The 288,358-nt window shown below is 43.4% G+C and overlaps 2 protein-coding genes and 1 pseudogene across 2 annotated transcripts; all 3 read right to left on the minus strand.

Moving 5' to 3' along the window:
- Positions 1 to 2,199: 2,199 nt before the first annotated feature.
- LOC124712431 (aminopeptidase N-like) lies at positions 2,200 to 64,675 on the minus strand. Its single transcript, XM_047242725.1, has 8 exons — positions 64,556 to 64,675; positions 63,223 to 63,336; positions 48,242 to 48,434; positions 37,130 to 37,404; positions 23,136 to 23,344; positions 16,040 to 16,201; positions 14,434 to 14,574; positions 2,200 to 2,215 (listed from the first exon to the last, which is right to left on the minus strand). The coding sequence occupies exons 1-8, from the start codon at positions 64,673 to 64,675 to the stop codon at positions 2,200 to 2,202; spliced, it is 1,230 nt and encodes a 409-aa protein (XP_047098681.1).
- Positions 64,676 to 81,024: 16,349 nt separating this feature from the next.
- LOC124712432 (fatty acyl-CoA reductase 1-like) lies at positions 81,025 to 207,891 on the minus strand (the record flags this gene model as incomplete). The annotated part of the gene is made up of 10 exons (XM_047242726.1): positions 81,025 to 81,110; positions 97,718 to 97,868; positions 129,085 to 129,234; positions 130,652 to 130,718; positions 134,792 to 134,975; positions 153,546 to 153,655; positions 166,371 to 166,516; positions 170,750 to 170,767; positions 179,218 to 179,448; positions 207,664 to 207,891. Coding segments are annotated over 10 exons (1,371 nt in total), but the record flags the coding sequence as incomplete, so codon positions are not given.
- Positions 207,892 to 262,156: 54,265 nt separating this feature from the next.
- On the minus strand, positions 262,157 to 262,274 carry LOC124712874 (annotated as a pseudogene).
- Positions 262,275 to 288,358: the final 26,084 nt, after the last annotated feature.

Consider the following 288,358-nt stretch of genomic DNA (forward strand, 5'->3'; position numbering starts at 1 on the left):
CTGGAACAAGAAACACAGGGAGGTCACACGTCTGTCTGTCTGGAGATTCTCGGTTATACGGTGCGTTGTGAGCCAATCATTCCTCTTTGTTGCGGAGTAGGTGTACACACGTGTGAAGATTATGTCATACATCATAATTCTAATCCAGCCCCAAAGGAGACACATTTGTTTTCTTTACATTTCTCTTAAATTTCAAAGGCCGAGCTAACTAATTCTCTGTATTTCCATTTCCTTGCTGCTGTGATCTCAGTCCGATCACTGGTTTCGTGCAGCTCTCCACATTAATCTATATTGTGCAAAACTTCTCCGTACTCAGTTAATCACTCTGACCCTCATCCACATGAAACTGCTCTGTGTGTCTGTATAACTTTTAATCCACCACCCTTCACTCCATTACCAAACAGACGATTCATTGACCCATCAGGATGTGTCCTGCCATCCGATCCCTTCATCGAATCCAGTTTGTCGTAAATTTCTCTTGTCCCAATTCCGTGCAGTACCTCCTCTCTAATTATTCGAGACATCCATCTTATTTTCAACATTCTCTGGTAGCACCACATTTCGAAAGCGTTCTTTTTGGCTGCACTATTTATTGTCCAACTTTCAATTCTGTACAAGGCTGCTGTCTGGACAACTACCTTCAGAAACGACTTTCTAATACTTATATTCGATGTGTGTGTGTTTTTCAGAGAGAATATTCCTGCTATTGCTACCTACATCAGCCATCGTCAGTTACGTTGGTGCACAAATAGCAAAACTCGACTACTACTTTCAGAGTCTCATTTCTTTCTATTGTTTCCTCTGCAAGACCTGATTTAATCCGATTGCACTCAATTGACTTTTGTTTTACTTTGTTGATGTTCAAAGTACAATCTCTTTTCTAGTCAACTGTATTCTCTGACAGGATTACAACTTCATCTGCAAACACAAAATCTTTATTTCTTTTCTCAGACTTTACTTCTGTTATCAAATTTCTTCTTGGTTTCTTTTTCTGCTGCCTCAGTGCATTCTCGACTAATGATTCCCTCTTATGTCATTCGACCCTTATAACTGGTTTGTGTACAAGTTGTAGATAATTTTTTAATCCTTACATATAGATAATTTTTAATCCTTATATATTTCCCTGTCACTGCCAGAATTTCAAAGAGTATATTCTAGTCATCATCGTCGAAAGATTTCTGTAAATCTCCATACACCACAAAACATAGATTTCCTTTTCGTGATTGTATCTTTCAAGAAAAGCCATAGTCAGTATGGCTCTATGCATTCCTACATTAGTCCTCGAGGTGAGATACGATAAGCCAAGTGCCAGAAAATTAAAATAATATTTCTCTCCAGCTGAAGCTTATATTCCTCGAGGTCATCTTCCAGAAGTTTTTCCATTCCACTGTAAATAATTCGTGTCCATATCTTGCAGCCACGACTTATTAAACTGATAGGTGGATTCACACCATCCACTTTCTAGGAATGCCACTCCAGCAAGGTACGCAATAGAGTCCAATGGAGCTTGGAAAGCAGCTCACACATGAAAAGCTTTATTCCCTGTGAGTTACAACGTCATTAGGGGTAGAGCTTAATATCGGACTCGGGGGGGGGGGGGGGGGATGTTCGATATCCTCGTTTTTTTCTCAAGCAGTTTAAGGAACTGTAGAAAACCTAATTTGGAATGACCAAGTAGAGATTTGAACACTAACATAAAATGTCGTGTGGAGAGATTGCATGCCTTGCGGGGCATGCTGACGTGTACTGGCGCCTCTCCGATCCGTTCCGACCGAGTACCATACAACGAGTACATGTACTTTATTTGTTTTACATCCCAGTTGGACTCCTACTTATTGGCTGTCACAGTTACATGATCATATCTGTTCTGGTTGTTGAGACTATGACTTCACTGTGTGCGTTTTGTCTTTTAACTGGTATGGGTTCCACGCCTCCATCTAAAACATGTGAAATACGTGGCGGGATGGTTACTTCCAAATAAATGTCCACAGCTGATCTCAATCCCCACTTTTGGCCACCCTGTCCATCTGAACTTTATCTAACTATTTTAATGTTTTTCATCTCTAAATATCATTTAGTCCTTCTCTTCTTTAATATAAGACATGTAACCTCACCTGATTCAGTTGTTCGTTTGTCACCACTTTCCCAGCGAGTCCACTGATGATCTTCTGCAAAACGCTGGGCCTGGAAAGCAGAATATTATGTTATGACGCGTCTGAAATGGAATATTATATTATTAATCCGACACGTCTACACAACCATGTGAAGATGTGAAAGAATGGAGGAATTACTTTGTAGTTTCAAATAGCTTGCAAAGTCTTTGGATGAATGCTACGAATCTTACGAAATCGTATTAGACACCCTCTTTGCTACATCAGGAAATGTATCGAAGAATGGACACAACATGTGTGTAATTTCTGTCAGAGAAAGTAAACTTAAAGAACTGAACGGTTTCAAAACACTTTAGATGGGAGTGGACAACATTTTAGGCAGTTTCGGTGAGGCAGACAACACAAGTTACTGTGAACGGGAATCGTCAGGGAAGCTCTAAACACACCCACAGCTCTGACAGAGAGCGGTTGCACACACTCCATTCTTTGTTGGAGGAAATAATTTACTTACAAAATAAAAGCTTTATTTATACGTGTATTCGATTTGTACCGTGTTGTATCACTGATTCAACATTTTATTTCAACTTACGTTAGAATACTGGACAATATGTACACCATCCTTGGAGCATTTATTAGAGTTCGTCAAAATAGTATACAGTCATCCTTTTTTGAGAAGACAGCAGTGTTAGATGAAGTTCGCTGATGTTTAGTTAACATACTCACTGTTCGTTTTCCATGTTAGTCAATTTTATGGATCATTGTATGATTAATCATAATTACGTTGAAGATATCATTTTCCATTCATATTACTTATTCATATGTAAATATGGCTACGTGATGATGATTTACAAGGTTTCTTTTGTTTAATACAGATGTGAATTAATAATTCCTACCCACTAGCTCTACAGATCGCAAAGATATGGCATGGATGCAGTATCATTGAAAAACTTTTTTAGTTTCTTTTCCAGATTTAACTTTTCTGTCTGTCACATATTTCACATCATTGGATAAGTGATGAAAAGTTTTGTTGGTAGCATTGTGCACCTATTTTTGTCTTAAAGATGATCTTTTGGTATTGTAATTATCTACATCAGTGTTCCTTTTTACGCTGCTGTAAATTATTCACAACAGACTTTGTGAGAGAAATAAATACACTGTGAAGCTTTAGTCAAAATATTTAACTCCTCTCTCTAAAATATTCGTCAGTCAAAATGTGCTCTAAAAATAATATGAGTTGCTGGTAGCTGATCATTTTGTTTATTAAGAATGAGGTATCCCAGGCCATTATTTCGTACATAACGCACTGAAAATACGCAAAATTATCGCGAAGTAAGGGAGAGAACGCCGCAGACATGATACGTGAATTGAGGTATCAATCGTTAAAACAAAGGCATTTGTCATTACGGCAGAATCTTCCGGTGAAATTTCAATCACCAACTTTCTCATACGACTGCGAAAATATTTTGTTGGCGCCCACCTATATACGGAGAAACGACCATCACGGTAAAATAAGAGAAATTAGAGTTTACACACAAAGATTTAGGTGCTCGTTTTCTGGTGCGCCATTCGAGAGTGGAACGGAAGAGAAACAGCTTGGAGGTGGTTCGATGAACCCTCTGCCAAGCTCTTCATTCTGAATTACAGAGTAATCACGTAGATGTAGAAAATATGTTGGCTTACTGATTTTTCTCTCCCCAAGATTTGAAATAATTAAAAGTGCAAATGTGACTCCACTGAGGTGTCTTAGGACTTCAAAAATGAGTGTTTTTTGGTTTAAATTCACAGCAGTGTGGGAATCTAAAATTTTTGAAGCTCCGCCATATTACTATTTCCTCACTATATGTTACATCTGTCGTTGGTGTACTACATCTAGATGTGCTGAACTGAACATGAAAGTGAAAGAATTTGCAGATCACTCAATAACACATTTAAGAACACTCTGTACCATTTCGTCCATTGCTGTGTGTCTGGTTGGAGTAATTATAATACCAGTGTCATCTGCAAAAAGAACCAATACTGCTTGTTGTCTATTCGAGGAAAGTTCGTTTACATAGATGAGAAACAATAGTGGGCGTAAGATTGCTTGCCGGCCGCGGTGGTCTAGCGGTTCAGGCGCTCAGTCCGGAACCGCGGGACTGCTACGGTCGCAGGTTCGAATCCTGCCTCGGGCATGGATGTGTGTGATGTCCTTAGGTTAGTTAGGTTTAAGTAGTTCTAAGTCCTAGGGGACTGATGACCACAGATGTTAAGTCCCATAGTGCTCAGAGCCATTTGAACCATTTTTGAACCTAAGATTGCTTCTTATGGAACACCATACGTGATTTGTATCCAGTCAGAAGAATCTCCCTGTCAACGTTAGCTGAATTATTAAACAGAATATCCTGGATTGCTTTCATTAGATATGACATTATCTGTTGGTTGTAAATACCGTTAATTCCATAAAATATCAGTTTATCTAGAAGGGATTGTGATTCATAAAATAAAATTCCTTCTATGTGTTACAGGAAACTACTGGCGCTATTTCATTATTTAAAGGTTGTAAAATTCGGCAGATGAACGTGTAAATGGTACTGTCTATTGAGCAACATTTCTGAAATTCAAACTGGGATTGAGTGACCATAATAGCATTGCTCAGATAAGATAATGTAATAGAGTACTGTGATATCACATTTCATATAGGGTTCCTTTATATTTCTCTAATATATCTGAACCATCATTTTTCAGATGACACTATACAGTAGAGACATACCTGAACGGAGAGTAGCAGAACTGAAAGAGAGCAAGTTCAGAGGCAGGCCAAAAATGATCACCTATCAGTTCGCAGTAGCGGGGCCCCGACTCTGCAATAACCTAACGCATTATATTAGAGAACTGAGTAACATCTCCAACTCCAGAAGACACTTTATGTCATATCTACTAAATTAACAATAATGATTACCATTCTCCCTGTATGGACTCATTACCGCGATGTACATCCTTCTTTTCAACCAGATCTTCCTAGTTTTCCAGTATTCTTAGCTGGTGCAGTCTCCTCATATTTCCTTCGCCCAGAATTCGCTACATCATAAAACACCTATTTTGCACGCCTATAAATTCTTTTTATATCTGTTATTATCGTCATCATTATTACTGTTATTACTATTGCCATAATTAGTGGCAGAAGCAGCAGTAGTAGAAGTACTGTCAATATTAACTCTATTAGTTCATCGTCAGTATAAATTACTCACATTTTCACTATGGACACTCAAATCATTTTAATACAATTTGCCATACAAAAACTGTCTTAGGTGAAATAACGTAAAAAAGGTACTGCATATGTGAAACCCTGGGAGAGGCCCTGATGGCCCTAATCAGATCAGGTTAAATAAATAAATAAGAAATAAGGAAAAATAAAGAAAATGTAGAATAAACACATCTACAAAGGACAATTGTACAAGTTAACAAAGGAATTGTTCACGATTACTATTGGATGGATAGAAAAGGAAGTAAAACCATAGTGGCGTCTTTTAGGTGGACTAGATAGTCTTCAGAACTTGTGATTTACCAGAAAAAGAAAGCGACTGCTAGACAACAAAAGTGAAGGGCCCAGAAGTTCACATATTGAGAGGGTATGTGACGTCATGTGTACGATTCCAAACTCTAGTCAAATTTACAAAGAACTTGGCAGTATGAGCCAGTGTACCATTATGGAGCCTGGCTGCTTGCACACTTGAGTCAAGCAGGCCCACAACTGTTGCAGCTGGACCTCGATGACCCAGATACTGGCACTGAACTGGAGCTGACGTTCGGCAGATGGGGCTGGCAGACAGTTCATAGAGACGTGTGGACGAGCTCTGTCCTCTCGAAAACTGGCGCCAGGGTACTGCCGCACGAGAGGACGCAGGACCTCCGTGACGTAGCGTTACGCCGTCTGACTTACCCTGTACTGGCAGAGACCTCAAGTCCTACCTGATGGATCCAAACATCTTGACGCCAGGATAATACCACTTTCTGTCCCCAAAACAATTTGAAGAATGAGACTTCCATCTATCACACCCACATGCCCCACAAATACGGATACTGTACGATTCCATCAGCTGGCCAAATGGAGCCATGAGATATGGTCCCTTTCAGACACTGTCTGGAGCTGATAACGCTGTCTCATATGCGTATGCAGCAACTTCGTGTCCGTCACGATGATGACTCAGCAGCTGACTGTGTTCGCACCCTTCATATGCCTCACTGGACCTGGTAAGAAGTACACATTGCCAGCTGTTGGCAGTCTCACCTATCACAGAACATTCCAGCTGTAATCGTTTACCTACCCACCAACAGTGTCTGCATGTATGAAGTAGAACTGACATCAAACCAACTCTTTTGAGTATTTTTTTTCTTTTTTTTGTGGGTAGTGTGTATAACCATAGAGTATTAACAATTTGCGATTTTTGTTTCGAGGCAAAGGGATTTGAATGCGGAAACAAATTAAAACCTAGGAGCTTTCCAGCAGAAATTAGAGATGTATTTGTTAGGAATTAGTAGACGGGAAAAGAAAACAAAAAAATTGGGCAATGGACAGGCGGAAGAAGAAGATATGATTACGATCGTAATGGAAATGAAATTAAGGGCGGTTGGGCAACTATCCAGGAGAGTTGATAGTTGGAGGTCCAACGAAGCTCTTTCCTGGTTCTAAGAAACGAGAAGAGTGGGGCAATGTCCTCATACAACGTTGACAGACAACAGTAGATTAATCAGGACCAGCTCGTGCAAAAATTCACCACTGTGCTACAATATTGTAGCCTATAGCCATTTGAGTTATAAACATAGTAATTGTAACTAAATTTAATATATTAATTTTACCAATGTTAAACGAACAGTTTCAATAACTTTCATCAATCATGGAAGTGTGTGATGTAAACTATTGTACCCCAGGTGGACGATCCACCGTACGTCAGTACGTCAGCAGACATTCGGATTCTGGGCAGTCTGCAACTTTGCTCAAAGACAAGTCTGAGTGTCTTGGAATCTCATCCAAATTTCAACATAGGCAATCAACGTAACTAGCAACTTTCATTGCAAACTCATTGTTGAAAACCGGAAAACTAAAACAACTAACAAATGCGCTAAAGAACCACAACGTACTCATAACAGCCATTCAAGAAACACGATACATGGATACAGATACATTCGATTCCGATGGTTTTAGGATATACAAAGGGAAAGTGGGACCGAGAGTAATGAAAAATGTACCACGTCTTGGAACAGCCTTTATAATCAACAAAAAAATCTTGAACTCAATAGTTGACTTTGATTCCCAATCAGAAAGAATCTCAAGTCTTATATTCAAAAGCACAAACAAAATCTACACAATTATAAATGCACATGCCCCTATAAATGAGGATAACAGAAAAAAACAAAGAAAAATTGGAGGTCTTTTGGAATCATCTACATGACATTATACAGAAAATTCCAGATAAAAACATCATCAATCTTCTTGAAAATTTTAATGCACAGATTGGTAAAGAAAAAAGATATAAGAAAATAGTTGGAGAATATCCTGCACACAAGAGAACGAACAGAAATGGTGTGAGGCTAATAGAACTTTGCCAAGCACACAATTTAGTTCTTAAATCCACGGCTTTCAAGAAATACCACGAAGACAAAAGACATGGATATCCCCAAATCCTAGCCTTGGGGAATTTCAACTTGATCATGTGCAAACAAGAAGATTTCTCGCAAAGAAATCATGAATGTTAGGGTGCTCAGGAGTGCAAATTTGGATTCAGACCACTACCTTTCTAAAATTAAGTTCAAAGTCATCCCAAACAGGAGACGTAGCATAAAACAAATTAAGGGTCGGAAGTATAGCATAGAAAAGATATTAAAATCAGATGAATTCACAGCATCAACAGAAACTATTCAGACGCAAAGCTGGGAGGATATCAAGGAAAACCTCATTACTACAGCTGAACGTATAGCACCTAACATAAAAAGTAAAAACATGCCTGGTGGTCGCTGGAATGTGATGCCATCGTTGAAACAAGAAAATTGGCATGGCAAAACTGGCAGTCACAAAAAACAGAAGAAGGCGGATTGAATTTCATTACAGTTAGAAAACTGGTAGCTAAAACTATAAAAAGGATTAAGAAGACACATGAAAACGAAATTCTCCTCCAAATTGATGGATAATTTTCTAAAGACAACACAAGAAGCTTTTACAGAACTTTCAAACAAAGGTTGTGAAGATACAAACCACCCACCCTCCAATTTCGAGATGTAAATGGGACCATCGCTCAGAGTAACAGGGAAAATTGTAAAATACTAGCAGGCTACTTTGAGAAACTCTTGAATTGTGAACCCATCCTTGAAAATTTTGAATCCATTCGTGAGAAGCCGGATTCAGAACCACCGACGACTGAAGAACTACAGAAGGTCATTTCAGAACTTAAAAACAACAAGGCGTCTGGAGAAAACCAAATAGTGGCCAAACTATAGAAAAAGGTTGACAATAATGCAATTACATCCCTTAAGTGTGTTTTCGATAAAATCTCGATAGAAGAAGAGGTCCCCGCAGAATGGAGAACAGCTCTCATCCACCCTATCTACAAGAAAGGTTTAAAGACAGACCCCAACAATTACAGAGGATATAACATACAAGATTCTTTCTAAAGTCCTTTTGAACAGGGCAGAGCCGCAATTGGATCCGTAAATCTGGAGGTTTTAGAAAGGGTGGATCATGTTCGAAACAAATACTAAACCTGAAAAACATTATGGCATACCAAAAATCAAGGGCAAAGACATACGTAATCTCCTTCATTGATTTAAAAAAAAGCGTATGATTCGATTGATAGAGAATCTCTGTTATCAGTCCTGGAAGAAATGGGTTTGGATAAGAAAACAACTAATATTATAAAAGCGACCCTTACAAATACATTTTCGAAAGTTAAATTTATGGGCGAATTATCGGAACCCTTTGAAATGAAAACGAGAGTGCGACAGGGCGATAGGCTCTCGCCGTTGCTGTTCAATTGTGCGCTTGAGAAAGTAGTCAGAGACTGGAACACAAATATTAAGAGTGCTATAAGACTGGGTTGCAAAAAGAAGAACCTTAAAGTAAATTGCATTGCTTTTGCAGATGATATGGCCCTGTTTGCTGAAACAATCGAAGAAGCACGGGAGCTAAAGACAAAAAATGAAACAAGCAGCTAAAATAGGTCTTCACATCTCCTTTGAAAAATCTAAGATATTGACAAACATCAAGCACTCATGTAAATACATCAAAGTTCAAGAACAGGAGATTGAAATAGTACAGGAATTCAAATACCTCGGAGAATAGGTTACTTGGAATGCTGGGGAAAGCAAAGCAATGGAATCCAGAAAAAATAAACTTGAATTGGCCTTCCAACTAACAAAAAATACATACAACAGAAAATTCCTTTCATGGGGTCCAAAATCACACATTGCAAGACAGTGATTAAGCCAGAAGAACTGTAAGAAGCAGAAACACTAAACATGAATTTCAAAGTCCAAATGGAGAAACTTGAGCTAAAGGAAACAAAAATTTTAAGAAAAATCATAGGGCCAAAATTTCAGGACAATAAGATTATATACATCAAAAATGAAACTCTCTACAAGAAAATTGAAAAACTTTCAGGTACTATGTGAAAAAGGAGAATAAATTTTTATGGTCATCTTCTCAGAATGAATTCCAACAGATTAACTAAACAAATCATTGACGAAACCCAACTAGTTCAAAGAAACTTAGAAAGATCTAGTAGAATTAAAGATTTCAGAAAATTCACTTACTGTTCGAACAGCTAAATTAATTATTAAAGATGAAAACATGCGGTTCCAAGACAAATCTGCACAACTGTCCAAACCCTTCATCTCGGAAGAAGAAAGGAAAAGATCAGACAAATGAAGAAATACTGGGCCCTAAGGAAAGAACAACACACAAAGAAATTATTGATCCAGGGAACCCCAAAGAAGGTGAAACGAAAGAAGAAGAACAGTTTCAATATATTTAAAGTTATAATTAATTGTTTAACATTGTGAAGAATGAAACAAATTTAATGAGAAAAAAACAATTATAGCAGCAGGTATCGAACCAAAGCTAATGAATTGGCAGTCGATGTGTTTGACCACTGGGCTACTTGACTCATACATGAATTTCTGCTCGAAAACCCCTCACACTCTACACGTAAATAATTAGAGAAGTTAAGCGCTGCAGGCGTGTTTACTCACCCCGTCCTACCAATCCTCTCATTTCTGTGAATGAGTTACTTCCATATTTCGGTGAATAAAAATGTTTCGAGTGTTTATCGTATAACAGACGTGCCTCATTGCGTGATATCATATACCAAAAGCCTAATTTCGATATCTTGAAGCGTTTTACAAGTATGACGTTTGTTGTGACCACAGGATTCCCTACGTACAGAAACGGAAATAAGCATGTTACGCACGACCGTCCGCCAGATATACTAACTCGAGGGCGAAGTGAGATATCGTTCTGCTCTCAATTTCAAACAAAATTTTGATTACTTGTCTACATTTCATACACAGCAATGTATGTGCTAAAACCCACCGTACCCAAAGTTTACGCAGTGCGTTTTTACCTCTGCTAACTCTTTAAAATTTCGTGCAGTGCATTACTTAACAACGAAAAGAAATTCAGTCCTTCATCGAGCGAATGTACAAAAATCAGGTGTGTTTACCCGGTAGTTTTCTTGAAACAGAATGATGACCATTCCGTAGCAGCTGGCAACTCCACTCGCGCAGACCCCGGCACACCACGCGTGACTTACCGACGGACTTAAAAATCAATAACTTGATGAAGAAATGACATATCGTCTTGCTCTCAATTTTAAGTAAAATTTCCATATTCTACCTACATCAGTGTGGCTGAGCGTCATTTCAGCATTTGAAGTTGCTTTCTAGTTACTATGAACAGTGCATTACAAAACATGCTTTTGTCCAATTAATTTACATACCAGCACGCATTCGAAGAGAAATGGCGTAATTTTAGTGTGCATTCTGGCTCGCATTCGAAGAGTAATTGCATAATTTTAGTGTGATTTCCGGCTCGCATTTGAAGTGGAATGACATAATTTCAGTGGTGATCACATGATCACCAGCTACTACTCTGAATAATTGACGAGTGTAGCCGAACCTGTAAGTACACACTACCACTGCATGCAGTTATTACTGCATAATTTTATGTATTTTGTCAATCACTTAGAGGAAAAATATTGAAATGGATACCAATGCAGAAAATGTGGTCAACTGAAGGGTCCTTTTCATTCAGAAACTTCATTTCTTCCCATTATATTTGAATATTTGACTTTTTGCAGATAATGCGTCTCCATTATATACAGCTTCAATCAATCAATCATAAATCAGTCACTCGATCGATCAATCGATTAAGAGATGTGAGCAATTTATTTCTATGATCAATGAAATTTCGCATCTTTTGATCGGGGGGGGGGGGGGGGGGGGGGGGCCTTGACAGGTTAGAAGCCGCAAGGCTGGTTCAGATGGCTCTGAGCACTATGGGACTTAACTTCTAAGGTCATCAGTCCCCTAGAACTTAGAACTACTTAAACCTAACTAACCTAAGGACATCACACACATCCATGACCGAGGCAGGATTCAAACCTGCGACCGTAGCGGTCACGCGGTTCCAGATTGTAGCGCCTTTAACCGCTTGGCCACACCGGCCGGCAAGGCTGTTCTTGTTTAAAATAGCATTCGCCAGTCTGTTTTGTGTACTGTGTTCTGATGTCGAGGAGTCCTGTTCTGTGATCTGACTTAGGAGGAAGATTGCTTTTGGTGGTTGTCCGTGGCGGTATGGAGATTCTACAATGATGAGAAAAATGGGTGGGATCGTTCGCCACAGTAAAGCTTAGTTATGGGCGGTAGATCATTTCGGCACTGCTTGCTCATGATTACTCCGTGATGAGGAAAGTGGTATTTTCTGCATGGTAAAATGGCAACTTGAGGTAGCTCAAACTTGATTAAATGGAAGCTGGTTATAGCGATGTCTATGATCTTTTCAACTCGTCATGCTGTGGGTTCAAATTTTTCCTCCGCACATAAACTGTGAAAGAGTCGTTGCTTTGTTTATAATCGTGTACTTGCAACAGAGTATTCTCGTTATTTATTCTGAAATTTAATTGTATACCTACTGCGCCGTGCCCGTGTAAATCGATTTAATTGTATTTAGTAACGATATGTATATGCCTATTACCCACCTACTTCTGGAATTGCATCTATGCAAAACAAATCATTCTTTGTTAACTGTGCAGAATAGTGCCATGTTGCATAGCTGTAGTCTTGTGATACATCAGGGATTCCATTCACTGTTCATGAATCTACCACCATACAGAAATACAAGAGCTGAGTTTCAGTCACAATAAGTGGTTACTCCCCGCATACCATTAGACTGCAGATACGGACAAGGTAGGTCAACGGCTGCTGTTTCGATAGTCGCTGCTTGCTAAGTGTTGTGTAAAGTGATCTCACACGTTACTGTGATGTTAGTCGCAAATGATATTCACAAATTATGTGTTTACTTTGTTGATTTAATTATTCTTGTCTTTAACTGAGAAAAGACCCTCATTCGCACAGCTGGACATATAAGCGTAAAATGAAAATTTGTTCAGTTTTGGGTAACAATGATCAATCATTACTTGCTGCTTAATATTCAAATGATAGCTACGCTAAACTCATTTTCACCTGCGCTACGTTATGTAAGTGTGTGTGTGTGTGTGTGTGTGTGTGTGTGTGTGTGTGTGTGTGTGTGTGTGATTATTTCTATTGAACATATGGGTGAGATTGCGTTTCTGAATTTTTTTCTGGGGCATAAGACTTGTGGGAGTAGTTCATCGCTATTTCCACACACACACTTGCAGCTTACACAAATAACGTCAGTGGGTTGGAACAGAAAGTCAAAGTTTATCTCTGATGTCAATACCTCCGTGTCCTGCAATTTTTACTCCATCTCCCTTCCCCCCTTCCCCACTCCTCCACTCCTTCATACATACACACACACACACACACACACACACACATTTCTCTACACGACCAAACTGATGATTCCATAATGCCACGGAAGGTATCCTTTCAACTGATCACTTCTGCTAGTCTAGGTGTGGTGTAAATTTCTTTTTTCCCCAGTTCGATCCAGTACCTACTCAGCATACTTCTGTAGCACGACATTTCAAAAGCTTCTGTTGTCTTCTTGTCCCCATTTAACTTTCATCCAAGGCTACACTCGAGACGAATACCTTCTGGAAGGACCGCCTAACTTTTATATTTATGTTCGATATTAACAGGTTTTCTCTTTTTCAGAAACACATTCCCTCCTACTGCAAGTATGCATTGTATATCTTCTTTACTTCAGGCATCGTCACTTATTTTGCTACCAAAATAACAAAACTCGTGTACTACCATTAGTTTCTCATTTCCTAATCCATTTTCTCAACATCACCTGATTTAATTCGGTTACATTTCATTACCCTTGTTTTCTTTTGTTGACATCCATCCGATGAATTCTTTTCAACACACCACTCATCCTGTCCAAGTGCTCTTCCAAGTCCTTTGCTGTCTCAGGCAAAATTAATATGTAATTTCTTCTACCTGAAATTTTAAGCCCTTTTTTAAATTTCATCTTCGTTTCTATTACACTTTTCTGAATCTACATATTGAATAACATTGAGGACAGACTACATCTACCACCTCAAAATACTGTTATAAACTGATGTGGCAAGTTCTATAGTAACTAATATGTAAATAAAACTAACATCAAGTTTCTATCTTTTCCCACATCTTTAAGAACCATCTGACTGCCGGCCGGAGTGGCCGTGCGGTTCTGGCGCAACAGTCTGGAACCGCGTGACCGCTACGGTCGCAGGTTCGAATCCTGCATCGGGCATGGATGTGTGTGATGTCCTTAGGTTAGTTAGGTTTAAGTAGTTCTTAGTTCTAGAGGACTGACGACCTCAGAAGTTAAGTCCCATAGTGCTCAGAGCCATTTGAACCATTTTGAACCATCTGACTTTTGGTCTGTTTAGGAAATATTAGTATACATTTTATTTTGTAAATGCTTCTGACATATTCCACATCTTCAAGTATCATATCTAACCTGTCTATTATTTACTCTAATATGTATTTACTCTAATACCTAATCATATTTCTAATCAGTCTAATATTAAATAATCATAATATCTAATGTAATCTATCTATTAGCTGATCAATGCCTTATTATAACGTAATATAACATAATCTTAAATCTAATACGCAATCTAATGTGGTGCCTGCACGAGATGGGGATTGGTTCAGTACGTACTGTGTGGAGAGGTCGGCCGCACGCGTCTCGATGAAGTCCATGGCGACCTGCAGACCGAACGGCGTGGAGTAGACGCCGGCGTACACCGTAGTCCAGTCCTGGGGCCTCACCAGGCTAGCATTCAGTGCGTTCGTCAGATACCTGCAACAACGCCGCAGCACTTTCGTACGGCATCCCTCTTATAGGAAACAGCTGAAAATCAGCTAAAGCTTTGGATCACTTGAGCACGTGTTGGATGCTTCGTTTATACTTCAGGCACATGCCCACAGTACACGAGAGATGTGCACTGGGCGGCTGAAGCAAAGCCTTCAGCACAGACCAGCAGTTTTTACCAAAGATATCATCAAAACAGCGGACATAAACGACCCATCCGAGTCCAGTATGTATAATATATGTTAAATAAGCAGGATTACATTTATCCTCACGATATCACACTCATTGGCTTCGACAACTCAATGCCAGACTCTCACCTTCCAACCCGAGCTATACCTCAAGCTATGCTACAGATCAGACGTCACAACAACTGAGATTTCGCATTCACATTCATCAGCATCACGAGATCACTACCGTACTGTTACCTTCCAACCTAACCTCGACCTCTGGCTACGCTGCAGTTTAGTACTCGTATATCACTACTAGCTGATATTCCGGAAAAATAACACTGGAACACGATCTCATGTACCGTTCACTTTCTGTTTAAGCATGTATGACGTCAGTCACTGTATCATCTTTATATCGTCGGTCATAGCCTACGCCAGGAATCTATATTCCTCCCCAGCTCGGCCCGTCTTCAAAAAGTTGAACGTAAACCGAGAAGCAATGCAAATAAATTGAGCTTATGACATTGTGAAACAATCGTCGGATACCGGTTGCCGAAATGTTGGAAATCACAAGACCAGTGGCGTCTTACCAGTAGGCCCTCCATCAGCCACGATTCTTTAAAGAACAGATCTCGCGTGTGGAATGTTGTAGGTATCTTCAGTGGTACAGTGAATAGTGTTAGTAGTAGGATAATTTGTGAGCCGTGAGTTACGCTGCTTCTAGACGTATACGAAGTTTAATACTTACTGCGTTCAAAATGTAACTCGAGATTATTCCTACTAATGAATAGATTGTGACACCACATCAAACTTTCCTAACAACACGTGTAGCGCCAGCAGTGAACTACAAAGGTTCGTGTGTGTGGGGACAGCGTTGTGTAACGCGTACAGTAGAGGAACAGTTTGGAGACGGCGGCTGTCTGTACCGGCACGATAATGTAGCCTGTCGTAAAGCGACGCCTGTGAGGCAAAGTTTTGTGTGTGACGACGTTCTCCAGACGGACTGGTCCGCCCCGAGTCACGACCCGAACACAGCGGAGCACCCCCGGGTTGAGTTACAGCGCTGACTTCCCTCCAGACCCCAACACTCAACATCGTCACCTTTCCTGCGAGTAGTAATGAATGGGCTCCCATTGCTTCACAGACATCCGATTGAAAGTCTACAGCAAAGTTCATTCCGTCATTTATGTGGTGGTCGAAGACGTCCGCTAAAATATGTGTGGATACGTTCGATCGGATAATGTACGAGTAAAGTGGAACGAGGCAATGGAGACGTGTAGACTCACGCGAAGAGCGTGGCGTTGTCCTGGGAGCAGCCGAGCGCGCTCAGCAGCTCCACCTTCTCGGTGGCCACCGCGGTGTCGAGGTAGCGCTGCCACAGCCTGCCCCACAAGTGCCCGTCCTGCGCCCACACGCAGTACGCCGTGCTGCGCAGGTCCGGCTCCACGCTGCAAAAACAGTTACAGTCTCGTTGGCGAATGCACAGATACTAGCAAATGGTAAGTAACGGGTGAAAAATTGACAGCTGAATCTCGACATTAATGTAGTGTAAAACTGCATACGTACACGAAAAAGTTACATATCCCTCGACTACTCCGTCGTCCATTGAAAGCAGGCACAACAATCGTCTTCGTAGGCGTTTCTGGCGGGAGTGATTTAAGATTGAGTAGCCACGTCTGATGATCAACCAAAGCATTGTAACCATTGTTCGCCGTGAGAAACATTGCCTCCTCGTGTTACGTTCACTCGATACACTAAGAAAATTATACAGGGTGATTCAAAAAGAATACCACAACTTTAGGAATTTAAAACTCTGCAACGACAAAAGGCAGAGCTAAGCACTATCTGTCGGCGAATTAAGGGAGCTATAAAGTTTCATTTAGTTGTACATTTGTTCGTTTGAGGCGCTGTTGACTAGGCGTCAGCGTCAGTTGATGCTAAGATGGCGACCGCTCAACAGAAAGCTTTTTGTGTTATTGAGTACGGCAGAAGTGAATCGACGACAGTTGTTCAGCGTGCATTTCGAACCAAATATGGTGTTAAACCTCCTGATAGGTGGTGTATTAAACGTTGGTATAAACAGTTTACAGAGAATGGGTGTTTGTGCAAAGGGAAAAGTTCTGGACGGCCGAGAACGAGTGATGAAAATGTAGCACGCATCCAGCAAGCATTTGTTCGCAGCCCAGGAAAATCGACTCGCAGAGCTAGCAGAGAGCTGCAAATTCCACAATCAACTGTATGGAGAGTCCTACGAAAAAGGTTAGTTATGAAACCTGAACGTCAACTACCCGAGGCGATGGATCGGCCGCCAGGCAGCCCGTGACAGAGCACTTCATCACTGGCCTCCAAGAAGCCCTGATCTTACCCCCTGCGATTTTTTCTTATGGGGGTATGTTAAGGATATGGTGTTTCGGCCACCTCTCCCAGCCACCACTGATGATTTGAAACGAGAAATAACAGCAGCTATCCAAACTGTTACGCCTGATATGCTACAGAGAGTGTGGAGCGAGTTGGAGTATCGGGTTGATATTGCTCGAGTGTCTGGAGGGGGCCATATTGAACATCTCTGAACTTGTTTTTGAGTTAAAAAAAACGTTTTTAAATACTCTTTGTAATGATGTATAACAGAAGGTTATATTATGTTTCTTTCATTAAATACACATTTTTAAAGTTGTGGTATTCTTTTTGAATCACCCTGTATAATAGTGTCGAACACTGTTGCTGTGATGTGGGCTCCAAATGGCGGCTATGCAGGGTAGCCACGCCGTCTCAGGCGCCTTGTCACGGTCCGCGCGGCTTCTCCCATCGGAGGTTCGAGTCCTCCCTCGGGCATCGGTGTGTATGTCGTCCTTAGCGTAAGTTAATTTCAGTTAGATTAAATACTGCGTAAGCTTAGGGAGCGATGACCTGAGTAGTTAGGTCCCACAACACCTTACCACAAATTACCAAAAAAAATTACAAATGGGAAAATGAACTCCACCACTACCGGTCCAAAGTCTGGGGCCTCATTTCGCAAGTGATGAGGAAGGAGGAGGGGGAGGAGTAACACCTCGTTAAAAAACCTGGGTCCATCTGGCTCCGGATGGTAGCACCCTGTGAGGGCCCCTGCCTAGGGTTACTAGGTGAAACCTGGTCAACGGTCTCAAAGGCGGAAGAGGAAGTTCAGATTCCTAACGGCGGAGAGAGCGGAAGAACTACCTCCAGGACTCACAATCTTGGTTGTACATTTTGCGGCCTTTGGGCCACACCCAAAATAACTTTCATCAATCATGGAAGTGTGTGATGTAAACTATTTTACCCCAGGTGGACGATCCACCGTACGCCAGTACGTCAGCAGACATTCGGATTCTGGGGAGTCTGCAACATTGCACAAAGACAAATCGGAGTGTCTTGGAATCTCATCCAAATTTCAATATAGGCAATCAACGTACCTAGCAACTTTCAATGCAAACTCATTGTTGAAAACTGGAAAACTAAAACATCTAACAGATACGGTAAAGAACCACAAGATACTCATAACAGCCATTCAAGAAACACGATACATGGATACAGATACCTTCGATTCCGAAGGTTTTAGGATATACAAAGGGAAAGTGGGACCGAGAGTAATGAAAAATGTACCACATCTTGGGACAGCCTTTATAATCAACAAACAAATCTTGAACTCAATTGTTGACTTTGATTCCCAATCAGAAAGAATCTCAAGTTTTACATTCACAAGCACAAACAAAGTCTACACAATTATCAATGCACATGCCCCTATAAACGAGGATAACAGGAAAAACAAAGAAAAAGTGGAGGCCTTTTGGAATAAGCTAGATGAAATTATTCAGAAAATTCCAGATAAAAACATCATCATTCTTCTTGGAGATTTTAATGCACAGATTGGTAAGGAAAAAAGATATAAGAAAATAGTTGGAAACTATCCTGCACACAAGAGAACAAACAGAAATGGTGTGAGACTAATAGAACTTTGCCAAGCACACAATTTAATTCTTAAGTCCACAGCTTTCAAGAAACTACCACGAAGACAAAAGACATGGGTATTTCACCTTGATCATGTGGCAATCAAAAAGATTTCTAGCAAAGAAATCATGAACGTTAGGGTACTCAGGGGTGCAAACTTGGATTCAGACCATTAACTTTCTAAAATTAAGGTCAAAGTCATCCCAAGCAGGAAACGCAGCATGAAACTAATTAAGGGTCGGAAGTATAGCACAGAAAAGATATTAAAATCAGATGAATTCACAAAAGCAACAGAAACCATTCAGACACAAAGCTGGGGGGATATCAAGGAAAACCTCATTACTACAGCTGAACGGATAGCATCTAACAAAAAAAGTAAAAAACATGCCTGGTGGTCGCTGGAATGTGATGCCCTCATTGAAACAAGAAAACAGGCATGGCAAAAATGGCAGTCACAGAAAACAGAAGAAAGTAGACGGAATTTCATTACAGTTAGAAAACTGGTAGATAAAAATATAAAAAGGATTAAGAAGACACATGAAAACAAAACTCTCCTCCAAATTGATGAAGAATTTGCTAAAAACAACACAAGGAGCTTTTACAGAACTTTCAAACAAAGGTTATCAAGATACAAAGCACCCACCTTCCAATTTCGAGATGTCAATGGGACCATCGCTCACAACAACACGGAAAACTGCAAAATACTAGCAGGCTACTTTGAGAAACTCTTGAATTGTGAACCCATTCTTGAAAAATTTGAATCCATTCCAAACAACCGTGAGAAGCCGGATTCAGAACCACCGACGACTGAAGAACTACAGAAGGTCATTTCAGAACTTAAAAACAACAAGGCGTCCGGAGAAAATCAAATAGTGGCCGAACTATGGAAAAAGGCTGACAAAAATGCAGTTACATCCCTAAAGTGTGTTTTCGATCAAACCTGGAAAGAAGAAGAGATCCCCGTAGAATGGAGAACAGCTCTCATCCACCCTATCCACAAGAAAGGTTTGAAGACAGACCTCAACAATTACAGAGGAATATCACTGCTGAATACAACGTACAAGATTCTTTCTAAAGTCCCTCTGAACGGGGCAGAGCCGCAATTGGATCCGTAAATCGGGGAATACCAGGGAGGTTTTAAAAAGGGTAGATCATGTTCGGAACAAATACTAAAGCTCAAAAACATTATGGCATACCAAAAATCAAGGGTAAAGACATACGTAATCTCCTTCATTGATTTCAAAAAAGCATATGATTCGATTGATAGAGAATCTCTGTTATCAGTCCTGGAAGAAATGGGTTTGGATAAGAAAACAACTAATATTATAAAAGCGACCCTTACAAATACATTTTCGAAAGTTAAATTTATGGGCGAACTATCGGAACCCTTCGAAATAAAAACGGGAGTGCGACAGGGCGATGGGCCCTCACCGTTGCTGTTCAATTGTGCCCTTGAGAAAGTAGTCAGGGAATGGAACACAAATATTAAGAGTGGTATAAGACTGGTTTGCAAAAAGAAGAACCTTAAAGTAAATTGCATTGCTTTTGCTGTTTGCTGAAACAATGGAAGAAGCACGGGAGCAAATCCTTGAACTAAAGAAACAAGCAGCCAAATTTGGTCTTCACATCTCCTCTGAAAAAACTAAGATATTGACAAACATCAAGCACTCATGTAAATACCTCAAAGTTCAAGAACAGAAGATTGAAATAGTAAAAGAATTCAAATATCTCGGAGAATGGATTACTTGGAATGCTGGGGAAAGCAAAGCAATGGAATCCAGAAAAAATAAACTTGAATTGGCCTTCCAACTAACAAAAAATACATACAACAAAAAATCCCTTTCATGGGGGTCCAAAATTACACATTACAAGACAGTGATTAAGCCAGAAGCACTGTATGCAGCAGAAACACTTAACATGAATTTCAAGGGCCAAATGGAGAAACTTGAGCTAAAGGAAAGAAAAATTTTAAGAAAAATCATTGGGCCAAAATTTCAAGACAATAAGATTATATACATCAAAAATGAAACTCTCTACAAGAAAATTGAAAAACTTTCAGATTCTATGCGAAAAAGGAGAATAAATTTTTACGGTCATCTTCTCAGAATGAATTCCAACAGATTAACTAAACAAATCTTTTACTTCTTCCGTAACCGAAAAACGAAGCCCAACTGGTTTAAAGAAACTGAGAAAGACCTAGTGGAATTAAATATTTCAGAAAATTCACTGATTGATCGAACTGCTAAATTAATTACTAAAGATGAAAACATAAGGTTCCAAGACAAATCCACACAAAAGTCCAAATCCTTCATCTCGGAAGAAGAGAGGAGAAGAAGATCAGAAAGAATGAAGAAACACTGGGCCCTAAGAAAAGAACAACGCACAAAGAAATGATTGATCCAGCGTACCCCAAAGAGGGTGAAACGAAAGAAGAAGAACAGACGTAAGCAACTTTCCTATGGAGGTGCTTAACAGAGGGAGTGTCCGAACGAGAAAGAGAGGCCAAAGATGAAAGTGATCCCAAAGTGGTAGAAAATGCGATTACCTTAGAGCCACCTTCAATGAAACAGATCAAAACAGCAATCGAGTAGCTAAAGAATGGAAAGGCCCCGAGTGGATAACAGTGCAGAAGGACGTCTAACCACTGACGCAGAGGCAGGCACACGTGTTATCTACAGTCATTTAATAAAGGTCTGGAACTTGGAAAGCGTGCCACAGGAGTGGACAGAACGGCTTCTCGTCAAATTTCCATAATTGGAGGGGAATCACCTTGCCTACAAGTCGAAGCAAAGTATCTGGGCGAATAATCCTTAAAAGATAAACTGCAGATAAGAAAAGAACAAGCTGATTTTAGTAGAACTGTTCTTGTGCGGATCAAATAAACACGCTTATAGTCATTACTGAAGAATCAAATTACTTCATCACTGGTGTTAATATTCTTTTTCAATATTTTGTAAAGGCGTTCGACTCCATTAAAAGATGTAATACGTGCAAATCTTTGAAACAGTACGCGATACCGGAGAAGAGTGCAGAAGTTGTCAGGGAGACTTACAGAAACTAAAAGTCCCGAACTATCCTTGAGGGTAAAGTTATCGAACACTTCCCAGTTAATTGTGGAGGTCGAGATGGGGGTGTGTTTTATCCACCGGTATCCTTTTTTGGTGCAGAATTCAGTGACGAGCAAAGTGACGGAGAAGAAGAAGACAGAGACATAACTGGGACTAACTGAACGATCGGAGATCTCCAATTAGTCCAACTCCTCTCGCAGAACTTTGTCGACACGGAAGAAAAGCTGCAGGACCTCCCAACACGAAGCCGAGATAGTCGGGCTGCAAGTGAATGCCGCGCGAAGACGAAGAGTACGAAAGTCAGCTGAGAACGAACGACGAGAATGTCGAAAAGGTAAACGAGTTGGCGTACTTGGGGAGTACAGCACTGTTGCCGAAGGCGCGCCAGCAGCTGCCGACGCCTGGCCGAGAACCGGAACGGCGGACGGGGCGTTCACCCGGCTGTGCCCGTTACGGAGTGTCACGCAGATTTCCACGTCAACTCGACAACGAGTACGTAGAACAAAGGTGAATGCAGTGCCGCTTTACGGACGTGAAACGGAAAATAACCTCGACAAACTGCAAGACTTTGAGAAGTCAGCCGGCCGACAGCGCGACAGCTGCGGCCCTACGCGAAGAGGACATAAGCGCCGCGCCGCGCCGGACTGGTCACGGCCACCTCGAAAGCGGCGTCAACGTCGGCCACTTCCATAGATCAGCAGTCACTAGTAAGACTGATTATTTCCTGCGTCGCCCTTTCCTCCCGACACGTCTGTGTAGTTGTCAAATTTAAGTATCTGTAATTGTCTTTTTGTAGTACAACTCATCAATACGAGTTGTTCTATTGTACGTCTAGCGAACTGAGTATACCGGATTCGTTGACACGATGAGATGTCTTAGGAAAAGTCTTAAAATCTTGTGACGAAATGTAATATCGGCGACGACCCCCGGATTCGAAACAGAGAAGAACCTGTCGACGTCGAAATAGAGAGAAAACAACGGAGCTGGATGGGACACACCCTGCAAGAAAAAGTCGGGACGATGTAGAGGGACATGCTCTCTGCTACCGCCCGCAGGGTTAACGAAACGTGCGAGGTAGAATGTTCGCCCGGCTGAAGACTTGTCAGTCGATTCCACTGGGGCAACTCGCGTGTCGACGAGGACGAAACGACTGACGCAGCACGAGACCCAGTCCCCGAGGGAAGGAAATCTCCGACCTAGCCTCTAAGTGACCCCGCAAGCCTTCGGCGGCATTCTGACGTGCCGAACACCCGTCTACGGAGGCGGACACGCGCAGGATCGAAAGGAACCGAGGAAGACCGCCGGCACGGAGAAGCCCCAGAAGGAGGGGACGAGAGCTTCGACGCACCTGGCTGCCCCGTCGCCGTCGTTTTGCCCGCCCTCCGGGAAGGCGTCGGCGGCCAGGTCGACGGCGGCCTGCAGGCACGGCGGGTAGCCGACGCGGCAGGCGCGCCGCAGCACCGAGACCCGCAGCAGGCGCGTCGCGTGCTCGTCGTCCGGCAGCACCTCGAAGCGCAGCGCGGCGTACGGCTGCGCCAGCAGGGCCTGCATGTACGCCTGCAAGCCGAAACCCGATCGATGCCAAATAGCGAATGCACACTTCTGTTAAAACAAATCCAAATATACGAGTTCCGTACCCAGCGTTGCCCAAGGCGACGTAGCAAATTATTACATCTCGCAGCGAAAGCGTACTTTCCTTTGGGCCGGGAGGACAGCAAATATTTGGTTCTTCGCGCCGGCACAGCTGACGCCGGCTGCTGCGCCGAGCCAGCTATTGTACTCGACTGACGCCGCGTGCAATGCGTTACACGTACTCTCCCCGAATCTCGACAAGTGCTGCTAAATAGTAACACTTCCTTTACGTACTTAGTCTACCAAATTCTGTGGATAAAACAACCCGACTGTCAAACTTTCAAATCGTAACTTTGGTACTTCCGCAGATATAAATTTTTACCTAGGACGCATAGTAATTGTACTGGCATTGTGAAACTGAGTTGGGGACTGTAATGTATTCGTCTATAGTAGCAATTGAAACTACAACCGAGAGGATAGGTTCATTTACTCTAATTTTCTACAGTTTACTTTCGTTTCCACAAATTTCTGACGAAATTAAATTTCCACAAATATCTGACGTAATTAAATAAACTTTGGAAGGCTATTATTTCATCGTCTTTCGGTTGTCTGAGTCTTTTGCAAAGACTTAGAGAGCGAATGGAGGACATACGTAAAGTGAGACTGTGATATTTTATTAAAACTATGCAAATGTATGTGTGGTTCTGAGCACTATGGGAATTAACTTCTGAGGTCATCAGTCCCCTAGAAGTTAGAACTACTTAAACCGAACTAACCTAAGGACATCACACACATCCGTGCCCGAGGCAGGATTCGAACCTGCGACCGTAGCGGTCGCGCGGTTCCAGACTGCAGCACCTAGAACCGCTCGACCACCCCGGCCGGCAAATGTATGTGTGAGAAAGTCGTTGTGCAACAGTGAAATTTGTGACGTATGTTCGAGTGAGTTAGATTTCGTAACAGGCAGCCACAAGGAGCGTTCTGTATTAAATTTATTAGTAATTTATTTCGTGGAAAGGAATCGTATTTTGTTTTCATTAAATTTTATTTAGTTTCGGAATTACGAGATTTCTAGTCTAAATCACTTGCTGTCATCTGATTGGCTGACCGCGAGTATAGAAGTGCTCGACATGATACGATCGGCTGCTGAACATACCAGCCAATACGAATTCAGCATCGTCCTGGCGTTTGAGCCGACATAGTCGGTCAGGACCCGCCTTGTGCTTATCACCTGTGTTATACCGCGCTGATCAAATCTGCAGCAAAATGGGGAAATCCGTGCGTCTCATCGGTTCTCGTGTAGCTGATGAAAAGTGACTACAGTACTGTGTATTTTCACAAAGTTTGAGCTTTGTGAGTGGTTTATTCTAGGAAATTTCTTGTCTGAAAATTTCGAGTCGTAAACAAACTCCGGGTAGCGTGTTTCGTGCAAATTACGAGACATTAAGGTGAGCACTGCTTCGCTAAAGGCCTACCGAACGACTGAATGTGTTAACTCGTGAGTAGTCGTGGGTCAGTGACTGTTTGCGACGTTAAAAAGTATCGGGTAGGACTAAACATCTTCTGGCTGATTTCGTGTGTCATCTTGTAACAGAGATAGTCACTAACGATGTATAATTGATGGTGAGATATCAAATAAGGACCCGACTGCCGTTTTCCGTGGTTTAGAGACAATAAACCAGCTTACAGGAAATCTTAGACAATTTTCAAACTAGTCATGCAAGATTCCCGAACGTTCCATAGTTTAGCTGTCAGCTAATGCTCACGGACTGGAGTTATGCGGTCTTTGCGTGGTAGGTATGTAGCTGGCTTTTCGTCAACGCTGCTTCTATCAGCTGCACCAATACCTACCACCGCAGAGCTAATGGGCAGACAACTGGAAGCCTATGCAGGTAGGTGGCCAGATTGTTTAAAGAATGGTGAGAGAGCAACTCGGCGTGCTGCACCGGCTATGAATTTAATCCGATCTTGTATCAGTCCGTACCTTCTCTGTTCCTGCCCCCTCCGTTCCTCTGCTCCTTCCCCCCTGTCCCTCTCCTCGTCACCCTCTGTTTGCCAGACTCCTCCTACCCACCTCTGTGTCCATCTCCCCTCCCATATCGCTGTCCCTCTCCTCCTCGTGCTCCCGTCCGTCACTCTGTCCTCCTTCACCCTCACCATCTTCTCGTCCTTCCATATCTCTCCACGTTATCACACTCACTGCAATAACAGCCTGGCTGTTGTTACTCCTACAGTATTTTTTTCATAATGTAATTAATTTGACTGATATCATTCCAGGGATTTCGGGTGAGCTTTCTACTCGTGGCTTTCCTCCCATACGAATATGTCAAATATATTGTACACATATTTAACATATTTCACGCGTATTTGTACATATTTCACCTGTATGTCTAGTCAATATCGCCACACAGTGCCATTTTCTCGTAGCGTAATGTTTATCACGTCGTGGGTACTGAACTACGTGCTATAGAATGATATAAATTTGCAGGTACATTCAGTGATATATGTACTTACTGCCTGCGGAATGTACTTCGAATTGGTAGTAAAGAAGTAATAAATTGAAACGTCATTCTTCATGTGGCAGTGTAACTGCACAAAAACGAAAATGTAGTACGCAACAAAATTTTTCCTTTCGTCATTTTGCTGGGGTTGTCAGAGGGTGAAAGTTTTGTAAGGGTTTGAAGTTGTGTGTGGAGTTCGTCGCAAGTCTCTAAGCGCTCTCATTCTCGAACACTGAATAACTGGACTACGAGTATCCTCGCGTCACTTCGCAAACCCTCTGACCGGTGGCTGATTCTTACCCCCATAGTGGCTTTTTCCAGACAGTAAGAGATATGTGTACCAAGTTTGATCGAAATCGGTCCAGTGGTTTAGTAGGAGATGTGGAACATACCGGGTGATTATAATTAAACTTTCCCTACTTAACACATTATAACACGGAAATTAATTACTGTACGAGTACCAAAATTGGTAGCATTAATGTCCAGAGTATGAGGTGCACGATTTCCAAGCGTCACAGCGCCACTGTCCAATTCCAGCTATGGCTACCAGGTGGCGTGATCAGTCATCGTGATTCATAGTCTCGCAATGCATTTGTTGATGTGTTAACGTTAGCTTGGACAAAAGTATCAGCTCATTGTCTATTATCGAAACAACAGTAATGCTGCAGTGGCACTTCAAGAACATCGCCAGCTGAAAGGATGACGGAAGGGTCCTCTTTCCTCACCTGCTGTGCGGAGCACGATGAAGAAGTTCGAATTGACTGGAGAACTGGGTGTCGCTCCAGGAAGGGGCCGACAACCAACTACTCCACAGGTGGTTGATAAAATCGCTGTTGCTAGCGCAAACAACGCTGCGCGCAATTCCCTATCGTCAGGCAGTGCACATGCTGTGTCACGACAGTTGAAAATCCCTCGGTCCACTGTACGGAGGTGCTTTGAACCATTCTCAAATGGTATCCGTACAAGATCCAAATCGTACAGCAGTTTGCACCACAGGACGCACATCGACGTCTTGACTTCACTGTCCACTTTCTCGCAAGGGCTGTAGTTGATGAGGGCTGGCTCTGGACCATCCTGTGGACAGACGAAGCTCATTTCTCTCTGATGGGTGAGGCGAACACACAGAATTGGAGAGTGTGGGGATCTTCACCTCCAGTCACTGTACGTGAAGTTCCTCAGTACGGTGAACGTGTCACCGTAGGATGTGGCTTTATAGCAAAGTTCATCATTGGCCCATTCTTTTTTTGAACAGGTTGGCGCTCGAGGACCAAAGACGTGTAGTACGACTGGCCAGCGTTACTGCGATGTGCTTCGCCAGCAGCGTGTCAATCACGCCCTACGGGATAGAGACGCATTGAAGTTCAGTTTTCATGCTAGATGGAGCCCCAACGCACATCGCTCGTGATGTTCACCTGCTTATCCTAACCACATTTGGAAACTGTCGAATTATCAGCCGATCGTTTCCAAACACTTAGCCGGTACGATCACCTCATCTGACCCTCTGTGATTTCTGGTTGTGGGCTACCTTGTAAGGGGTCCGTAGGCCCTTACTATAAGTTTGCACTCGGCACAGGTCGATAGGGCAAACAATCGATAGTGTCGTGTTGCGAGAGCGAGTGTAGAGTTGAGTCAGTTCCCAGGTTGTTGGCCGAGCCGTGTGGAGGCCTGTTGCTGTAATGCAAGGCTTTACCGACAAAGGGAGTGGCCATCGCCGCGGTTTAACCCCTTTGTGTTAGAATAATACGGGAAAGTGAAGAAGTATAATTACTAGAGTGATCAGTGATATTTCTGTGCCGATATTTTTGGTTTCGCGTCTACCGCGCCGGCATCATTTGGATTGCAGTGTTGGATTGCAGTGTTGGATTGCAGTGATTGTATTAGCGTGTGACGATTATGAATAACGAAGAAGCCTGTGCTGAGATTACCCGTAATTAAATATGTGTGACGAAGGCAGTGGCTGTCTCCTTCTTTTTTGTGTGTTTTTGAGACGAATATAGGTACTGGATTAGTGAAGCTGTGTTGTTGATCTTCTTGTTACCAGACATTTCATTATTACAGCATTTGAGAAGGACAAAATGGAATGTAACAACTCCGTAGCAGTCTATTCCGATTGCCAGCCATTAGGTACACGGTCACATTAATTAATATTTATTTGGGCTGCTATCAGATCCGGATCGGGTCGGGATACATAAATCGGAGGTGTTACACCCTTGGCTTACCGTGAAAGGACGAGTGCAATTTTCGGACGAATCGTAAAGAACAATAGGTAATTTTACCTTGCTTAACGCAAGAAAATATTTTTCAATGTCGGATCGAGACAGAGCATAAACTTTAAAATCGCGACAAGAATCAGTGCATTTTTGAACAATACGAAGTAATAATATCTTACGATTGTGACTAAACTGTTTCTTCTCGCCATATTTGATAAGAATAATAGTGTCGATAAACTGTGTTATAATGTGCAAATGCGTAAATCCGCGCGAAAAACTGTGAAAAGTGAACACCAAAGAAAGACACGTGTGAACATTAAAATAGCAAAACGAGCCAAGAATTCGTCACTAAAGCTTTTACAGAAGAGTTTAATAATAATATTGTGACTGGAATTGCTTTTTGAATAGTGAAAATAGGACAGCTTCAAGAGGACCCATAAACTATTATGCGGACGACAATTCATGTGGCGCCGCAATTGTTGAGTGACGTCATGCAGACCCGTGTAGCAGTTGCGCCAAAGAGCTTCGATCTGCGAGGTGATTTCACACGTCATCCCAACTACCTGTGCAAGGAGTAGTTCAAGCACAGACGCACTACACCGAGCGCCAACCCGGCATCTAGCGCCCGAATTACAACTACGCCCGCCTGCAGCGCCACGGAGCGGCCAGCTGAGAACTACGACGTCCCGCCACAGTGAGCAGCGCGACTTCGAGACACCGAGCGCCGACCCGGCATCTAGCGGCCAAACTACAAACCACGCCCGCCTGCAGCGCCACGGAGCGGCCGACAGAGAACTATGACAACTCGCCACAGATCTTCAGTGCGACTTCACGCAGCTCCGGCGGCAGTACAGCGCCACGCCCACTTCAAACATCAAAACATCGCGACTCGTGGTAACGTCAGTTGGTGAGTGAAGATGACTGGTTGGCATAACATTAAATTGTAGTGTGCAGTCTTCGCGGTAAATAAACAATTGTAAACTGAGTTTCACATTAGGAAAAGTGCCCAATTACAGTAATTTCCGAAAGGTTTGCGAAACATACTCTGAAATATAGCATACATGTTGATGCATACTATGCTGTCTAAATGGTAATTATACAGATATGCTCATTGTTTTTGGGGATTTTACGTTTGTAGATTTTATGAGTGGTGTGATTTATCTTATTTAGAACATTTTACATAAGCTGTGTATGTGAGAATTGATATTTGAAGTTATTAGGTTTTGAGAGTTGTTATGTTCGGTATTCATACGTATTGTATCAATTTTGGGATTAACTGAAGATACTGCAATTACTGTTTGATTAGTTTCATGATAATTAGGAGTGTTTTGGGTTGCTAGAGGTTATTTTATATTGTTTGCTTGTGCATTAAAAATAAACCAAACATGTCTACTGAAGATAAGCAGGTTTGTGAGGCAGTAGTTGAAAGGAAAGGGATAGGCCAGGATGACAGAGATGATTCGGGAATCAGTGATTATGGATTGTCATTAGATAGCCCATCAGCACATTCAACTAGTTATCCCGAGACACTGGGACAAACGACGAGAAATAAGTCAGTTTCAGAGGATTCAGATATGCAGTCGATGTTGGCAGACTTGTTAAAGGAGGCCAAGGCAATAAGAGAAGCTAGAGAAAGGGAAGAAATATTCTGCAAATCATTAGAGAAGGGTTTACAAGAAACTAACGCATCGTTAGAGAAGGGTTTACAAGAAACTAGAGAAAGGTTACAAAAGTCATTTAAGGAAACTCTAACACAAGAGCTCAAAACATCAGAGAGGAAGATAGAATATAATCTGAAGAAGGAAATACAGGAACTAGAAGAACGACTGAAGATGGACATCAACAAGAGAGAGAGTAAGCTACAGAAGAATATAGACCAAGTCCAGGGAGACGTGGAGAAGATGGAAGGAAAGTTAACAAAAAAGATGGAAGACGATATTGAAGAAACGAAAGCCAAATTGGGAGAAAGAATCAACAAAGTGGAAACAAATTGCAATCATCGAATCGCCAAGGTGACGCAGATGCAGAAACAATGCAATGATGTGGTTAAGGGGATAGGAGATAGGCAAAACCAACTGGCTGTCAATCTGAGAAATGCTATAGCCGTGCAACGAGAAGAGGATAACAAGAGGGTTGCGATGGAGGTCAGGCAATTACAACAGGGAGTGCAGCAATTGGAGAGCAGGACAGAAGAAATTGATAAATGAATTAGCAATGCCACTTTAACCATTGGGGAAGGTAGAGTCGTTACCTTTATGAGCAGTGATAATCGGTACATCCAAAATAATACAGGGCAGAAATTTAGACCGAAAGGAGGGTTGCACCCAATGATATTTATGAAATGGTTAAAAGGAGTTTTCCCAGCACATCTTAAAGACTCAGACAAGATTCAATTTGCAATAGATAGAATGGAAGGTGAGGCCTTCACTTGGGGAGTCAGGAAGAAGGAATGGACTACTAGTTATGATCAGTTTGAAGAGGAATTCTTGAAGAAATACTGGTCCAAAAGTCATCAGTGTGCAGCAATTGAGGACCTACTCCACCGCAAGTCACTTAGTACATGGAGAGGAACGTTGAGATAGTTTGCCGAACATTTGTGGGAATTGAACGAGACCTTGAAACAACCCCTGAGTGATGACGTAATGATATCAGCGATAAAGAGAAGAATGAGCCGGAGAATCCAAGAAACTGTATCCGGGAGCCCAATTAAAGATAGGGAGGCCTTGATGGAAATACTGGAACAGTTGGAATCTGTTCGATCGCAGGAACACAATCAAGCTAATGATCAAAACCGAGGGGGAAGTAATGACCCAAGGAATCATTTTGGTAATTCGTCTAATTATAGAGGAAGAGGTGGTGGCCATAGGTACAGGAACCATGGTGGTGAACGGCAATGGAGAAATGATTGGAGGAGGAGTGAAGAACCAAGAGATCATGAGAGAGGATGGGATAGGCGAATGAATGACACAGTGCATATAGAAGAGGCGGAGAGACCGGAAAACTGAATGACACTCCAGATGAGGTCCAGTCAGGAGTGAGAGCTACAAGGACCAGAGTAAATCTACTAAGACACGACAATGGTGGAGATCTGAGAGAAGATCTACTGGAGGAAAGAAGTAGGATTCCCAAAGAACCCATGCTACCCATGATAGGGATCAAGCTATGTGGACTGAATATCGAGGCATTAGTCGATACAGGAAGTGAAGCATGTGCAGTATCCAAGAGGTTATATGAACAGGCACTAAAAGCAAATATTAGCTTGCCTAGTTTCCCGGTGAGTGGAGTGAGAATTGTGAATGCGTTGGGTGCAAGGAGTAAACCTATTAAAGAACAAGTGTTGATTACCTTCGAGATGGAGAAGAATACGAAGCAACATTTTTGGTGGTGGCTGAATTGAACACATCAATTATTTTAGGGATAGATTGGTTGAATGAAGTTGATGCAGTAGTGAGTTTTGATGAAGGTACTATCAAGGTCAAAGGAAGAAAGGGAGAAGAGAAGAGGTTAAAGTTTGCTGAGGGGAGTGCAATCGAAGAAGAGGAGGAATTCAGAAGGATAAGTTTGTGTTATGAAGAGGAACCCACCATGGGATACGGAGAAGAGGAACTAGAAGAAGAAGTGTTGATATACCTTGAGGGATCAGCACCAGAGAATAGACGTAAAGAGGATAAGATCAGTAAAAAGTTGGAGGAGATGACACACCTAGATGAGAGGACTAAGAGGAAATTAGCCACAGTATTACACAGGCATTGTAAGGTATTTTCTCAACGGCCAGGTATCATGAAAGGGGTGGAGTGTAAGCTAAAGATAAAGAACCATAAACCGTTCAATATAAAACAGTACTCCATTCCCCAGGCGAAACGAAGAGCAGTAGATGAAGAGATACAGAGGATGATGGACCTTGGTGTTATAGAAAGGGCCAACAGTCAATATAACAACCCCCTATTTGTTGTTGATAAGAAGGATGGAAAGGTGAGGATAGTTTTGGATGCATGAACAGTGAACAAAATCATTGAGCCGGAGCGGGACAAACCTGAGACTATAGAAGAACTGATTCAAAAATTCCGAGGAGCAAAGGTGCTTAGTAGTATCGACTTAACTGCTGGTTACTGGCAAATACCATTGGCCGCAGAGTCCCGCCAGTATACAGCATTTACTAATGGAGGAAGGTGCTATCAATTTAGAGTGTTGCCATTTGGGCTTAATGTGTCAGTGTCTGAATTCATAAGAGCGATGGATAAGATACTAGGCGAGGAGTTACTTAAAAAGGTCACCGTCTATGTGGATGACCTCTTAATAGCAAGCGAATCATGGGAAGAACATTTGAATAGATTGGATGCAATCTTGGCAGCTTTTGAAACCGCAGGAGTAACTGTAAACCTGGACAAGTCGGAATTTGGCAAATCAAAGATAAAACTCCTGGGCCATATAATATCCGAGGAGGGTATCTATCCTGATCCTAGTAAAATGGAGGCTATCAGAAATTTTCTGACCCCCCATAGTAAGAAACAATTGCGAGCATTCTTTGGGGTTTGTGAGTTTTATAGAAAATTTGTCAACGGATCTGTACTTAATGCCCCGAGTATGAGGGAATTGACCAAGGCGAGGATGCCGTGGCATTGGAATGCAGAGTGCCAAACCGAGTTTGAGAATATCAAGGAAGCACTATATAGTGCAGACATATTGTACCACCTGGATTTTTCCAAGGATTTTTATTTAGGAGCAGACAGCTCTGACTATGGACTAGGAATACATTTGTACTAAATGGAGAGGAGCGGAAATGGTGAGAGTGTAAGAACAATAGCGTTCGGTAGCAGAAGTTTAAATGCTTGGGAGAGGAAATATTCGATTACTGAAAGGGAGGCATTGGCAATTGTGTGGGGGTTTAAGCGTTTCTGGTATTATTTGGCCGGGAGGCATGTGAAAGTAGTGACTGACCATAAGGCCCTTGCATTTCTGACCACAAGCAAGTTGAGGCACAGCAGACTAACGCGGTGGGCCCTGGTATTACAGGACTATGACTTCGAGATAATTTATGAACCAGGAGCAACGCATATAATACCTGATGCTTTATCAAGATTACCAGCTGACTCGAGAGGAATGTTGGTGGATAGGCCAGAAGGAGAAGGAGTTAGAATTAACCTGATGAAATGAGTAGAGTATGAAGAATTCATAAGGAAGTTCCTAAAGAATGTGTGCAGGGAACAGAACGAGGACGAGAAATTAAAGACAATTAAAACCAAATACAGGTGTGCAGGAGAGGAAAGAATTCGCACATTTTATTATATTCATAATGGGATACTTTATAAAAGAGACAAGGAGAGTGAGGAGAACTGGAAACTCTGTGTGCCTGAGCATGTGGTAGAAAAATTAATTTGGTATACGCACTATAGTAATGCGCATTATGGACTGGAGAAGTGTCTGGAAAAGTTGAAGTTAGATTGTGCATTCAACAACATGGGAAGGCATATACGTAAGGTACTGAGTACATGTGACACCTGTCAAAAATCTAAAACGACTACAGTACAGCACAAAGGATATATGCATCCAATTGTACCAACAGAAATTAAGGACATAGTTGCAGTGGATCTCTTTGGGCCACTTCCTGCCTCACGAGGGAATTACACACAAATCTTAGTAGTGGAAGAACTGGTTTCCAAGTACATAAAATTTTACCCGTTGAAGAAAGCCACTAGTAGAGCCATCATTAACCATTTTGAGAAATACTATTTTGAAAAGGTGTGTATTCCTAAGCGAATTTTGAGTGATAATGGGTCACAATTTAGGTCAAAGGAGTGGACAGAGATGCTAAATGAACACAGAATAGAGCAAATTGCCATTTCTAGGTATAGACCAGCTTCTAACCCAGCAGAACGAGCAAGGAAGGAATTGAACCGTTTATGCCGAACATACTGTCATAGGAAGCATGGTTCATGGAAAGAATATCTGGAAGAATTTGAGCGGGTCAGGAATCACCTCCCACATGATTCTACAGGGTTTGCACCATGTGAAGTTATGCTCAATCAAGGACCCGACATTATTTTTCGTGAGTTGTTAGTTTACCCACCAGGAATTTCATTGACTTGGGAAAGGAAATTGGAGCTAGTGGAATTAAGTATGAAGGAGAAGGCTAGGAAAAGACAGGAAAGACACGACAAGCTAGTGAAACCGATAACTTACCGAGTGGGAGACTTGGTACTAGTAAAGGTTCATACAAAATCAAAGAAAATAAACTCTGAAATACATAAATTTAACCACGTTTATAAGGGACCATACAGGATTATAAAAATTGGTCATCCTAACACTGTGGAGTTGGAATATGCACGGACAAAGAGAGTGCATGGTAAGGAACATGTGGAAAACATAAAAAGGTACTACTCACACGAGAACAGGGATAACCCAGATGAGGAAGGGGAACTCGATTAGGGCAAATGTCTGAAATGAGAGTGTTCAAGCTCCTTGATGTAGTTGGGTAGGACATGTTTAGAACATTTAGTTGTTAAACGGACATTTGAAAAAGGAAAATGTTTATTTACATTGTGTTTTCTGATGTATTATAATTAGAATTGCATATTTCATATCGACGATTACCTGAGAATGGGTATAAAACCTGTAACAACTAATTTGTAGTATAATAATTCATATGTCATGTGTTCAAGTAATAATTTTTGATTGTATGTTGTGTGTTTCATTCAATATTGGACTATAGAGGACTATTGCTGTTTGATACAAAAAATTGTAATTTGGACAATGCCATGTTTATGAGACGTAATAACCTTTTGTAGAAATTATTGTGGAGGCAGCCCACTACCGGAGTCGAGGGATTATTTGGTGAATTGTACTTAATTATTTACACTATGTGTTTTGTTCAGATGTAGCAATGTCTAATTCCCTTGCCGATTCTTTTACGCCAGAGGCTCCAAAGAAGTTTTCGAGGGCGGGGATGTAAGGGGTCCGTAGGCCCTTACTATAAGTTTGCACTCGGCACAGGTCGATAGGGCAAACAATCGATAGTGCCGTGTTGCGAGAGCGAGTGTAGAGTTGAGTCAGTTCCCAGGTTGTGGGCCGAGCTGTGTGGAGGCCTGTTGCTGTAATGCAAGGCTTTACCGACAAAGGGAGTGGCCATCGCCGCGGTTTAACCCCTTTGTGTTAGAATAATACGGGAAAGTGAAGAAGTATAATTACTAGAGTGATCAGTGATATTTCTGTGCCGATATTTTTGGTTTCGCGTCTACCGCGCCGGCATCATTTGGATTGCAGTGTTGGATTGCAGTGATTGTATTAGCGTGTGACGATTATGAATAACGAAGAAGCCTGTGCTGAGATTACCCGTAATTAAATATGTGTGACGAAGGCAGTGGCTGTCTCCTTCTTTTTTGTGTGTTTTTGAGACGAATATAGGTACTGGATTAGTGAAGCTGTGTTGTTGTTCTTCTTGTTACCAGACATTTCATTATTACAGCATTTGAGAAGGACAAAATGGAATGTAACAACTCCGTAGCAGTCTATTCCGATTGCCAGCCATTAAGTACACGGTCACATTAATTAATATTTATTTGGGCTGCTATCAGATCCGGATCGGGTCGGGATACATAAATCGGAGGTGTTACAACCTGAAAGGCAGGGTTTACTAAGGGAACATTCACACAGGCAGCAAGCATACCTACGGACATGCTTCGCTCTGCTGTGCAGAATGCGATCCTGCGCTGATGAGCGCCTTACTGAGCCCCTTTTGTAGGAGTAATGGTACCGGCATGTAATGGTATGATGTACTTTAGCAGCACATTAAAAGTGTTTCAACTTTGTTTGTCTTCCCCATGCCCTCGACATCATTGCTACGAAGTTTGGTACTCGTAGAGTAATTAGGTTCCATGTTATAACGTGTTAGGTAGAGAAAGTTTGATTATAACCACCTGGTACGTATGTACTTATACTTATGTATGTACCCATATAAACAGATTTTTATGGTTTGTGTGGATTCACAGTATTATCATTCTCGACTTTCTGCCGTCATGGTGGAGACTACCACTACTAATCGTTCCCTTCCCTGTTCCACTTGCAAATAGAGCGAGGGAAAAGCGGCTATCTATACGCCTCAGTACAAGGCCTAATTTCTCTCACCTTCACGGTCCCTAAGCGAAATGCACCGAATGTTTGGCGGCGGTAGTGTCGCTCTGACGTCTTATGCTGCAATCAATGGCCGGTTCTCTAAATTTTCTCAACAGTGTTTTCTGAAAACAGCGTCGCCTTCCATCCAGGATTTCCAGTCTGAGTTCACGAACCATCGGTGTAATGTTTGCATTCCGATCGAACCTACCGGTAACAAGTCCAGCAACACACTTTTTAATTTGTTCCGTGTCTACTTTTAATACAGCCAGGTGAGAAGCCTAAACACACGAGCGTTAATCAAGAATTGGTATTCTGTACTCGCTCTGCGTTACAGAGGAGCTAAACTCCTCTAAAACTCTCACAATAAACAGAAGTCGACCATTCGCCTTCCCTGACACCATCCTTACACGGTGCTCTCGGACAGAACAGCTGAAGCATAAAACAGGTTCGAGTCTCAGTGTGGTTGCCACTGCTAATTACTGCAGCTCAATTCTAATCGTATTCTCAATTCCAATTCTCAATTTAATCTTCCATAACATAATTACAGTGTTCCATCTTAAACCACAAAAGTTTCACATACTTACCGTCTCACATCATATTGAACAGATTTTTAGACCAGTTTCGTATTTGAAGGAAGTGTGGTGGGTAAAAATTGTAGACGGACAGTGAGAGATGAATGCAGTACACAGGTTCAAAAGGAAGCACGCCGCAGATGAAGAGGCTCGCACAGGATAGAGCTGCACAGAGAGCTGCCATCGAACCAGTCTGTGGACTCAAGACAGCAACAACAACGAGAACGAGGTATTCGGGCTTTTGAAGCCGATTTAATAATAACAGGTTAAAGTTGGCCAAAGGAAGAAATGTGCACGATGAGGATTAGGCGGCTCACAGATAGCACGTATCGTTAGGATTCTCCGAACACGTAACTACACCAACAGCTGCTGGCTCACCTTGAAGGAGGAGTAGTACTCGGAAGGCGCGAGGGCTGTGTCCAGGAAGTCGAAGTTGCGGAAGGCGACAGCCCAGGGCAGGTAGTCCCGCTCCTCGCTCAGGTAGCGGGAGATGTCGAGCGGCGGCCCCCACGGCAGGTGGCCGGACCGCGCCAGGTTGAAGGAGTTGCTCACCAGCTGGGCACGCGTCTCCCGGGGAACCACCAGGTGGTCGGACACGAGCTGGGCCTGCACCACCTGCCAGCCGATCCTGTCGTAGTTGACGCGGTAGAAACCTGTGCCGACCAGACCACGGGTCAGTTCTCGAGGGCACTTTGGCTTCGAGCCGCCCGCACACGAGCAGGCCAGTCGACCGACTCGTCCGCCGAGTGGACCTGCCCCGACCGATTCGCCTGTGTGTGAGTGTTGGATATGTCGTCCGCGCACTCCACTCTGACTGGCGGACCCCTAACTTCCAGCGCTGACTGCAACGTGCTGGCCCACAGTTTCGCCAGTGCTGGCAGCTGGGGTGTACCGTACAGCAGCCACAGTCGGACAGGTCGGCGAGCGAGTCGGTGAGATGGTCGGGCCGTGAACGGGCAGTACTATTGTAACAGCTTTACACATTAATAGAATATGAAAGGTGGCTGTAAAGCTTCAATTACCATCTCTAAAGAACAGCGCACATACTTTTCAGAAAGGGCCCATTGTGCGAGAAAGAACAAGCTGTTCCCAATTAATTGGAGCTTCATCTCCGAATCTCACAGCTGGCAAGGTCACACAATTCTTTCTCAATTGCAAACAGAATAGGGTGCACCATGTAGCATCCTGCACACTCCCGATTGGGACTTTTGGGGTGCGGAAGTGGATTACAAAGTGACACAGTCATCTATCTTTCAGTAATATTGTTTACGGATAGTTCCGCCTCGAGCAGACACAATATTATTCTTTCCTTTCTACCCAGATATGTTGTAAAGTGTCAAACAAATAACGCACTTTGCCGGCCGAAGTGGCCGTGCGGTTAAAGGCGCTGCAGTCTGGAACCGCAAGACCGCTACAGTCGCAGGTTTGAATCCTGCCTCGGGAATGGATGTTTGTGATGTCCTTAGGTTAGTTAGGTTTAACTAGTTCTAAGTTCTAAGGGACTAATGACCTCAGCAGTTGAGTCCCATAGTGCTCAGAGCCATTTTTGAAATAACGCACTTTACATTGAATTCCCGAATCAGTTCCAGTTAACTCGATATACCACACGACATAATTATGTGAAAATGTATGAATTATTGATAGATAAAGTGAATAAACAAGCCAGCATTTCGTGAATGTAAACCACTAACACTCACACTAGTAATGGCAGCAAGTAATTTCCAAGACCCGCGCTACGAGACGCAGTTCTGAGGGAAAGAGAATTTTACGGTGGCAACGCCCGTCTCAATGTTAGCGTGAATCCCGCACAGCGGGACACCTTGTGGACACAATCGGGCACCGGAGCCACTGCACAGGCCGTCGCCAAAAGCCGCCCTCGTCTCTGCTTTTAACGACGACTCCTCGGAAAGCCTTGCTACAGAGAATGGAGATGACTGATAAACGTCTGGAGAAACCCCACTCAAAACATTGATAGCCACTAGTGTTAAAACTCACACCAAAGAAAAAGCTGTTTATCTCAATATTACATAGCAGAAGTTAAACTCTACCATACGAAAGAAACGACGCCCGTGATAGGCTACAAAAACTCTAGTGGGTGGAGCTATAACAAGTATGAACGCTCTATTGGCCATAAAGAAAACGCTTGGCCACTAGCTTTGATATAGGCAAATGTAGAGAGAGACATTCGCTCTTTCTCTTGTAGCAAATCGTCGAGTGTTTGAGCAAGGCGGCTCGCGCCATGCTGGGACGAATGCGCGAGTCATTATGAGAACACTTGTTCACAGGCTCGTCTTAACTCGAAAGGAGTTAAACTGCGAAGTCTCCTAGTATGGGGAATCGCACCGAGAATGACTGTTAACGCAAGCCATTTGAGGGCAATGACGTACACGCTATTCCAGACAAATCGTGTGTACCGTTCTAATTAACTTAGCTGGGGAAGAACTAGGAGTATCAGCTTCACCGAAGATGATGGAAATTTATCATACTGGGGTTTAACACTCGACAGAGATTTAGAATAGATTCTCAGGTTCACAACTCGCGCTAACAGCCTCCACTGCCGGCGCCAACGAAAGGTAAACACGTGCGCTCGTGCTACGCCGACAAGTGACATACAATTGACACTCAGAACTGCGGTCCTCTCCGTCTCTCCTACATTTTTTGTACATTCAACCGTGATATTTAGTTAAACATATTCACGATTATCATGCTAAATTGAGGTAGAAATGCGAGGTATCTGATTTAACAAAAAGAATTCATCAGCCACTGTAGAGTGCTTTATATCCTGAAGGTATTGAATTGCTTTAATTGTGTACTTGAAACTTCCTGGCAGATTAAAACTGTGAGCCGGACCGAGACTCGAACTCGGGACCTTTGCCTTTCGCGGGCAAGTGCTCTACCGACTGAGCTACCCAAGCACGACTCACGCCCCGTCCTCACAGCTTTACTTCCGCCAGTACCTCGTCTCCTACCTTCCAAACTTAACAGAAGTTCTCCTGCGAACCTTGCAGAACTAGCACTCCTGAAAGAAAGGATATTGCGGAGACATGGCTTATCCACAGCCTGGGGGATGTTTCCAGAATGAGGTTTTCACTCCAGGCACTTAAGTGTGAATTGCAGTGTAATCACGTACATCCAGATGTAGATTCACTGGCTGTTGTAATCCTGGTGCTTCTTTTTCCCACGAAACGGTTTTTGAGATTCTGTTGCTACTTCGCACACATCGCAACTTATTTATTCTGACAACTTTTTAAAAATTTCGTAGGCGGAACAATATTTCTGGCAGCTTCACGAAATATGGCGTTTCTGTTCATTGTTCATAATATCAACGAAATTTCTTCCTGATGGCACGTTTATCGATATCGCCCACGGGATGTTTATTATGTGCCGGTTTCTTCTTGCTCCCTGGCGGTGTCCACTTGAATCTGTGGAGCAAAATGTCCCTCCCGCTGTAACACGAGTATCATCTGCTTCCTGAGCTTCGGGCATTTGCACACGCACGCCGTCACATTTTGCGTCTACACTATTGCATCTGGAAGCCGCCAGCACCCAGTTGGTCCCCTTACGGCCAGGGCTGTCGATTGCTTTGTCCAGAAGTTGACCACCTCAAATAAGTTTTTGTCCAGAAGTAAAATACAAATATGTACCAAGCAAATGTTGTTTAGCTACCAGCCGGACACTATTTCCTCTTTCTTGCAGCTTTTTTGGTTGAGCTTTCAGCGGAGCAATAATTGTAGATTCTCATAATTATTGCACTTATTCTGCTGACCTACATTGTCTGTAGCTGAGTAACATTTATACACTACCTCCTCTTGGCTGGTGTACGTACCCACGCGAACGCTGAACTGCAGACGGCTGACTGAATGACCGGCGCGTATTTTCCTTCTGTTTCCATTTGCTTGCTGTAAACTCCAGGAAGTGGACGAATTACGTTATCTACCTACACTGTGTGCAAGTACAGGAATGTTAAAATTAATTTCGTGTTGTGTTTTCAAGAACGTCATGTTCATGTGAGCGGTACGCTCGCATACGTTTCTGAAAAGCTCTTGACGTGAGAAAGTGGATTACTGAATTAAAAATACACGGAGATATGTAATAAGGAAATGTAGTGCTCTTCACATCTTCTTTCTCATTAAGCAAGTTACAAGAAAGGCAGTCAGACATGTTAATGTCCCCCTGGTAGCTAAACAACATTTGCTGGCCACTATTAAAGTTCCAGCCCTCATATACGAGGTGCATTCAAGTTCTAAGGCCTCCGATTTTTTTTCTAATTAACTACTCACCCGAAATCGATGAAACTGGCGTTACTTCTCGACGTAATCGCCCTGCAGACGTACACATTTTTCACAACGCTGACGCCATGATTCCATGGCAGCGGCGAAGGCTTCTTTAGGAGTCTGTTTTGACCACTGGAAAATCGCTGAGGCAATAGCAGCACAGCTGGTGAATGTGCGGCCACGGAGAGTGTCTTTCATTGTTGGAAAAAGCCAAAAGTCACCAGGAGCCAGGTCAGGTGAGTAGGGAGCATGAGGAATCACTTCCAAGTTGTTATCACGAAGAAACTGTTGCGTAACGTTAGCTTGATGTGCGGGTGCGTTGTCTTGGTGAAACAGCACACGCGCAGCCCGTCCCGGACGTTTTTGTTGCAGTGCAGGAAGGAATTTGTTCTTCAAAAGATTTTCGTAGGATGCACCTGTTACCGTAGTGCCCTTTGGAATGCAATGGGTAAGGATGTCCCAGAACATGGACACCATCATTTTTTCAGCACTGGCGGTTACCCGAAATTTTTTTGGTGGCGGTGAATCTGTGTGCTTCCATTGAGATGACTGGCGCTTTCTTTCTGGATTGAAAAATGGCATCCACGTCTCATCCACTGTCACAACCGACGAAAAGAAAGTCCCATTCATGCTGTCGTTGTGCGTCAACATTGCTTGGCAACATGCCACATGGGCAGCCATGTGGTCGTCCGTCAGCATTCGTGGCACCCACCTGGATGACACTTTTCGCATTTTCAGGTCGTCATGCAGGATTGTGTGCACAGAACCCACAGAAATGCCAACTCTGGAGGGGATCTGTTCAACAGTCATTCGGCGATCCCTCAAAACAATTATCTCCACTTTCTCGATCATGTCGTCAGACTGGCTTGTGCGAGCCCAAGGTTGTTTCGGTTTGTTGTCACACAATGTTCTGCCTTCATTACACTGTTGCACCCACGAACGCACTTTCGACACATCCATAACTCCATCACCACATGTCTCCTTCAACTGTCGATGAATTTCAATTGGTTTCACACCACGCAAATTCAGAAAACGAATGATTGTACGCTGTTCAAGTAAGGAAAACGTCGCCATTTTAAGTATTTAAAACAGTTCTCATTCTGGCCGCTGGCGGTAAAATTCCATCTGCCGTACGGTGCTGCCATCTCTGGGACGTATTGACAATGAACGCGGCCTCATTTTAAAACGATGTGCATGTTTCTATCTCTTTCCAGTCCAGAGAAAAAAAATCAGAGGCCTTAGAACTTGAATGCACCTTGTATATCACTAGGACATAGAGAATATGTATATATATATATATATATATATATATATATATATATATATATATATATATATATGAGGGCTGGAACTTTAATAGTGGCAACTATTTATTTACAGCTCGTACAAAACAGATACGTGTTTCAGAGTTTTACTGACCTTCAAAGTAGTCACCAACATTGTGTATAACCCGTTGCCAGCATTGTCCTGCAAAATGATGGTCACGTCCTGCAGAAAGTGCCATCACTTCTGTCTCTAAGCTGGTCGTAGGTTGTGTTCCAAAACTGAACAGCATAGAGACACAGGTGATGACACTTCCTGCTGGACCTGAACGAACTTTTTCAGGTCAATGCTCAAGCACGTACAGTGCAAGCTGTTACTGATTTCAGTTTGGAAGGTAGGAGACGAGGTACTGGCAGAAGTAGAGCTGTGAGGACGGGGCGTGAGTCGTGCTTGGGTAGCTCAGTTGTTAGAGCACTTGTCCGCGAAAGGCAAAGGTCCCGAGTTCGAGTCTCGGTCCGGCACACGGTTTTAATCTGACAGGAAGTTTGTTACTGATTTGTTTGACTGATGGGGATGCTAAGTGCTATACCACCTACTGCACTCCCCTGACTTAAGCCCTCGTGTGTTCAACTCGATTTCTCAACTGAAGGAAACAGTGCACGGCACTCGCTTCAGAACCACTACAAATTCGTCGGGCAATAGAGCACGCCGCTCGAACTGTCAACACAATTGGCACTGTTAAGAGTATCCTACGACTTCCACATCGCCGGCAACGGATTATACACAATGCTGGTGACTACTCTGAAGGTCAGTAAAACTCTGAAACACGCATCTATTTTGTACGAGCTGTAAATAAATAGTTGCCACTATTAAAGCTCCAATCCTCGTATACTGCTCCCGGAGGGAAAGGTACTTTCGGTGTTCAAGATAAATGTTCAAATGTGTGTGAAGTCTTATGGGACTTAACTGCTAAGGTCATCAGTCCCTAAGCTTACACACTACTTAACCTAAATTATTCTAAGGACAAACACGCACACCCATGCCTGAGAGAGGACTCGAACCTTCGCCGGGACCAGCCGCACAGTCCATGACTGCAGCGCCTTAAACCCCTCGGCTAACCCCGCGCGGCTCAAGATAAATGGGATAATCTTCTTTACAGTTAAATGCTGTATTGTATGTTAGCATTCAGCAATGAACCCAACGCCGCCTCCCCTCCCCCCCCCCCCCTCCCCTCTCGTCCCCTCGAATCTGAAAATTTGCTCTCCGTTTCATGAAAGAACCGGTTTTCACGAATCGCACTGTTTACGAAGTCGTATCACCTGAAATATGAGCGTGCAAAAATGTAACAGGTCATAGAGAATGATGCACTGAACAAATTGAGGTAGAGAACCTGGAATTGGAGAAGCCAGCTTACGGAGGTAAACTTGTCTACAGCTTTGTCTAGCATTACAGTTTTCCAGCTCATTTACAACTAACATCCGTACGAGTTTACACGCACTGTGCTGTTTATTTACATGTACATTCTTTATTTATTGCAGGGAAACGAGGAGGACTAGCCTGATTACTAGGTAGTACAACCCGCTCGCTGGACTGGAAGGGGACGTCCTGTTCCGTGGCCTGCGAGGTCACTTGAGCAGAATCCCCTCGATTGTTTCATATGGGGGTACGGGAAGCCACTTGTTATGAGACCAGAGTTGATACGCAGACGGAATTATTTGTCAGAATTGTAGCCGCCTGTGATGTGATTCGAAACATACCAGGGATTTTTGTCAGGGTGCGTCAGAATCTTGATCGCTGATGTCATGCTTGCGTTGAACATGTTCTGAGATACAGTACAAACGGTACGTTGATTGTGTCAGTCGCTAATGGGTTGGGGTTTGGGTTGTTTGTGGGAAGAGACCAAACGCGAGGTCATCGGTCTCGTCGGATCAGGGAAGGACGGGGAAGGAAGTCGGCCGTGCCCTTTCAGAGGAACCATTGCGGCATTTGCCTGGAGTGATTTACGGAAATCACGGGAAACCTAAATCAGGATTACCAGACGCGGGACTGAACCGTCGTCCTCCCGAATGCGAGCAGACAGTAACGTTACCTCGTTACGCTGGCTGCTCCGACCCCAGGTTCCCTACCTCGAAGTGTGGTGTCAGCTACCATTCTGCAGAGATTTAGTATTTGCTGAAATGCTACTGAGTGAATGCATTAGTACGGTCGTACCTCAAATTGACTAATTCCCTTAAGGAATAAATATACTGGGAAGCAATGGTAAATATCCCCAATTCCCTAAATAAGCCCACGAGTTCACATCACAAATAATTCTTATTGCACGTTTTGTACCTGGAAAGCTTTAGCTTGGCTTGATGAGTTACCTCAAAAAATAATTCCATAAGACATTATGGAATGAAAGTCGGCATGGTGTGTCAGCCTTTTCAAATGGTTCAAATGGCTCTGAGCACTATGGGACTCAACTGCTGAGGTCATTAGTCCCCTAGAACTTAGAACTAGTTAAACCTAACTAACCTAAGGACATCACAAACATCCATGCCCGAGGCAGGATTCGAACCTGCGACCGTAGCGGTCTTGTGGTTCCAGACTGCAGCGCCTTTAACCGCACGGCCACTTCGGCCGGCGTCAGCCTTTTCATTTAATGTCCACTATGTCTGACAAAATTCGCATTGCAAATAGATATTTGTTTAGGCGCTTCACCAGATGTGTGGTGTGTTACCGCCAGCTGAATTTTCTTATCGGGCTGTAAAGCCGAAAATCTAACGCTGTTGACTTCGTCATGTGTTTGTCACAGCATTTTAGGCATTTACTGGTGGGAAATCTCTTACAAGTTCTGAATTGCATGCAGCGTGTTTTTTCTAAAATTTAGTGACAAAGAATTGGCTGGGAACCAGTTATTAAAGTCCTCGAAAGTTTCATTGCCGATCTTTCTAAGACTACACTTGATTAGCTATTTATTCCAATGGTTGTATCATCTGAGAACAAAACAAGCTTCTCATCTCGTAATATTACTAAGGAAACGTCACTGATATACACAAAAAAAAAAGCAAGAGCCATAAGACGGAACACCAAGTGTAATCGTAATTAGATCCCAGTTGAATTACGCTCGATAGCTTAATACACGTCTCTTTCCCAGTGACACCCTTTGTTTCCTGTCAGAGATGTCGGAACCAAACCATTATGCAGCATTTTCAGTTACAGCGTAATATACTGATTTACTCGAAATGATATTGTGATTTACAAATTCAAATGCTTTTGACAGATCACAATATACAGTAGCCTGTTACTTATTACCTAATGAATTAAGTACATTTTCACTATGTAGATTGTTTTATCAGTACCAGAAACCCTTAAAATCCGAACTGACAAGGAACCCCTGGAGCGGGAGGTCGGAAAAGACCAATGATGTTTACGGCATTCGACTCCCCACATATTGTCTACCATGCAACTACTATGTTGGCTGTTCGTGCAAAAGGGGGCGAGACTGGAGGTGTCCAGTAGTGAGAACAGCACGAGGTTGTGTTACGTAGTGCAACTACTTAGTCGAAGAGTAACTCGCAACACGCTGCAGCGCTAGTGGTGCAGAGCAACGGCAACGATTAACGAAGCAATCATTGCATTATATCTGCAGCAATAGTTGCCGAGGTTGACATTTCGTCAGAAGGACACTAAAGAGTTTCGTAAGAGTGGCAGGTGAAATATTAACGTTTTTGCAAGATGCGTCGGTGGGTTGTGTGCGGTCTATGTACGAGTACATGAGGAGCACTATGTGCCTAACAAGTGAAAGTGATAATGGAACACGTTTCGAACCATGTAGATCATCATCCTCGTCGGACAGGGAGCCACAAATCCCGTCTCCAGTGTAACGTAGTAAAGGACAAACGCAGTCCAAGGAGCGGGTACTAAACGTAATTACATATACGGAATATCATCCGCAGCATAATAAAAAAAAGACAATTATGAACAATTTATAACAAGTAAACAGCAATATGACCGTGTATGGCGTAAGAAAAACTACCGATGTTCAAGGGAGGACAAGGTGCACTTGCAACAAAAGCTGGTGTTTGTCGGTTTCAAGTATGCGTGATACAATTTGCAGGATGTGCATGAAAGTGACCAACTACGTTATACACATCAAACTACGGCTGATGCAGATTACAGTGATTTTAGGGGAAGCAGTGGACGGCTGCGGAACTTCAAACAGAGCTACAGAACTGGAAGAGGTACGATGACGAAATTTCAAACAAAGCGTCAACTTGACGATGCATAGTAATCAGCGGAATCGGCCAGAAAATTTGTAGATGAGATAAAATAACTTATCTCATCGTTCAGTAACAAATTTGTTTTCGTCTCCGACCAATCGGAATTTGAAGAGAAAATGCAGATGAAAGGAACACTGAAAATGAGAGATACCAAGAGAGTTGTAGCAAGCTGAACTAACATCAGTGCCTTAACGCATTCGCATACAATTGTACCGACAGTCAATGTGAATGGGGAATTGGCTGAAAGGTTATTTGTTGCGCTCCGAGAAGCCGGAGCTGTTCTGCCCCCTACGATTCCTCCTGGTGTGCGTCATCTTGCAAGGGCGGTTCAAAAATGGTTCAAATGGCTCTGAGCACTATGGGACTTAACAGCTGTTGTCATCAGTCCCCTAGAACTTAGAACTACTTAAACCTAACCAACCTAAGGACATCACACACATCCATGCCCGAGGCAGGATTCGAACCTGCGACCGTAGCGGTCACGCGGTTCCAGACTGAAGCGCCTAGAACCGCACGGCCACACCGGCCGGCTTGCAAGGGCGGGAGGGAATATTTACGTCGCAGAAAGCAAGAGTAGGAAAATGGCTGTAAGAGAACTACAACTATGGCATAAGCGCTGCTTTTGGCCAATAGCTGATAAAAATAACTTGCTTTTGCTTGATTCCTGGTCAGCGTATAAAAATCATACTTTTTTAGAGCAAACTATCCTTCCTGAAAAGTGTGTGACATTGCATTTCATACCAGTTGGAACATCAGAACAAATTCAGCCTATAAAACGTGTTATCACATTATGTGCAGCTACGCCGTAATGGGTAACCGGTTTCATGGTAAGCTGCACGACAGACTGTTTTGAATTCGCCTGCATGCCATCATATTCCATCAGTTCTCACCATCCCGTTGCACCAATATAATTCTATATGCATTCTTTGATAGGGGATACCTAGGTGAACGCCCTGCTCGGTTTGTAACTCCCAAGGAGATCGCCTCTGACACTGATGGTGCCGACCTCTGTGATCACATGGTGCGCAAGTTTTCATTCGTTGTTTAGGGTGCAAGTTAATAACTTGTTTTTAACGTTTCTCCAATGTCGACGATGTGCACTTTGCGAAGTGTAATACATGCATCCCATAGGTCGGTATTCTCTGCACGTGTCGGGCACTCATTTTCTGTGGCCCTCCTGATGCACACGGTGAGTCGTTAGCAGCTAATAATTACAAATGAGCCTTATTAAAGAGTGAACTTGCGACCTTGCACTGAGGGGTACCTTGTGAGGCTTTGACAACATACTGAATAAAATTTTCACACTGCAGCGTAGTAGGCATTGATACGAAACTTTCTGGTAGATTAAAACTGTGTGCCAAACGGGGACTCGAACTGGCGACCTTTGCTTTCAACAGGAAAATGTTCTACCGACTGAGCTACCCACGCACGACTCGCGACCCCTCCTGCCAGTATCTCGTCTCCTCCTTTGGATAATGTAATATTTGTTATCAGATGGTTAAGAGGGCGACTGAATATTTGGGAATGCTGGCTAAAGTGAAATTGGACGGAAATTTTATAGTATTTTTTATCTCCTTTCTTAAACAGACTTTTAACTTTAGCATATTTCAGCCATTCGGGTTTCATCTGAAAGTAATGTTTTCGAAACGCGTCTCGAATGTGGAACAAAAGAAACTGTGTGGGTGTCTTACCGGTCCATTTGTAGTTGAGGAGTATCAGTTCTCCCTCCGACAGACCTACGGTGATGTCCATCTCGTCGTCGAGCATCCACACGCTCTGCATCACGTCGCCGCTACCCAGCTGGGAGCCGTTGTTGAAGGTAATGAAGATGGGCCACGGCGCTGCGGCCTCGCCATCCCCGGACGGCGTCAGCTGGAACTTCCACTGTCAACAACGGGCACTGAGGTCACCGACCGTATCGTGCTGCACCTGCACTTGGCACTCGAATTGTAATAATAACTGAGTAATAATCGAGTAGTGAGGATTACTCGAGACTGGGAAACCACCTGCCTGCTCCAGCCAGTGACTTCTCCACCATCCCGGAAACCCTTACTTCGAGCGTATCCGACATGGCGGCCACGAACCTATCCACTTGTAAGGTGGCAGAATAAATGATCATATTCGCACCTTACATGAGAACTTTATACATCGCAACAAGAAGGTGAATATTACAGCTAACGTACTTCGGCGGTTATGAGAACATTTGCCTCTCAGTATGTATTGCAAAAAGGGTTGACAGTAAATCGACGGTAATTAACACACAGTATGCGTGTCTTTGAGCGGAAGGTGGAACAGGCAACGTGAGTCGTTTTTAGTTTGAAAAGACAGGTGGGCAACGGCGTAGCGAAGGGCGCTGCAAGGATTACGACGGAAGCTCAAAAATGGTTCAAATGGCTCTGAGCACTATGGGACTTAACTGCTGTGGTCATCAGTCCCCTAGAACTTAGAACTACTTAAACCTAACTAACCTAAGGACATCACAAACATCCATGCCCGAGGCAGGATTCGAACCTGCGACCGTAGCGGTCACGTGGTGCCAGACTGAAGCGCCTTTAACCGCACGGCCACTTCGGCCGGCTTTGAACCGGAATCGGACGATTTTCGTAGTACTGACCAACGTCATAACATATGTGTAGGAGCAGTTTTGTAAAGAAATTTATATATTATTGTGCTTAGAATTACTGTTCTTTCAGAAAGTTAATATTTAATAGTGTTGTGTGTAGGACTATTTGACTTTTTGATGTTGGCGAGATGCGTTATCCATCGCGCTGTTTTTATGTCGTCGAGTTGAAAACTGTGTAAAAGCTGTAATTTTTGTGCTAAAATTTGCGACATTACACTTGTCATTTCAACTTACACAGTTGTTTTCAATTCTGGAATAAGCACCCACGTTACACACTGGCTAAAGCCAATTAAATTAGTGGGACAAACGCGGCAAAAAAGGGCCTCGGGCGATGATAAGCTATAAATTCAATAATAAATACAACACCGTTCGAGGCGTAACATTCTGAAAAAAAACCACTCTAAACTGCCAAAAAACAAAAGCCGACAAAATCATTCAGCACACAGCATAAGATCACAGTATCCCAATCTGCAGTTAAGTTATATAGCTGCACCCTATAACAAAATACCAATAACCCCTCCCCCCCTTCCCCCACAGATACGAAAGCCGGTATCCCAACCTCCAGCTCACCTATGTAACTCACCCCTAGACCAGGATACCAATAAACCCTCCCCCAACTGCAAACTCGGGTATCCGAATCTCCAGTTCACCTATATACGAGTACTTTGACTGTACCCAAAAGTGCACTTACGGTGTCCGCGGTTTTGTTGGATATTGCATTTGGTAATTGTGTGCGTGGTGAATAATGGAAAGTGAAGATGGGAAATGACGAGTCGGACAGGACAAGACGGCGAAACGCATAAGAAAATAGTTTTCGATAAACGACGTTAATGGATCAGAGTTTTAACATTAAATCGTGGAAGATGATAGAGGAATCATGGTTCTTTAATGAAATCGTGGGAGAACGTAGGTGGATCAACGTTTATTAATAATAGTGTTATACGTTCGATATATTAATAAACCTTGAACCACCTGCCTTCTCCTGTGGTTTACTTAAAAAAACTGATTCAGTTATTCGGTGGTTACGCAGGCACCTAAGAGTGCAGTTTAAATGTTACGACATAATCTCTTTTATATGACAACATTCTGCTATTGTGCCACCACCTAATTTCCTAGACTGCACATCATGACGACTGGAGCACACTAAATGACACAACGACATACCTCACAGGCAGCACATAATTAAACAGCTACAGCACTTCACTTCCACTCCGAAACATTCCGAGACTCCACGAGTCGGCGAGGTGTCGCGACACAGCGCAGCTACTGTACGCGAGGGGCCGAAGCAGGCGGGCGGCGCAGTGAGGCAAGTCTTGTACACTGAGCAAGCGGTAAAGGGGACCCCAGCAGAAATCTGGACAGCCGATTAACAAGAAATTAAAACTTTCAGCTCCGCCGATGACAACAGGATTTTGTCAGAGACGATAAAGAACTCGGAAGAGTATCTGAATGAAATGGATAGCCTGTCGAAAGGTTATAAGGTCAATATCGACAAAAGTTAAGCAAAGGTAAGTCTGATTAAATCAGGTGACGATGAAGGAATTAGATTCGGAAATGATACATCATAAGTGGTAGACGAGTTCTGCTTTCTGCGGAGTAAAACAACTGATGACGTCTGAAGCAGAGAGTTTGTAAAATGTAGCCTCTCTATACTCCGAAAAGGTATCTGAAAAAGAGGAATTTCTTAACATCCAATATAAATTTAAATTTCACGTAGTTTTTTGTGTATGTATTTCTCTGGAGTGCAGCCTTTTTTATCTTAGACGTGGGCGACGAGCAGTTCAGACAAGAATATAGAAGCTACTTGGGGGGGTGGAGCCAGAGAACAGTGTCTAAAGATTAGGTGCATAGTTGGCCTAAGCGAAAGCAAATTGTTGACAGGGATAGAAGCCATTCTCCAAATTGAAACGTATGATGGCTCTTGTTGCATGTATGTAAATGTGCAGAGTGGTTATAGTTAGACTTTGGCTACTTGAGCTAGTATAGAAGGAAAACTGCTTACCGTATAGGCACCCAGCTTTACAAGAATGATGTTCGGATTGTGCGCTGCAGGATTTGCGTTGTTAGTAGTGTTGGTTCGTTCTACGTCTACATCTACATCTACATGAATACTCTGCAAATAACATTAAAGTGCCTCGCAGAGGGTTCATCGAACCACCTTCACAATTCTCTATTGTTCCAATCTCGTATATCGCGCCGTAAGAGCGAACACCTATATCTTTCAGTAAGAACTCTGATTTCCCTTATTTTATCATAGTGATCGTTTCTCCCTATGTAGGTCGGTGTCAACAAAATATGTTCGCATTCGGAGGAGAAAGCTGGTGATTGAAATTTCGTGAGAAGATTCCGCCGCAACGAAAAACGCCTTTCTTTTAATGATGTCCAACCCAAATGATGTATCATTTCAATGACACTCTCTCCCCTGTTCCACGATAATACATAATGTGCTGCCCTTCTTTGAACTTTTTCGATGCACTCCGTCAATCCTATCTGGTAAGGATCCCATACCGCGTAGCAGTATTCTAAAAGAGGACGGACAATAGTAGTGTAGGCAGCCTCGTTAGTAGATCTGTTCCATTTTCTGTGTCCTGCCAATAACACACAGTCTTTACTTAGCCTTCCCTAAAACATTTTCTGTGTGTTTCTTCCAATTTAAGTTGTTCGTAATTGTAATTCCTAGGTACTTAGTTGAATTTACCGCCTTTAGATTTGACTGATTTATCGTGTAACCAAAGTTTAATGGATTCCTTTTAGCATCCGTGTGGATGACCTCACACTTTTCGTTATTTAGGATCAACTGCCAATTTTCGCACCATTCAGATATCTTTTCTAAATCGTTTTGTAATTTGTTTTGATCTCCTTATGACTGTATTTGCCGATAAACGACAGCGTCATTTGCAAACAACCTGAGACGGCTGCTCATATTGTCTCCCATATGGTTTACATAGATAAGCAACAGCAAAGGGCCTATAACACAACCTTGGGGAACGCCGGAAATCACTTCTGTTTTACTCGAAGACTTCCCGTCAATTACTACCAATTCGCTGACGGGAAATCACAATCCAGTCACATAACTGAGACAATATTCCTTAACCACGCAATTTTACTACAAGCCGCTTGTGTGGTACAGTGTCAAAAGCCTTCCGCAAATCCAAAAATCAATCTGAAATCCCTTGTCAATAGCCCTCAACACTTCATGCGAGTGAAGAGCTATTTGTGTTTCACAAGAACGATGTTTTCTAAATCCATGTTGACTGTGTGTCAATAGACCGTTTTCTTCGTTTTAATTAGTAATGTTCGAACACAGTATGTGTTCCAAAATCCTGCTGCATATCGACGTTAATGATACGGAGCTGTAATTTAGTGGATTACTCCTACTACCTTTCTTCAACATTGGTGTGACCTGTGAAACTTTCCAGTCTTTGGGTACTGATCTTTCGTCGAACGAACAATTGTATATGATTGTTAAGTATGCGGCTAATGCATCAGCATACTCTGAAACGAACCTAATTGGTATACAACCTGAACCAGAAGACTTGCTTTTATTGAGTGATTTAAGTTGCTTCACTACTCCGAGGATATTTACTTCTACGTTACTCAGCTGTTCTTGGTTCGAATTCTGGGATATTTACTTCGTCTTCCTTTGTGAAGGAATTTCGGTAGGCTGTGTTTAGTAACGCTGCTTTGGCAGGACTGTCTTCGATGGTATCTCCCTTGCTATCGCGCAGAGAAGGCATAGATTGTTTCTTGCCGCTAACATCACATATGACCAGAAACTCTTTGGATTTTCTGCCAGGTTTCGAGACAAGGTTTCGTTATGGAAACTGTTATAAGCATCTCGCATTGCAGTCCGCGCGAAATTTCGAGCCTCTGTAGAAGATCGCCAATCTTGGGGATTTTGCGTCTGTTTAAATTTCGCATGTTTGTTTCGTTGTTTCTGCAACAGTGTTCTGACCCGTTTTGTGTACCAAGGAGGATCAGCTCCATCGTTTGTAAATTTATTTGTTATAAAACTCTCAATTTGTGCCGATACTATTTCTTTGAATTCAAGTGAAATCTGGGCTACACTTTTATTATTAAGTTGGAAGGGGTGGAGATTGTTTCTCAGGAAGACGTCAAGTGAAATTTTATCTGTTTTTTTGAATAGGTATATTTTTCGTTTATTTTTAGGGGATTTGGGGGTTCCAATATTGAGTCTCGCTACGACAACCCTGTGCTCACCAATCCCTGTATCCGTTTTGATGCTCGTTATTAACTCAGGATTATTTGTTGCTGAGAGGTCAAGTGTGTTTCCACAACCGTTTACTACTCGCGTGGGCTCATGAACTAACTGCTAGAAATAATTTTCAGAGAATGCATTTAGCACAATTTCGGATGATGTTTTATGCGTACCTTCGGAATTAAACATGTATTTTCGCTAACATATCCAGGGTAAATTAAAGTCACCACGAAATATGATCGTATGAGTCGGGTACGTGTTTGAAATCAAACACAAGTTTTCTTTGAACCTTTGAGCAATAGTATCATCTGAGTTGGGAGGCCGGTAAAAGGATCCAATTTTATTTTATTCCTGTTGCTAACAACGACCTCGTCTCATGCTAATTCGCAGGAACTATCTACTTCAATTTCGCTACAAGATAAACTACTTCCAACAGCAACAAATACGCCACCGCCAACCGTGTTTAGCCTGTTCTTTCGGAACACCGTTAGGTTATTTGCAAAAATTTCGGCTGAGCTTATATCCGGCTTTAGCCAGGTTACAGTGCCTATAACGATTTGAGCATCAGTGCTTTGTATTAGCGCTTGGAGCTCTGGTACTTTCCCAACACAGCTACGACAATTTACAGCTGTTATACCGACGGTGCCTGTATCTACGTTCTTGCTGTGTTCCGCCTGCAAATAAAAAAAAAAAACCGCCCAGTCCACGCCAAAAAGCCCCTGTTACCCGTGTAGCCGCCTGCTGCGTGTAGTGGACACCTGACGTATTTAGCGGAACCCGAAACCCAGCCACCCTTTGGAGCAAGTCGACGAATCTGCAGCCTACACGGTCGCGGAACCGTCTGAGCCTCTGATTCAGACCCTCCACTCGGCTCTGTACCAGAGGTGCGCAATCGGTCCTGTCGACTATGCTGCAAATGGTCAGCTCTGCTTTCATCTTGCTGGCAAGACTGGCAGCCTTTACCACTTCTGTTAGCCTCTCGAAACCAGAGAAAATCTCTCCTGATGAAAAGCGGCACATATCATTGGTACCGACTTGAGTCACCACCTGCAATTGGCAGCACCCTGTGCTGTCCGTGGCACCCAGGAAGATGCGTTCCACGTGTGGAGTGACTCCACCCGGTATGCACACGGAGTGCACATCGGTTTTGTTTCGACTTCTCTAAGCCGTGTCCCTGAGGGGCCCGATAACGCGCCTGATGTTGACACACGAGTATCAGCGTGTATCACTGTTGCAGACAGGTAGCACGGGTCTGGACGTGGGGAGTAGGGTTTTACTTGTAAAGCTCTTTCATAGAAACAACAGCAATAGTAATGGCGCTCTTTGGAGTAGCGACGCGTTAAAGGAACACTGAGACGTCCTCTTTCCGCACCGGGGTTGAAGGGCGTAATTCAGAAGTTGAGATTAACTGGCGATTCGGGAATTGCTCCCGGGAGAGGCCGACGGCCAACTGCGCCACAAACTGATGAAGGAGTTATACTGCCGGACGCGATGTGCGACCTGCGGGCAGTGCGCCAGCCGTGTCAGGGCAGCTGGACGTTCCGTGGTCCGACGTTACAAGAGTGCTGCGAACGAGAGTCATACGGTATACGTACTAACTTCACATCGATCACCAACTTTTGGCACGTGATGCAGACATTCGAATAGGCTTTGCTATAACGTTTCTTGCAAGGAGTGAAGTTGATGACGGGTGGCCTCGGAACATTTTGTGGTGTGACGGAGGTCATCTCTCCCGGTCAACAAACTCTCCGTATTTAAAGGCAATCGAGAACCTGTGCGACGACTCCAACTGGGCTGTTGGCATCACAGAGCCTCCACTGGGGAACCTTTCGCGGCTGACCACAGCACTGCAGTTGGCACGGGTCCGCAAGTCTCGCAGCTGTCTCGGTAGGTGGCCGCGTCAGTGCGACTCGGCAGCGTACGCCGTCCACTCGGCCGGACAGGGCGGCGGCAGAGGCGGCGTGTCGAGAGCGGCCGTGGCAGCGGCGCGGGGCGCCCAGTTGTGCGGTCGTGCCGGCGTGTGCAGACTCTCTGGGGGGAACCGACGGTGCCGGACTGCGCTCTGCGTCGTCAGGCGGACTCGGCAGGCGCCACGACGGTACGGGCCGCCACTACGTGTTCACCCTTCGTTCGCACAGCTGCCCACCTGACACTTGAGGCGTGCCACGCCCATGTCGGAAGACGCTCCAATTACGGACGGACACCTCGACGGAAGCTCGCCTCTGTCTGTCCGCTGATTAAATGAGAAGGCGGGATATTTCTGCCGAAAAAACTGGCTGTGCAATGGCGGGGGCTGCACGCACCTCGTTCTCCGGCAACAGCTGGCAGCTCGCCTGCAGCAGACGGGAAACGGCAGCAGGGGCCGCGGGGAGCGCCGGCCGGACTCGCCAGCTCTACCGGATCCGACCGCTTCACTCGTCTGCGGCATTCCGGGGACTTTGTGTAGGTACGCCTCAACGTTTGCCAGTGAGTAACATTCTGCAGTCACGATTCCTGCAGACGCTAATTTTTCAGTCTGGTGTGCATTGGTGAAAGTAAAGCAGATCCCCGGCTGAGATTAATTCCGAGAATCCTAATAAAATTTAATTCTGACGATTCAAAGTCTGGCGACTACCGGCAGACGTGGGAATGAAAAAACACCGAGACTAGAATGTAAGTCCCCACAATGGAAGCGAAAGCCCAATCCGACAACAGCCGATGGTGGCTGATTACGCACCGACGAGCTGATAGACCAAACACGTTCCTAGATTAAATGTATCCACAGTTGTGATTATCGACAAACATCAGCTGTGTACTGGAATGACGACACCGAGTTCGTGCTCGACCGGGACTGGAAGCCGGATTTCCCGCTTGTCGCCAGATGGCTATCCGAGCACGGCTCGCGGCCACACACCTGTACACGTACACACGTAACGCACGTGCGAGTACAGGTCGCAGACACACGTGGAGCTTTCGGCCTGGCGCTGAGCTGAGTCGCGGTCGCATAGTCTAATGGTGAGGCGACTGCTCGTCAGAAGCGGGGCCCGGTCGAGCAAGAATCTTCAGTGTCGTCGTTCCAGTACACAGCTGACGAATATCCGTACTCGCAACTGCGGATACGTCGCATGTACTTCATAACGGCTAGAGTCACCGCAGTACCTGTTCCTTTGCTCGTGCGTGCATGTCCGAAGAAAATCTGCGTCGTAATTCGTAAGAACACAGGCACCGCAATATCGTAAACGTGTCTGTTTCCAGTCCGATAACTCATCCTGGTGGCACAGAACGACGGCGAAAATAGGCAATATCTAGCTCGTACGCACTTACTCATTTATAATTTCTTGTTAATAATACCCTATATGAGAGTGGAAATGTTATTAAATAATGTTAAATGTTTGCTTATGACAACTTTTTAATTCTGAACCGTTACCTGCCCTGAATTTACACTGGCCAGTTGCCTCGTTTCTTATAGTTTCAAAAATGTTCTAGTCCTGGAAATTATTTAGGTAACTTCACAAACAGTTCCAAGTTTCGAAAAAGTCTCCTGCAGATCTGTCTTCATTAAGCTGGTGCACCCAAAACTTTTCCTCCAAGTGTTTTGCTAAGAATAATGTTCTCCACTAGCAGAAGCCAACGCAAAAACTCATCATCAGAATCGCTCGTGCTATCCCCACAACACAACTGAAGCGACCTCCCTATCGGCCGTTAACTATAGCCAATGTTGGCACCCGTGGAGGACGACATCTGTCGGCATTGCGCCATAAAGCCACTGCCTTACATCGGTTCGGGAGAGATATGGATCCAATGTGCGTGCACAGGACAGGCCACGACACCCCTAAAAACGGGGACGTGAAGCGAGTTTCATATGTGAGGATCAACTGTAGTGCATGATACTTCACTACCACTTTATAGTCGGGATCTGCATTTAGGAGTAACGGGAAGGGCTCTGAAGGACAGGGTACAAGAGAGAAAGACAATACTCCGCAGGAATTTCTAAAATCATTGACGCAAGTGGCAACGAAACGTCTATTCAAGTTGGTGTGTAGAGTCCGTGAGACTGGCGATGTACCATCAGAGTGTCGAAAAAATATAATTCGCATAATTCTGGAGACATCAAGTGCAGATAAGCGCGAAAACTATCGCACAATCGGTTTAAAGGCTCGTGCATCTAAGTTGCTGACGAGAATAATGGAGAGGAGAATGGAAAATAAAACTGAGGATCTGACAGACGACCATCGGTGTGGCTTTAGAAAATGTAAAAGGACCAGAGAGGCAGTTCTGACCGTTGGGCTTAATAATGAAAGCAAGGTCGAAGAAAACTCGAGACACGCTCACAGCATCGGCGACCTAGGAACAGCGTTCGACAATATGAAATGGTGCACGATGTTCGAAATTCAGAAAAAAATAGCGCTGAGCTGTGAGCTGTAGGGAGAGACAGGTATTACGCAAACTGTAAAAGAACCGAGAGGGAACGATAAGACTGGAAGGCAAACAACGAAGTGCTCAGGTAAAAAGTCCATAAGATAGCGATCCAGTGTTTTGCCTGTACTGTTCAATCTATACATCGAAGTAGCAATGACGGAAATAAAAGAAGCGTTCAACAATGGAATTAGATTACAGGATGAAAGAATATCAACGATAACATTCACTGATAACATTGCTACCCTCAGTCAGTGTGAAGAAGAATTACAGGACTTGTTGGATGGAATTGGTACAAATATGCATTCATAGTACACTGGCACGAGACAAAGGCAACGGAATGTACAAGAAACAAGAATAGCGAGCAAGTAAACATCAAAATTGAGGATCACAAAGTAAAGGAATTTTGCTACACTGGAAGCAAAATTATGCACGACGGACGAAGCAAGGTCGGTGTAAAATGTAGTCTAGCACAGGCAGAGAGGCTCAAGTCCACAGCTGTCTAACAGAGGCCTTTATTTGAGGAAGAAATTTCTGATAAGGTATAGCTCGTGCACAACATTGTATAATATCCAATTGTGGAGTGCGGGAAAAGCGGGACAGAGCAGAATCGAAGAGTTTGAGATGTGGTACAACAGAAAAATGTTGAAAATTAGGTGGACTGAATGGTCAGAGAGGAACGGAATATATGGAAAACACCGACAAGAAGAAAGGATAGTAGGACATCTATTAAAAAAGACATAAGGGACCGGGGATAACTTCCGCGGTTCTAGAGGGACCTGTACAGGGAATAAAACTGTAGGAGAAGGCAACGTTTTGAATTTATACAACAAATAATTGAGGACATAGGATGGTATGGAGAGGTTTGCAGAAGAAGAATTCGTGGTGGGCTGCATCAAACCAGTCAGACGACTGATGACTGAAAGAAAATAGAAAAGAGGATGTGTGTCTGGATAAGGTCAAGAGGAGGAAAGAAAAGGGAGGGAAGCTCTGCAATTGGAAAGTAGTGCGGAAGGGCTAGTCAAATCTGATAAGAGTGATAGATGTCAGGGCGGGTTTAACTGCCAGGAGGTGGGAGTCTGCTAAAACTGTGCAGGGAGACGATATGGAAAACGTATAAGTGTAGAGCGCGCGGAATGTGTTGTTATATGCGCCGCAGCACACCAGGATTTGTAGCTAAGCGGGAAACTATGAAGTTGCTATAATCGAGTCTACGGGGAGTGTAGGATATACAGACGTGTTTAGTGTCAACATGGAGGTGGGGAAAAGATATGACCTCGTAAAGGACTGTTACAGGGGAAGGCATGTGGATTCAGGAAGCAAGGCCGAGAGTGTGTTGTTCGATGAATTTGCAGGGGTTGATGGAATGACGGCTTGTCAGATATGGGGGCAACATTTGCGTAGGAGACGATAGGTCACATGCAGGCATTGTAGGCGTCGGGAATGGCGAAGGGACGCCGTCCCTACGTTCTGTCAGTCAAAAGCTTCTGCCTGTTGAGGTGTTTCTGTTCGACAGTTAGCAGACGGCGTTTCCATGTTAGTTTACAAACAAGGGTTGGTCCAAAATATTTTAGTGTGCTTCATAATTGGGAAGGGCTGTCGTAATCACTAAGGTAACAGTCATGGATACGGAAACTGCAAACAGTTCATCGCATAATTGTTGCCTAAGTTTTGGAGGGACTGATCTTGATTAGTCGCTGCTTTGACTGGAATGTCAACTGATGAAGAGTAGACGTAGGGCAATATTGCGAAAAAATTTGATTTTTTTTTTTCATTTCGTAATTTATTAGGTTGATTCTTTAAGAATACCTCGCAAAGTTTCATAAGCGAATTCTGGCTAGAAATATGTTTTAAAAAAGTTTGTGTGGGTGTGTGTGCCTGCTACGCTGCCCCCCGCCACCCCTTTCTGGGCTGTCATCCACACCTCACCTCCTCTATGCTAGAATTTTTTTTCCATTAATGTTTCCTTCAACGAACTGCAGGTGAGTCTAGAAGGCTGTCAGAAAGATTATGTCTGTTTGTTCCTTTCTTTACAAACGTGGTTTTTAGAAGATGGAAGGCCACTGGGAGGTGTTAACAGACTGACAGACAAGGCAATCCACACTTTACAGATATATTATGGAAAACCTATAAGTGATAACTTACATAGTGTGAAAACAATGCAGCAAGCCGTGTGGACAATATTCTTGCACAAGCTTTCCACGGATGACAATCCTCAACATCCCCTTTGTGACACATCGTCGTGTAAATATATTCTGGCAGAAGCCAGTGGAAAGCGATACACCCACAAACATGGTTTGACACATGCTGTTTTAGATGTTATAAAACCAATTTTCAAGTACCTATCCAGTCCTGAACTGCTCAAAAAATGTGTACATGCGAAAACATAGGATGCGTTGTCCAAAAACAGTATTTGTGTCCTCAGTTGTTGTGAGGGTAGTTACATGTTATATGTGTCTAGTGGAAATGTAGATAGGATTAAGTGCCTGTAGAGAATAGACTTCCATCCAGGTGCGTTCACACTGAAGCATCGATGGAGCGCGACTGGACAAAGCTCAGGCAGCAGAAGAAAAAATGGGAAACATGCCAAGCGAAAGGAGGCAGGGGGAGAGGTTAGACCAGGAAGACGACGAAGAGAATAAAGGTTATGGACTTGGACAATATTAGTCACTAGATGTACAGAAATAATGTCAAAAAGCTTTAAACGCGAATTGCCATAAACTGACTTTTTGAGCTGTAATGTACCTTTTATCAGGAACCATAAAAGGTAACATCCTGAAATTTGGGATAGTTCTCAAGAATTACTTACTGAATAATCCTGTGCAGTGCTTTTCCGTTATCTTTTTCTTGAGAAAAGTTCTGCTTTAAGGGGGGTAGGACGTCAAACGGGCCGACTTCGAGCAAGAGAGCCACGGCAGGACATTTTAATTTCTACTGTCTATACTTTTACAAATAAATTCATAAAACTTCGTCAGCATGACCAGGAAGGATTGAGGACTCTCACTCATAGCAGTGGTAGTTCAAAAACTTAGCAAAATACCTTTTCTTACATGTGAAATTTCATCTTTCTTTCACTTACTACTGGCTGCATTTGTTGCTATAGCTACACTTTTCTTCCTAAGTGAGAGAGATTCTTCGATGAATTTTGCACGGCATACGAACAGTACTTACAGGTGAATGAAACTCTGGAATTTTCCAAATCTATTAAAAAACTGTGGTAAAAATTGAGATAGTTAACTATAAAATTTGAGTTTTTTCTAAACATGAAATTTAAAATGTCACAGTTCATTCAGTTTTTCATAAATTAAATAAATTCTAGAGTTTCATACACCTATAACTATGGTTTGTATGCTGTACAAAATTCATGGAAGAATCTCTCTTACTTAGGAAGAAAAGTGTACCTACAGCAACAAATGCAGCCAGTAGTTAAGTGGAAAAATGATGAAATTTCACATGTAAAAAATGTATTTTGTTACGTTTTTGAGCTGTCACTGCGAAGAGTGTGAATCCTGAATTCTTCCTTTTCATGCTGTCAAAGTTTTATGAATTTATTTGTAAAAGTATAGACAGTGGAAATTAAAATGTCCTGTGGTGCCTCTCCTGCTCCAAGTCGGCCCGTTTGACGTCCTACCCCGCCTTAAAATTTGAGAAAAATAAAACAGTCCCGAGCCAAACAAAACTGAAAAGTTAATTTCAAAGCAACTATGACCTTAAAAAAAATCTGTTGCACAGTTTTATTAGCCTCTTATGCAGCTTTAAACTGTGAAATTTCAGTTTTATTGCTGGATTAGTTTACGAGAAAAGGTACATTATAGAAACAATAAATAAAAATTTATATCCTTATAAAATGTACGTTGATGCGCAATTTCCAACAAAAATTTCACAAAATATCAAGCATTATGTTGTTCATAACAGTCTCAAGTTTTCGGCTGTAATACACTGAAGCGCCAAAGAAACTGCTGTGGGCATGCGTATTCAAATACAGATACAATATGGCGCTGCGGTCGGCAACGCCTATATAATACAACAAGCGTCTGGCGCAGTTGTCAGATCGGTTACTGCTGCTACAATGTCAGGTTGTCAAGATTTAAGTGAGTTTGAACGTGGTGTTGTAGTCGGCGCACGAGCGATGGGACACAGCATCTCTGAGGTACCGATGAAGTGGGAATTTTCACGTACGACCATTTCACGAGTGTACCGTGAATATAAAGATTCCGGTAAAACATCAAATCTCCGACGTCGCTGTGGCCGGAAAAAGATCCCAGAAGAACAGGACCAACTACGACTGAAGAGAATAGTTTGAGGTGATTGCAGCAATTTCCAGAAGGATTGCATTTCTGATTTTAATGCTGGGGTACGAACAAGTGTGCCGGCCGGAGTGGCCAAGCGGTTCTAGGCGCTTCAGTCTGGAACCGCGCGACCGCTACGGCCGCAGGTTCGAATCCTGCCTCGGGCATGGATGTGTGTCATGTCCTTAGGTTAGTTAGGTTTAAGTAGTTCTAAGTTCTAGGGGACTGATGACCACAGCAGTTAAGTCCCATAGTGCTCAGAGCCATTTGAACCAATACGAACAAGTGTGAACGTGCGAACCATTCAACGAAAATTCATCGATATGGGTTTGCGGAGCCGAAGGCCCACTCGTGTACCCTTGATGACTGCACGACACAAAGCTTTACGCCTCGCCAGGGCCCGTCGATACCAACATTAGAATTTCGATGAGGGAAACATGTTGCCTGGTAGGACGAGTCTCGTTTCAAATTGTATCGAGCGCACGGTATGGAGGCAACCTTACGAATCCGTGAACACTGCATGTCAGCAGGGGAATGTTGAAGCTGGTGGAGGCTCTGCAACGGTATGGGGCGTGTGCAGTTGGAGTAATACGGGACCCCTGACACGTCTAGATACGACTCTGAAAAGGTGACAGATACGTAAGTATCCTGCCTGATCACCTGCATCCATTCGTGTCTATTGTACATTATGACATTTCAGCAGGACAATGCGGCACCCCACACGTCCAGAAAATGCTACAGAGTGCCTCCAGGAACACTATTGTCAATTTAAACACATCCGCTGGCCACGAAACACCCAAGACACGAACATCGATGAGCATATCTGGAATGCCTTGCAACGTGGTGTTCACAAGGATTCGTGGCGTCAGTTCCCTCTTGCACTACTCCAGGCATTAGTCGAGTCCATGCCACGTAATGCTACGGCACTTGTGCGTGCCCTCGCGGGCCCTACACGGTATAAGCAGGTGTAGCAGTTTCTTCGGCTCTTCAGTGTATTTTTGGAGATATATATGTTTAAGTACAAGAATACATTTTTCCCCACGTCTGTCCTTAAGACGGATCTAGAGGGAGTGTCGTGATTTCTGGAGGCTGTGCTGGAGGGGTAGGGCAGCGTAGTGGCCGTAGAGGAGTGGGGAGGGGAGGTACCTGCTTCAGCTGCACCCGGCTGCCGTCCTTGGTGACGTTGATGACGGGGTAGCCGGCGGTGGAGGTCCAGAAGGCCATGCGCTCCTGCAGCTGCGGCTCGCCCGGCGCCAGCGCCTCGAACAGGTCCGCCGGGCCCGCATCTCGTGGTCGTGCGGTAGCGTTCTCGCTTCCCACGCCCGGGTTCCCGGGTTCGATTCCCGGCGGGGTCAGGGATTTTCTCTGCCTCGTGATGGCTGGGTGTTGTGTGCTGTCCTTAGGTTAGTTAGGTGTAAGTAGTTCTAAGTTCTAGGGGACTGATGACCATAGATGTTAAGTCCCATAGTGCTCAGAGCCATTTAGGTCCGCCGGCCGTGCGCTGCTGTAGTTGCTGCAACGGGACGCCGTAAGCTGCGGCGCTAGCTCCCGACGCTCGAGGCTTTGCTGTGCGCAGTGCTGCGTGCTAAGTCTACGTCTACATTTACGTCTCCCCGAGCCACCGAACGGTGTGTGGCGGAGGATACCCTGTGCCACAACTAGTCCTTTCCCTTCCTGTTCCAATCTGGACAAGTATATGCCTAGTAAGTGGATTGACGACGGAAGGACCTCACCGTGGTTTAATAACGAATACGGAAACTGCGGAGTAGGCAAAGACTGTCGGATTCTCGGTTCGAAAGACGACGTGCAAGTGACGAGAGGCAAATGTTAGCAGAGACTCTTGCGTCTGTGGAAAGATCGACGGGTGAGGCATACGGCAGCAACCACCGCCGTAATTCGACTACAGATCCGGCGGGGTACCCCAAAAAATTCTGGTCCCGTGTAAAATCGCTAATCGGCGCTAAGGCTTCTATCCAGTCAACTCTTCACCAGTCTGGTTTGGCAGCAGACGATAGCAAAAGGAAGGCCCGAGTTTTAAATTCCACGTTTAAGAAATCGCTCGATCGCGAGAATCTTACAGACGTACCTGTCATTCGACCATCGCAGAGAGTCCCGTACGGACGACAAAGTAATAAACGTCGATGTCGTAGAAAAACAACTGAAGGAGTTGGAAAGCAAACAAAACGCCAGGACCAGATGGAATCCAAATTCGGTTTTACAAAGATTACCCTACGTCGTTGGCCCCTTACTTAGTTTGCATTTATTGCGAATCTCACGACCAGCGTAAAGTTCCGAGCGCAGGTTACTCCTGCATATAATAAGGCTAAAAGATCGGGTCCGCAAAGTTACAGCCCAATATCCTTAACATCGGTTTGTTGCAAATTCTAGAACATGTTTTGAGTTCGAGTACAGTAAATTTCCTAGAGACGGACAAGCCTTGTCCACAAATCAGAAAGAACGCAGCTCGGTCTTTCCTCACACGATTGCTGCCAACTGCGGCTGATTTCCGGCCGCCCACTGCGGCCTGGTAGCGGCAGTGCGAGGCCCCCAGCCGCAGCTCCAGTTCCCGGTCCCCGTGGTGCAACCCTGCAACTCGCATCTGTTTGAACCTGCTTACTGCAGCAAAGTCTGGGAATTCCGTTCACTGTTTGTGGTGGTACTATGGGTACTGGGTTTCGTTGCGTTGGCTAAAGATCCTTTATCAATTATCGCAACACTATATTGACAAATTCCTTTCGTTGCTTTCGGTACGTAGCCTTGAGTCTTATCCATACTGAATCCTTTTTTAAATATTATCTGCGTTATGGCGCTCGAGTATATGCTTATTAACACATAATTTTAATTTTCTGGTTGTAATATAAAACTGTGACACCACAAAACCCAATTTAGTTTTTTTCTGTATATCTGAATTGCGTGTCACTAACCTACAAAAATGTAAATTATAGATCAGTTTTTTTACAAACATTAACTACCAATTTCTGAAGCGTATAAAATTAATACGACATCTTTAGTGAAAACATACACTCCTGGAAATGGAAAAAAGAACACATTGACACCGGTGTGTCAGACCCACCATACTTGCTCCGGACACTGCGAGAGGGCTGTACAAGCAATGATCACACGCACGGCACAGCGGACACACCAGGAACCGCGGTGTTGGCCGTCGAATGGCTCTAGCTGCGCAGCATTTGTGCACCGCCGCCGTCAGTGTCAGCCAGTTTGCCGTGGCATACGGAGCTCCATCGCAGTCTTTAACACTGGTAGCATGCCGCGACAGCGTGGACGTGAACCGTACGTGCAGTTGACGGACTTTGAGCGAGGGCGTATAGTGGGCATGCGGGAGGCCGGGTGGACGTACCGCCGAATTGCTCAACACGTGGGGCGTGAGGTCTCCACAGTACATCGATGTTGTCGCCAGTGGTCGGCGGAAGGTGCACGTGCCCGTCGACCTGGGACCGGACCGCAGCGACGCACGGATGCACGCCAAGACCGTAGGATCCTACGCAGTGCCGTAGGGGACCGCACCGCCACTTCCCAGCAAATTAGGGACACTGTTGCTCCTGGGGTATCGGCGAGGACCATTCGCAACCGTATCCATGAAGCTGGGCTACGGTCCCGCACACCGTTAGGCCGTCTTCCGCTCACGCCCCAACATCGTGCAGCCCGCCTCCAGTGGTGTCGCGACAGGCGTGAATGGAGGGACGAATGGAGACGTGTCGTCTTCAGCGATGAGAGTCGCTTCTGCCTTGGTGCCAATGATGGTCGTATGCGTGTTTGGCGCCGTGCAGGTGAGCGCCACAATCAGGACTGCATACGACCGAGGCACACAGGGCCAACATCCGGCATCATGGTGTGGGGAGCGATCTCCTACACTGGCCGTACACCACTGGTGATCGTCGAGGGGACACTGAATAGTGCACGGTACATCCAAACCGTCATCGAACCCATCGTTCTACCATTCCTAGACCGGCAAGGGAACTTGCTGTTCCAACAGGACAATGCACGTCCGCATGTATCCCGTGCCACCCAACGTGCTCTAGAAGGTGTAAGTCAACTACCCTGGCCAGCAAGATCTCCGGATCTGTCCCCCATTGAGCATGTTTGGGACTGGATGAAGCGTCGTCTCACGCGGTCTGCACGTCCAGCACGAACGCTGGTCCAACTGAGGCGCCAGGTGGAAATGGCATGGCAAGCCGTTCCACAGGACTACATCCAGCATCTCTACGATCGTCTCCATGGGAGAATAGCAGCCTGCATTGCTGCGAAAGGTGGATATACACTGTACTAGTGCCGACATTGTGCATGCTCTGTTGCCTGTGTCTATGTGCCTGTGGTTCTGTCAGTGTGATCATGTGATGTATCTGACCCCAGGAATGTGTCAATAAAGTTTCCCCTTCCTGGGACAATGAATTCACGGTGTTCTTATTTCAATTTCCAGGAGTGTATATTATAAGTCAATTCAAGCTGAAGTTATCTTGTGTCATGTGTGAAGTTTTGTTTTATGACCAAATGTAAAATTTATTAATTACAAGTAAACAAATCAATGTATCTGGTGAGAAACCGGAACAAATTAATTTACAAGAAAATCACAAGTCAGCAGTTACAATTGCAGTATACACAAATCGAGATTAATTCAGGACTATAATGGAAGTAAAAAATCAGATACCTACAATGAAGTTCTGTGGAGACAAGTCATACAAAGCACAAGTACAGATGCATTGTGTTTGTTGTTCTCAAATATTTCTTATTTGGTATGAGAAGCAATTAGTGATGCGTTTTTAACGCCTAGTTGAGAACAGTAGTTAAGCTCACAAGAGATAGTGTCTCGTTTCGTAATTCCCTCAATATCATCTCACGTAATTTTACTACTTATATGACCGTTGTTTTAGTTTTGTTGACGTTCATTCAATAATCTCTTGCAAGTTGACTATCAAGTCCATTTAACTGTTCTTTGAAGTGTTACAGTTCCACCGGCAGATCTTACATCTTTTATTTCTTCTCCTTGAAATTTAATTCCCTTTTCAAATTTCAGAGTGTTTTCCTCTATGTCTGTCTGTGTAACATAAGAACCAGTCTGTAACGCCATCTCACTCACCTCTTCCGAACTGCTGCCTCTTCTATATCGGCGTCTACATGCGTACTCCGCAAGCGCCCGCGCCGGTCTTGGCGGGGCGTGCCCTGTGTCACTACTAGTCACTTCCTTTTCTGTTCTGCACGGAAAAACAACGAGAAAAAGAAGACTCCTTTTATGCTTCTGAACGAGCACTACTCTCTTTCATCTTATCTTCACGGTCCTTACACGCAGTCAGTCTCAAATACCGGTTCTCTAAATTTTCTCAGTAGTGATTCGCGAAAAGAATGTTGCCTCTCTTCATCGGTTCCCATTTGAGTTCTCAAAGCATCTCCGTAGCACTTGTGTGTTGTTCGAACCTGCCGGTAACAAATCTAGCAGCCCGCCTCTGAACTGTTGCGACGCCTTTCTTTACTCCGACCTGGTGTGCATCCCAAACATTCTGACAGTACTCAACAATTGATCACACTGTCCTACATGCAGTCTCGCTTACAGATGAACCACTCTTTCCTAAAATTCTCCCAATGAACCGAACTCTGCCATCCGCCTTCCAACTGCAAACCTTAAATGCTCATTCCGTTTCGTACTGATTTGCGACATTACTCCCAGATACTTAATCGCCTTGACCGTGTCAAGCAGAACACTGCTAATGCTGCACTCGAACGTTACAAGTTTGTTTTTGCTACTCATCTACATTAACTTGCATTTTACTACATTCCGAGCTAGCTGCTATTTATCACACCAACTAGAAATCTTTTATCCTCTTATAATGGCTCAGCGACTACACCAGAGCATCATCAGCAGACGTCCGCAGACTGCCGCCCACCCTGTCCCACGTAAAGATCAACAGCAGTCGCATCACACTTCAAAAATGCTTCAAATGGCTCTGAGCACTATGGGACTTAACTTCTGAGGTCATCAGTCCCCTAGAACTTAGAACTACTTAAACCTAAGGACACCACACACATCCGTGCCCGAGGCAGGATTCGAACCTGCGACCGTAGCGGTCGCGCGGTTCCAGGCTGTAGCGCCTAGACCCGCTCGGCCGCTCCGGCCGGCCATCACGCTTCCTTGGCGCACTTCCGACGACACCCTTGTCTCTGATGAACACTCGCCGCCGAGAACAGTGTACTGGGTTCTGTTAGTCGAGAAATCTTCGAGCCACTCATATATCTCTGAACCTATTCCAGTGTACTATGTCAGATGCTTTACAGAAATCTAGGAATGCGGAATCCGCCTGTTGCCCTTCGTACGTAGTTCGTAGGATCTCGTGTGAGAAGAGGGCAAGCTGAGTTTCATCGAGAGACGTTTTCTAAACCAAGCTGATATGTAGACAGAAGCTTTGCCCTCTCATGAAACTTTAATATGAGGGTTGGAACTTTAATAGTGGCTACTATTTATTTACAGTTAGTACAAAAAAGATACGTCTTTTATAGTTTTATTGACATTAAAAGTAGTCACCATCATTGTGCATAAGCCGTTGCCAGCGATGTGGAAATGGTAGGACACTCTTAGCAGTGAAAGTTGTGATCACAGTTCGAGCGGCGCGGTCTATTGCCCGACGAATTTGTAGTAGTTTTGAAGCGAATGCCGTGAAGTGTTTCCTTCAGTTTAGAAATCGAGTTGAACTCACGAGGGCTTAAGTCAGGGGAATGCAGTAGGTGGTATAGCACTTAGCAGCCCCATCAGTCAAACAAATCAGTAACAGCTTGCACTGTACGTGCTTGAGCATTGTCCTGAAAAAGTACGGTCAGGTCCAGCAGGATGTGTCCATCACCTCTGTCTCTATGCTGTTCATTTTTGGAACACAAGCTACAATCACACGTTACTATTAGAGGCATGTATGCTTTTGGCGGTTACCACTGTGCTACACGGCTGACGTTAGCGAGCAATTGAAGCCGCGAGGCCGGCCGGTGTGGCCGTGCGGTTCTAAGCGCATCAGTTTGGAACCGCGTGACCGCTACGGTCGCAGGTTCGAATCCCGCCTCGGGCATGGATGTGTGTGATGTCCTTAGGTTAGTTAGGTTTAAGTAGTTCTAAGTTCTAGGGGACTGATGACCTCAGAAGTCCCATAGTGCTCAGAGCCATTTGAACCATTTTTGAAGCCGCGAGAGATTGAGCGGCTTCTCCTCTGTCCAGCAGGCCACGTACCGTGGTTTACGTACAGTAACTCCGTCTTTCGTCAACTTTCCCTTAAGCAGCGTTTACAGGCGAGATCTTGATATTAGGATCACTTCCCATTCGAGATGGGCATCGAGCTATTGTAGAGATGAAGAATAAATTTGTGGGAATTAAGCTGTAACCAAACTTTGTCTGGTGCAAATATTTCGGCTTGTTCTCGTCAGGTTTTCTGACTGGTCCGATGCGTCCCGCCGAGAATTCTTCTCCTGTGCCAACATCTTCATCTCATAGTAACACTTGCAACCTACGAACTCTATTATTTGTTGGTCACATTCCTATCTATGTCTTCCCTTACAGGTTTTACTCTTCACAGCGCTCTCTAGTACCATGAAGCTAAAAAAAATGGAAATGAGGGTATGGCATCGTTGGCTGGGAGGCCCCATTCGGGGAAGTTCGGCCACCAAGTGCAAGTCTTATTTCAGTCGACGCCACACTGGGCGACTTGCGCGCCGATGATGAGGATGAAGTGATATTGGGGACACCCAGCCCCCGAGCGGGGAAGATCTCCAACCCGGCTGGGAATCGAACCCGGGTCCGCCTGCATAGGAGGCGAGCGCGTTACCACCCAGCTGAGCAGGTGGACACCATGTAAGTATTCCTTGATGTCTTAACAGAGGTCCAGTCGTCCCATTCTGTCTTCTCGTCTTTGTTGTTCACACGTTTCTTTCTTCGTAGATTATGTGGAGGACTTCCTCATTCCTTACATTATTATCATTCCACCTAATATGAAACATTCTTCTGTCGCTCCTCATCTCAAATGCTTTCATTCTTTTCTGTTCCGGTTTTCCCACAGTTCGCAGTTCACTACAATAGAATACTGTGTTCAAAACGTACATTCTCAGAAATTTCATCATGAATTTATCACCGGTGATTGACACGAGCAGACTTATCTTGGTCAGTAATACGCTCTTTAGCTGTACTTGTCCGCATTTAAATGCTCCTTGTTTCGTCCGTCATGTTTTATTTGCTTTCAAGTTAGCAGAATTCTTTAACTTGGTCTACTTCTACAGCATTTACGTTAAGTTTATTGCTAATCTCACTTCTCCTACTCCTCTTTCTCCGATGTGCCCTCAATTCACATCTCTACTCATTAGACTGTTCGTGCCACTCAGCATGTCCTGGGTAGTCCTTGATCACTTTCAATGAGGATAGGGATGTCACCAGAAAATCTTACCATTGATTTCCTATCCCCTGAGTTTTAATTCTACCCTAGGACATTTTACAGCGGAAATGTTAGCAGCAGACAAAGTTCATGTACGGTTGAATTTCTGCAGTTTTATGGCTGAAGTAATACGTCGTGAGAATATGAACATTCCCAGAGCAGGCGCTCACACACACACACACACAAACACACACACACACACACACACACACACACACACACACAGTAACTCTGAAGCGATTCCTCGATTTTGTTCCACAATCCATTCCTCTTACTATCAGGTAAAATATGATCAGCTGTGTGTGTTGGGCAGCGGATGTCATGTATGAGATCTGACATTTGTCGTGTAGTGACATAATGATGGTGATGTTACATTAGAGATTATAATTATCGAACAGTACCTCATTGTCTGAAGGAGGCAAACAATTGGTACTGAATGTTATTCTGTAGATATTCCCAGCGTCTTTCATGTTTATGCTCTCCACAGATATACTGCAGGATATGGTCATCCTCACTACATGAAATTTCGACGATCCATCTGCCCGCCATCTTCAGGTGCGATCACTGAGTACACAATCACGCCTGAACTGAACAAACACCAGAAACGGCGGCTCCTTTATAAGCCATGTATAGGCGACTGCAGTATTGGGACAGAGTATGGTTCTACGCCAAAGTACCGTTATCCAAGATGGCGGCGATGTCGTCATCCAAGATGGCGGCTGTGACGTCATCCAAGATGGCGGATTTTGGCGGGAAGTTTGAATTTTGGCGGGAAGATAGGTCAGTTGGGCTACCTCCACTAAACTAACCACCCTCCCCAGAGAAATGCCACGAAGCGCAAATTGCAACAGGATAATGCATCACATCACAGTTATCTCTACTAACCCAAGAAAATCACAGGATGATAGGTCACTTGGGCTGCCTCCACTAATCTAAGTCTTCTGACTGCCACATCTTCCTAGGAACTGGCGCCAAGGTTGAATTTTGTCAGTAAAGAAAGGTCACTTGTGGTTTCTCTACGAACCTAAGAAAATCGCGGGAAGATAGGTCACTTGGGCTACCTCTACTAACCTAAGTCTCCCAATCACCACCTCTTCCTAGGGATTGGTGGGAAAAGGACTAAGCCTGCACTGGGCTGCTGGAGAGAGGAAGGGGTGTACTTTATTTATTTTGGAACAATTTATTTAGGGATGGAGTATATTTATCACAGTGACACAGAACACATGCTCTGACATGCCATACAGCATACAGACCGGCAAACCACTCCTAAATAACTCATGTATGATGCTCTACAAATGCATCTGCTAATTGTAAACTGTCAAAATTAGATTAGATTAGATTAGTACTTGTTCCATAGATCATCAGTACGACACTTTGTAATGATGTGGAACACATCAGGTTAATAAAAGATGTCTATACAAGATATTACTTCACACAAAATATTATATGACACTTAATATTTTAATTTTTATTTACTTTTTTGTGGGCGTTGGGAAAATACCCACTTACTATACCCAAAAATTCATCTAATGAGTAGGAGTTGCCATTAAGAAATTCTTTTAATTGCCTTTTAAATGCTATATGGCTATCTGTCCGACTTTTGATGGTATTAGGTAAGTGACCAAAAACTTTTGTAGCAGCATAATTTACCCCCTTCTGAGCCAAAGTTAGATTTAACCTTGAGTAGCGAAGATCATCCTTTCTCCTAGTGTTGTAGCCATGTACACTGCTATTACTTTTGAATTCGTTCGGATTGTTACTAACAAGTTTCATAAGTGAATATATATATTGTGAGTATCTCTATCTCTTTAAATAAGTGTCTGCAGGATGATCTTGGATGAGCACCAGCAATTATTCTGATTACACGCTTTTGTGCAATGAACACTCATTTACTCAATGATGAGTTACCCCAGAATATGATGCCATACGAAAGCAAAGAATGAAAATAGGTGAAATAAGCTAATATACTGAGATGTATATCGCCAAAATTTGCAATGACCCTAACAGCATAAGTAGCTGAACACAAACGTTTCAACAGATTTTCAGTGTGTTTTTTCCAGTGCAACCTCTCATCAATGCAAACACTTAGAAATTTTGAATATTCTACCTTAGCTAGCGATTTCTGATCGAAGTCTATATTTATTAATGGTGTCATTCCATTTACTGTGTGTAACTGTACATACTGTGTTTTGTCAAAGTTTAATGAGAGCCCATTTGCAGAGAACCACTTAATGATTTTCTGAAAAACATTGTTTACAATTTCACCAGTTAATTCTTGTCTGCTGGGTGTGATAGCTATACTTGTATCATCAGCAAAAAGTACCAGGTGAATATAGATTGCCAAGTCATTAATATATATTAAGAACAGCAGTGGACCCAAGACCGAACCTTTTGGCACTCCATTCTCAATTGTTCCCCACTTTGATAAATCAGCAGTTTTTTGCAAATGACACATTGCACAGACTACAGACATGCAAACCACTCGTAAATAGGGCAATACATTTACGCCCAGAGAGCCACACAACAGGTAAATTGTCAAAATAATAATCCATCTAAAAGACTCAGCAAACGTGCTTGCTAATTGTCAACTGTTGTAATCATGCACCAGTCTTTATTTAAACAATTAGAGACAGCAACACCATTCAGTGTGTTCGCCAGGAGGTCTGCACTCCAACTGACCTATTACACAGTACTGCCACTAGAGGGTGCTGTCATCCCTCCTGTGACATAATCCAAGATGGTGGTCTGGAGGGGGAAAATGGCGCAAAAATGACTCAGCCTGCGCTGGGCTGCTGGATAGAGTAAGGAAGGAGTGTGCTTTATTTATTTTGGAACAGTTTATTTAGGGATGAAGTATATTTATCACACTGATACAAAAAACATAAATGGAGTCACGCCTCAGACCTGTAAACTACTCCTAAATAACGCTCTGAAGACACACGAATAGCTCCTAAATTACCGAAATATTTTCAGTACAGACATGCAGACTCCTCCTAAATAATGCAGTACACAGATGTGCAGACATGAAATCAACTTGTAAACTGCCCAAACAATGCATAGTTCAGCCTGCTCATGAAATAATGCAGTGGATAAGTAATCAACATATGCAGACACCGTCTGCCACCAGCTGTCCAGTAGACCACACATGACGCCACCTGTAGCCCTGCAAAGTGACACAGCCGTCAGCTGTCAAACCACCCACGAATGCCTGCATGCATGCGGCAGTGACATCCCATTCATACTTGATACCTGAGAAATTCCTCTCAAAATATGTGTTCACCTAGGCACCAATGCTGATGCTACCAGGCAGGAGTGCAGACGCTCCAGGGACATGCTGTGAGCTGCTGCCGGACACAGGTGAAAGTTGACTTACAGTCAGTGTTATACTGATGTCACAGATCCCATATGCGAGACACCTCAGGGCAGCACGTGTCTTTACCGTTGATTACAGAGTAGCACACGGTGCATTGTTCCTAGCGCGGCTTGAGAGAAGCGTCTGACTGTGCTTAACAGCAAACAGTGCAAAATAACATCGAATGCACTCTTCTCAGGGGTCCTAACGTGATACCAGAGTCCATCACGTGTTACCCTTCCTGCTTTCAACACACACAAACCTTCCCACCACTATGTAAAGGCTCCTATATCCCAGCACAAAAGATGTGAATGAATCGAGCATTATGATTGGCTCTTATCGAATTTACCTGCCGAATTACTGATGCTGTCGGTATCGAAGCACCATCCACCTTTTCTTTCTTTCTTCAAACAGGGATTTCAGTGGTAAATAGTTTTGCACAGACCTCTCAGTTGCATTGACAGTTAAACCTGCAATGTTGTCTACAGATCATCAAATACGTACGAGACTCACAAGAATATTGGAAGCCAGCAACATATTTACCAGTGTAACTACAATTAAATATTGTGATTGCTGCTACAGTCTGACACCAGTCGATGTACAGATAATGTCTCCTCTTGACGGCTGTGCTTCTGGAACGAATCTCAGTATCTAAAGCACACATAATTTTCCATGCAAAACATCTCCTTCATACCCTTGCGGTTATTGATGTGCTGAATCTATACATTCCTTTCGATAGGACACAGTCATCCTCTCTAGTCATGCCACAACATAAACCACAGTAACTTTGCAATGCTGTACATACACATTGTACACAACATAAGCCACTGTAACTTAACAATGCAGTATACACACATTTTACTCAAACACTGCATTTTTCTTTTATATCTGTACAGCACCTGAAAAAATTATAGTATGCTTACACTTACACCGGGTATATGTCATGAGGCTCGTCAGACCTAGGGTAACACTGTCAGCCTTTTTTTTCTATCTACAGACGTGACTTTCAGTGGCAATAATCTATTTTACACTGATCACCATATTGCATCAACAACTAAACCTTGCAAAGTACCATACATATAATCAGATACGGAAAGACTCTTACTCAATTGCACTGCTCTCCCACTGAGGACAGGAGCTTGAATATTAGAGTGTGAAACCGATCTCCAACCGAGCAATATATCTCCACATACCGTGTCGATGTAGTAAACATACGATTCATATCCTCTATGGATCAATGTCACTCTCAGAACAGTTATGCAAAGACTGGCTCGTTTGCCCCCTCCTCCTCGGTAAAAACACGATACTGTTTCTGGTCTTGATCTGCCTGCTTATTTGCGTTTCTACACCCATGTTCAGACCCTGGGATTACAAGAACACATGTAATTTAGCACGGTTCGCACACAGCAGTATCCTACCGATCGCTCACCCAATGTAATTCCGAAGATATAAACTGGGATTTATTTCTATATAAACCCGGAACTTATAGCTGGATTGAGCATGCTCTAGACCACTGAGTAGCTAGAAATAAACAGACGAAAAATGATATTTCCACCTACAAATACCGATCTCAGTGATATAACAGATTCGAAACCATCCCTATAATTTACAAGGTCAACTAAGTTGTTTCTCATGTCTATAAAACCGGAAAAGGTGTCTTCCACGTGCTGGATACACCCCACAATCGATCTTCTCTCAACTAAATTATGGTGCAAAATGTGTAGAAGCAGTCAACCAAAAAATTTACATGGGAGGAAATAATGGTCCAGCACAAACGCACCTCCATAGTCATTCTCAAATTTAAACATGACACAGGGATCACGTACATGACTGCAATATGAGGAATCAGTCGAAAGCGGATGCAGAGCCGTAATCTATTCCGTCATTGTGACAGAAGAGTTTAAAGTCGTCAATCACTTTCTGACATCAGTTTGAAAAGACTCCACAATGCAGCTAGTTTTCTTATGTTGTAACTGTCTTTTATTTAAAAGCATCCAGTGTTTGGCGTCTTATGGTAGCCATTGTAACAACATGATTTACACTGTGCGATGTCTAGTTTTCTGCGAGAAGCCGTGGATCAGAACTTCTTAATGTCAGTTTAGAGCATGGCACAGGTCTCGAAATCGTGGCAGAAAAATAAATTTTTTGCAGTGTACAAAACCACGTTAGAAAACAATGTTTCAAACAATGGCACAGGAACACAGGGAGCATCTCTTGTGACTTACAGTATAGTCTGTGGGATACGGTCATCATCCTACAGTACAGGTGATCAAACTTTAAAATGGAGTCTGCAATGCCTGTATATTTAATAGGATCGTGCCACACCGGCAGCAGTAGCAGCAGCAGTTTGATGGGACTGGCTTCCTTGTTAGGAATGCTATTCTGGGGAGTATTGCGAAATCTCTTTCTCCGCTCTGGACCGCACCACAGCAATGCATCATTGCGCCAGCATCGGTGCCTTGGTGACTTCTAAATTAGATGAAGTTGGTGGAGCTTTTATAGTTCGTAATTTTTCTCTATGGGGGGGGGGGGTAGAGAATAACGATTATAGCATGTTGGGCTGATTGATGTGAATGGACGCGAATGTGTTGTACTGGTATGTAGTTTGGGGACACACCACAAAGCGCGCATTTCTGCATAATGGTCAAAACACGGTCCTGTCGCACTAACTCAGGTCGTTCAGTTTCTACACGGGTTGCGGAAGGTGGTGGATATAGTTTTCTCCGACTTCTGCTCAGTTCTGCCTTAAAATGGAACGATTAAATACGCTAAGCTGTAGGAATAGAATCAGTTGCAAGACGCGTAGTGGTGACTAAAACCACGTTGAAATTTTACTGTAGCAGCTAGGTTCAGGAAAGGCAACTCATTTCGAGACATGAGAGTGCCAAAAATATGATTCACTTGTGGCTGTGATCCAAAGCATGTATCTGCCTGAATGGAAACACCTGTTTCCAATTCCCAACCATCATTTCTAGTGGATAGCGTAACACTGCAGTTCTGAGAAGCTAGTGTCCATTTTCGTACGACCTCAATTAGCACACCATCGACTACTGTTTGTGATCCTTCTGAATCAACCATCACCTACAGCTCAGTGGATATATCACCAAACCTCTGACAAGGGATCGAAACAGAATGCGCTACAAATACTGTAGAAAATTCTAGCTGGGTGGCGTGAGGGAGTCACAAATACCGCTTACATATCACGTTCCTTAGCCGAATCACTTTCAAAATGCAGCGATTTTATCACGAGGTTGCGCCGTCGGCGACGTGTTGGTCTGACACAATATACTCCTGCGATCGCCGTCATGGTATTTGTGTGGGCAAAAAACAAACCTTATTCAGAGGTAATGTCATACCTCGATTTGTAAAGTGGGTACAGCTTTTAACATTGACACTTGTATGCATATGTAGAACCAAGACTGCTTGTGACAGTAACATACAGTAGTTGTTAGGATCGGGTTTTATAACAGTAGGTGGTTTGCAAGACAATCACCATATCATTATTTGTCTGGAAAACCCACATGATTTGTAGGTAATGCCATACGTGGATTTATAAAGCAAGTACAGCTTTTAACATCGATACTTGTGTGCACCTGTATAACCAAGATCGCTTGTGACAGTAACATACAGTAGATGTTATGATCGTTTTTTTTAACGTATGAGGCGATTACGGCTCTCTTTCTAAGACACAGAGGTATCACTCACAAGAAAAACTTATGAAACATGTCCATCCATCGCTGATTTTCTCTCAGTATTATTTTGTATTATAGGTAATCAGTTATTGACGAAGTATTATACTTAGTAGTAGTGGGCGCATGATAGGTTCGCCTTGGGCATCTAGCTTATAAAGTATGTGTTTGTGTTCTGATATATGCAAAGGAAATGACTATGTCGATTCATAAGGAAGCTATGGATTTCTAGTACTGTGATAGCAAAGGGATGGGTATCTCAGTTCATAAGAATGGTACTGATATTTCTATTTCCAGATCCATAGCCATCAACAGGGTGTATTTCCGATACTTCGCTCATTATCGAATGTCATTCAACTGAGACCATGAATGTAACATTTAGTTGTAAGTACAGGCATGAAATATATATGTGACCGATTTCTTAGGACGATTGATTCTACCTGTGCATGCTCTGCCTGCAGAGCCGGTGACCTGTGCGGGGGTGATTCACGTTTCCCTTTAACAGTAGGAGCTGTCAGAATGGCGAGGCCTGTAGGAATGTAGATGAATTAAGGGGTTGTCCTCTAGACTACGAAATAGCGAACTAATACTTAGTATGTGTTGGATAGTTTTCATGTTCACATGGAAATTTGGGAATGAATATGGAGGTGAGTTTGTGCTGGATCATTATTTCCTCCCATGTAAATTGTTCGGTTGGCTGCTTGTGCACATTTTGCGCCTTCATTTAGTTGAGAGAAGATCGATTGGGGGGTGTATCCAGGTTCAAATGGTTCAAATGGCTCTGAGCATTATGGGACTCAACTGCTGAGGTCATTAGTCCCCTAGAACTTAGAACTAGTTAAACCTAACTAACCTAAGGACATCACAAACATCCATGCCCGAGGCAGGATTCGAACCTGCGACCGTAGCGGTCTTGCGGTTCCAGACTGCAGCGCCTCTAACCGCACGGCCACTTCGGCCGGCTAGGTGTATCCAGCAAGTGGAAGACATTTTTTCCGGTTTTATAGACATGAGAAACAACTTAGTTGACCTTGTAAATTATAGGGATGGTTTCGAATCTGTTATATCACTGAGATCGGTATTCGTAGGTGGAAATATCATTTTTCGTCTGTTTATTTCTAGTTACTCAGTGGTCTAAATCACGCTCCATCTAGCTAAAGTTTCAGGCTTGTATAGAAATAATTCCCAGTCTATATCTTCGAATTGGCATTGGGTGAGCGATCGGTAGGACACTGCTGTGTGCGAACCATGCAAAATTAGATATGTTCTTGTAATCCCAGAGTCTGGAGATGGGTGTAGAAACGTGAGCAAGCAGGCAGGACTGGTACAGAATAGTAACACACTTGTACAGAGGGTGGGCGAGAGGAGCCAGTCCTTGCTCAATAGTTCTGAGGGTGAGTTCGATCTATTGACGGCTTTCTGATGTAAAAGGGATGATTTTGTATTGTGGAGGACACGAATTGTATGTTTACTACATCGACACGGTATGTGGTGATATATTGCTCGGTTGAAGATCAGTTTCACACTCTAATATTCAAGATCCTGTCCTCAGTGCGAGAGCAGTGTAACTGAGTAAGAGTCTTTCCGTATTTGACGATACGTATGCTACTTTGCGAGGTTTGGTTGCCAGTGCAATATGGTGATCAGTGTAAAATAGTTTATCGTCGCTGAATGTCACGTCTGTAGAAGCAAAAAAAGGCTGACGGTGCTTCCCTAGGACAGACATATAGCTGCTGTGAGTGTAGGTACACCATAATTTTTTTGGGTGCTGTACAGATATAAAAGAAAACTGTAGTGTTTGTGTAAAATGTGTATATATTGCATTGTAAAGTTGCTGTGGCTTATGTAGTGTAAAATTTGTATATATTACATTGTAAAATTACTATGGCATGACTAGAGAGGATGACTGTGTGTCCTATCGAGAGGGATGAATAGATTCAGCACATCAATAACCGAAAGGGTACGAAGGAGATGTTTTGCATGGAAAATTATGTGCGCTATAGATACTGAGATTGGTTCCAGAAGCACAGCCGTCAAGAGGAGACATTTTCTGCACATCGATTGGTGTCAGACTGTAGCAGCAATCACAATATTTAATTGTAGTTACACTGGTAAATATGTTGCCGGCTTCCAATATTCTTGTGAGTCTAGTATGTATTTGATGATCTGTAGACAACATTGCAGGTTTAACTGTCAATGCAATTGAGAGGTCTGTGCAAAATAATTTACCGCTGAAATCCCTGTTTGCAGAAAGAAAGAAAAGGTGGATGGTGCTCCGATGCCGAAGGCATCAGTAATTCAGCGAGAAAATTAGATAAGATCCAATCATATTGCTCGACTCATTCACATCCTTAGTGCTAGGATGTAGGAGCCTCTACATTGCAGTGGGAACGCTTTTGTGTGTTGAAAGCAGGAAGGGTAACACGTGATGGACTCTGGTATCACGTTAGGACCTCTGGGAAGAGTGCATTCGACGTTATTTTGCACTATTTGCTGTTAAGCACAGTTAGACGCTTCTCTCATGCCGCGCTAGGAACAATGCACCGTGTGCTACTCTGTAACCAACGGTAAAGACACGTGCTGCCCAGAGGTGTCTCGCATACGGCAGCTGCACGAGTGCGCATTAGAGATCTGTGACGTCAGTATAACAGTGACTGTAGATCTGGAAGCAGAGGCAACTCTCAGCCGCATCCGGCGGCGGCGCACGGCGGCGCGGCGCGGGCACGCCCGCAGTGTGTGCGCTGCCGGCCGGTCGCATCGGCAACGGTGCCTAGGCGGGCACGTATTCTGAGAGCAGTTTCTCAGGTGTCGAGTACGGAAGGGACGTAGCCACATCATTCGTGCGGGCAGTGCCGTGCGGTACGACAGCTGACGTCTGTGTCACTTTGCGGGGTTGCAGGTAGCCTCCTGTGTGGTCTACTGGACAGGGGGTGGTTGACGGTGTCTGCGTATGTCGATTATGGATCTGCTGCATTATTTTGTGAGCAGGTCTGTAGGCTGCACTACGATTTATTTGGGCAGTTTACGAGTTGATTTCGTGTCTGCACATCTGTGTACTGCATTATTTAGGACAAGTCTGCACGTCTGTACTGAAATTATTTCGGTAAATTAGGAGCTGTTAGCGTGTCTTCAGAGCGTTATTCAGGAGTAGTTTACAGGTCTCTGGCATGACCCCGACCACGTGTCTTGTATCAGTGTGATAAATATACTCCATCGCTAAATAAATTGTTCCAAAATAAATAAAGTATACACCTTACCTACTCTATCCAGCAGCCCACCTGAAGATAGCGGCCAGATTCATCGCCGAAATATCGTCTAGTGAAGACATCGTATCCGGCAGCAGACCCCTGAAGAGCATAAACATAAATAGGTACTGCACCTTCATAAAGCTGCTATCCCCCGACCACTACAGTTAAATGTTATTTTGACGGTATTAATCCACAGGACAGCAGTCAAGTATGCGCAGAGTTTTAAATATCTGTATAGCTGACACTTACTGAGAAATAAGATACTCGTTGAGTCTTTCGTAGAACACGTCCTCACCGAGCCAATTGCTGAACATGCGCAAGATGGAGCCTCCTGAAAAATATGAAATGAAAGTTAGTTATAATTGTCTCCTGTAACGCATTTGCGACGGTTCGCTACGATGTGGAAGATCTCGACAGCTTCACACACAACATTCTGCATCTGTACATCTGCAGTGCAAGAGGCGAGTATTGGGAGGGCTCGAGTGAAGTTGGTTCTGTGAGAGGAGGCACTCGCCCCTCGGCGGTTTCCCTCGGAAGGCCTGCAGTGGCCAGTGGTCGCCGGCAGTAGCGCCGCCAGTGCGCAGCGACCGGCCCCGGCTGTGGGCTGTGGGGCCTGCTCTGCCCTCCCCCGCTCACCACCTTTCCTCGTCATCCGCCGTACCGCGATCGCAGGTGCCGTGTACCCGTCGAGTTGGCCTCCAGTCCAGGCAGCCTCTATTCAGTCCACTATAATTGTTGTGTCGGTAGCTGGGCCGACACCGTGAAGTTGAGATGGCTGAAAAGGCAAGCTAGACTAACGCAGACGGGCGTGATGTACTGGAACAGGATACGTAATTAATGTTAGGAAGAAAAGTACGGAGCAGGATTAATACTTATCTTTAATATCATTGTGGTACATCGATCTTGACGATACACAGGAGACTTTAAGTTCAATCACTGTATGGCTAATGGCGCCTTGCTAGTTCGTAGCCATTAACTTAGCTGATGGCTATTCTGTCTCTCGGCTAATGAGAGAGAAAGGCTTCGTACATCTGGTCGGTAGCTAGGTTCTCGTACAACTGGGGCGAGTGCTCTCTCGTATCACGAGACCTGCCTTGGTGGTGGCGCTAGGTCTGCGATTACACAGTGGCGACACGCGGGTCCGACATGTACTAAATGGACCGCGGCCGATTTAAGCTACCACCTAGCAAGTGTGGTGTCTGGCGGTGACACCACAATAATGTCAGGAATGTGGAGTCCTGATCCTGGCGGGATCCTCCAGGTCCCGCCACCTGAGAGAGGGGCAGACCGCGGTGTCCGACTCCGCGACTGGTGATTATGGCGAGGCAGCCACGTCTCCCAGTAGCGGCTGTTGTCCGTACCGTGCAGGAAACCTACACCAGACTCATGCCATACGTCACTTCGCTGCAGTCGAAGAATCGAGTGTGAACGTCACCTAGGCCACCGATCCGTCCCACCGGCTGCCTCACGAGCTAAACTGCATCGGCATTTGTGCAGCGAAGTAGAGGCTATTCTTTACCGGACGTCATTCGTAATGACCGCGTAAGGCGTGCTATTACGGAGGTAGCGTCGGTTTTCCTCTCTGCCGTGCTCGCTTCGTGACTTTCCTGTAGTACAGAACTGTTTCGTAAAAGCTCTCGGTACCCTTCGTTGCATTCGCCTTAGCCTCTCTTTCCGACGTGACGGCGTGTGCTCGATCTGAGCCGCCGCATTCTGCTGGAGTCTCGTGCCCTGGTCTCCCGAAACGCCAGTATTTTGTTTTGCCCTGACCCAGTCTCGGCGGCGAAATGTTTTCGTTACGGCCGCCTCGTGTCGACGTTGTCGCAATGCTTCGCTCTGCGACTTTGAAAATTTCCCTCGTTTTACTGTCCTATACATTAATATGAGGAGCGTCCATTCTTTGCCTCTATGACTGCTCGAAATCTGCTAGAGATACTGTGACCGAGGTGTAGGACTCGACATCGTGGGCGGTAGTGACCCGGAGCCAGGTCGACGTTGTCGCTGTTTCCGCCAGCGCTACGCTGGATTCGTGTCGGCGTCGGCAATCCGCGCAGGCGAGTCCACGCGGGGAACGTTGCTGTCAATAAACCGCTGCCTCACGGCCGCTGCGTTTCCGTCCTGACACAGACGTCCATCGCCTCGGGACTCTTCCTCTGCCGTACACGACACACGACGCTGTAAAATTTGTACACTTCTTCTGTCGCTCTCAGCGTTTTCTTAGCCCCATAAGGGCTAAAACCGTTCGCATTCTATAACACTACGTTCTCCGTTATTTTGATGTGGAGTGACATAGTGACTGTGAAGGTGACAGCGATCCACTGCTACGAAATTCTGTAAATACAACAGTCTCTTATCGCAAGAGGAGATTAGTGTTTAACGCTCTGTCGACATCGAGGTCATTAGAGACGGAACACGGGCTCGGATTAGGGAAGCGTGGAGAAGCAAAGCGGCCTTGTCCTTTCGAAGGAACCATCCCGGCATTTGCCTGAAGTGATTTAGGGAAAGCACGGAATACCTAAAGCAGGATGTCAGGACGCGGATTTAGTTCCAAGTCTCTGATCACTGTTATTTTTTTTTTAAATTCATTTACTGGTTTCAATCGTTATGATCATCTTGACGCCGATCTACAAAGGGCGTTACGATCACCTTGAGACTGATCTACAAAGAGATGTGCATATTTATGAAAATATGCAAACAGTATCGTAATATACAGGGTGCTATGAAATTTCTTTGCAAGCAAAAGACTTGTAGAGAGCGACGAGTATATAATAGCTTGAATGCAAACACACGTCCGGAAACGTACCGCTTCTGTTCTACGGCGGTTTAAAAAAAAATGGCTCTGAGCACTATGGGACTTGACATCTGAGGTCATCAGTCCCCTACAACTTAGAACTACTTAAACGTAACTAACCTAAGGACATTACACACATCCATACCCAAGGCAGGATTCGAACCTGCGACCGTAGCAGTCGCGCGGTTCCGGACTGAAGCGCCTAGAACCGCTCCGCCACAACGCCCGGATACGGCGGTTTCGATTCAGACGTATAACTCATTCACTTCTGCTTGAGGAATTGAATTAAGCGTGACACACTACCGTTATTAGGCAATAATTCCAAAGGAAGCATAACGAGACATTCATTTATCACTGAAGCACATTTCTTTGTATTAACTCTTAAACATTACGTGTTTACAATATTGCAGAACAAATAAGAACCCAACACACTTTTCGTATAGAAAGTAATGTTTAAGTTTTAATGCAAACAAAAGTGCGTAAGTGATAAATAGATGTTTAGTTATGTTTCCTTTCTGATTGTTACCTAATAACTGCACTGCGTCGCGCCTAATTCAGTTCCTCAAGCAGAAGTGGATGAACTGAAACCGTCATAGTACGGAAACGGTGTCGTATTTATACGCCGACTCCAGGCAAGCGACTTTCAAGTAAAATGTCTCACCTGTACCGGAATATACACAATCGATGTGCGAATACAGGTTGTAGACGCATGGGTCTGGCCGCGAGGCGTTCTGGAATAGCCCGACAGTGAGGCAACAGCCCGCGATAAGCGGAAAATCCTGGCTGGCCACCCGGTCCGGCATCCCGTTATACAGCTTACGGTTACACTTTTAATGTATATCGTAGAAGATTTTAGCAGGAATTTCCGAAAACCCTGTGCAAAACAAACGTTTTTGGCTACGATGCTGTTTCTAACTGTTGACAGTCCACTATTAGGTAAAAAATTTCATAAATGTGCTCTCTTTTTAGATCAAACTGAAGATTAGCACAGTTATTGAAACCGGTAAGTGATTAATCAAATATTTGCAATCAGTGATCCTTGTTGCATTAAAAAAAAAAGAGTCCTCCGTATTTCATATTGGCACCACGCATGACGCGAGGTAAGGTTTTGCAGGCATTCGCCAAACCGAAACGCACAGCCACAGAGCACAGCGTCATTCATCACTACAAATGGCTCGTTTCCGGTCAGCCAGTGTCTCAGGTGTCGTCAGTATTGACCACAGAGATGTGTGGCTCACGAGGAGGTCCTCGGCCGTTGTCCGCCATTACTTTTATTTCTCCGCCAGCAGTCATTTTGCTGGCTGGACTGCCGGTAGCGTTTTGGAAGTCACGGTCGGTTCGTTCCGCTGACTTCACGCGACGGCCCTGTTTGTCGGTAAGTGGGCCGTGCCCGGGTGCCCGGGTGCCTGGTCGCGGTTCAGCTGTGCCTGTTCCTCCGCGATCCAGTTCGACCTGTGAGGCTTTAGACAAGTTTAAATGTCCCCGACGGTGTTGTTACTCGGGTGACATCCAGTGACCGGACGCCGTTCCAAGTCACTGACCTCTCCTGACCCCCCCCCCCTCTTATACTGGCTGGTCCGCCTCTGGTGACATCTGTTGGTCGATTCCGCATTACACAGGGCTCTCTGGATGCTACTCTCCATTGCGTGACTTGTGATATAAACGGCGATTAAAATGTTTCCGCCAGAAGGCCCTACAGTCCAGAATCGGGATGCCAATAAGGCAAAATCGAAGTGATGATATACTCTTTCTATGGGCTCGATCAAACTATTCTCCCCACCAGTTTCAATAACAAGCGGCAAACAATCAGTTATCATTAACGGTAATGATTAGGGAAAGGAGTAATTCGCCCCAACGCTTCGCTTTAGATTTTGCATTTATTGTCACACACTTCAGTGTGAACCACAGAACCAGCAAGTGTAACAATGAAAGAATATTTGCACTCGTAATATTTGTTATATAACTTAAGAATTAATTAATAAACAATAGGAATCTAAAACTAGTCCTTTTTAACAAACATTTTAAGACCATAAACAATAAAGTTGAACGGTTAATAAAGTCCCATAAACTTGAGCGAAGATTACCTTTTCAGTCTCTGAATGAAGTCAGTAAGTGACATAGGGGACAATCAGACGTACATTAAATGTTATACCATTAAGGACGGTCACCCATTAAGAATTATAACCATAAATTATATTAGATTCATTTACAGCAATTAACATCAATAGCAAATAATTAAGTCACGTCTCAGCAAATTTATCAAAACCAAATCTTTCAGTTCTATAACAATGTTGGATCGTGGAATACGCCGGATTACCGACGCAGAAGGCTAAATTTTACCAAACAGGAATTTCTCCAGGCCTTGAAATATCTCAATAGTTTACAATACTTAGGTTGTCCAGAACTACTCTAATTCGCCTTTCTTGGGCATAACGGTGGAGTAGATAATTAACCTCTTATTTCATTCTCCTGGAACATTGAGCGGCGATAGACACTCGGGCAACTCTTACCCCTGCGTAGCTCGGGAAAGAGGATGGCTCCACCAGGAGGAGGAAACATTTACCCGAACTGGAAATGGAACTCGTCTAACACGAGCCACTAGGTCGGACGAAGACCAGTTGGCGATTTTTAATCATTAACCGAAGCTTGCCGGCCAGCGGACGAAAACTGCAGAGGCAAAGGTAGCTTTATTTGTGCTCCCTGGAATTGATAACTTCTGCAAATGAGATTCGATTGGAACTACCGCCGTAGTATCAATACGGGACTTGGGAGCTGAGGAGAGCAAGTCAACAACGGTCTCTACCCAATAGGCCCAACACTTCAGACAGACCGAGCAACCGACATCAGTCGTGGCTAGGCGGATTACCAAATAGAAACTCCAGCACTACTTTAAATAGAATTAAATAGAGCACTTAAATGCCACAGGGACTAAACTCCTTAACACAAGAATATATGCACAATAACGACTACAGTTATATATGCCTACATACTAAAACACAACAGACATTGTCGAACATTAACATAATCTCACATTTCAGACATCCATAAAATTAATTGGCTCTATCTCTCCACCAGACAGTACAAGGTTATTTAACATTTTGCAACGTGCTTATCCAAACAGTGACCTACGCCGTCCATGGGAAAACTAATATGGATGTCAAAGCAAATATATTACAAGGAAAAGATAGTCATATCAGATAACAAAATAAAGACAATATGGGATATAGTGAAGGAGGAGACCGGTAGAACCAGACATGAAGAGGAACAAATAGCATTAAGAGTAAATGATACATTGGTGACAGATGTGTATAGTGTTGCAGAACTTTTTAACAAACATTTTATAACTGTTACTGAAAAGATGGGGTTGTCAGGTTCGATAGATGCTGCTATGGATTACCTTAGACCAGACATTTCAAGCAACTTCCATAATATGAATTTGACCCTCACAACCCCAACAGAAATAATGTCCATCATAAAATTTTTAAAATCAAAAACATCTAATGGGTATGATGAAATATCAACAAAGTTAATTAAAGAATGTGATTCTGAGCTAAGTAACATATTAAGCTATCTGTGTAACCAGTCGTTTATCAGTGGAATATTTTCTGAATGGCTGAAATATGCTGAACTTAAGCCACTGTTTAAGAAGGGAGATAAAGAAATAGCATCAAATTTCCGTCCAATTTCACTGTTGCCAGCATTCTCAAAAATTTTCGAAAAAGTAATGTACAGTTGTCTTTATAACCATCTTATCTCAAATAACATACTGCCAAAGTCACAGTTTGGATTTCTAAAAGGTTCTGATATTGAGAAGGCTATCTACACTTACAGTGAAAATGTGCTTAATTCATTAGACAAAAAATTGGAGGCAATTGGTATATTTTGTGATCTGTCAAAGGCATTTGACTGTGTAAATCACAATATACTTTTAAGTAAACTAGAATATTATAGTGTAACAGGAAATGCTGCAAAATGGTTCAAATCTTATATCTCTGGCAGGAAACAAAGGGTGTTATTAGGAAAGAGACATGTATCAAGCTATCAGGCATCATCCAACTGGGAACTAATTACACGTGGGGTCCCACAAGGTTCCATTTTGGGGCCCTTACTTTTTCTTGTGTATATCAATGACCTTTCATCAGTAACATTACCAGATGCCAAGTTTGTTTTGTTTGCCAATGATACAAACATTGCAATAAATAGAAAATCAAGTGTAGTCTTAGAAAGATCAGCCAATAAAATATTTTTGGACATTAATCACTGGTTCCTAGCCAATTCTATGTCACTAAACTTTGAAAAAAACACACTACATGCAGTTCAGAACTTGTAAGGGGTGTCCCAAGAGTATATGTCTAACATACGATGACAAGAAGATAGAAGAAGTGGACAATGTTAAATTCTTGGGATTACAGCTTGATAATAAATTCAACTGGGAGGAGCACACCACAGAACTGCTGAAGCGTCTTAACAAATCTCTGTTTGCAATGCGAATTTTGTCAGACATAGGGGATATAAAAATGAAAAAGCTGGCATACTATGCTTACTTTCATTCCATAATGTCATATGGGATTATTTTTTGGGGTAATTCATCAAGCCAAGCTAAAGTTTTCTGGGCACAAAAACGTGCAGTAAGAATTATATGTGGTGTGAACTCAAGAACATCCTGCAGAAGCCTGTTTAGGGAACTAGGGATACTAACTACTGCTTCCCAATATATTTATTCCTTAATGAAATTTGTCATTAAAAATATATCACTTTTTCAAACCAACAGCTCAATTCATGGAATCAATACTAGAAATAAGAATAATCTTCACAAGGATTTAAAGTCACTTAGTCTTGTACAGAAAGGTGTGCATTATTCAGGAACAGACATTTTCAATAACTTGCCAGCAGCGATAAAAAGCTTAACAACTAATGAAATTCAGTTTAATAGAAGCCTAAAGGATTTATTGGTGGCCAACTCCTTCTACTCCATTGATGAATTTCTTAGTAAAACCAACTGATTTGTATATAAGTACAACATAACTTCTGCACAATTTCAGTGCAGTAATGTGTTCATTGAAAATTTGTGTGTCTGTGTGTGTGTGTGTGTAAGTATAATCTAACTTCTGCACCATTTCAGTGCAGTAATGTGTTCATTGTAAATAAGTATTACAGTAGTTGTATTACATGTTTATTACCTTATAAATAAATAAAAAACTTTTTTATTTTAAATTCAGTGCATTAGTATTTGTAAAATGACTCTTAGTGTTCATTAAAAAATGACGATAATTCCACTTGAGACCTGTGGAATGGTACATTAGCTTATTTGTTTTAGTTGTAAATATTTGTCACGTATTGTTGTTTTTCTGACAAGTTCCACATCCTGGAGGACCTCCTCACTACGGATCAATCGGAATGAAAGTAAATCTAATCTAATCTAATCTAAAGTTTGCAGAAGGTCCACAGCCAAAAATTTTTTCCTTTTGTGCTTCTTTACGACTCGCGCCTTAAGTCAGTATGGCGTACAAATGCACCATCGTTCAAGGGGACAATAACACACACGCAAGGCAGTTTCCGACCACAAACTCAAAGCAGAGAAACGTTGCCACAACACCGGGAGATTGGCCCCGACAGAGGTTATTGGCATCCGCACACGGACTTCTTAGCTTCCCCAGCCTACGAACGGAAACCGAACGTTGTGCACAGATTTACGGCCTCTCGTGTCCTCACGCCCCGGGTTTTCTGGCCCATCCAGACTAAGCATAGAGGGAGCGAGCGTCCCGCTGCAGAACACTCGTCTCCACTGCCTCCTCCGCCCTGGGCACGGCACGCAGCGCCTCCTCCCAGCGGGCGCCCTAGAGGAGGCTCCACAGCGCCCTCTAGGAAAGTGCGGAAACTCCAAACAGGAGTAAACCGAGGGAAAAACAGGACCCGCAGCAAACGACACGCTTCAAGTGAGCATTGACGCAATGATCCCAGTGACGCACCATTTCGGCAAGACACAGCCTCCTGCTGCACGTCCCCATCCGGCGGGAATCGTCGACCCTTCTGGGCCTCTTTAAGGGACCGAAGGCGCGATAATCGCGTGCCGGAGAGACCGGCACTATAGGGCTGACGATCGAGTGCCCGCCGCTTAATTCTCCCAGACCGACCGGCGCCTCGTGTCGAATTGCGACCAGCGCGGAACTTGGCGCAGCACTCCACAAGATCGTTTTCGACGGACATACTACCCCATTCGCATTCTTCACTCTCCGACGGATGTCTGCCGATGTTCATCCTGCGGCACCCGAGAAAACAATAACAGCACACTACTGCTGTTTCGACGCATTTCGTAACAAAGTCGCCATATTTTACATTTATGCATCTACCACACGAACGTCGGAAAGATACAAATGTCACACCAATCCCATTCCTACAGGTCGGTGCTTGTATACCTACATCGGAGTCGCGCTACTTTCGTGTACATTGTAGCAACGACCTCAAACGGAACCTTTTTGATCGCCTCTTACACACACATCAAAAAAAGTTTTTTATCACCTCGGTTCTGAGAGTTCCGGAACGTGTACAGAAAATTGAAATAGAGATCAACATAAATATCATTTCCGCCCTTTTTACTGCTCATGAAAACGACATATTGCATGTTGTACCACCAACCAGCAAAACCTTCAGATGGTCCAGACTGCTGTACACACCGGTACTTCTAATACCCAGTAGCACATCCTCTTGCATTGATGCACGCCTGTATTCGTCGTGGCATACTATTCACAAGTTAATCAAGGCACTGCTCGGCCAGATTGTCCCACTCCTCAACGGTGATTCGGCGTAGATCCCTCAGAGTGGTTGGTGGGTCACGTCGTCCATAAACAGCCCTTTTCAATCTATCGCAACCATGTTCGATAGGGTTCATGTCTGGAGAACATGCTGGGCACTGTAGTCGAGCGATGTCGTTATTCTGAAGGAAGTCATTCACAAGATGAGCACGATGGCGCGAATTGTCGTCCATGAAGATGAATGCCTCGCCAATATGCTGCCGATATCGTTGCACTATCGTACAGCCGTTACAGCGCCTTCCATGACCACCAGCGGCGTACTTCGGCCCCACATAATCCCACCCCAAAACAGCAGCGAACCTCCACCTTGCTGCACTCGCTGGACAGTGTGTCTAAGGCGTTCAGCCTGACCGGGTTGCCTCCAAACACGTCTCCGACGATTGTGTGGTTGAAGGCATATGCGACACTCATTGATGAAGAGAACGTGATGCCAATCCTGAGCGGTCCATTCGGCATGTTGTTGGGCCCATCTGTATCGCGCTGCATGGCGTCTCGGTTGCAAAGATGGACCTCGCCAAGCTGCGCATCATGCAGCCTATTGCGCGCAGTTGTAACATGACATCTTGTGGCAGCACGAAAAGCATTATTCGACATTGTGGCGTTGCTGTCAGGGTTCCCTCGACCCATGGACCCATGGACATCCACTGCAGTAGTAGCCCTTGTGTGGCCTAAGCGAGGCATGTTATCGACAGTTCCTGACTCTCTGTATCTCTTCCATGTCCAAACAACTTCACTTTGGTTCACTGGACACTTCCCTTGTTGAGAGCCCTTCCTGGCACAAGGTAACAATGTGGAAGCGATCGAACCGCGGTATTGACCCTCTAGGCACGGTCGAACTACAGACAACACGAGCTGTATACCTCCTTCCTTGTGGGATGACTGGAACAGATCGGCTGTCGGACCCCCTCCGTGTAATAGGAGCTGCTCGTACGTGGTTGTTTACATCTTTGGGTGGGTTTAGTGACATCTCTGAACAGTCAAAGGGACTGTGTCTGTGATACGAAATCCATATTGATGTCTATCTTCAGGAGTTCTGGGAATCGGGGTGATGCAAAAGTTTTTTTGATGTGTGTACTATCACTAGCAGGGATTCCGACTACAATCGGTCACATATAAACCTATCAACACGACAGCCTGAGAGACACGAATCGTGGCAACGAGGTAGCTGCACTGTTTATCGACTCCCAAAAAGTATTTAACTCCATAAGGCATCAATATTCACTAACGATGGTAGGATCTTGTGGTGTATATATCGAAATTTGGGACTGGATTGAGGATTTCTAATTAGGGAGCAGGTTGCATGTCATCTTCAGTGTAGGGTCGCCAATGGAAGCTGAACAACTTTGTATGTTTCATAGACAAAAATCTTCCCACTTCCACAGAATTATTTGATCTAGGAACAGCCTTCTGTGGTGTAAAGTGGCGCAAGTTGTTCGAAATTCTCAGTAACTTAGATGTAAGCTGTGGGGGAAGGAGGCCAACGGCCTCACCACAGATGTCACACCGTCAGAGTAAGGAGCTGCCAGGGGCGGTCGGCATGCTGGCGGACGGCGGTCCGGGCCTGCCAAGTGCCGCACTGGCAGCGGGCGGCCCGCACCCGGCCCTCGCGAGCCCGGCCGAGGAGCAGTGTCTCCGGTCACTAAAACTGAGATCGACTGGGGAGCGATGTGCTAATCACGTGCCCAGTGAGGTCTGTGGGCTGAGAAAACTGAAGAAAGGCATACGTAATTAGGAGTAGCAGAAATCAGAATAGCGAAAAAATTATTATCGAAGTTTGATACCACTTAGTAGATGAAAAGGCCATATGGGCACTGTAGCGTAAAGAACTAGCCAAGTACACTCAGGTGACAAAAGTCCTAGGATAGCCATTTTCAGATGGCAGTAGTATTGCATATATCAGGTACAAAACGGCAGTGCCTTGCCAAAACTGTCATTTGTACTCTGGTGATTCGTGTGAAAAGGTTTTCCAGGTGATTACGGTCGTACAACGGGGCTTAACAGACTTTGAACGCAAACTGGTAGTTGAAGTTACAGGCATGGGACATTCCATTTCGGAAATCGTTAAGGAATTCAATTTTTCCGAGATCCGCTGTGTCAGAATACCTAATTTCGGGCATTCGTTCTCACCGTGGGCAACGGAGTGGCCGAGTCCTTCACTTAACGACTAAGACCGGTGCCGTCTGCGTATAGTCGTCGGTATCAACAGACAAGCCACACTGGGCGGAATAACCGCAGAAATCAGTGTAGGACGTTCGACGGACATGTTCGTTAGGACAGTGCTGTGAAACTTGGCGTTAATGGGTGAGGGCAACAGACGAGCGACGCGACTGTGTCTGCTAACAGCACAGCATATCCTGCAGCATCTCTGCTGCGTTCGTGACCGTGCCAGTTGGACCCTACACGACCCCACGAAGCCACTGACCCAAAATGTCAACAAGGCACTGCGCAAGTTGGTCGTGGCTCCAAAATAGCGTGGGCTGCGTTTACATGTAACAGACTGGCTCCTCTGGTCCAACTCAACTGGAGATGGTTATGTGCAGCTACTAAATTTGTTTTTCCAAAATTATTTCACTGAGTAAGATTGTGACCCGCCCTTTAAATCGTCAGACGAACGTCAAAATCACAGACATTGAAACAGATGACCCAGGGATAGAAAAGCAACTGAAATGGATCGACAGAGGAGAGGCCGCCTGACCTGATGGGATACCAGAGTGTTCTAGCAGCACTGTACCGCAGGTCTCTGCTGGGAGAAAAGTGTTCCCGATCGTAGGAAAAGGCGTAGGTCATTCCCGCTCTTAAGAAGGTACGTCGAACAGATGCACCAAACTGTAGGCCTATATCGCCGTCGACAGTACGTTGCAGAGTTACGCACTTTTGGAGAGTGAGAGTCTCATTTGTAGGAATCGACACGGATCCCGCAAACGACGTTCGTGTTGCAGAGTTCTGCCGAGGAGGCGGCAGGCGGCAGGTGCGGCGCGGCGCGGCGCTGCGTGCGCCCCCTGGTCTCGAGGAACCGTGCGATACGGTTCCGGACTGCGTTCTAACCGACAAAATACGAGCTGTGCGGCTGGATAGAAGAGTTCCTCAAAAACACAACGCGGCATGTCATTGTTAATAGAGACAAATCTTCCTTCATATGTAAAACTAACTTCGCACGTACCCAAAGGGAGCGTTACAGGACCATTAATTACTTTTCACAGTATATGGTGGATGTGAAGAGTATGTGCGGAGAAACAGATTACACCTCTTTCGGGGAAATGGGGTGATTTTTCAAGAGAAAGAGATTCGCAAGCTGAGCCAGTCAATATTTCGTTGCTCCGTGCAAGCAGTTCGGATGGCACTGATTGACAGAGCTGTCGACTGTCACCGTCACGGATATTCTGTCCAACTGGTCAAAACCCTGACCCGGTTGGAGGGTCCTGCCCATAATGCTCCAAATCTTGTCGACTGGCGAAACATTCGGAGACCTCGCTAGCCAAAACAGGGTTTGTACAGCACGAAGACAAGCTGTGAAAATTCTCGCTGTGTGCAGGGGCATTATCTTGCTAAAATGTAAGCCCAGGATGATTCGCTGTGAAGGGCAACAAACCGGGGCGCAGAATATCGTCGATATACCCTATAGGGTGCCGGATGACAACCGAAGGGGTCCTGCCACGAAAACAATCGGCGCCTCAGGTCGTCCCTTGCTTGTCGGGCCTCACGGCGGACGACAGTCGAGCAGGTACTCCACCACTGTGCGGGGGAGGGGGGGGGGGGAGGGGTGTCACGAAGACGTGTCTAGAGACGTCCTGGACTGTGGTGTGATGCCAACACTATTGTCGCCCGCGATACGACTTGTCAGCCAGGAATAATGGTCCGGGGTCATCCGCAGCACCCTTCCAGTACAGCTGTATGTCGTAATTCTACAATCCGTTTTGTTGCCCATCATAATCCAGCCATCTTGGGCTCACATTTCAGCAAAACAACGCCCGTGTGCACACGGCGAGAGTTTCTACTGCTTGTCTTCGTGCCAGGAAGGTCACCAGATCTCTCCCCAATTGGAACATACGGTGCATTACGTCTCGGCATTCTGAGGATGTAGCGCTCCAATAGGGTTTGGACCTATGTCCCTCAGGAGGACATCCGAGAACTCTATCAATCAGTATCAGGCCGAATAAGTGTTTGCATAAGGGCCACTGCATCGTAGACTTGTTCTATTTGTGAAGCTCTTTCTCTTGAAAAAAAGATCCAATTTTTCTGAAATTATAATAATTTGCTTGTCTGCACACGTACATCACATCTCCTCATTTCCGTCCCATTCAGATAATTCCTTCATGACAGGTCGTTTTTATTTGTCTTAGAGCGTATAATTGACCTTGTAAATAACGTCGGAAATTCTACGCGGTTTTTCGCGTACGGCGCTGTTCTATACAGACACGTCACGACGGTTGAAATCTATAGCGAAACACACCAACACCTGCAGAGGATCTACGCTTGATGCACGGATGCGAAATTTATCCCAGATTAAACAAACGCAACACATTGCGCACGAATAGGCAGAAAAACCCGTTACTGGATGATTACACAGTTGCAGAGCAATTACCGGGAGCAGTTGCGCGCATTACATATTTGGGTGTACACGGACAGAGCGATTTGGAACGACCACATAGAACTAATCGCAGGTGGCGCTGACGCCCCGGTGAGATTCGCAGGAAGAATTCTCAGGATGTGTAGTCCACCCGACAAAAAGGCAGATAGCAATACATTCATTTGACCAATTCTTGAATATTGCTCGTCAGTGTGGGACTCGTATCGGACGTGACACAGGAAGAGCAGCGTGTTACGTCATAGACTCGTCCGGCATCCGCGAAAGCGCAGCGCAGATGCACAGCCAGACGCTGCAAAAGAGGCGCTGTGCAGAACAAAGATCTCGCTTGCGGCGTATCGAAGACGATGTGGGCCTACGTATCACTGAACTAGATTGCTATGTAATTACGTAAATATTACAATTAACATCTCGCCAATAGTCATCATTGTACAACAAATAACACTAGTAATTAAACTACTGGCCATTAAAATTGCTATACTAAGAAGAAATGCAGATGATAAACGGGTATTCATTGGACAAATATATTCTACTACAACTGACATTTGATTAGATTTTCACGTAATTTGGGTGCATAGATCCTCAGAAATCAGTACACAGAACAACCACCTCTGGCCATACTAACGGCCTTGATACGCCTAGGCATTGAGTCAGAGCTTGGATGGCGTGTACAGGTACAGCTGCCCATGCAGCTTCAACACGATACCACAGTTCATCAAGAGTAGTGACTGGCGTATTGTGACGAGGCAGTTGCTCGGCCACCATTGACTAGACGTTTTCAATTGGCGAGAGATCTGGAGAACGTGCTGACAAGGGCAGCAGCCGAACATTTTCCGTATCCAGAAAGGCCCGTACAGGACCTGCTTGGAACCGCGCGACCGCTACGGTCGCAGGTTCGAACCCTGCCTCTGGCATGGATGTGTGTGATGTCCTTAGCTTAGTTAGGTTTAAGTAGTTCTAAGTTCTAGGGGACTCATAACCTCAGAAGTTATGTCCTGTAGTGCTCAGTGCTCAGCACAGAACCATTATCCTGCTGAAATGTAGGGTTTCGCAGGGATCAAATGAAGGTTAGAGCCACGGGTCGTAATACATCTGAAATGTAACGTCCACTGTTCAAAGTGCCGTCAATGGGAACAAGAGGTGACTGAGACGTGTAACGAATGGCACTCCATACCATCACGCCAAGTGATACGCCAGTATGGCGATGACGAATACACGCTTCCAATGTGCGTTCACCGCGATGTCGCCAAACACGGATGCGACCATCGTGATGCTGCAAACAGAACCTGGATTCATCAGAAAAAATGACGGTTTGTCATTCGTGCACCCAGATTCGTCGTTGAGTACACCGTCGCAGGCGCTCCCGTCTGTGATACAGCGTCAAGGGTAACCGCAGTCATTGTCTCCGAGCTGATAGTCTAAGCTGCTGCAGACGTCGTCGAACTGTTCGTGCAGACGGTTGTTGTCTTGCAAACGTCCTCATCTGTTGACTCAGGGATCGAGACGTGGCTGCACGATCCGTTACAGCCATGCGGATAAGATGCCTGTCATCTCGACTGCTAGTGATAAAGAGGCCGTTGGGATCCAGCACGGCGTTCCGTATTACCTTCCTGAACCCACCGATTCCATATTCTGCCAACAGTCTTTGGATCTCGACCAACACGAGCAGCAATGTCGCAAGACGATAAACCCCAATCGCGATAGGCTACAATCCGGCCTTTATCAAAGTCGGAAACGTGATGGTACGCATTTCTCCTCCTTACACGAGACATCACAACAACGTTTCACCAGGCAACGCCGGTCAACTGCTGTTTGCGTATGAGAAATCGGTTGGAAACTTTCCTCTTGTCAGCACGTTGTAGGTGCCAACCTATTGTGAATGGTCTGGAAAGCTAATCATTTGCATATCATAGCATCTTCTTCCTGTCTGTTAAATTTCGCGTCTGTAGCAGGTCATGTTCGTGGTGCAGCAATTTTAAAGGCCAGTAGTGTATCAGAACTGTAAGACTAGTGACAATATTGACACGGCAAGAGAGATGGGCTAGTAGTGTTGAAATAACAACGTTAATTCATGAAATGTAACATTTTTATCACGTGAAGGCGATATTTATTGCTTTATTTACCAAAAAAAATCACACTTAGAGCGTTACACAAACGCTTTCAGTTCTTTCAGAGACTCATGTTCCGATCGAGGAAAAGTGCGGTAGACTGGCCGCTGTTGATGACCACACAGTGTCACTGTTTGTTTAGCACATTATGTTTGAAGCCATACAGGTCTCTCCTCCCCTCATCAACACAGAGTATTATAGAAAGGAAGTAAGGTTAAAAGAGACAGACAGAAAAGGCAGGATGTTTCAATAGAGGCTCAGTGAATGAGAGAAAAGAAGTGGAGAGTATCCAGAGTCCACAGTGAACTAATCTGTGGACAAGTATGTAGAAAGGAATGCTAACCCATTCTCTCTCCTCAAGCTGTGAATGCCTGGGATAGTCCTGGGTGTTTGGATCCAGTTGCACTGATTTTCGAATTAGATTCAGACTATTGTGGGATCACTGCGATTTAACCTCTCCACGGTTTGTGTTGCTGGAACGGTTCCTCAACCGTTCTGCAGTCGCGTCTCTCTCTGTCTGGGCTAACGCTTCATCTCAAATGCTAACGCACTCATCTGTTCGGTTTAATTCAAATGAGAGACATATATTCAAAAATAAGAAACTCAAATGTCACTCACTATTATCCAGGTAAACAAACATACCTTTGTTGTTAGTGATGTCATCGAAGGGGGCCGTGGTGTTTTCTTCTGTGGTCATCGGGTGCGTGTCGGCTGCCGCGTCATATTCCAGGGCCCCCGTAAACTCTTCAGCCAGGAACTGGTCACGTAGTTGCCATCCCTCTATGATGCTTCCCTGGAGAAATTTCGGTGCAGTCAGTACAAAGCTATATCCATTATAATGCGCACTGTCAGAGATGTTCTCCGAGGCACAGTGCTGGGACCAATGCTGCCCTTTGTATACGCGAACAGCACAACGATCTCTCTACCCTGCTGTAGTTATCAGATGATATCTTGCTCGCATTTAGGCCAGGCAAAAGAATGGAGTGGTCTATACACATCTGCAAGCACTAAATCTGTCGTTCCACTAAGTGTTCCTCAAGCCTCAGTGCTAGATCCACAACTGTGTCGACTACCAACCTGTCACACACCGAGCGTTCGACGTTGCTGTGGTATTTCTGGCGACGCATTGCAGGAGGAATGGCAGTTGCGCAGATAGTGAAATGTGAGCATTTTATCGTCCCTTAGACTAGGTGCTGTCCAAATCGTAGTGTTTGTCACACTGCTGTTCTCACTGTATATCTACGACACAACAACTACGCTATGCAGTTTTAGATTGCCGAGGACTTATGTCCCCGATCCGTCCCTCCACGAAAGCACACAACGATCGGTATATAAATATGGCCGTTGTAATGGTCATCCCGCTAAGTTTTGCACAGGTTTAGGCATTTTACTGTTACCGCTGTCAATCGTACATCAAGTTTTTGATTTTATGTGTAAAGACTGAAGTGGGAGCGAAAATTTGTACCGAGGCCCGGAATCGAACCCGGGTCTCCTACTTACCAGGCAGGTGTGGTAGCCACTGAGCCATCTCGGCACAGCCGTTCCCTCCACTGCACGGATTGCCCTGGCACGCCGCCATCCCCGATCTAAATTCTCACCCCCGTCCCAGTCTACTTTAAATTCCCCCTTACATACGAATCGTATATGTACGAGACCAGTAAAGTCTCTAAAATTGTGTCATTCCGTTTGTCAAATTTTTGATCGTCCAGTGGGTTGTCAGCCTGCTTTCTACAGAATTGCAAGCTTCGCAGAAAGGTGTTGTTGCGAGTACACAATTATGGATGGTGTAATATTCATTACATCAATTGTTCTTTGAGGTAAAGTGTTAGGCCCACACCAGTTCTCACTGTGCCTCGACAAGACAACATATTCCTGACAGTAGCGCAGTTTATCAGGCGCCATTCGGTACGAGCTCCCACGAAAGGACAGAGTGCTGACTACAGAGCAGTCCATGCTGCAGTGGTGCTCCTCCAGCCACAATAGAAAGTCCACCACTGTTGTGAATGCCGAACAGTGGACGATGCTGCAGTCAACAGCCGGCAGTAGACGGTATACTTCGGCAGGGCAGGAAGGCTTTGTCGTCATTAATGAACTGCAGGCGTCGTAATCGTCTTTACTTCTTCAATGCACGGCGTAATGTCCACTCCTGTTCTCACCTTATTACAATGGAACATCCAGAGTCTCATTCTAATAGAGATCATCATTTAAGTGAGATGTGCTCCCATCAAAATACTAGCTTCCTCAGTGCAAAGCTGTAGTGGTCGTAACTGTAGTTGATGTCCGAGGTTCACTACTAGACACTCGACTCTTATGACCTCGGGTAACAGGCGTGCCAAATGTCCTTCCCTGTAGGGTCCCATCAACTGACACCCTGCGTTGTTTAAATGTTGGCAGAAGTGAGGTATGCTGAGTATGGAACTCTGAGCATTCTAATGCTAATTACTCCACGCTAACCGGTGCCTTAGTGGTGTGGTGGGCTTATTACTGTTCTCACTTTAACATTGAGCTCACAAAAGTCTCGGGATAACGATATTCACATAAACAGATGGCGGCAGTATCGCGTATACAACGTATAAAAGGGCAGAGCTTTGGCGGAGCCATCCTTTGTACTCCGGCGATCCGTGTGCAGAGGTTTCCCACGTGATTACGGACGTACGAAGGGAATTAACAGACTTTGAAAACGGAATGGCAGTTCGAGCTAGACGCATGGGGCGTTCCGTCTCGATGTTTAGGGAATTCGATATTTCGAGAAAAACAGTGCCAAGAGTGTACCGAGAATACTAAATTTCAGGCATTACCTCTCACCACGGACAATGCAGTGGCCGACGGCCTTCACTTCACGACCGGGAGCAGCGGCGTTTGCATAGAGTTGTCGGTGGTGACAGACAAGCAAGATTGCGTGAAATAGCCGGAGAAATCAATTTCGGACTTACGACGAACGTATCCGTTAGAGCAGTGCGCCGAAATGTGGCGCCAGTGGGCACGCACACGACTGAAGAGAGTGCCTTTGCTAGCAGCACTGTGTCACCTGGAACGCCTCTCCTGAGTTCGTGACACTAGAAGACCGGAAAACCGTGGCCTGGTCACATCAGTCCCAATTTCGGTTGGTGAGAGCTGAAGGTAGGGTTGAGTGTGGCGCAGACCCCACGAAGCCGTCGACGAGGCACTGTGCCAGCTGTTTGCGAATTAATAAAGGTGTGGGCCGCGTCGAGTCCTACGGTCCAGATAAACCGATCAATGACTGGAAATGTTATGTTCGACTACTTGGAGACCAATTGTGGACTTCATATTACCAAACAATGATGGAATTTTTATGGATGATAGTACAGTATTTCACCAGACCACAAATATCCGCCATTGGTTTGAAGAACATTCTGGACAGTTCCGGCGAATGATTTGGCCACCTAGGTGGTCTGACAAGAATCCCATTGAACGTCGATGGGTCAGTTCGTGCACACAATCCTGCACTGGCAAGACTTCCACAGTTACGGACGGCTACAGTGGCAGCGTTGCAGACTTGCTGTGTCCACTGCACGTCGAGCTGCTGAACTACGCCAAGCAGGAGGAGGTCCGGGCACAGCTGCCCCAACGGGTTTCGTCACCCCAGATGCAGGTTATCAGGCGGCAGAATAAGGGATACAGGCAGACATCACACTATTTCTTTTTTTGTATGATAATGCATAACATGTAACAGCACACACCTCAAAGTCACAAGTAACTTGCAGCAATATTACGATTCTACTTCCGTTGCGTCATTGTCAGTTAATGCAAAGCCATAAAACTGACAGACGGAGAGAGGCAGAACGAGATGGTGGTCTAAGCGTCAGTTAGAACTGTTTTAAATGAATAATGAATTTTTGCCCTGCCGATCAACTGCTGTCTCCAGTAGCTGCATGTGGATCTCAAGGTGACGTTTAACAGACGTCGAAACCGATAATCCGCATAAACATAAAAAGGTGACCCAGTCGGTGTCTACCCTGCTACATCATGTTAAGAGTGCTCACTGAGGGCTGAGAAATCGTGTCTTCAGTTATGCTTTGCTATTACGTTGCACAGGTTTGCATGCTATAATGGAAATTTCTCCATCTAGAAGCGACTTACAAGCATCTCCATACCAGATAGTGGAGGGGCTTATGGAACTGTTGTTTAATCCAGCTGTCTGAAAAGCCTAATTATTTCCTTTTATACGCCTTGTGAAGATATAGCTATTAGTGATAAGTATTTTTTCCCCTTTTCTTGTGTCATTTCTTTCGCTTTCTTAGACCAAGTATCTTTCACGGTATAGCATAGCAGTGTTTATAAATAATGCTAAAACGTAACTGCAGTTTCTTTCTTTTTCTCTAATGGATAGACGTTTTCTTTCTTTTAAATTCTTTTGTTTTTCTCATCTGTATTTCTAACATTAACTGCGGTATGAAGAACTGCTATGTAAATCGTAGGCATGAAATAATGTCGAAAGTAACAGTGGAGCAGCAATATTAGTCAGTCAGTGCTTACGTGACAATATGGCGAGTGTTGATTTGAGATACAAAAACTTGCCGAGAAGGTGAATCGTGGAACTTGACAACTGGCGATTGGGATTATCATCCCAGTGCGTGATCAGAGTTGTAGTGATCGTTATGAATAGAAAGATCGCACAATGTGTTGCTTAATGGACTGCTTCTCAACTGGTACCGACGATGCCTACGTGAGTAGACATTGCTACCGTGTCTGAGTAACCGTTTTTACATTTAGCCTACGGCGAGAGCCAAGGCACCGTAAAACTGTTGTATTTGTCTTACGGAACTGCCGAGAATATGAAGTCGTAACTCTCGCGGTGAACGTAATTACAATTGTGGATTAGGCGCAAAGAAGTTTCACTGACCGTGAACATGTGATTCTGATAGTCATATATAAACGCGACGAACATTTACATTGCAGTCGGAAATTATCACGAATAGTGTATAAAGTGCTGAAATGATAACTAGTTGTGTATAACAAGTAATAAACGTGTACATGTTAAAACGGTGGCTTATCACCAACAATTACGTCTGTCCGAACAGTGGCCCGTTAAACTTCACCAGCTTGTAAAGCTTTACAAGCTATTGTATCAGCACACTCTGAAAGCAACCTAAAGGTATACAGTCTGGGCCTGAAGACTTGCTTTTGTTAAGTGATTTAAGTTGCTTCACTACTCCGAGGATGTCTACTTTTACGTTACTCACATTAGCAGCTGTTCTTGATTCGAATTCTGGAATATTTACTTCGTGTTCTTTGGTGAAGGAATTTCGGAAGGCTGTGTTTAGTAACTATACTTTGGCAACACTACTGTCGATAGTATTTCCATTACTATCGCCCAGAGAAGGCATCGATTGTGTCTTGGTGGTAACATACTTCAGGTTTCGACCTTCACTGTGGCCATAAACTTCGCCTTTGGGGGCTCTCGCACTTCTTCCCGAGACAAGGCCGGACATGTCAACGCGACAGCCGGTAATGCCCCAGACGGCTGGGTAGCGCTCGAGCAAAGACGCGATGCTTATATGGAGGTATGTCTCCTGTACTTAAAGCTTTCTGTGGGAAGCGCAAGACGCAGCGCCTCGAGCGCGGCTAGAAAAACGGTTGACTTCTGCCCCACCCCCGTCCACAAAACAAAAAAAAAATCTATCTTCTGCTGGCGCTCTGTCGGAATATTGGAATTTCACCGCGGCTGTTGTCGCAATCTCAGCAAAACTTGGCCAGAGATCAGACGGTGCTCAGAATCGTTACCGTCATTGGTGGATGACTTGGAGACATTCCAAAACTAGAGAGAGGAGTTAGAATTTCTGTTTCCCACGGACGATGGTGTTGCAGCATCTGTACGGCTGCACACGGGAAGATGGATCCAGCACGCTACTAAGTCTCGCTCACAGCCGACGCGCGCGCATCTGAGTTTGGGGAGTTTAATTGGTGAGGTTCGTCCAGCGACGCTGTTCACAGGAATAGTTCAGGGGCGCGGTGTTTGTTAACTTTGTGGCATTAGTCGTTTCGGTAACTGATAACCTCACTTAGATTTTTGATTTGCAGGATGCACTTTGCATCTGTGAACGGCCTTTGTTCTTCTGAGTTCACTTTCCATTAGCATTTTCTGACATGTTCTTCGCTTGATCGTTGGCAGTATTCATTACGCGATCATAAAATTGGTACCGCGATCGGAATTAGACATAATTGTTCTCTATCTTTGCATTCGTTGTAATCTTGTCGAATGTTTTTCCCGCTCGAATGCACGTCAAGAGAAATAAACACCATCGATCATAAGCACGCATTTTCATTTAATAGTTCGATGCCTCCCTTAACTCAAATGTGAGGTTGTGATGTGGCTGACCTGCATATTTCGTTCACGAACATTAACTTTTAAAGGTGTGCCTACCCCTCTTAAATTCAGACTTAATAAATCGTTATCTATTGACTGACAGATGATTTTCACGGGTTTGCAGCCGGGTTCCATCGTCCTGACGACAACACGATATTTCGGCGGACCATCTGGCCGCCATCTGCAGGTGAGATTGAGTGGACAATCACGCCGGAACTGAAGAGACCTCAGATTCGGCGGCTCCTTTATACCACGGGTACTGGCCGTTGCGCGTGCGCGAGCAACGGAAGAGCTGCCCTCTGTGAGGCGAAGAATTGCAGCGGCGCCAGCGGTGAAAAGTGTCAAAAGCGAGGAATCGCAAAATTAAAATGCAGCCGGTCGGAAACCAGACCGTTGTTGTTTCATCTGTGATAAAATAGGAATCCACGTCTTGCTTAAAGGAAATCCTTTATCTCTGTTAATAATATCATCAGACAGACGGATTGATTCTTTCAATACACAAGCCCAGTATCGGGAAGCCGAGGCAATAATTTGCGTCTCTTTAAAGAACATATTGTGCCCTTCATTAAGACAGTGTTCAGAAACGGTTGATTTTTCCGGCTGGAGCAGACGTGTATGCCGTTGATGTTCCACACATCGATCTTGAACTGTACGAATTGTCTGTCCAATGTAGGCCTCGCTGCAGTGACAGAGAATCTTGTATACCCCAGGCTTCCTCAGTCCCAAATCATCTTTAACCGATCCAAGAAGGGATCTAGTTTTGGCCAAAGGCATAAGTACGCTTTTAATATCATATTTCCTGAGGATTCTTGAAGTTTTCGAAGAAATACTTCCCACGAAGGGTAAAAAAGCAACAGATTTGGAAGTGTCCACCGTTGGTTCTCGTGGGGGTCCAAATTGAAAAGCACGAGTAATTTGGTGATCAGAATACCCATTCTGCCTGAAAACAACCTTAAGGTGATCCAACTCTTGTTTCAAGTTATCGGAATCCGAAACAGCATAAGCCCTCTTGACCAGTGTGCGTAAAACTTCCAAGCGTTGATGTTGTGGATGACAACTTGTGGCATGGAGGTAGCGGTCCGTATGCGTAGGTTTTCGGTATACACTGTGGCCCAAAGTCCCATTTTCTTTCTTATGTACTAAGACATCCAAAAAAGGTAATTTGCCATCATTTCCAATTTCCATCGTAAATTTGATTCGTGGATGAAGGCAGTTAAAATGATCCAAAAATCAATGAAGAGATTCCATTCCACGTGGCCAAACGATGAAAATATCATCCACGTATCTCAAAAAAAAATGTTGGTTTATGAGAAGATGTCCTAAGTGCCATATGCTCAAAATTTTCCATAAAGATTGATTGACTGTTTCATCACCTTTAAAAAATAATTTCGTGCGACTGCATAGGAAGCTTCACTCCGTGTTCCGACCACAGAAACTTTAATTTCGTATCTCAGGGGTGTGTAAACTACAATCACAATCACCACACCTAACACACAGTTCAGGTTGGCGTTTTTCACACATCACACACAGAAATCATTGCGTAAAGTGAAGGAAGCAACCCGAATGTTCAGCACTCGATGCCGAGTGCTCGACAAGGTACAGTGGTGTTGGAGGGGAGTGTGCGCCCGGCTTTCTGTGCCCATTACACGCAGCCAATCACGGGCGTGCCGGGAGTTTAATACGGGCTCCTGACCGCGGTCGAAATTGGGCATTGCCACATCGAATCATTGCTATAGATGGACTACATTCCAGCGATGAAGATAACGCTGCGGCCAACCTGAAGGTGTGGTCTGCGTTGCTTCAGTAGACATTGTCCTGTTGGACGTGGTGCGGCCTCGGCTTCTTCTAACCTCGGAACAGACTTACCAGACTAATTGTAACGGGACTGTTAAGTGTAATATAGTACCCAAACCACTTCTATTTTTGAGATACACAAATCATTTCCTGATGTGGAAGAAGCAGCCTGCAACTTCCGTGCTTTCCTGGTCTGCCTGTTCGACTCTCGCCTTGGCCGTCGCGACCTCCTGGTCTCCCACCCAGTCAAAACGTGCGCTGAGAGACCACAGCGCCACCAGTCTCGCAACGCGGAACCACACTTTGTCCCCACATCTCTCATCCGAGCTCAGGTCGACTCGAGTCCAGCCAGGTTACAGCCGTTTTGTTTGTCACTGGTAGCAGTTCTGTATACCAAGATTCGCAAGCACTATACCATAAATCACCTACAAATTTAATTATGCAATCTTTCTACTATACTGAATATACACTATAAGTACAGTTTCATTTTTTGTTATCTGTTACTGAAATGAACATTGCTAGTGGTAACTGAATGAAAAATTTCTCTGGGCACATTTTCTCTTCTTGTAACGGGACCCAGCGTAGTTTCTTTTTCTGTCTATTTCCTTCATCCGGCGTATTTTACAGAAGGAATGACTTACGGGGAAATGTCCAAAAACAGTATAAGATGGTCGAAAGATGCTGTTACCAGACGAAGGAGTCGTTGTCTATGAAAAATGCGATAAAAGAGCGCAAGTGATTTTACCATCATTAATAATGTCTTTCGAAAAGAAGTTCGTCTTCCCTCCTGCGATTCCCACTTCAGTTCCCGAAGCGTCTCCGTAATACTTGCGTGCTGATCGAACTTAACAAATCTGGCAGACGGCCTCTGATTTCCTACGATGTCTTCCTTTCATCCGACCTGGCGTGCATCCCATACATTCGAGCAGTACTCAAAAATACGTCGCAATAGCGTCCTATAACCAGTCTCCTTTACAGATGAATCATACTTTCCCAAAAGATGACAATTCGCCTATCCTACTACGATCCTCACGTGCTCGTCCCACTTCACATCGCTCAGCCACGTTACGCCCAGGTATTTAAACGACGTGATTGTGTCAGGCAGGACACTAATAAAGCTGTACTCGCAAATTATGTGTTTCTTACTCGTCACCATTAAATAACATTTTTCTACATTTAGGGCTAGCTGCCATTCACCACTCCAACTAGAAATTTTGTCCAATTCATCTTGTATCCTCCTACAGTCACTCAAAGACGACACTTTCCCGTACATCACAGCATCGTCAGCAAACAACCGCAGATTTCTGCGGACTCTATCAGCTAGATCATTTATGTACCAGCGAAAAAATGCTCCTCTCGGAGCACAAAAATTGCGATCACGTTCAAAAGACTCTGACTCAAAAGTTGGGCCCCTTCTACCTCATTCCACCCTCCTCAGCACCTTTAAAAATTTTCCCAAAAATTTTGGTATTCCGTGCTTTTTTAACGTGCAACTCACCTCAAACTCCAAATTGTAACCCTCTCACACGCGCTAGTCCATCGCTGTAAGTCACCTATATCCATACACTCCCAGTTGCCCCTCCTCATTTAGTCCAAAGCACTGTCTTCTTCTCTTTGTGTCTCTCTAACTCCCGCTGTCTCCCCTCGTCTTGCAGCCACCATCTCTTTCGTTCTGTCCTACTGCTACAGTCTCCCCGCTCTGTCATTGCCTTCCTCTTTGTCTCTTTTATCGCTGATACGTATCTCGTTCCTCCCTTTCTACTCTGCTGTCTCTTCTCACTCTATCTCTCTGTTCCTCATCATCATTGTCGTTCTTATATACTGTCCCTCACTATCACTGGCTCTCGCCCATTTTCCCTTTATTCCTAAACCCCCTCCCCGCCGCTGACAGTGTCTCCTTCACTTTTTGCCTGGCGCTGTTCTGTCACTGTCAACTATGTTCCGTTCCCGAGCTGCCATTGCCTCCTTTGCTTTTTCTATAACACGTCCACTATCTATTATCTTTCAGTATTTTTCCGCTGGTTCTGTTCTTTTCCCAGCTGCAGCACGGCATGTAACTCTTATAGAAGAAATGTAACGGTCAGGAAAATGCAGACAGTTTACTTACGTGAAACTGAAAAAAACGCGGAACTAATTTTACACCTCGGACCAAAGTTTACGTGCAAAAAAGTTTGGCATGTGTTTCTTTATTACGACATGAGGTTCGCAGATAATAACGGAGACGCTTTACAACATATTTCTCCGTGCGACCTCACTTTATATACTGCCTCACACCGGATTTCACGTGCATGTTTTTCGTAAACAAGTAGCGTAATTTTGAACCTCTGTATTTCGAAAACGGATAAAGATATGTAAAAAGTTTTCTAGGGTGGTCGAGATCGGGGTCTGAGGAATACATTATAAAAATTCCAGTCATTTGCCGTGCGTGTCCGTTTCGGAATCCCTGGCGGTGTTTCGGTATCCAAAAAGCAAGTGTTTAGGTTGTTTATCGATAGCACATTTTTGAAAACGGAAAGGTGTCACTTCTAGATAAATGACTAGAGAATAAACCGTTAAAATTTGAGCAATTTGGTGCTTTCGGTTGTTTAGATATCCGCTGCTGACGGCAAAAGAATGGTAAGGAAATCCAAGCGGAGGGTTGTCGAAGGGGTCGCCTAACCTTCTGACACTAGCACAGCCGCCACGTTAAAGTGGTGCCGAAATATCTGAAGGTACATTTCTAAAATGCTCGACAAAGTTGCGTGCGCGGCAGTGGGGCTGTCACCGAACTGGAGGCTCCTAGAGGGGCGCTTTGCCGTTGTAGTCAGGGGCGTGTCAATGTTGGAGGAGGGAGGGGTGTAGGAAGGCCGAAGAGGTGTGCGTACCCTTTCCTGCTTCCGATCGCGCTCAGATTTCGTCGTAAAGTTCTGAACGGTCTGTAGACGAGAACGAAATCTGCGGTCCCACTGCACGTTCAGTGGAGATGCAGCCCCGCAGTGCCCTCAGGGAAGGTTTCAGCAGGCCAAAGGTTGTCAGGAAGGTCTAGAACTACCTGCTGCTCATCAGACTGAGAACTCTCGCTCTCGAACGCGAAATGTGTGCAGTCGACGCCTCAGGGAAAGAGGCAGTTTCATTGGCGCACTTGATGCCAACCTCTGGGACGTTTTCGTGTCGATTGTGAGCGGCGGTCTATCTGAAATGTTTTTCTCGGCCACTCGTAAGAGGAAGACTGCACTGTAGTTCCTTCTCTAGCTTGTAGCACAGGTGACAAAATGGTAAATATCGAAATAGATGACAGAGGAATAGAAAAACAATTAAAATCGCTCAAAAGAGGAAAGGCCGCTGGACCTGATGGGATACCAGTTCGATTTTACACAGAGTACGCGAAGGAAATCGCCCCCCTTCTTGCAGCGGTGTACCGTAGGTCTCTAGAAGAGCGTAGCGTTCCAAAGGATTGGGAAAGGGCATAGGTCATCCCCGTTTTCAATAAGGGACGTCGAACAGATGTGCAGAACTATAGACCTATGTCTCTAACGTCGATCAGTTGTAGAATTTTGGAACACGTATTATGTTCGAGTATAATGACTTTTCTGGAGACTAGAAATCTACTCTGTAGGAATCAGCACGGGTTTCGAAAAAGACGATAGTGTGAAACCCAGCTCGCGCTATTCGTCCACGAGACTCAGAGGGCCATAGACACGGGTTCCCAGGTAGTAAGAGTGATTTCAGGTGTGCCGCAGGGGAGCGTCGTAGGACCGTTGCTATTCACAGTATACATAAATGACCTTGTGGATAACATTGGAAGTTGAGCGAGGATTTTTTCGGATGATGCTGTAGTATATTGAGAGGTTGTAATAATAGAAAATTGTACAGAAATGCAGGAGGATCTGCAACGAATTGAGGCATGGTGCAGGGAATGGCAATTGAAATTCAATGTAGACAAGTGTAATGTGCTGAGAATATATAGAAAGAAAGATCCTTTATCATTTAGCTACAATATAGCAGGTCAGCAACTGGAAGCAGTTAATTCCATAAATTATCTGGGAGTAGGCATTAGGAGTGATTTAAAATGGAATTACCATATAAAATAAATCGTCGGTAAAGCAGATGCCAGACTGAGATTCATTGGAAGAATCCTAAGGAAACGCAATCCGAAAACAAAGGAAGTAGGTTACAGTACACTTGTTCGCCCACTGCTCGAATACTGCTCACCGGTGTGGGATCCGTACCAGATAGGGTTGATAGAAGAGATAGAGAAGGTCCAACGGAGAGCAGCGCGCTTCGTTACAGGATTATTTAGTAATCGCGAAAGCGTTACGGAGATGATAGATAAACTCCAGTGGAAGACTTTGCAGGAGAGACGCGCAGTAGCTCGGTACGAGCTTTTATTGGACTTTCGAGAACATACCTTCACCGAGGAGTCAAGCAGTATATTGCTCCCTCCTACATACATCTGGCGAAGAGACCATGAGGATAAAGTCAGAGAGATTAGAGCCCACACAGAGGCATACCGACAATCTTTCTTTCCACGAACAATACGAGACTGGAATAGAAGGGAGGACAGATAGAGGTATTCAGAGTACCCTTCGCCACACAGGTGGATAGCGGAGTATGGATGTAGATGTAGATGTTGATTTCAAAGCCGGGGGTCGCAGTTCTGACCTCCGTCGCAGAGACGTCGAAAGTAGGGTGTAATGGGGGTGTCACCTCCTATCGCATGGCTCGTTGGGCAGAACTGTAGTGAAGTTGGGTGCCGGTGTGACGTCGCACGCCGCAGCAAGTTGCGAGCCGCGGCCCCTCCTCTCTTTCCCCGCACGTGTCGGCCGACGCAGCTCGCCGTCTGGGCGGCACGCAGGGCCACGGCTGTGGCGCCTTTGAGCCGAGTTGCAAACTTAAGCGTCGCAGTATGTCTGAATTACTGGATTTCGTGAAAGTGATCATTTATTTCTGTTGCACGCTATACTTGGCGTACGTATGGGATTTTGACGACTATATACTTGTGATATTATTCTGAGGTATGTGGTGGAAGTTAAGCTTATAACTCTCAGTTTTTATGGGTTCACACCAACATCACAGAAATGCATCCGTCCAAACGCGCACAACGTCTGACATTCTCAAAACAAATGCAGTTGATGCAAATGATCAGCGGAGCCGACAAGGAGGTCAGAATAGGGATGTATCCCTTAACAAATGAAGAAAAAGGGAAATGAAGGAGTGGCATGTCCTGTGGAACGTACAGGAGTATAGGAGTTGCTGTTGTGTTTCAACGGATAGGCCCTCCGTGGGTACGCTCTAAAAAATTTTTCTAGTGTATAAGTGAAAAGGGGAAGCAACACATATTCAAGAATGTCCAGGAGTTGAGTCACTATTATAAACAAAATGCGTACTTACAACGTTGTTTTCGGTCAAAAAGAGTCATTCCTAAAAGTAGCTATTAAATTTGCGTTTTGAAGAGTTTTCTCTGTACTATTTCGATGATTCATCCAGATACTGAACAGGAACATGTCAATGGTAACTGGTGTTAAGTAAACAGTGGTAAGAACCCTTCGAAAAAATTTTAAGAATAGGGTTGTGTATACAGGGTGATTCAAAAAGAATACCACAACTTTAAAAATGTGTGTTTAATGAAAGAAACATAATATAACCTTCTGTTATACATCATTACAAAGAGTATTTAAAAAGGTTTTTTTTTCACTCAAAAACAAGTTCAGACATGTTCAATATGGCCCCCTCCAGACACACGAGCAATATCAACCTGATACTCCAACTCGTTCCACACTCTCTGTAGCATATCAGGCGTAACAGCACTGAGCACTTATCTAATTTAACCGCTGAATTAGTGATCACACTCGCATCGAAGTACTATCCAGCTTTTTCTTTTATTTCTGGGGCTCTATGTTGTTATTTTACAGAGATCGCTAAATTGCACCCACAGTCCCCTCAATCTATACCTCACTCACGATACGACACACACAGTCATCATGTCTACTCATCCCATAACATGAGCAATATTGACTTTACAATGCAATATGTACAAAGGCAACACATTGTAACTTGCGTTAACTTTACAGTACAATATATACACATTTGACAGAACAAATTGCACTTATCGTGTATATCTTTGCAGATTCCGAAAAAATTACCCTATTCCTACACTGTTTATATGTCCCAATGCTCTCCATTCCTAGGGAAGCACCGTCAACCTGCTCTTTCTCTCTACAGACTCGGTACTCAGCGCTAAAATCTCCTTCTACATCAGCGCACTGAACACACTTTCAGAACTGTTGCACAAAATTGGGGATCACTTCCCCTCAGAACAAATGCGTTACTGTCTCTCTTTCCTTGTGTGTTCGCTTTTCTACTAACATTCCCAGATGCATAGACTACAAGAACACACGTACTTTCTCCATAATATTACATCATTTTAGCTGTACTTCTCAATATCAGCCACTAGGCTACACCCTACCGAACGCTTGTTCATCAAAATTCCCAAGATATACACTTCAAATTAATTCTCTACAAACCCTGAACTTTATCCATGTGTAGCAAGGTGTAAACCACTCACTAACTATAAACAAACATACGAAAGATGATATTTCCACTCTCGAATACTGTTGTCAGTCATGTGACATATTCCAGATCTTCGCTATAATTTACAGGTCAACAAAGGTCCTTCCCAGGTCTAGAGAACAGACAAGCGTGTATCCAACACACCACAATCGATCTTCACTCAACTAAATAAAGGCAGCAAATGTGCAGAAGGAGTCAACTGAACAATCTACATCCTCATCGAATAACACTCCAACCCAAATCGATCATCTTCCCAAATTCTGACTTGATCACCAAAGCAGCCCGACACATACTAACTATTACTTCGTTATTCGGTCGTCTAGAGGAATGCAAAGTTAATTCTAACAGATAGCTACACTCTAACAGGTCTCTGCATTCGGACAGCCGCTCAAATTATTTATTATCATTTATTAACATTTATTATCATTTATGGTCATTTATTATTATTATTATTTATTATTTTTTATTATTTATATCATGCGCATGTGTTCACCACGAGGTCCGGAGTCGAACTGGGTTAGTGCACATCGCCACCAGCAGAAGGTGTCATTCAAGATGTCCGATTTTGGTGGGGAGTTTGAATTTTGGCTGAAGATCATACAATTCGTTTACCTAACAAAAATAGCTCCAAGTTCAACTATGTTTAGCTCCTATCACAACCACCAGAGCGTTCTATCATCACGTCAGTTGATTACACAATTACCGTTATTCAAGATGGCTGCACCCAGTGCAAAACGTGTCACCTTTCCCGAACCTGCATGCTACAGTAAAATTCCAACTTGACTTTAGTCACACCCTACACATCGTTCAGCTGATACCATTTCCAGATCTTTGCCCATCTGACCTCTGCAATTTAAGTCGGAGAAAGACATATCCATTACCTTCTGCAGCCTGTCTAGAAACAGAACGACCTCACTAACTGCAACAGGACCTTGTTTTGACCATTCGCCGGAAGTGCGCGCAATGTTGTACGTCCGAAACTAGAAAACAGATCCTCAACATCCTATCATCTTTATTCTCTACCATCAAACAGTAAAAAAAATTACCAACTATAAAAGCTGATCCTATTTACAAGTCACGAAGGCACCAATGCGATCCACCTCCAGCGCGGACAAATGGAATTCACAATACTCTCCCCGAATAACTCAGAGTGCGGCCATCCAAGAATTCCTAAAGCTCACCAAGGCTGTCACCTCTGACTCCAGCTGCCTATGTGGACAAGATCACATTAAATATACAGACGCTTCAGAGACCATTTTAAAGTTTGATCACCCATACTCTAAGCGAATGAGAAGCTACCTCCGACCCTTGTTGAAACACTGTTTTATAAAACGCTTTTGCACACTGCCGAACATTTCATCTTTCTGCCGCGACTTCGAAGTCTGTGTCTGATTCTAAACAGACACTAACAAGGACTGATGCACGGCCTCTCACAGGAAACTATACCTTGCACCTTGTAAATCACATTCTTACGCTCGATAGCATAACACTGGGTGATTTTAAATAAAGGACAGCAACAAAACAAGGAATCTAGAGGAGTCTGGCGGCGTTGTGGCGAGTTTCCAAACTACCCCCCAAAAGTGATTGACGGCCTCTACATTTAAACTCATATGTCGCAGTGACCGAATAGTTGATAACTCTGCGTTCCGTTTCTAGTGATTGCTCATTTTGCACACAAGTACACTATCATCGTTTTCGGTTCTAGCAACCCCAGAAGTCGCAGTCCATCAACGAAAATTTGTTCCCCAACTCAAACAAGCATTGTCACGCAATCATTATGTGGTACCCAATGCACGGATGGGATGGAGAAGACACCATCGATCTACTGTAATATTATCCATCACAGCTGATATAGCGAAAAATTTTACAGTAAGTCCAACACTGGCCAATCATGTGACAGCATGTTTTTTCTAATTTCAGTATCATAGCTAAACCATACCTTCTCTACTTTGCAAGTATCATTGTGACCATTGATAGATGACTGCTCAGTACAACCATTCACACTTAATTCTCGAACACATAAAAACGATCAAAGTATACAAGACAACGCTATACATATTTCTAAGACCTCGCTCATAGTACTCGATCGATCTCTCTACGTATGGCGGTGGCAGAGCAGTCTCGTCATCTTACATTAAAAGACCATCCTCACCTGGGCACTGACCAACCTACCCTGGAACATCGCTACCCAATTAATCATCAACCGAGCAGACGAATAAAGCTACACTCTACCTCTCTTGACTGAATAGAGCTTTAGTAGACCTAACCAATCCAAGTTAACCACATTTCTCGAGATGCGACCAAGTTTTGGAGTTAGCACACCATATCCATCTATAGTAACAGATTTCAAAACGCCTTAATGTAATAAAATACAGTTAAGAAGAACAAGAACTGAGTGATATTTATATGCAACGTAATTCGACAAATTTTTACGTAAATCATCCAATCTATCATGTTTAAACTATTATTCTAGAGTCTAGGACTGATGCCTCGAAGGTTCTGGTAAGAGAGAGAGAAAGAGAGAGAGAGAGAGAGAGAGAGAGAAGGAGAGAGAGAGAGAGAGAGAGAGAGAGAGAGAGAGAGAGAGAGAACATAAACACACACTCCTAAGACTAGAACGTTCAGCACTTAAAAACGTGCAACAACCTTAGATCGCTTAATTTTCCGTCCTGTCAGACATACATCACTCTCCCCGGTTACCCTACGCTGAGCTATCTCTACCTCAATCGTAAAACTTTTCCTTTATATGATATGAGCCCAATATAGCCCTGCGGACACGTCTAGCGCCCAATGATCACACCAGATCACGAGTCAGAAATAATACTATTACTCCATCAGGTCTATATAAAAATGGTAGTTAGTAGCGGACCGTACGTCCTACAAGGAAACAGATCCGCACAACACCAGCGTCCAACATGTAAAAATTACGAGTAATTCCGTCACCAACTCTGTAAACAGCCCATCTGTCAGGTAAATGTGTACACAAGGATTGGAGCACCTCACAAGCACCCACAGCTAACTTAGTTACGACCCCGAAGTCTCAATTTTACACCCAGGATGCGACAGGTTGGGTACCGCGTAAATCAAGGTGCGTTTAGAGGAATGTGTTAAGTTTCATCACACATGAGATGGAAGTCCTCTGATCACCGACGGGTTCACCGTTAACGATCGCAAGTAGACAGTGCTTTACACTATAAACAAGTGGTTGAGCAGATATATTTTTTAACATTGGTAAGAACGTTCTCCTATTGCTCAAAGCACTGCGAACTGTCGTTTTCGAGATCGAAATGTATGGGAATCATTGCCCTAGTCGTGTCGATTTTGGACGCCAGTGAGTCAGAAATATTTTCCTCGGCCACTCACACTAAAACCGCGTTCCAACGCTGGACGTTGCGGGTCTGGCCTCCATCGCAGAAGCGTCAAAAGAACGGATGAAACGTGGGTAGCAGCGGGTGTGACGACCTTCCCTTCACGTGACACTTCGACGGTGGCATGCGGCAAAATTGTGGTGAAATTAGGTGGAAATGTGAAAGGATTACCCGCCTTACTCCTCCCACGAACTTCCGAGTCCTCACATTTCCGTCGCATCTGTCGACACCTTACTGTTTGAAGCTCTGCCGAGCCCGCGGCTGACGTCGCACGGCGCCGCGCTGTCGCACCACACACAGGAAATTTGTTGCCTCTGTGGGCACTTGTGAGCAAAATTTCAAACTTACGCGTCAGAATAGCAGACAGCTGCAGGGTTTAGAAAAAATGGTCCTTTAATTGTGTTGTGTAGTAATAGTTTAAGGGGGACCCGGTTTTTAATACATATTCATAACGTTCTATTCTCCGGTATGTATTGTTTATTTGTGGCCGGACCTTACAGCTCTGAACTATCTTCCTGCCTTGGAGCAAGTATGCGCCAGATGAAGTGCACTACTAAAATCTGGAGTAATGCGTGTCGACATGAATTTAAGTTACCCACTGAAAAATCTAGCTCTGTCGTTTTTGAACCTCTTCATTGTGCTTCGAACGTTTAGCACTTCAACTGAGCGACACTGTTTTAGATTCTAAGACATTGGCGAAGTAACTGGGTCTCATTTCAGATCGGAAATTTATATGTGTCCCGCATCCGACATGCTTGAAAATTCGGTCACTCAGAGCGCGTAATATTTAAAAGTGTGTTGCACACTAGGTGCTAGGAGGAGATTGAGCCTGCCTGCTCCAGTTTTATTATAACTTTTGTGCAGTCCCGACTTGATTACCTATGCATGACGTGTGGGTATGGGAGACTATCGTATCTTGCGATACTGCATATAGTCCACCGTGAGGGCATTAGGTTGGTCACAGGTACCTTTAGAAGGAGCCTCATTCCCGCCTCTGCGTTAAAGCTAAGAGCCCCTTTCTAAAGTTAGCCGACATCTGCTCATAGTGAGGGAAGCCTACGTGTCATCTGTATCCCAGGCTTTAGACTAGGCTTTCGTCACTGAAGGTGATATAAATGGCGGCTGTAGAGATACCCAGTGCAATGATGGGACTGTAATGATAAATTATTTTAACTTTCTTCGGGTGTCTACCATTGAACTTAGAGTAATTTTGCAGAGAATTGGCTTGTACTTTAACCTTTCATTGGACTTAAAGTGCTTTTGCTAAGTGTAGGCTTTTAGTATAATTTTCATTGCACTTAGATTATTTGCTTGTAGTTTTGGTGACTGAATTCGAGCGTCCATACAAACTATAACTTTTTTCGGGCAACTTGAAGCAGCAGAGGACTTTAGCCAATTTCGTTGTTTGGTTGGGTGCTTTCTTTGGGGGAGGGAACCAAACAACGACGAAGTCATTCTCCCCATCAGATTAGGGAAGGATGAGGAAGGGAATCGGCGGTGCTCTTTTAAAGGAATCATCCCAGCATTTGCTTGACACGATTTAGGGAAATCACGGAAAACCTAAATCAGGTTGGCTGGACGCAGGTTTCAACAGTCGTCCTCCCGAGTGCGAGCCCAGTGTGATAACAACTGCACCACCTCTCTCGGCTTAATTACTTTTCTGCAATTAATGTCGAGACTTGCAAGTGATGTGACTGGTTAGGGTAACGCACTTCAGTTTTATATCAGAATTAACTGAGTGTAGGAACAGGGAAGTGGTAGCGAAGGATTGAGCTATGCGTGAACACTGTTACTAAACATATATCTCGTATCACAAAAAATTAATGCGTAAAGGAAGAATATCGGCGATAAAAAACTCAATACAGTAACAAATTTTTACTCCTTGTCCATGGATCACGCATGAAATTTTATCAATGAATGCTAAAGGTAGATATGACAACATTGTTGTTGTTATTTTTGTGGTCTTCAGTCCAGAGACTGGTTTCATGCAGCTCTCCATGCTACTCTATCCTGTGCAAGCCTCTTCATCTCCAAGTAACTACTGCAACCGACCTCCTTCTGCATCTGCTTAGTGTATTCATCTCTTGGTCTCCCTCTACGATTTTTATACTCCGCGCGTTCCTCCAATACCAAATTGGTGAACTCTTAACAGAACCTACCGTAAGAACCGATACCTTCGTCTTCTCAAATTGTGCCACATGTTCCTCTCCTCCCCAATTCTATTAGTACCTTCTCATTAGTTAAGTGATCTTCCCATCTAATCTTCAGCATTCTTCTGTAGCACCACACCTTGAAAGCTTCTATTCTCTTCTTATCTAAACTAGTTATCGTCCATGTTTCATTTCCATACATGGCTACACTCCATAAAAATACTGTCTTAAAAGACTTCCAGACACTTAAATCTATACCTGATGTTAACAAATTCCTCTTCTTCAGGAACGCATTTCTTGCCATAGCCAGTCCACATTTTATATCCTCCCCACTTCGACAATCATTAGTTATTTTGTTCCCCAAATAGCAGAACTCATCTACTACTTTTAAGTGTCTCTTTTCCTGATCTAGCTCCCTCAGCATCATCTGAATTAATTCAACTACATTTCAATGTCCTCGTTTTGCTTTTGTTGATGTTAATCTTATATCCTCCTCTCAAGACACACTCCATTCCGTTCAGCTGTTCTCTGATAGAATTAAAATGTCGTCGGCAAACCTCAAAGTCTTTATTTCTTATCCATGGATTTTAATTCCTACTCCAATTTTTTTTCCTTCACTGCTTGCTCAATATATAGATTGAATAACGTCAGGGATAGGCTACAACCCTCTCTGAGTTCCTTCTCAACCACTACTTCCCTTTCGTGCTTCTCGACTCTTATAACTGCCATCTGTTTACTGTACGTAAGTAGCATTTCGCTCCCTGTATTTTACCCCTGCCTCTTTCAGAATTTGAAAGGGAGTATTGCAGTCAACATTGTAAAAAGCTTTCTCTAGGTCTACAAATGCTGGTAACGTAGGTTTGCCTTTCCTTACCCTATCTTCTAAGATAAGTCGTAGGGTCAGTATTGCCTCGCATGTTCCAACATTTCTGCGGAATCCAAACTTATCTTCTCCGAAGTCGGCTGCTACCATTTTCTTCATTTGTCTGTAAACAATTCGTGTTAGTATTTTGCAACCGTGGCTTATTGAACTGATGGTTCGGTAATTTGCATACCTGTCAACACCTGCTTTCTTTGTGATTGGAATTATTATATTCTTCTTGAAGTCTGGGGGTATTCATCTTGCTCACCAGATGGAAGAGTTTTGTCATGGCTACCTTTATAGATGCTATCAGTAATTTTCATGGAATGTTGTCTACTCCCGGTGCCTTGTTTCGACTTAGGTCTTTCAGTGCTCTGTTAAATTCTGCACGCAGTATAATATCTCCTATTTCATCTTCATTATGTCCTCTTCCATTTTCATAATATAGTCCTCAAAGTACATTGGCCTTATATAGACCCTCTGTATAATCCTTCCACCTTTTTGCTTTCCCTTCTTTGCTTAGGACTAGTTTTCCTTCTGACCATTTGATATTCATATAAGTGGTTCTGTTTTCGCCAAAGGTCTCTGTAATTTTCCTGTAGCAGTATCTATCTTACCCCTAGCGATACATGCTTCTACATACTTACATTTGTCCTCCAGCCATCCCTGCTTAGACATTTTGCTCTTCCTGTCGATCTCATTTCTGAGACGTTTGTATTCCTTTTCCCCTGCTTCATTTACTGCATTTTTATGTTTTCTCCTTTCATGAATTAAATTCAGTATCTCTTCTGTTACGCATGGATTTGTACTAGACCTCGTCTTTTTACCTACTTGATTCTCTGCTACCTTCACTATTTCATCTCTCAAAGTTACCCATCCTTCTTATACTGTATGTCTTTCCCCCATTCGTATCAATCATTCCCCAATGCTCTCTCTGAAACTGTCTACGGTCTCTGGCTCTTTCAGTTTATCAAGGTCCCATCTCCTTAAATCCCTACCATTTTCAGTTTCTTCAGTTTTAGTCTACAGTTCACATCCTATAAATTGTGGTCAGATTACGCGTCTGCCCCTGGAAATGTCTTACAATATAAAATATGGCTCCTAAATCTCTGTCTTACCATTATATAATATATCTGAAACCTTCCAGTGTCTCCAGGCCTCTTCCACGCATACAACTTTCTCTCATGATTCTTAAACCAACTGTTAGCTATAATTAAGTTATGCACTGTGCAAAATTTCCCTGGCGGCTTCCTCTTTCATTCCTTACCCCCAGTCCATATTCACCTACTACTTTTCCTTCTATTCCTTTTCCTACTATCGAATTCCAGACCCCCCATGACTATTAAATTTTCTTCGCCCTTAACTGTCTGAATAATTTCTTGTATCGCATCATATTTTTCTTCAATCTCTTCATCATCTGCCTAGCTAGCTAGTTGGCATATAAACTTGTGCTACTGTGGTAGGCATGGGCTTTGTCGATCTTGGCTACAATAATGCGTTCATTATGCTTTTCGTAGTAGCTTATCTGTGTTCGTATTTTTTATTCATTGTTAAACCTACTCCTGCATTACGTTTATTTGATTTTGTATTTATAACCCTGCATTCACCTAACCGGAAATCTTGTTCTTGCTGCCACCGAACTTCACTATTTCCCACTATATCTAGCTTCAACTTATTCATTTCCTTCTGTAAATTTTCTAGCCTACCTGCCCGATTAAGGAATCTGAAATTCCAAGCTCTAATCCGCAGAACGCGTTTTGTTTCTGCTGATAACAACGTCATCCTGAGTATTCCCCACCCGGAGATCCTAATGGGGAACTATTTTACCTCCGGAATATTTTACCCAAGAAGACGCCATCATCATTTAACCATACAGCAAAGCTGCATGTCCTCGGGAAAAATTACGGCTGTAGTTTCCCCTTGATTTCAGCCGTTCGCAGTACCACAACAGCAAGGCCGTTTTGGTTAGTGTTACAGGGGCAGATCAGTCAATCATCCAGACTGTTGCCCCTGCAACTACTGAAAAGGCTGCTGCCCCTCTTCAGGTACCACACATTTGTCTGGGCTCTCAACAGATACCCCTCCGTTGTGGTTGCAGCAAAGGTAGGCTATATTTATGGCGGAGGCACGCAAGCCTCCCCACCAACGGCAAGGTGCGTGGTTCATTGGGGGAACAACATTACTTCACCAAAAATCATTCAAACGTGAACTGATTTAACTCTGCTGTTCTGTTAGGTCCATATGCCCCGAAATGTTTATAAATTTCGTTTCTTATTATTTACATATCAAAGTAACTTCACAAAATTTGGTGACTTTGTCTGAAAAAGCAAGAGCAGTATGTGGTTACAAAAGTTTTAAAATATTTTCAGTCGTCTGCTCATAAACCTTAAAAGTTACATATGTAATGTTTGGGTGTGACCCGCCATTAATATCATTACTCCAAAGCCAAGCACTTTCTGGCTGTCTCATATTTGCTAGAAGTAATGACTTTCATTGTTTATACTTATTCTCAATATTCAGTAAGTCAACAAAGGCGCTGCGTTTACAACAATTTACATGACATTATCACTTGGCATCTGTTCGAATTATCCATTGTTCCTGTTCAGTTCGTGTTCTATATCGTTTGTAATCAGTCTCAATTGTGACATCATGCCGATTACATCATTGACTGAGGCTGAGTTGGAAGAATTATTAAATAGTTCAAAACAGGAAGGACCATTTTTCGAGTTCGAAGATTATGTCAGTAATGCATCCGAAAGCTGGCTGTTCAAAGTAGTGTACAGACTTCTATTTATAAAAAAAAGGGAACATAGAATTGCAGTTACAACCACCAGCACAACACGGCCGTGTACCTCCTTCGAACGTCATCAGGAGTACCCCGGGAATTACCTGATATTCACGGTACACTCGTGAAATGGTCATACGGGAAAATGCCCACTTCATCGCTACCTCGGAGATGCTCGTGCCCCGACAATAATACTACGTTCAAACTCAATTAAATCTTGATAACCTACCATTGTAGCAGCAGTAACCGATCTAACAACTGCGGCAGACACTTGTTGCTTTATATATGCCGACCGCAGCGCCGTATTCTGGCTGTTTACATATCTCTGTATTTGAAAGTGCATGCCTATACCAATTTCTTTCGATCTTCAGTGTATTTGTTTCTCGGTGTGTGGGCTTCGTACTTTGAGTTGAATGTTATATATACGGTAGTTCTGAGACAGCTGGGTAGGCATATGGTCAGCCCCGTGTGAATGAACGCTTATTTTGTTTCTAGGTTCTACTTATCTTTTTTGTTGTTTTAGGGTGGCATCTGTACACTGTGCTGTAGTGGGTGTGTCTTATTTGGAACGTCGTGTTTGATCTACGAGTTTCAGATTGGTGGAAGGAACTGTTAGGTACAATGGCTAAACCTATACAGTGGTTGCGGGGCCTCTTAGACCATAAGCACCATAAAAGAGGTGGCTATCGCTGCGCTGCTTGTGCTAAGCTGTTACATGATGCACGTGAGAGTGTTGTAAATTAAGGATTTCGGATCTGAATGTTTTGAGTACTGAAGTTGCCTCCCGTCCTCAAATTCAACTGCTGGGTGATTTATTTCCTTTACAGCAAAAAGTTAGTCTGTTAATTTTTCAAGGGGAAATGGAGTCGGATATTCCACAATTAAGTGAAGACGCAGTTTCAAAGGATGATAACCAGCAAACCAAATTTTGGCAAACCCGTTGGTATCAGTAATTAGCAGTTATCAAAATATTTTTAGAGAAGAAACACTTCTTTAGGGTACAAATTGCTCAGTAGTGTGTAGACAAACACGCAGAAAGTGTTCATTTATCTGGAATAGTAGTATGTGCCATGTTATCAGAGCATGGAACAGTAGATATTATTCTTCAAAGAACGCACCCAAACAATTTCCCACATATCGTATTTTGAGATACACAGGCGTCGCCGGCCGAGGTGATCGAGCGGTTCTAGGCGCTACAGTCTGGAACCGCGCGACCGCTACGGTAGCAGGTTCGAATCCTGCCTCGGACATGGATGTGTGTGATGTCCTTAGGTTAGTTAGGTTTAAGTAGTTCCAAGTTCTAGGGGACTGATGGCCTCAGAAGTTAAGTCCCATAGAGCTCAGAGCCATTTAAACCATTTTGAACAAAGGCCTCGTATGCTGATTTACATTATGTTATTTATTCAGAAGAAAATATTAACAAACACAGCTCGAAGTTAAGACGGGAGCGGAAGGATACTTGTGGAAATGCGTTGACTCTTGTTTCCCCACGAAGACGACTTGACGGAAGTTATGTGTTTTCGTTGCCGTAAATTCGGCCATGTGCTTAGGCACTGTCCACAGCCGCATAAAGTGCTTAGAAGCAAATAACGCCACCATTTGGTAACGTGGCCTCTGACTGGCTCTGGACAACTCTTTCGGTGTCAGAAAATCCATGGTTTGCTTCTTAGTTCATTACCTTTTATATGTTCAGTTTTAAATTCTGTTGGTTGATTCCGGTGGCTTGGTTTCCTTTTTAAACGGTATTACCTTCGGTATCGAGGATTTGGACCGTTAGCTCATGTTGGGAAAAGATGTTTTACGGCCAGTGGTAGCTTGTAATCGGTAACTGGGCAGTGTCAGTTCAAACCGAAAATTTGGGATACTTCATGGCCCCTCCATGGGATTTAGGAATGTGATTTTATGATGAAGAATTATTCAGAAGCGAGCTATTTATTTAACATTAAGGAGGAAGCGAAGACTCCCTACCGTAAATTAATGCTCAGCAGATATTTTGTGAGGTTAGTAGTGAGTCTAAATGTTCAATCTCAATCATTTAAGAAAAAAAAAATGTCAGTGCCGTATTCAACATTCCTGTTAGACAAGGGGTTTGTCACTTACCAAGATGAGAGAGTTTCGGAGTATAGTCGACCAGCTTCTGAAGGGTGGCGCGACTAGGTCTTCGATATCTTCAGATGCCTCACCCATTTTCTAAGTCCGTAGATGATCAGGCGGGGGGGGGGTTATCGTCCTGTTGTGGACTATCGTGCCTTAAATCAAAATGTCACCTTAGGATGAGTACCGTTGCCTCATTTACGTATTGGTGAAAAATGTGAGTGAAATCTTATGGAACTTAACTGCTAAGGTCATCAGTCCCTAAGCTTACACACTACTCATCAGTCCCTAAGCTTACACACTACTTAACCTAAATTATGCTAAGGACAAACACACACACCCATCCGCGAGGGAGGACTCGAACCTCCGCCGGGACCATTTACGTATTGGTTTTTCTTAGTTTTCTCTGGATCGCTTTCTTAGCTTATTACCAGATTCTTTTGGCAGAAGAGTCTAAATCACCTAAGGAATTCCCTAGGGACTGTAGTATCTTTGAATTTAATCGTGTTTTCTTTGGATTGTCCACTGAAGCTGCTGTGCTGTCTGGGTTATTAGATGCAGTTTTAGGGGATTTGAAATTTCATTGCGTTTACAACTACCTTCAGGATGCTCTCATATGTAGCAAAGCATTTCTTGAACATCTTCGCCACATTAGTTAGGTTTTACATCAATTTAAGGAAACCAGGTTGGCTGCCAAACCTTCCAAGGTTAGTTTACTTCAAATTTACTTTCTTGGCCACACTGTCATGGACAGCGTTTCGTACACTGAACAAAGTAGAACTAAAGCTATCTGCGACCTATGACCACTTAGGGGTAAAAAAGGCGTGACGCTGCCTGTCGGGATGACCATTTTTTTGGTAACTTCGTCCTAAACATTGCCCAGTATGACACGCCCCTCAACCACCTCCGCCAAAAAAGTGAATGTTTTTGCTGGACTCATGTTCACCAGTGAGCCTTTGATACCCTGAAAACTTCTGTATCTGTCCTGTCTTGGACATCCCGGACTGTAGACAGGATTTTGTTGGGCAAACTGACGTATCTATAGTGGCCTTATTGTCGTATTACATCACGAAAAAGAAGGTAAATGTAGGCCATTAATATATGCTTCACGATCGCTGTCGAAATCTAAATTCTGAAAATACTTTGCCATGGGGATATGACTCGTGGCAGTCATTTGGGTTCGGCGAAGGTGGTTCAAAAAATTACGGAACACCTGATGTGGAACGGGCTTTAAAAAAATCTTAAAAAACTACTCGGTCAATGTGAGTTATTTGAGTTAACTAAGCCGAATTCCATCATGTCTTGGGGTTTGTTGTGCTCTTCCAGGGAAAATTGCCCAATGGATTACATCTGCATTATAACTTAGGGCTTCTTCCACACACTAGAAATGGGCTTCGTTACGTATTTGTTGCTTTGAATGTATTCACTAGATTTGTTTGGGTCATTCCAAGTACGTCAACTACAGAAAATGTTACCATACAACTTCTGACTACCACATCTTTTAGCTTTTAGCCGCCGAAGTTTAGATATCGAATAATGCAAGCGTTTTTGAAAGTTTTGCTTTGATCATGCTGTTTCACACGTTACTGCTGAACCCGATTCCGCATCCTGCTATTGTGGAGCAGATTAACAGAAATTTAAAGTCAGCTTTTTCATTCCCATAGCCTCCCTGTATTTGATCAGTCAGTTGGTTGGTTTTCACATTTAACGCTTCATTACATGAAATGCGTATCGCAAGTCCGTCTAAGCTCACGTTAGACTGCCCCATCAATTTGTTGCTTGGTAATTTGTGGATGGCTGGCGAACTCTTACCTGAAAATATGGACGGAGACATTATTAAAGGCAAACGAATTGCGCCCCATCATGACATTTATCTTGCGTGTGAGAGATAGTTTAGGTGGTATAACTTAGGCCGTAGTGTGGTTTCTCTTCACACTGTGGTCGTATTACACGTTAAGAACCTTTAAGCACATACTAAAGGTGGACAGAGAATTACGGAAAAGATGTTAGACCGTTTCATACGGCCACGTAAAAGTTGTCCATAAATTCACACCACCCAGTTGCTTCGTCAGGAACTACAAAACCGGGTTCATCTTGGCCAGCTTAAGTTGGACTACAAAGGTCATCAGGATTATAGTACCGTATCGTGGTTACCCTTTCATCGTTTTGTTAAAGTGGGGGAGAATGAGCCGTTCTGCTGTCGATAGTGAAAGATACCGAGGCCGTGTCCCCTGGTGTTGCCTTCCCTAAAGTCTCGCCAGGTGACACTGGGGTCCAGCGATCAGGCTTTAAAGCTCTGCGTGCAGGCCGGCGCGGCACTCGCCACCTCCAACAAATGGAAGAGCTGGCCAATGTAGCGGGCAGTGAGGAAATGTTTGCGTGTGGAATTAATGCCAAGAGGTTGGTACAATGTTACTTGGACAGAAGCTCGATGGCAGCATTTACAGTCGACGTCCACAGGGTCACTTGGAACTAAGATAACGTCCGAGCTACGTTTCGATTTTGAACTGAGCATTGACGGGAAAGATTTATGCTTGCTGGGCCATCTAGATCACCGTCGAGATTACAAGTTGTGAATGCGCTGATGAACGAGCTGTCTGTTTTATGTAAAGGTCAACAGTCGCAACACGCATGGCTGGTGTTATTTGATGATATCTGGCAGGATTTCGCCTTGTTGCTTCAGGATTTTCATCTTAGCACAGAAGGGAAAACGCAAACGAATAAACAGTGAGCTTACAGTTTGGTATCCAAGCACTTATCAGCTCATGGTATTAATGTATGCCACCAATCAAATTTGTTTTATAGACAGACGATGTTTGAAAGCATTATCTTCAAATCTGTACTGTGAATGGTACCATGTGTGGTTGGACTGTTCCTTGAGCTTTCAGTATTTTGTGTGCTTATGTTGATGTCCATTTGTGGATTGTTTTATAAAGCACAGATCAGCAGGCAGCTTGATTTTTGTAAAATGTTTCTTGAAATTGTTTTAAAAGCAAATATAATTTGCTCTTGGATAAGATTAATGTTCTGTTTCCTTAGAAAGCGGGGTTTTGGATAACATCTGATTCATGTCATGCAAGGTTCCATTGAAATCATGTTGCGAGAAAGTTCTTTTAATCTTTGAATGTTTGTTGTCATATCCAAGTATTGGTAAAGCCTTGTTTATGTGTCATAGTTACGAGTAGAATATTATTCAACAGAGCTCCTGATTTAAGATTTGGCTTAGCACCGTTACGTTATTTTGAGATCGCATTAACCAAGAAAGCCTTCCTTGCAGTTCCCTGTGTAAAAGGTTTAATCGAAAAAGAAATGATTTCGGAAGGACGGACCCAGCATACAGGAAAGTCAAAACAACGCTCGGTGACATTAAGAGTAGGGTGAGAACATTTTTGAGAATGTACGTTTGGAGCACAGCATTGTATGGTAGTGAAACATGGACTGTGGGAAAACTGGAACAGAAGAGAATCGAAGGATTTGAGATGTAGCGTTACAGACTAATGTTGAAAATTAGGTGGACTGGTAAGGTAAGGAATGTGGAGGTTCTGCGCAGAATCGGAAAGGAAAGGAATATGTGGAAAACTCTTACAAGGAGAAGAGACGGGATGATCTGTTTAGACATCAGGGAATGACTTCCGCAGTATTAGAGAGAGCTGTAGAGAGCAAAAACTGTAGGCAGAGGAAGATAGAGATTCGAATACATCAAGGAAAAAAAAAATGAGAGGATTTACACTACTGGCCATTATAATTGCTACACCACGAAGATGACGTGCTACAGAGGCGAAATTTAAGCGACAAGAAGAAGATGCTGTGATATGCAAATGAGTAGCTTTCCAGAGCATTCACACAAGGTTGGCGCCGGTGGCGACACCTACAACGTGCTGACACGAGGAAAGTTTCCAACCGATTTCTCATACACAAACAGCAGTTGACCGGCTTTGCCTGGTGAAACATTGTTGTGATTCCTCGTGTAAGGAGGAGAAATGCGTACCATCACGTTTCCGACTTTGATAAAGGTCGGATTGTAGCCTACCGCGATTGCGGTTTATCGTGTCGCGACATTGCTGCTGGCGTTGGTCGAGATCCAATGACTGTTAGCAGAATATGGAATCAGTGGGTTCAGGAGGGCAATACGGAACGCCGCCCTGGATACCAACAACCTCGTATCACTAGCAGTCGAGATGACGGGCATCTTATCTGCATGGCTGTAACGGATCGTGCAGCCACGTCTCCATCCCTGAGTCAACAGATGTGGTAATATGGAGCTGTGTTGGTATGAGCCACCCCCATTTCGAAACATTTATTTCGCTGCCGAAAGTGATCAATAATTTTCTGCATTTGCGTAGCTATGTTCATAGTAGGAGTTAACCAGCAGTAGCGCGTCCATACGTTGTCGCAAACTGGCTAAAATCAGCTCCCTTCCCGAGGTGGTGGAACCGGACTGGCAAGATCATTGTACATTTTATGGATCGGCGCTTGTGTCACATCTGAGGATAGTACTCCGTAGGGGATGTTCTGTGCGGGCTTACTCAGTAAAGACATGTGACATGTGTGGTCCAACTTCTTAATTTATTTGTCCACACTTTTCCAAATAAAGTTTTCACTAATTCTCATCCTCGTTTTGTCATTGTGCAAGTGAACACTTACGGCTGTCTGATGGTGGTGTTTGAACAATAAGCAACCATTCAAGATGGTAATACAATATTATCTCTCTGATGTCCCCTTGCCATGCAACATATGGTCTTAGAGTCTCGCCCTTTTTCTACCGCTCCTTAACTGGAGACAACTCCGGATGTGTATACTGTCGGTCACCTACATCTTTAAAAAGGAGCAGAAGCCCCATCAAAATAGGACACAGTTAAATTGCCTCATACTGTATTAATACAACAAACATTTATTTCTTCCTCATATTCCCTCTGATTCTCCTAACGAAACATGCGAATAAGATCATCAGATACGAAATCTTCTGTCTTATGGATGTATTTAAATTTGAAATTAAAGACAGAAGTCCTAATCGTCCACCCACCAACCCGCTCTATCGGTCTTGACCTCATAAGCACCCATCTAAGGGATTGGTTCCCAATTTAAAGTTGGAAAGTGCGATGTTCTTGTACATCTTCAATTTTTACAGACCGATGATTACTGAGAAAGTCTAGAGTTCACACATGGAGTACTTTACTTCCACAGGGGAAAGACTGCGAGTCACATATGTCCACCATAGTAAATTCCCCTCTCGAAATCGGACATCGCTATAAATGAAGCACTTTCCAGCCAATCCTTCAAGACTTCGAACAACGTATGCTGTGGAGGAACTCACTCAAATTCTATCCCCTTCATCTTAGCTCGTTAAGTCCCTTGGCTAACTGGGCGTAATTCTAGACGAACGTTCGGGAAAAATTGGCCATATCTATGAACTGAGGCATTTAATTTACATTCTTAGGCAGTTAACTGATGTGAATCTCTTCCAGGCGGATCTAGTCAATACCAAAGTAGGTAAAATTATGCGCGCTAAAATAATATCTCAGATTGGGCGAATTTTAGTTTAGATGGCTTAATCAAGCTCATAGCAATCGGTTAAAAACCTTCACAACAGGATCCAGATGTCCTGAAAATTTTGACAAGAAATAAGAAATTTATCTAAACAGTGATATACATAGCTAAACTTTAAATCCGAAGATACGTTGTCGATAATATTAGGTAACAAGGCAGTTCCTATTTACAGGCCAAAGTGGATTTGGTTGTATTCGAAAAGATTCCAATCAGTTTCAAAAGCCGTTACTGGTTTTCACTCCTTAGCCAAAGGCAACTGGAAATAAGCTTGATTAAATGCTTTCTGAAACAGTGAATAGCACAAATGTAAATGAGGCAGCAGTGTAGATTGTAGAGTGACCTCCTTATTGAGGGCGTGGTAGTCCACACCAGAGCCTACCTCACCACGTTGGTTTGGGCCAGAAAAGTTGACGAAAGGCAAGGAGGATCTCCTAGTTTCTACTTTGCACCTTCTAATCTCAGCTTGTAATCGCTTCATTTATGGGGGAGACAGGGCGCCTAACTGGATTAGTGTCTCTTAGTGCGATGTTACATTCGACACATCTAGATCAGCAATGAGAACATCACCAAACTCCTTGCAGAAGTTCTCCAGCTGTTCATGTTGTCCTGGATTCAAACTACTTAACTCATAAGTAGATGACACTCGAGCACCACTAGTAGTAACCGCCAAAGTGGCGTACGTCTGCAGAATTTAATAACCGTTTGAGGAGCAAAATGAAAAACAGCCTTGTATTACACCGATTGGGACTAACCCTACATGATAGACAAAATTCGCCCCCAAAAATAGTGGAGCTAACAGCCCCTGAGCGACCCTGACTTAAATAGCCACCTGAAGTTATGTATACATAACTGACCAACCAGATCAAACATCTACATTTCGCTTGAATGGTTCATATCTTCCGGATAATGCCAGAAATTTACAAATATCCCGATGTAACACATAAATTCCCGATTGATGTAGGTAAAAGAACGGCTTCTATCGAACACTGCACATGGTGGCTCTCCATTAATAGTAGCACAAATGAAAGAAACCTGAGAAAACGGTGCCACAAGGATCCTGTAACACTCCAGCAATCACTGCGGCACACTCCACCGTCAGCTACTGACATCTCTACTTTTATCCTGACAGTTCCTGGCTAAATGTCTACTGTGGCTACCCCTGAAAAAACTAATCGTATCCAAGTTGCGTTCCCTAGCTTTAGGCTCTCGATCCTTCTCCCACAGAAATGCTGAGACGCTCCCTTCTTGTCGCTTGCTGTCGGAATCCCTTACAGCTTCAACATGCGAGATCAACTACTGCTGTCGCACAAATTTTTGTAGGTGGGCGTTAAATGTTCTTCGTGTTCTATCAGGTGTGCGCATTCCTTCTTATATGTTGTTATTAATTTCTGCTTCTGAAAACGAGAGATACAAACATCGAACACCATTTTTAATTATGTTAACATTGTCCTCAAATGGTTTTTCTACTGATTCATGTCGAGCTCTATTAAACAAATGTTTTGTTGCAAATTAACTCATGAAATTGAGCAAAACGAAACTTTTCCTTCAGAGCCTCCCATAGCAACTACTCTAAATACCCAGAAACCATTCAGATTAACAGCTGATAATACTTAATATTTTTTCATCGATACTGCTCTGCCGTATGTTGTAGGTCGAGGAGGAAATGTAATGTATGCTCAATATCAACCCTACTACTAATAAACGAGACATTTGCTTCACATAACAATCCTACCATGACGTCAGGGGGCTTAGTAAAGATTTCAGACATACTATCAACCATCCAAAAACCACTGCTTCATTACAGTCAAGTTCGTTCGAGGGAGATCTTTCACTGTCCATTTATAAGTTAGTTACCTTATTCAAAAGCGCCTGGCTACGAAATTTTAACAATTTCACTCGTTCTTCTAACAAGGTTTTGGGTTTCTAAGGTTCCTCCATCACGTTGACGCTGTGTAAATCACTGAATCTATTCGGATATTGTATAACTCATCCCCAAACTACAATGATCTGTGAACTTGATGTTTTGCTGACTTCTAACCTAACAATTACCAAGGGCACCTCTGCTAAGGCAGCCGTACGTGGGAGACAGCCATACTTACCGCTCCTAGGAGCAGGCTAGTTGGGGCCGCGGCTTGCTCAAGTCGCTCCTGCAGCTGCCGCGCCAGCCTAGATGAGTTTCCCTCACGATTGGCATTATGAATTTAATACTCATAGGCTTTACTCGGATCTGTCAGCCTAGTCACCTCCCTTCCACTCATACCAAAATACTAACTGCAACATAGCACTATTTGCAAAAGGTGTTCAGTTAGTAAATATTTCTAAACTTTGTCTTTTTTATCACTTACCCCAAGCCCAATACACTCTCTGCGACCAATATGTAGCGGAACAGGGACGTAGTAAGCCAAGGTCGAGCTCTGAGTGATCATAGTTTTAGAACATTCTTCATTTCAATCATAAGAAAACTAAATCACAAATTTGACTTGTACAAACATTCTCTGCATAATTACGACCGACATATGTTAGATTAACACGTCAGAACTGACCATGTGCTGAGATAAGGCAGCACTCCATTTAGACACACTATCCGGTAATATTAAGCATTACATACGAAAATCTTTCGAGTAAACAACAGCGAGATGTAGGTTCACAGTTATTCAGTCGTTTAAGAAATACATATTGGGCGTAGAAGGTGTACAGGAAGTACAGTAATCCAAGGAGTGAACTATCAGGCTACTACAGGCAATCATCACTTCTGTCCGTTGAACTAACGCCTTCCCATGGACGAATCTGAAGACCCAGACACGATATTATTTGCAGGAGGGAAGAAACCGTTTCTTCGAACACAATGTCATAGGCGAGCTCTATAAGCGCTGTCGTGGAGCCATAGGTTAGGTTAGTGTTGTTTAACGTCCCGTCGACAACGAGGTCATTAGAGACGGAGCGCAAGCTCGGGTTAGGGAAGGATGGGGAAGGAAATCGGCCGTGCCCTTTCAAAGGAACCATCTCGGCATTTGCCTGAAACGATTTAGGGAAATTACGGAAAACCTAAATCAGGATGGCTGGAGACGGGATTGAACCGTCGTCCTCCCGAATGCGAGTCCAGTGTGCTAACCACTGCGCCACCTCGCTCGGTCGTGGAGCCATATTCAGAAGCGTAATTCACTGTCACAGAGCGTGCATTAGTTTGTCTCGGCATTTAAATCATCGCTAAACGTCTGATGTCTTGTGTCGAAACAGCACAAAAGTCTGTTTTGAGACTTTTGTGTGCTGACCTTTGAATTTTGTGATTAACGGGCTGTCGGTCAAACTTTGCATGCATGTATTCCATTTACGTCGCTCTGATGCTCTGCATTAATTACCTTTGTATTCTTATGAATCCGCAATTGTGTAAGACCATCATTCGCTTATGTAAGAAATACTATCAATAATCATTTATTTTTATTCAGACGATAGTTATCATTTTTTGATAACATTGTTTGTGACACAGGATTAATTTATGCAAATTATGTATTTATAAAAATACTTTGTTAACCTGCCCACTAAATTATAATGGACCAAAGATGTGCTGTTTAGCAAATGTAAAGTCGTTAGAGAGCTGATGTATAACCGAACCTTATGACACCGCAGCTCATAGTGTAGGTGAGATATTGCCAACACCAAAAGGGTTTCAGAATCACTGGTGCTGTGGTACGATAAAACACGATGCTAAAATTTCTACTCAGATACCGATTCTTCTGCTGAAACCAGACTCATTCTTATGTAATCAACTTTCAGTTTTACCTTCCATTCTTCGACAAAGTTCTGTTGTTAGTATTTTGATGCAAGTGACACCAGACAGATTGTGCTTCAATTTCTGGATGTATTCGGTCTTGTTTTCTTCGGAAGAAAAGTGACTATGTTCTATTCGAAATGTGATACAACTTCCTAAGCTATAAAAATTTACCCGCTGGCTTGTAGAGCTCCGGCTTTGCACCTGAGCCTGACGCCCGTGAGAGTTCAGCTGGTAAGCCCCTTGAACCCCACCAAACAGCATCGCTTCTCCCTCATTTTTCTTTTGTCCTATGTCCTCATTTTCAATTGATCTCATTTCTTTTGGATGGCCACAGACTTCCTACATGTTTTATCTTCACTTCCTCGCCTACTTTTCTGATTCAAGGCAATGGATCAGGTAATGCGGTCATATTCATTCTCTCAAGCAGATATTGTTACCTGTAGGGGATATCATTTACCAAAATTCTCCCACTCACACTCGTACACATCTCTGAGATTCTTACAATGAACATATGGATTGGACGACACGTATTTTCTGGCCGTTTTATAACATTCCACTAAGAAACATTTAATATTATTTTCTTAATCCCAAGGGACTTGCCGACAGTTTTAGATGCCAATGATTGTTCTGCGTCACATTAGAAACTCGTAGATATTTATACACTGAAGCGCCAAAGAAACTGGTATAGGCACGCGTATTCAAATACAGAGATATGTCAACAGCCAGAATGCGGCGCTGCGGTTGGCAGCGCCTATACAAGACAACCAGCGTCTGGCGCAATTCTTAGATCGGCTACTGCTGCTACGCTGGCAAGTTATCAACATTTAAGGTAGAACGTGGTGTTATAGTCGGCGCACGAGCGATCGGACACAGGATCTGTGAGGTAGCGATGAAGTGGAGATTTTGCCGTACGACCATTTCACGAGTGTACTGCATACACCAGGAATCTGGTGGAACATCAAATTTCCGACACCGCTGCTGTCGGAAAAGGATCCTGCAAGAACAGGAACGACGACAACTGAAGAGAACTGAGTTGTTCAACGCGACAGAAGTGCAACCCTTCCACGGATTTCTTCAGTGCTGGACCATCAACAAGTGTCAGCGTGCGAACTACTTAACGAAATATCATCGATTTGGGATTGTGGAGCCGAAGGCCCATTTGTGTAGCCTTGATGACCGCACGACAGAAAGCTTTACACATAGCCAGAGCCCGCCAACACCGACATTGGACTGTTGCTGACTGGAAACATCTGATCGGACGAGTCTCGTTTCAAACTGTGTCAAGCGGATGGACTTGTGCGGGTATGGAGACAACTTCATGAATCCATGGACCCCGCATGCCAGCAAGGGACTGTCCAAGCTGGTAGAGGCTTACTAATGGTGTGGGGCGTCTGATATGGGACCTCTGATACGTCTAGAAACGATACGTACGTAAGCATCCTGTCTGATCACCTGCATCCATGCATGTTCATTGCGCATTCCGATGGACTTGGACAATTCCAACAGTACAATGCGACACCCCATACGTCCAGAATTGCTACAGAGTGTCTCCAGGAACACTTTTCTGAGTTTAAACACTTTCGCTGGCTACCATACTCCCCAAACATGAACATTATTGTCTGTATCTGGGATGTCTTGCAACCTTCTATTCAGAAGAGATCGCCACCTCCTCGCACTCTTACGAATTTATGGACAGACCTGCAGGATTCATGGTTTCAATTCCCTCCAGCACTATTTCAATGGTCGAGTTCATGCCACGTCGGCGTTCTTCAATCATTCGACGCAATTACTGATGTGGTAGTCCCAAAAATAAATAAGTAAAAGAAAAATAATTAATAGAAGCGACTATACTTGCGCTTATACAAAATTCCAGATTTCGCAGATAACTTCCCAGTAATTACACAGATTGTACACTTATTGTCTCGAAAGCGCCAAACAATTTTGGAAGCTACAAGCAGCCTGTAACACAATAACTTTCTTTTCAGTTAACTTCTTAAGCGTCTCTCTTCGTTGATGCACTTGTTTGTGACCGCTAGAATTCCAACCAGATAAAGATATACAGTTACAGGCTGAATGTTTCTGCAGCCAACATTTTATATTGTGTAAATAATTGTTTAATCTAAGCTATTACAGTTATTAATACAAATTGACTATGCATATACTTGGGGCATTCTTCTGATGCATAATTTCAATTTCTCTATTCCTCTAATTGAAATTTCTTAGTTTTATAATATGATGTACTAATAAATGATGCAAACAATTTATTATTTTTGTGTTACATTATTTTATATATTTTATTATAATCAAACAATTTATTATTATATCATAACATTTTATTTTCATTATTATTCATGTACTAAACATCTGTGGTTATGTTTGGTGGACGGAGGGGGGAAACGCACGGAAGGACCTGTAAGGCCACAGATCTGAAAGCTGGATCTGATCCTGCAACAGACAGAGAACTCACCAGGTGTCCCACGCACAGGCGAGGGTGGCGTTGGCCACCATGTCTGCAGGCACGCCATCCACCAGTGCACTGCGATCCATATGCATGGCGTGCAGAAGTCCCACAGACGATTCGGCGCCTGCGGCAGTGGGGCCATACATGTTGCCCACCCACAGTGCCAGTGGTTCCTGGTAGGTGCTCGACACTGTAGGAACGCAGCAACATATCACCTTCAAACCGATGTCTGCCACTAACAAGGCAACGTTGTCAAGTGTAAACAAACGATCTTCATGAAACGTGGCAGGCGTGAATGGGGACAAAAATAGAGCAATATGTATTTTTTGTTTGCGTTCAATGTTACTTTTAAGGGGTAAAACGCACCATGATTGGTAATTTGGGGTTTAAGATTTAGAAGTAATATCTTCGAAACGACGATATATAAAAAAACATTGTTATGTATATTTTATATAAAATAATTTTTTTTTATATTTCCTCGTTTTGAAGTCAGTCCCTCTAAATCTGAAACTAGAAATTACCTTTCGGGGTGCGTATTACACCTTAAAAGTAAAATTACGCAAAACAAAAAAAAAAGTGTTGCGCTACATTGCCCCCTCTGCACACCCGCCAAGTTTAATCAAGATCGTTTATTGACACTTGGGGATGTTCCCACGTAAGTGGCGACCGAGCTAAGTTTTGTTGACAATGAGATGGAGGACGTCAGATGGTACACAGGGGGTTTGACACCACATTAATAATCAGTGTTCTCGTAAGTCGCTGTTTTCTTTATCTGTAATGTTTCTGACAGACCACAACTTTTACTTCTGTAGCAGATACTAGTTCCGTATATCAAGTGAATTCTTGTGTGCCATATTATGACTTTCGTTAGGAAAGTATTTTATACTTACGAAACACAGAAAGATGTAAGATTTCCTCCCCCTCGAGTATTTCAACAATTTCCGTCACTTCCTTCAAGGAAAAACTATCTGTTTTATATTAAGGTATGGGGGGATGTTATGCCCAAGAAACATGTGTCTAAGTATTAGGCTGACGAATAAGTTCGCAGAGTTTCTATTTTGCGTGCGATGGGGTTATTTATCAACGGTCATTTTTATTTACATTTCACTATTGCTATTTAAGTTCACATATTGTCGTCCTGTCGGTTGGAGATAATGAGTGGAGCTCTGGACGCTGAAAAAAAAGTGTATCAAGTTGAGAAGTGGGAACATTTCCGTGATATTCTACTAATTGAGTTCAGTTGACGGGTGACAGCAGCGGAGGAAGCCAGAACCATTTGCTGCGTGTATGGGACAATTACACTAGGCAAAGCACAGTAAGGAAAGGATTTTCTCGTTTCAAGGAGGATTATCTTGGCATTAGCCGCTCTCCACATTCAGGGACACTTTCGGGGTTTGATGAAGATCGTTTAAACTCATTAATCCACAATGATCCACATCAGTGTACTCGAGAACTGGCAGGTGTGATGGACTGTTATCATTCCATCATCGTGCGACATTTGCATGCAATGGCGAAAGTTCAGAACTCGGGTGTATGGGTACGGCATAATCAGGTGACGAGAAATGGTATCTTCGTGCTACCATAAGAAAAGAAAGGAAAGGTTGAACGGAAACAAAGCATCAACTCCGAGCAAAAAGACCTGTACACATCCGTGCAAGATAAGTTTATGCATTTGGTGGAATAACAACGGTATGGTGTACTATGAATTGCTTTCCCAAGGTGAATCCATCACTGTTGACATTTGTTATCAACAACTGAGACGTCTTGCAGACGCAATCCAAGGACAACGACCAGGAAGCCTGGGTGAAGGGATGCTACTCCACGATAACTCCTACCCGCAGTCTGCTAGACTGACAAGAATCATTATACAGAAGTTGGGTTGGAAATTCATTCCGCACCCACCTCATTTTGAGCCGTCAGATCTTCTGCTTTCCCCCATTCTACACAGCAAGCTTCAAGAAATTTCGTTTCCTGACGAAAATGCGCTCCGCGCACGGCTGGACGAGTTGTTCACCTCAAAACCACCTTAGTTTTACAGTAGCGGAGCCGGAAAGTTATTCCAGCGTTGGCAGAATGTTTCAAATAGTGAAGGAGCGTATATTATTGATGACTAATGACCCTGTTATGTGCACCTGTTATGTTCATTACGCTCATGAAAAAAGGCTACGAGTTTATTTACCAGCCCAATAATTAGCCTGAGTGTGTACCTATTCGTACATATCCTTTCAGTCCTTTGCACCTGCTGAATAAAAATTTTTAGTTCTTTCCAAATAATTGTCATTAATATGAACAAGTAGGTAAGGAAAAGACTGAATATCGAAACACTGTCGTCTCATTATTCAAGGAAATAATATCATACTTAAAGCGATCAGTCGGAACATAATGGCCACCTACCTAACACCAGCTGTGTCCACCTTTGGCACAGATAACAATGGCGATGATTCGTACATTGAAAGGCCTTGGTAGGTCGTTGAAGATAGTTGGCATCACATCTGCATACACCTGTCACCAAATTCCAGGAAATTCCGAGGAGGGGGACGCTGAGCTCTCACTGCACATTCAATCACCTCCAAAATGCGTCTGATTGAGTTCAAATCTGGCAAGTAGGGGGGCCAGGATATCAGTTGTAACTCGCCACTGTGTACCACGAACCACTCGATTACACTACTGGCCTAGTGACATGGCGCTATATGTTGCTGAAAAATGCCATTGCCCTAGGGAAACATGAGCTTCATGAAGGGGTGTACATGGTCTGCAACCATTATACGGTACTTCTTGGCCCTCGTGATGCATACACCTGGATTCCTGGATTTCCGGAAAGCTTTTGACACCGTTCCTCACAAGCGACTTCTAATCAAGCTGCGGGCCTATGGGGTATCGTCTCAGTTGTGCGACTGGATTCGTGATTTCCTGTCAGGAAGGTCGCAGTTCGTAGTAATAGACGGCAAATCATCGAGTACAACTGAAGTGATATCAGTTGTTCCCCAGGGAAGCGTCCTGGGATCTCTGCTGTTCCTGATCTATATAAATGACCTGGGTGACAATCTTAGCAGTTCTCTTAGGTTGTTCGCAGATGATTCTGTAATTTACCGCCTAGTAAGGTCATCCGAAGACCAGTATCAGTTGCAAAGCGATTTAGAAAAGATTGCTGTATGGTGTGGCAGGTGGCAGTTGACGCTAAATAACGAAAAGTGTGAGGTGATCCACATGAGTTCCAAAAGAAATCCGTTGGAATTCAATTACTCGATAAATAGTACAATTCTCAAGGCTGTCAATTGAACTAAGTACCTGGGTGTTAAAATCACGAACAACTTTAGTTGGAAAGACCACGTAGATAATATTGTGGGAAAGGCGAGCCAAAGGTTGCGTTTCATTGGCAGGACACTTTGAAGATGCAACAAGTCCACTAAAGAGACAGCTTAGACTGCACTCGTTCGTCCTCTGTTAAAATATTGCTGCGCGGTGTGCGATCCTTAACAGGTGGGTTTGACGGAGGACATCGAAAGGGTGCAAAAAAGGGCAGCTCTTTTTGTATTATCACGCAATACGGGAGAGAGTATGGCAGATATGAGACGCGAGTTGGGATGGAAGTCATTAAAGCAAAGAGGTTTTCCATCGCGGCGAGATCTATTTACGAAATTTCAGTCACCAACTTTCTCTTCCGAATGCGAAAATATTTTGTTGAGCCCAACCTACATAGGTAGGAATGATCATCAAAATAACATAAGAGAAATCAGAGCTGGAACAGAAAGGTTTAGGTGTTCGTTTTTCCCGCGCGCTGTTCGGGAGTGGAATGGTAGAGAGATAGTATGATAGTGGTTCGATGAACACTCTGCCAAGCACTTAAATGTGAATTGCAGAGTAGTCATGTAGATGTAGATGTAGATGCCTTACACGACCTCCAGTGGACCCATGGATTCCCACGTTAGTGTTCCACGGAGCGTAATGGAGCCGCCGCCAGCTTGCCTCCGTCCAGCAGTACAGGTATCAAAGAGCTCTTGTTCCGGAACACAACGGATTCGCACATTCCCACCATCATCATGAAGAAACCATATGATGCTCTGCCACTGGACCAACGTCCAGTGTCGATGATTACGTACCTATTTGAATCGCAGTTGCCGACGTTATGGTGTTAACACTGGCACATGCTTGGGTCATCGGTTGCAGATACCCATCGTTAGGAGTGGTCGGAGCACCGTGTATTCAGACACACTTGTACTCCGCCCAGCATGTATGTCTAATGTTAGTTGTGCCACAAGTCGCCGCCTGTTGTGTTTTAACAGTTTCGCAGTCTCCCCAGCTTACGACATCTGAAATATGCAGTGAGGAGTGGCCGCCCAAACCGACGACGCCTGGACGAGGTCTCATCTCGGTTTCACCACGTGTTGAGGACACTCACCACAACGCTCTTCGAACCCCGACAAGTCGTGCTGTTTCTAAACACCTCGTGCCGAGCCTCCGGCCCATCACAATTTTCCCCCAGTCAAACTCATATGGATCCTGCACCTTCCCCATTCCGCACATGGACTGCACGCTCACTGATTCTGCATGCGCTGTGCATGTGTTTGGCTAGCAGCCTTTCTTCGCCAGATGACGCTGCCACCGCCCGAACATGTTTATACCGATAGTAGGTCGGTGGCCACAATGTTCTGCTCTATCTGTGTTTAATACCCATCTGCCCTAGCTCTTTCACACTAATAAGCAATTTCATACTGGGTTTCTATTTATTTCGCAGAAGTAACCTTAGCCTCTATAATCTGCGTAATTAGGCATTCGCTCCTCCATTCCGTCTTATCATTACCGCCAGCCTACCTTTCCACACCCTGTGTAATGGCCAGCGCCAAAACTGTCTCTGCTTCTAGAATGATGGGGATTCGTCGGATCTGCGGTGCTACCTCCAAGAGGCAGTATCGCCTGAGGCTTAAGTTGATACTGAAACGGCATCGTCTGTATCAAAATTATGAAAATAAAACAAATATACTTCCCGAGAAATTAAAATTCCGCAAGAACCAAATAATATCAGCAGGAAGTATTAGTAGCACAACTGACAAATAAAATTTAACATTCCCTGGTTTTTGAAAATGATAAAAAAAAGCTTTCAATATAGGGAATCGAGTACACATAAAACATAAGATAAAATTGTAAACATTAAATACTTTGCACCGTGTGGAGTTGCCGCGCGGTTGCAAGCGTCACGTCATTGACTGCGCGGCCGCTCCCGCTGGAGGTTCTAGTTCTCCCTCGGGCGTGGGTGTGTGTGTTGTTCTTAGCATAGGTTAGTTTAAGTTAGTTTAAGTAGTGTGTAAGTCTAGGGACCGATGATCTCTGCAGTTTGGTCCCTTAAGAACTCACACACAGCAATACTTTGCATATAAAAAAACATAGTCTACTTCCTGTATGCATATCTGCTGCAAGAGAAACAACACTGCTCCCAATTATTTCACTTCACGTACGTTTAGCACGCAATATAGTAACGAAAAGAAGACGATGTAGATATCATAGTAATGAACGAAGAGTCTCTCCACAACATTCTGTCTAAATCATGTTTCTTACATTTAGCTATACACCATATGTAATAGGGCACATCAAGATTACTCAAGATAAGTAAGGAAACATTAGTTAGCTGATCGTTGGTTCTCCGAGATACAAAGAGAGAAAGCACTTAAAAAGTATTTAAAGAAGTCGTACATATATATTATCACGAATATTTTTTTAATTTATAAGATTTCCCATTTTGTAATTTTTTTTCAGGCTGGTGAAAAATGTCAAGCATCTAAGCAGTTGCTGTATGGTCTGGTCAGTAATTAACCACATTCTGCACAGGGTTCAACACTATTAAAACAATAGGGAAAGGATCCTGCACAAGCCTCATTTCATTGCGTCGCACAATTGCCTCGCACATGCCTGTCTTCAAAGCAATGCCGTGCTACTGACAGAACGACTATTCTGGTCCAGTCCCCAGCTGTCCGGCGCTGCCGCGGATGTTGACCCCATGCACAGCCAGCCGCTTATGTGGTGATCTGCTGCCAATCTCTGTTACTAGGTGGCTCTGCCTCTGCCTTGCCTCCCCTCCACACTTGAGCACAGCGACGCTATTGCTCTTCGCTGTAGTGCTCTGGTCAGGTTTTCCCGAAAACCGGCAAGTAGCTCCAAGCCGCGCCCATCTCGGCTGCTGGCGTTTTACCACAGCAACCTCGCCTTACAGCCTTACTGAGCGACGCTGCTGCTCCTGGCGACGACTCGCTCTACTGATGCACTCCATTGTTTCCGAATGTAGCCGAACGGTTCTTACTCGCACCGATCTCGGATGCTAGCGTAGTTCCAAAGCTGCTTCGGCTCAACACCATACTGCCTCACGCTGCGGTGTTGCCCTCACATGGTGACGATTTACCATGCAACATATGATAAACACCAACAGCAGCTTCAGATGGCAGATGCGTAACCCCTGCATCATGTCTTAACCCGTGTCAACAAAGGTAGTAAGTTCATTATACCAGTGCACAGTTCATCTTACGCAATGCATTGGCTAACAGCGTCGATATCCTATACACATGTTGAATTTACGAAATATTTCAAACTGTTTTATAGTTCTAGGCACCATCGACCAACAAGACCAAATAATAATATCTTGTATACTAACACACTCTTGTCACTGATCTTTGTTCAGATACATTCTCCCAGTTATCTTTCCTATTTATTTTAATCCACAAACATTTGAAGTGGATTTACTGGGTGATCAAAAAGTCGGTATAAATTTGAAAACTGAATAAATCACGGAATAATGTAGGTAGAGAGGTACAAATTGACACACATACTTGAAATGACATGGGGTTTTATCAGAACCAAAAAATTACAAAAGTCCAAAAAATGTCCGACAGATGGCGCTTCATCTGATCAGAATAGCAATAATTAGCATAACAAAGTAAGACAAAGCAAAGATAATGTTCTTTACAGGAAATGCTCAATATGTCCAGCATAATTCCTCAACAATAGCTGTAGTCGAGGAATAATGTTGTGAACAGCACTCTAAAGCATGTCCGGAGTTATGGTGAAGCATTGGCGTCAGATGTTGTCTTTCAGTATCCCCAGAGATGTCGGTCGAACACGATACACTTGCGACTTCAGGTAACACCAAAGCCAATAATCGCACGGACTGAGGTCTGGGGACCTGGGTGGCCAAGTATGACGAAAGTGGCGGCTGAGCACACGATCATCACCAAACGACGCGCATGAGATCTTTCACCCATCTAGCAATATGGGGTGGCTCTAATAAAACCCCATGTCATTCCAAGCATGTGTGTCAATTTTTACCTCTATGTCTACATTATTCCGTGGTTTATTAAGTTTTCAAATTTATACTGATTTTTTGATCACCCAGTATATTATATATTTCCTTATTTTCCACATGCTCGCTACCGCGGTATTTACCACGTTAGTGCTCCTCTACTTCTAATGCATTTGAGTGTACCAACCTTATAAGTTTCTATGGTCCTTGGTACACATGGTGGCACTTCTTTATTTCTCCTTCCTCCTTCTTTGACTTGACATGGGTTCATATCAGCACTAAGTCTCCCTCACGATTCACGATAGCGTCAACCACCTCGTCAAATTGCTTCTTTTATTCTTTTGCTTTCTTCAAAAGCGTTGGTTTTGCCTCTCTGGTTTCTCTTTGCATGTCACATTTTCCTCAGGCATGTTTCTTAGGTTTTCTTGAATTATACTTTATTTGAACTCAACTGGAGCACATCCCATGGAGTAATGAGTCACATAATTTATTACATCTTCATCGTTACCCGATCAATGCGCCGCATTACTATGTTTATTACGACTGTATACTGTACATAAAAAGTTAATTTCCTTAGTGACCCAATCTTTCACATTTGGCACTGGTCTGTATCTGGATATAAATACGGGTTATACGTTATTTTAACATTTCTGTCCACACTTTTCTTATGAACTGACTTCCATTATCACTTTTCATAGTATACACACATGTTTAAAGTATTCCTTCATGATTTTTGCTGCCATTTTATGTGCTCTTGCTTTTCTAACATGATACAACCTCATGTAACAGGAAAATAGTTCAGTGAGCACTCACATATAATTTACAGCCACCACAGATTTTGGAAGAGGCCCGACTACATCCACAGCGACTGTTTCTTTAATTTCTTTCGGTTATAACTGGCGTATGTACCCCTTGGGCTGCACTGTTGATATTTTAATCTTTTCGCAGATTTCACAAGTCCTTCATGTTTTCCTCATAGGTCTCGCTTGATCATGGAACTAACAAACTCTTTGGAGTCTGTCTTTTTGTTGTGAAGCATTTTGGCAAGGCTATCCCAAAGGCACAGGATTTTTACCAGATTATGGGTGTAGCAAAGTCCATCGAATATCTTTTACTATTCAGTCACGAAGATATGCAACACACATGAGGAACCCAGGGCTTGTCTTAGTCCCGAATTTCATAGCCAAAGTATAATCTGTACGCCTTGCTAACATATGACGTTATTGGTAGCAAAAATTGTCAGCACTGTTTATGCATTTGCGAGGCACTATGAAATAACAGGAATTACAATGGCTACATGCAGTAACTAGACTTCAGTAACACATCAGTCCAACACAAGAGAAGAACACAACTTGTAACTGACTGAAACTACGCTTAAATGAAACATGTTCTGCTTCTCCCTTCATCTTCCTCTTGTTTCTACGGCCCCGGCGAAAAATAGCGACATAGCACAAACAGCTGCTGCTGTTGCCTGAAACCTCATTACTCCGTCTACTATCAGCGGGATTTCGAAGGCTACACGGGAGGGGATTGACACTGACTGCTAATAGAATATAATTATAATTAAATGCAGAACCCTTTAACTTGAAACGAAAGTTCTTCATTGTCGTTTTAGTTATCAGCGTGGGCGATGTAAGCCCGTAAAAAACGGAACAGTCCCCTTTCATGGCCCAGGTGTCCGGCGTCCCCCATGGGGACATACAAATTTCCCGTATACTGAAATTTCACAAATACATTTTAAGACATAAATTAATACTGCTGATTGGTATTTAGGTTATGAATAATTGTCTGAAAATATTGGGATTTGTAATTTTGAAAATACATCGTGAAATTACCTTTTTTCTATGTTATAGATTTATTTATCTTTTTTAGGTTTCTGTTGAAGTAACTGTTTGCTTCCACACAACATTGCAACGGTCAACAGTCACTTCCCCTGCTTTCACCCCTTCCACGCCTCCTATATCTGGATTGCATTAAACCATGCTAGAATTTACTTTCAATCAGCAACAATGAATAACTTAGCTGAGAAGTAAAAACCATTGTTTATGGAAGATTTAAATTTAATGACATGTTTTGTTCTTTTATTGGGAAATCGACAGTTGTTATTCGTTTTCTGTGCATTCTGTGTCGACCTCAGCTCAGTTGTGACTGTTGAGTCACGAATGCTTTAAGAAGCGCATGTGCTCTTGTTCAGTTTTTTGAATAATCATTTCAGTACTGTATTTACACTCAGTATTCAGAGAATCTTTCTTTTCCCTACTGCGATAGAACATTTCTTCAAATTAAGCCTAAACGCAAGGGCTTGTTTTCTACTAAACTAAAGGAAAAGTATCCTTTCTGGGAAAGTACCAAAATAAATTGTGAGGTTTGTTACACAACTTGCCACAACATATTTTCCATAGCACATGGTGGAAGTTGAGACATTTTACAGCACGAGAAAACTAAGAAACGTGAACTGGGTTCAACAGCTGCAGCAACATCATCGAAGATGAGCGCCTTCTGATCCAATACAACATTAGGTATGTTGACAGAAAAATGGAATATTGAAATCTTATACTTTTGTTATTAACTACTGCAAATTTTTCTTACTGTGTTAGTAACTTTTACGAATTCCTTTTATTTCAGGCAATGAAGAATTAAAATTGGCTGTGCCAGAAGGAACATTTGCCTACCACAGTGTGTCACAGTGACAGTTATAACTCCACGGGCTCAACATCGAAAATAATTAAGAACTTGTATGGTATCAAGTTTAGTTGTGCAAGGACAAGAACAGAATGTATTGTTAATAATGTGTAGGCTCCATGGTGTTAATAGTTTCTTACTGTAGACATTAATGAAGTGAATTCTATAAGCGTTTCTGTCGATACTTGCAATCGTAAACCTACTAAATTACTGCCTCTCATTGTGTGATATTTCAAACCTGAAGGTGGGTTATGTGTAAAATTGTAGAATTTCTGTTCTGTCGAAAATAAAACATCAGCTTTCTTATCACAGCGTGTACTGCATGTTCTACAATCCCATAATTTGGAATCAAAATTTGTGTGCCTCTCAGATGATAATATGAATAATGTGTTTCACGGGGTCAGGAGAGAAGGTAAGGAAAACGTTTTCAGCAAATTAGAAGTGAGTCTGACAAAGTCTCTTGTAGGGATTGGTTACTCAGCACAGTGTGGAAACAGCGGTAGGCAAGTAACCAGTCGATGCAGGAAACATCGTGGGTAAAATTTATAAGTGTTTCCATATATACAGTGTACGGATGGAACATCTAAAGGAACTCTGCAAACTTGTGAATATTGAATATCACCAAGTACTGGGTTACATCAGCACAAGGTGGTCAACATTATTGCCTGCATTTGAAAGGATTGTAAAATTGTATCCTGTTTTAAAATCACTTTTTCTGTCAGAATCAAGGTGCCCTGCTGCTTTGCATTCATTTTTGAATAACGAGGAATCAGAATTATGGTTCTGGTTTGCGCACAGTCAGCTATATATCTTTCAAACAAGTATTTTAGAAATTGAAAGGCTGAATGTTAGTTTTTAAGAAGCATTGCGTTGTTGTGAACTACTAAAAACGTAGGTAAGAAATATGAAAAACAGTAGCTAATGTTTTGAGTCCCCAAGTTAAAAGTCTTGTTACTGAAACTGTATGCGTTTGACCGACCAGCTCAAGATAGATTTTTTTCATTTGTAAACATGTTCTACAGTGTACCATATGACTACCTACAGTAGTTTCATGGAGTTAGAATTTTCCGCATGACACCGATTTCGGTTGATCTACTTTGAGATCAAAACCAAATTTGTGATATGTGGAGGCCAGTGTTTCAATAATATAAGACATAGGTTATTTAATCCTGCCTGTGTAACTCCTGTTTGATGACTTTTGTATGGCTAAAATAACTTTAGTAGAAAAATTATGTGCATGGAATGCTAACAATATAACAATACAGGATAGGTGGATGCAAATTTTCAAAGAATTCAGGAAGAAAAAATTATAATTCAGGAAGAAAAACATTGTAATAACAACATTACCTCCTTTATAGAATTTATCCTTTACCTTCCAGGCTCAAATACAAAAATAGAAAGTATTTTTTCAAAAATGAGTAAGCACTGGTAATATGAAAACACCAATATTTTGGAAGCTACTTCCTCAAGGACCAAAATGTATGACAGATTGTTAAGTCTCAGAAAGGTTGGTAAAAGTAGTCACTCTAGTGCAAAATATGTAGATACGCAAACATGAATGACTGCATGAGGTTTTTTCTGTGCATGAAATATTTTTGAGAAATGTTAAATTGTTTTAAATATGATAGTGTTCTATCCTTTAACTACTGCGTACTAGTTTTATATGAGTAATAATACCTTTTTATTATATGCAATTGTCTTACATAAATATCGATGGTAAAAGACTTTACATCATCATCATCATCATATCCCAGTCATGAAAAGTCATTGTTGGCTCGTTTCGATTCCAGTTAAACAGGATCCATAAGTAGTTTTAGTGGATGAGCAGGTCGTCTTCGTTCGTGAGGGTGATACTGGAGTATCCTTGTAGATGTCCCATATTTAATATATATATATATATATATATATATATATATATATATATATATATATATATTGTAGCCTTAGGTCGATATAGTTACAGTTTCACTGTTGGCTGGTGTATTGTAGCATTTCATAGTTTCTCCTTAATTTTCTGAAAGTCTTCTGTACATTTATCTGATCAGGACCATACATTATGCTGTTCAGCACTTGTTCACTTAAGAATCGACGGCAGAATCCGCATTACCCGAAAAAAGTTTTATGCGGTTTTTTGTTTCCCGGCAATAGAAATTCCTTTATACGCCTTAGTTTGTCTAGATTCGGCCTTATACCGTCAGCATCAATTATATGACCCGAAAAGTTAATTTCCTTTCATGCAAATTCCGATTTTTCAACATTCAAACGGGCCCCAGACGACTCACACCTCGAAAATACTTATTTTAAAGCCTACAGATGTCCTTCCCAGTTTTTACTAAATAGTGGCAAATCGTAAAAGTAAACTGCAATTTTCTTCAATAACTTTTCTCCTAACACTCCGTCTAATTTCCGGATGACTGCCGTTTAACTCAAGAGGTATCATCCGATACTGGTAACAATAGCCTTCATATAGAAGGGTAACTGGTGAAAGACGGTTGCCAATCTAAACTTATGAAAAATTGCATCCTTTTGAATTTCTGAAGAAATTGTTCGATATTTACTGGTCTATCTCTTTCCCGGTCGAATACTGTATTCGCTTGCCGAGCACCCGAAAGCAGACGAATTTCACCCTTTTTCTTAGCAAGAGCCTCTAAGAGTATGTTATACTGACTGCTGACCCGTTCGATCACACCTGATGACGACAACACGTTTCGCACTGCCTTTTCCACAGCCAGTTTTGAGCAAGTAGTGTTTTATCTGGTAGTAAAAAAGACGGGTTATCTGGCTTCCTTTTAATTCTATATGGCGGTCCTTTTGTGATGCTATGTCTCTTACTAAATACTTCTCTGTATTCCAAAAACAAATTAATTAACTACTCCGTTCCTTTGAGTTCCATGCTTGCGATGCCTTTCATCTTCGCTCGTAATCCTTCTGGGGTGAGTCCATCTTGTTCTTTGCATTCTACGTGATCTTCATCTTCTTTGATTTCCCTTGCCAGTGTTCTGTTGTTTCCCTTGCCATTTTTCTGTCTTTTCCATAGTCCTCCCTCACAACCACAAGGTAAATTCCTGAAGACTTTGTATGTATTGCTGTTCCTTCTTTAAACTGCGTTTTTTTTTTTATTTCATCGTTTTCTGCTATTCTCAGTTCACTTTTCCCGTAGTCAATTTCCGCCCTTTTCTCTGAGAGCCAATCAAACCAATAACAAATCCCTCTTCTAATCCAAGCACCGTGACAGAATCAACACAATAAGTTTCTTCTCCCATTTTCGCTTTTAACATTGATTAGCAGCAAATAGTTTTTCCAGCCTTCCCAATAGCTCCTTTAATTTTAAAACCAGTTAAGGGCACACATTTTATTTCTACTCCAGATAGTAATAACTCGTTATAATCATTTTTGCTATCGCACAAAGCCAACTTTCTGCGCCTAAAAGAGCCCTCGTTTTTCTGCCATGTGCAAGGGTTGGAACTTAAATAGTGGCAACTATTTATTAACAGCTAGTACAAAATAGATACGTGTTTCAAAGTTTTCCTGACCTTCAAAGTAGTCACCAGCATTGTGTAAACCCGTTGCCAGCGTTGTGGAAGTCGTAGGATACTCTTAGCAGTGCCATTTGTGTTGACAGTTCGAACGGCGCGGTCTATTGCCCAACGAATTTGTAGCAGTTCTGAGGCGAATGCCATGAAGTGTTTCCTTCAGTTAAGAAATCGAGTTGAACTCACGAGGACTTCAGTCAGGGGAGTGCAGTAGGTGGCATAGCACTTAGCAGCCCCATCAGTAAAACGAGTGAGTAACAGCTTGCACTGTACGTGATTGAGCATTGTCCAGCAAAATGATGGCCAGGTCCTGCAGAAAGTGTCATCACTTCTGTCTCTATGCTGGTCGTAGGTGGTGTTACAAAAATGAACATCATAGAGACAGAAGTGATGACACTTTCTGCAGGACCTGGCCATCGTTTTGCAGGACAGTGCTCAAGCATGTACAGTGCAAGCTGTTACTCACTCGTTTCACTGACGGGGCTGCTAAGTGCTATACTACCACTGCACTCCCCTGAGTTAAGCCGTCGTAATTTCAACTCGATTTCTAAACTGAAGGAAACACTTCACAGCATTCGCTTCAGAACTGCTGCAAATTCGCTCGAACTGTCAACACGACTGGCAGTGCTAGGAGTATCCTACGACTTCCAGATCGCTGGCAACGGGTGATACACAATGCTGGTGACTACTTTGAAGGTCAGTAAAACTGTGAAACACGTATGTACTTTGTACGAGCTGTAAATAAATAGTTGCCACTATTAAAATTCCAACCCTCGTACATGGCAGAAAAACGAGGGCTCTGGTAGACGTATTTCTCTTCAACTCCCTATTGGATAATTGATTATTTCTGTCGAAATATCTTCCTCTTTTATCAGATTTTCTACTAACAACTTACGTCAAAATTCTCCATTTTCACAAAACCCACTTTCTTTGTCTATCTACTCCCGTTCGATTTTATTTCTGGGATCTAACGGTTCCATTTTGCTAAATTTCTTTCTCTTATAGTCACAACAAATTCTTAACCACCTCTCTACAAAATTGAAACTTTTACTATACACGTCACACGTCCTTTTTACACACTTTTTTTCCAATTTTCACCCTATAGCAAATCTAAGTCCACACTATTGTTAGTTTTCTTTCTAAATTCTCATCGTTGTTAATGGCCTAAGCTCTTGCGACACTTACGTTTTCGAATTTTCTCCGTTTGCCAGCTGCTGCATACTGTCTCTTCCTCATGTACATCTACTCATACTCCGCAAGCCACCTACTGGTGTATGGAGGAGAGTACTTTTTGCACCACTGACTGAGCCCGCCAACTCTGTTTCACTCGCGATTTGTGCATGGGAAGAAAAATTATCGATAACCCTCTTTGTTTAAATTCTCAAATTTTCTCCCCGTGGTCATTCTCTGAGAAATATGTCGGGAGAAGTAATACGTTGTCCAGCTCTTCCCGAAAAGTGCGCTGTCGAAACTTTAATACAAAATCTCTCCGTGATGCACAACGCCTCTCTTGTAACGCCTGTCAATGGATTTTGTTGGGCATCTCCGTAACGCTCTCGCGCCGGTTAAGCGATCCTGTGGAAAAACGCGCTTCTCTTCGTTGTGTCTTCCATGTCTATTCCATCAGTCCTACATGGTAGGGATCCCAGGCAGATGAACAATACCCAAAAACCGGTTGAACAAACCCCTTATAACCCACTGCGAAGACTGGCGTCGCATCTGGTTGCGGTATCCAAATTACTCTGTGTCTGTTTGCTGTTCACTCTATTTCTTCTTGGTCGCATTCATTATTTACAGTTCGGTTCTCCGAATTTTTGCTACAGTCCCAAGTTCTATCGCGCATTACAACTATTAGCTAACCCCCCCTCACTCGTTATTTTAATAATTTTCTTGGAAAAGCTGTCTGTTTTATGTTAGGAAATCGGGCAAAAGTTCAGTTCGACAGCTAAAACGGGGATCTTCCGCCCAAGGAATTTGTGCCTAACTAATTAGCCGTGACTATGTATCTAGTGGAAAATGTACTTTCACTCCATTCCACCTCCTGAACAAGAAGCTTCGTTACAAATAATTATCATTAACGTGAATGGGTAGCTAAGATAAGGACTGAATATTGAAGCACCATCCTTTCATAATTCAATCAAATAATATCAACTTATATTTGCTGTCTGCCTTAGCTCTTTCATACTAACAAGCACGTTCACATAGGGTTTCTATTTCTTTCGCAGAGGTAGCCATTGCCACTACAATCCGCGAAGTTAGGCACTCGCCCCACCGGTCCGTCCTGTCACTACCGCCAGACGGCCATCCCGCGCCCCGCAGAACCGCCGGCGCAAAAACTCTCGCTGCTTCTAGCATGACGGGGATTCCCGGACTCAGTGGCACTGCATCCAAGAGGCAGTGGCGACAGCATCGCCTGTGTCCTTACAAGGAGATGACAACAGAAATATAATGGGTAGCAAATGACCAGTTTAATACCAAACAAACCTGTAGAAAAAAAAATTATTTATTTACGAACGATGATGTTAATACAGAAACAATAATTTAGTGGGACTATATTAAACCATAGTTCTGAAGGAAAAGAAATATGTATGTCGAGAAGAGCCACAGGAACACTCTAGACGGAAAAAGATGTGCAACGAACTATTAAGGAAAAAAAAAAATCCGAACAGGCCATGAAGGTTCAGCGGTACAGACTTGCCGCCGCGTCATTCCTCAGCCTTTAGGCGTCACCGGATGTGGATACGGAGGGTCATGTGGTCAGCACGCCGCTCTTCCGACCGCTATGAATTTTCGTGAGCGGTTCACTACTTCTCAACCAAGTAGCGCCTCAGTTGGCCTCGCGAGGGCTGAGCGCGACCTTGTTGCCAACAGCACCCTGCAGACCCAGACGTTGACCCAGCCAAGTATTAGCGAAGCCCGACAGCGCTTAACTTCGGTGGTCTGACGGGAACCGGTGTTACCATTGTGTCAAGGCAGTTGGCAATGAACTACTAACACTGAAACTAATTAAACGGAAAAGAACATTCATTAACATAATACAGAGCAGCAGTGGAATGAACTGCAGGAACTACAACCAGATGGTAAAGATAGCAAGAGACAAAGAAAGATCGCTACAAAACAAAGGCATATGAAACTTCTGTAGAAAACGGGGTCAGTGGAGACGAAGAACGAACTCGGATTGGATAAGGATGGGTTAGGTAATCGCCCGTGCCCTTTTCAAAGGAACTGCTCCAGCATTTAACTTAAGCGATTTTGACAAATCACGCAAATTCTAACACAGGATGGCCAGACGGCTATTTGGACTGTTTTGCTCCCGAATCTCGACCAGTGCTGTGTCTCTCTCAGTGACAATGGCTGCATGAACAGGGCATTGTCTGCAGTATGCGAAACTATGCAGACTGCAGGTACCACAGTTCGCATGTCTTCTGCAGCTGCTGTGCTGGTCAGGTCGCTGTGTCAGTAGCTTTTGGTAATGCTGTTTATGATTTCCCAGACAAGTAATACAGTGATGAAATTGTGGGAAATCATAATTAAATCATGCACATCCTGAACGTAGGAGAAAGTTGCACCTTACTTCCCAGTCATAAATGTATGCAGTAGTGATTGTTAGTTGTTCCGCCGGTCGGAGTGGCCGTGCGGTTCTAGGCGCTACAGTCTAGAACCGAGCGACCGCTACGGTCGCAGGTTCGAATCCTGCCTCGGGCATGGATGTGTGTGATGTCCTTAGGTTAGTTAGGTTTAATTAGTTCTAAGTTCTAGGCGACTGATGACCTCAGAAGTTAAGTCGCATAGTGCTCAGAGCCATTTGAACCATTTTGTTAGTTGTTCTATTTTATATCTGTGAGAAGGTCACTGTTAAACTTAGGCCCCTTTCCCCGTTTGGATAACAGGGATAGTTTAAGGACGCGCAAGTTGCCGATGTGGCGCCCAATAGAAAAATGTCCACTTGGCCATTGTGCGACGCGAAGTTGCTTTTATTATTATTATCACTACCTTACAACAGATACGTCCGTTAATCCTTTTTTCATGTCCTTATTCACGCCGGGTCGTTTTATATTTTAGTAGAATTGTTCCCAGGATTAAACATATTAATGCGATGTTATTCACGGATAGTTAAAGTATCATACAAGACAGCGACGATAAACTACAAATGGCCTTGCAGAAACTAAATACGACATCCGCAAGCTACAATCCGACTATTTATAAATAAAATTAAAATCATAACCTTTTTAGGTATTCACATAATACGAACAGAAATAGTCCTCAAAAGTAAACGGATAGAAAATATAGTCCGTTACAGATATTTAGGAAGTGACGTACCATACGAACAAGTCGATACACAGAAAACAGAAACTAATACTTACCAACTTGCAATAAGAACACTTAAGAGTAAAACAGGGAAAGAGATACAACTGAAATTTTGTACCGTCATGGCAGTTGCCACTTTAGTATATGAGGGAGAAATGTGAATATAGTGAAATAAAGATATACGACAACCAAAAGCATCGGTAATGATTTTTTAAGATCTATGAAAAGTTTCACTAGTGATGACAAAATTAAAATCGAAGTAATAAGGGTAGAATGAGGGATGCAAACAATTACCGAAAACGCAGTCCAGCACAAAGCAAAACGGAGAACATGTAAACCGTCAGATAGACATCTCCATCTACATCTACATCTACATAGATACTCCGCAACCTACAGTATGGTGCGTGGCGGCGAGTACCCTGTATCAGTACGAAGATAAGATACGAGAAATTAGGGCTCATACGGAGGCATATACTCATTTTTCCCTCTCTCTATTTGCAAGTGGAACAGGAAATGAAATAACTAGTAGCGGTACAGGGTAGCCGCTGGCACGCCCCATACGGTGGCTTCGGCGTATCTTACGTAGATGTAGATGCAGAAGAGCATAATTTTCGTTTGTCAACAACTTGGACGAAACAATGAAGACAAACATTCATTCTCAATGTGCTTCATATTAAGCTTTTACCTCAAATTGTGACTAGTGATGGTGTAATTTGTTACTTTTTAAATTCACGTCTGCCATTTCTTTGTTCTATGAGCTCCACAACCATCCTATTTGTGAACACACTTCATTATGTGTACGTTACACTATTGCTTTATTTATTTTTCTGCTTCCTAAGGAATATGGTTCCCATACGTGCGTGCTGAGAGAAACTAGTGAACGATGGTACTAGTTCTGCCATAACGGTTGAGGTGAACGTACATCTCATGGAGATATAACAGCTGAACTTACCTATGGAGGGCCTGATGATCGAGGCGGGTAGCCCAACGGCTTCAGAGCGTATTAGATCTTCGGCGATTGCCTTTGTGAAGGTATATGTGTTGGGCCAGTCACCCATAAGCCTGAAACACAGAGACAGTAAGTACGTTGCTACTGAAACCCCGCTCAATTTTAGATAGAGCTGCCGAAAGAGATATTTTAACAGGACAAGAATAATGAAAAACACGTTCGAACACCAGTGCATTCTCAGCGATTACTGATGTCACTGAACAATGGTAAACTGTGATCGAACATTATATACTTACAAACATCGTATGAACTTTCAAACAAATTACTGATTGAGGTAAATTTAATCAGAGTTCGCGAGTTCTATGCTTACATTTGCCGCTAGTGAGACAATGTTCGGTGTGAATTAAAATTAACGGAATGATATTCCTTTTACAAGCTACACTACTGGCCATTAAAATTGCTACACCAAGAAGAAATGCAGATACGGGTATTCATTGGACAAATATATTATACTAGAACTGACATGTGATTACATATTCACGCAATTTGGGTGCATAGATCCTGAGAAATCAGTACCGAGAACAACCACCACTGGCCGTAATAACGGCCTTGATACACCTGGGCATTGAGTCAAACAGAGGTTGAATGGCGTGTACAGGGTGCACAGTTACAGCTGCCCATGCAGCTTCAACACGATACCACACTTCATCAAGATAGTGACTGACGTATTGTGACGGGCCAGATGCTCGGCCACCATTGACCAGACGTTTTCAATTGGTCAGAGATGTGGAGAATGTGCTGCCTAGGGCAGCAGTCGAACATTTTCTGTATCCAGAAAGGCTCGTACAGGACCTACAACATGCGGTCTTGCATTATCCTGCTGAAATGACGGGTTTCGCAGGGATAGAATGAAGGGTAGAGCGACGAGTAGTAACACATCTCAAATGTATTGTCCACTGTTCAAAGCGCCGTCAATGCGAACAAGAGGTAACCGAGACCTGTAACCAATGGCACCCCATACCATCACGCAGGGTGATACGCCACTATGGCGATGACGAATACACGCTTCCAATGTGCGTTCACCGCGATGTCGCCAAACACGGATGCGACCATCATGATGCTGTAAACAGAACCTGGATTCATCCCAAAAAATGACGTTTTGCCATTCGTGCACCCAGGTTCGTCGTTGAGTACACCATCGCTGGCGCTCCTGTTTGTGATGCAGCGTCAAGGGTAACCGCAGCCACGGTCTACAAGTTGATAGTCCATGCTGCTGCAAACGTCGTCGAACTGTTCGTGCATATGCGTGTTGTCTTGCAAACGTCCCCATCTGTTGACTGAGGGATCGAGACGTGGCTGCACGATCCGTTACAACCATGCGGACAAGATGCCTGTCATCTCGTCTGCTAGTGATACGAGGCCGTTGGGATCCAGCACGGCGTTCGTATTCTGCTAACAGTCATTGGATCTCGACCAACGCGAGCAGCAATGTCGCGATACGATAAACCGCAATCGCGATAGGCTACAATCCGACCTTTATCAAAGTCGGAAACGTGATGGTACGCATTTCTCCTCCTTACACGAGGCATCACAACAACGTTTCACCAAGCAACGCCGGTCAACTGCTGTTTGTGTATGAGAAATCGGTTGGAAACTTTCCTCATGTCAGCACGTTGTAGGTGTCGCCACCGGCGCCAACCTTGTGTGAATACTCTGGAAAGCTAATCATTTGCATATCACAGCATCTTCTTCCTCTCGGTTAAATTTCTCGTCTGTAGTACGTCATCTTCGTGGTGTTGCAATTTTAATGACCAGTAGTGTATTTCTTATTTGGTCAGGAACCGTTTATTGGTGCGAAACTGGTAGTATCTCGTGTTTGTTAAGTGATAATATAGCACAAACCTTTCAGCTAAGAACTTGTTTTTTTTTTTCAGTAGTTTCAGTGGAACTTCAAAGAAGGAACACTCTGACTAGTTACGAGACAGAAAAATTTATACACACTGCTGAGATGTACAGTGAGGCGACAAAAGTGATGGGGTACCTCCTCCCAATATCGTGACTGACTTCCGTTTGCCCAATGTAGTGCAGCAATTCGACGTAGCAAGAACAATCCTTGGAAGTTCCCTGCAAAAAAAAAATTGAGTCATGTTGTCTCTATAGACGCCCATAATTGCGAAAGTGTTGCCGGCGCGGGGTTTTGTCCACGAACTGAACTCTCAATTATGTCCCATAAATATTATATGGGATTCATGTCAGGCGATCTGGTTGGCCAAATCATACGATCGTATCCTCCAGAATGTTCTTCGAACCAATCGCGAACAGTTGTGGCCCGGTGACATGGTACATTGTTATCCATAATACCTCTATCCTTATTTCGCTGCAGATGTTCTCCCAGTAGGCGAACTTGGCCATTTCCAGGCAATGACCGGTTCAGCTGGACCATAGGATCGAGCCCATTCCATCTAAACACAGCCCATTCCTTTAAGGAGCCAGTATCTGGTTGAACACTACCTCGTTGACAACTTGGGTTAATTGCTTCGTTCGTTCTGCTCTGCACGCGAACACTCCCATCAGCTCTTACCAACTGAAATCCGGACTCATCTAACCGGGCTATGGTTCTCCAGTCGTTTATGATCAAACGGACCCAGGAGAGGCGCTGCAGGCGACCTCACACTGCTACCAAAGGATCTGTCGCCTGGTGCCACACCCCGTAGCGCTCAATTTCACTGCTCTAACTGTTACGTTCGCCGTACGTCCCACTTTGACTTCTGCAGTTCTTTCACATACTGCTCCATGTCTATTAGCACTAACAACTGTACAAAAATACCGCTCCTCTCGGTCGCTAAGCGAAGGCCGTCGGCTACTGCGTTGTCTATGGTGAAAAGTAATACCTGAAATGTGGTACTCTCGTCACACTCTTAACACTGTGAATCCCGGAAAATTGAATTATAGTGCGTTTAAAATTAATTGCGACTTTTGACAGTTCAGTAGCGAACGAATGGAGGAAACCGTAGTTGCCGGGATGTGCTGAACGTTTCAGAATGCGACGAGAGCGCCAGGCCTGCTACGCGCCTAACCTGTCAGCCGTCCAAGCTGGCAGATCTGCAATCTATCTCAATCAATTTTAGAGAAGCTATACGGTAATAAACTCTAAGTCTCACACACCTTACAGCTTCATTCGTCAGCTTTATCACGTACCTAATATTTCGTTAAAGATCATAGTTATTATGATAATTCGGTATTAGCTAAACTATTGCCAGAAATTCGTGAAGTTTGTAGTGAAAAACAAGGCTCGCCACGAATTCGATTTGGTGTGTTAGGTCATATGTTGCTGCATATAAAATTTAGATAACATACTAAACTCTTCATTAAACCTCGAAGGATATCACTATCTCCAGAAAATGGAATGTGTAAAGGTCTCCGTCACGATCACAGAGCCGGCCAAGGTGGACGAGCGGTTCTAGGCGCTTCAGTCTGGAACCGCGCGACCGCTACGGTCGCAGGTTCGAATCCTGTCTCGGACATGGATGTGTGTGATGTCCTTAGGTTAGTTAGGTTTAAGTAGTTAAGTTATAGGGGACTGATGAGCTCAGAAGTTAAGTCCCATAGTGCTCAGAGCCATTTTTGAACGAACACAGACGCCAGTGAAAAAACCAGAGTGTAATATTCATAAATCCCTCGTATATCATAAACGGTCTGAGATAATGAAACAAGATTTTGGCAAATGATAGCATGCAAAGAGCAGGGTATTTTTCCGTATGATTAATATGCAAAACTCCCGGATCTATCGCGGTATTGGAGCAACTACAGATGTTTTTAAATGAAGTAACGCAATTTTCAAGAACCATCAGTAGCCTGTGAAACGAAAATTCCTGTGGGTTTTGCAACAATGTAAATGCAGAAGCTGAACATTTATTTTTGTCTGAGAGTGCGCTTCTTCAAACTAATGATATGTCTCGCCCTCAGTTGCTAGTTCAATAATACGCTGTTTTAGGATTCTGTCACTATTTCAACTGCAGTAGAAAGTTTCTGAGATGTATCTCTGTAAACTCTGCTGTGTTTAGGGCAAAAGAAGCAATCGTTAACACAGTAACAAGAGAAGTGACGTATTACTCAAAACTCGACACAGTCCTCCTTCAATCCACGTCTCCTTAAACATATTCTTGGTATGGCTCATAACTTGACGTCAGTCCTGTGATGTAACATTTGCAATGACTTCTTTTGCCAGCATTTCAACTTCACTGAGTGCAAATTTCTTGTTGTTTTTTGCCTCAGTACTTTTCACCTATGCCAATATATTCTCAGTCGGATTTAAATGAGTATAATACGGAGGAAACACCCCCCCCCCCCCCCACCCCCGTTAACCATGGACCTCGCCGTTGGTGGGGAGGCTTGCGCTCCTCAGCGATACAGATGGCCATACCGTAGTTGCAACCACAACGGAAGGGTGTCTGTTGAGAGGACAGACAAACGGGTGGTTCCTGAAGGGGGGCAGCAGCCTTTTCAGTAGTTGCAGGGGCAACAGTCTGAATGATTGACTGATCTGGCCTTGTAACACTAACCAAAACGGCCTAGCTGTACTGGTACTGCGAAGGGGAAACTACGGGACGTAATTTTTCCCGAGGGCATGCAGCTTTACTGTATGGTTAAATGATGATGGCGTCCTCTTGGGTAAAATATTCCGGAGGTAAGATAGTCCCCCATTCGGATCCGGGCGGGGACTTCTCAAGAGGACGTCGTTATCAGGAGAAAGAAAACTGGAGTTCTACTGATCGGAGCGTGGAATGTCAGATCGCTTAATCAGGCAGGTAGGTTAGAAAATTTAAAGCGGGAAATGGATAGGTTAAAGTTATATATAGTGGGAATTAGTGAAGTTCGGTGGCAGGAGGAACAAGACTTTTGATCAGGTGAATACAGGGTTATAAATACAAAATCAAATAGGGGTAACGTAGGAGTAGGTTTCATAATGAATAAAAAAATAGGAGTGCGGGTAAGCTACTACAAACAGCATAGTGAACGCATTATTGTGGCCAAGATAGACACGAAGCCCATGCCTACTACAGTAGTACAAGTTTATATTCCAACTAGCTCTGCAGATGATGAAGAAGTTGATGAAATGTATGATGAGATAAAAGAAATTATTCAGGTAGTGAAGGGAGACGAAAATTTAATAGTCATGAGTGACTGGAATTCGAGTGTAGGAAAAGGGAGAGAATGAAACATAGTAGGTGAATATGGATTGGGGGTAAGAAATGAAAGAGGATGTCGTCTGGTAGAATTTTGCACACAGCATAACTTAATCATAGCTAACACGTGGTTCAAGAATCATAAAAGAAGGTTGTATACATGGAAGAATCCTGGAGATACTGGAAGATCTCAGATAGATTATATAATGGTAAAACAGAGATTTTGGAACCAGATTTAAATTGTAAGACTTTTCCAGGGCAGATGTGGACTCTGACCACAATCTATTGGTTATGAACTGTAGATTAAAACTGAAGAAATTGCAGAAAGGGGGGAATTGAAGGAGATGGGACCTGGATAAACTGAAGGGAACCAGAGATTGTAGAGAGCTTCAGGGAGAGCACATGGGAACAACTGACAGGAATGGGGGAAAGAAATACAGTAGAAGAAGAATGGGTAGCTTTGAGGGATGAAGTAGTGAATGCAGCAGAGGATCAAGTAGGTAAAAAGACGAGGGCTAGTAGAAATCCGTGGGTGACAGAAAAAATATTGAATTTAATTGATGAAAGGAGAAAATATAAAAATGCAGTAAATGAAGCAGGCGAAAAGGAATACAAACGTCTCAAAAATGATATCGACAGGAAGTGCAAAATGGCTGAGCAGGGATGGCTAGAGGACAAATGTAAGGATGTAGAGGCTTATCTCACTAGGGGTAAGATAGGAAAATTAAAGAGACCTTTGGAGGAAAGAGAACCACTTGTATGAATATCAAGAGCTCAGATGGAAACCCAGTTGTAAGTAAAGAAGGGGAAGCAGAAAGGTGGAAGGAGTATATAGAGGGTCTCTACAAGGGCAGTGTACTTGAGAGCAATATTATGTAAATGGAAGAGGATGTAGATGAAGATGAAATGGGAGATATGATACTGCGTGAAGAGTTTGACAGAGCACTGAAAGGCCTGAGGCGAAACAAGGCCCCGGGAGTAGACAACATTCCATTAGAACTACTGACGGCCTTGGGAGAGCCAGTCCTGAAAAAACTCTACCATCTGGTGAGCAAGATGCTGAGACAGGCGAAATACCCTCAGACTTAAAGAAGAATATAATAATTCCATTACCAAAGAAAGCAGGGGTTGACAGATGTGAAAATTACCGAACTATCAGTTTAATATGTCACAGCAGCAAAATACTAACGCGAATTCTTTGCAGACGAATAGAAAAGCTGGTAGAGGTCGACCTCGGGAAAGATCACTTTGGATTCCGTAGCCTGACCTTACGACTTATCTTAGAAGAAAGATTAAGAAAAGGCAAATCTACGTTTCTATCATTTGTAGACTTAGAGAAAGTTTTTGACAATGTTGACGGGAATACTCTCTTTCAAATTCTAAAGGTGGCAGGGGTAAAACACAGGGAGCGAAAAGCTATTTACAATTTGTACAGAAGCCAGATGGCAGTTATAAAAGTCGAGGGGCACGAAAGGAAAGCAGTGGTTGGGAAGGGAGTGAGACAGGGTTGTAGCCTCTCCCCGATGTTATTCAATCTGTATATTGAGCAAGCAGTAAAGGAAACAAAAGGAAAACTCCGAGTAGGTATCAAAATCCATGGAGAAGAAATAAAAACTTTGAGGTTCGCCGATAACATTGTAATTCTGGAAGAGACAGCAAAGGACTTGGAAGAGCAGTTGAAAGAAATGGACAGTATTTTGAAAGGAGGATATAAGATGAACATCAACAAAAGCAAAACGAGGATAATGGAATGTCGTCGAATTAAGTCTGGTGATTCTGAGGGAATTAGATTAGGAAATGAAACACTAAAAGTAGTAAAGGAGTTTTGCTGTTTGGGGAGGAAAATGATTGATGATGGTCGAAGTAGAGAGGATATAAAATGTAGACTGGCAATGGCAAGGAAAGCGTTTCTGAAGAAGAGAACTTTGTTAACATCGAGTATAGGTTTAAGTGTCAGGAAGTCGTTTCTGAAAGTATTTGTATGTAGTGTAGCCATGTATGGAAGTGAAACATGGACGATAAATAGTTTGGACAAGAAGAGAATAGAAGCTTTCGAGATGTGGTACTACAGAAGAATGCTGAAGATTAGATGGGTAGATCACATAACTAATGAGGAAGTATTGAACAGAACTGGGGAGAAGAGGAGTTTGTGGCACAACTTGACAAGAAGAAGGGACTGTTTCGTAGGACATGTTCTGAGGCATCAGGGCATCACAAATTTAGCATTGGATGGCAGCGTGGGGGATAAAAATCGTAGAGGGACACCAAGAGATGAATACACTAAGCAGATTCAGAAGGATGTATGTTGCAGTGAGTTCACGCGAGTTCAATATGCTGACAGTTGCTGAAGCATTGACCGCTGATATGCAAGCCGCGCTGGTTGTTGTTCTCCTTGGGAGCTTTGCCCATCTGCTTGGTCGTTCATCTGGCGAAGTGCTGACTGCTGCTACTACGCAAACTCCGCTGGTCATCGTCCTTCTCAAGTTGGGCGGAAACGTGACCAATGACTACACTCGTGCCGGCTTTCCTTGTTCGACTGCTGCTGCTTCCGAATATTGTGGCTTAACGTGTAAAAGTCTCTAAAATGTTCACAAAACCTATAAAATTTTTTGTGCTGGATCTCTGCTTTGAACAACCATAAATAACACATAATTATTATACACAATTAGTATACACCCTAGAGAAGCTGTTTTCATTTTTGTGTATTTCTGTAGCTTCTCTGAACAAGTGAATGTGACAGCTCTCCTCTATAGCAATAACTTCTGTGTCAGCGAACTTTACCATGTGGTCGGTCTCACACAACGCATGCTCAGCCACGGCCAATTTCTCCACCCGCATCAACCTGCAATGCCGTTTATGTTCTGTGATCCTCCACTTTGTCGATCTAAGACTCTCTAATCTTTCTTGTCTTTATAAATAGTCTTTAAGCCGTGTTTACGCAATATACGAACGATTCTGCCCGTCACTCACGGAATGTATGTCAGAACGGCCGTAACCAATATTTCTTTTTCCATTGTGTCACTTCGCGGGATGTTTGACTCTGTGACACTTCTTATGTAAGTGGTGGCGTATCCATTGCCCTCAGAACGCTTTCAATGTGTAGTATCTCGAGAATGAGGTACTGCGACTCACATATTCTGCTTGCTCGCGTTGCGAGCGTATTAATCATGTCTTTTCTCTGGCTCGGGTGGTGTTTTGACAGTTTGTGCACGTATCGGTCTATCTGTGTCAGTTCTCGATTCTCTCTGTGTCCCAGGTTTCCACCATCCCTCGTGAGCATCATATTCAGAGTAAGTTGCTGGTAGTGCTTTTCGGCCTTCATTAAATTTTCTGTTGGCATGGTGACCGTTCAAGTAAGTATCTTAGGAAGTCACAGAGCTGTTCCTCACCATGGTTACTCTCAACAAAGGTATCGTCGATGTACGAGATACCACACCTTTAGGTTTATAAGGTGCTAAGTCCAGTGGCTGTGCTTCGAAATGTTCCATGAGGAAGTTGCCCACCACTGAACTAAGAGGACTGCCCACGGCGACACCTTCCAGCTGTTAGCAGAAGCAGCCATTACACGAACTATTTCACGAGGCAGAGCACGCGATGCGTGAGACTTACCACGCAGTAAAATTCGCTGACACGGAAGTTCTTGCAGCATAAAAAAGCTATGACACCTGCTTATTCAGAGAAGCTATTGAAACACACAAACATGAGAATAATTTCAACAAGAAACAAGAAAGCTTCAAGATGAATGGTCCTGAATTCCCGTGCTGCAGCGAACCAACATTGCGGGTAACAAGGGCCGAATCAGACCGGAAATGACCACGGAAAAGCCCTTGGACGTTGACGCGGTAGGTACATATAATCTGCGGCCGCCAGATCAACTCCAGTCCGCCACCAGCGATGGAGGGTGAAGCTTTAACAATGCCAGCCGCTAGCGCTGGCGAAATGTCAGAAAAATCATCAAACGCCTGCCAAAGAACTCGACACATCAGCAAAAAGGCAGTTTGCCAACAAATGGCCATGAAGCTTTAACAATTTTTCGCCACAATATTGCTTCATTAACTAATGTCTTTACAGTTTCAGCTAGTATTTTGTCATAACCTTTTGCTTTCCCCTTTCTTAGATCGTTAATGACTTATTCGAAATCAAAATGTCTATGGTACATGATCCATTTTATCACATACTTTTTCACAGTCTAGCCTTGCGGGCAATAACAGACTGTTGAACATATGCTTCAGTGTCTACTGTGTCCAGCCACCTGTACAGGAGGTGACCTACACCAGGCAATTTCTCGTGATACAGTTGACATATTGCGACGCAACCAATGCTGGTATTTTTGTGATTTTCCAGGTTATTGATCTCGTAAGAAATAATATGGGGTGTCCATTAAAAAAAGACATGAATTTGTGTTGAAACTAATATTTGCTTACGTTTAGAACGTCTCATAGAGTTTATTTTCATGAGCCCCTGCCTTACGTTCATAGCAGTGAAAGTCTATCTATTTTTGTTCCAGAGATATATGTAATAAAGGGTTTAACTGAGCCACCCTGTATATAATACTTTGTTTTATTAACATCCACGACATGTTGCAAATGAAGTCGAAATTTTGTATTTTTGTATCTACGACTTACCATAGAAGATAGATTAAAGAAAGGTAAACCTACGTTTCTAGCACTTGTAGACTTAGAGAAAGCTTTTGACAATGTTGATTGGTATACTCTCTTTCAAATTCTGAATGTGGCAGGAGTAAAACAGAGGGAGCGAAAGGCTATTTCCAATTTTTACAGAAACCAGATGGGAGTTATAAGAGTCGAGGGGTATGAAAGGGAAGCAGTAGTTGGGAAGGTAACGAGACAGGGTTGTAGCCAATCCCCGATGTTATTAATTCTGTATATTGAGCAAGCAATAAAGGAAACAAAAGAAAAATTTGGAGTAAGAATTAAAAATCATGGAGAAGAAAATAAACTTTGAGGTCTGCCGATGACATTGTCATTCTAGCAGAGTAGTGTTACTTAAACATCAATGAACTGTCTATTAATCGATAGTATCTGCACTATCGTCACTACCGGTACTCTGGTTTAACTATCGATAGTCACGTCGTTTATAATGTAATTATTTTTGAACTGGCGCCTGAAAAATTGTCGGTTCCTATTATCTGTGTAGCGCTTGGAATGCAGAGGGAAAGTAGATTGCATGGAGGTATTTAATAAACAACAAATATGGTGCTGCCTTATCCAGTCTGTTTATAAACGATGTTATTAATAGAAAGGTCGCTGTTGAAAGGGGTCGTGAAAGAGGGAATTTTCTTGTTTGTCTTTTAATTATGACAACTCATGGTCTTGCGCATCTCGTACCGGTCAGGTGCTTCTGGTAAAAACGAAGCACGTAAACAATATGGACTCGTGAATGTGCATTATACTGATTTTCATCTTCAGATGTGTGAGCTTGCTTACTTGTAGCAAGGAGTACAAATGTAAATAAGGCCTTATAAAACACCGCAGTAGTAGAGGAAGAAATTATATTTTAAAGATTTGTTAACTGTTTCTGATTGTACTGTATAATGCATTTTGGAATAAATACAATTATTGTCGTTAATAATTGAACACACCTGCAACTGTCCTCTTCTGTTTCTGAGTCCGCATCGTACTTACAAGTATTTTCAGTTGTACATGTTAATGTGTGAAGTGATTCGAAAACACAAAACACTAAGTCAATCCTAATGCCCCTTTCTGGTCAAAATGTGAGTAAATTCAACTGGCTATGACCTAATGAAGTTGATACTAGCAGCACTTGTACTACTGCTGCTGCCACCACTAATAGTGATAACAGTAATAATAATAATAATGATAATAATAATAATAATAGTAAGAATAAATGTTAGTGGCATGTATATTAAAGGGTTTATATGTGTACGAAATAGGTGTGTTCTGATACAGCGAGTTCAAGGGAAAGAAAATTTAAGGAGATTGCACAACCTCTGAATGCCGGTAAATGAGTCAGGTCTGGTTGAAAAGAAGGATGTACGATGGTAAACGAGTGCGTCCAGGTACGATGGTAACCACTGTTGTTGCTGTAATAGATATGTCATTAATTGTCGTCTAAAACAGGAAATGTTATTCATTTCTCCAACATAATGCAGGAGATTATTCCAGAGTCGAATTCCTGCTACTGGGGAGGACTTCCAGAAAGTGGCTGAAAGATGGAGTGGGATAGAAAGGATTTTCCTCTGACTGGAAATCAGAATTTCTGCCAGTCCGTTCAGCCAAGAGCTTCAGATTCGAGAAGAGATATAAGTGACAATGGTCGTTGATAAGATCCCTTTTTGTAGTCAAGTTTTGCCACAAACTCCTCTTCTCCCCAATTTTATTCAATACCTCCTCATTAGTTATGTGATCTACCCATCTAATCTTCAGCATTCTTCTGTAGCACCGCATTTCGAAAGCTTCTATTCTCATCTTGTCCGAACTATTTATCGTCCATGTTTCACTTCCATATGTGGCTACACTCCATACAAATACTCTCAGAAACGACTTCCTTACACTTAAATCTATACTCGATGTTAACAAATTTATCTTCTTCAGAAACGCTTTCCTTGCCATTGCCAGTCTACATTTTATATCCACTTCGACCATCACCAGTTATTTTACTCCCCAAATAGCAAAACTCCTTTACTACTTTAAGTGTCTCATTCCCTAATCTAATTCCCTCAGCATCACCCGAGTTAACACGACTAAATTCCATTATCCTTGTTTTGCTTTTGTTGATGTACATCTTATATCCTCCTTTCAAGACAATGTCCATTCCGTTCAACTGCTCTTCCAAGTCATTTGCTGTCTCTGACTAAATTACAATGTCATCGGCGAACCTTAAAGTTTTTATTTCTTCTCCATCGATTCTAATACCTACTCCGAATTTTTCTTTTGTTTCCTTTATTGCTTGCTCAGTATACAGATTGAACAGCATCGGGGAGAGGCTACAAGCCCGTCTCATTCCCTTCCCAACCACTGCTTCCCTTTCATATCCCTCAACTCTTATAGCTGCCATCTGGTTTCTGAACAAATTGCAAATAGCCTTTCGCTCCCTGTATTTTAACCCGGCCACCTTCAGAATTTGAAAGAGAGTATTCCAGTCAACATTGTCAAAAGCTTTCTCTATGTCTACAAATGTTGGAAACGTAGGTTTGTCTTTTTTTAATCTAGCTTCTAAGATAAGTCGTAGGGTCATTATTGTCTCACGTATTCCAATATTTCTACGGAATCCAAACTGATCTTCCCCGAGGTCGGCTTCTACCAGTTTTTCCATTCGTCTGTAAAGGTATTAAATAATTATTCTAGGCGACGGTATCAAGGACTTATGGAATCCGTGCCACGCAGAATCGGTGTTAGATTGCGTTCCAGAGCTGGATCAGCAGACTATTGGGCGGGTGATCTCAATTTTTAGGTTCGCCAGTTTGTATTACCTTTGTAATGTGCGGCTGACAGAGTGGTACATACACCAAATGGCAATAAAAATAAATAACAGGAGAGTAAGGTTTCTACTTCTTGTTCTGCAGATTCGAACTGCTACAGATTTCAGCTGTACGTATGTGGACAAATAAATGCTGCAAACAGCTGTCTACAACAGGAAACAGTGAAAACTGATCACTCACAGCGGGAATATCTGCGCCAGCTGTTCGTCATCCATGACCCCGATCAGTTTGAGCAGCTCCTCAGCCTTCAGTGCTGGAGGGTAGAACTTCTCGTCGATTTCATCTCTGGGAGCATGTGCATACGCCGTCGACATGTAGACGAAAGCCTGCAATCAAGAAATAACAGCCTCGTCACGTCTACAGTAACACCTATGGCCTGTAATAACGACACAGTAAGATGTTCTCGCTTCGGAACGTACAGTATGAACGCAACACTCTTCCTACTATTGTTGATAGCAACGGCATTCAGGGAACAAATACTGTATTTATTCCAACGGCAAATTTCTTTCCTGTCGAAATAAAAAGAAGTTGGTTAGCAAACCTGAGATGTTTGGACGGCATTTTATCCAGCAAAATTTCTGAGAAATGCACCCATTGCCACAGGGAGTTTTACAGCTTGACAGACAACGAGAAATTTTCTGATTCCTCTGTAAAACGCAAACAGAAGAAATTTTAAGTTTTTAATTTCATTATGTTTTCTGATTTACCCTGTCTAAGACCTTCATATGCGAGTAATTACATTATTTCTCTATTTCCGTGTTACTAAAATTCATACAGCCAAGACTGCCAACGATAGAGGTATTACATAAATTTGGACAACATAGTCTACGGAGAGGAGTGACCTGATGTTGTATGTTAAGTTGAAACGAACAATCGAGATCGCAATAATGTTTCTTTATTGACCGCTTCCAGCTTATATACAATCAATCTTCAGAATTTTTTTGCGGTACCACGAGACATCCGAGGAGCCATCAGCACCAGCTTTAGGGGGCCAAAAAATTCTGAAGATTGCTTGTATATAAGCCGCAACCGGAAATATAAAGATATATTATTGCGATCTTGACAGTTCATTTTAATTTAAATTGCAGAATCATGATTTACATTCCGTTGTTAATTATTCTCATAGTTAAAAGTTCATAAGTATACTGCATAGGCCCGAAAGTTTTCTGTACATGTGGTATCATTTATTGTTATGTTCCTTAAAAATGTGGTTGAAACCTAAGATTACAAGGATTTGTCACACGAAAGTGAAGCTAGCTCTGACTCTCTTGTCACATATAACACATATAACAGTATGATAATTGTTGTTTCACTACACACACACACACACACACACACACACACACACACACACACACACACACTTTTTAAAAGGCAATTAAAACGCTAAAACAGGTAACTAGAGCTGCTAACTGTATTACTGAAAAACTATGAGCCAGCCGTTCTGCAACAAACCAGAAGCTCCAGCCTCAAAGCTCACGCTGAAATATACATGAGAGACGTAATCTCAAAAGCTTTGCTATCTTTTCTCACTATCAGCCGAAACAGAAGACAGGTCCTTGCCTAAATTTGTCTTACTCGTCAAAATGTGAAATTCTCTGATAAAATGCGGTACACAGCGGTACTTATGCCCTAGTCATTTAAGGTCGGAGAGGGTCAGAAAGGGGACAGATATATTCCTGATGGAGGAAAAATACATTATCTACTGGGCAGTGTCCTATATGGAGATGGGTGATGGTGCTTTCATCATATCCGAATGACCAGTGCGGTATATGCTATTGTCAGATAGTTGTATTCACTGATTGCGTACCGTGCAAGCCATTCCTCCTTTTTATAGTTGCGTGGCTTTCTGAGGATAAGTGTTGAAGTGGGTTGATAGCACTTACCCTCTATTCACCAAAGTCAAAGCCAGAACACGGACCATTATAACGGGCACGTACTCATTTCTCAGTTGAAAAACTTAAAAATTTCTTCTGTATCCATTTACCCAGTCTTTTTAAAGCAAGTTACAACTTACAGGCTGTTGTTGTTGGCATGAAGCAGGAGAGAAAGGGAGAGGACGTTCACAGACATTAGTCCCACGTAGTGTAGTAATCCAGTTTTTTGAATGCTGAGAAGGAACATCTTACGTACAGGCGTCTTGGAAGGCCTTTTGTAGCGCCGTCTCCAGTAAGGACAAGTCATCAAAGGCGGAGGGATATCTCTATTCCCCACACTGTGAACGAAAGAGAAGCTGTGTAGATACTAATATCTAGACATGGCAGATCCGTCTTAAGGGGCTCCGGAAAGGCTCAAAATCATGAAAAGTTCAAATTTTACTTTTAATAGATATATATTTTATTCAATTCCGAAGACTACAACTATTTTTAAATTTTTTTTTGAAATGTGTTCTACATGGGCGTGACCCACTGTGGCGCTGTTAAACTGCTGTCAAATGGTGTTATTATTAACGTCCGTGTTCATCAGGTACATTTTAGTGATGTGAGATAAAATATGTGTTGTGGCTAACCTGTGATGGTTCAATATATATCGCTGGTGTGATTGTCGATTGTTTCATGTTTATTTACTCTGTCGTTATCTCGAAAATATTCGTAATTAATTCTGTTTCTTGAGTCTCTGTTTTGTTGAAGTATAATAATGAGTAAAAGTAAAGTTATTAGAAATCCTCTGAAGGCTTTTAAGAAAAGGAGAAATGTTGGAAAGCCAAAGGTATGTGTTATTACTGTAAACAATAAAGACGATAACCAAGTGAGTGAACCTAACCTCTCAAGTACACCTGCCCATAGCAGTCAAAGTGGGAAAGAAAATACTTCACAGAAGAAGCTTGGTTCAATGAGTGAAAACTATGAATGTTTTATGGGCGAATCGGATGTGAATGAAATATTTGATATGTCGGTTCTCAAAGGAATTTTTTCAAACTGTGTAAGATGTATTCATTGTAGTGAAGTTGGTCTGGAACTCTCCAAAATAAAGCACGTAGAACTTGCTAGTGAAATACAACTGAAATGTGATAAGTGTTCATACATGACCACCTTTTGGAACAGTGTTGCAGTAACTGCAACTGAAGAAAATGGTAGCAAAATCTACGAACACAACAACAAGCGATGCTTGCTTTAGACAAGGAACGCCTTCGGGCTGCAGACAGGGCTGTAAAGAGTCTAGAAATACAAGCAAGAGTAAACAGGAGGAGGAACAAGAGGAAGCTGGAGGAGGAGTTTGCAGAGGATGAAGATAATCCATCCTATGGACCTGGAATGCACTAAAAAGTTAATCCAATCTTTGTCGCTCGATTCCCAAAACTTGCTTGGTGCTCTTGCCTTGCTACAGGACACCGTCTCTATTCCCCTGTACTGTGCCTCTTTCTTAGTATCCTGCTAACTTTTCCCATTATTAATCTCATCTAAAATACCAAATCTTGTTCCTCTCCTCCCTCCCTTCATTGGAATCATTCCTTCAGTGAGTCTTCCTTGAAATTAATTTCTTTGCGATAACTATCCCATCCAATATCAACCTTAAATTCTTCTGTCCTTAGAAATACTTCCTCGTTCGATATTCCGACTGTCCGTTTCACTGTAGATATTAATCTCCACATCCACATTTCAAAACTGTTATTTATCTATATTTTTGACTTTTCATTTTTCGCTACCATGTAAAACTACACTCCGAAAACTTAACGGATTTCCAATTTGGTTCTTTCGGAATGGTTTTATCTATTAGCAAACCTTCCACATTTTCCAATCCTCTGGGTACATTTATAATTCTCATCTTCTCTACTCAGCTAGAAACGAAACTTTCCATCCAAAAAAATAATTTTACTTTTTCGAAAGCCTTTCCTTCGAATGATAATTTCATGAAATCTCGACGTGTGGTGATTCTCATCTGTGAGACCATTCCAGCATTTGTCTCACTGTATATTCAATCCCCAGTGTAACGACCCTGTCTTACAATTTGTAACACATCGATTGATTCTACCATCCCTGCTTGATCCTCTTCATAAAATACTTTCAGCCTTTCTCTAGTTGATGGTATCGCTCTTGTTTCTTGCAATGCCTTGTACGTTAATTTCTCCATACAAACACTGAAAAGTACTGATGGGAAATAACACTCTCGTCTAATACCTCTTCAGATATTGGTCTCAGCTAATGCCTGTCGCCAGTCTCGAGCTACCACTGTTCCTCTACCAGCATCCTGTCCTCAGAGACTGCATTAACAGCAGGCTACTTCTCCGTAATATGTTTCTATAGAAAATACACATGTTTTCGTTATTCGTATTATGGGTAGAGCTTAGCTTTAGAGCGTATGTGCACCTCTCCTTCCTTAATTACATATATAAGAATTTCGTTTAAGCCGATATTGTAAAACGCAGATATCCTATGAAAGATAACAGCGATCTGTATTTCAAATCGGAACTATCTATTCATTCTGAGACACGCGTTATTCGTTTTATGAGCGCTAGCTCACTTCTGTCGTGTCTTCCGTCTTCTGCGCTGAAAAGTTGAGTTATTCTGTAAATGTCTGCCCATGTACGTATTTTTCGCTGACTTTAAATAAGATGCAACTTTTATATGTGGCATATACTATTGTTATCATTTAAACAATGCTTTCCTTTCTTTGACTTTTGACAAGCATATGTATTTATTCCCTACTTTTTAGAGTATTCAGCGGCTGGGACAGCGAAGTCGTCAATGACTTGTTGGGAGACTATGCATTTCATCTGTCAAACGTCTTTTTCCAGTCAGCATAACATGTGTACATATTACTGTTAACCTTACTCATTCTTGGTCAGTTCATTCTCTACCATCCAATAGCTTCTCCGTTTCCATTACGTGACTCAAAACAGACCCACCCCCATCTTTACCTCAAGTTTCTTTGTTACCTTTCATGTAAGAGACTACATACGACTTTTGTTATGAAGCACACGAAATTAAAATTGTCCTGTATTCTTTGCTTTCTTTGGTTTCTATTTCTATGATGAAGGAACTGGAGTAGTTTAAATTAAATCTTCAGACAAAATGACCTTAACATATATTCCACTGAGACAGTTACTCAGCCTCGATTTTCACAAACTGTCTGTTGACTTCTGTCTGACTCGGGTTCTTCGGCCGACGATTGTTTGATGATTTTTTTACGTTTCACCTGCACGAATGGCTAGCATTGTCAAAGCTTTACCCTCCATTGCTAGTGGTGGACTGGAGTTGATCTCGCGGTCGCATATTATATGTACCTGCCGCGCCAACGTCTAGGGTTCTTCCGTGGTCATTTCTGGTGCGGTTCGCCTACTGCTACCTGAAACGGTCGTTCGCTGCAGCATGGGAACCTAAGATCCGTTCACACTGAGGCTTTCTGCTTTCTTGTTGAAGCTACCTTCATGGATGTGTATTTCTATACCTTCTCTGAAGAAGTGGATGTGATAGATCTTTTCTGCAGCAAGAGCTTCGGTGTCGGCGAACTTTACCATGTGGTCGGTCTCACACAACGCGTGCTCAGCCATGGCCGATTTCTCCACCCGTCCCAACCTGCAGTGCCTCTTATATTCTGTGATCCTGGTCTTTCATGATCGTACAGTCATTCCAATACGTATCGTCGATGTACGAGGTACCACACCTTTAGGTTTATGAGGTGCTAAGTCCAGTGCCTGTGATTCGAAATGTTGCCCACCACTGAACTAAGAGGACTGCGACGCCTTCCAGCTGTTAGCAGAAGCAACCATTCCACGAGCTATTTCACTAGGCAAAGCACGCGATGAGTGAGACCTACCACGCAGTAAAATTCATCGACACGGAAGTTCTTGCTGCATAAAAAAGCTATCACATCCGCTTGTTCAGAGAAGCTATAGAAACACAAAAACTTCAGCAAGAAATAAGAAGGTCTCAAGGTGAATGGTCCTGAATTCCCGTGCTGCAGCGAACCACCGTTGGGAGTAACAAGCGGCGAACCACACCAGAAATGACAACGAAAAAAGCCCTTGGACGTTGTCGCGCCAGCTACATTCACTGAAGACCCAAAGGAACTGGTACAACTACCTAATATCGTATAGGAACCCCCCAAGCACGCGGTGTCAACACCTATATAAGACAAAAAGTGTATGGATCACTTTTTAGATCGGTTACTCCTGATACAATAACAAATTATCAAGATTTTAGTGAGTTTGAACATGGTGTTACAGTCGGCGCACGAGCGATGGGACACAGCATGTCCGAAGTGGGGATTTTACCATACAACAGTATCACGAGTAAATCTTGAATATCAGGCACCTGGTACAACATCAAATCTCCTACATCGCTGCGGACGGAAAAAGATCTTACAAGACGGGAACAACGACGACTGAAGAGAATGGTTCAAGGTGAAAGAAGTACAACCCTTCCGCAAATTGCTGCAGATTTCAATGCTGGGTCAGCGTGCGAACATGCAATGAAACATAATCGATATGGGCTTTCGGAACCGAAGGCTCACTCGCCTACCCTTCATGAGTGCACGGCACGAAGCTGTACGGCTCGCCTGGGCCCACCAACACCGACGTGGGACTGTTGATTACTTGAGATATGTTGCCTGGTCGGACGAGTCTCGTTTCAAATTGTATCTTCCGGATGGACGTGTACGGGTATGGAGACAACCTGGTGAAGCCATGGACCCTGCATGTCAGCAGGGGACTATTCAAGATGGTGGAGGCTCTATAATGGTGTGGGGCGTGTGCAGCTGGGTTGATATGGGACCCCTGCTACGTCTAAATACGAATCTGACACGTGACATGTACGTAAGCATCCTGCCGGATCACCTGCATCCATTCATGTCCATTGTGCATTGGGCAATTCCAGCAAGACAATGTGACACCCTACAAATCCATAACTGGTACAGAGTGGCTCCAAGACTACTCTTCTGAGTTTAAACACTCCCGCTTCAGCGACATGAATTTCTGTATTGCTGAATTTTCCTTAATATTTTTGTACTTTCTTCCTTATCGGTCAACTGAAGAATATCTTCTGTTATCTATGGTTTCTTCGCAGTTCTCTTCTTTGTACCTATGTTTTTCGCTCCAACTTCTGTGATTGCCCTTTTTAGAGATGTCCATTCCACTTCAGTTAACCGCCTTCTGAACTATTCCTCATTCCTGTATCTATAGCATTAGAGAACTTGTGTCTCTACGTCTATTAGTACTTCCGTATTCCACATGTTTGCATATCGATTCTTCCTGCTCTCGAATTTCGGCCTAGTCTTCATCACTACTACATTGCCATCTGAATCTATATCAGCTCCTGGGTACGCCTTACAATCTAGTATCTGATTTGGGAGTCTCCGTCTGACCATGATGTAATCTAACTTAAATCTTCCCATATGACCCTGTCTTTTCCAAGTACACCGCCTCCTCTTGTGATCCTTGAACATAGTATTCGCTAAAATTTATTATAGTACTCAATTAGTCTTTCCCTCTCTCATTTCTTGTCCCAAGCCCGTATTCTCCTGTAACGTTTTCTTCTACTCCTTCCCCTACAACTGCATTCCAGTCCCCCATGGCTGTTAGATCTTCATCTCCATCTATGTACCGCATTACCCTTTCAGTATTTTCATGTAAGTTCTCTGTCTCTTCATCTTCAGCCTGAAACGTCGGCATGTATACCTGAACGATTGTTGTCGGTTTTGGTTTGCTGTTGATTGTGATAAGAACAACCCTATAATTGAACTGTGCACTGTAACACATTCTCTGCCCTGCCTTTGTATTCATAACGAATCCTAATCCCGTTATAAGATTCCATGCTGCTGTTGATATTGCCCTATACTCGTCGGAGCAGAAATCCTTGCCTTGTTTCCGTTTTACTTTACTGACCCCCACTATATCTAGATTGAGCCTTTGCATTTCTATTTTTAGATTTTCTAGCTTTCCTACCACGTTCAAGGTTCTGACAATCCGCGCCCCGACTCTCAGATCGTTATCCCTTCGTTGGTTATTCAGTCTTTTTCTCATGGTCACTTCCCCCTTTGTAATCCCGAATATCTGAATGGAGAACTACACCGGAATGTTTTGTCAGTGGGGAGATCATCATGATACTTTTAGATTTACAGGCCACATGTCCTGTGGATACACGTTATGTGTCTTTAATGCAATGTTTCCATTGCCTTCTGCATCCTCATGAAGTTGATCTTTGTTGATTCTTCTACCTTTAGGGGTAGTTCCCTCCCCAAGGACAAGAGAGTGCCTTGAATCGCTGTCCGCTCCTCCGCCCTCTTTGACAATACCTTTGGCCGAATCAGTGTGACTTCTGTGTAGTAACTCTTCGGCCGCCAGTGTTGATTATTAATCAAATTTGAAGCGGTGAGGGGTTTCGAACCCAGGACTGAGGACGTTCTAATTACTAATCAAAGATGCAATCCCTAGACCACGAGTGCATTCAGTAAATAACATATACAATTTCAAATAACAACAACATCCGATGTAACACATTTCCTAACCTAAATGTAATCTGTTGGTATGTATTTAAAGAAATAAAACCAAATGCCAACTGATGATAGCGCAACTGTGGTGAATCATGTCTGGGTATTAAAGTAAAATAACAATTGTGTATTTGCATACTTGCTAAAAGGCGGACCCATCCTTAATTCACTACAATTTTCTGCAAGTACAGCAACTAAGCTCAAAAATTTCACTACGATAATAACACAATTAAGTAACATTTTGTTAACAACTTTTCAATCAATATTGTTTCGCCTAGACCGTATGTCGTCCTCCTACAAGTTATGATCTGTAGAAGAATTTGCTTCAATGATGATGAGCCACGCGTGGTTCGTGTTCCCTCCATCACGTATTTTACACCCTGTTTTAAACGTACTTCCACCTCACTACGTTAATTTAAATTACTACTGTGACTGAGTTTCTGCTTTGCCTGTCCGTGACCTGCGCTTGCAGCGCGTATCGATATATCCCCTCTCGTAGTATCTTTGCTCGACTGCTATTGCTTCCCGGTCGTTGTCTGTCGTAAGCTAATGAGTTCGGGTCGCGACTTCGGTTTGCCAGTCAGTTGGAACGCGTCTGGAGCGCAGTCCGGACCTGCCAGTCGGGAGTTGCAGTGCGCCACTAGTGCAGTCGGGTTGGAGAAGTGAGGTCTGCGTCGACATGGCTCGCCCCACCAATGCCGCCACGCATCACTTGAGCCGGGCTACGGTCTTGGTGGATCGGCGGTCGGTCGTCCTACCGGACGACGCGTTTTGGCTAGCCGATCGTTCGTGAGTCGGCTGTGTGTGTACATCGACTCCCGATTTTCTTCGTGTGTGCTTAGTTACTATTGGGTATCGTTCAGGTCCTCGTGCAAGTGTTTGCAGGTTGTATGTCTAGTTGCCGTTGTTTCCACTGACTACGATTTTAAATGTTGTCGGTATTCTGCAGGCAGTCGGTCGGTTGCGGACGAGGAAGGTTATCTCCGCGCGGCGCAGTCGGCTGGGTCCTGGCAGTCTCTGCGCAGTCCGGAGCGTGGGTGGAGCTGTCCATTCGCTATGAGCTTCGTCGTTCACAGACCCAGCACGTCAAAGTTCAGTAGTGGTTTCAGCTACCAAAGCCACGTCCATTCATGTTGTGGTGGTTCGTTTCGGTTGTTTACTGTTGGGGAGGATTTCCTGTGAGCAACACCGAGTGTTTCTACTACTGAAATTAACTATTTTGGTGCACCAGAGGAATGTTCTGCCTTGTGGCCGTTAGCGTTCAGGTTTCCTGCACTGGGCACTGACGTAAGTTCAGACACTGTTCTTTTGGGTGAAGTTAACTGTATTACCGTGTTTCAAATTCAAGTGCACCAGCGGAATTTTCTGACTAGTGGCCGTTAGGGTTCCGGTTACCTGCCCTGGCCACTAACGTAATTTCAGGCAACGTCCTTTCCTCACCTGTTGTCGCTGTCCAGCATGGTGTGTAATTTTGACAGCTAATACATTCTCCATTGTTCATTATCATGTTTGTAACCTATTGTGTTTGAGTTCCCATGTACTGATTGATGGGAAGCAAGTCGTTGTGTCAGTCGGTCCGTGGCTGTCCCCCGGTTGGGTTCCGACGGATCAAGTATAGTTGGGCTCACCACCTGTCTCGCCTTTGTGAACGAGGGCAGACCGACCTCCCTGGAGGCGTCTGAGTTCCGTTGTCTTTATTGTCTTTCCCACTGGTGTTAGTTATCTGTTTTCAGCTACTTAAAATTTAAAAATTTTGCAAAATTAATTGTGGGCTTTCAGTCTTCAAGCCTTATTTTTAAAATTATCTTTCAAGCTCAAACATTGCGGCCTTCTGCCTTTAAAAGACTATGGTAATATAATTTAAAATTTAGAAACTTAATTGTGGCCTTCAGTCATTGGTATTGCACCTGCTTAGCCTTCAGGCTTTCCACTTAGCCGTGATATGTTTTGCGTCTTTAATTGCATTTTTATTTTGTTGATTTTTAAGATATCTCGTTTTAAACATTCTGGCCTTCTGACTTTTAAAAGTCTATCGCGATATATTCTAAAATTTTGAAATTTAACTGTGGCCTTCAGCCATTTATATTGCACGTTGCAAAAGTTTGTTCTATGTACTTGCTGTGATGTTTTTTAAATTGTTTTATTGCTGTCTTAATTGGATTCTTATGTTGTTGATTTGTTAAGATTTCTTGTTTGGAGGCCTTCAGCCGTGAAAGAGTTGCATTCGGTAAAGGTGCGGCTATGTGCCGCTTTCGTTGTACAAGTTATTAAATTACAATAAATTACAATTAGAAGGTGAAACTGACCTCAACCTATTTGGCCCATTCCACAATCCTATTACCTGTTCTGCCTAGCTGGCGTATCAGATGACACACTATTTTGATGCTGTTTTCAATCCGTTTGATGCACCGTTACAAGAAATACAATGAATTTTTAGTGCCTAAATTGCCAAAACTCATTGTTGGATGTCAATATAATTCCTACACATACACACCATCGGCGCGTATGCATATGATTAGAGTTGCGACTCTCTGTGGGAGATAGAATGGCTCCAAGAATTGATTAGTGTTGTTTGTGTGCAGCATTGTTACCATCCTGGTAGAGTATATAAGGTGTACGAACGGTGTCAGACTTTGAATCATTTCAGTGTGAGCCTACATTTGACCAGGTGGTCGAATTGAGCAATATCGATAATTTTGTGAAATTTAGGTGTGGTAGAGTCCCAATGTTGGACTGCAGGGGAACCTTAGGAAAGGCAAACTCGTCGTCAAGTCTGCAGTAGATTGCGTCTGGTCACCACAAGAGAGGAATACTGTGTTGTGCACCAGGCACACCGTTAACCCTTACCTCATGCGCCAGACATCCGAAAATGTCTAATGGAGTCCCTGCAACGGTCTGCGTTATCCCACAGCGCTGGTCGGAGATTAGCGGCAACCTGTTTAAGGAATTACCACCCCTTTTGTAGGACGCCGTTAACACCTCAAAACAAACGGCTGCGGCTAGAGTGTTTCCGTGACCGGGAATCACGGACTGACGATGAATAGCGTCGTATTGTGTTCGGCGATGAATGACGGTTCTGCAGTACACGGGACGACTATCGTCGGTAAATATGGCGGTGGCTTTGTCACATGTCGCATTCTTCCAACGTTTTAGTGAAAGCGGTGTTACTTGTGGCCTCATGCAGTGGGAAGCCATCGGGTGTTAGTTGTGGTCACTGCTGGTAGTGACTGAGGGAATTCTGATTTCACAACAGTACGTCCCATTCGTTCAATGTTTTGGACGGGAACAGTGGTGACACACATCACGTTATGGCGTGGAGATCCATCGGTTATCAATTCAGGTCGTGACTGATCTTGACTGAGGGAATTAAGACGTTACAATGTAATGTCATGGTTATCCTGCAGGCTCTTGTGTTAGCGCTCACGCGACTGTATCGTGGTGTCATTTTTGTACACGACACATGGCACACGTCTGTAGGAACTATCTGTATGTTGTGGCCATCAAGATTCTAACATCTGTTGCCGATATAACATGTATGGGACCAGCTCGGCGTAACATGCAGGCATAACATGCAGGATATAAAGGGCGAGTAACAACACGTGTGGGCTAGTTTGCCTCTGGTGAGGACACGACGGCTTTATGATTTCTCTACCGAATCATTGCCTGTCTCCAGACCAGAGGTGGTGTAGCGTTATACTGAAAGGTAGCTCGTTCTACCAAGTTCTTTGTCTGTTTGATTCCAATATTATAATCACTGAAATAGTATCATATATCCTCTCGATCCGTGAAGCTTCTTTTACTCTCCTACCCCCTTCTGCGTGCTTCAGGTTTTGTTAGGCAGCGTACATAAGTCGATTGATCTTTCCTAATCCATCCATGAAATTCTTTAATGCTGTTTACGTCTGGCCTCAGTGGGATAATGAGCAGTGTGCATCAAATGGTTCAAATGGCTCTGAGCACTATGGGACTCAACTTCTGAGGTCATTAGTCCCCTAGAACTGAGAACTAGTTAAACATAACTAACCTAAGGACATCACACACATCCATGCCCGAGGCAGGATTCGAACCTGCTACCGTAGCGGTCTCGCGGTTCCAGACTGCAGCGCCTAGAACCGCACGGCCACTTCGGCCGCCAGTGTGCATCAAACAGGCAAATTTGTTTGTATGTAATAATTTGAAATTCTGAAAGCGACGTGGCGTAGTGCTTAGCACACTGGATTCGCATTCGGGGGGACTACGGTTTACACCCGCCTCCAGCCATCGAGATTTAAATTTTGCATGATTTCCTTAAATCGCTCCTGGCAGATGCTGGGATTGTTCCTTTTGAAAGCGTACGACCGATTTTCTTCCCCATCTGAGCCTGTGCTTCGTCTCTAATGACCTCGATGTCGACAGTACGTTAAACCAGTCTTCATTTCTTCTTCCTTCCAATAAAACGTTCACCAATCGATTACCCCGTAATAGCTTGTCCAAGATGCATGTTTTTTTTTTAGTTGACGTTTGAATGAACTGTACCCGATAAGGAAGACTGATACGCTAGATCTACTAGACTGTGAATATAAATAATGTCAACCACCATTCACCTTGAGGTTGGACATACGCTTGGCGAGTGCAATGACCTCGCAGGTGGAGCCAACGTTGGTGACGTGGCAGTCCGGAGGTCTGCGTCGAAGCGCACGGTGGCGGCCACGTGGAACACGACGGACACCCTGCCGGTGAGCTCGGCGGCGTCAGCCGGGCTGATCCCCAGTTCCGGCTGCGTGCAGTCGCCCGCCACGGCCACCACCTTGCGGAGGTAGTCCGGGCACGCCTCGCGGGCCTTGCTCAAGACCTGAGGACAGCACAAGTAAGGCATCTCACGTAGGACCTCCCACATACTCCGTGTAAGGTGTTATCACAAATACTGACATGTGGAATAATCGGGTATACTGCCGGATGTTTGTGTCGCTCTGGCACAATATTTCGGCCACGTAACTCGTTGCCTTCTTCAGGTGCTACCTGAGACTGCCGTATTTGAGGATCTTGTCCAGTATTTATGCCCAGCGCCCTGAAGAAGGCAACGAGTTACGTGGCCGAAGTATTGTGCCAGAGCGCCACAAACATCCGGCAGTAGACCCGATTATTCCACATGTCAAGATCTCGCCGGGAAAGCCCGAAGAGTTATATCACAAATACTGTTTGCAGGTTCCTAAATACTCCTCTGAGAAGTTTCGAAACTGCAGGACGATGTGATCGTCATTATTCCTTCATGATTACAGCTGTTCGACAAAATAATGGAAACACGAGTCGTTGCTTGGAGTTTCCTTTCTGTAATGAAAATTTCAAAAGCATATGATTCAGTATTGGAATCAAAATTGTACAGAATTCTTTTGGAACTTGGACTACCAAAGAAGTATGTTAAACTTATAGAAGCGAGTTTGAAAAACGCAAAAGGTAGAGTACGCGTGGGGAAACTGGAGTCAGAAGAATTTGTAATAAAGAACGGACTTAAACAGGGAGATGCTCTGTCTCCGCTACTTTTTAATTTAGTCCTAGAATATATTGTACGAATGGCAGCAGATAATTCAGAGGGTGTGGAGTTAAATAGAAATATGAAGATATTAGGGTATGCAGATGATCTAAACATCATTGGCAATAGGAAAGAATCTGTAACAGAAAATGCGAATGCGTTAATCAAGGTTAGTGAAGGTGTAGGTCTAAGGATAAGTGAAGACAAAACTTAATACCTGGTTACTACTAGAATGACAACAGCAGTAGATCAGGAAATGTTAACAGTTGGAGACATGCAGTTTGAAAAAGTGAACACATTTAAGTATCTAGGCGTGGACATCACTTCGAGAAATGAGATTGAATCTGAACTGAAGAAGAGATTACGGGCGGGAAATGCGTGCTACTTCTCACTGAATAGGTCACTTTCATGACGGATATTGTCTAGGATGTCAAGATTAGAATATACAAAACTATTATTCTACCAGTTATGCTCTATGGGTGTGAGACTTGATATCTCACTGTGCAAAATGAAAAGCCGTTTCGAGTATTTGAAAACAAAATTTTGAGGAAAATTTCCGAAGCAAAAAGGGCTGACATTACTGGAGAGTGGCGAAAACTGCATAACGAAGAGGTTCACGAACTCTATTCAAGCCCTGACATAATCAGTATTATTAAATCACGTAGGCTGCGATGAGCGGGTCACGTAGCTCGAATGGATGAGGACAGGGCAGCGCGCAGAGTGCTGGTAGGGCACTTGGAGGGAAAACGTCCTGTGGGGAGACCGAGGCGTAGATGGGAGGACAATGTGAAGGCTGATTTGAGGAGCCTAGGTATTGAAGGTGAATGGAAGGAAATAGCCCAAGACAGGGACAGATGGCGAAAATACGTTGCTGCGGTAATGGACTCTCGAGTCCGGTATGACCAGTGAGGAAGTAAGTAAACAAAAAATTCAATGTTCTGATAGCAATCGAAATGCAGAACATAGTCCATGGAATTTTATACAATTCATTTTGAGGGAAATCCTCCGTTACCACGGCGGAGAATGTAAAGAAGGCTTGAGCCTTTGAATTAATGTAGTGGCTTAGAAGTATTTCATAAACGTTATTTCTTACCGTCCCTTTAAGAGCGACCTTATGTCCTATAAAACAATTGACACGACTCCGAAAACCATTAAATAAACTGCACCGTACTTCATACCTGCAGCTGGAAGAAGATATATGAAACTGATTTCCCTCTCTCACGTTTGTTTCTAAGGGAATTAAGCAGTAGCTTTGTGAAAATGGATTTCTTATTAGAAGTAATGGGCGTATTCCTGCAGCGTTCTTAGAAATGCGGTGACAAAATTTTCTAGCCATTCTGAATTGACTTACCTCGTTAAAAGCGTAAATTTGCCGTGGACTTCTGAACAATTTGGTGGGCAACAGGAAATGTAACCACATAAACGACCACCGTATTCCGGCTTACAGAATCCATGTCAGTAGCATGAACGACATTCATTTTGTTAGGTACTTATCAAAGTACACGACTCTAATCCCTCACATTCGAAGGAATGGCTTTGGACCTCAGCTACTGCCACCAAATCTTACAAGTCCATGGCACAGAGCTCCAGAGTGTTTTCTTTGGATGACAAGCATCTCCACTGGATTAACAACGAATCTGTCATGCTACGGGGGTGTGTTCATTGTTATGAAACGTCCTCGCAGAATGCAGACAAGCAAGACTGCGCTGTCGCTTCCATTCAAGCAGATACAGAGCTGTATGCGTGAGTCTTGAGAGTTATAGAGTGTGATAACGTCCTCTTCGGAAGGAAAAGTTCCGAGTTCGACCCAGTCAGGAGCACTTTTTTAATCTGCCACGAAATCTATCTTCCGTTCTATTCTTTCATAATCTGATCCGGTAGTCTGGTACCACGCGCCGCGGAATTTGAATCCGCGCCAGACGTCATGGACGTCGAAGACCCATAGAGGTCTCTGCACCATCGCGCCGTAAGCTGTGGCGGCGCGCGCCTCCTGACCCACTTTTAGTGTGAGGGCGCCACAGCGGAACACGTGGTTCCGGCGGCCAATAGCGGCGCTCCCGATAGCATACTTAAGCGCCTGCCTCGAGCTCAGCCATTATCCATCTCCACCTCCACCAAAACCACCTCCTCCCGAACACCCAATGTGGCTTTCGACCTTCCTTCTCTGCTGATGACCAACTCCTCCGCCTCACTCATCTCCTCTCCCTCCATCTTAACTCCCGTCGCTCCGCCATTTTTGTCTCACTTGACCTCGAAAAGGCCTACGACCGTGTCTGGCATCCCGGTCTCCTGTTTAAACTCCAAACCTACGCCCTTCCTATCAACTACATCCGTCTGGTGGCCTCCTTCCTCTCCCACCGCCCCTCCTATGTTACCATCCATCATGCCAATTCCCACACCTTCTACCCCTCTGCCGGTGTGCCCCAGGGCTCTGTCCTCTCCCCTCTCCTCTACCTCCTGTACACGGCAGATATGCCCCAACCCCCCCCTCCAGTACACCTCTTGCAATATGCTGATGACACCGCATTCCTCGCCCTCGCTCCTACCTTCCAACGGTCCCAACGCCTTCTCCAGAATCACCTTGACCTTTTTGCTGCATGGTGTAACCAATGGCTCCTGAAACTCAATTCTTCCAAGACCCAGGCAATCATCGCAGGTCGTACCACTCGCTCCTTCCGGCTCCTGGATTTCTCCCTTACTGTCTGCGTACATCTTGTCCGCCTCACCCCCACCCTCACCTACCTTGGGCTCACCATTGACCGTCACCTCACCTGGATACCTCATCTCCGCTCCATCCAATCCAAAGCCCACAACCGCCTCCGACTCCTCAAACTCCTCTCTGGCCGGACATGGGGGTTGCACCCCTCTACCATCCTCCACACCTACAAATCCTTCATCCGTCCCATCCTCTGTTATGCCAGTCCTGCCTGGATATCTGCCCCCCCAAATTCTATCAGTCCCTCCAGATCCTTGAGCGTCATGCACTCCGCCTCGCCTTCCGTATCCGCCTCCCGTCCCCCACGCGGATCCTCTATGATCTCATTCCTTTCCCCCATCTGCTCCTATTCCTCGAACATATCCGCATCCTCTACACCTCCCGCCGTCTTGAACCCCCTCACCCCCTGGTTGCTCCTCTCCTCTCCCATCCCCGCCCCCTGCCACGTCTTCACCGTTGTGTCCCCCCTACCCTCCATCTCTACACCCTCCATCTCCTTTCCCAAGGTGGCTTCCGTCAACTTCCCCTCCCGGATGATGCCCTCTCTCCCTCCATTTATCCTTCCTATCAACTCTGATCCTCAACCCCCCTCCTTTCCTCTGTCCTTTCCCTGGGCTCCCTCTTCCCCCCCCCTCTTCCGTCCTGTTTTTCTCCCCACCAAACCTCGCCCTACCTCCCTTCTCCCCCCCAGTCCTTTTGTATTCCCCTCCTCTGCCTACCCCACTCCCTGTCGCGTCTGCCCCCCACCCCTCTTATGGGTCCTCATCCTCCTTCAGCTCCTTTCCCAGCTCCCCCCTTCGCTTTTACTCTCCTTTCTCCCCTTTTTTGTTTTCCCATCTTCTGTCCAGTTTCCCCCCACCTGCTCTCGACTGTGGTGTCACATTTGCCAACTTTTTAGTGCAGTGTTCCAGTGACTATTCAGTGTTGTTTGTCTTTCTCGTGTTGCGAACAAAAACCATGCTGTCGCTAGGTGTGAATTTTATGTCCTTTGCGAACAGAATCCAGACTGTCGCCGTGTTTTTTTAATTGTCTATTGTTTTCCCTGTCTGCTTCGTATGTATTTTTATTAGCGTCATCATCCCTGTGTTGTTGTTTTAAGTTCCACGATTTCTTTTCGCCTTGTTACTCTCTAAGTCTCCGATTTTATTGCCTGTTTTTTATTATTTGTTCTCTTGATCTTTGTCACAAAATCTGTCGGCTGAAGAGCGGCATACTAAGCTGCTGCCAGCCCGCCCCCTTCGGGGGGAATTGAAATTCAATAAATGAAAAAAAAAAAAAAAGCTCAGCCAGCAGTCTGACATCGCTTTGCGTCTCAGGACATAACTTCTCAGACAGAGTACTGACTTCGTGTTTCTATTCCAGTGGATGTGGTTGTCTTGTTTGGTTCGTTACTCTGTTGCCCGTTCTTGTTGTGTCGTAAGGTGCTTCGTTGGTCGTGTTCGTCCTCTCCCGTTGTGTCGTTGTTCGTGGGCCGCTCCGCGGGTCCCGCCGCGTTTGCGTCACTACTACCCCGCGACCGTTCCGGTCGCCGTTTCAACAGGTAGTGTGCTACATTTATATGCCAGCCTTTCTACCTCACGCCACTTCGGCGACCTGCATGTCGTTGTGAGGAAGGAGAGGCGGAACAACGAGGACAATAAAAACACCCGGTCTTGAGAGAATAAAATCTCAGATCCGGCTTGCAATCGAACCTAGCATCCTGACATCTAGAAGCTGCGGGGATAACTACTAGGACACAAGGTAAGGAAACCAGAAAAATTAGTGTCAAGTTCTACAGTACCCAGGACCAATACAACATATCTTTCTTACGATCTGGTTCCCACGAAAGTAGTGTTTGAGTAGCTTTCTCTTATCTTAGGACAGATAATTATATTGAGTATACGTCTGGAAAGTGTTTGAATGACCTTTCCCACCACAGTGGAGACTTTATTTCTTCTTTCTTATCTCTACGAAACATAGACGTGCACTCTCCCGTGGCAGGGCACATTCCGTTTAATATCAAAGAAAGACCGTTGCTGCTAGTAAAGCTGTAAAGTGGTATTTAATTAAAAACAAATATTGGAACAAGGGTCTTTCTCTACGTGATGTGAAGACACACACTACCAAATTTAACATTAGCAGCTGTATGTCGTTATTATTAATAGCTCGACATTCATTTGAATGTCTGTGTTATCTGTGGAACACACTAAGAGTTCAGATCTCTGCTACCCAGGTGTCATTTTCCCAAGTGAGAGTACATTTACCCAACACATAAGCGTTGATGCGATCCACTGAATTGTAAGTTTTGAAAGGACGTATCGTCTATCCTACCGTTTGTTCTGAAGGTCGCTGGACATACCACAGTGCATATACCGTAAGACAAAACATATTGGTTCCAACGTCAGATCTCAGACTTAATCGAGGGGGAATTATGCCATACAGCTATCAAGATGGACATACTACCCCTCGGAAAATGTTAGAGGACACACACTCTTCCAAAAATATTCTCAATATGATCATCTCCTTCGCAAAAAGTTTCAGAGTTAACTCATTTGGATTCATGGTAAGGCCAGCACGCAAAGGAGTATTCTAAAGGTGGACGAATAACGTTGTCATTCCACAAATGGTAAAGCAAGGATGCAATGTTACCAGTTTGAAAATTGTGTGGCAACTGCAGCACTTAAACGGAGAAGATGTCAGGTTGAAGTTTGTGTTATTAAGGAGCAGCAGTCAGAAAGAGGACAGAGATACTTGCGCATTTGACAACAGAATAGTGACAAAAGTCGTGGTGAATTGTTCAACAACTGCTGGCTTTGTAAAGAATAGGATTAAGAATTCTTATAAAGGTGAAGTGATATATGTCAACATCTTTTATTACTGCGAAACATTACAACTTCCCAATGCTGCAGTTCATTGATCATGGCTATCCACACAACAGACATGAACGATTTTGGAAAGTTCAATCCATCATCAGATATGCCTGGGAAACCAACATAGTTTGGCACGAGGAAGATGTCCTATTAACAATTAGGAATATGGTCTTACAATCAGGCTTTCATCGCCAGTATTTACATCAGTAGTGTGTCTATTTCTATCCTGATCCACTTTTTACTTAAATGCGGTATTGATATTTGTGGTATCACTGACTTAAAACGGAACAGCTACTGCGGATTGCCTACGTGCATGACCAAATAGTTCGGAGTCCAAGATAGCGGTAAGACACGCCCCCTTATTAATCATTTCAGCTTCATCACGTGACAAGCCGTACCCCTCCTCTACCCTACCCGACCCTTGCCCTATTTCCCTTCTCCCACCCTCAGTCCCGTCAACTTCACCGGAGTATTGAATCAGTTGCTTTTTTTTTTTTTTCATCAGTCTACTGACTGGTTTGATGCGGCCCACCACGAATTCCTTTCCTGTGCTAACCTCTTCATCTCAGAGTAGCACTTGCAACCAACGTCCTCAATTATTTGCTTGACGTATTCCAATCTCTGTCTTCCTCTACAGTTTTTGCCCTCTACAGCTCCCTCTAGTACCATGGAAACCATTCTCTCATGTCTTAGCAGATGTCCTATCATCCTGTCCTTTCTCCTTATCAGTGTTTTCCACATATTCCTTTCCTTTCCGATTCTGCGTAGAACCTCCTCATTCCTTACCTTATCAGTCCACCTAATTTTCAACATTCGTCTATAGCGCCACATCTCAAATGCTTCGATTCTCTTCTGTTCCGGTTTTCCCACAGTCCATGTTTCACTACCATACAATGCTGTACTCCAGACGTACATCCTCAGAAATCTCTTCCTCAAATTAAGGCCGGTATTTGATATTAGTAGACTTCTCTTGGCCAGAAATGCCTTTTTTGCCATAGCGAGTCTGCTTTTGATGTCCTCCTTGCTCCGTCCGTCATTGGTTATTTTACTGCCTAGGTAGCAGAATTCCTTAACTTCATTGACTTCGTGACCATCAATCCTGATGTTAAGTTTCCCGCTGTTCTCATTTCTACTACTTCTCATTACCTTCGTCTTTCTCCGATTTACTCTGAAACCATGTTGTGTACTCATTAGACTGTCCATTCCGTTCAGCAGATCACTTAATTCTTCTTCACTTTCACTCAGGATAGAAATGTCATCAGCGAATCGTATCATTGATATTCTTTCACCTTGTATTTTAATTCCACTTCTGAACCTTTCTTTTATTTCCATCATTGCTTTAACAATGTTCAATTGGTGTAAAGCTCATAAATAAGTTAGTTCCGGAAAAAATGTGTAAGATTCGCTAGAACTGGCCTTATGTTCGAAGAGATTCACCTAAAATAGCGTTATGCTCAGGCACAGACACACACACACACACACACACACACACACACACACACGCACATATCCAAATACACATTCCTACACCTGGATGTCATCCACATTGTATTAAAGTAAGGTAGTCAATCACCTGAATTGGGTAAAAATGAGGCCATGTTACGTAAGCTTCACTTGAATTGGCATGATGTTGAAAGATATCTTTGTAAATTGACGTTATGTTCAATAATACTTGCCTCTGATTGCACACACACACACACACACACACACACACACACACACACACACACACACTGCTCAACATTTCACCTCAGTGCATACTGTATTGTCTTGTCGCTAAATTTCCAGGTCGTGTGGAGTGGTTCAGATGGCTCTGAGCACTATGGGACTTAACTTCTGAGGTCATTATTCCTTTAGAACTTAGAACTACTTAAACCTAACTAACCTAAGGACATCACACACATCCATGCCCGAGGCAGGATTCGAACCTGCGACCGTAGAGGTCGCGCAGCTCCATACTGTAGCGCCTAGAACAGCTCGGCCACTCCGGACGGCTCGCGCGGAGTGGCCGCGCGGTCTTGGGCGGATTGCGCGGGCCCTCCCGCTAGAGGTTCGAGTCCTCCCTAGGGCATGACTGGGTGTGTTGTTCTTAGTATAAGTTAGTTTAAGTAGTGTGTAAGTCTACGGCCCGATGAACTTAGCAGTTTGGTCCCTTAGGAATTCACACACATTTTTTATAAATTGCCACATACGGCAATAAATATCTTAACTCTATCCCTCCTTCAGTCTCCATCTCTGATTCATAATTAAAATATCCAAAATTATTTCCACCTCTGCCTTATAACGATCATAATGCTTACTTTAATAAGACAACAGCGTTATTGTTTTGAAGCCATGCTGAAAGGTAACGCCCCCGTAGTTTTATGTGAAATCTTTAAAGTTTTTTAAATAAAATAAATATTATGAGCATTTTACATCTTTATTCTTCACGTCTACATATTTGCAGCCCTCTGACGCTAAAGGACTATTAATTCTAGAATGTAACATTGTGGTGTGTAACGTAACTACATCGGTAGAGACAAACAGTGTGTTATAATCGAGTTTCAAATGAGAAGGGTTCTCCCACACATGGAACAATCTCTTCTTCGGCATGAAAGCGCCAGACCACACAGGAGGACTGCAGTATCTGTAACAATCCGGCGATTTGGGTTCCCTGTCATCGATCATCCTCCATACAGTCCTGACTTGGTCCCAGCCGATTTTCATCTCTTTCCAAAACTTAAGGAACGCCTTCGGGAAGTTAACTTTGATTGCAAATCAGAGGTGAGGTTGTGCCTCCGTCAACGAAGACAAACATTGTACACTGACGGTATCGACAAAGTACTCCCTTATTGAGAAATGTGTTCGTCACCAGAGTGACTCTGCTGAGAAATAAATAGTGTATATAGACATCAAGAATATAAATGTAGAGTGCTAATAATGTTTGTATCATTAAAAAAAGAAAAGGAATATTAAGGGTTTTCATTCGAAAAATTCAGAGGCATTACTTTCCACCACGCCCTCATGTTAGAGAGGTAATTAAAGAAACAACAGAGTTATATAGACAATAAATCACTATGAACTTTGACCTAATGTCACATACAGCGAGAGCATACGATTTTAATCATCGTCAACACTTTTTATGATGTCAACTATTCCAAACAGTAGGTAACTTCTGTTTGAGTAAATAGTTGAGACAATTGCATTAGACAGTTAAGCTTTGACGGCAGTAGTGCATTAATAAATTGGAAAAGGCACCGAGTTGCGTTTCACAGAAAAACTCACACAGTATGAAAATTATATCACTAATGTAACAATGATGGTGACAATTCGTTATTTCACTGTTCAACAAAAAGTTCCAGTCCACTCATTGGCGTCACATGGGAAATCATCCAAGTGACTGTCACGCCAATACCATTACGTCAATGTCACATTTAACTCTTCAGTCACTGGTTCATATCTGTCAACACAAGTTGCCAGCTTGGGTGGCCGTGCGGCTCTAGGCGCTACAGTCTGGAACCGCGTGACCGCTACGGTCGCAGGTTCGAATCCTGCCTCGGGCATGGATGTGTCTGATGTCCTTAAGTTAGTTAGGTTTAAGTAGTTCTAAGTTCTATGGGACTGATGATCTTAGAAGTTAAGTCCCATTGTGCTCAGAGCCATTTGAACCGTACAACACAAGTTAACGATTTAAGTGCAGAAAGTGAGGGACAGCTCTTGCTCTCAGTATTATCCGTATTCTAGTAACAAGACTTAAATGTACTCTTCTTTCTACAAACATATTTTATTTTAAATACAAGTTTTCGGCAGTACTATTTAGTAAGTAGGCTGTTTGGGTTCTTATATTGGTAACGCCACCGCCACGTAGCGCTCTGTATGAAAATCACTGGCTGTGCTGTATGGAGTCTGTCGCTGGGTGGCATTGTAGGAATTCGCTATTGTAGTGTTGGGCTGTTGGCTGTTAACAGCACGTAGCGTTGCACAGTTGGAGGTGAGCCGCCAGCAGTGGTGGATGTGGGGAGAGAGATGGCGGAGTTTTCAGAGCGGATGATCTGGACGTGTGTCCATCAGAAACAGTACATTTGTAAGACTGGATGTCATGAACTGCTATATATATTATGACTTTTGAACACTATTAAGGTAAATACATTGTTTGTTCTCTATCAAAATCTTTCATTTGCTAACTATGCCTATCAGTAGTTAGTGCCTTCAGTAGTTTGAATCTTTTATTTAGCTGGCAGTAGTGGCGCTCGCTGTATTGCAGTAGTTTGAGTAACGAAGATTTTTGTGAGGTGATTCGTGAAGGGTATAGGTTATTGTTAGTCAGAGCCATTTTTTTGTAGGGATTATTGAAAGTCAGATTGCGCTGCGCTAAAAATGTTGTGTGTCAGTTTAGTGTTGATCAGAATAAGTAATGGTTGCAACGGTTCGCGCGGCTGGATACGTCCAGTCGGACGTTTAGTCCTCGCTCGGGCATGGGTGTATGTGTTGTCCTTAGCGTGGTTAGTTTAAGGTAGATTAAGTAGTTTGTAAGCTTAGGGACCGATGGTCTCAGTAGTTTGGTCCCACAGAACTTACCACAAATTTCCTATTTTCTACTTCAAATAATTGTATGTTCTGATATCCAACTGCGACTGTATCTTTCACCACCCATCATAAACGTCAAGCAACGGTCGAACCTTTGCCACAGTCGTCTTGCCGGCCGTGGTGGCCGAGCGGTTCTAGGCGCTTTGTCCGGAACCGCGCGACTGCTACGGTCGCAGGTTCGTATCCTGCCTCGGGCATGGATGTTTGGTGTCCTTAGGTTAGTTAGGTTTAAGTAGTTCTAAGTTCTAGTGGACTGATGACAGATCTTAAGTCCCATAGTGTTCACAGCCATTTGAACCATTTTTGATTTCCAGTGACTACAACATATTCGATGTAATACATATAACAAAGTTGAAGGAATATCTGAATCATCTAAATATCAATCGATTTTAGCACTAAGAGTACTGCGCAAGCATATGAAATACACTGAAATTTTCAGTCGCTGTGTTATGGAGAGAGACGACTAAGGAGAAATCCGCTCATGAGTCGTACAGAATTCCGGAAGTGTTCCATCATCTCATCAACTACTCACGCCAAGATGAGGAAACAATAAAATCGTCTGCCATTGACATCATAATCGAAATGCAAACAAAAACACCATTTCCAAAAAAGACGATAGCATACTGCGTTTTTATTCACGACTCTATTGCACGAGGGCGCAGTGAAAAATAATGGCTCCGAATTTTTTGTGTGAGAACTTTTATAGCTTTTTAAATAAACGTTATTAACATTCTACGTCTTAAATCTTCATAACTACATGTTCGTTTCTCTAGGAAATCTCCTTGGTAACGGCCACAATTCTCCCAACCAAAGACCAGTTTGTTGACACCGTCGCTTTAGAAATTTCGGCTCTGTTGATGCAGGCACAACCTCACCTCTGAACCGCTTCATCATGATCAAACAGAATTCCACGAAGGTGTTCTTTAAGTTTTGGAAACAAACGAAAATAGGATGGGATCAAGTCACGACTGTACGGAAGATGATCGATGGCAATGAATTCAAGGTGTCGGATTGCTGTAGATATCGCAGCGCTCGCGTGTGGTCTGGTGTTGTCATACTGAGGGAGAAGGTGCTCCATACGTGGACGAAATAAAGTTAGATTGCAGCACTCTGATTCTCACGCACCGACATAATGATGTTACGCATGGCCATTTTACACCCTACAGTCCGGAACGTTCAGTCTGCAAAGGCCTTCAAATATTAGGATACGAAGAACAAAGATGTAGTATAATTCTGTTTTATTTAAGAAATATTAACAGTTTTCACATAAAAAATTAGTAGGAATTACTTTTCACCACGCCCTCGTACGTACGATAAGTTGAACCCATTGGGTTAAAAAAGCGTACACAAACTTGAGTGATTACATGTTAATGATATGAGAGGAGTCTCGCAACTTCTTTATGGGAAGAGATGTTGTGTTCACGTGCAAGGAAAGGCGACCATCTTGGATTTGTAGAATATGTAGCTAACCTTACAAGTCTTGAGAGGCACAACTGACATCTTAAGGTAAAGGAAAAGAAAAAAGACTTCCCTCAAGCTGAAGAAGGGTACCTGATTTTGTGTGACATGACTATGTTCCTTCTTTTTTCCTCAAGGAGTACACAGTATCAGAATCTTACTCATGCTAAAAGGGAAAGACCTCATCCTTATGACCTTTTTATTTGTTTTTCCTAACGTGAGACTGCTCACAGCTATGTTTTAATTTCTTTACAACGATGTGGAACGTCTTCTTCGATTGGAAAGGATTCTGCACCACAGAAAATCGATTCCTTCTGCAGGAAGTTGCATTTTGCGTTGTATAACGATAATCTCCAGCATCAGAATGTGGTATCAGCTGGTGATCCACTGAATGCGGCGCTGAGTGGTGTATGAGCAATTATACCATCTTTGTCACTTGCTTTGTTGTTTTTCTTCTTGTTGGTGCTTGGAGAAAGTTACGTGAATTAATTGGTAGCTGTCACAATAATATTCAGAACAAGAGCTTCCACGAAGTTCCAGCTCTCCGTCTGAAAATGAGTGTCAACAGGCGCGGACCGGCGGTTAGACAGACTGAACTTGGTGGAACAGTGTCCGCCTGCTTAGCTGAGTGGTAACGGAAGCTCAGCGTGTTCGGTCAGAGGGTTAACTGCCATCTGGGACAAAAAATAACTGAGTAAATGGATCAATGATGAACTTGAACAGGCGTCATGGGATGCCCGCACCGAACAAACAGAACGAACAACAACGAACAAAATTAGATTTAAAAAAGTGGTAACGCGCTTGCCTCCCATGCAGGGGCCCGGATTCAATTCCTGGGCAGGTTGGAGATTTTCTCCGCCCGTGGACTGGGTGTTGTGATGTTCTCATCATCATTTCATCCTCATCACCGGCACTCGAGTCGCCCAATGCGTCGACTGAAATAAGACTGCGCTCGGAGGCCGAACTCCCCCGAATGGGGCCTTCCTGCCAGCAATGCCATACGATAATTTTAATTTTTTTTATGCCATTGTGCAGTGTGGTGACACCGCCAGACACCACACTTGCCTGGTAGTAGCCTTAAAATCGACCACGGTCCGTTAGTACACGTCGGACCCGCGTGTCGCCACTATCAGTGATTGCAGACCGAGCGCCGCCACACGGCAGGTCTAGACTGGAGACTCTCAAGCACTCGCCCCAGTTGTACAGCCGACTTTCCTAGCGATGGTTCACCGACTACAGACGCTCTCATTTCCAGAGACGACAGTTTAGCATAGCCTTCAGCTACGTCATTTGCTACGAACTAGCAAGGCGCCATATTCAGTTACTATTGATATTGATATTGTCAATCATGTACCGTCAAGAGCGACGTTTATCATTAATGGATCAAAGTTGAGTATCAAACCAGCTACGTCCGCTTTCTGAATTCTAATTTCCTTGTCATGTTCCAGACCTCACGTCAGTATAGTTCTTCCCTCCTCACGCCAGCCTGCGTGAGCTAAAGCGCGTGTATTTCGGCCTCCTCTAGTAACACGGTGTTGGCTCTTCTGCCAACTACAGCATTGGCGACGAGTGAAAACGGTGTTCTTACCTTTTTTTTTTTTTGGTCATCAGTCTACTGACTGGTTTGATGCGGCCCGCCACGAATTCCTTTCCTGTGCTAACCTCTTCATCTCAGAGTGGCACTTGCAACCAACGTCCTCAATTATTTGCTTGACGTATTCCAATCTCTGTCTTCCTCTACAGTTTTTGCCCTCTACAGCTCCCTCTAGTACCATGGACGTCATTCCCTCATGCCTTAGCAGATGTCCTATCATCCTGTCCCTTCTCCTTATCAGTGTTTTCCACATATTCCTTTCCTCTCCGATTCTGCGTAGAACCTCCTCATTCCTTACCTTATCAGTCCACCTAATTTTCAACATTCGTCTATAGCGCCACATCTCAGATGCTTCGATTCTCTTCTGTTCCGGTTTTCCCACAGTCCATGTTTCACTACCATACAATGCTGTACTCCAGATGTACATCCTCAGAAATTTCTTCCTCAAATTAAGGCCGGTATTTGATATTAGTAGACTTCTCTTGGCCAGAAATGCCTTTTTTGCCATAGCGAGTCTGCATTTGATGTCCTCCTTGCTCCTTCCGTCATTGGTTATTTTACTGCCTAGGTAGCAGAATTCCTTAACTTCATTGACTTCGTGACCATCAATCCTGATGTTAAGTTTCTCGCTGTTCTCATTTCTACTACTCATTACCTTCGTCTTTCTCTGATTGACTATCAAACCATGCTGTGTACTCATTAGACTGTTCATTCCGTTCAGCAGATCATTTAATTCTTCTTCACTTTCACTCAGGATAGCAATGTCATCAGCGAATCGTATCATTGATATCCTTTCACCTTGTATTTTAATTCCACTCCTGAACCTTTCTTTTATTTCCATCATTGCTTCCTCAATGTACAGATTGAAGAGTAGGGGCGAAAGGCTACAGCCTTGTCGTACACCCTTCTTAATACAAGCACTTCATTCTTGATCGTCCACTCTTATTATTCCCTCTTGGTTGTTGTACATATTGTATGTGACCTGTCTCTCGCTATAGCTTACCCCTCCTTTTTTCAGAATCTCGAACAGCTTGCACCATTTTATATTGTCGAACGCTTTTTCCAGGTCGACAAATCCTATGAAAGTATACTGACTTATATAGTTGATCCTGCCCTGATTTAATTGTGTAATGACTTCGCCACAATCTCCAGATGTACTGTCTGAATTTTATCGCTTACAGAATCAGCAGACACAGGCCTTACTGGATGCCCTTGGACAGCTCGTCCAGGGACAACGTGCAATGCAAAACGATGCGGCAGCCGCCTCTCCACCGCTACCACAGCCACAAAACGCAAGTGCACCGCCCTTCTGGGAATTGCACCGCCCTTCCGACCTTTTGCAGCTGCACTGGAATGCTGGACGGAGTGGTCACGCCAATTTGGATTTTATCTCGCCACCTACGGAATTCAAGGTAATGAGCGGCAGCCTTTTATTTTGCCGTCCATCGGAGTGCAAACCTACCATGTCATAGTCAAATTATTTCCCCGACGTGACGTAGCAACTGTGTCCTACGACGAAATTTTGTCTGCATTAGATGCATGTTTCAAACAATCAGTCAATGTAGTTGTGAAACGATATACCTTCTTTCATACAAAACATGCGGCAGGTCAGACTAATTGGGAGTGGGTTACAACCTTGCAAGACCTTACTAGGGATTGTGCTTTTGAGTGTCAATGTGGACTCCCATATTCTGATACTATGGTACGTGATGTATTGCACAGAACGTTTCTGATTTTCGTGTAAGGGAACAGATTTTGAAACTAGTCAATCCCTCCCTTCAACAAGTGATGGACATATTCGATCGGCAGGACACACTTGACTTTGCTCAGGAATCTTTTGAAACTTCGCCAGCCATGTGTCAGGTTAACCGGCCCGCCGAGCGAGCTGCACGGAGCAGTAAACAGCCCTCGCACCCGGCCGCGCCGCTGCCACCAGGCTCTCAGCCACTTGTGCCACGCCGGCAAGCAAATGCAGTGCTCAAATCATGCCCGCGGTGCGCTACTAAACATTCGCGTGAGAATTGCCTGTCACACCAAGCTATTTGCTTTTACTGTAATAAGAAAGGACATGTTAAGAGTTTTTGCCAGAAAAAGCTCAGATCGGAAACTCCAAACCATTCCAGGCCCTTTGTTTTGGGCCGGAATCGGAATCGAACCAAGGATACTCAGGCTCGCGAAACTTCGCCCATAGACATTCATGTCGTTCATTCCACTCTGCCCAGTGCCACTCTCTCTAACAGTTCATCCCACAAATAGTGTGCGTTGACATCGCCGGAACTCCCGTCAAGTCGCAAGTGATTTTGTACCAGTGTCAGTTCACATTGCACGAGACAGTCGCTCTTGTCGTCAGCAGGACAATAAACTTTTTGTAGACTTGGACATTAACGGCAAAGTGATACCATTCCAGCTCCATACAGGAGCTGCAGTTTCACTGATCAATCAAGATACATACAAACAGCTGGGCACACCTCCGTTGCGTGCTGCAAATGTTCAGTTAACTACCTATTCAGGTCAACAGATCCCTTTGTTAGGACAGTGCAGCCTTCTTGCAACATACAAAGGACAAAGAAAACTTGTGTCATTTTATGTCCTTCGTTCTTCTTCTGTGGTGAACTTGTTAAGTTTCGATTTATTTCAGTTGTTTAACTTGTTTATAGTAAATCATGTCCTATCAGTGAACCAGAATGTGCCTTGAGACAGTGTTTCTCGTCTATGTGAAGAATTTGCAGACATTTTTGCACCAAGCCTCGGTTGCACAAAGAACTATAAAGCACATTTGGAACTGATAGTTAGCACGCAACCGAAATTTTTCAGGGCTCCCAATGTTCCCCATGCATTGCATGATGAGGTCGCAAAAACATTACACGATTTGGAATTATAAGGTGTAATCGAACGTGTGCAGGCTTCTCTCTGGGCATCACCCTTAGTAATTTTGCCTCATCCTTCAGGAAAATTGAGACTTTGTGTGGAGTTCAAGGCAACATTGAATCCACAACTAGTGATTGCAACTTTTCCTTTATCCCGCCTGGACGATCTTTTTGGCGAACTGTGCCCAGGCAAATATTTTTCGAAGTTGGACCTCGCAGATGCGTACTTGCAGATACCGGTGGACGAAGAATCCCAGCGCGTTTTGGTGGTTAACACGCATCTTGGTTTGTATAAATTCAAACGACTGCCATTCGGGTGTGCATCCGCCCCTGCATTGTTCCAGCAATATCTACAAACTGTTTGTGCGTCGGTCCCTACTGCAGCAAACTATCTGGACGATATTGTGATCTCCGGAAACACGGAAGAAGAACATTTAGCCAATCTCAGAACATTATTTCAGGTCTTGCGGAAAAATTGTCTTCGCTTACGCAAGGACAAATGTGTGTTTTTTGCTCGTGACTTGCCATACCTGGGCCATGTACTCAATGCCCAAGGCATACATCCCAGTCCCACGCACCTCCGTGCCATACAAGACTTGCTGGGAAAAATCAACTACTATCATTAATATGTGCCACATGCCTCTTCCATTTCCGCTCCGCTTCATCGCTTACACCATTAAGTTGTTCCGTTCGTCGGATGACGGAATACGAACGCGCCTTTCGCCAGTTGGAAGAGGCGTTGCTTTCCAATATTTGCCTTACGCCATTCGATCCCCAGAAGCCCCTTTTGTTGATGGTGGATGCATCAGATTTCGGGATCGGTGCTGTGCTTGCGCACAAAGATGGCTCGCCCGATCGCCCTATTGTCTTTGCGTCCAAATTGCTCTCGTCTGCACAAAGAAATTATTCACAAATCGAGAAAGAAGCATTGGCTCTCGTATTTGGTGTTACAAAATTTCATGACTTCTTGTACGGTCGTCACTTTACCATAATCACAGACCACAAACCTTTGACATCGCTTTTTCATCCGAACAAGCCTGTACCTCCTCTTACAGTGCAGAAATTCATTCGCTGGTCTATTTTCCTCTCGCAGTACCGCTACGATATCTTGTATCGATTCACTGCTAAGCACGGAAACACCGATGCGTTGTCACGTTTGCCTGTTGCTGAGGATAGGGCATTCGATTCCTCCGAACTTGCTTCCATGTTCATTGATTTGGAAACCGATGACGTGGTCGAATCGTTTCCGATTGATTTTCGTCGTGTAGCTACAGCCACAACTGCCGACCCTGTTCTTGCTACCGTTCTGCGTTTTGTTGCTGCACAATGGCCCTTGTCATAGTCACGGATTGGGGACCCGTTGGTTCACCGATTTTTTGCTCACAAGGAGAGACTTTTTGTTCGACGTGGTGTTTTGCTTTTGCGTTCTGATAATGATCAGTCCAGGGTTGTGGTCCCACGTTCGTTACAGTCCTCTGTCTTAACGCTTCTCCACCGAGGCCATTGGGGTATAGTGCGAACGAAACAACTTGCTCGTCGGCACTGTACTTGGTTCGGGATCAATGCCGCAATTACGAATATGTGCTCTTCTTGCATGGTGTATGCAGAACAACAATCAGCACAGCAGCGGAAGTTCTTTGCATGGCCAAAAGCCACTTTCCCTTGGCAACGCTTACACATCGATTTTGCTGGTCCATTCTGGAATGCTCGATGGTTGGTTGTGATCAATTCATTCAATAATTTTCCTTTTGTTGTCCGGATGTCTTCCACGACATCATCTGCCACCATCCAAGCGTTATCTGCTATCTTTTGCGTTGAAGGCCTTCCACAGACAATTGTTTCCGACAATGGCTCACAATTCATGTCCGCAGAATTTCATCCATTCTGCAAGGCCAATGGTTTTCAACATCTGACGTCGGCTCCGTTTTCACCACAGTCAAACGGTGCCGCTGAACGATTGGTCAGGACTTTCAAGTCATAGATGTGGAAGTTGAAAGAGTCGCATTCTCGGGAGGACGCGTTATTGCTCTTTTTGTCCTCGTATCGCTCTCAGCCCCGAGATGGTCGCTCGCCGGCTGAGTTGCTCCACGGTCGACATCATCGAACCTTGATGTCTTTGCTACATCCGCCTCATCAGGTTCCCATGCAGCAGCAGACACCTGGTTTTGCCACTATCAAGGTTCACGGCGTTTGCTCACAGGGCGCATTCTTCGCTGCCTCGGCCGCGCTATGTATCTGGTTTTGGGGGCCTCTGGTGAGGTGCGCCGGCATCTCAGTCACCTGCGACTCTGTCATCGCACGGGATCTGGCGCTCGCCGTCTGCTTTCAGCGACGGTGCCTTCCGGTCAGCGCCCTGAGGACCCATCTACTGGCTCGCCTCATCCCCAGGTGTTACCGACGCTGCCTTCCATTTTGCCCCATAGCGACGCGCCGCCGCCGCCGCCGCCGCCGCCGCCTGTTCTCCCGCCGGCGACGCCCGCAGTGGACGCGTCGCTGCAACCGCCGGGCGCCTCCCTGGGTCACGCGCCGCCGATCGCTTCCCGTGACCAGTTGTCCTCCGACATGGAACTCTTGCCCGCTCCGGACCGTATGTCGTCTTCACCCGTCGGGTACCCCGGTCCGTTGGAGGTCGACCCTTCGACCCCTTCTGTCTCCCTAAGGGCGCATACACCGCATGTTGGCGTGCACCATGGAGCAGGTTTTCAGGCGTTTCCTAGCTCCCCGCGGTCCGAATGGCAGGGTGCGGGTGGCACCGCCTCGTCTGTTGTTAGGCTCCCCACGTCGCCGCATACGTCAACATGGGGTCCTCCCCACGGCAGGCGGAAGCCTTATGCCACAACCGTGCGCCGATTTGCGGGGGAGGAATGTGGTGACACCGCCAGACACCACACTTGCTAGGTGGTAGCCTTTAAATCGGCCACGGCCCGTTAGTATACGTCGGACCCGCGTGTCGCCATAATCAGCGATTGCAGACCGATCGCCGCCACACGGCAGGTCTACTGTAGACAGACTCCCTAGCACTCGCCCCAGTTGTACAGCCGACTTTGCTAGCGATGGTTCACTGACTACAGACGCTCTCATTTCCAGAGACGACAGTTTAGCATTGCCTTCAGCTACGTCATTTGCTACGACCTAGCAATGCACCATATTCAGTTACTATTGATATTGATATTGTGAATCATGTACCGTTAAGAGCAACGTTCATCATTAATAGATTAAAGTTAAGTTTCAAATCAGCTACGTCCGCTTTCTGAATTCTAATTTCCTTGTCATGTTCCAGACCTCACGTCAGTATAGTTCTTCCCTCCTCACGCCAGCCTGCGTGAGCTAAGACGCGTGTATTTCGGCCTCCTCTAGTAACACGGTGTTGGCTCTTCTGCCAACACAACATGCAGAACGGACACTTTAGTTACAAAATGAAAGAAAGGGATGCCAATATCGTCAACATCATCGTTCTACTTATGATACATCTATTCTTAATTTTGTATACAGTTTGCCTGCAAAACACAATTCAGTTACTTCGTTTTTATTAAGGCAGATACATATGTCAAAAGTTGGCTGTGTAATACAGTTGTCTCAAATATTTATCCGAATTGCAACAACTTACTGTTTGCAACAGACGATATTCTAGAAAGGGTGGAAGATAATCGTTAACTTCTAATGTTTCTACTGTGTATGAAGCAAGTCAAAGCTCACCGTGTTCTATGGTATGAAATTTATTTTGTAATGAAATATATATCTTTAGTACCTTTTTGCCTTCATTCCCTTTGTAATGTATTACATGTCAGTAAATTAAGCAATATTCTAATTATGAGGCAGATGTGGAAATAATGTGTTGATGTTATACAACCGCACACTACAGGTGAAATTTAATGACGAGATAGAGGTATAAAGAGGAGAGAGAGAGAGATGAAATGTACTGTGATGTAGAGTACAAAAATTTACAGAAGTGGAACATTATCCAGTGTGTGTGTGTGTGTGTGTGTGTGTGTGTGTGTGTGTGTGTGTGAGTGTGTGTGTGAGTGTGTTTGTGAACATTTTATTGAGAGAATAATGTCTTTGAACTTGACGTCAGTTGTTTCAGATATCTTTAAACATCACGCCAGTTCAAGTGACGTTAACGCAATATTTTTGGAAGTACAGCATACTTGACGCCAACTCAACTAAAGCTTTCCTAAGTTCACAGAATTCTGAATGATTGCTCCACTTTAATACTACACTTATGAAACACAACAGTATGAATTATATCAACTACTGGATGGATTTTAATCAGACTTGGTCCCCATATTCGTTACTGTCAGGCAGCAATCGCTGTTGGGGTAAGAACCATGTACCTATCAGAGGGCAGGAGATATGATGTCATAAATAATCCAGTGGGTGAGAGACTGCTACATTATGCGTGACGCTTAAGTTTATTCCTTCTGTGCTACTGATTCTATTCGCAGTAAATTCCTTATAAAGTACCCACATATGCCGAAAAATGCATCTATAAAGTTGTATCATGGTACTGCACATGGTTCAGGAGGTATTAGGTCATAAACACTTGAGAGAAAAATTGTCGCATTGTGTATGACGTTCAAACTTATTACTTCTTTCTTACTAACTTTATTCACAGCTCATATAGTGGGCTGTATTCACATACGCTACTGAATGTATGTATTAAATTATATGATTCTATGACACAAAGATAGAACATATGACGCCATGAACACTGATATACGTGTATAAAGATCGCATTATGTGTGAAGTTTTAATAAATGTATTCTTTACTATTAAGCAACTGTGGAGCCGAGTCAACTGAAGGATATCACTGACACCTGGCATTTCTTTTGACAGCTTTCAGCTGTGAAGTGCAAACAGCTGTAGGCAAAAACAACAGCCTTGTATAGAGCTGTGATGAGGTGTTGGCATACAGACGTTTAGAAAACTGCGTTAGACCAATACCATCTAGAGTCAAGGCCAAACAACCGTACCGCGACGTCACAGCCAAGCGGCGATGGCAATATAAAGCAGCCAACACCCGTTCACAAAACTGGTGCTTTTTGAGTCACTACTCGAATGAGGTTATTTAACTGAGAAAACACACATAGTTGTTTATGTGAAAATGTGGTAAAACCAATTAAGAATGCATAACTGCGATTAATTTCGTGCATAGCAAATACAAAATGATTAAAAAATTTGTAAAACAAAAGTGCGTTATTTTCATGAGTATGGCTATTAGGAACATCTGGGGCATTTTTAAATGGTGCCTACAGTAGTTGCTTACTAAAAGATTCACATATTTCCGAGTAATATTGTCGTACAATGACGCTGAGGCAGTCACATCACAGTCGGTCTTATTCAGACAATTATTTGTTTCCAACAGAGCATCAAGAACAAATTCAGTGACTAGAATTTTGTTTAATGAAACTCCTTTTGAACAGATTTCCACTTTCAAATGATTATGAAGCACAATGTGCACTAAGTAATGGGACTACACTGATAGATCGATACACGTAGAAATAACACAGTCTTCTTTCACAGTCTTCACTTAATTGTTCTATAAAACCGCTACATCAACGTCATCTTTCAGTGACTGGATACTGTTATACGAAATATTATTGAAATACTCATTATGGTTGGTTAAGGAGATTGACTGAGAGATGGAGTGGAGCAGATAGACAGAGAGGGCAGAGAAGCAGGAGAGAGACAGAGAGAGACGGGGAAGGGACATGGACTAAGAGAAGACTGGAAGAAATACATACCCAGGTAATGCTAGGTGCTCAGCTTAACGTCTTGGAGTATGTAAATTTTATGCAAATATCTTTGAAGATAATGGCGATTCAATGAAGCTTCTCTGTTTTCGGAAATACTGCTAGTATTCGAACTTGATTCAAGTAACTGACTGCCTCATTTTAGTACTATACTGTGATTGGCTGGGGAGTTGATGGAGGAGTGGGATTATGGTTGAGGGAGGCGAAAGTAAGAGTAGGGGCTTGACTTGTCACATGATGATGTGATGAAGATGATGATCCGAGGTCAATGATCACGGGCGAGAATTTACTGCTATCCTGCACTGCGAATTCATTGTGCCTGCACATAAGCAAAGCAAAGACATACACGCTTGAGATAAAACGCATGCAATGTAGATCAGTTCCAATTGCTTCATTGTAGCCTCTGATTAGGTCTGCAGCATTAGAAGAGGAAATTATGGGCACATAAACTTGTTTTAGATCATAACTTAACACTCTTATTACAAATTATGTTCAGACGGTGATACGCAGCAGTCAGTTGCTGGACTGGCGTGTCTTAAGTAACCGTCATAATTTGATTTATAATCATTACTATCCAAACTTAGTTTCCATCACCTAGTAGTGAGTTAACGATCGTAATGAGTAACATCAGTGACTACCAGAAGAATCTGTCTATCACTATATCAATTTCCTATTTTCCTTATTAGGGTCTTGCATGTAATTTTCGCTGTCGCTCAGTTAAGTGCTCGGTGGGCCAAGCCGAACAGCCCAGGCCAATGGCTCAATGTTATGCACGATTCCCCCTAGAGTTGTTGGCCTGACCTTTTAGAGCAGAGTGCAAGCTACAACGACCACTTGCGACAGATGTGGAACGCCGAAGCCACGATTGTCAGGGATGGCTATAGCTGGAGCCTTACTGCCGGTTTCACATAATCCTTTCCACAATGTGGGTGCAGGACTGCATTCACTGAAGTACTTAATCTGGCATGACTAACGCCTGCACTCGCAGAGAATCGCAGTGTTTGCTAGAAGGGACATCTGGGCAAAAAAACTTCAAAGAAACTTCGTTGTTGGCTGAGAAGTCGCGTTCCGAGAAGACTACGGTTCAAATGGCTCTGAGAACTATGGGACTTAACATTTGAGGTCATTATTCCCCTAGAACTTAAAACTACTTAAACCTAAATAACCTAAGGACATCACACACATCCATGCCCAAAGCAGGATTCGAACCTGCGGTCGTAGCGGTCGCGCGGTTCCAGACTGAAGCGCCTAGAACCGCTCGGTCACAGATGCCGGCCCGAGAATACTATGGGATGGGAAAAAGTGATAGATAAACGTGTTGATCTGCCATCGGAAGCAGCTGGCCTGCTTTGTGAACAGAAATCCCTTCCACCTCGAAGAGGCAAAGGTCACCACTTTACGTTAGGTGGATGACAAGTTGCCTGATAAGTTGGAAGAAGCCTCCTTGTTGGGTAACCTCAATGAACGGCATAGCAGAGAGAAGCAGGACACACGATTTTTCGAGTGCATGCACGAAGGTGACCATTAGCTAAAACATCGAAGCGATCTGATATATTACGATTGGTTAATATTGCAAAATTTTCATAGGGGAAGGAGATTTTTCACTTGGAAACAATATATCATTGACCAGCACTTAGGAATTTCATTCTTAAAGGTGCTCAAGAATTGTGCATATTTGTAGAGTGAAGCACGAACTTACAGATCAATACAGAGTACACTTCTGTGTGACGCAAGGTAGAGCACACTTTGGTTCAAAGAGCAGTAGTGTAGACTTCAACGTGGAACGTGGTGTAGGAAACTTCTGGTCGAGGCACGGTAGAAAATGCTTCACTTAGATACATCTTGATACTGGAGGCAGAGCTGCTGTGTTGCAGTTTGCGGCATGTTCTGACGCCCACTACGCTTCACGCATCGGAGGACAGGGTGAAAGGTTGCGGCTTAGGCGAGCAGGGCACGAGAAGTAACGTGCTTCTGTAAGTATAGTGTTGGGAGTAATCTAATCACAGTATCAAATACTTTCATGAGTAACTGGAGTAATTGGAAACTCATTACGGCTCAATAGAAAATGCTAGTTACATGTGTAATTGTTCCACTCTTCTGCCAAATTCGGGCAAATTCAGGTGTTCAGGTGAGCCGTAGTTGTGTCCGGCTCTTCGAAAAGCGCGCCAGGCGGAGTGCTCTCGCTTCGCGTCTAGTGTTTGTAGTGACGCTTTCGATTTGCCGCGCTGTTTGGATCGCTACCGCCCTCTGGCGGGAGGTGGAGCAAGTGTACGGTCGCGTGACGACCGAGGAGTACGTACTGGGCGGTGACCGAGAGAGGTGGTGGCGCGAGCGGGGCCCTGTTGTTGGGGGTCGTCAACTGCTCGCCACGTGCTTTGGCCGACCTCTTGGCTGTCAGGGGCTAAGTCTGCCTTACCCGCATGTACGTGGCTTATGAAGCTTAGAAGCCGTGGTGCAGGAGATCAGCGCGTGGGGCCGTATGTCTTCTTATCGGCAGTTGAAGCCACTGGCAGCAGTTGGCTTTGACGAGCATGTGCAACGTGTTCCCGGCGCTGTGGTGGAGTGTGAGAAGTTGAGTACTGTTTTTATGTAACACGTTTCTCAAGTTCTAGTGGTGAAGTGTATGAGTTTCTTCACCAGTGGTTTTGTTGGGGTCTTCGCACCACAGTTTTCGTTTGCCTGTCCGCGGGAATGTGGTAATTGCTTCTTGGTCGGGCCGTTTCATTCATACCTTGATTGGGTTATTTAGGTTCGGTGTCGTGTGTCTCGGTGATTCAGAGTCTGTACAGGCACCGCCCTTGCTACATCTTCCGGTTTTGGGTAACTCGGGGCTGTAATGCAAGTTTTGGGGCTGATCTGCTGTGGTCCTGTAGACCACCAATAAGTATTCCGACTGCTGTGATCTGGGCCCCTTAAGACGTGTCACTCCCTCACCGAGGTAAGGAAATTTTTTTTTGGGAACTGCGTATAATGTGAAGGTTTGTGTGCTGGCTTATTTACATTTATCTTGTAACAACTGACAGGTGTAATATAAGTTATTTAATTGGCACGAGACAACTATTTTAACTTTAGTACAAAATTGCTACTTAAAGGGATTTTTTAGGAATTTTTCTCTTAAATATTTAAAATCTTATTATTGGGAAGTTGCTAACGTCATACCTTGCAATATCCTTTACATAGAGTGAGCCGTGGTGCGGCTCTCGGGCGCAAGACGCTATCGATGACTCCTCTGGTTGAGGTTGGCACTATGTGCGATCGCGAGCGCCTCCTGTCGGAGCGGGTCCTAACGAGGGAGTGAGTGCGAGTACGGGAGTCTGGGGCGGACAGCAGGGCAGAACGGACGTTGCGGCCGCACTCTGAGGCGACAAGAGAAGAGTTGTTGTGCACGGCCGAGAAGGGAGCGTTGGGCAAGGCGGCAGTCGGCATCGCTTTCCGGGGGACAGAGAGTTGCGGCAGTCCAGCGAGCAGACACCAGCTCCGGGTGCAGTGCTCCGGTTCGTGGACGTGACGTGGGTCGTATTTTGGCGCAGTATAGTTTGCTTGGTACGCATCTGTTGCTCCCTTTATGCGCACGTGTGTTGTTCTGTCCGTATGTGCATTGAAAAGGTTACGCTCCGGCTGCAACAGTGGCTGGTGCTTTACGTTCATGCACCCTGACTCATTTGTTTTGCTGCAGACAGCTGTAATGTGCGATTTCTTTTTCGTCGCGATTGTCTTACCCCGGTGGTGCCTAGTATCCGAGAACAAGACAGCTAACGTGTGACCTGTTGTTTTAGGTTTTGGAGTCCTGTTTGGGCAACCTAGTTATCATGCACACAAATGTATTGCTGCCGATTGAGGTTAGCCCTAATCTTGTGAAACTGAGCTTTCAGTGACTGGCTCGTCTGCAAATTAATTAATTTAACCTTTGTGGTGTGTTTTTGTTTTTCACTTTCAATGGTGAATTTCTTGTCATTCATTTGTGTATGTTTCGCCGTTAATGATAACTGTAAGATAGCAAGGTCTTGAAGGGCTTGCGTATCGTGACTGTATTTTGGCTATTGTTTAATTTGATTTCTTGTTTATCGGTCTGGTGAAAACTTATGCCAAGTTTACTAATTTCCGCCTGTGGTCCGGAAGTTGGTTTGAAGGTAAATCCGTGGGTAAATCTTTACTGGACCTAACTGTTAACTGATCTTGCGTTGAACTACTGCCATTATTAAATCGTGTGCTATAAATTGTATTACCATAGACAAGGAGACAGGGCACATTCTGTGGTCGAGGGGTAGGCACGGTTGCTGCTTTGCGCGTGGCGTCTTGTCGCTCGCTATCATTTCCCGCGTTAGTACGGGCGGCGTGAGATTTGTTTGCTCGCGTTTGTATGGCCGCTAGTCAGCTGTGCCTGGTCCCGCTTCAGGGTGTGCCGTGTTTCGTAAGGCGTACGCCGACTTTGTCTCTGTTACTCCTGTGTTGCTGTCGGTCGCTTACCGAAACGTTAGTCTGTTTTAGCACGGCGGCCACTGGGCCGTGACGATGTCGGTTGATGACCAGCGTTGGGGCGGTCGTCCGCTCTGAGTGGCTTCGGTCGCTTGGACTTAAACAGATCAGACTTGTTTATTTGCAGTAAATTCCCAAGTAGTTTGTGAGAAAAGTTGTAACTGAGATTTTTATGATTTTACACAATTCAAGCATTTTGGTAAGGCATTTTCCTATCTATGTTTTATTTACATGAGAATTCTTTATTGGGGTTATTCACCTGTTGAAGCTTAACATAAAATTTGTAACTTAGCTTTCATGATTTTATTTAATTTAATCATTCTTGTAAAGCAGTCCTTTATCTACGTTTTATTGATTGGTTATTCTTTATTGGTGTTATTCATTGGTTGAAGTTCAACATAGACTTGTTTATTTGCAGTAAATTCCCAAGTAGTTTGTGAGAAAAGTTGTAACTGAGCTTTTTATGATTTTACACAATTCGAGCATTTTGGTAAGGCATTTTCCTATCTATGTTTTATTTACATGAGAATTGTTTATTGGGGTTATTCACCTGTTGAAGCTTAACATAAAATTTGTAACTTAGCTTTCATGATGTTATTTAATTTAAGCATTCTTGTAAAGCAGTCCTTTATCTACGTTTTATTGATTGGTTATTCTTTATTGGTGCTATTCATTGGTTGACGTTCAACATATGTTTGTAACCAAGTTTATGTCCTTGCTTAATTGAGATTTGTTAAGAGCCTTAATTGCTGGAAGATCATTAAAGGTTGGGTGCTTGTAATTCTGAATACTGTTGTCTCTGTTGTGGGCTACCCTTCCACTTCCACAGCCAAGCTGTCCTATTTACCAGTACATAGAGAAAATTTGCCAGCTATTTAAAAGAGTTTTTTTTAAATTGTTGTCTCATATATAAAATCTTATTATTGGGAAGTTGTTAACGTCATACCTTGCAATCTCCTTTTCATAAAGAAAATTTGCCAGTTTATTGGAAATTGTTTTTGAAATTGTTTTTTTTTAAAAAAATGCCAGACTTAAAAATTATTATTGAGAAAGTCTTTTAAAATAAAATGGTATCTTTAGCAGTGTGTGTTATTTCACCAGCACCTCCTGGCCCCTACATCCACGTTAACGTTTTGGTATAACCTGTGTACTTGAGTTGTTGTTTGTGAACCGCCCTATTTGATGGTTCACAGGTGTGTCTATGTACTCAGTTCTCTAGTGAAGTACTCGTGTTACCGCCCAACACTCGCACTCTTACCACGTTGTCGAGGTGAGACCGCAGCCGCTCCCGCAGCGGCACGTCTTTCTTGTCCATGACGAGCACGTAGACCGTGGAGGCGCCGGGGCAGGAGCGCAGCAGCTTCTCGAGTACGAGGGTGCCGACGAAGCCGGTGGCTCCCGTGAGGAAGACGGGCGCGCCGTCGTAGAAGGCGGCGACGCGGCTGAGCTGCTCCAGCACTCCAGGCGGCCACCAGTCCGCGGGCAGCGCCTCCAGCTCCCTCTGCTCGTCCTCGGGCGTCATCACGCGGGGGTGCAGCTCGCAGCACGGCATCCTGCCTCTCCACTGCTCTGCACTCCTAACACCATGAACCAACATCAGAAGGTTCGAAATAACACAAAATGTCATCCACATCTACACTACTGGCCATTAAAAATGCTACACCAATAAGATGAAGTGCTACAGACCCAAAATTTAACCTACAGGAAGAAGATGCTGTGATATGAAAATGATTAGCTTTTCAGAGCATTCACACAAGGTTGGCGCCGGTGGCTACACCTACAACGTGCTGACATGTTGGAAAGTTTCCAAACGATTTCTCATACACAAACAGCAGTTGACCGGCGTTGCCCGGTGAAACGTTGTTGTTGATGCCTCGAGTAAGGAGGAGAAATGCGTACCATCACGTTTCCGACTTTGATAAAGGTCGGCTTGTAGCCTATCGCGGTTGCGGTTTATCGTATCGCGACATTGCTCCTCGCGTTGGTCGACATCCAATGACGGTTAGCAGAATATGGAATCGGTGCGTTAAGCAGTGTAATACGGAACGCCGTGCTGGATCCCAACGGCCTCATATCACTAGCAGTCGAGATGACAGGCATCTTATCCGCATGACTGTAAGGCATCGTGTAGCCACGTCTCGATCCCTGTGTCAACAGACAACAGACAACAACCATCCGCACGAACAGTTCGACGACGTTAGCAGCAGCATCGACTATCAGCTCGGAGATCATGGCTGCGATTACCCTTGACGCTGCATCACAGACCGGAGCGCCTGCGATGGTGTACTCAACGACGAACTTGGGTGCACGAATGGCAAAACGTCATTTTTTCGGATGAATCCAGGTTCTGTTTACAGCATCCTGATGATCGCATCCGTGTTTGGCGACATAGCGGTGAACGCACATTGGAAGCGTGTATTCGTCCGCCGTACTGGCGTATCACCCGGCGTGATGGTTTGGGGTGCCATTGGTTATACGTCTCGTCACCTCTTATTAGCACTGATGGCACTTTGAACAGTGGACGTTACATTTCATATCTGTTACGACCCGTGGCTCTACCCTCCATTCGATCCCTGCGAAACTCTACATTTCAGCAGGATAATGCACGACCGCATATTGCAGGTCCTGTACGGGCCTTTCTGGATACAGAAAATGTTCGACTGCTGCCATGATCAGCACATTCTCCAGGTCTCTCACAATTTAAAAACGTCTGGTCAATGGTGGCCGAGCAACTGGCTCGTCACAATACGCCAGTCACTACTCTTGACGAACTGTGGTATCGTGTTGAAGCTGCACGGGCAGCTGTACCTGTACACGCTAACCAAGCTCCAGAGGTGATTCTTCTGGGTACTGATTTCTCAGGATCTATGCACCTAAATTGCCAGAAAATGTAATCACATGCCAGTTCTAGTATAATATATATTTGTCCAATGAATACCCGTTTATCATCTGCATTTCTTCTTGATGTAGCAATTTTAATGGCCAGTAATGTGTATTTACACCCTCAACATTAGCTACCGAGGTATCTCTAATTCGGTGTTCCGTTCTTTCTTGGGAGAATATTCTATACATTACTACTCAAAAAGCGCATGACGCTTGTATAATATTCATTATTTTACCAACGACATGACATAGTTACAATGCTCGATATAAAGTCTTAATAGGTTCAAATGGCTGTGAGCACTATGGGACTTAACTTCTGAGGCCATCAGTCCCCCAGAGCTTAGAACTACTGGAACTTAACTAACCAAAGGACATCACACACATCCATGCCCGAGACAGGATTCGAACCTGCGACCATAGAAGGCACGCGGCTCCAGACTGTAGCACCTAGAACTGCTCGGCCACTCCGGCCGCCTATAAAGTCTTACGTATCAACCAAAAAGGAAGGCGAGATACCTTCAAATAATGGAAGCTGATAATCATCAGCAGACATAAAAGTTTTCTATCATACGCGTCGTAATGTACAAAACTATAGTTTCGGCCACGGTTACAGTGACCTTCTTCTCGGTTTGCTATACTATGACATTGGGTACCCCACTATAGTTTGGACATTATGACGCAGTACGATAGTCAGAAAACTTTTATGTGAACTGACACCATGATAAGTACCGAGTGATTGGACACGGTTCCCTTCCTCGCCACATACAAGTTCAGACACTGCTAATAATGCCATCCAAATCACTTTGTGAGTTACCCCTCCTACTAACGCACCCCGTAGTTCCTTTACTTTAATTACTGTAGTTTCACTTTCCCCGTTAAAAAAATTGCCGTGTGTAGTTACACTTCTTTCACTTACATATTTAGTCACACTCGTAATATATTATGTTTGTAAAACTGGACCTGTTAAGGACATTATTATCTTGTTCAGTCAAACCTTAGCAATATGTCACCAAAGTTTGTTATATGTCGTTAAATTTATCTTCCCTCTGAGAACAAGTATTGATTACTTAATGCATCAAACACTTCAGATAAGCTAAACAGTTGTCATAGTCGTAAATTAAACATCAACAACTGTCATGCTTGGAAACCAGTTCAAATACGAAGTACTTGCGTTGATTTAAAATGTACTTAGATGCTGCTATACTGTGGCTACAGATAATTTGGTTTCATTGAAGCGTATCTACAGACGACACCATTCTGTGAGCATGGGAATGAAAATATGGTCGATGACAATCACTTCCTCTTAATTGCCTCCTTTTAAAAACGGAGCAAAAGGCGCCATATGAGAATCTAACAAAGAGAAAGGTACTTCTTCACACGTTCAGCAAACGTCTATTGAAATCAATAAGTATCACACATATATATATATATATATATATATATATATATATATATATATATATATATATATAGTGGAAAAATATCTTAGAACAAAGTATTTGATACACTTTCTATATATTCACACTAAGAACTGAAACATGTACATAGTAAATAATTCAAAAACAGTGAATCAGATTGAATCGTAAAAATTACTATTTTTTGCATTTATATTGGGATAAAATATGTCAGATGTCATTTAACGCTTATCAGCACAAACCTTCCCCATGAACCATGGACCTTGCCGTTGGTGGGGAGGCTTGCGTGCCTCTGCGATACAGATGGCCGTACCGTAGGTGCAACCACAACGGAGGGGTATCTGTTGAGAGGCCAGACAAACGTGTGGTTCCTGAGGAGGGGTAGCAGCCTTTTCAGTAGTTGCAGGGGCAACAGTCTGGATGATTGACTGACCTGGCCTTGCAACATTAACGAAAACGGCCTTGCTGTGCTGGTACAGCGAACGGCTGAAAGCAAGGGGAAACTACGGCCGTAATTTTTCCCGAGGGCATGCAGCTTTACTGTATGGATAAATGATGATGGCGTCCTCTTGGGTAAAATATTCCGGAGGTAAAATAGTCCCCCATTCGGATCTCCGGGCGGGGACTACTCAAGAGGACGTCGTTATCAGGAAAAAGAAAACTGGCGTTCTACGGATCGGAGCGTGGAACGTCAGATCCCTTAACCGGGCAGGTAGATTAGAAAATTTAAAAAGGGAAATGGAATAGTGGGAATTAGCGAAGTTCGGTGGCAGGAGGAACGAGACTTTTGGTCAGGTGAATACAGGGTTATAAACACAAAATCAAATAGGGGTAATGCAGGAGTAGGTATAATAATGAATAAAAAAATAAGTTTCCGGGTAAGCTACTACAGACAGTAAAGTGAACGCATTATTGTGGCCAAGATAGACACGAAGCCCACGCCGACTACAGTAGTACACGTTTATATGCCAACTAGCTCTGCACATGATGTAGAAATTGAAGAAATGTATGATGAGATAAAAGAAATTATTCAGGTAGTGAAGGAAGACGAAAATTTAATTGTCATAGGTGACTGGAATTCGAGAGTAGGAAAAGGGAGAGAAGGAAACATAGTGGGTGAATATGGATTGGGGCTAAGAAATGAAAGAGGAAGCCGTCTGGTAGAGTTTTGCACAGAGCATAACTTAATCGTAGCTAACACTTGGTTCAAGAATCATGAAAGAAGGTTGTATACATGGAAGAATCCTGGAGATACTAGAAGGTATCAGACAGATTATATAATGGTAAGACAGAGATTTAGGAACCAGGTTTTAAATTGTAAGACGTTTCCAGGGGCAGATGTTGACTCTGGCCACAATCTATTGGTTATGAACTGTAGATTAAAACTGAAGTAACTGCAAAAAGGTGGGAATTTAAGGAGATGGGACCTGGATAAACTGAAAGAACCAGAGGTTGTACAGAGTTCCAGGGAGAGCATAAGGGAACAATTGACAGGAATGGGGGAAAGAAGTACAGTAGAAGATGAATGGGTAGCTCTGCGGGATGAAGTAGTGAAGGCAGCAGAGGATCAAGTAGGTAAAAAGATGAGGGCTAGTAGAACTCCTTGGGTAACAGAAGTAATATTGAACTTAACTGATGAAAGGAGAAAATATAAAAATGCAGTAAATGAAGCAGGCAAAAAGGAATACAGGTGTCTCAAAAATGAGATCGACAGGAAGTGCAAAATGGCTAAGCAGGGATGGCTAGAGGACAAATGAAAGGATGTAGAGGCTTATCTCGCTAGGGGTGAGATAGATACTGCCTACAGGAAAATTAAAGAGACCTTGGAGAAAAGAGAATCACTTGTATGAATATCAATGGCTCAGATGGAAACCCAGTTCTAAACAAAGAAGGGAAAGCAGAAAGGTGGAAGGAGTATATAGAGGGTCTATACAAGGGCGATGTACTCGTACTTGAGTACAATATTGTGGAAATGGAAGAGGATGTAGATGAAGATGAAATGGGAGATACGATACTGCGTGAAGAGTTTGACAGAGCACTGAATGACCTGAGTCGAAACAAGGCCCCAGGAGTTGACAACATTCCATTAGAACTACTGACGGCCTTGGGAGAGCCAGTCCTGACAAAACTCTACCATCTGGTGAGCAAGATGTATGAGATAGGCGAAATACCCTCAGACTTCAAGAAGAATATAATAATTCCAATCCTAAAGAAAGCAGGTGTTGACAGATGTGAAAATTACCGGACTATTAGTTTAATAAGCCATACGGGCAAAATACTAAGGCGAATTCCTTACAGACGAATGGAAAAACTGGTAGAAGTCGACCTCGGGGAAGATCAGTTTGGATTCCGTAGAAATGTTGGAACACGTGAGGCAATACTGACCCTACGACTTCTCTTAGAAGAAAGATTAAGGAAAGGCAAACCTACGTTTCTAGCATTTGTAGACTTAGAGAAAGCTTTTGACAACGTTGATTGGAATACTCTCTTTCAAATTATAAAGGTGGCAGGGGTATAATACAGGGAGCGAAAGGCTATTTAGAATCTGTACAGATACCAGATGGCAGTTATAAGAGTCGAGGGGCATGAAAGGGAAGCAATGGTTGGGAAGGGAGTGAGACAGGGTTGTAGCCTCTCCCCGATGTTATTCAATCTGTATATTGAGCAAGCAGTAAAGGAAACAAAAGATAAATTCGGATTAGTTATTAAAGTCCATGGAGAGGTTCGCCGATGACATTGTAATTTTATCAGAGACAGGAAAGGACTTGGAAGAGCAGTTTGACGGAATGGACAGTGTCTTGAAAGGAGGATATAAGATGAACATCAACAAAAGCAAAACGAGGATAATGGAATGTGGTCGAATTGAGTCGGGTGATGCTGAGGGAATTAGATTAGGAAATGAGACACTTAAAGTAGTAAAGGAGTTTTGCTATTTGGGGAGCAAAGTAACTGATGATGGTCGAAGTAGAGAGAATATAAAATGTAGACTGGCAATGGCAAGGAAAGCGTTTCTGAAGAAGAGAAATTTGTTAACATCGAGAATAGATTTAAGTGTCAGGAAGTCGTTTCTGAAAGAATTTGTATGGAGTGTAGCCATGTACGGAAGTGAAACATAGACAATAAATAGTTTGGACAAGAAGAGAATAGAAGCTTTCGAAATGTGTTGCTACAGAAGAATGCTGAAGATTAGATGGGTAGATCACGTAACTAATGATGAAGTATTGAATAGAATTGGGGAGCAGAGGAGTTTGTGGCACAACTTGACAAGAAGAAGGGACCGGTTGGTAGGACATGCTCTGAGGCATCAAGGGATCAGAAGTTTAGCATTGGAGGGCAGCGTGGAGGGTAAAAATCGTAGAGGGAGACCAAGAGATGAATACATTAAGCAGATTCAGAAGGATGTGGTTTGCAGTAAGTACTGGGAGATGAAGAAGCTTCCACAGGATAGGGTAGCATGGAGAGCTGCATCAAACCAGTCTCAGGACTGAAGACCACAAGAACAACAACATCAGGACAAACTCAAATATTAATACTTGTTGAAATTTGTTGAGGTTTTTGGCTCCTTAATTAAATTCTTGGAACAGAAATATAATTTATACTGAATATTCCGAATCAGATAATACTTACGTTCTATGTATAAAGAGCTATAATAATTCAAGCGTTCTCTGTAACAATGTAAACAGATGGCCGCTATATAGTTCTTTATTTTTCTTAGAACCTCCATCAAGTAACTGCTAACTTATTTCGTAGCATAATTTATTATTATCGGTGTTTTTCTGTGTTTTTTTTGCAAACAGATGCATTGAAGATGGTTGCATGGTCACAGGATCTAAAATAAGAGATCTAGTTCTCTTCATTCGTGCCTAAGATATGAGCAGCAGCAAATGTTCAACTATGTACGATGCTTATATTATGTAGTCTTTGTTGTTTGTGTGTCTGTTTCCTTCTTTTGATTGTCTGGAGAGCCGTAAAGAAAAAATATATCTAATATAAAGAGGCATTCATTTGGCCGTTGTTACTCTGCTTCCCTGTTGCGACTTGTCTAAATGGAAATGCCATAGCTCTGAAAGAACATTACTGTATTAAACTCTATAACTGTAGCGAGCTATAAGTAATGATCCATACTCATTCAGGGCATGGTACTATTATTCTCAAAAGTAAGCGAATGACCTGAACGGCGTTCCTCTTGATCTATATGCAACCTACAGAAAGTAACTGCCTTGCAGGTCTTTCGCTCTCTTTGTGACTACACAGAATGGTTACTACAGGAGACTACTACAGAAAAAAAACTGTATGGCTATCAGTACTACTGGTATCATCAAAGTGCAAAAAGAAGGGGGATTCGAATCGAGAACCTAATCGGAATGTTAACTAAGCAGAATAAAATGTTAGATACAGCAATTTTTCACCACTAACGAAATGGTTTAAATTAAAACGGCGAAACGAAAACGTTTTGCATTACTGCAGTTTGAATCTGACACCTAGCTTCTTTGTTTCCCAGAATAGGTGTTAAATATCGGTTTATTTCACAAGTATTAAGATTTGCAAATGTCCGAACTGGAAATAACTTCACGAAAAGTTCTATAGTGACTGGGAGTCAAACACTGGAGATATTATTATCGTTATTGACTACACACGAAGAGACATTGACAATCGAATTCCTTTTCATCACTAACTAGGTGTGATATGTTTCGACGTGAACTGATATGATGAAAAATTCTTTATCTGAATGAGTGTGGAAACCGGCGCCAACCATTATTGTAAGGAACTTACTGCCGATATAAATTCAGCTTGATACTTCTCTTTCGTTGCTCAGTTTATACCGACTCTTCTCCAATAGGTAGCGAAGGGCCATCACGCTTAATATGGATTTGGAACCAATGTGTAGCCTTGTTTAGTTCAGTTGGCGTTACCAGAGGTAAACGGGGTCTGTTTGTTTTCGCTAAAAATGGTTCCTTGATGTGCGAATTTGACCCAGACCTTAAGCATCATCTCGCCAGACCACCAAAGCAGAAAGAAGCTTGGTTTATGGTTCTGTCGTAACGAAGGACGCTCCACACAGAAAGATAATTCTGTTCTTTGGATAATAATTACAACCTGTTCCTAACATTCAGATCCTAGTTTGTCAGCAGTGATATTGCCCAGGCTACTCAATGCGTACTTCCAACCTGATGATGTAATTACTTAAACTGTATCATATGGCGGCCAGTTGAACGAACTGGAAACATGGTAGGAATGGAAATTTCTGCAGGAAATGTTACTTTCCAATTAAGCTGACGTTGTGATGTATATAAGCTCAGAACATCTTATGATGCGGAAGATGGGTCAACGATGTCACATTGGCACCAAATTTCACCAAAATTCTGCACAACGCCACTGAGGTTGTGGCAGAGCGTCACACCACCACTTAACGACCTCTCACCCCCATTTCGTGACGTTTCTGCGACGGCAATCGGGATAGCTATCTCCAGCGTAGAAATCAGGCGGTTTTCATATGGGTGGGTGGAGGGAGGGGGGGGGGGGGGAAATATTATAAACACAGCGCCGCTCAAGAGCTGGCATAAAGAGCGTCGTGAAGTCACCCCTTACCTTGGGTCGTCCGTTTACACACATTCCGGGGTTGAAAATTACAGTTTGCATTTCTGCGCCCCACACAATGACGTTCTTGGACGCTTTTGTGACTGCTGTTCCTCGGGCGACTCGCCTCTTTTACAAGAACACCATGAGACTGCAACACCACGCTACTGTAGTTCCTGTTGCGGAACACAGGGTGGAACCACAAGGACCGTTGAAAATCATACTACGAAATTTAAACGCGAACCAAAGCAGTGAAGTGTTTATCGTTTCCCAGGCCCCTGATTTGCAAACATAGGTGTACAGCATTGACATACTCATGAGTAAAACGGCAAAGGATCCCCCCCCCCCGTCTGAAACACTCTCAGTGACACCTGCCTACCTTTCTTGAGCACTTGAGAAAAGTACCTGTGCAGAGGCAACTTCAGAGCAATTCCTCAGCGTCTGTGGCAGGCAACGCTTTCGACTCTTCTCAGATTTTGCATGTTCACTTCACAAGCAGCCGCCACAGCAGTAGTGTAGTGCTACTCAGTCGTTGCACGGCGTGTAGTGGATTGTCTCTCAACTTTTTTTTCTTATTTTCCTTTTTTTAACTTCATCACATGTTGCCCAATGTGATGTCCATTTTCCACTTTTCGTTTGGCAAAAATTCTTTTTGGAACACAACACGTCATGCTACTCATTTTGATATTCTATTTTCAATTTCACACTCCTCATTTGGCTATGAAAGTATGGACAAGAATTTGCCATCAAATTACTCATAAAGTTTTCTTAATTAGCCTGATTACTTTAAAGCAATTCAATATTTGATATTTGTTTGCAAAAATAAATCTAGCGCTGTTACTTTAATGGAAATAAACCTTTTTTGTAAAACTATAAATCATGCTGGTCCATTTAATCCTCTGTTTGTTTATGTTCCACGCTTCGCTTGGTTCATTTTGGGGTTGAAGCTCTTTTTTCCGTGTTTGCTTTAACAATACGTATATTTTTGGATAGGGTCCACCTTTAGCAAAACACAGTTTTGTTTTTTAACCCAAACATGTTTCACTGCAGTTGAAGCATCTTCAGTGGGCTTTTATTTTTATCTGTTAAAGATAAAGAATGTTCTTTACTGGTTATATACATGAAACTGTTAGTTTTTAAATCGTAATAATTGAAAAAAAAAACACATAGATTATGATTTCATACCTTTTTACCACATGGTGTGTTTTTTTTTTTTTTGGATGTGTTGTGTTTCTACAGTGACTGTTTTGTTTCACAGTTTGTCATCTGCAACCACTTACACCTTACAGTAGATAAATTGTTTAAGCCAAAATTACGATTTGAAAATTGTTATTTCTATGCCTGAAATTAGTTAATTCTATGTGTGTGTGTGTGTGTGTGTGTGTGTGTGTGTGTATTTACATAATGTTTCACTTACGTTTTCTTTTTCCTCATCTTCATCACTCTCAAACACTATATATTGATTTGCCACTATCACTGTCACTGTTTCACTGTTTACCAGCTGTAAAAACAAACATGGGGGGCAGTTGAGCAGTTGAAGGTGTAAAAACAAGGTGGCTGACAGTGGAACAGTTGAAGGTGTTCCTTGCAGTTGTTCTGAGTCTTTCAAGGGTGTGCGTGGCTTCGTTTGGTTATTAATATTTGGACAAAAACCGTTTGTGGAATTTATATGTACCAATTAGAGAATGAAATTACAGATATGTAAACGACAGATAACGTAAGTACGCATGTGGGAAATGAAAGGTTATGGAAAGGACTCATTGGTCGACACGAATATGGGAAAAAATGAGGAAGGAGAGAAACTGAATGGTTTTTGTGTAAGGAAGGGCTTAATTGTGGGCGGCTAATGATTCAATAAGAAAAATAGCTAAAGTGTAACAAGATACGGTTGGGGAGAGTTAAGAACGAAGACGTTTAAGATGAAAACAGATGAAATGGAAATAATAAAGGCAGGAAAGGAGAGTATTATAAAAGTGTGGAAAGAATACATTCACAAGAACAAGAAAAATATAAGCACTTATGTAAGCGTAAAATCACAAGCACTAAATGTGGATGCGAGGAACGAGGTGAGTTGATAGAGGCATTTATATGCTCTACAGAGAACACATGTGGTAGGATGTCTGGAAGAGTGAAGGATAAAGGAACACCACTGTGAAATGAGTAGGAAATGGAAGCAGTAACAGATTAGAGGAAAGCATGACAAGAGATGGGAAAACATGTTAATGTGGGTAAAGGGATGCTCTATGTAATTACGAGGAGTAAGAGGAAGAAAGCACGAACGCAAAGCTAGTAAAAGCGGGAGTGGAGAGCTAATGACGCAATCGTAGGTAATAAGCTAAAGGTGGTTAGAGTAGTTTGATAAACTTAAATGTGCAAAATAGCAGTACTGTGCCTGGAAGAAGAGAAATATGTTAGATTGTTAGAAGTGGAACTAGCAGTTAGAAGAATGAAAACAGGAAAGGTAGCTGTGGAGATGGTGAAGGTAATTGGATCTAGTGGGCTAGAATCCATACTTACATACTAATATTATAAGTTTGAAAGTAAATTTACCTGTTACAGTTTCGTGACTAAAACGCTGAACCGATTTTGATCAAATCTGTCATGGAGATAGCCTGAACTCTGAGGAAGAACATTACGTTAGAAAAAAAAGAACTTAAAAATAGACTCCTAAGAGGCTGAAGTAGGGAATGGAACGTCTTTATTACTTCAGCAAACATCAGCCACGTTAAAAAAATTACAAAAATTGATGCATAATGTGCACGTTGTACGACATATAGCTCCTTCAGTAGCGTTGTGCATAGACGGGGGCATCTGGCCAAGCTCTTCTGCATACACCATTCGACAGACACACAGTGAACAGCACTACGACATGCATTGTGAGGGCTGTGGGGAAGCGCGGTGTGCGCCTCACAAGCTGTGCTTACTCCAACAGGCAGACTCGTGAAGACGGCTAACGTTATTGAACGTACAGTAGATTACTTACTTACCACACCATCAGTCATTGCAGTAAAACTAATGATGTGTGAGTGTAGACGTGGATAACAGACAGTAGTTATACAACTTGCTAAACTGTATATGGGCTCAGAAAAATGTGCCTACAGAATGGGAAAAGGGAACAATAATTCTAGTGTTAAAGAAGGGAGACTGGAAAGAATGTGGTAACAACCGAGGGATCACACATATCTCACAAGCAACAAGCAGAAGCACAGGCAGAGAACACTGGAAAGAACAATGAGGGAAAAGGTGTAAGTCAAATTACGTGAAGAGCAACATGGCTATCGACATGGCAAATCAATAGTGGGTCCAGTCTTTAGAAGAAGACAGTTGAAAGAAAGGTATAGGAAGTACGGCAAAGCTATGGTGAAAACATTTTTTGATTTAGTGAAGGCATAGGACAGTGTCCTCAGAGGAATGGTATAGGGAACCTTAGAGAGAGAAAACAAACAATTGAAATTCTTCCAGCAAATTATTACGAAAGTTTCATCTTCGTCATTGTAAATAGTAATGGTGACAACACACTTCCATTATTATTTTTAATTGTTATCGATAAAATCATGAAAAAGGTAAAATAATCTCATAGAGGGAGGGAGATGAAGTTATTTCGTTCGGGAGTCTTTCCGAACGTGCAGAGCAACATCTGGCACGTCAGATATTCTGAGCGTGCGTCTGACCACTGAATAATGAGGTGGAACAGCACTACCTACGTCACACCCACGCCGCTTCCCTTCAGTACAGACTTGTGAGGCGCCATATTGGCATTCATTTCAAGCCTATTATGTATGTATGCCGTTTCTGAACACCAGCAAACTGAGAATCACTGGAAAACCTGTTGTTAACTGTGTTATTCGTTCCAATAAAATAATGAGAAACATCACATTCGTGGCAAAAGAATTATTGTAACTTGCGTTATTGTGAGAGTAGGCTATTTGAAGGCAATGACACACTGAAGATCCACCCAAAACGCATTGTTCTTGGTACAATTTGTTATAGTTAAATTTCAGTTAGTAACAATTATCTACGATTAACGTTTTCAGCAAGGGGTAACTCAATATGGCTAAGCACAAGGAGCGTATTGTTGATTTAGCGCCGGCACGATAGCACAGCGTGTTCGGTCAGAGGGCTGCGTGCTCTCTGTAATAAAAAAACTGAGTCAAGGAATCAACTTAAACGGATCTTGTGACGTCCGCCCAGACCAAATGCTACGAACTATATCGAATAAAATTAAAAACAAAAAATAAAAAGCGTAATAGGTAGCATCTCTGTTCAGTAATGAGTTTTGGTTGGGGCGGTGGTTCGCGTCTTAACACTTCCAATTTTTTTTTCCCTAACATTTGCGTTTTTATTAAGTTCTGATACTTTATTATTAGTTTAATATAAGTATATGTTATAATATTTGATGTTATGAAAATATAAGCACACCTTTTTCTGAGGGGTGACTTTGTTCGATTGGCTTAATCTACAGGTCAGCTTGCGCTACTTGTATAAAGATATTTTGCTCCTTTTTCAGTCACGCTTCGTAATTCACATGTTGCAAAGATTCTGCTACTGGGTAGGAACAGTGATCAAGTAAGACTGACCTTGTGATTTTACTAAAATCTGGGAATGATGAAATAATGTTTATCTTATTAGGACAAGTATTCCAAATTTGTACCGCACTGTTTGTAATGGAACTTCTATAAGCCTGTGTCCTTATTGATTGGACACGGTATTTTCCTTTTCGTGGACGGTGAAGGAAATGTGCATTTTAATAGAGCTAACGTGGGAATTTTGCGCGCCCGTCGAGTAAACAGTGCAATTTACGAACTAGAAACATCCCTCAACTGCCGCTGGAGTGCGTTGCGATCGCGTATACCACATTGGGGCCTACGTACCGCATGCACGAGTCGCACCGTTCCTGAGCTTTCTGCAGTTTCATGTGACATTATCAATACACTTCAACCTACTGACAAATTCTTCTGGGTTTTATCCATGGATTGGCTCCCGCGCATTTAATGCACGTAATCCAAATGCACAAAACGATCTCTAGTAAAGCATATGCATAGTAAGGGAGGAACCAATAAAAATGTTCACATATTGGATATAGTACATTCCTTTAACCTCTGTCTACGAGAATAATTAGCAGGTTATTTCATTCACGAAAATGTCTCGTATGTAAAAATATATTGTTAAAGTGCCATGGGAACCTGCTGCAGAGTAGATCAAGTTTCTAACTGTGAGAGAGTGTGACGCTATCTAGACCGAGGAGTTTAGGCATGAACTGAAGTATGAACAGCAAAGATTAAGAATTTAGCTGAGTTTAAATGACGTACATAACAACCACATTATGCTTATTACAAAAGTCGGATGATGTGGTATTGAAGTTTGCACCATTAATAATTACGAAATAGGCTTAAATCCAAATAAATGTTTCAGATGTTGGTAAGGTTAATTGAATGATTAAGAACTGAAACTCTATTAATTTTACATATAAGACTGCTGTGCTTTGATGGATACAAATTACATTTACGCAGAAGTCATATTGTATTTTTGGCATGTAATGTAATCTAAAATTATTTTTCTGAACACAGAAAATGTTAATTTTTGGTTATTAGTAAGTAACTTTGTGGGCACATTTCTTCAGCATCTGACAGAAAGAATCATAAAACACTGCTTTAAAATTTTGTTAACTTTAAAAAGCAGACACAATAATATGCGGAAATTTATATGTGACATTACACTTCCCCCACCACCTCTCGTCCATCCCCCACCCTCTCCACTCCTCCTCCACAGCCAGTCTATGTGATTGCCGTAAGCTTATTGACAACAGTGCTTACTAATTTAAGTTATATAATACAGCACTGAAGATGGTCACTCAGTGACAGAAAATCGATTTTGCGATAATAAAAATATACGACCAATGCTGTCTCTCTTACAAGTATACCCATTATCTGGTCGTAGTGCACAGGACACTATGGAGTCGCCAATCAATAATGTTTTGGAATTGCCTTCCATTTCTGAAATGTCCTGTCAATATGTCTAAAAGACCAATGTCTGCACCAACTCTGACCGAGTGAGGAAGTTCACAAAGTTACTGCCAGAGGTCTCTTAAAACAGGTCTTTCCCCCCTCCACCAGGCCTGAGAATTGGTAGTGTCCAATAGGAGTGAGGAGTGTAGCAAAATCATATCCAGTCACATGATCACTATGTCACATACGTAGGGCAGTTGTGGCAGCTCGCCAGTCTCAGTCAGTCACTGGGAGAAGAAGAAGAAGAAGAAGAAGTAGAACCATGAAGCATCACGAGCAGCAGTCGAGATCATGCAGCACACTATAGCAGCAGCATGGGAAGAACCATACAAGTCATACGTATATAGCTTCACTGCAATTTCATTTTTTTCCTGTGTTCAGCTACAGTTTCTTCGTTTTTGTGGATGATTATTGCTTCTTCTTCTTCTTCCAGTAGTGACCTCTGACATGTCCAGACCATCGGCAGCAATGACCATCAGCTTGCCAGGTCCTGCAGTGACCTCCAACACGTCAGGACAAGCATCAGCATCGGCACCATGGGATTCTGTTGTGCACATGGTCAGAATGCTGGAGCTGGATAATGGTGTGCTGTTGTCTGTACCACTCAGTGATGAATACACCCAGCCTGTCCCTGACTCACAAAAGTGTGCAAATGGTCTCCCCACATGATACAGGTCAGTACTGGCTGCCAACATGAGAGTCATCTCAGAAGATTTCAACACTGCTGCAAAAAGAACGAGTTGTAGGCATTGTAGATGCGAAGCTAGCAGTTGCATCTAGCACTCTAATGCTTTTCACTTCAGCATACAATTTGACATCTACAGGTCCAAAACGTTTAAATATCGGTATACCAGCAGCTGTAGAAGACAATGACTGATATGTGTTGTCCGAAATGGAAACTGTATCTAAAATGTTAAAGTACAGTTTACTGAGTATGAGTGGGATGAAATGAAATCTGCTGAAGAAGATCAGCAGATGACCACCGAATGTTATACATCTCGTACTCCACCAGACATTAACTGTTGTGCTCTGACTCTCTCAATTACAACAGTCTATGATGAGTCAGCACTCCATGTAAAATCAGAGAACACAAGCAGTTATCTGCGATACTCCACTGTTGCAAACATGCTCAGCCTAGTAATGACATTTTCCTGTGTGTCAAAAAGACTCAATAGGTGGCTGCACTGTGTTCAAAGTGTGTAAAAAGACATTATAGACTTTCTCTGAGTGGATACTGTGCATGCTGATGATTTACACCTGTGTATCAATACAGTGGCAAAAAAACTAGTGGATAACCAATAACTTTCTGAGAAATTCCAACTGAATTCCATGCATATAAGAAACCGTTATGTGGTAAATACTGTACAGGGGTGATGGTGAAGAAAGAACCTGTTCATTTCTCAGATGTACTGCATGCTATGTACACTTTTTTTAATAAAATATGCATATACTGTGTATATATACATAGTTAAAAAATCACAAATCTTGTGCATCATTTCTTACTTCATAACCCTCTCATTGTAATGTAGTCACTGTAGCTCAGTAAGATGATTACGCTACAGTGGCTACACATAAAATAATAATAATAATAATAATTATTATTATTATTATTATTATTACAAGTGTTAATTTTTCTGTAAAAGACCATTGCAACCCATGATCTGATGTAGGTGGTATCATGGAAGGCTGTATGAATCATCAGGACTTTGCTGTAAGTGCTTGGTCCCGTGATGATGTGGAAGAATAGCAGAAGAAGAAGAAGAATGGGATACTCCTTCCTGATAACATAAGAGCTATAATTGTGGGTCCATCCGAGTGTAGCAAGACGAATGTTCTCAAATCAATATTAACACACCTGGATGGAGTCCACATTGAGCATGTATGTGTATTTTCAAAAACACTGTTTCAGTCGACGTTCCAACTACTGCAAAAGATATTGCAGGCTGTCGATGGTGTAATATTATGACATACAGTCAGAGTGGTCAAACCCCCACCAGAAAGAGTAAAGCCAGACATAATGTTCGTATTTGATAATCTCACCGTGGAAAGTCAAGATCAAATTCTATTATATTTCTGTTTTGGTCGCCATATGGGTATTGACGTCTTTTAAGTCAGACATAATTCAGAATCGTGAAACAGTTGGTGTGGGATAATGCATATCGCATCATAGCTTTCAAACAAGACAATTTGAATCTAAAACACATTTACCAAGCAGGAACTGACATATCATTCAATGATTTTGTAATTATATGTGCTGACTGCTGGAATCACACAAAATACGGTTTTCTTGTTATTGATAAATCAAGAAAACTGAATGATGGTAGATAAATATGAAAGCTCCAGAAGTTTCTTTATATGTAGCTATGCACACAGTGATGAGTATGTTATAGTACACCATACCATGGACAAGTTTACATGTATGTCAGGCAGACAGCCCAAGAGGGCAGGTGTACATAAACAGAGCATGTATTTGTACATGGATGGAAAATTCCAGTCACTCGAACCTAAAGTCAAGGAGCTAGAGACGGACCCTTCTGAGACTGATCAATGAATTAGGCGCTAGGGTTAAGGAACTAGACGACTTAACTATAAAAATTAATGGAACTGTAAATAAAGTACATGATGTAACTGTAAAAGTTAGGTGAAATGTATATATGGTGCAGCCTACGGAGCAGTCCACTTAGTATATTGCAAGATGTCAACTAAGCACAAGATCATCACAGCATGGAAGGCTGTTCAGGGGAGGTTACGTTTGCTAAGGTTAGGACATTAGCATGGAAGGCTGTTCAGGGGAGGTTACGTTTGCTAAGGTTAGGACATTTGAGTAGAGAGCAGATACTGTGATAAATGTTTCAACTGGGTATTGAATCTCTCGATGAAATCTCAGTGAAAATACACAACAACAACGATTAACCGTCACAGTGACACTAGAATAGACAAAATATACGGTGTCAGTGATAAAAAACCATACATGATGGGCACACAGCCTATAGGTTTAAACGCAAAAACAGTACAGATAGGAGGTAGGGAATTTCGAAGAACATCAGGCCTACTGAACCTCGTTTTCCTAAAACCCTCAAAAACATCAAAATTCTTTCCCAAAGATCTGGAGATGTATGGCGAAATACTACAGTTGATTAGTGTACATAGGAAAGCAGGAAACCAACACGGTGGGAAATACTGAGACGCTATAAACCCATTATTATTAGATGGTCGGTATAGGTGATGGTATTGACATTCAGTGTGAAAGATGAAAGACTCATAACACATCGACTAGGACTGCTCATGACATCAGCTACTGTGGACAGTACCACTCGTTCGACAGAGTTTATCTCAATAATTATCTCAGTTCAGAAGAGAGAGAGAGGTATAATCGAATGAGTATAGAGACAGTAGTTGAAGAACTGCACAAACCAGAACGCAAAACATACTTTTGTAGACATGTTACGCTTAAAGGTTTGGATGACTTATGGAAGGCTGATCTTATAGCTAGGAGAGAATAGTCATATGAAAATAATGGATTCAAAGATATTTTAATGGATACTGATAAATACTCCAAATTTTCCTGTGCATTACCTGTTAAAAGAAAAATGGGGAGAAATGTTGCATTTTGTTACAGATGCCATGATAACCTCCAAACCGGTCATGATACAGAGTTTTGCAATACGTATTTCAAGACCATGATGCAGCGGTGTGGAATACATTATTACTCAACATTAACCCCCCTGAAAGCGAATATTGTGGGATGTCTGAACAGAACAATAAAAGGTCATACCTGAATGCATTTTAACGTTCGCGACTCATGAAAAGGGACAGATCTCCTACCAGAAATAATTAGTCAGTATATTAGAACCAAACACTGCACAATAAAAAAGTGACCAACCAATATTCGTGATAATGGACTCATGTATATGGTGTACTACCGCATTAAAATGCTTGAGCCACGTAAACAGAATGCGGATGATTTGGTACATATCTCAAAACACAAGACAGCATTTGAGAAGTCATAACTCCTAATCCAGTCAAGTGAGATATCCGCAGTTTACAAAGTGCAGAGAACGATAGCATCTTAATAGATAACAGTGGCACTGAAATTTCAAGTTGCTTTTACGCTGTGGTAATGCACAAGAGCTCAAATCCACACGTGTTTCTCATAGAGCACATCGTAAAACGTGGAGCGAATAAAGCACTACTCAAATGGTTTGGTTTTTGTGCAATGCAAAATATCTGGATCGATTCTTTACGATTTACTATGTAATGGTGTGCAAAGAGCACAACCAGCACAGTACCATAACATGCCTGACAGATGATGCATTCTCGACAAACTTCCTATCAAACTGCACATTCCGGGAAATAATTACTGCGGACGTGGTACAAAGCTTCAAAAATGTTTGCCTCATGACGATAAGGGTATCCACTTACTTGACGAGGCGTGTTCGCAACACGACATTGCATACGCAAAACATAAATATCTCCCAGGACGTCATCCTGCAAATCGAATTTTAGCTGCTAAAACCAAGGCAATACGCCTGAGAAAGGATAGTGGTGCAGGACAGCGCTTTGCAGCATTTGTAGTTGATAAAACCATGTCTGGTAAAGTTAAGTTTGATTTGGGTGTGAATTTCATGTGAGTTACGAATGCAGCCCATCGTGCACCAAAGAAAAAGATTATGCTGAATAAGAAGAAGGGGTATTTGAAAAAAACTGTTTCCTGACAGCAATGTATGAAGCTAAAAATGGCCTGAAACACCGAGTTTCTCCTGATACCCAAGACATCAAGTGTAATTATCCCCATCCTCATGATTGCCCTTTGTGGTCTCTCAGCGGGGCTGGGGGCGGGGCGGCTAGGAACCTACTGAGTGGCGTATGATGAGGAAAACACAAATAAAGTCTACTATTTCGACTTGCAGGCACCAGAAGAGTTACAACGATACTTCACCGACAGAAGACGTGTCTTGTACAATTTTAATCGCTACCAAGACTAATACCTACTTAGGCAGGCATCTACGCTTTATGTTCCTCCTAATGTTCACGAAGAAGCATATATTTAAGGAGGTGCATTAAGCTTCCACCCTTCAGTGGATATTCAGGTGCAGTGTCGTGTGCTCTGACTTTAAAACATCGGTCGTCAGTATTACTGGTGAATTACTTCCCGCTGATTAATTTGAGTAACGGGGAATGGAGTATCGCACTGACTGGTGTGAAGACTTACAAGAGCATACTCAGTATCACAGAGGCTAACAATAAACTTCATCTGGAAATTAATGGTGGAAAAGAAATTGGGGAAATAGAACCTGGTGCATATGATTCTGACGATTTAAACGTAGTTTAAGGCTGCCTGGAAAAGGGATTGTGCTATGTGCAAGTATCAGTATGAAGTAAAGACAACGAGTGCAACGACTGATTTTAACTAGAAAGGATCAATAGGTTTCACAGAAGGACAGATTTTGAAGAGGGATCCTTATGAAGCCTACAGATGCGACCACTCACTCGATATGCTTCCTGACAGTACAAGCTGTGTCGATTGTAACCTCGTAACAATTATGTCAACAACAGACTGATTCATACGAGTTTTCGGGTCTTCCCATCAGTAGCAACAGGATATAAGAACGTTGAGATTCCAGTCAACGCTATTTACCTCCCAGTAGTACTTGAGGCATTAGACTATCCGGAGCTGCGTATTGTGGACCAGGATAATAAACTTGTCGACTATCGCGGCGAGGAAATCATTCTACAGCTACTTCTAAAACGGAACCAGAAGTGACGCTGCACGTGCGGAGACCCAGAAGTGGCATCAGCCGACGCCTGTTGGAGGCAGAAGCTATGGCCTTTAACTTGACGGACAGGAAGCGTCGGAGGCGGGCTTCAACCAGCTAGCGACTGCAGCGTCCCCGTATTGTCAACGAAGACGGGAGGGATGTGAGCGCACAACGTGCAGCATACTACTTCACGAGAGAACAGCAACGCGATAACGCGTGCAAACTACGAGTGTCTTAAATGAGTAGGTTTGAAGCCACACACTGACATTGTACGCCGGCCGCGGTAGCTGAGCGGTTCTAGACGCTCAGTCCGGAACCGCGCTACTGCTACGGTCACAGGTTCGAATCCTGCCTGGGGCATAGATGTGTGTGATGTCCTTAGGTTGGTTAGGTTTAAGTAGTTCTAAGTTCTAGGGGACTGATGACCTCAGCTCTTAGGTCCCATAGTGCTCAGAGCCATTTGAACCATTTGAACTGACATCATGCGGTATAATTTGGCCGGCGGAACAAGATGAGAGTACTATACGCCAGGAATACTTCTTGCACTTTTCCATGAGGTGTGATATGAACTTAATGGGGTCGAGATTGACCATATACGCAATGGCCGGCCGGTGTGGCTGTGCGGTTGTAGGCGCTTCAGTCTGGAACAGCGCGACCGCTACGGTCGCAGGTTCGAATCCTGCCTCGGGCCTGGATGTGTGTGATGTCCTTAGATTAGTTAGGTTTAAGTAGTTCTAAGTTCTAGGGGATTGATGACCACAGATGTTAAGTCCCATAGTGCTCAGAGCCATTTGAGCCATACACGCAATGTAGGCATAACATAAACTCTTTAAAATGTATTTCTCTACTTCTCCCTCGGATCTGAACGATTCAGAAAATTCTGGATTGTTCACTGACGTACGCAAGAGATTTAATGCATGTGTTCTTCTTTTGCTTGTTCCTTTGTCCAGTATTTTCGCAGTTTCGGCATGTTTACGGTCGTATTTGGCAGGATTAATTTAAGGGGTGGCCGGATGCCCTTCCTGTCGCCACCTCATTGGATGAGACGATGATGATGATGAGTACGGCACAATACCCAGTCCCTGAAGGGAGAAAATCTCCGACCTAGCGGGGAATCGAACCCAGGCCTCTTTGCACGGCATTCCGTCGCGCCGGGCACTCAGCTATAGAAGCGGACAAGAGATTTACTGCAAGTATATCTTTAAAATTGATTATCGTTCATGTGGTGAATTGTTCTGAATGTTCTGTTATGGAGTGCAACGATTAACAACTCGTACACTCAAGGAGCTCAAGAGAGGAACGAGATCACCATTAATAAAGTAAAATGAAAAATGCCACATTTCACGGTATCAGATGAGGAGCATTTGAAATTTTTAAAAGTTCTGAATTCCGGTGTATTTCTGTCAATATCTTTCTGTTCATGTGAGGTTTTCGAGTGCCCAAGGCTACCGACTGCAAGCAGACGAATGCTGTCCATTAAAACCACCACTCAACTGGAGATGCCCAGATTCATCATAATTAATTGTAAGACCAATAGAAGAGGGAATATAGCAAATAATTCCACCAAACTTCATAACTGCAAATTAAATAATGTCAGAATCTACCTTAACTCCGAATTCTACCTCTATAATAATTTACACCTGCATTGGGATGAAAATGTGTATAGTCTAGCACATGACATGTATGCAAAGTCCTGTGTTTCATACTATGAAGTGGAAGCAAAGAATTTGGAAATTTGTGGTACAGTCTTATGAGACCAAGTTGCTGAGGTTATCGGTTCCTAATCTTACGCACTGCTTAATGTAACTTAAAGCAACTTACGCTAAGGACAACACATACACCCATGCCCCAGGGAGGACTTGAAGCTCCGACGGGGGGAACCGTGGCAAGGTGCCATAGACCGCACAGCTACCCCACGTGGCGAAGAGGAAGGATGTCTATTCAATCCACAGAAATTCAAGGAGCTGGCGCTAGTTATCGTAATAGACTGCTGAAAATAGAATAATAAAATTAAATCTGGAGCTATAGATGTACAAGTTGAATTTTAATCGTTAGCAAATTTCCCAGAACACACTGCAGCATATGCTATAGTTCTCCAGGACCACGTTGCTGTGCCACCAGCTGTATAAATGAACAGGTGCTGCGCCATACTCAGAGCTTTATGCAATGGTATCTCAAGGTCTGAACATCATTGCAGATGCTCAGGGTTCCTATGATGATAAGCGTACCGTTCACATTTAAAGATGTTGCACTCCAAGCAGATCCTTAAAATGCAGGTATGATAGAGGCATTCTCAGCAAACATTGCTTCACCTAGATCTTCCAAGGATGTGAAGTGTGCTGAAACACGGAGGAGCGCAAAGTGGGTAACACATTTCTACCATGGAATTTACTGGGATTGTCCTGGCATACACTATAAAGATACGGTCACATCGCTTCGATTATTCGAGCACATGGATACCATCATCTACGTGAAGAGGAAGGAGAAGATCGCATGGATGCCTCAAATCTTCACGTTTGCTGCCATTCAAGATCCGGAAATCTGTGGGTGTCATGCTATTCATCGACAAAAGATAAAGAAGATGGGTAAAGTCAGTGTTGTGTCTGCTAATGAAAATGTAAAATTGCTTTTAAGTTGGATGAGGAACAAATGAATATCTGTTTTTTTTTTTTATTCATTTCATCCGAATCCATGTAGTTTACTCCAGATACTGTGCCTGTGATTTTCCTCAAGCATTGGTGATACTATTTTAGACATGTTCGCTACATATCGTAGGAAGCACACGTTGTCTCGTGCTATCTGTGCACATAACCCAGTGCGGGCAGTATGATAGGCAAAGTCCCATCGAACATTTCATGTATTTTGTTTTTCTCTGTCGTACAAGTCACCTCCCACATGCTTCAAACTAATACCTTATGCGCTTTGTACAACCTTTATATATACATTTGTACAACCTATATATATATATATATATATATATATATATATATATATATATGTGTGTGTGTGTGTGTGTGTGAGGATAGCGATTTGTGAAATAACAACAAAGATATATGGTAACGAATTTATATATATATATATATATATATATATATATATATATATATATATATATATATTGTGTGTGTGTATGTGTGTGTATGTGTAATGTGAAGTAATTTACAGAGTTCTATTGGTTTACATCATAGCTGTCCGAAATCCTTTACAAATATATTTGCTGTTCAGGTCATAGATTCAGATTAGCGCTATTTGAAATATTTTGAATCACAGCACCGATTAAAAGTGATACTGTTCGAAATATTTTGGTTCACATCACAGATGAAAAGGACTATAACCAATAAAAAGGTACTTTCCTCTTATACTAATACTAAAGAAATTCCACCTAAACAGATGGAATAATTTACAGTGGATGGATTTACACGTCCACCCTAAACAGACGAAGTAATTTACAGTGAAATGGATGGATCCATGTACATCTACAATTAAAAACTAATCGGACTAAATGGCTAGCAGTAGGCTAAAATTAAAATCTATCTCTATTTACATGATGCATATTGTGTGCAGATATATATGCATATATGCACAGTACACACGATGTGTATGAATAAATAAATATTTAGGTGACAAGGAAAAGAGATACTGTAATATTTCTTTTTATGCTTTCTACATTTTTTATCCTTTTTTTTCTTTTTCACAGCCTACACATACTGTGTGCCTAAATAAACAATAAATAAATATTTATACCTCACACACACACACACACACACACACACACACATGCATGTAATTCTCTCTCTTTGTCACTCATTCTCACCCTCTCACTCCGAGTCTCCCACCCTGCTCCCACACCTTCTCTCGCTAGAAGCGAATAGCGTGAGTATGGGAGAGGTTCAGTTTCGCCACTACAAATGACCCTTTTGTCGTCAAGAGCCGACAGGTCGACTTTACACCTCGTGTCCTCTCTATCAAATTCTAATTTGCCGTGCCATACGCGGAGGCTGTGATAGAGAGGGCTCTCGATGCCATGCGACGCACATCCTTAGCCCGTCTGTGGCATCTTCCAATGCGCTATACGCATACATTTTTGATTGCAGACCTACAAACACTACAATCGGAAGTTAATTCGCCTCGTCCTTCATAAGCCCCATAAACTCCTTATTCTGTGGAACAATACCGTAAGGATTATCGAGCGTCTATGAGGATGGGTGGAATTCGTTACCATGGAACCTCATTACTTCATATGGACTGCAGTTCTTCACCCAGGAGATGAAGCTGTCTGTATTCATACATTTAAGATCTGCGAAATGAGTTTTTGAAAACCGACAATGAAAGCGGTACATGTGAAGTTTGGATAGGTCTAATTTGCTCATCCCCTCATAAATAGGTTTCGTAAAATCTATTGCAGTCTACGCCATCTCCACAGCAACAAAATTCTCATTGAATATGTAGGCGCACTTAAAAGTTGGTGTGGCGATGCATTTTCATACACCATAACCTCCAGCTAATTAGGTTGTAATCAAAATTTCACACCGATCCCTCAAATTCTCCATTGTATCGCCAAAATTTGAATTATTCATTAATTTGTAAAAATCTTTCTCAAAGTCACACGTCGCGGAAGCGCTCTGTCTGAAGTCAAATCAATACACTCCTTCACTCAGTGGGGGAGGAAGGGGGGGCTGCTTGAAGGAGACAGCCCGGGTGACCCTAACCAGGTCCATACCCACGCTGAGACACTGCTGGAGATTATGATAATGAATGATGTATCTCCTCTTATCCCCCAACGTTCTAATCAGTTTTGGGGTGGAGCTTCATTGCAGAAGTAGCTGCTCTGGACACAGAGGCAAATCGGCTTGCGCGTAGTGCAAACTGTGGTGTCACCGCCAGACACCACACTTGCTAGGTGGTAGCCTTTAAATCGGCCGCGGTCCGTTAGTACACGTCGGACCCGCGTGTCGCCACTATCAGTGATTGAAGACCAAGCGCCGCCACACGGCAGGTCTAGAGAGAGTTCCTAGCACTCGCCCAGTTGTACAACCGACTTGGCTAGCGATGGTTCACTGACAAAATACGTTCTCATTTGCCGAGACGATAGTTAGCATAGCGTTCAGCTACGTCATTTGCTACGACCTAGCAAGGCGCCATGTTCAGTTACTATTGATATTGATATTGTGAATCATGTACAGTCAAGAGCGACGCTCATCATTTATGGATTAAAGTTAAGTATTCCACCAGCTACGTCCGTTTTTCTAAAGTCTAATTTCCTTGTCCTGTTCCAGACCTCACGCCAGCCTGCGGGAGGTAAAACGCGTGCCTCTCGGCTTCCTCTAGTACCCGGGGTTGGCTCTCCTGCCAGCCCACAACACAAACTAATAGGATATCTGAGTTCTGCCTCTACAACATACCCCATATCAGAATCAGCCGCCATACCCTCCTTGATTTTTCCAACTATTTCCGTGCGTTCGTGTTTGGGCACTCTTGGATCTCTCCAATCTGCAGTGTCTGTTTTCTGGCGTGCCCGTATAAGTTATTGGCATCCAAGTAGATGATGTAACTCAAAGAATGAGTTGAACCGGTCAATCTGTGACTTATTTGCCTTGCCGTGTCTGTGGGCACATTGGTAAAGTGGCCCACGGATCCCTCCCTCAAACAAACGAAGCATTTCAGGATCGGTCAACAGTTCGATGCTGCGCTTCGTTTTTCTTGAGCAAAGCGTCCCAACACAACCCATGCACTGTGCAGTAAAGGGTGGGATCCAGAGAATATGTGGTGTTGCATAGTCTCCGGAATATCTCGAAAACGTCCGCAAGCTAACGCACGTCTGTGACCATGTAAAGCCATGCACACTCTCCTAAAGTGGAGATGTTAAATTCCCACCAGACGTTCACGGCATGCTCATACTCTGTATCCCTTATGGCATCGCCTGTAAGGTTGCTGGAGAACACAGTTATGTCGGGCAGCCTGGTTTCGTTGAGTTTCGCCATACTATCCACATACTCATATGGAAAAACTCCCTTCCTAGTCACAAGTTGAAACTTTTCCTCATCGGGGAAGGCAGCTCGTGTGATATGCATATTCTCCCAAGGTAGAGTTTCAGTGAGATTCTGGAGTGTTGCCTGCATAAAACGTAGTGGGTCAGGAAGCTGAGCTTCATTCTTAGCGTCATTCGTTTGGAGAATGAAATATATATTTCTCGGCGCTCTCAGGTAGGACACTGAGCTAATTTTTCTCCATGCCGAAATCAGCCAAGTGCTCCACAAGAACGTGAGCATCATACTCAGGTAACTGCCTTCATAACTGGTGCTTTAAATTGCACGTACTGTGAGCTGCACCATGGATCTTCCCCGTAAGATGACGGTGGGCCCTACCAGGAATTTCCGCTTCCTATTGATGGGAGACCACAAATACGACAGTCAACCGCGTTATTGTACAGATCTTCACTCTCCTTCGATTTGGTCATGGGAATGTTGTCACTGTAAACATTATCATCCCCCCATGAAAGTTTTTCAAGCTGAGTGAGAAGGTAGATCGCAGGATTGTCCCTGACATTTATGACGTTTAAGACTCGAATCACAGGACGACACAGTTTTGTACGCTGCCGCATATGTTACGTGTTTTTCTGTAAAGGTGTGTGAGGCCGTGGGGTCACTTTCACAGGGGGTCACAGGAGTGAGGAGGCGTTCAAAGTCAGTGTAAAACACAAACGGCCATCGCTCCTCATAATGAGCATTTTTAAACTTAACAAATTTTTTTTCTCAGAAGGCATGATATCACGTACCAGGTCCTTCTAAGTGCATTCTACTAGATGTTTCGCTGATAACATGTCTGAGGAAACGGCGCTGAGGCACCTTTATCAAATATGCTCTTTACCTATATGTTTACTCGCTTTGGAGCTGAGTTGGTGAGACATGTCTTTTATCAAAACATAATGACAATTGTCTTACTCCTTATTTTTTTTTCATCTGAGAATAAGAATATGTCTACGTGTATGTTACGGTCACTTGCAAATTTTGAGAAATGGGAGGGGACCGACGACTATATGCTTGTTCTGCACATCTGAGCTGCAGTACTCCTGCCCATAAACATTGTACTCTGAGCCTTAAATTTATGTGTGTCGTGTATCTTGATGGGGAACTCTGTACCGTCAAACTTATAACAGTTACGAAAGTCAATACCTACGCCATACTGAGATGTGTGCTGTGGATGATCCTTATGAGTATAATTTCTCTCGCAAGTCTGGAATGTGGGTTTTATTATCAAAATTAATATCTGCCTTCTTATAAGCTATGGACCCTCTGTTTACTGGATCACAGGGATGTGCATGGATGTCCAGGCGTAGTATTCGGTTAAGTGCTTTAGCTGACGCTCTAACTTCTATCTCGGAAGCATAGCCCTCAAGGTGAATTCACGAGACCACTCGATGGTTGATCTGCTCCATGTTATCACACCATCCATCCCCCCCCCCCCCCCCCCCCAAAGGCTGGCCTTGATGGCCGAGTGGTTCTAGGCGCTACAGTCTGGAACCACGCTACGACTACGGTCGCAGGTTCGAATGCTGCCTCGGGTATGGATGTGTGTGATGTACTTAGGTTAGTTAGGTTTACGTAGTTCTAAGTTGTAGGGGACTGATGACCTCAGAAGTTAAGCCCCATAGTGCTCAGAGCCATTTGAACCAACCCCCCCCCCCTCAAAGATAATGAAGACTTGTCTCTTCAAGGCCAGAGGAGGCTTTGGGAGGTGCGAAGGTTCGATACACAGAACTGTCCCGTATTTGATGGAGGGATACCACGGATCATTAATAATTTTGAGGAGCTCCGTTTCCACGACAGGAAGGCACATGCTTAGAAATCCGACAGGGTCTTGCTACTCTCCTGTCGGGTTTTCGATCCTAGTGGGCAAGATTCACTCTACAAATGCGTCCACAATCACCGAGTGTTCTAACCGTGGTACGATGTTACTAGTCTGATGTCATTCACTAAAGAGACGGGAGAGGGAGCTACCGCTAGCCGCAGGATCGTTGGTATTGCTAACACTGTAACCAAATGATGGCTACATCCACCCCACTGGCGAAGGTAACTGAGATGGGGTACTGAAAGGATGGTTCCCGATGCTGCAGCTGTTCTTGCAGGCCTGGGAGCCCATTGCCCTTCCCATGTCCTATCCAGTGATGCAAGAGTGGATGTGGTGCTGCAGTAGTATCGAGAGCAGGTTAAGGTAGCAGCCCAAGCTGCGGCAGCTTCCTGCGCCGCGTCTATTGGTGCATCGCACTGCTGCGCATGCCTGATTGGGCCGCGCTTTGGGGCCGTTGGTTTGGACCACTCCGCTGCCCTAGCCACAGCGACCTGCTGCATCGCTGTAGAAGAGAGAGATAATAATGAAAATTAATTTAATGTTCAAGAGAGAAGAATACTGGTTTTATGTATGACGATCACATCGTTATAAGCAAAGTGAGTAATTACCTTTTCCACTCTGGGCCCATGGAATTAGCATTTGATCCACGTAATCAGGAACATCCTGCCCCCACTCAGGTAAGTCCTCCTCCTCTAAAAGATTCACCAAGTTTCAGAGCCAGTCAATCAGAAGAGCAATTGATGTAAAGTTCGTGAAATCCCTTGCCCCGTTGTAGGATGGCTTGATCCGAGACGGTACACTTCTTTATCAGGGCCAGGAGCCGTGTACAGCAGGTCTTTGTAATGGATGCGGTGGCTTGATCCTTGACGTCGCAAGGGCTGGCGATCCGACTTCCAACCGGGGTTCATTCAATGGCAGTCAGCGGGCAGAGAATGGATCGCCATGTGGCCTCCGATCCATTCACAAAGCGCACGCGAACGGCAGCGAGGTGCAGTGATTGTTATTACTGACACATTGGGTGTTTCTTTCCGAATACGTTGTGGTGGTAATTACACACGCAGGTTTCTCGTCTATGGATTTTTTGTTTTGTTTTGGTCATCAGTCTGCTGACTGGTTTGATGGTTTCACTCAGAGTAGCACTTGCAACCTACGTCCTCAATTATTTGCTTGACGTATTCCAATCTCTGTCTTCCTCTACAGTTTTTGCCCTCTACAGCTCCCTCTAGTACCATGGAAGTCATTCCCTCATGCCTTAGCAGATGTCCTATCATCCTGTCCCTTCTCCTTAACAGTGTTTTCCACATATTCCTTTCCTCTCCGATTCTGCGTAGAACCTCCTCATTGCTTACCTTATCAGTCCACCTAATTTTCAACATTCGTCTATAGCACCACATCTCAAATGCTTCGATTTTCTTCTGTTCCGGTTTTCCCACAGTCCATGCATCACTACTATACAATGCTGTACTCCAGACGTACATCCTCAGAAATTTCTTCCTCAAATTAAGGCCGGTATTTGCTATTAGTAGACTTCTCTTGGCCAGAAATGCCTTTTTTGCCATAGCGAGTCTGCTTTTGATGTCCTCCTCGCTCCGTCCGTCATTGGTTATTTTAGTGCCTAGGTAGCAGAATTCCTTAACTTCATTGACTTCGTGACCATCAATCATGATGTTAAGTTTCTCGCTGTTCTCATTTCTACTACTTCTCATTACCTTCGTCTTTCTCCGATTTACTCTCAAACCATACTGTGTACTCATTAGACTGTTCATTCCGTTCAGCAGAACATTTAATTCTTCTTCACTTTCACTCAGGATTGCAATGTCATCAGCGAATCGTATCATTGATATTCTTTCACCTTGTATTTTAATTCCACTCCTGAACCTTTCTTTTATTTCCATCATTGCTTCCTCGGTGTACAGATTGAAGAGTAGGGGCGAAAGGCTACAGCCTTGTCTTACACCCTTCTTAATACGAGCACTTCGTTCTTATTATTCCCTCTTGGTTGTTGTACATATTGTATATGACCCGTCTCTCCCTATAGCTTACCCCTACTTTTTTCAGAATCTCGAACAGCTTGCACCATTTTATATTGTCGAACGCTTTTTCCAGGTCGACAAATCTTATGAAAGTGTCTTGATTTTTCTTTAGCCTTGCTTCCATTATTAGCCGTAACGTCATAATTGCCTCTCTCGTCCCTTTACTTTTCCTAAAGCCAAACTGATCGTCACCTAGCGCATTCTCAATTTTCTTTTCCATTTTTCTGTATATTATTCTTGTAAGCAGCTTCGATGCATGCGCTGTTAAGCTGATTGTGCGATAATTCTCGCACTTGTCAACTCTTGCCTTCTTCGGAATTGTGTGAATGATGCTTTTCCGAAAGTCAGATGGTATATCGTCAGACTCATATATTCTACACACCAACGTGAATAGTCGTTTTGTTGCCACTTCCCCCAATGATTTTAGAAATTCTGATGGAATGTTATCTATCCCTTCTGCCTTATTTGACCGTAAGTCCTCCAAAGCTCTTTTAAATTCCGATTCTAATACTGGATCCCCTATCTGTTCAAAATCGACTCATGTTTCGTCTTCTATCATATCAGACAAATCTTCACCCTAATAGAGGCTTTCAATGTATTCTTTCCACCTATCTGCTCTCTCCTCTGCATTTAACAGTGGAATTCCCGTTGCACTCTTAATGTTACCACCGTTGCTTTTAATGTCACCAAAAGTTGTTTTGACTTTCCTGTATGCTGAATCTGTCCTTCCGACAATCATATCTTTTTCGATGTCTTCACATTTTTCCTGCAGCCATTTCGTCTTAGCTTCCCTGCACTTCCTATTTATTTCATTCCTCAGCGACTTGTATTTCTGTATTCCTGATTTTCCCGGAACATGTTGGTACTTCCTCCTTTCATCAATCAACTGAAGTATTTCTTCTGTTACCCATGGTTTCTTCGCAGCTACCTTCTTTGTACCTATGTTTTCCTTCCCATCTTCTGTGATGGCCCTTTTTAGAGATGTCCATTCCTCTTCAACTGTACTGCCTACTGCCCTATTCCTTATTGCTGTATCTATAGCGTTAGAGAACTTCAAACGTATCTCGTCATTCCTTAGTACTTCCGTATCCCACTTCTTTGCGTATTGATTCTTCCTGACTAATGTCTTGAACTTCAGCCTACTCTTCATCTGAGTCTATATCTGCTCCAGGGTACGCCTTACAATCCAGTATCTGATTTCGGAATCTCTGTCTGACCATGATGTAATCTAATTGAAATCTTCCCGTATCTCCCGGCCTTTTCCAAGTATACCTCCTCTTCTTGTGATTCTTGAACAGGGTATTCGCCATTACTAGCTGAAACTTGTTACAGAACTCAATTAGTCTTTCTCCTCTTTCATTCCTTGTCCCAAGCCCATATTCTCCTGTAACCTTTTCTTCTAATCCTTCCCCTACAACTGCATTCCAGTCGCCCATGACTATTAGATTTTCGTCCCCCTTTACATACTGCATTACCCTTTCAATATCCTCATACACTTTCTCTGTTTGTTCATCTTCAACTTGCGACGTCGGCATGTATACCTGAACTATCGTTATCGGTGTTGGTCTGCTGTCGATTCTGATTAGAACAACCCGGTCACTGAACTGTTCACAGTAACACACCCTCTGCCCTGCCTTCCTATTCATAACGAATCCTACACCTGTTATACCATTTTCTGCTGCTGTTGATATTACCCGATTCTCATCTGACCAGAAATCCTTGTCTTCCTTCCACTTCACTTCACTGACCCCTACTATATCTACACTCCTGGAAGTTGAAATAAGAACACCGTGAATTCATTGTCCCAGGAAGGGGAAACTTTATTGACACATTCCTGGGGTCAGATACATCACATGATTACACTGACAGAACCACAGGCACATAGACACAGGCAACAGAGCATGCACAATGTCGGCACTAGTACAGTGTATATCCACCTTTCGCAGCAATGCAGGCTGCTATTCTCCCATGGAGACGATCGTAGAGATGCTGGATGTAGTCCTGTGGAACGGCTTGCCATGCCATTTCCACCTGGCGCCTCAGTTGGACCAGCGTTCGTGCTGGACGTGCAGACCGCGTGAGACGACGCTTCATCCAGTCCCAAACATGCTCAATGGGGGACAGATCCGGAGATCTTGCTGGCCAGGGTAGTTGACTTACACCTTCTAGAGCACGTTGGGTGGCACGGGATACATGCAGACGTGCATTGTCCTGTTGGAACAGCAAGTTTCCTTGCCGGTCTAGGAATGGTCGAACGATGGGTTCGATGACGGTTTGGATGTACCGTGCACTATTCAGTGTCCCCTCGACGATCACCAGTGGTGTACGGCCAGTGTAGGAGATCGCTCCCCACACCATGATGCCGGGTGTTGGCCCTGTGTGCCTCGGTCGTATGCAGTCCTGATTGTGGCGCTCACCTGCACGGCGCCAAACACGCATACGACCATCATTGGCACCAAGGCAGAAGCGACTCTCATCGCTGAAGACGACACGTCTCCATTCGTCCCTCCATTCACGCCTGTCGCGACACCACTGGAGGCGGGCTGCACGATGTTGGGGTGTGAGCGGAAGACGGCCTAACGGTGTGCGGGACCGTAGCCCAGCTTCATGGAGACTGTTGCGAATGGTCCTCGCCGATACCCCAGGAGCAACAGTGTCCCTAATTTGCTGGGAAGTGGCGGTGCGGTCCTCTACGGCACTGCGTAGGATCCTACGGTCTTGGCGTGCATCCGTGCGTCGCTGCGGTCCGGTCCCAGGTCGACGGGCACGTGCACCTTCCGCCGACCACTGGCGACAACATCGATGTACTGTGGAGACCTCACGCCCCACGTGTTGAGCAATTCGGCGGTACGTCCACCCTCCCGCATGCCCACTATATGCCCTCGCTCAAAGTCCGTCAACTGCACATACGGTTCACGTCCACGCTGTCGCGGCATGCTACCAGTGTTAAAGACTGCGATGGAGCTCCGTATGCCACGGCAAACTGGCTGACACTGACGGCGGCGGTGCACAAATGCTGCGCAGCTAGCGCCATTCGACGGACAACATCGCGGTTCCTGGTGTGTCCGCTGTGCCGTGCGTGTGATCATTGCTTGTACAGCCCTCTCGCAGTGTCCGGAGCAAGTATGGTGGGTCTGACACACCGGTGTCAATGTGTTTTGTTTTCCATTTCCAGGAGTGTAGATTGAGCCTTTGCATTTCCCTTTTCAGATTTTCTAGTTTCCATACCACGTTCAAGCTTCTGACATTCCACGCCCCGACTCGTAGAACGTTATCCTTTCGTTGATTATTCAATCTTTTTCTCATGGTAACCTCCCCCTTGGCAGTCCCCTCCCGCAGATCCGAATGGGGGACTATTCCGGAATCTTTTGCCAATGGAGAGATCATCATGACACTTCTTCAAATACAGGCCACATGTCCTGTGGATACACGTTACGTGTCTTTAATGCAGTGGTTTCCATTGCCTTCTGCATCCTAATGCCGCTGATCATTGCTGATTCTTCCGCCTTTAGGGGAAATTTCCCATCCCTAGGACAAGAGAGTACCCCGAACCTCTATCCGCTCCTCCGCCCTCTTTGACAAGGCCGTTGGCAGAATGAGGCTGACTTCTTATGCTGGAAGTCTTCGGCCGCCAATGCTGATTATTTATCAAGATTTAGGCAGTGGCGGGGATCGAATCCGGGACCGAAGATGTTTTGATTATGAATCAAAGACGCTACTCCTAGACCACGGGTACTACCCTGTGGATAGTGCTACAAATTCCAGCCTCTATTGAGACAAATTATTTCCTGTGACACATCTGAAACGTTTGAAAGCGTGTCATCAGCAAAGCATCTCTCCTAGTGCAGTGTTTTGTAGGCAACGCCTACACGCATTTAACGATGTTTTTATTCGGTGTAGAAGTGGTTCAGAGCTCATTTACAATATGTCAGAATCTCTTTAGTTGATGTACGCGATGTATGTTTGAGTGTAGGAATGTCTTTAGATGTATTTCGACTTGTACCTGAAGTAGAGGTACTTATTTCGACTTGTAGAGATATTTATTTCGACTTGTAGGTGAAAGGGCGCACTATGTTCAGTTTGAGTCTGCTTGCTACTTGTTTCAAGTGGTACTGCGATTTTTTCCTGTTTCTTTTTTCCTTTTCTTTTTCTCTTTTTTAGCACAAGTTGCGTCACATCGACAATTTTAGGGTGTAATGTGATCTTTAGGCATAAATAAATAAACTTTATACAATCCATCTGCAATCTGGTTGAATAAACAATATCCCAATACAGCCTTATCTCCAGCACATTGTTTAAACAGTATTACAAGAAGGCCTTAAATTGTTTAATGAAATGTGACTGACGACATATTACCCTGCTGTTGTGAGATTTTCCCAGTCCAATACAGACCGTGTGATTCTTCACTCCATTTTTTTGGGAGGTGCAGGATATCCTCTGGAGAGTGTATTCCTAAATATTTAAGTAAATAAACGGAGTCAAATTGTTACGTAAATACTACATTGACCCTCCCAGTCTGACACCTCAACTCAGACTGACCGAGTTTCCCGCCATTTCCAGCTGGGGGGGGGGGGGGGGGAGGGGGAGGAGGAGGCTGGAGGGGAAAGGGGAGAGGGGAAGGGATGGGCGAGGGGTGGTGAGGGAGAGGACCCATGTGCCGACTGGGAAGAACCCGTGGTGTCACCAGGAGGTCGACGTAATAATTTATCAGTTAATTATTTTGCATAATTAAAGTATCAACTAGTGGCGGACTAAGGGGGCTGCTGAGAAAAGGGGAAGGTTCCGAATCTCAGGTGCCTCGAGATTTAGAGACCCTCAGAGCCAGACCATTTTAATCAAATTCCATACAAAGTCAAAATACATTCATTAACTAAGAGGCACTTTTGAGTAGGAGGCTCCACACATACGCTAAATACTAACATAGGTATCTTCTGCTTGCCTATTATAAGGCCATAGCAGATCTCAAAGGATGTGTTCAGAATTTTTACAGTTTTCTTCTAAAACTTTGCATCAAACTTAAGAACTGTAGAACGACAACCAGTTTTCTACTAGACGTAGCTATTCTCCGTAAAAAGTTTTTTGGTATCTATATCATTTACACATTTGCACTAAAACTATAGTTTACAAACACGAGTATAAGTTAATGATAGATCGAGAAATGGAGAAAAAACTTTTTACAACGCCTTTTAGATGTTACACTAATTTTAGGCCAGCAGAGCCCTGCTTCTGTGGTCAACGCGAAGACGTTTCATCGGAAAACAGAGGAAGTTTCTCATAATTTCTGCAATTGATGGCGAAAGATGATCGAGTATGAAAAGAGCATTGTTTAGAGCTTGAAGATTCCATGGGTGGAGTACCCTCTAATTTGACAACAGGGATACAGAATGAATTTATTTTTATTTTGGGAGAACGTGTAAATTAAATTTACTGTAGATCACCAAAGGCTAAATATTATGAAATAATTTTTGACAACACTCCCGCTGTGCCAGAGCTGACAAAATGAGCCGAATAATTATGAGTAGATACGTCCATACAGAAGATAACATTTCGGAAATTTTAGAAGCCTTCTTTGGTTTGTTGGATGTCGTGGAAGACTGCAGAGGATATGTGAAAATATATTCAACTGGAGCTGAGAAAAGATGGCTTGAATATTGGGTAGTACAGACCTCAAGATTACGGAAATGCCACGTCAGTGTCAGGCATGAATGGAGGAGTACAACGAAAATTTCGAGAATTTGGTGCAAACGCTACTTTCAATCCCTGTGCTAGTCACTCCTTAAATCTTTATGGTATTCATGAATTCTCATTAGTTCCGTCTAGCGTTATCTGGTTTGCAACTCCAGACAAGTTACATTGATTCTTCTCGTCTTCTATATATAGATGGGAATTACTTGTAGAAAAAAACCCAGATTGAAGTGATTTTCTGATATGTGCTGGAGTACTCATTGCAGTTCAGTTAAAGTTATAAGAAAGAACATGGAAACGGGTGTGAACACTTTGGGAGATATGCAAGATCCATCTAAGACGAGCCTTGATACTACATCTGCAGCAAGCTTCTACAGGATGGGGCAAGTAAAAGTGGCCCGGATAACAGTTCCAGAGTACAGAGAAACACAACAGAGAAAAGGAAATACAAAACTAACCTGGCTGTAGTAGATGTTGAAAGTGACCACCATCCATCGCTTAGCACTTTTAAGCCCTGGTCAGGAAGTCGCTGAAGGCAGATCGTAGTCGGTCTGCTCCAGTTTCATCTGAAATGGTCTGCTGCAGTTCTCGAAGACTATGAGGGTTGTTGTGGTACACCTTAGACTTGATGGCTCCCCACACAAAGTAATCGCACACCGTCAGATGAGGTGACTTGGATGGCCAGCTAGGGCCGCGACCAGACTGACCTTTGCTAACAAACCTGTTAGGCGAGAAGATTGTGTAAATGTGCTCCAAGGTTCGGCCGGCTCTTTGGCCAGTTGGTCAATCCTGTTGGAAGTGACTGTAGGTTTTATCCTTCTCCGTTAATGCTGCCACAAACGGTTTAAAAATGATGGCAATGTAACGCGTCGAAGTCAGCGTCTGATGAAAGATCGGCATACATGCACACCAAACCCAAACCTTCTCATCACACAGTGGTGTTTCGTGGAAATTATGCACGTTCTCCGCTACCCAGATTGATTATGTGAGTTTACATAATCGCTCAGGTGAAACCAGGCTTCATCATACATAAAGAACAGATCCAAGCCATTCATTGCTATCTCAGTGAACACCAACTCACAAAACTGGAGGCGCTGAGGAGCATCTGCTGATTTAATGAATGAACAACAGACGCTCCATAGGGATGCATGTGCTGGTCCAGGTGGAGCATTCGTCTACATGATCGGCGTGATATGCTGGTCTCTTGTCACAGGCATCGGATTGATTTGGTAGGACTCTGAAGCATATTCTGGTAAACTGCAGCATATATTCTGGTGTGCTGGGCACGTTTCGGAATGATTTTTGACTTGTTCAATACAGATCCTGACTGATGCCATTTTCGGATTAAGCGTTGAATGGCGCTTTTTGCTGGCACTCTGACGCCATTAAGCTTCTCAGCAAACAACTGACCACACCTTTTCCTCGACTTTGTTGTCACGTAACTTTCCACAGTGAACACCAGCTGCTCCATTGTGAATGTCATCGTCGCCTTTGCACTGCTCCACTCACACTGACAACAGCCCGCACTACGCTCTGTGACAACGTGGATCACGTGGCAGCCGTACATGTGGTGTGCAGGCCATGGGATGTGGTAAGAAGCATGCATTCACGTCCGACCTTATCGTCTCGTCCGGGCCATTTCTATTTGCCCCGCCCTGTATATTTGATTTTACCTCTGTGACCTGCATCAACTTCTGGAACGCGACACTGGAATAAGTTAATTTAGCCCAACAATAAATGCCTTTATATAGAGGAGGCGCAAAATTAAAAACCGTGGATGTGCATTTGCTGACGGAACGAAATAAAGCTATAGGGAACGCTGTTGCTTTTGGCACAAAAAATTGCAATGGTGTGGACGTTAACACGGGTCAAAGAGGAAGGAGAAGCGTAAATAAAAATCTGCAGACCAAACTAGCTCACGACGTTGGAGTATCAGTTCAAGAAGAAGTACGTCGATCCATGTTTGAATTATACAGATCGAATTATACAAGAATTGCCACAACGATACATGGTCATGTACAAAATCAAGTCAGTTTTCCAAATTGTTGAAAAAACTTATGCTTGAAATTTCCGATGACACTCTGGCTGTAGTATTGCAGAACATGGTAGAAATTAAATATGAGTTTGGTACGGGGCAGATGCTGCAAGAAGCGAAAAGGTGTCGCAGGCATCTTTGTGCAACCGATACGAGTGTGGATGATACCACTAGATGCTCAAGTCAACAAATCTTTCAGTTTATAATTAAATGGGACTTCAGGGAATTATTACCCTGAACATCACTTGTTATTCAGTATTCCTTAACCATATTTGTTTCAATATCATCAGGCGAGACAAGCTTTTCTGAACAGAAACTAATAATAAATTACACTAAGAGTCAAAGAAACTGATACACCTGTCTAATATCACGTAGGGCACGCGCTAGCACGCAGAAGTGCCGCAACACGACGTGGCATGGACTAATGTCTGAAGTAGTGCTGGAGGGAATGGACACCATGAATCCTGGAGGGCTGTCCATAAACCCGTAAGAGTATAAGGGGGTGGAGATCTGCACAGCACGTTACAAGGCATCCCAGATATACTCATTAACGTTCTTGCCTGGGGAGTTTGGGGCCAGCCAAAGTGTTTACACTCAGAAGAGTGTCCCAGGAGCCACTCTGTACCAATTCTGAACTTGTGGGGGATCGCATTGTCCTGCTGAAATTGCGCAAGTGCGTAGGCATACACAATGGACATGAATGGTTGTATGTAACCAGACAGGATGCTTACATATGTGTCACCTGTCAGAGTCGTATCTAGACGTATCAGGGGTCACATATCGCCCCAACTACACATACCCCACGCCATGAGAAAGTCTCCAACTTGAATAGTCTCCTACTGACATGCAGGGTTCATGGATTCATGAGGTTGTCTCTACACCGGTACACGTCCATCAGCTCGATACAGTTTGAAACGAGACTCGTCCAACCAGCAACATGTTTCCAGTCATCAACAGTCTAATGTCGGTGATGACTGGCCCAGACGAGGCGAAAAGCTTTGTGTCGAGCAGTCATCAAGGGTACACGAGTGGACCTTCGGCTCCGAAAGCCCATATCGATGATGTTTCGTTGAATGGTACGCACGCTGACACTTGTTGATGGCCCAGCACTGAACTCTGCAGCAATTTGCGGAGGAGTTGCACTTCTGTCACGTTGAACGTTTCTCTCCAGTAGTCGTTGGTTCGGTTCTTGCAGGATCCTTTTCCGGCCGCAGCGATATCGGAGGTTTGATGCTTCACCGGATTCTTTAAATTCACGGTACACTCGTGAAATGGTCGTACGAGAAATTCTCCACCTTGTCGCTACCTTTGAGATGCAGAGGCCCATCGCTCGTGCGCCGACTATAACACCACGTACAAACTCACTTAAATCCTGATAACTTGCCATTGTAGCTGCAGTAACCGATCTAACAACTGTGCCGGACCCTTGTCGTATATAGGTGTTGCCGACCGCAGCGCCGTATTCTTCCTGTTTACCTATCTCTGCATTTGAATACACATGCCTACACCAGTTGCTTTGGCGCTTCAGTGTATCTTACCTCTACGATTACTTAAAAACGACTAGTTTAATTGTCCACTTTATCAACTGAAAGAAAAGTTGCAAATGAAACAGATTTCATTGACGTTATTGGGAATTTCATTAAAATAAAGGCATGAAGGAATATACTCTAATGATGTTCCAAATGAAACAGATTTCAATGACGTTATTGGGAATTTCATTAAAATAAAGGCATGAAGAAATATACTTTAATGATCTCAATAACAACTACTGTCTCGTACCAGGATTAGGAAACTGACTGATATTATACTTGTACAAGTTTTGTTTCCAGACATATAGAATACTAGGTTTTTTTACTCTATTCGTTAATATTTCTTTGCACTGTGGCTGATCTGTGCTAAATATTGTTTCGTGTTCTAAGCTTCTCATCTATGTCTTTGTCTGCCATTACAGCTATATTATTCACTTTTTACGTTACATGCACTCCAAATACATCAGTTTCTAACCAGGCCAGGAGTCTTGTTTAGTTTCGCTCCCGCGGGCCTCCGACGGGCTTAGTCCGCCGCTACTTCCAGCAATGATCAGACTCTCCATGTTGAGATGAAAATGACAACAAGCAAAAAGTGAAATTGGGTGTTCAAGTACGACTCATGGACAGTGCTGCCAAACTTCTTCGTTTCCGGGAGGTGTATTTCTGAATTGAAAGTGACGTGTGGAAAATCATTGTACATAGTTAGAAAGACATGACTTGGCAAAGGACACCATTCACTATCTTCGTAACGAAAATATGCTTGACTATTAGTGTCAAGACACTCTCAGGATCTTATGAATCGTGGGCTCCATGTGGTTCCCAAGTTGTGCAGCGACCGTAAACCATAAAATTACCAAATATGCAGCAATCAGTGGCAAAATCATGTTTTATTTATTCACCTTTGCAAATAGATTTCAACTGATTGACAGCCATCATCGGTGCTTGCAGCCAATATGTGCCCTGAGTAGCAATACTGTATTACACATTGGTTGCAAGCACCGAAAGTGAACAAATAAAACATGACTTTGCCACTGGTTGCTGCATATTTGGCAACTCTCAGAAACGTTTTGCCTACTTGCTGGAAGATGTGGCATGTCAGCAAAGATTACAGGTATCGTTCAAGCATGATTATGCGCCAGCGCATTTTCATGTCAATGTGCATAAACAATGGTTGCCAACGTTTCAAGACTAATGGATTTATCGGTGGATGCCCCAAACGTTTATTTCTGCGCTCCTCGTACGTAAATTCCCTACACTTTTGGTTATGGGGGCATTTGCAGAAATGGGGGCACGTCATCCCATTTTTGCTGAACGGAACTACAGATGAGCGGAAAAATTTTGACATACCTAACTGCCACACGGGTGAAAACCGATGCCAGAGTGTAGGCGACACCTGTGAAGAATCTGTCGTAACTTCCTCGCTATCGTGGCCTCTTGCTCCATGTACGTCTGCGCCAGACTGTGCGTGAGAGCTAGTGGATGAGTAAGCTACTGTATGCTAACTACGACAACATTTCGTCATTTCAATTTACATAATTTTGGTATGCGGACTACATTCTCACGTTCGTGCTTAGCAATTTCGCCCTATTGACTGCATAATCACGGTCATTTAAATTACAGATTTGGTGACTACTGAATGTTTTCCTTTTTGCTGATACGTTCAACAAGCACAGCGTATTTCGAAATGTATCATACAAATCTGTCAGTTCTTTCTGCAAGTGATTCTTAAGTGAATCGACCAACGGACACTGTTTACTGTTTACATAAACGTTAAATTCTGCAATACATCGCTGTTGAAGGCGTTTAGCTCACGACAGTCTCTTCGGAAACGGTGTGTTGTTCACATCTCAAATTGACAGGATATGCACAAAAAAGCTAATCTATGCCAGAGTATGCTGAGGACATGTTTATGCTGCAGTCTCGCTTATATCACTGATGTAACCCATGAGTGTTGAAACTCGCGGCTATGTCTTACCAGTGCTTCTAACCTGCAGCATTGCTGCTTGTTTCGATTCGTGTCAGGCGAGGAAATCCAGTTGGCGTGTGTTTCGAGCAGAGAACAGAAACCTACTGTCTTCTGATAATTGTGCTGCAGTCCCATACAAACGAGTTTGTTAGGGGCGCAAAATTAAAGGTGAAATAAAGTGAGACAGAACTGAAATCTTCGTTAAATAATCGAAACTTCGTTGCTGACGTTGTTCGCATTTCAGTCTACAGCAGAATAACTTTTGAATGTATTCCTGACAGTGCAATTAGTGACACATAGGTGGTAACAACAAATATTAACGAGGTATATCATGCCGGCCGCGGTGGTCTAGCGGTTCTAGGCGCGCAGTCCGGAACCGCGCGACTGCTACGGTCGCAGGTTCGAATCCTGCCTCGGGCATGGATGTGTGTGATGTCCTTAGGTTAGTTAGGTTTAAGTAGTTCTAAGTTCTAGGGAACTGATGACCACAGTAGTTAAGTCCCATAGTGCTCAGAGCCATTTGAACCATTTGAGGTATATCATGTCCACATAGACCCGCTTTATGTTGCTGATATGTCCACATTCCGGTTTCAAATAGGCTAAATGTAGACGTCATTGTAAAGAGCCCTTTCGTGAATCCAAAGAATGAAACAGTTGTTTAACAACTTAATCAATTTCTACTGGTAGACATTGTCCACAATGGCTCCCCTTTGTTACTAACAGTATTGCAGCTTTCTGTGGTAAATGTGGTGGATATGACAGTAGAGTCTTTTTGATAACGCAAATGATGAAGTTCTGTTGGTGGGTAGTGTCCCCATATTCCACATCTTCCTTAGCGAGGAACTACTCATTACTTCTGTTGCTTCTTTGGAATATGTTTCACTTGCAGTTCTGCCTATGTTTGTCTTATTCTTGTAGTTGCTCATATTGCCTTTGTTCAGGCTGGTCCAAACACACAAGGCAGTCTTCGGTCTTTTGTAGTCCTTCATATCAACCAGTAGCGCTGGTTCAGATTTCCTGTTGATGCTCCTTACTCTCAAGATTACATACCGCTGACTCTTTTCCAATGCATTTGGCCCTTCCGAAATCACCCATATGCTACCTAACTTTCTTACGTGGAAGAAGAAAAAAACTTTCTTGCTTGAATTATAAAAACTAAATTATAAGTGAAATATCATTTTATTATGAATATTAGACTTACATTTTTTGTAATGCTATGATGTTCTGCCAGAAGAGAGCAACAGCTGCAGCAAAATTGCCAGCAGTACTAATGAGTTATATCTGCTAGTAGTTGTTTCGTATTTATACATATGTTACTGCTAAGTCATCAATTGCCGACAGTTTTGACAACTACTAACAAGAAAAATACCTTATCAGCAAGTTAATGCGTTTTACGGTCTCCAAACATATCATATTTCAACGATTCTAGAAATCAGGGCAAATAGAGTGTTGCAAAATGCATAGTTCAGAAATGTGTGTTAGTTCTGTTGGTCGATATCGGAATGACCATGCTGGGAGGCAGCCCAACAGATAACGCAAAGAGTATGAATCTGTTGTATCCTAGCCAGTAACGCCACCCGAGCCCGCTGCCAAATGGTTGGCAGCATCAAAGTCCGGACGCCGTCCGCATAAGCAGCGCCAGTGAGACAGGAAATCGCCGCAAGTCTGCGCGCGCCACCGCTGGCTTCTGGCTTCTTAAGCGCTGGAGTCGCGAGCGCTAGGACTCGCCCCGGGTTTCCAGTACTTGGACAACATTGCACACACGGAACTCAATGCCCCTATCACTACACAGGATCTCATTGCTACACTCCGCACAAAACGCAACACCGCTCCTGGTCACGATCGTGTCACCTACCGTCACCTTCGTGAAGCTCCTGTCTCTTTCCTCTCCACCCTGGCCGGGCTCTACAATGTAGTCCTGTCCACCGGTTACTACCCCGACCTGTGGAAAACCTCCCGTATCCTCATGTTCCTTAAACCTGGCAAACCGCCGTCCGCCGTCTCCTCCTACCGTCCCATCTGCCTTACCTCGGTCTTCAGCAAGGTCCTGGAATCTATCCTCACCCGACGCATCCACCAGCATCTCCGCCAGCACCGCCTCCTTCCCGTTACCCAGTGTGGCTTTCGGCCGTCCTTCTCTTCCGACGACCTTCTCCTTCACCTCACTCATCTCCTTTCTGAACAGCTTAATTCCCGTCGCTCCGCAATCTTCCTCTCCCTGGACCTCGAACGTGCATATGACCGCGTATGGCATTCCGGTCTCCTCTTCAAGCTCCAAACCTTCGCCCTTCCCATTAACTACGTCCGTCTGATCGGCTCCTTTCTCTCCCGCCGTCCTTCCTCTGTCACCATCCATAACACAGATTCCTACACCTTTTTCCCCTCCGCCGGTGTGCCCCAAGGCTCCGTCCTTTCCCCCCTCCTGTATCTTTTGTACACGGCGGACACGCCGCCACCGTCACCCCCCGTCCACCTTCTCCAGTTTGCCGATGACACTGCCTTCCTTGCCCTTGCCCCCACCCTGCAACGCTCCCAACGCCTTCTCCAATCCCATCTTGACCGATTCACCGCTTGGTGTAACCAGTGGTTGCTCAAGGTCAATCCTTCGAAAACCCAGGCGATCATTGTAGGCAAAACCACCCCTTCCTTCCGCCTCCTTGATTTCTATCTCACCGTCTATGGCCGTCCCATCGCCCTCACTCCCACCCTTAAGTACCTTGGCGTCACCCTCGACCGTCGCCTCTCCTGGGCTCCCCATCTCTGTAGAATCCAAGCCAAGGCACGTTCCCGACTCCGTCTCCTCAAGCTCCTTTCCGGCCGTACGTGGGGTCTGGACCCTTCCACAATCCTCCACACCTATAAATCCCTCATCCGCCCTATCCTTTGTTATGCCCATCCAGCCTGGATCTCCGCCCTCCTACCTTTTATAAATCCCTCCAAATCCTTGAACGCCATGCTCTCCACCTTGCCTATCGCATCCGTCTCCCCTCCCCCACGCGGATCCTGTATGATCTCATCCCCTTCCCCCACCTCCTCCTTTTCCTTGAAAGGATACGGATCCTGTACACCTCCCGTAAACTTGATCCTCCTCACCCGCTCGTATCCCCGATCCTCTCCCATCCCCGCCCGCTGCCGCGCCTGTATTCCCACGTCCCGCCCGGTCTCCATCTCTCCACCCTCCTTACTCTCTCCCAAGGTGGCTTCCGCCAGCTCCCCCTCCCTGATGATCTCCTCCTCCCCTCCATCTACCCCTCCTATCAACTTTGACCCTGCCCCCCCCACTTCCGGTGTCCTTTCCTTTAGGCACCCTCCCTCCCTCCCCATCTCTTCCCTTCCTTCCCCTTCTCTTTCCTTTTCCCCCATCCCCTCCCTCCACCCCTCTTCCCCCCGGGCTTCCCCTCCCCCTTCCTCCCTCCCCCCTTTCTCCCCTGCCTGTGGCGTCTCTGCTTTCCCCTCTTCCTCTCCCACTCCCCTTCCTCCTCCTCCTCTCTTGGCAGGTCCCCGGACTCGCACACGCATAGTGAACATTCGCGCGCCGGAGATCATCGCCATCAGTGTCTAGTGTGTGTGCTTCGTTTTGTGTTTCGTGCAGTTACAACTCAACTGTTCACATGTTCCGTCGCCGTTCTCCGTGTTTTGTGCGCCGTGTCAACAAGTTTTAGTGTTTTTATCGTCCAACGTGAACGGCTTCTTGTTTTTTGTTTTTTTGTAACTACTTTCTTTGCCCGCCATTTTTTGTATTGTCTGTGTCACCTATATCATATTATTGTACCCCATAAGGCCGAAGAGCAGCGTATTAAGCTGCTGCCAGCCCGCCTTGTATGAGGTGATGAAAATTACAATAAAGGAAAAAAAAAAGAGCGCTAGGACAGTTCTGTATTCGCCGCTCAGTTGTATACTCGCCACCGAATTGTGTACTTGCTGGTCAGTTGTGTGTTCATCGCAGCAGAGTTGTTGTTTGTCGTCAGCCGACGCTGACCTAGCCACTCCGACTCGAACTAGACAGATTTCTGTATCTTCGTTAATAAAGATAAGTACCGACTTTTATTTAATCAGAGTGTTTGGGTTTTCATCTTTCTGTTCACTGTTCCAGCGGACCGGTCGGCCCGCTATTAAAAGTGTGGCGGTGACTTCGTAAGCCGTTTCTACAGCGAATTGCTTGTCGCTACGAACGCCGCCACAAAAGAATCGGCATGAAATTTATGTACATAGTACACTGACACCGTATGAAGGTGTACAGTGTTAGGCAGTATCATATGGTTAACCCTCCGTTGCTCCCGCGGATGACAAACGTCATCCACATGACTTTCCCGCTCAATTTTGTGTGACAGGGCTGGATCGAGTTCGCGCTATTTTCAGTGCCTTTCTGTCAACTCTCCGGCTGTTACCTCCAATCATTGTTATCTATCAGTTACGAAAGATACATAGTTTATTAAACATTATTATAATCTGGAGGACACTTGTCATCCGCGCGAGTTCTGCTGCCACAATCTGAAACAAAGTATGTATTACTTTATTGCTTTCCTAGATTCAATCGATCTTTCATGTGCGTAAATTTAGACGTATTGAAACTGATTGCAGTTTCCTTCCATGTTACCTAGTATTCTCTTTGTTTTTAAATTGTGGAAGAAATGTCGATGGCAAAAAACTTCGGACAGAGTTTAGTTGAGATCTTAATGTAAGGCTGGAATGGTTCAATGAGCTGAGTGACGAAGATGTTCACAGTGATGGCGCTGACTCCGAGCCTGAGGATTCTGTTCATGAAAGAGGTCATGATTCAGGAACAGAACAAGAAGTGTCAGTAAATGATGAATATGAATCACAGGAAGAAGTAACTCAAGAGGATGCATTTTTTAGGGAAAGATGGAATAACTAAATGGAGGAAAAATAAATACGCTACCAGTGTTAGAAGCAGAACTTGTAATTTTATTACGCATTTGCCTGGACCAAAAAATTAAGCTCATGTAAAAAAGACAGAAATAGAAATTCTGAATTTGTTCTTGGCTGCTATCAGAGAGGTACTTGAACTATTCACGAACAATTTTAATAAACACTTTTGGAACAGCGATCAAAAATTTTTTTTTAAAATTTTTCTTTTTACAATTCAGTCTTGATCGCACCACGTATGCTACAAGAACATAGGTGACCGGTTTCGGTCATATCACATGACCATCATCAGACCTGTAATTTAATTTAGAACGTAATAGAAACCTTATTAGATCGACATTAAAATATGAAAAAATGCTTATAAGGATAAAGTACAATAACACGAACAATTGCCAAAAATATTTTTCACCTACTGAATATCTTACTGTTGACAAACAGCTTTTGACACTTAGAGGAAACTGCCAGTTTAGGCAATATATTCCTAGCAAACCAGCAAAGTATTGGTTAAAAGTGTTTGCTTTGGTTGATGTAAAAACAGCTTACACTTTGAATTTAGAGCCGCACGTCGGTAAGTAACAAGAGGGACCATGTAATGCCAGTAATTTAACTGAAGATGTCGTTCTTCGAATGGTCAAACTGTTTCAGACGTTAGATTATATTATACTGTGTACAAATATTAAATTTATTATACTTAGATTTAACAAAAAATGAAACAACCAGTCATAAAGACCGTTTAAAGTGTGAAAATGGGCTGCTTGCTTTGTGGATGACACCAGTCATCCGGGCGAGTGACGATGACACGAATTTTTGCAGGAGTAACGGAGGGTTAATTGGTCGCTATCTATTACCGATGTGGGGGGAGGGGTATCACATGTTTAATCAAATACTCTGCGTATTCAGCAAAGCTTGGTCAAGACTCTTTCATTATTGCGCCTACGTGCGTGGCAGGTAGCTGGCGGCCTTGAACTGGGGCTTTTCCCGTTTGCGTCCTCTCTGAATGCTTTCAACTCGTGCGTGCTCATTGCACGCGGAGTGAAGCACCGAAGTAATCGCGTGTTGCACCGTGGATTCCTCCACATATATTTTTTTCATTTTTTGGAAACAATGTGCGTGCTTGTGGTAGCTATGACAAAAGACCTCCAATTTTACGGTCGCGGAACTCATTGTTTACCCGTCGTAACGCGCGTATTCAGCGGAGAGGAAATCCGTCGATCAGCTCCCGCCGATAAGGTAAGTTCCTTCAAATACACTTCCCCATTGATTCAGAGTGCAATGTAGTTTAGTAAAAATGTTTGTAGGTTTGCACACGCGTACTAAGCGTCAACACACTTCACTTTTGAAAAAAAAAAGGTCATTTTTACCCAGGTTTCTTGGCGAACTGCCGTCCAACTCAATGAACCACTTATTTTGCATAAATTGCGTGATTTCTGATGCTGTTTTTATTTGATCAAACTGTTACTGACATAGTTAAAATTGTAATACATTAATATATTACTCACACTTACTTCAAACTGAATTTTGTTTCGATTACTTTCACAAACAGTCATATAACTTTACTTTGTAAATAATAGGCTTATTTACATTCATATCTTAGAATAAATATACGTGACCTCAGTTGCAACGATCGTCCTTATACACATATATGCATCAGTATGTTTGGTATCACAAATCTTTACGTAAGAAACATATTCATAGAAGCTTGTTTATTTAGGGTGCAGGTGGGGAAGCTTCAGTATCTACTTCAAATACACTACGCGCTGCTTCTCTAACTACGCTTAGCTGCGCCTCTAGAAATGTGGACGGAATCTATTTGACTACAGGCCCATCGGACTACTAAGGAAAGGTCGTATAATACATTGTCTTACAAGAAGACTCTCAATCAGCATTGTTCATGTTAGATTCTTGTTATGTTCCTACTACGTGAAACAGACATTGTTTACCTCAGACGAAATGTACCTCAAGTACTCATGACATGTGTTTAATGTCATATATGTTGTTGTACACATATTGTAAAGATAAAAATGGATGTTGGGAGTTTCCGAAGCAGTGAATGTGTGTAGGTCGGCCCCTTACTCGTTCGGTAGCATCAAACATGTATCATTACGACGTCACTTACCGGAATGCTACTGCGTATACCATGAATCGTTCATTCGTATTACTTATATATATAATATTTCTTACAGCTATATTTTATTCGCTTGTGTGGTACCATGCCACTCTCGAAGCTTATCATTTCTTCTTTCACGCCTTGTCGATGCACTGATCGCTGAAAAGAAAAAAGCTTAAAACTTACTTAAAACTAAACGTGAACTAGCTCAGTGGCCATTGATTTAATCATTCTCTTACTTCAGTGTGCAGAAGTCTTATTTACCTGTTCTGCCCAGTACATCACCCGCTCCACTTACATTTACCTGTAGAGAAAAGTAGCTACAAAATTCTATAAAGCGTGAGATGCTTGTGCTCCTCATCTCTGTATCCTGCTTTCATTTTAGCTGTCATCGCTCATATCCATAAATGTGTGTTGCACGTGCTGTAGTACACTTTCTGTAAACGCCTGTACATATCTGCATATAGTAGGTTAACATCATTATGTTATGTAGATAGTACTCGTAGTCTCTTGTTCATTTCTTTAGTTCAACATTGCATACATATATTAGAGTTAGTCGACATTAAGTTTATACTTATAATATAGTTATTCCTTCTTTCTTCCTATATGTACATAATTGCTGTAAATATGTGTCTGTGCGAGTTGCGTTTAACTGCGTTACCTGTCAGTCGTTCATCATATCAGTTGTCTAATACTTAAACCTCCTGCGGCCGTGTTTACACGTGCAGGCGCGTGAGTTGTTGCTTTCACGTCGACTGCTGACTCAGCTCGCCACTGCGATCACACTACAGTGTGCGTCGCAAGTTCTGCTCAGTTTCGTCGCTTGTTGCGTCAGGCGAAGCGCTGTACCGTTCAACATCCCTCTCTCAATTTCGCTAACCAGCTACTTTATACATCAAAATAAAAGTAAAAAATCTCTTATATCTAAACATGCTTCCTTAACACTAGTATTAGAAAGAAAACGGAAATTAAATTACTATTATGTACACTATTTACAGTCGCTTTCAGTAAAAATACTTGTGTCAAAAATGTTTATTCCACAAATGCCTTTAAGTCCTTGTGAGGGTAGAGACCTTTGTCTCGACCAGTCCTCTCGTAAATCAATAGATAAGCTCTAGGGCATGGGGTTTTGGAAATTATATACGATTCTGTATAAAGTAGTTTCCATTTCTTCTTTAACGTTTCCTATTTTTGTTGACTTAGAATGTGTTCGTAACAGAACTCGTTTGCCTTGAGTCAACTGTGTAAAACGCTTCATTTTTCGATCATAGATTTTCTTCTTATATTCAGCCCTGTTTTCCAGTGTGATTACTGTTTGTTTAATTTTCTCCTCCAGTGTCATTTCCACCGCTGGTATTTTTGATAGGGGTGGCTTCCATTGGTTCTTTTGTCTAGTGTAAAACGTTAATTCATTTGATGTAAAACCAGTGGAAGAATTTGTAAGATTTTTATGTCCTGCATGTGACGTATTCTAGCCATTTTGTGTGTGCGTTCTTATGAACTGATTAAATTCTTGAAATACTCGGAGAGGAATCTTGGTACTAAGATGTGTTTTATACACTGCCCATCCCATGTCATAAATTATTTTCGTTTCCGTCCTATAAAATATGAGGCAGAATTAGTAAGTATCACTCGTGGCTTTCCTATTCTCCTCAAGTAATCTTCTTTGATCTTTTTTCTGACGGAGGTCGTTGTTGCACTACGTACAGTGTACACCTTAGTATGTTTTGTAAAAACATGATATAGTGCTACTACGTGTCATACTCCCCCTTGCCTCTTGGATAGGAGCTAGCTAAATCGAGAAACACTAAATCTAGAGGTTTCTTAGATAAAATCGGGTGAAACTCGATATGTTTGGAAGAGTTAGTATGTTTTGCCTTCTGACAGACTATACATTTTCGTAGTACTTGAAGTACTTGTCGTCTCAAATTTGGAAAGTAGCAGTGTTTACCTGTTTTCTCGGTACGTTTACTTGCCACATAGTGACCCCACGCCTCATGGGTGTACATTATGAATTCCTCAATGTATTTCTCAGGAAGACACACGCACCATTCTTCTGTGTCAATATGTTTGCGATGGAATAAAACACCCTTATATTCTCTGACCCTCAATTTTACCTGATCGTTGCCTTCCTGTGTTAGTTTTTGTTTGACATTGCTTCATCTTAGGTCCTGTTGTTGCATAGTTTTCACTTGTTTACAAAACTTATTGTAGTCAGATTGCGGTATTTTACTTTGCATAAAAAGAGTTCTTATTTCAGAATCCCATTCCAATAAGTCACTAAATTCATCTAGTCCTTGAGGTAACCTTGATAGAGCATCGGCAGTGATGTTGTGACTGCCCTTGATATAAATAATTTCGAATCTGAATTCTTGCAAATGTAGACATCATCTTGACAATCTCCTGTGCAGTGATCTGCATGTGAACAAGAATGAAAGGGCTTGGTGATCACAATATTCTTTTGTGCTCTTACCTCATAAAAAGTACTCAGATTCCTTGAATGGTCAGACTACTGCCAAAATCTCTAATTCTGATGCAGAGTATGATTTTCTACCTCAGTTAATGTGCGGCTAGCAAAACTAATTACCTTTGGCAATATCTTACCGCCTTCCTCTCTCATCTGGAGCAGACAACCCCCCCCCCCCCCCCCAGACCATGTGAGGAGCCGTCTGTGCACAGAGAGAAGTCCTTCTCCATATCGGGGTCACTAAACATTTTACCAATCACAAATGCCTCTTTAATATTATTGAAATCCCATTGGCACTTGTCATTCCATAGCCATGGTTTGTTTTTGTATAATAAATAATACCTTAGCAGGGCGTCATTGTTCATAAATTCAAATGTATGTGAATTCTTAAGGGACCAAACTGCTGAGGTCATCGGTCCCTAGACTTACACATTTCTAAAACTAACTTATGATAAGAACAGCACACACGTTCCTGTCTGAGGGAGTCTCAAACCGCGTGGCTGTTCAGCAGTTGTTTGGATATGAACTTACGGAAGAATGACGCTAATCCTAAACATGCTTTAAGCTGTTTATTGTTCCTAGGTCCAGGACAATTGCGTATGGCATCGAGTTTCTTAGGATCAGGGAGGATACCTTGTTCGGAGATAATGTGACCAAGAAATTTTACCTTCTCCCTGCCAAAGTAAGACATTTTTAAATTGGCTGTCACCCTGTATTCTGAAAAACGTTGTAAATATTTCTCAATCAGCTGAATGTGTTCTGACCACGCGGGGGTGGCGATTAACAAGTCATCAACATAGATTGTAACCTTGCTAAGTCGCTCTGGTTCTAATACGTTATCTAATACAGCTGCACTTATATTCAGACCAAATGGCAGGACGCAGAAATCAAAGCTCCTACCACCACATACAAAAGCTGTGTACTTTCTACTTTCTGGATGGAGTTTTATTTGCAAGTAGGACGCCCGTAGGTCCAATATGGTAAAATACCGGGTATTATGGATTCAACACTTGTTCGTCCAGGTTGTCAGGCCCGATTCGAACTTGTACTAGGATCTTATTAATAGCTCAAGCATCCAGAACCAATCTTACTGATCCGTTTGGTTTTCTTACAGGCGATATAGGGTTACAATAAGGTGAAAAGTAAGGTTGAATGATTAACCATTTAATCATTCGATTGATTTCTTCTCTTACTGCCTCTATTTTCGTCCATCGAATGTGATATGATGAGACACAAAAAGTTTCATGTGGGTATACACCCATTTTGTACTGATAATCTTTGATAACTCTTGGTTGCTCTTGGTTGTTTTCCAAATACATGTGCCTACTTAAATAACAGACCTATAAGTTCCTATTAGTCCTGTTTATTTAAGCTGCTGGACTCACTTACCTTTTGCTCTAGCATTTCAGGTATATATCTGATTCTGGCACTTGTTCATTATAGTGAGTGTTTACAAATAATACAGTATGAAATACAAACTGAACTGTCACATCACACTCCTCCTTCTGCTTGGCCTTATTGTCTGATATTTTCATTAAATCGACAGAAAATACCAGTTAGTTTACACTGACGTAGCAGTTACTACTTTCTATGTCAATTTTCGGCTTATAAGTCCTAAACGTGTCATCCCGATCAAACAATTTACTATTAATTTGTGAATGACGAGGAAATTACATTTGATAGTAAAGTGTCCTATGTTCAATGGACTAAGTGCTTGTAACTTCGCTACTTTTGATTTGTTTCCAGTGGCCACCTATATTCTACAATTCTGCACTGGGAACGTGGGAATTTTATCTCTTTTCCTTAACACTTGGAAAAATTCAGTTGACATTAAGTTACTCGTTGCACCTGAGTCTAGAACTAAGCGTACGTCGGTGTCAGATATCGTTGTCTTTATACGAGGGCTATCCACAAAGTACATTACGTTTTGGAGTTAAAAATAAATAAAGTATTGGAAATTTTTTTTATTATATACAGATGAAAGCCACACTTAAATACTACTTTTCTACATAGTTGCCATTTAAATTAAGGCACTAATTGTAGCGATGGACGAGCTTTGAAATTCCTTCGTCGTAAAATTCGGCCGCCTACGCCTTCAACCACGTGGTTACCTCTTCTTGAAGCTGTGCGTCGTCATCAAAACGCTGCATAGCAACCACTTCTTCATTGTTGGGAATAAGTGGAAGTCGTTCGGTGCCAAGTCGGGACTGTACGACTGATGAGGAAACAACTCCCACTTAAAAGATTCGAGAACTTCACGAGTGGCATATGCCGTGTGGGCCAGGCGTTGTCGTGAATCAGCAAGATCTTTGAGCACAACTTTCCCCTGCGCTTGTTTTGTATTGCTCTTCTGAGGTTGTGCAGAGTTTGGCAATACCTTTGAGAGTTTATTGTAGTGCCTCTTTCCAGGAAATCCACAAAAATCGCACCTTTTCTGTCCCAAAAGAGGTAACCACGTGGTTGAAGGCGCAGGCGACCGTATTTTACGACGAAGGAATTTCCAAGCTCGTCGATCGCTACGATAAGTGCCTTAATTTAAACGGCAACTAAGTAGAAAAGTAGTATTTAAGTGTGGATTTCATCTGTATATAATAAAAAAAATTTCCAATACTTTATTTATTCTAATTCCAAAACGTAATGTACTTTGTGGATAGCCCTCGTAACTGCCTGTACCTGCTCTTCATACAAGTTCTCCTCATGTCGGTATAAATCATCTTTCATGTCACCTTGATCGTCGTATCTCACAAAAGATTTGTTTGTAAGTGTATTGCCCCGACTCCTTACCTGATCATCAGCGTGGGGCCTCACTGAGACCGGCTGGAGTTTTCCCCCTGGTGCAGGAGCATTGACCTCAGTGGCCGGAGTAATTTCAGTGAATTGTACAGTGTGTGTAGCCGCGAGGGATTAGCCGAGCGGTCTTGGGCGCTGCAGTCACGGACTGTGCGGCTGGTCCCGGCGGAGGTTCGAGTCCTCCCTTGGGTATGGCTGTGTGTGTTTGTCCTTAGAATAATTTAGGTTAAGTAGTGTGTAAGCTTAGGGACTGATGACCTTCGCAGTTAAGTCCCATAAGGTTTCACACTCATTTGAACATTTGAACAGTGTGTGTTGTGTTACGCCAATTCGTTTCATTGGCTGTGCGCGACCCATTTTCGCGCGAATTGGTGTTGGTAATTGTGAAATTACCGTTCGCGCTATTATGTTGTCCGAAATTTGGCTGCGGCACAGCGCACGGTTTTGGTTGTTGCCGACGGCTTGCCACTGCACTGGCTGGCTGTTACCACTTACGGGCGACGGATAACACACCGTAGTTCGCTTGTCCGTTGCAATTGTTCTTGTTGTTCTGATAAAGAAAAGCACCCCGTCGTCAGGCCACAAGTGGCCCATCGTGACCATCCGATCGCCGTATCATCCTCAGTTGAGGATGCAGTTAGGAGGGGCGTGCGGTCAGCACACCGCTCTCCCGGTCGTTATGATGGTTTTCTTTGACCGGAGCCGCTACTATTCGGTCGAGTAGCTCCTCAAGTGGTATCACGAGGCTGAGCGCACCCCCAAAAATGGCAACAGCCCATGGTGGCCTGGATGGTCACCTATCCAAGTGCCGGCCACGCCCGACAGCGCTTAACTTCGGTGATCTCACGGGAACCGGTGTATCCACTGCGGCAAGGCCGTTGCTTTGTTGTTCTGATAACCTTGCTTAAATCTTTTGTTTGTCCCATTTCCATTACCTTATCTATTCCCTTTTTGTATGTACTGTGTCGGATATGGTTGCCATGCTTACTGTGTAGTAACATTATTTACGGGTTGGTTTCCAAAGACGGGTTGAGATGTTTGTTTATCTGCTGCTTTATGTTGCCATGGTGCCTCTTCATAAATAAGGTCAGTTGAATCCAAAAGTGACAAAAAGTACGGAATGTCGTGTTCTGGTGTGGTTACTAAATTTCCCTTATGTGTAGCGGAAGTTGGCTCTTTAATATCTTCAATACATCCACCTGCGATATGGGTTTGGTCCAGTATCTGGTTTTATTTATATAATTTTTGAAATAACCCCGCAAGTTTTCATGCTTGCTATTAAATGCAGCCGGATTAAGGGCTTCACGTTTTAATCTTTCTTGAACGACTTTCAACCAGTACTTGTCTAAGACACCACATTCAAATTGCTCGTAACTGTGACAATGTTCTACCATTTCAGTGGCCCACAAAAGAACGTCACCTTGGGTGTAACCAACAAGAAATCATATTCTTTGAGCCTCTGTGCAGTTACGCGGAAATACGTTGCAGGACGTACCGATAAAAACTACCGGGTTCATCCAATTTCCTCTGTTGAATACGAGGGAAACTGTGTATGTCTAAGCAACCCTTCATCAGCTAAGATGGATGTTAAACAGGCGGCATTACCTGACTTTGTTGTGTTGTTACAAGTGTGCGGAGCACTGTGTAGCAATTGCTGGTTTCTTGTATGTACTGCTCTAGGTAAATTACGAATTTTACAATCTTCACTTGCGCTCGGTATCAGGCTTGCGACAAGATGTGGATAACTATCACACGTATCCATCTTGTACACAGGTACCTGAACATTAGCATCCTGACCTACTTCATTTGATGATTCGGTTTCCATTTTCTTCATGGCCTCTTCTACCACGCCTACATATGCTTTGCATCCAGATACTACCCTCTGCGCTAATGTATTACGAGGTGCATTCAAGTTCTACGGCCTCCGATTTTTTTTCTAATTAACTACTCACCCGAAATCGATGAAACTGGTGTTACTTCTCGACGTAATCGCCCTGCAGATGTACACATTTTTCACAACGCTGACGCCATGACTCCATGGCAGCGGCGAAGGCTTCTTTAGGAGTATGTTTTGGCCACTGGAAAACCGCTGAGGCAATAGCAGCACGGCTGGTGAATGTGCGGCCATTGTTGGAAAAAGCCAAAAGTCACTAGGAGCCGGGTCAGGTGAGTAGGGAGCATGAGGAATCACTTCAAAGTTGTTATCACGAAGAAACTGTTGCGTAACGTTAGCTCGATGTGCGGGTGCTTTGTCTTGGTGAAACAGCACACGCGCAGCCCTTCCCGGACGTTTTTGTTGCTATGCAGGAAGGAATTTGTTCTTCAAAACATTTTCGTAGGATGCACCTGTTACCGTAGTGCCCTTTGGAAAGCAATGGCTAAGGATTACGCCCTCGCTGTCCCAGAACATGGACACCATCATTTTTTCAGCACTGGCGGTTACCCGAAATTGTTTTGGTGGCGGTGAATCTGTGTGCTTCCATTGAGCTGACTGGCGCTTTGTTTCTGGATTGAAAACTGGCATCCGCGTCTCATCCATTGTCACAACCGACGGAAAGAAAGACCCATTCATGCTGTCGTTGCACGTCGACATTGCTTGGCAACATGCCACACGGGCAGCCATGTGGTCGTCTGTCAGCATTCGTGGCACCCACCTGGATGACACTTTTCGCATTTTCAGGTCGTCATGCAGGATTGTGTGCACAGAACCCACAGAAATGCCAACTCTGGAGGCGATCTGTTCAACAGTCATTCGGTGATCCCTCAAAACAATTATCTCCACTTTCTCGATCATGTCGTCAGACCGGCTTGTGCGAGCCCGAGGTTGTTTCGGTTTGTTGTCACACGATGTTCTGCCTTCATTAAACTGACGCACCCACGAATGCACTTTCGACACATGTCTCCTTCAACTGTCGACGAATTTCAATTGGTTTCACACCACGCAAGTTCAGAAAACGAATCATTGCACGCTGTTCTAGTAAGGGAAACGTCGCCATTTTAAGTATTTAAAACAGTTCTCATTCTCGCCACTGGCGGTAAAATTCCGTCTGCCGTACGGTGCTGCCATCTCTGGGACGTATTGACAATGAATGCGGCCTCATTTTAAAAAAATGCACATGTTTCTATCTCTTTCCAGTCCGGAGAAAAAAAAAACGGAGGCCTTAGCACTTGAATGCACCTCCTACTTTGATCCAAGTTACCTCCTTCTGCTCTTTTGGTTATGTCGTCTAAATTTTCCATATCTGAATTCTTTCTCTTTTGGCACGTTCCGGAAGCTTTCTACTGTTAAAGGTAGCTCCTCTACTGCGAATGGCAAGCCTTCACAGTCCTTGTGTAGCTTGTTGACAACACTAGTCACTTTCTCTGTAGTATTACACATTTGGTTCTCAGTTGGTCTTATGCTATTATTCATGTCTTCGATTTTCTTTAATTCACTTTCTATGTGCTCCTGATTGTCACTAATTGAATATCAATACTTTCCTTAAAGCCGGAAACAGCCCACTGTTTTAATCATTTTTTAATTTCTTTTTGGATCGTGGTAATACTCAATTCTTTTGAAAATAAAAAAATTACGATCCCACCACAATTATTTAAAGGAAATAGCAAGCCCGGGATCACTGGTGATGGACAAGCTTGTGATTGTTTTACAGTTTTAATTTGACTCAAAACAGACATTATTATAAACTTCAGTTCGGACATTTGCCCTCTTACTGATGCAATACACAAATCTTCACTTTAATTGAATTACATAAACACGAATAACAATCATGTTTTGCGTTCGCAACCAAAATCATAGATAGTAGGCACGATGAATAATCAATAATAAACAATCGTTCTTGCTTAAATATAATTCCAAAGTTACACAGCCACATAATTCCACAACTTCATTAAAAAACAACAATCTTAAAGCTTAATAAAACTGAACTGCCCACATAAAGGTCCACACTGAAACATACTTGTACTAAAAATGCAAAGTGGGCCAACCAAGGTCGCAAAACTGGCACACAGGAAAAATAACAAGTTGCACATTCATTAAAGATACTCAAATGATTAACGTAAGTGTCAAATATGAATGGCTAGTAATAACTCAACAGTAAAATGTGTTGCAGAAACACTAATATTAACAAAGTGGCCTCACTTAACTGACAGACATAATGACTCAGAATGACTCCCAAATTGCACTTAACTTTAGAGAACAGCGTTACGGCCCACTGGAGTATTTGGTAGTAATGACGCTACGGCCGTCAGGGAATACGAGGCGTTCGCTCTCCACGGCTTGCGCACAGGCTCACTGGTAGGCAGTATATATTTATATATAATCCGAACGGCCCCATAACCGCGCCGACGCCAGGGAACGTGCATTCTTAACAAATGGCCTGCAGCACAAATAGATTGCAATGAATACAAGGTCAAATCACAACCACACTGGAATCTATAATAAGTATGCTCCCAAATTCTTATGGAGCAATGCTCTAACATTACCCGTCTCCAAGAAAATTAGCAGGAAACTTGGAGATCACTTCCAATCCTGCCATGACAAATGATTAAACCATTAACTCTACGGCTGCTGGGCGCGTACACAACCGCAACCAGTACCAAAACTAGTCAATATGTCCTATAACAAGTTAAAATTTGCATGAAAACCACTTGAAACACACACTCCACAGATGATGAGAAACGAAATGAGGAACATCAGCCACCTTAAAACAGCCACTGTGGAACCAAGTTCAGCACCATCTCCGGCAGCTACCCGTGCAACAATAAGTTTCAACAATCTTCTTAGTTAAACACAGAATAAAAGTCGTACGTAACTTGGAGCTTGAAAATTACGAACTGGGAAGCTGTTCAGCGTGAGACGACGAACCCACAAAAATTTTCTACATCTACGTGATTACTCTGCTATTCACAATAAACTGCCTGGCAGCGGATTTAATGAACCACCTCCAAGCTGTCTCTCTACCGTTCCACTCTCGAACTGCACGCGGGAAAAACGAGCACTTAAATTTTTCTGTGCGAGGCCTGATTTCTCTTATTTTATCGTGACGATCATTTCTCCCTATGTAGGTGGATGCCAACAGAATGTTTTCGCAATCGGAGGAGAAAACTGGTGATTGAAATATCATGAGAAGATCCCGTCGCAGCGAAAAACGCCTTTTCTTAATGATTGCCACTCCAATTCACATATCATGTCTGTGACACTATCTCCCCTATTTCATGATAATACAAAACGAGCTGCCCTTCTTTGTACTATTTCGATGTCATCTGTCAGTCCCACCTCATGCGTATCCCACACCGCACAACAATACTTCAGAATAGGGCGGACAAGCGTGGTGTAAGCAGTCTCTTTAGTTAACCTGTTGCACCTTCTAAGTGATCTGCCAATGAATCACAGTCTTTGGTTTGCTCGACCCACAATATTATCTATGTGATCGTTCCAATTTAGGTTATTTGTAATTGTAAACCCTAAGTATTAGTTGAATTTACAGCCTTCAGATTGTGTGACTTATCGCGTAATCTAAATTTAGCAGATTTCTTTCAGTAATCATGTGAATAACTTCACACTTTTCCTTATTCAGGGTCAATTGCCACTTTTCGCACCATACAGATATTTTATCTAAATCATTTTGCAAATCGTTTTGATCATCTGATGACTTTACAAGACGGTAAATGACAGCGTCATCTGCAAACAATGTAAGACGGCTACTCAGATTGTCTCCTATGTCGTTAATATAGATCAGGAACAATAGAGGGCCTATAACTCCTCCTTGGGGAACGCCGGATACTACTTCAGTTTTACTCGATGACTTTCCGTCTATTACTACCAACTGTGGCCTTTCTGACAGGAAATCACCAATCCAGTCGCACAACTCAGGCGATACTCCGTAGGCACGCAGTTTGGTTAGAAGACGCTGATGAGAAACGGTGTCGAAAGCTTCTGGAAATCTAAAAGTATGGAATCAATTTGACATCCCCTGTCGATAGCACTTCATGAGTACAAAGAGCTAGTTGTGTTTCACAAGAACGATATTTTCTGAAACCGTGCTCACTATGAGTCAATAAATCGTTTTCTTCGAGGTATTTCATAATGTGTGAATAGAGTATATGTTCCAAAACCCTACTGCAAATTGACGTTAGTGGTAGAGGCCTGTAATTCAGCGGATTACTCCTACTTCCCTTTCTGACTTCAGCAATTTTCCAGTGTTTAGGTACTGATCTTTCTGTGAGCGAGTGGTTGTGAATAATTGCTAAATATGGAGCTATTTTATCAGCATACTCTGAGAGGAACCTGACTGGTATACAATCTGGACCGGAGGCCTTGCCTTTATTAAGTGATTTAAGATGTTTCGTTACTCCGGGGATATCTACTTCTATGTTTCTCATCTTGGCAGTTGTTCTTGATTGGAATTCAGGAATAATTATTTCGTCTTCTGTGGTGAAGGAGTTTCGGAAAACCGTGTTTAATAATTCTGCTTTAGTGCCGCTGTCATCAGTGACACCACCGTTGCTATAACGCAGTGAGGGCAGTGATTGCGTCTCGCCACTGGTGTGCTTTATGTATGACCAGAATCTCTTTGGGTTTTCTGCCAGGTTTCAAGACAGAATTTCTTTGTGGAAAATATTAAAAGCATTGAAATATGCGCCATATTTCGAACTTCTGTACAACTTTGCCAATCTTGGGGATTTTGCGTTCTTTTAAATTTGGCGTGCTTTTTTCGTTGCTTCTTGCAACAACGATCTGACCCGTTTTGTGTACCATGGGGGAACAATACCATCATGGTATATGTCTCTCAACTGCTGTTGATACTATCTCTTTGAAAACATTCCACAACTTTTCTACACTTTCATGATCAGATCGGAAGGAGTGAAGACTGTATCTTAAAAAGGCGTTAAGAGCATTTTTGTCAGCTTTTTTAAATGGTTATACTTTGCGTTTTTTTTCTGATGGTTTTAGGTGTTACGGTATTCAGCCCAGCAGCAACTGCCTCGTGATCACTAATCTCCGTATTCGACACAATACTCACTATTTGTCCAGAATTATTTGTTGCTAAAAGGTCAAGTATGCTTTCGCAACCATTTACGCTTCGAGTGGGCTCGTGAACTAATTGTTCAAAATAATTTTCTGAGAAAGCATCCAATACAATTTCGGATGACGTTTTATGCCTGCAGCCGGCTATAAACGTGTAATTTTTCCAGAATATCGAGGGTAGATTAAAGTCACCACCGACTATAATTATATGAGCGGGGTACTTCTTCGAAATGAGACTCTGCTGAGTCGGGGGGTCGGTAAAACGATCCAATTAATAGTTTAGTCCGACTGTCAGGTATAGCCTCTACTCATGCTATTTCACACGAACTATCTACTTCAATTTCGCTACAAGGCAAACTGACAGCAATAAATACTCCACCACCAATTGTACTTAATCTATCCTTTGTGAACACTGCTAGATCATTTGGAACAATTTTGGCTGTACTTATTTCGTGCTTTAGCCAGCTCTCTGTACCAACAACTGGTTGAGCTTCCGTGCTTTCTATTAGGGCTTGGAGCTCTGGTTCTTTCCCAACACAGTTACGACAATTTACAACTACAATACCAATCGTTTCTACAACTGCTTTACTGTGTTTTACCTGCCCACTTTCTGACGGACGCCCCTTCTGTGGTTCTCTGAGACCCTCTAACCTAAAAAACCGCCCAGTCCCATACACACAGCCCCCGCTACCCGTGTAGCCACCTCCTGTGTGTAGTGGACTCCTGACCTATTAAGAGGAACCCGGAAACCCACCACCCGATGGCACCAGTCAAGGAATCTGCAGCCTACACGGTCACAGAACCGCCTGAGCCTCTGATTCAGACCCTCCACTCAGCTCTGCACCAAAGGACCACAGACGGTTCTATCGACGATGCTGCAGATAGTGAGCTCCACCTTAATCTCGGAAGCAAGACTGGCAGTCTTCACCATTTCCGCTAGCCACACGAAAGCAGACAGAATCTGCTCCGATCCAAAGCGACACATGTCATTGGTACCGACATGAGCCACCACCTGCCGTTGCCTGTACCCTGTACTCTTCATGGCATCCGGAAGCACCGTTTCCACATCTGGAATGACTTCCCCTGGAATGCACACGAAGTGCACACTTGCTTTCTTCCCCTCCTTGGCAGCCATGTTCCTAAGGGGCCTCATTACGCGCCTAACGTTGGAGCTCCCAACTACCAGCAAACCCATCCCCTGTGAATGCCCAGACCTTGCGGGCCGTGAAGATTGCTCTGGAACAGGGTGGACGACTGCACCCGCCTCAGAAACATCGTCAGCCACAGATAATGCGCGTCAAGGCGCCCAATGATCGCCACCGTACATCCGACGCGACAAAAGACAAGGACGGCGAGCACGGCGAGGCCCACGCGCCACGGTTAGGGACGCAGGTTTGTTTTCAACACAAGTTGGCTCGTTGAACACCGTCCGGAGACTCTCGTGACACGTTCATCTGGAAAACTGCCGGGGGGTGCAGTCAAAGATTGCAAGACAGCCGAATATCGATATCAGTGATGCAAGTAGAAAACCCTAGCGCCACCCTCGACGGCTCACTTTTAAATCTTCAGATTGGTCCGTGTATAGATTTTCTGTTAGATTACTGAATTTTTGTGTGACACTGGAAATATTCCAACACATATTTTTGCTCAGTTTTGAAATTTGAAAAACCTTCTGACAAATCGTTCCATTTTGTGTTCAAGTCACTAAGCTGTTGCGTATCTGTATTGAATGTAGTGTTCGTATCGTTCGCAGTTGTCAGTAGTTGTAACAGCGCATTGGTGGTACTATTATCGTTGCTATTAGCAGTACTTTGCATGTTAATATTCGGGTTTCCGATAATCGATGTCCGTCCTATGTTGTCAGAATACATAGTTGTTTCACGTTCCTTTGTATTGAGAGAGGGCGAGGCCAACCAACATCAGTAGTCGTGCGACCATCTTCTGGCGTCAACATGCCGGCCGTATTAGGCGCTCAGAAGCCGGAGACTCCGTCACAGTGACCGCCCAGGTACCAACCGGTCGATTCTCAAATCTATGCATAAATATCGGAGAATACACGCAACACGGACGTCAGCTTCTGCCTCTGCTCAACCTTTGTACTAGTTAGTTCACTATTCAGCTACCCAGAGAGCGCTACGAGCGCCGACGCCGGAACTTGTTCCCTTGGCTACAGACGAGAGCCGACAGGTCAAAGCCTTCCTTTGCAGGTGCCAGTCGCGAAAAGCTCGTGACCACTGCTGGTACTGCCCGCGGACTGGCGTCGCTATCCCTTAGCACACTGTGTGACAAGCAAGCGTGGATTGGATGTATAGTTCTAACCGTAATTCCACCGCTGACATTGACTCCCTAGTTTAAAAATTTCACTTTGGCCCATCCCAAAACGGGGATGTTGTTGATCATACACCACGAACTTCTCACGTGAAATATAAGCTCTTCCCTTTCATACGAATTATCTTCGAAGACAGAAGAAATCAGACCATAAACGTGTTTGCACGTTGTTAAAGAATTGTTACCTGTGAAAATGCTGTACAACAGTAGGAACACACGCTATATTTCCTCATCAATTAAGAAATACCTGTTACCTTAATATCTGTTACGTAAAGCTTCATCGCAGTAGAATATTAAACTCATTTTTGGCTGATGACGGAGTGCTAGGAGCTCGCCCTACCTCTGTCACAGGATGTCTCCTCACTTTCGAATCTCACCAAGTGCTCGTCACCTAAGGAGTCTCTTGAGGTAGCAAAACAGCAGCACAGAGGAGTTGTAAATATCAATTTAAATACTACGTATCACTTTATAAATTTCGTAATAGAGCTGCTTTTATTGTGATGTCCATGTGTCCCTCTGCAGATGAGAGATTGAAATTTCGTTAAGAGGTGTCGCTGCAACTCATAAACCATACCAGTGGTACTCCCGCCCTCGCTTCGGCACGTCATTGATATCAAACTGATTGACCAATTAGTTAAATTGATCATGAGAGCTCCTTTTCATGGTGAGTAATTTTATATCTTGACTCGGCTTCACTCGCCAGATAATCGTTAGAGACCCTTCTGTGACGTGTCTGGGGGCTTTTCACAGACAGTCACTTTCTCCGATACCGAAACGGGTGTCACCCTTCATCAAATAGCTGAAGATATCCACGGCTAATTACGTTCTGGCTGTCGGTTGCATTGTCAAGCTCGTGGAAGTAAGTGACTGAGAATTCCAGTATTCAGCTCCTGAAGTCCTCCTACTGAGACCTGTCAGTCTGTGGGGGCAGCAGAATGTTGCACGCTCTTCTCACCCCCGTGACGCCTTCACCCCGTCCTCGCCGCCACCATCGAGTCGTATATGAACATCTGGCGTTGCCACCACCAGGCCACAAACCTCCATCTCCACATCAGGGCTTTATCGCTACCGGCCGACAACCCACAGCTCGCCATGCCGGAGAGCTGTTAATGGTTCCATACTCGCAAAAGTTGTCCTACCCTTGGTGATTAAAATTCTTCTGGGTATTGTGCCGCGTCATTGCTAAAAACTAACAACAATAATAAACTAAAACCGACGTTTCGGCCTAATTGCAATGGCCTTCCTCAGGGCACGACTGGTTTTGCATGGGGATACGTGTTGCTATTTATTACAGACTATCGATGTCTGACATCACTGTTGTAAAACTCATAATTGGCCTTCTAATATGATTGGCTAGTCATGACGTAACGCAAGATGGAAAGAAAGAGGCTACTCGCGGGTGTCCATGTCGACAACGATTGGTAGCTGTCCGCCAATCAGCGTTCGGCTTCTGGTCGGCAAGTTTTCCTCGTTGTGTTCGCGAAAGTGGACTGACAGTTGCTCTACAGCTGTTTGTGCAGATACGTCCGTGTCTCGTGTAGCTTCTGTCCCGCGACCGCTCGCGGTCCGTTGGACTGGGATGGCCGGCAGCCAGGACGCCGGGAGTTTGTAGCCATCTTCTCTGTTGATGTTGTCAGGCTGCTTAATAATTTCGATCGCCTCCCGTATTTTGCGTTCTCACATCCACGATTCTTTCGCCAGTACTCGGGCTCACTAGAACCTGATAGGTTCTCCACAGTCACGATGGTGTTCCGCTATCGCCGATTTATTATGTTGTTGTAATCGTACATTGCTTTCGTGTTCTGCTACTCGTAAGCTAACAGGTCTCTCTGTTTCCCCTATGTAGGCAGCTCCGCACTCACACCGTAGTTCGTAAACACCTACAGTGTTAAGATTGGCAAGCCGGAAGGGCCGAGCGGTTCTAGGCGCTATAGTCTGGAACCGCGCGACCGCTACGGTCGCAGGTTCGAATCCTGCCTCGGGCATGGATGTGTGTGATGTCCTTAGGCTAGTTAGGTTTAAGTAGTTCTAAGTTCTAGGGGACTGATGACCTCAGAAGTTAAGTCCCATAGTTCTCAGAGCCATTTGAACCATTTTGTTAAGATTGTTGACTACATCCTTGGTGGAACCTATCATTTCGTGGATCTTGTGACTGCTTCGAAAAATCGGTTTGAAACCTCGTCGGCGGAGGACGTTGCCTAGCCGTTCCCTGACGCCTTTTACATATGGTAAGTGTACCAGTGGAAGCTTCTCTTCTTTGCCTTCTTCTCGTGTTCTCCTCCCTTTCGTTTTAGCTACGTTTCTTGTGATGTCATTATAGCCGTTGGCACGAAACGTGTGTTGTAGCTCCTTTAATTGCTCTTTGATGTTGTTTTCATCGCTTATCCGGTAGGCTCGGGCAGTTAACGTATGCAGAACAGAATACTTTAGAGCTGGGTGGTGGTGGCTCTCCGCGTGCAGGTACCGATTAGTGTTTCCGGTACACTTTGTGTCCCAGTTTTCCTTCCGCACCTCTGTATACTTCCACTTACAGAAATGGCAAGGTACCATTGTTTTCAGTCTCGTGTCGTGGCCTGAGGAAGGCCGTTGCATTTCGGCGGGTTTTAGTTTATTATTGTTGTTAGTTTTTAGCAATGACGCGGCGTAATACCCAGAAGACTTTTAATCACTATGACACCGGCCGCGGAAGCCTACGTTCTTATGTCCTATCCTTCTCAGAAGGACTGGGCGCTTGAATGGCGCTGGGGTAAATACCAAGCTGCTGAGCAATATGCTTTCCCTGCTCCCACCTTCAAACTGTAATGTTTTGAGACGCATTGTAGAAACATGCCAGGTAGGTCGACCCACTGAACAATAGCAAAATACCTGTCTGTTGACCATCCCACGTGAGTGCGCAGACCTAGGTTTCCCTCACAATACGGCTCTGTAATAGTTTCTATTGGCTCCCGCCAAATTAGTGGCCAGATCCTTCGAGATCTCAAATGGGAATCCCTGGAGCGAAGGCGATGTTCTCTTCGAGGAACAATACTGAGAAAATTTTGAGAACTGCATTTGAAGCTGACTGCAGAAAGATTGTACTGCCGCCAACATACTTTTCGCCTAAGGACAGCGAAGACACTATACGAGAAATTAGGGCTCGTGCGGAGGCATATAGATAGTCTTTTTCCCTCGCTCTGTTTGCGAGCGGAACAGGAAAGGAAATGACTAGTAGTGGTACAGGGTACCCTTTACCGAGCACCTTATGATGGCTTGTGAGGTATGCATATAGAGACAGGTACAATTTTAGTCTACCTATTAAAATTAAGTCCATGAATTTGCAGGTACACAAAACTTACTGAAAAGTGTTGCCCCTTATTTATCGAGAAAACAAAGTCAGAACGTGTGCTGCTGATTATCTCAGCGTAAAAATCTTCGTATTAGCCACTAATTCTCTCACTAGAGTCACTTCTCGAAACGAGATTGTTTGCCCACCACACTTAGAAAAAGCTGTACAGAGCTCACGTCCCAACTCTCCCCTATCGTCAGAGTGTCGCTTGCTTGCTATATTCTCACAAATCCTCCAGTATTTGATATATAGGATTTGAATCGCCTGAACAGGACGAGTAAGAGATGTCCTGCGCCAAGTCACAGACCCCTGCTAATTCTCTCGAAATTCCGACACGTTTCGACAGCACTGGTCTAGTCCACCATCCGTCACTGACTATGTACAGAGCTATCACAACGAGAGAAATAGCACACTAACGTACAGAAGGAAAATTCACAGCCTTGCAGAATAATCGTGGATTGACCAAGAAATTCAGAAGCAGAACACCTATAATTAATCACTATCGACTGACTGCCTATAAATATTTCTCTGTACATGTCCTTATCATCTTTATCGTATTCCTGTGATTATTACGCTAGGAAAACGACAGTGTAATGGTGTCAGAGTCTTCGTTGATAGCATACCTTTTCATGAGATATGCATAACTTTATTCCAAATTGAGTATGCCTCCATAATACGGATTAATAGGATCACAGAGTTTCCAATACACTATCCACTGAAACATTTACATTGGTCCAATAGGCTCACACTTCCACCCATAATTCACAGATACTGTAAAACAAGGGAGAGATTTAGGACTTAATCACAACACTGCTCAATTTTTTCACAACAGGCATTGATTGATACTGGACCGACCATGACACTGTATTTCGTCTAGAGTAGAGTATATCCACGGGGTTAGTACACATACATGTTGGGGTAGTTATTTATTTAGAAGCAAACTCAGTAAATATCTACTTATTCGTACCGCACATCGGGAGCCAATTAACCAACAAGTAAAAGCCAGACCAAATCAGCGTCAATGTTTCCTCCAGCAACAACAGTCATATTAGTACGTCTTACACCTCGGTCCAACTGTAGTGCAACAGCCTCTGGGTGACATACGGACGGGATTTTCGGTCACTCACCTCCCACAGAGTCACATCTTAATGAACGTATCACACTCCCGTAAGAATCAATGCAGATGAATTCTTTAGCTCAGTGACATGTTAGTTATTAGCGTTTGGATTGCTTGCCTTAATATCCCAGCAAATGAATCCGAGACTGACAAATTCATTCTACTTCAGCTCATTCCAGATGCTTACTACCAGGCACTTCAGGAAGTTAACACTTTTGTGGACTGGCAAGACAGCCAATCCACAATGACGGGAGGCCGAAGGGCACGCGTTTAAGCTCACGCACGATGGCGTGAGGTCTGGAACAGGACAAGGTCTTTATAGTAGCAAAAATAGTACGTAGGTTCTGGAATACTTAATTTAAATCCATAATTGGTGAACATCGGTCTGACGGTACATGCATCACAAGATAAATAGCAATTGATAATGGCGCCTTGCTAGGTCGTAGCAAATGACGTAGCTGAAAGCTATGCTAACTATCGTCTCGGCAAATGAGAGCGTAATTTGTCAGTGAACCATCGCTAGCAAAGTCGGCTGTACAACTGGGGCGAGTGCTAGGAAGTCTCTCTAGACTCCGTCTGCAATCACTGATAGTGGCGACACGCGGGTCCGACGTATACTAACGGACCGCGGCCGATTTAAAGGCTACCACCTATCAAGTGTGGTGTCTGGCGGTGACACCTCAAACACTTCTGATGACAGTGTATGGGACATCTAACCCTATTAATATACAACAGATTTAGTTACATTGAGGTCAACTACGAACTCCAACACGGGTCTTCTACGAACATCCCACATCTAAAACTAATACACTACAAGCGGTTGCACAGTGCATGGTGGAGGGTACAGCGCACCAGTATCATTGATTGTTATTTTATCTCACTCACACGCTGATCAAATGAAAACCCGCATATATACTTCCGTACATATCCCAATCCCCTTCTGTTTTTGGGAGAAATACATCATCTTCTTTTCCATCACATATTCGAATGGAGTATGCCGACGTGTACAATCGTAGCAGTATCTACATGTGCTGTTGCTTTGCAAATCAGTCACATAACACCCACACATGTGAGCGCACGAAACTGTTAGACAGCGACTATGTTGTGTCAAGCTGTGGAATCGATGTTACTGTACAACATTTAACCACAAATGGGTCTATACATGAGCCGTTGCCGACTAGCGTTGATGCCGTTTTTTGTTTTGGCATTTTCTCACCATCGAGTGGCGCCTTATTGCTCCCTCAGTTACGACCTGAACGAGTTGCTCACTTGCCTCCATCAGTGGCAGCTGCAGCGTTTATCGATACTAGTACCTCTGTACCATCTTTAGTGTGACCGACATATTGTCCGTGTGGTGGTGTCTGTGGGTAGTCAGGTGGTTGCGACAGAGCAGCGAGGAAGCCGTGTGGTCAGACTCGGGACGACGGCGGCGTGCACGAGCGGTCGGTTGCGAGGCACTAGCTGTGACAGCTGCAAAGTTCGCCGCCCACCGAACCTGGTTACTGGTGTTGAGTAATCAGTTAACCTGTTACGAAACCTCAACTTCTGTGACATCTCTTCGTTCACTGCATGTTGTTGCTTCCTGGGCCTTTCCCACAAGCAGCAACATATGGTGTGCCGGAGTCGGCAAATTTTGCAGCTGTCTTTCTCTATGGTATTTAATTATTGAAATGATTGTAACTTATTAGTGAAGTGCACCAGCGGTATCTTCCCCCTTGTGGCCATTAACGTTCCATTTACCTGCCCTGGTCGTTTGCGTAGTTTTCCGGCAGTGCTTGTTTTCCTCGCCGTGTTGATGCTGCCCGGCACGACGTGGAGTTCGACAGCTTGATGTTGTTCTCCTTTTTTTCCCCTTGAGTGGTTATTGTGCCTTGACTGTGTTTAGATGCCAATTATCAAGACGTAGTGCTGCTGCGATCTTCGTCCTCTCTGATATTTTCAGTTGTCGTGCTGTTGGTTGGGTGGAAGGGAACTGACCATGTTGTTGGTTGGTTCTTCAGCTGTCCCTATGTCGTGGTGCCACCCGATCATTTATTGTTATGCTTGGCTGCCTGTCTCACCTTACCTGGCCAACCCTTGGAACACTTCTGAGCACCACTGTACTGCTGTTTTGAATTGTGATTTTTGGTTTGTCTCAAGTACTGTGTGAGGTCTTTAGCCGTGTATTAATTCAGTTTGTTTTAAAGTTCAGTATGTGTCCTTCAGCCGAACCTTATGTGAAATATTTTAAGATAAGGCCTACAGCTGTCTGAAGTAAAAAAGAATAAAACCATCATTTGAAAATTTTCTCTCTATCTTAATCTGTTATCCAGGCCTTAAGCCTTGAGTTGTTCTATGTTCAGTGTATGGCTTTCAGCCGAACTTTGCGAGAAGTATCTTAAGACATGGCTTTCAGCCATCAAAGAAAAAAATCATTTGAAATTTTAAAATTATCCTCTCTATTTATTTGCTATCCAGGCCTTAAGCTTTGAGTTATTCTATGTCCCGTGTATGGCCATCAGCTCAATCTTATGTGAAATATCTTAAGATTAGGTCTTCAGCCTAATTAAATTAAAATTTGTCTAAAAGTTTAAAAATTTCCGTATTGGAGTTCTTGTTATCCAGGCCTTAAGCTCTCAGCTCTTCTATTTTATAACTAAGGCCCTCAGCCATGTGTATTCCTTAACGCAATTTTAATAACTTGTGTTTTGGCCTTCAGTCACATTGTTTCTGAATTCCTTTAAGGGCATGTGCGATTAAGTGTTATTAGCAAATAAAGTCTGTATGTTTGTGCAGCTAGCAGCAACTGATTTAGGCCCCTTTCCACAACCAGATCCGCTCTGTCCTGCGCATCCAGATTTCAATACACGTTAGTGTCGGGATAGCAGCTGAAAATGTGGAAATTGAGAATGTATAGTGAAGTACGATGGTGGGGATCATGCAGATAGAGCAAGAGAAGCTGCCATGTATAACTTTGGCACTTCACGGCTATGCACGACTCATTCCATCTCAGTATTCCCATCTATGACAGCTGCAGTGTTACTGCATCAATGTTCGCTGTAATTGGTGTGGCTACATTAAAATTAAGAGCTTAGCAGCCCTCCCAGGGTGTATTTATAAAGCAAAAAATGCCATGAATATGCGTGATCTTGAAAAGTGGTTTTTACTGCAGTGGAGCGAGAGTAAACATGTAGTACTGTTTTGTGTAAGATAGTAGGAGCATTGAGATGTAGATGACCTGTTCGTGATTTCGGTAACTCAAACATTCAAACATCAAAGAATATTCACTGCAAGATGATATACGTAGGCTGGAACTTAAATAGTGGCAACACTGCTGTGGAGACACTATGCAATGGAATCTACTATTGCCGCTGATAGCACACGTTGTTGACATGCCTACCTTACCTTCGAGCAAATGGACTCGCCCGTCCCACGTCACTGGCGTGCGCACAATCGAGGGAAGCACAGTCACTTGTGTGCGAGCGGTCTAACGTAACGGTGTCACTATGTTTTCGAAACAGAAAGAACGGAGTTCGATCAAGATTGAACATGCCAGAGGTCGTACAGCACGACAGCGTCATCGAGGTCTTCAAGAGGCGTGCGGGAAATCGGCATTGCCGTACAGAACAATGGCACGTTGGGAAAAGCCTTCAACGAAGGTCGGCAAACTGTGGCAGACATTCATCGGGCAGGTCGTCTTAGCGTCTCTGAAGAAGTGCATCCTGTTGCCGCGTTAGTGGACAGTGATCGACGCCATACGATTCGTGAGCTCGCCCATGAAACCGGATTGGTGCATACGACTGTGCTTCGCATCCTGAAGGAACGCCTGGTCATGCGAAAAATTGAATCAATACGGGTTCTGCTTGACTTGACGGAAATGCAGAAACGGATACGTTACGACGCTGCTCAGACGCACTCGGAGCGCTATGAGCGCGAAGGAGAGGCTTTCTTACGCCGTATCGTAACACTTGATGAGACATGGGCCACATCGGACGAGCCAAAACTGAAAAGCCAATCCAACGAATGGCGTCATTATAGGTCGCTGCGAAAGTCGAAAGTGCGTCAGAGCCCCAGTATGGTCCAAGTTATGGTGATTCTCGTGTACGACTGTGATGGTGTTATCCTAACGCATTAGGTTCCTCCACGGCAGACCGTCAGCGCACAGTATTACCGTTCATTTTTGAAGTATCACCTGCGACCAGATTTGCGAAAGAAGCGGCAACACTTTCTGCGCAACCCATCCATCGTTTTGCACGACAATCCGCGGGCGCATACAGCGCAAGCTGTGGCTGCTCTGTTCGGTCGATGGGACTGGGAAGTACTGTACCATCCACCACACTCCCCGAAGTTAAGTCTTTGTGACTTTGATTTGACTCCGAAGACGAAGGAGCCACTTCGTGGCATTCGCTTCAGAACTGTTCCTGAGATTCGACAGGCAGTAGACCACGCCATTCGCACCATCAACAGAACAGGCTCTGCCGACGGTATACTAAGCCTTCCACATCGCTGGCAACGGGTTCTACACAACGCTGGTGACTACTTTGGACAGGTACAGGTGCAAACATGTAACTCTTTTGTATCGTTTGTGAATAAATAGTTACTACTATTTAAGTTCCAACCTTCGTACTTACTTCAACAGATTTTTCGTATAATAAATGCGGAACTCACAGCACACACAAAAAAAAAAAAATTATTTGTGAAATACTCTCGCCTAGCTACCAAACGTCACTCAGTGTTATTTGCGTACAACGATGCTGTGCATCGTACTGCCTTCACCGTTAACAAATTTTTCTTTAACAGTAGACTCTTTCGTGCCATACAGCTGTATATAGACTCTATTCTTATTTCTAAATGTAATTCATGTACAAAGAATTTCTCTGCGAAGAATTGCTTTAGAAGTACACCCTGTGATGACTCCTGAGCTGTTAATTTTTAACGTAGCAACGTCAAATAAAGTGAGTATTAATACAGTGACACTCCCGCTGCCCAAGGCGGGAATGCCGGGACTGAATGAGTCCTACCAAGGCGGCAACAGCCACTCATCATATTTGGTAGCTTCCCTCACTCTATTTGAATGAGCCCCACCTTTGCACCTCACTGTACATTCTCGGTTTCCATTATAATTTTGAGGTAACTGTCAGTTGCTGTCCCAACATGTATAGTCCGGTTTGTCGTTGTATGATACATACTGCTGAACAGTAACATCGACTCGACAACTAAACACATCATAGTCCTGTGAGCTCACATCTGTTCATGTTACGTAGCTGATCTGCGAAGCGGAAGCATGATGTAGATGTTTGCTTGGACCGTATATGTTGGCATACGTGACGGAAGAAAATCTCTGGGAGAGACGACGTACTTCTCCCAGAAATACCAGGGTCGTCCACAAAGTAAGTTCCGTTTTTATTTCTATTCGCGGCAGCGCTACGATCGCAGTTCCGAGCATGCGCGGCAGTTACTCTGGCTCAAGGAGAAGACATGTACGCCATTTTCAGATCGCTGCTGCCGACGTGTGATTTGTAGTGCTTTTCATAATGTCAGCCGTAATTGAAAATGCCGACACGTGTGAAATCAGATCTGTGATTCGTTTTCTAAATGCAAAGAAAGTTAAACCAAAGGAAATTCATCGGCAAATCTGCGAGGTGTACCGACAAAATGCTATGAGTGATGCAATGGTTAGAAGATGGGTCAGACTGTTCAATGAACGACGTGATCAAGTGCACGATGACGAACGAAGTGGACGCCCGTCTGTGGTTACTGATGAACTGGTTCACACAATTGAAAGAGAAGATTAAGCACAACCATAAGTTTGCATTTGCTATGGAAGTTCCGCAAATCTCACGATCACTAATTCATGGAATTGTTACTGGAAAACTGAAATTTCGAAAACCGCATGGTTGAATATACAGGCGGCAACCTTCTGTGAAGAGGGCATACAAGAACTTGTGTCACGCTATGACAAGTGCCTACAAAATTTCGGAAGCTATGTAGAAAAGTAGTTTAACAGTTGTAGATTTTTGTGCAATAAACACTTTTTCTGTATGTGTACACGTTTGTTTCATATAACTAAACGGAATTTAGACTGTGGATATACCTCGTATACGGGTGAATTAGAATATGTATGGAAGTACACAGGTAACCTTTTACTTGACCAGCGTGTGTGATTAAGAGGGAAGGGTAATCGTCAATCCTGGTGCGATTGGACCTCCTCCATGCACTGTACAGCCGCCCGTTGTGTATTTGTTTAAGATGTGGGATGGTCGTAGGTGACGGAGTTGTCTGCAGGCAGGCAGGAAAACCTATGGTGGAGCTGGTACTCGACCTGCATGTAACTGAATCTGCTGAAAATTAACAGGACTAGATATCCCGTACACCGTCATCGGAAGCGTTAACTGCCTAAAATGGCTAGCAGTAAGGATCTGGAGCGAGCTGAAGTAGTATGCATATGGCGGGTTCGGATTCATTTGCAGGGATCTTAAGGGAAGGAGTCAAACACTAAGAATTGACAAGTCGGTGAGCTAAACCGGAAGAACATGTCAGGCTCATATTCATCTGCATGGATTCTTAAGGATAGTGTGACTCGTCCACTAAGATGTGACTGTGAGGGAGGCGAGCGACCGCAAATCCCGTCGGTATGTCACCTACATGAATGGGCTTACGTTTCCATTAAAATTCCTTTCTTAATACAGTTTACAAAAACATATATTATTAAGTAAAAATAAAATACTATACCAGTACCTGATTTGTTTCGCAACCCTACCACCAACTGCATTTCCCGTTTTTGACCTATAGTGGCAGCCATGAATATTGCTCTTAAAGCATGCTCATGCACGGGTGCCATGACACTCAACTTCAGTACACACTTACCTCATTGCTACGCCACGCTACGAGAAACTGCAAATAAACCGCATTTAAATTGCATTGCATTCGCACTGCATACCATCTGGTCTTCTGTTTAACATTTCTCAACAACAACATAAACCACAAACTAAACTTTTTTCAATATTATTAAATTATTTTTAGCACCATAAGCACATAACATGATTTTTATCTGGTACAATTTGTCGCCATACGAATAGACGAGACATTTTCTCAGATTTTTGCACACAGGTTGATACATAATCTTGACTTATGTAGTTTCATAATCGTAAAAATGTATTTCACACACACACATGTGAATTGGAATGTGACACTTTTTCCAGCCTCATTATGGGGACGTGGGAACCACCTGAGGAAAACAATAAAGTCGTTCAGGATTGTTTCAGCGTGAAAGTATTTGTCTTTAAAACAGACATTACCTTGCAGATGAGTCAGTTACATCTGCACATGCACAAGGGCACTCTCAACCGAAAAGAAAAAGTTCTTGAAACGAGCTCGAAAACAGATATGAGACTGTCAGTGTCCTAAAAACGTCCAGAAAACTGTCCCTGTAATGCATTCAGTGTTAGCATGAATTCTACATACCTCGCGTTTACTTTAACGTGAATAAGGACAGGGAAATGGGCTGTGTCTAAGTGCGTGCCTTGTACAACGCGATATTCTTTTTAAATGCCTCCCAATGAAATCAGAAATTGTTTCTCACGTTTCAGAGTCTTATAGTCGACAATGTGCAGCCACGCCCACTTAAAATGCGAGGTTTGCAGTCTATTTCGTACTTTCTAACTTTCCTGCACTCCTTTTTCCTTCATAAATTCAACAGCAGGGAATTTTAGATCTGAAAATCATTCCAGGCATGTCCCTTGGTTTTACTAACGTGCTTTGCAGTAATGTATAAAGGCTCATTGCTCTTGATTCAATTACATCAAAATCTGTTGGAATTGATCGAGGAATAATGTATGTGACTTTACAAACTTCGCAGTTCGTACCAGCAATTTCTTTGCGTTCTACTTGCTTGCAAATTTAGCGCTAAGCGCCTCTCGATGCACACAACAACGAATGCCATCTATCGATTGTTGTAGCTTTTTTCTCTTCCATTGTTAACTTAATCTTGCAGTGTTCCTTTTTGTAGGAAGAATGTAGTTTTATTAATGTTTGTAAAGATCCAGTCTCCTGTGCATATATTCTAATTTTTCCATACTCTACGTACGGTAGAAGAAAAATCTCACGCAGTGTCTAGTTGTTCAATGAAATGTACACTTCTGGCCATTAAAATTGCTACACCACGAAGGTGACGTGCTACAGACGCGAAATGTAACCAAAAGGATGAAGATGCTGTCATATGCAAATGATTAGCCTTTCAGAGTATTCACACAAGCTTGGCGCCGGTGGCGACACCTACAACGTACTGACATGAGGAAAGTTTCCAACCGATTTCTCATACACAAACAGCAGTTCACCAGCGTTGCCTGGTGAAACGTTGTTGAGATGCCTCGTGTAAGGAGGAGAAATGCGTACCATCACGTTTCCGGCTGTGATAAAGGTCGGATTGTTGCCTATAGAGATTGCGGTTTATCGTATCGCGACATTGCTGCTCGCGTTGGTTGAGATCCAATGACTGTTAGCAGAATATGGAATTGGTGGGTTTAGGAGGGTAATACGGAACGCCGTGCTAGATCCCAACGACCTCGTATCACTAGCAGTCGAGATGACAGGCATCTTATCCGCATCGCTGTGACGGATTGTGCAGCCACTTCTTGATCCCTGAGTCAACAGATGGAGACGTTTGCAAGACAACAACCATCTGCACGAAAAGTTCCACGACGTTTGCAGCAGTATGGACTAGCAGCTTGGAGATTATTTCTGCGGTTGCCCTTGACGCTGCATTACAGACAGGAGTGCCTGCGATGGTGTACTCAACGACGAACCTGGGTGCACGAATGGCAAAACGTCATTTTTTCGGATGAATCCAGCTTCTGTTTACAGCATCATGATGGTCGCATCCGTATTTGGCGACATCGCGGTGAACGCCCATTGGAAGCGTGTATTCGCCATCGGCATACTGGCGTATCACCCGGCGTGATGGTATGGGGTGCCACTGGTTACACGTCTCGGTCACTTCTTGTTCGTATTGACAGCACTTTGAACAGTGGACGTTACACTTCCGATGTGTTACGACCCCTGGCTCTACCCTTCATTCGATCCCTGCGAAAACATACATTCCAGCAGGATAATGCACGATCGCATGTTGCAGGTCCTGTACGGGCCTTTCTGGATGCAGAAAATGTTCGACTGCTGCCCTGGCCAGCACATTTTCCAGATCTCTCACCAATTGAAAACGTCTGGTCAATGGTGGCCGAGCAACTGGCTCGCCACAATACGCCAGTCACTACTGTTGATGAACTGTGGTATCGTGTTGAAGGTGCATGGGCAGCTGTACCTGTACACGCCATCCAAGCTCTGTTTGACTCAATGCCCAGGCGTATCAATGTCGTTATTACGGCCGGAGGTGGTTGTTCTCGGTACTGATTTCTCAGTATATATGCACCCTAATTGCGTGAAAAGGTAATCACATGTCAGTTCTAGTATAATATATTTGTCCAATGAATACCCGTTTATCATCTGCATTTCTTCTTGGTGTAGCAATTTTAATGGCCAGTAGTGTAATACAAATGTTTTCTAGGCTACCTTAGTAAAAATTTGTTGATAGTCAGCGATGTTGAAATGGTCTGCCGCTAAAACAAACAAATGTGTAAGAAATTTTCTATTGTTGTTTGTAAGAACGGGCTTTCACCGGTTCTTATTTCGTTTTTCTTTGGTAGTCAGCCGTAGCGACCAGATAAGCAGTGTAAGATGTGTTTAAAATTCATTCTTTGCTGGCGTAAAGTAATTAAATGGGATCTCTTTTTAGAACTACTGTAATTTTATAAGTCTACCTGCTCCAGTGGGGATAATTTCAATTGCGTAGTGTATTTCATACTGGAACCAGCCGAGTTGGCGGATGATTGTGAGGACACGTAATGACCGAACGAGCCCACTCATTAGTTTGTCTTTGCTCACAGTAATCAGCGGCCCTGAGATTAAATGCCGATTATTTTAGTACATCTTGCATTCAGGTTTTTGTTACTAATGATTCGGGCATCCGTATCTGAACAGTGATGCTGCAGGCTATTATGGTTAGTGGTCCAGTATCTTAAAATGAAGCGCTAGCCTCCCGTGAAGATGCAAAAGTAAAACAAAATAAAGTAAAAGATGTAGCGCGTCATTATCTGGCGCCCAACGTGAATCATGGAAAATAATAGTAAGTGTATTATAATGTTTATCTTTTCTGTTTTATGTGTTTCATCCGACGAGTTATTTTGAGTATAACTGCTGCAAACCAAAGGACTATATCGACCAAGTGTAAAATCTTATAAAAGACAGAATTACACATATAGAGAAAAAAAATGTTATAACGCAACATTGTAAGAAAATGATAAGGGACACTAACTTTACTCGTTCTACAATTTTCTCGTATATTTGGCTCATTTTCTATCTAGAATGGCGAACTTTGTTAGTCTTAAACTAACTCAGAACATTGTTAAAATAGGTTGTCAAACACGGCCGTTTTAATGCTGCGCGCTAGCATGATGGAATGCTGGTCGTTCCAATGCTTTGTTTCATGAGTGTCCATCTTGTCTGTCTGTCTACGAAGCGGTTACTGCAGCTTTTAATTACTGTAAATGATAACTGAGACATTGTGATTAGCGTTTGAATATTACTATATTCTGTAAATTGGATTGTGACAAAAATCTGGAAACCATCAATAATGGAGACGGATCCCGAGACTGCAAATAAAAACGTTGTCGATGGCGCTAGTATTTCCGGTCCTACAATGGAGAAGGCGGAATCGGATGCAAATGCTTGAGAGCCCGAAATTGCTAATGCCATTGTTCTTTTTGAGGAGGCTGTCGTACAAATGCCAGTTAGTTCGGAAGTTACAACTAGCAGACAACCTCTCACATCGTTCGATGATTTGTTTGAAAAATTAGCGTAAATGATGACTTCTCGGGATCCTAAAGTAAAGAATGAATTAGCTACTCGTGATGCCGAACTAAGCAAATAAATTGATCGCAGGCTAAAAGAGCAGTCTACTAAAATGAATGAAAATTTTTTTCGCATTGTTAGGGTACAATTTTCGAAAAGAACAGTCCCATAAAATGCAAGAAAAGTCTTCTCATATTTCCTGAGAACAAACTTCTAAAATGAATGATACACTAAAAAATAATCCATTAGGATGGCCATGATAGATTTATAACATAGTCAAATATATGAATGACCAAATAACCACAACTTTAGATGCAGTGAAAATCGAAATTTCGGGTCTTACTATCGCTTATTGAGAAATTCCGGTTATTGTAAACCAAATGTCTGACGACGTTAAAATATTGAAACATATTCATACAACCATCAAAAATCACACAACAGATTAACGACTTAGCACTTGAGCACGATAAGAGAATAAACCAAAACTTTGCTGCTCAAGGAGATTAATTTACCAAAGCATTCATTGAGTAGATCTTTGAGAGGAACCGTGATATATTAGAAAAGGCTATAAAGGAAATTCCTGCGGCGGTACAGTTATAGCTGGACTGTTAACTTTTCAAGTAACGGATTATCTTTTAAGTTAAATTCAAAACAACCTAAACGGTATCTTCTACTTTTGTTCATCTTATATGAGACAGGTAATTGTTAATTAGGTACCTAGCATTTGTGACAAAAACCACGGATCGCCGCTCGTGGTTCAAAAAATGGCTCTGAGGACTATGGGACTTAACATCTGAGGTCATCAGTCCCCTAGAACTTAGAACTACTTAAACCTAACTAACCTAAGGACATCACACACATCCATGCCCGAGGCAGGATTCGAACCTGCGACCGTAGCAGTCGCGTGGTTCCGGACTGAAGCGCCTAGAACCGCTCGGCCACCACGGCCGGCCCGCTGGTGATACTCATGTTCTGACCAGTTTGGGTAATATGGGTGTGTGGCTACTCCGGGATGCCTGAGACTGCGAGCGAGGCTATCTAGCTGTTGGCTGTTTGTTGTTGATCGTTTACTGAGTCCGCGTTAAGACCTACTTTTTGTTGATGGACTGTCTGTGGATACAGCTGCTATCTGTGTTGTGATGGGACACTCGTAGTGTGTGCAGTGGGATTATTAGTGTTAGTAATAAATCACTCAACTATGGACTCCTCTAGGAGCAAAACAAATCGGTTTCCATTTAGTATAAGTAGCTTGGAAACTCAGCCAACATAAATACTAGAACCAACGTAAAACAAGTAAATGACTTACGACCCTACAGTAGCGGATCGTGACTGCTAATTTTATTTATCGACGCTAGTCAATATTTTTTAGTTAACGATGAACGTAAATCTTAATTTTCAATAATACTAAGCAGACTTCATGTCTTCAGACCTGCAAATGACGGTAGCTAAACTGAGAAACTTTTTACTGAATATAATGTAAAGTAGGCTTAATGTCCTCAAATATACAGGCGACGATAGATGAACTCTTAAATGAAATGCAAATTAAACTCATTGTCTTCGGATGTGTGGGCGATGGTGAATGAACTGGAAAAATATGTTACTGAATACAATGTAAAGTAGACACATTGTCTTTGGACGTACAGGTGATACAATTAAAAGCAAACTCGATGTCTTCAGGTTACAGACGACAGGCGAACTAAAAAATTTTTTTACTGAATACGCTGCAAAGTGCGGTCAATGTCTTCATGTACTCAGTGGCATCGGGGAAGCGTGGGGGAGGAGGTCCATTTGTGTAGAGTCTCACACTCACACTAATCACCACACACAACTTGTTGTACACTTATAAACATCGAAAATATTTTACACAAAGAAATCAGTGACATAGATGATCTTACAAGTGCTCAACAGAGGACATTATAGGTCTTCCACAGAGTATGATATGATTTTGTGCAGAGGTTATTTACCTTCACAATTTGGAACACAATTTACTTATGTCTATTTTACAATTGTGCTTATTTCTATGTGTTACTTTTTTTATTTAAGTATACTACCGAAAAATCTGAAGAAATTCACTGATTCACTTTCACGCTTTTGGTTTAATATTTTATCTTCATAATTTCTACATGTGAATATATCTCCAGTTCTTCTAACAAATCCATTTTATGTCGTATTTATTCCTAAATAATCGGTACTTTGACTTTTTGCTCTACGTTTTCCAAATAGGTATCATGTATTATTTACTTGTGTTGCTATGGCTGATGTAGTGTGTCTGTTGTGTGTGTAGGCTTT

The sequence above is a fragment of the Schistocerca piceifrons genome, chromosome 8 (genome assembly GCF_021461385.2).
Source record: "Schistocerca piceifrons isolate TAMUIC-IGC-003096 chromosome 8, iqSchPice1.1, whole genome shotgun sequence".
Lineage (NCBI taxonomy): Eukaryota > Metazoa > Arthropoda > Insecta > Orthoptera > Acrididae > Schistocerca > Schistocerca piceifrons.

What these genes read in the sequence shown, in the direction of transcription:
- LOC124712431 (XM_047242725.1), bottom strand. Translation starts at nt 64,675, where the DNA reads ATGCGAGTTGCAGGGTTGCACCACGGGGACCGGGAACTGGAGCTGCGG. An exon ending in CCTCAACTACAAATGGACCG is followed by an intron (nt 37,405 to 48,241) that starts GTAAGACACCCA and finishes TGGTCGGCACAG; the next exon opens with GTTTCTACCGCGTCAACTAC. An exon ending in GACGGCGACGGGGCAGCCAG is followed by an intron (nt 16,202 to 23,135) that starts GTGCGTCGAAGC and finishes CTGTTTTTGCAG; the next exon opens with CGTGGAGCCGGACCTGCGCA.